At 43.3% G+C, this 274,312-nt stretch overlaps 29 protein-coding genes across 40 annotated transcripts; 15 read left to right on the forward strand and 14 right to left on the reverse strand.

Moving 5' to 3' along the window:
* Positions 1–4,528: 4,528 nt before the first annotated feature.
* LOC6600218 lies at positions 4,529–51,627 on the reverse strand. Its single transcript, XM_002025180.2, has 9 exons — positions 51,307–51,627; positions 50,960–51,084; positions 19,581–19,982; positions 9,236–10,386; positions 9,066–9,164; positions 8,859–9,002; positions 7,839–8,774; positions 6,565–6,624; positions 4,529–6,500 (listed from the first exon to the last, which is right to left on the reverse strand). The coding sequence occupies exons 3-9, from the start codon at positions 19,701–19,703 to the stop codon at positions 5,426–5,428; spliced, it is 3,588 nt and encodes a 1,195-aa protein (XP_002025216.2). The 5' UTR covers positions 19,704–19,982; positions 50,960–51,084; positions 51,307–51,627; the 3' UTR covers positions 4,529–5,425.
* LOC113566208 lies at positions 47,186–47,736 on the forward strand. Its single transcript, XM_026990867.1, has 2 exons — positions 47,186–47,345; positions 47,403–47,736. Exons 1-2 carry the CDS (start codon positions 47,187–47,189, stop codon positions 47,550–47,552), a joined length of 309 nt encoding a protein of 102 aa, XP_026846668.1. The 5' UTR covers position 47,186; the 3' UTR covers positions 47,553–47,736.
* An 11,087-nt stretch (positions 51,628–62,714) lies between the features above and the next one.
* On the forward strand, positions 62,715–64,534 carry LOC6600220 (transcription factor Maf). Its single transcript, XM_002025182.2, has one exon. It carries the CDS (start codon positions 63,030–63,032, stop codon positions 63,981–63,983), a length of 954 nt encoding a protein of 317 aa, XP_002025218.2. The 5' UTR covers positions 62,715–63,029; the 3' UTR covers positions 63,984–64,534.
* Positions 64,535–65,953: 1,419 nt separating this feature from the next.
* LOC6600221 (histone-lysine N-methyltransferase 2D) lies at positions 65,954–72,098 on the forward strand. 3 transcript variants are annotated; one of them, XM_026990835.1, is made up of 4 exons: positions 65,955–66,826; positions 66,937–68,288; positions 68,508–69,023; positions 69,896–72,098. In XM_026990835.1, the coding sequence occupies exons 2-4, from the start codon at positions 67,404–67,406 to the stop codon at positions 71,426–71,428; spliced, it is 2,934 nt and encodes a 977-aa protein (XP_026846636.1). In that variant the 5' UTR covers positions 65,955–66,826; positions 66,937–67,403; the 3' UTR covers positions 71,429–72,098. The 3 variants fall into 3 exon arrangements, with proteins under 3 accessions (XP_002025219.1, XP_026846636.1, XP_026846637.1); XM_026990836.1 differs by having other exon boundaries at positions 68,538–69,023; XM_002025183.2 differs by having other exon boundaries at positions 65,954–66,826; positions 66,937–69,023.
* A 662-nt stretch (positions 72,099–72,760) lies between these two features.
* On the forward strand, positions 72,761–73,870 carry LOC6600222 (diphthine methyltransferase). Its single transcript, XM_002025184.2, has one exon. The coding sequence runs from the start codon at positions 72,761–72,763 to the stop codon at positions 73,838–73,840; it is 1,080 nt and encodes a 359-aa protein (XP_002025220.1). The 3' UTR covers positions 73,841–73,870.
* Positions 73,871–74,210: 340 nt separating this feature from the next.
* Positions 74,211–74,849, forward strand: LOC6600223. The gene is made up of 2 exons (XM_002025185.2): positions 74,211–74,450; positions 74,513–74,849. The coding sequence occupies exons 1-2, from the start codon at positions 74,225–74,227 to the stop codon at positions 74,788–74,790; spliced, it is 504 nt and encodes a 167-aa protein (XP_002025221.2). The 5' UTR covers positions 74,211–74,224; the 3' UTR covers positions 74,791–74,849.
* On the reverse strand, positions 74,806–77,259 carry LOC6600224. Its single transcript, XM_026990869.1, has 4 exons — positions 77,095–77,259; positions 76,295–77,032; positions 75,217–76,230; positions 74,806–75,145 (listed from the first exon to the last, which is right to left on the reverse strand). Exons 1-4 carry the CDS (start codon positions 77,257–77,259, stop codon positions 74,924–74,926), a joined length of 2,139 nt encoding a protein of 712 aa, XP_026846670.1. The 3' UTR covers positions 74,806–74,923.
* A 786-nt stretch (positions 77,260–78,045) lies between these two features.
* Positions 78,046–79,885, reverse strand: LOC6604479 (fumarate hydratase, mitochondrial). Its single transcript, XM_026990931.1, has 5 exons — positions 79,789–79,885; positions 79,585–79,734; positions 79,302–79,505; positions 78,432–79,236; positions 78,046–78,366 (listed from the first exon to the last, which is right to left on the reverse strand). The coding sequence occupies exons 1-5, from the start codon at positions 79,870–79,872 to the stop codon at positions 78,107–78,109; spliced, it is 1,503 nt and encodes a 500-aa protein (XP_026846732.1). The 5' UTR covers positions 79,873–79,885; the 3' UTR covers positions 78,046–78,106.
* LOC6600225 (fumarate hydratase, mitochondrial) lies at positions 79,886–83,058 on the reverse strand. Of its 2 annotated transcripts, none has more exons than XM_026990932.1 (5): positions 82,904–83,058; positions 81,642–81,773; positions 81,372–81,572; positions 80,320–81,124; positions 79,886–80,255 (listed from the first exon to the last, which is right to left on the reverse strand). In XM_026990932.1, the coding sequence occupies exons 1-5, from the start codon at positions 82,991–82,993 to the stop codon at positions 79,993–79,995; spliced, it is 1,491 nt and encodes a 496-aa protein (XP_026846733.1). In that variant the 5' UTR covers positions 82,994–83,058; the 3' UTR covers positions 79,886–79,992. The 2 variants fall into 2 exon arrangements, with proteins under 2 accessions (XP_026846733.1, XP_026846734.1); XM_026990933.1 differs by lacking the exon at positions 82,904–83,058 and adding an exon at positions 81,856–81,873.
* Positions 83,059–84,279: 1,221 nt separating this feature from the next.
* On the forward strand, positions 84,280–85,172 carry LOC6600226 (NADH dehydrogenase [ubiquinone] 1 beta subcomplex subunit 8, mitochondrial). The gene is made up of 3 exons (XM_002025188.2): positions 84,280–84,424; positions 84,543–84,772; positions 84,838–85,172. The coding sequence occupies exons 1-3, from the start codon at positions 84,340–84,342 to the stop codon at positions 85,048–85,050; spliced, it is 528 nt and encodes a 175-aa protein (XP_002025224.1). The 5' UTR covers positions 84,280–84,339; the 3' UTR covers positions 85,051–85,172.
* A 43-nt stretch (positions 85,173–85,215) lies between these two features.
* On the reverse strand, positions 85,216–87,997 carry LOC6600228 (DNA replication licensing factor Mcm6). Its single transcript, XM_026990930.1, has one exon. It carries the CDS (start codon positions 87,927–87,929, stop codon positions 85,482–85,484), a length of 2,448 nt encoding a protein of 815 aa, XP_026846731.1. The 5' UTR covers positions 87,930–87,997; the 3' UTR covers positions 85,216–85,481.
* Positions 87,998–88,616: 619 nt separating this feature from the next.
* LOC6600229 (luc7-like protein 3) lies at positions 88,617–93,579 on the forward strand. Of its 2 annotated transcripts, XR_003408987.1 has the most exons (5): positions 88,617–88,881; positions 89,069–90,072; positions 90,161–90,231; positions 90,348–90,872; positions 93,518–93,579. XR_003408987.1 is itself a non-coding variant. In XM_026990852.1 (4 exons), the coding sequence occupies exons 1-4, from the start codon at positions 88,780–88,782 to the stop codon at positions 90,500–90,502; spliced, it is 1,332 nt and encodes a 443-aa protein (XP_026846653.1). In that variant the 5' UTR covers positions 88,617–88,779; the 3' UTR covers positions 90,503–90,994. The 2 variants fall into 2 exon arrangements, 1 of the variants encoding a protein (XP_026846653.1); XM_026990852.1 differs by lacking the exon at positions 93,518–93,579 and having other exon boundaries at positions 90,348–90,994.
* Positions 93,580–95,396: 1,817 nt separating this feature from the next.
* Positions 95,397–100,704, reverse strand: LOC6600230 (high affinity copper uptake protein 1). 3 transcript variants are annotated; one of them, XM_026990894.1, is made up of 7 exons: positions 100,641–100,704; positions 100,081–100,171; positions 97,960–98,041; positions 97,710–97,888; positions 97,386–97,633; positions 96,824–96,853; positions 95,397–96,238 (listed from the first exon to the last, which is right to left on the reverse strand). In XM_026990894.1, exons 3-7 carry the CDS (start codon positions 97,991–97,993, stop codon positions 96,037–96,039), a joined length of 693 nt encoding a protein of 230 aa, XP_026846695.1. In that variant the 5' UTR covers positions 97,994–98,041; positions 100,081–100,171; positions 100,641–100,704; the 3' UTR covers positions 95,397–96,036. The 3 variants fall into 3 exon arrangements, with proteins under 3 accessions (XP_026846695.1, XP_026846696.1, XP_002025228.1); XM_026990895.1 differs by lacking the exon at positions 100,641–100,704 and adding an exon at positions 100,337–100,466; XM_002025192.2 differs by lacking the exon at positions 96,824–96,853 and having other exon boundaries at positions 100,641–100,703.
* A 291-nt stretch (positions 100,705–100,995) lies between these two features.
* Positions 100,996–101,921, forward strand: LOC6600231 (zinc finger protein 593 homolog). The gene is made up of 2 exons (XM_002025193.2): positions 100,996–101,069; positions 101,150–101,921. Exon 2 carries the CDS (start codon positions 101,272–101,274, stop codon positions 101,764–101,766), a length of 495 nt encoding a protein of 164 aa, XP_002025229.1. The 5' UTR covers positions 100,996–101,069; positions 101,150–101,271; the 3' UTR covers positions 101,767–101,921.
* Positions 101,922–102,139: 218 nt separating this feature from the next.
* On the reverse strand, positions 102,140–106,720 carry LOC6600147 (cell division cycle 7-related protein kinase). Its single transcript, XM_002025194.2, has 4 exons — positions 106,469–106,720; positions 105,587–106,295; positions 105,185–105,407; positions 102,140–104,018 (listed from the first exon to the last, which is right to left on the reverse strand). The coding sequence occupies exons 2-4, from the start codon at positions 106,038–106,040 to the stop codon at positions 102,482–102,484; spliced, it is 2,214 nt and encodes a 737-aa protein (XP_002025230.1). The 5' UTR covers positions 106,041–106,295; positions 106,469–106,720; the 3' UTR covers positions 102,140–102,481.
* Positions 106,721–106,860: 140 nt separating this feature from the next.
* LOC6600148 (protein swallow) lies at positions 106,861–108,853 on the reverse strand. Its single transcript, XM_002025195.2, has 3 exons — positions 108,563–108,853; positions 107,650–108,504; positions 106,861–107,589 (listed from the first exon to the last, which is right to left on the reverse strand). The coding sequence occupies exons 1-3, from the start codon at positions 108,825–108,827 to the stop codon at positions 107,096–107,098; spliced, it is 1,614 nt and encodes a 537-aa protein (XP_002025231.1). The 5' UTR covers positions 108,828–108,853; the 3' UTR covers positions 106,861–107,095.
* A 222-nt stretch (positions 108,854–109,075) lies between these two features.
* On the forward strand, positions 109,076–110,471 carry LOC6600149 (calcyclin-binding protein). The gene is made up of 3 exons (XM_002025196.2): positions 109,076–109,153; positions 109,227–109,399; positions 109,457–110,471. Exons 1-3 carry the CDS (start codon positions 109,139–109,141, stop codon positions 109,962–109,964), a joined length of 696 nt encoding a protein of 231 aa, XP_002025232.1. The 5' UTR covers positions 109,076–109,138; the 3' UTR covers positions 109,965–110,471.
* A 1,919-nt stretch (positions 110,472–112,390) lies between these two features.
* LOC6600150 (GAS2-like protein pickled eggs) lies at positions 112,391–169,923 on the reverse strand. 2 transcript variants are annotated; one of them, XM_026990897.1, is made up of 10 exons: positions 169,569–169,923; positions 163,572–163,645; positions 133,112–133,544; positions 119,427–119,623; positions 119,247–119,365; positions 118,868–119,175; positions 114,940–115,047; positions 114,670–114,866; positions 113,932–114,587; positions 112,391–113,872 (listed from the first exon to the last, which is right to left on the reverse strand). In XM_026990897.1, exons 3-10 carry the CDS (start codon positions 133,277–133,279, stop codon positions 112,629–112,631), a joined length of 2,997 nt encoding a protein of 998 aa, XP_026846698.1. In that variant the 5' UTR covers positions 133,280–133,544; positions 163,572–163,645; positions 169,569–169,923; the 3' UTR covers positions 112,391–112,628. The 2 variants fall into 2 exon arrangements, with proteins under 2 accessions (XP_026846698.1, XP_026846699.1); XM_026990898.1 differs by lacking the exon at positions 169,569–169,923 and adding an exon at positions 166,404–166,865.
* Positions 169,924–170,856: 933 nt separating this feature from the next.
* LOC6600152 (anaphase-promoting complex subunit 7) lies at positions 170,857–173,180 on the reverse strand. Its single transcript, XM_002025199.2, has 5 exons — positions 172,993–173,180; positions 172,415–172,919; positions 171,681–172,342; positions 171,321–171,601; positions 170,857–171,264 (listed from the first exon to the last, which is right to left on the reverse strand). The coding sequence occupies exons 1-5, from the start codon at positions 173,062–173,064 to the stop codon at positions 170,970–170,972; spliced, it is 1,815 nt and encodes a 604-aa protein (XP_002025235.1). The 5' UTR covers positions 173,065–173,180; the 3' UTR covers positions 170,857–170,969.
* A 282-nt stretch (positions 173,181–173,462) lies between these two features.
* Positions 173,463–174,886, reverse strand: LOC6600153 (required for meiotic nuclear division protein 1 homolog). The gene has a single exon (XM_002025200.2). It carries the CDS (start codon positions 174,789–174,791, stop codon positions 173,511–173,513), a length of 1,281 nt encoding a protein of 426 aa, XP_002025236.1. The 5' UTR covers positions 174,792–174,886; the 3' UTR covers positions 173,463–173,510.
* A 277-nt stretch (positions 174,887–175,163) lies between these two features.
* LOC6600154 (ribosomal protein 63, mitochondrial) lies at positions 175,164–175,669 on the forward strand. Its single transcript, XM_002025201.2, has 2 exons — positions 175,164–175,369; positions 175,443–175,669. The coding sequence occupies exons 1-2, from the start codon at positions 175,199–175,201 to the stop codon at positions 175,590–175,592; spliced, it is 321 nt and encodes a 106-aa protein (XP_002025237.1). The 5' UTR covers positions 175,164–175,198; the 3' UTR covers positions 175,593–175,669.
* A 624-nt stretch (positions 175,670–176,293) lies between these two features.
* LOC6600155 (vacuolar protein sorting-associated protein 26) lies at positions 176,294–179,007 on the reverse strand. Its single transcript, XM_002025202.2, has 2 exons — positions 178,618–179,007; positions 176,294–178,404 (listed from the first exon to the last, which is right to left on the reverse strand). Exons 1-2 carry the CDS (start codon positions 178,759–178,761, stop codon positions 176,980–176,982), a joined length of 1,569 nt encoding a protein of 522 aa, XP_002025238.1. The 5' UTR covers positions 178,762–179,007; the 3' UTR covers positions 176,294–176,979.
* Positions 179,008–179,602: 595 nt separating this feature from the next.
* LOC6600156 (apoptosis-inducing factor 3) lies at positions 179,603–186,625 on the reverse strand. Of its 3 annotated transcripts, XM_002025203.2 has the most exons (3): positions 186,569–186,625; positions 184,683–184,930; positions 179,603–181,748 (listed from the first exon to the last, which is right to left on the reverse strand). In XM_002025203.2, the coding sequence occupies exons 1-3, from the start codon at positions 186,574–186,576 to the stop codon at positions 180,028–180,030; spliced, it is 1,977 nt and encodes a 658-aa protein (XP_002025239.2). In that variant the 5' UTR covers positions 186,577–186,625; the 3' UTR covers positions 179,603–180,027. The 3 variants fall into 3 exon arrangements, with proteins under 3 accessions (XP_002025239.2, XP_026846700.1, XP_026846701.1); XM_026990899.1 differs by lacking the exon at positions 184,683–184,930 and having other exon boundaries at positions 186,573–186,595; XM_026990900.1 differs by lacking the exons at positions 184,683–184,930; positions 186,569–186,625 and adding an exon at positions 183,828–183,907.
* LOC6600157 lies at positions 181,763–183,751 on the forward strand. The gene has a single exon (XM_002025204.2). The coding sequence runs from the start codon at positions 181,987–181,989 to the stop codon at positions 182,839–182,841; it is 855 nt and encodes a 284-aa protein (XP_002025240.1). The 5' UTR covers positions 181,763–181,986; the 3' UTR covers positions 182,842–183,751.
* Positions 186,626–188,110: 1,485 nt separating the features above from the next.
* LOC6600158 lies at positions 188,111–189,245 on the forward strand. The gene is made up of 2 exons (XM_026990908.1): positions 188,111–188,853; positions 188,914–189,245. Exons 1-2 carry the CDS (start codon positions 188,568–188,570, stop codon positions 189,243–189,245), a joined length of 618 nt encoding a protein of 205 aa, XP_026846709.1. The 5' UTR covers positions 188,111–188,567.
* A 5,843-nt stretch (positions 189,246–195,088) lies between these two features.
* On the forward strand, positions 195,089–198,813 carry LOC6600159 (probable insulin-like peptide 6). Its single transcript, XM_002025206.2, has 3 exons — positions 195,089–196,758; positions 198,104–198,308; positions 198,380–198,813. Exons 1-3 carry the CDS (start codon positions 196,645–196,647, stop codon positions 198,529–198,531), a joined length of 471 nt encoding a protein of 156 aa, XP_002025242.2. The 5' UTR covers positions 195,089–196,644; the 3' UTR covers positions 198,532–198,813.
* Positions 198,814–200,297: 1,484 nt separating this feature from the next.
* Positions 200,298–201,569, reverse strand: LOC6600160. Of its 2 annotated transcripts, XR_003408993.1 has the most exons (3): positions 201,372–201,569; positions 200,510–201,308; positions 200,298–200,450 (listed from the first exon to the last, which is right to left on the reverse strand). XR_003408993.1 is itself a non-coding variant. In XM_026990902.1 (2 exons), the coding sequence occupies exons 1-2, from the start codon at positions 201,489–201,491 to the stop codon at positions 200,730–200,732; spliced, it is 699 nt and encodes a 232-aa protein (XP_026846703.1). In that variant the 5' UTR covers positions 201,492–201,569; the 3' UTR covers positions 200,298–200,729. The 2 variants fall into 2 exon arrangements, 1 of the variants encoding a protein (XP_026846703.1); XM_026990902.1 differs by having other exon boundaries at positions 200,298–201,308.
* A 5,188-nt stretch (positions 201,570–206,757) lies between these two features.
* On the forward strand, positions 206,758–212,012 carry LOC6600161. 2 transcript variants are annotated; one of them, XM_026990901.1, is made up of 3 exons: positions 206,758–207,006; positions 207,659–207,906; positions 211,430–212,012. In XM_026990901.1, the coding sequence occupies exons 1-3, from the start codon at positions 206,805–206,807 to the stop codon at positions 211,901–211,903; spliced, it is 924 nt and encodes a 307-aa protein (XP_026846702.1). In that variant the 5' UTR covers positions 206,758–206,804; the 3' UTR covers positions 211,904–212,012. The 2 variants fall into 2 exon arrangements, with proteins under 2 accessions (XP_026846702.1, XP_002025245.1); XM_002025209.2 differs by lacking the exons at positions 206,758–207,006; positions 207,659–207,906 and adding an exon at positions 209,715–210,038.
* A 46,081-nt stretch (positions 212,013–258,093) lies between these two features.
* On the forward strand, positions 258,094–270,386 carry LOC6600163. The gene is made up of 3 exons (XM_026990909.1): positions 258,094–258,413; positions 269,570–270,023; positions 270,234–270,386. Exons 1-3 carry the CDS (start codon positions 258,094–258,096, stop codon positions 270,384–270,386), a joined length of 927 nt encoding a protein of 308 aa, XP_026846710.1.
* Positions 270,387–274,312: the final 3,926 nt, after the last annotated feature.

The following is a 274,312-nucleotide window of genomic DNA, read 5'->3' on the forward strand; positions in this document are numbered from 1 at the left end:
GCCAGCTTAAAAAAAAAGGCGCCAAAAGATGTTCATAACAGCTCTTGCAACATATGTTCGGTTTGACGCTTCACAGCTTCACGAAATATGAGAGAAAAACAAATTGGCAATTAGTTCATCGAGGTATTGAGAATCGATACCACACAAAAGTTTAAACAGACTGTGACATGAAGTTTTGAATTTAATGGAGCTGATTGGCCATTTCGCCCACTGTACGACGGGAGACTTTTTCAAGTTTCGAAATAAAAACTAGGGGTAACGCTGTGAGTAGCTGCTGCGACCGCAACTCTACATTTATACCTGATACTTAGTCAGTATGGCTCTCCTCCGGCAGATGGCGCGTACATTGAGCGACAAAAAGTGCGTGCGAGAGGGACAGAAAATCAGTCAGAACGTGTCGCCGGGCCGAAAATTGATTTGTTACTTTTGTCTATAATAAAATGTCAAAATTTGGTTGCTCTAGCTCTTATAGTCTCTAAGATCTAAGCTTTCACTTGTTTAAATAGGCAAAGCCGACCAGGAAAAGTGTGTATTAGAGAGACAGAGCGAGAAAGAATGAAATAGTTTTCTTAATTCTGGCTATAATAATAATATGATCTGGTTCAGATTCTGCAGTCTAGAATATATAGTCATTCTGTATAATTCTGTTCTTTTGAATTTCTCCTGAATTCAAAAATGTGTATACCACAAACTTTCGTCCTTTGTAGGGGGCGGTGCAAAGTTTGTAAATACACTTGTAACAATGACATATCACAAAAGTCTGGATACAAAACGTCGTTGCTATAGCTCTTACAGTCTCTGAGCACCAGGCGCTCATACAGACATGGCTCAATCGACTCGGCTATTGATGCTGATCAAGAATGTATGCACTTTATGGGGTCGAAAACGTTTCCTTCTGGACGTTACACACATCCATTTTCACCACAAATCTTATATACGCCCATATTCTTTGTGAGTATCGGGTATAAAAAGTCACACAAGGCAAAAGGAACAGCGTTCTCATGCCCAATTTTTCATGCAGGATGTGACTTATGCGTTCTTTTGAGATGGCTACTGATTCAGCTATCTCACGCACCTTTAATCGGCGATCTGCCTATACGAGATCGTCGATTTTTGTTACGTTGTCCTCCATGGTAGCCATTTTCGGGCTCATCAAAAACCGACATGTGATCACATTCAAGCTCACTAAACCAATTGTTGATGGTCGCCATCAAAGGAGGCGAGCCGCCGTACACAGCATCCAAAGTGTCTTTGATTTCGCTGTGCAATTTCCCTTCCAAGCATAAGAATCGAATCACCGACCTATGTACATATATTGCTCTTTTTCCATTTTCATAAAATCAGCTGACAAGCCCGCTTCCACACGTGGTCTAAAAACTATGACTACGACTCGGCTAAAATTTTGACAGTAGCGGTCTAAAAGAATGAACGATGAACGAATGAACACGATAGTTAATCTCTTTTGCTATAGGGCCCATAGGCACCATAGGGCGGTGATGACATCCCCTTTGATTTTCATGAATTCTTTAGTTTATAAACTCGAGTGGATCACATTCGAGGGCTCATCAAGCGGTTGTGGTTGTGCGGACAAGTGGTTTTTATGCAATCGGGGTCATTAGCTCTGGACCGAGCTCTTTAATATAATATATAATTATTTTGATTGATTTTCTTTTAGAACTATTCAATAGTTTGTATTTGTATGTATGTATGTACATATATGTACACATATAAAGTTTACTAATACATTTTTCGACAGTCTTCAAATACATACGTATATACGTATATACGTACATACGTACATATGTATGAATCGGCATTCAATTAAGAATATCCTGTGGTCCAATTCGAAGGATTTCCGATCTGAGGGGCCTGATTAGGGGTTTACATTGGGGTCACCAATTTTGGTCCAAGCAAAACGCAAATCTTGTCAAATGGAATATTTAATAAAAAAATATATATAAGTATATATAGAGGCATGTTTCATCATATATATATGTATATATTCTGCTAGATTTATGTGTACAAATATATTATTTTTTTTTTTCATTTCATTTGTATGACATTTTGGAATGAATTTTAATGCATTATATCAGTGTTTCTCGGCATGGGGTTTTTTTTTTGTATGTGTTTAGGGGTATGTGTATGATTTAATCGCTACATAGGCACGTCAGTTCTATTTGTTGATGCTGCTTCCAGTGGATCCTTAAATATACTTGATTGTAAACATATAAATACATCATATTTATGTATGGATGTATGTATGTATGTATTCATATACCTTTAGACTTTTTATCATTTATTAAAGTTTTAACTTTTGCATTTTATACAAAAAATATGCATTATAATTGTTTTAGTCATAAAGGAAAAAAAAAAACAAAGTATACTCTATTTAGTCATTTACTTGCACATAAATGTAGATCTTATATGTAGTGTTTTTTATAGACATATGCATGTATAAATACAGACTGTATATAGAAAATACTAAATGTGTATGCATGTATGTGTGGGAGGGAATCATTCATTGATCTTGATCGAGTGATTGATTGATTGATTTATTGCTAATGGCTGTCCTAAAAGCAATTACAATTTCAAATTGTTGTAGAAAAATATGTCAACATAAATATATATAAACCTCTATTCAATATTATATCCTCTCTCTCTCTTTTTCTCTGTTGCGTTCTTTCTCTATTTCCCTATTTCTCTCTCTCGCTCTCTCTCCCCCTCTTTTTCTCTCTCTCTCTCTCCATCATTCCATAATGTTTAAATGTTTAAAATATATAATTGCTAAGCTTAGCTATAAGTAAATACAGGATCGCACTTCTTCCATAATCTGTTTTCTCCCTTTGCTCCTTTCCTTCAACGATTCTTGTTTCGCTTTGTTCTTTTGTGGTGGTTTTACTCTTTTAACTAATAATTGCCTATAAATATTAACATTGTCATTCTGTCTTGTTCGATGGGGGGCAAAGAAAGAGCAGGTATGAGATAATACATACGTATATCCCTGCTATGGAATGGCTTTAAGAATTATTTATATTGAGTGCCGTTCTTTGCGAGCTAGTAGATATTTAATTCGCACTTTAAGACGGTCAATTAATGTGTAATCCATTTGCATTTTATCAATTCATATTTTATACAAAAAAAAAACAATCTTAATCACAGTTATTGTATGGTATCGTATAAAGATAATCCTTCCAGCAAATCGGTTTTTAAAAATGTGCTCTAGTCAAATTGCAATATTCCAAAAGTGGAAAGACACAAATACAATAGGGAATACTGCTATATATTATTCAGGTAGTAAAGAATTCAGTTTACAGATTACACATGATCCACGATCAGTATCAAGAATCAAACAAGGGACCTCTTATAGGAAACACAATTATCCCATTGGTTTACTTAAAAACAACTGAAGTGATACATTATTCACTAAATTCAAGCAATTCATGGAAATAGCTTATTGCTTAATGGGGAATTCTCAAGCAAGTTAGTGCAGTTGATTTTAATATATTTTCGGAAGTGTTTCTGATTTGTACTTTTCATGTGACCTACAGCATAGTATAAATCGTAGACCTGGTCGAGTAGTTCCCACTAATTTTTCGGTCTGATTTGTAATTTCAAACAACACAAATGCCGAAAGTAGGGAAATTTTTAAAGGCGTTTTTATATTGCCTTCACACTTTGAAAAAGAGTTTTATAACATGTAACATATACGCCATCGACATCGATTTTTAGAATGTTTTTTTTTTTTTAATTTGAAATTTTTAACTGTAACTGCTCACGAATAGTTAGTGATATTCTGCAGTATATTGTTTCATACATTTTTGACTTAAATATGAGGAGGTGGCATGCATGGAAGTGGCATGCCATTCATCAGAGGAACAAAATATCTATGTGTATGTATGTATGCACAATTGGAAAGAACAATTTTGAATTAAATTAACAATATGTTCAATATGTTACACCAATCAAACGCACAAACGTCAATCATGTTTTGTTTTCCCAACGTATAAAAACGAGCACGACTTTTATCATTTCACTTTGATTGATATTAATAATGAAATTTTAATTTAGTAGTAAATTTGTTCACAATGCTTGTATGACATTACACTTAGCTAGCTGTCTTATCCCAAAGACAGAGATATCACGAGACATAACGGTTAAAATCGTATCCAAATCGTATGCCCAAACGATGTCTTAAAGCCGGTCAATCCGTTTTTTTTAGCCAACTTATATCTGCAAAAGTATAACAGTCTACCAATTCTGCCGCTGTGCCACCAGATCAACTAAAATCCAAACTAACGCATATATTTCTCTCACTCTCACTCCCGTAAAACTATCTCTGTCTTTCAGATAAGACACACAGCTAAGTCTATTTTCATACGACCCTAAAGCAAGCAGTGAACGTTAGTTAGTGATGGCCATCGCATAAGGTTGCATTAATCATCGATAACTGATTCGTACATAGATTTTACATAGAATTATGTTTTTCGAACGAATTTTATATACGTTTTGATTAAAAAGTAAAGCAAAGTTTCGAGCTTAAGGATTTATTTCAGGTTAGCGAAAGTTTTGAATTTGTATTGACTATCCTCTTCTCTTTCTCTTCCTCCCTCGCTTTTTACTGTTCTCATCCTGGTTATTATCTTGAAGATACATATATCTGTGTTCCTATGTTTAGTTTAGTGTTATTTTTGTTATAATTGCACTTATGTTGCTAGCTTTCTTGTGTTGCCCGTTATATAACTCTCTACTACTCTTGTCTCTTGATGCTGTTTGTTCGGCTTTCATTTGCTTTGTTCTGTTTCCTGTTGTTCTGCTGTTGTTTGTCATTCGTTTAGTTGTTTTATACATTAATTTAACTAAATTAAAGTTCAGTGCTGAGTAAATTGCATACGTGCGTAGGTGAAATCCACTGATGAATGGGCAATATTTGCAATGCGAATCTTTGAATCCATTTCCCACAAACTGCGATATGCAATCAATGAATATAAATAATATGTGACCAAAACTAACAACTAAATGTGTGTCCCTCTGTACAAGAGGGAGATGCCTGGAAAACCACATGGACCGCGGAAATGGTTTTCCTGGAATGAACACGCTATGTGCATAAGTGTGGCTGTGTGTGGATTGATTAGTGGTTGCGCGACATTCTAGGAATGCTTACCATATATTTTTGATATATATCTAGTTCTACCTATACATCTACACGTATATGTATATATCTATGTATATCTCATATTGAATACAATTTTATATTACAGAGAGCGATCCTCTATCTCTCCCTCAAATACTTTATAAAAAATACAAATTGTGCCGATCTATCCAAGATTTATAATACCTAAAATTATGGGGCGCAGTGCAGTTGTGCCTGTGTACAGAGAATGCCAGGAGGTGCCAGGGGGTGACATTGCGCCTGTGCTCTATTCATTCAGCGCGTGAAGGCACTGAGAAAATGTGGTCCGCCCATATCGAACTGCTGCTGCTCGTATCCATCATCGACTCCGACAAAGCTGTGGCTGCTACTCACTCCACTGCTGGCACCCACGCCCATTCCCACTCCTCCGACGGCAAGCGCCGCTGCAACTGTGGCCGCTTTTATCTGGCTGATGGCCAGCATGGAGGGCTTGTCGCCTGGCTTCCAGCGACGATGAATACCCATCGACTTGAGCTTCTGGCAGACGGATGATGGCGAAATGTTGATGCCTTTTTCGGCCAGGCGGGCTGAAACTTTCCAGTACTGGATGTTGCTATCCTCTTCGATCAGTTCGAGTATCTCCCGGGTGATATTCTTATCCCGAAGCTCCCGTTCGGCAGCCTTCAGGCGGCGACGCGGAAGCGGAAGCTGTGGCTGCTGCTGTTGAGGCTGCTGTGGGGGCTGCTGTTGAAAGTGTGATGTGTCCGCTGGCGTCTGAAGACGCAACTGTTGCTGTTGCTGCTGCTGCTGCTGCTGCTGCTGTTGCTGGCGGATCAGCTCCTGCCGTTGGCGCTGCTGCTTAATGCGCTCCATCTGCTCAAGCTGCTGCTGTTGTTGTCGCTGCATTTCCTGCTGCAGCCCCTTCTGACGCTCCTGCCGCTCTTGCTCTGCCTGCTGCAGTGCCTGTTGATGCTGGTGTACCTGCTGTAGTTCCTGCTCCTGGGCCAACTGCTGAGCATGCTGCTCCTTGGCGGATGCCACATCCGTTTGACGCGCATCGTCGCCTAGCGCTGAATGACGTCCTTCGGTGCGCTTGTTGCGATAGGAAAGGGGCACGCCCTTTAGTATTGCATCGCGCACCTTCCAGGCCGTCATCTGCGATACGTTGAGCGCTCGGGCTATCTCCATAGTCGACGAGTTCTGGGCCACAAGAAGCTTGGCCATGGCGTACTTCTCGTCATCGATGAAGACGTTCGGCTTGCGTGGCTTCTTCGCAGAACCAGAACCAGCCGCTGACGCTGGCGTTGCAGTCGCGCCTGGATGGGGCGCTGTGACGGCGACGGTGTTGTTGCTGCTGTTGCTGCCATTGCTGCGGGGATGAAGAGAGGATCTATTAGCGGGAGTCCCTGACGGAAACTGGACTGTTGTCTCACCTCTCGTTGCTGTTCATGTGGGCCATGGAACGTAGGGAGAGGTTCACGGGAAGGGCATGGCTGCACCGGGAAGAGGAAAATTTTAATTCTAATACGGTAGATATTGATTATAGGTATGTACATTTTATAATGAATAGAAACAATAAGCAGTTTTAGCATCGAAGAGTTTCTTCGTATTACAATTAGTACTTTTTATACCCGTACATATGTATATTCGATTTTTAGTGGATGAAAATGTGTGACAATAATGTATATCTTGCAATCTTCTTCTCTTTCTTGCGACTAGTATCTAATTTGTACTGATGACTGTACATACATATGTATATTAAACCACATTGTTTTTTGGCAGAAGATGGTTGTCTCTAGCGGGAAACTGCAGCTTTCTACTTTTTCAGGCTATAACTCCCTAATCTGTGTTATACAACTCACAGCTCGTTTGTTTCATCGTGAAAAACACAAACATGTACATATTCTATAAGAAATCTTTATCCGATTTCCCGCTGCCAGAAAGTAGAGCCATCAGATGCCCTTCTCAGTCTCAAGGTCACAAGGAACTGGTTGCGTGTTTCATATCGTGTTATATTGATTGCGATATATTATTTTATTTTCTTCATGCTGCCCTATGACTGCGTTTTTCCAGGGGACGGTGCAGGTGACAGACATGGCTATATCGAATCAAGAATATTCATGTACATATGTATGTACTTTACATACACATTCATGAATCGAATATACCCCTGTTCTCCTTGAGCGACGGGTATAAAGAGCATTACCCACAAGATCTTAAAAGTTCTTCTGGTTCTTAAAATATTTGTTTGTTTTTAAAGTCACCTCAACTAATTTTGTATATTAATTATGCTGTCGCAATTTTAAGATGTATTTACTTCCATTTTGTCAATTATAACAATAACAAATAACAATAACAATAAAAAAAAAAATGCATAATTAAGCTGGGGGACGTTCATTGCTTTAGGTCTCTCTTTTTGGCGTTAACTTTTTGGTTTTTCTGCACTTCTTCCTTGAACTGCTTGTACAGAGATGCAGAGCACGGTCTGCTCTGCTTGGTTCTGCTACTGCTACTGTTTGCTTGTCTTCTACTTCTCTCTATATATGTCTATTATATGTATATATTTGTATCCTATATATATTTACTTCCCCTAGTCGAGCTCATTGTTTCTCATCTGCACGCATGCTTTTCATTCCTCAACATTTTTTCTTACTTCTTCCTGCGCGCTCATCTCATCTTATGCTCCAGATGCAAAATTGTGACTTACATGACGGCGGGCGGAAAGCGGGTGAGCATCGGCAATCCTCCATTGTGGGCTGGCTTTTGCTGATGCTGTAGCTGCTCCCGATGCTGTTGCTGCTGGTGTAGCTGTAACTGCTGGGCGTTGACGATGTGTGGAAAGTGCTGCGACTCGGCCAGCAAACGCTTGTACACCTCGACAGTCGGTCGCGAGGGCACATGCACTGGCACCTGGACTGGAGCTGGGGCCAACGGTGGAGGCGGGGGCGACACGGAGTTGGCCCCGCCCGCATTAGGATGACGCTCGTTCTCGTTTCCCTCGTAGGGGTCGTGCTCGACGGGATCAGAGTCGGGATCAGGGTCTTCCAGCTGACCACGCATATCATACCCATTGTGGAGCAGGCTGCACACGGCATCCTCGTCGCCCATGTAGCCGGCTGTTTCCTCTGCACCAATTTCATCCGCCCCGCACTCGTCGCCCAAGGCCAGCGAGTTGTGGAGTTGGTGCTGATGCTGGAGGTGGAGCTGCTGCTGCTCCTCGTCCTCGCTGTCCTGTCGTTCCTCCTTGATCAGGCCCAGGCCGAGGTGGCCAAAGGGCAAACTCAGATGTTGATGCTCCCGCTCCCGCTCCCGCTCAGCTGCTGCGGTTGCAACTGCAACTGCGGTTGCAGCTGCCGAGGCGACTGCAGCCTCTTCCTGTTGCTGCTGTTGCTGGAGCGCTTGGATATGCTGCTGCTGTTGATGGAGCTGCTCTTCAGCGGCCTGGTCCACCACACGCTCGTGCAGACTGACTCCGTTAACGAGGCTCTTGCGCAGACGCCAGGCAAATGTGCGCGAGATGTTCAGCTCGTTGGCGATCACCGTGGTGGTGGCCTCGCGCAGGATCAGCTGCTTGGCCAGGGCGATCTTCTTGGCGTCTAGCTTAATACGGGTACGGCCCTTCCGCTTGTTAACCAAGCCCAGCCTGAAAGGTAGCGAAAAATGATGGTCAGGGAATGACAGTGGAAACTGTGTGTGCAGATTAGTAATTAGTAATCCTCCCACTCACTTGCGGTTGTTCACGTGGAGATCCGGAGCTGTGGGCTTGCGTGCAGCCCCTGCTCCTGCTCCTGCTCCACCTCCAGAGGCTGGGACCCGCTTGGGGAAGTTGTTAAACTGCACAATGTTCTGCTTAAAGAGCTGCTGCAGGGGCCTGCGGGTACAAGGGAAAACGGGAGTCAGTACAGTTAGCACAGGCGATTGGAGAACCACTAACATCTTGGCCGCCTTGGAGGGACAGCCGGTGCGCTTGTGCCAGCCCAGATGGTGGCCCGTGGGAAAGAGGACATGGCAGTCCGAACATTGCATGGGCCGACTAAAACCAGAGAGAGACGCAGATTATTATCAGAATTCGAATTCGAATACCAGCACGTGGCTGCCACTTACGTTTGGTTGCGCCGCTTCTTCACGCAGCGACCGCGTCGGATGTGTTTCTCCAGGAATCGCTTGTAAAAGTAGGTCTTGCGGCAATTGCTGCACTCGTAGACGGGCCCCGGAGCGCCGTGGACACTCTGCATATGCGCCTTCAGGATCTGCTTCATGTCGAAGGTCTGGTAGCAGTGCGGACACTGGAATCCTTGCACGCGCATTACCTGTCCAGCCTCATTGGCCGCCACAATGGCCTCTGAGTGGTCGGCGCCGTCTGGGCCGATCATAGAATCATCGCCGGGCGTAATTAGCTCGATTTCTGGAATCAGGGGCAGTGTCATCTCCTCGTCATCGTCATCCTCATCCACCTCGAGCTGGTGGTCGAGATCTAGATCGTGACCAGGCAAACCGGCGCCACCGTTAGGGAACTTGTTCATCTGGTGCTGCATATACTCCTGCATCAGGCGAATGGAGTTGAAGTCGAACGGCTCCTTGGAGTGGCCGTCGTGGACGGGTATCTCGCCATCGTCGACATGGTCGGGTGACTCTTCATGGGTCATCACCTCCAAATCCTCTTCGCCATCCGCCAGCGCCACCCCATTGCTGAGTTCGATGCCAGACTGATCCTGCTGCTCGTCATCGAACAGAGACCTTTGCCGATCATCCAGGACCAACTGCAGTTCCCCCTGCTCCACATCCTCATCATTGGGATCTTCGACCAGGTGCCCATTGATGGCATCTCCATGACCATTCTGTAGACGCGACCCCGCGTCTCCAGCTACGCTCCCATTATCATTGTCATTGCCATTGGGATTGGGATTGGGATTGGGATTGGCATTTGCATTTGCGTTGTCGTTGTCCTCCTCTTCGTCATCGTCGGAGCTGGTACTGGAGGAGCTGCTTCCGCTACCGGTAGTACTGCCACTGGCGGTGCCACTGCTGCTGGCAGTGCTGCAGCCTCTGCTCTTGGCCCGGTCCCCGCTGGCAGCATCTTTCCTAGTTTCTCCTCCCGTCTCCTGCTTCTCCAAACCGTGGATCTTCTTCAGTAACAGTTGCTGACGGTAAAATCTGTCCGCATCCTCGCATTTCTTCTTGAACAGGTAGGCCGAGACCGCGGTCTTGGCGCAGTCTACGCAGACCTGCTGCGGCAACGTGTCGTTCTTAGTGATCTTTAAAATAAATCAAAGAATTAATTCGAATTAATTTAAATATTACAAAGTGAAACGGCTCACAGACCAGACCTTGGCGGGTCTCCCAAGAAGAATGCCTGAATGTTTGAAAACAAAATAGTGATGCAATTTTCATAAGAATGAAAACCACAAATATACAAACTGGGAGCGACTCCATTCACATTCGGGACAAGGGACACTCCGCCACTCCCTTTCTCTAACAAGCCCATACCACACGGAACATGTCAGCTGCGGCGAAAAAATAGTACCAGAATACAAATGTGTCTGTATTGATGGTTTCTGATTAAACAACGGTTTTTATGTACTTTTGCGAACGGATCTATGGTAAAACTGTAAGGCTTAAGTTAACTTCAGATGAAAATATTTCAAGTGAAAAGGATTTATTCAGAAACTAAGGCGGCAACAAAAAAAAAAATCGATTCATCTGATGTTCGCATCTTACGGGATATTGGCATATTGGGATATTGGGATATTGGGATATTGGGATATTGAGCCACGAATCATGCAGGATACGCCAAAGATATTTATTGTTCTTTGGTTTCGCATTAATACCATATTTTTAAACTTCCCCCAAATGTTTGCAATGGGCTTCCAATTTGAGGACTGAACAGACCAATCCATTATATTAGTGAGTTGTTCTCGAACCAATTTCCCGATCCCGATACTAAAAAGAGGGGTATAGGGGTATACTAGATTTGTTTAACGCCTTGTTCTTAGTGCCTATAAGAGCTAGAGAAACGAAATTTTATCACATTTCACAGTTCACATTTCACACTGAACCAAGTTTGTTTCACAATTTTGCCACGCCTTCTACCTCCCTCACAAACGACTAAAATCAGTGGTACCCACAATTTGAAGCTACGAGAAAGTCAAAAGAAACTAGAATCATAGTGAATGACCATATCTTCCTGACTGCAGAATCTGAACCAGATCGGATCATTATTATAGCCAGACGGAAAGAATTGAATTTCAGTGTCTATGTAGCGTGGCCACGCAGCTTACTCATTCTCTGTATATAAAGTATATATATTCTTGATCAGCATCAATAGCCGAGTCGATTGAGCCATGTCTGTCTGTCCGTCTGGCCGTCCCTATCAGCGCCTAGTGCTCAAAGACTATAAGAGCTAGAGCAATGACATTTTATATCCGAGCTTCTGTGATATGTCACTGTTACAAGAATATTTTAAAACCTCGCCCCACCCCTTTCCGCCCCCACAAAGGACGAAAATCTGTGGGTTGTTTTGAAACTTTGAAATATACGTTTTATAGTGAGATCGAACAGGAGTGTGGATACCAAATTTGGTTACTCTAGCCTTGATAGTCTCTGAGATTTGTGGATGCCCCAGATTTTCGTCCTTTGCGGGGGCGGAAGGAGGTGTGGCGAAATTTTGAAACTAACTTGTCAAGGTCCGATATGTCAGGAGTGTGGATCAAAAATTTGGTTGCTCTAGCTTTTATAGTCTCTGAGATCTATGCGCTCACTTTTTACAATAGGCAAAACCGACCATGAGAACTGTGTGTTAGAGAGACACAGAGCGAGATAATGAAATTTTTTTCTTCATTCTGGCTATAATAATATTACGATCTGGTTCAGATTTTGCGTTCTAGAAGATATGGTCATTCTCGACGATTCTGCGTTTTTGGTTTTTTTCGTATCCTTAAAATTGTGGATGCCACAGATTTTCGTCCTTTGTGGGGGAGGAAGTGGGCGGGGCGATGTTTTGAAATATACTTGTAACAGTGACATATCACAGAAGTCTGTATACTGCTGTATCGGGTAGTATGTAGAGTTGCGATCGCATCAGCAACTCAAAACTTTCCTCCTCGTTTCTATATAGTTCCGTCCCGATATTATTTTCGAAGAATATGTAAATTAAGCTAATTAACCAATTGACATATGTATTTCAATCTTCAGTAACAATGATCTGAAAACCTATTAAAATAAGCAAAAGATCCCTTTTTGGTATTTTTTTGAATTTGTATATGTTATGTTTTCCTTTAACATTTCCTTCTATAAGAAAGATGACTATCGATTAACGGTCTATTTTGTAACCTTTATTATACATTTCTCCAATTGGCTAAAATCGATGGAATATTGAAGAAAAAATATTATCTTCATATTTTGGAACCCATTTTGTCAAATTTTATAGACAAATGTATCTTCCCCATATCCGAGATCACTTTCCAGCAAGATGGTAGCCGGACCCACACGGCTAAGTTCGTGAAAAATCGTCCCAATAACTCGAGTTATCACTTAATCCAGTGGCCTGCTGAATAGCCCAGATATAAATCCCATTGAAAAATCGATTTCTGTTTAAAAAACATTGGAAAAGTACGAGTCTGCACCAAAGGGATTGGATGAGTCTTTGAGAGCACGTGAGGTCGGAGTGGCGCATGATACCTTGCCAGCACCTACTAAATTTAGTCGGGAGTATGCCAATACTAATTCGGAATATGATAAAAGCTAAGGCCCTTTGAAACAAATATTTTTTAAAAATTATTAAAGTAAAAAAATTTGAAACTTGCAAAAGTGGATACATGCTCATTTTTTGAACAAATTAAAATCTCTTAAGGAAAAGGATCTCTTTGAATTGAAATTGTTGTCTTTTGTTGTTGTATTTCAAAGCACTGTAAATCATTTTATGAGAACAACCGACAATTGGCACCACCTTAGAATAGGTTTTTTCTTCCAAAATGAACGCTCTGAGCCTTTTGGCTTTTTTCTTCACTACTGTGCTTTCCACGACGCATAACTACAGTGGAGTCCTGCTATAACGACTCTGCTTATAGCGTCCGTCCGATCATAGCGACGAAAATTCGATGACTTGGTTGGTCCCTATACAAACTAATATGAAAGGGCTTTCGCTTAGTACTTCTCCGCTTTTAGCGACAAACCGCTTATACCGACGATATTTTTCACAATTCAACCGGCTATTGCGACGTGCCGAAAAAAAATAGAGCGAAACAGTGCCAAAAAAATTAAGTATTAAGCGACGATGCTAGAAATGTATGTATTTATCAATTATCGGCACCCATTTCAAAGGAAGAACTGGATGAAAATGTTCTTATTGACAATGATTTGGCGATTTAAGGCTGCACAAATTTTGAATAGATTCCACTCAAATTTTAATGACGAGAGCTTAATGCACAGCATATCACGTTTAAATAATGCTGTGCGCGATTGTTTTTATATGTCAAAAACTACTGCTAAGCAATCAAAAATTACTGATTATTTAAAATAAGAATAAAGAGAAAAACCACACATAGAAAATAATCTTGGTATATTATGAATTATGTATGTATATGTACATATATGAGTTTTTATGAAAAAAAACATGTTATTGAATTAAATTTTTTTTCTTTTTAAAAACCTAATACGAACATGGCAACCATAAAATAAATAAAAACATATATTTGGTTTCTCCTTTCGGTTAGAGCGTCTTCCGGGTATAACGTCGGTCCCTTGAGTGTCCTTATAACCGGACCCTACTGAACTTATATTTGGCAACTTTCTTGCAAAATTGCATGATTAAAATATCAAAAAGCTCCGAAAAGTTAAGGTTTTAATTTGTTAGCGCTTTTTTTGTTAGCGTTCCATTTTGGACCTTTTTCGGAAAATAGCCTAAATTAATAAGATCCGTTAGAATTGTAAACTGACATTGGAGTAAACGCACTTCTCGCAGAGAGGAGACATGTAAACCTTCATTATATTGAAGCAAAGCGCACCAAGTGTTGGATAGTGACCATATTTTCTAACAATAAAACTGTTGAACCTAACAGTGTAATTATTTCGCCGCAACTCTACATACGTATGTGTATAAATGTATATGTATGTATGTACACACATCGGCATAAGTATTTTGACAAAAATTATGCACAACATATTCGGTTGTAACTTCTTATTTTTTCAAAGTAGAAACTATATTTATTTATCGTAGATAGGTATTATATTAAGCTATTAACAATATGTAAAAAAAGTATGATAAGTGGGTTTATTGTGAAATGAAAATTAATTATTCCCAAACAGACGGTGGCATAAGTATTTTGACATTTTATAAAATGTAAAAAAAAAAAAAAACTAATGGAACGAACTAACTTTATATGATGAATCAGTAAAATATATATCCTCCCTTTGCCTCTATCACCTTTTGCAGACGTCTCGGAACTGACTCTACTAAGCTGTGGATATAAGCCAGCAGAATTTCTCTCCAGAGTGATTTCACCTCTCAGATTATATTCTTACGGTTCCTTGTCAAATTTGGAGTCCGGTTTCTTTTTATATAAGACCAGAGATTCTCGATAATGTTTAAGTCTGGGCTCTGGGGCGGCTAGTCCAAAGTATTAACCCCAATGTTCTTCAAGAATTGGGTAACGACTTTAGCTTTATGACACGGTGCGTTGTCCTGTTTAAAGGTAAAGGACTCCCCAATAAAATTATCTCCAGAGGAGAAAGCGTGATTGTTTAGCACTTCCAAATATTTGTCTTTATTCATGCTACCATCAACAGGAACTAAATTTCGCGAGCCGTTGTAGGCGACGCATCCATAAAACATTATGGTCCCACCTCCATGGATCGCTCTTACACATATAGGTGCCACTTTTTTGCGACGTTCTTTTAGGTTTCTTACGAAAACGATTTTTTTTTGAGCCGTGAAACTGAAAAGCACTGGCATCGCTCCATAAAAAATTTTTCCAAAATTAAAATTATTTGCCGATTAATTTTTTGGCAAACTCAAGGCGCTTTAAATTATTGCGCTGTGTTATTTGCACTAAAGCTCTGATAATATATGTTCAAAAATCAGTTTCCTTAAGACCTCTACGTATTGTCCGTTCGCTGACATCAAAATTTCCTGTTTCCTTCAAGTCATTGGCAACCGATCGAGGAGTTTTCAAGACATCCTGCTTAAATTGCCGCAAACTAAAAGTGTCTACCTTGGCAGTTTTCTTTCGTGGTCTGCCACAACGTGTAGAGTTTTTAGCAGTGTTGGTTTTTTTAAATTTGTTTTTTTATAGCAGTTTGTCTGACGTGAAATATACTATAATCTACTGATATTTTGCACTGAAATACCAGAGTTGAACTTCACTATTATTTCATTTTTAAGAGATTCACTGAATTCCTTTCGGTTACTCATATTTCACAAATTATTGAACGAAAACAATTTTTATCAGCATTTACAATCTCTAAACTGAGATAATCCGTAATAATGGTTTCGCTTTCTATCAACAGCAGATCAATGCAAATTAATTGAAGTTCTGACAAAATACTTTTGTCCAGCCAAGATCAGATTACGAATGAGAATAAGAAGCATATTAACAAAACGCAAAATGCAACTACGAAGATAATTTTCAATATACTTTATGCATTCATGTAGTTAGCGGTAAATCAGATAAGAGAGCTGTAACAAGTAGCAATTCGTCAAAATTCAACGCTAAACGTTGCGTAGAGCTTTGTCAAAATACTTATGCCGACGTGTGTATGTATGTATTAGCACGTACGCCACCCAGTGCACTGAAGTGGTCGGGGCCAACGAACGTCTAAGCTGGAGTCAACTCTAACGTAAAGTAGGAAACAGGAGAAGGGAGGGCGAAGAACAAGAGCGAGAGAGCGAGAGAGAAGGAGAAAGAGAGAGGAGGAAGACAGAAGGCATGGCTCTCTTGGAAAATACAAATTTATGGAATTAAGCCAAACATATGAATTATACATACAAACGACACACGCAAAACAAAATGCCAAAGAAACACATGCATATGTACATATGTATGTATGTGTGTACATACGTGTGCGAGAAGAAGAGGAAAATTAGTGGAAGCACACACAAATAGCAATTGAAACGGTAAATGATTTTACAAATGCCAAAGCCAAAGAGACGAAACCAAGAAATAAGAAATTTTAAGTTTTAAGACACAAAAGACACAAGACGAAAAGTAAGAAATACATACATATGTACATACATATTTACATACCTATGTACATAGTATGTACATACATATGTAGATAAAAAAACAAAAAAATAAATCTAATATACCCCTATGTACATACATACATATACTCATTTTGAGTATCGGGTATAAAAACAGACAATTCTATAAAATAAGCAAAGACGAAATCGAAGCCAACCCAGACCGAAACCAAAACCGAAACCGAAACGAACAAATACACAAAAATGACCAAAAGTTGCCGTTGGGGGAGTGCGAACGAGGGTGGGAAGAGTACAGCGTAAGAAAATACAAGCCATGAAAACTGATGCCAAACTATATATGTGCATACATATGTATGTATGTACAAAGGTGCACATGCACATGTGAAAACTAATATGAATGAATAATAAACACAGCTTGTAAATAACTTCCCAGTATTTGGTTTTCTTTGGATTTTGATATTCCACGAAGGTGAGACATTTTTATTGCACATAGTCTTGGGTTACGCACGTACACAATCCATATTCATATGTACATATGCACATACATACCGTACATACATACATATATTATTACATACATATGTACGTACATACGTGTGCCCTTAATGCAGAGAATGTATGGAAGTGCGAATTTTGGGGCTCGCTGTGTGACTAGCGACAGAGGAAGGCCTCTTACCCTAGCCTATGGTATAGGCCTATGTTGCCTATGCAACAAAAAACGAGGGGGAACGTTGTGAGTTGCTGCGTACACCGCAACTCTACAGTTATACCCGATACTAAGTCAGTATGGCTCTCCTCCGGCAGACGCCGCTAATATTAAGCGACACGACAAAGAGTGCGTGCGAGAGAGACAGAAAATCAGTCTGAGCGTGACGTCGGGCGCTGCGTAGCCACTGAAAATTGATTTGTTGCTTTTGGCTACAATAATAATCCGATCTGATTCGGATTCGGCAAGATTCGGCAATCTGGTAGATATGGCCATTCTTTTCTCCTATCGTTAAAATTGTGGTTGCCACAGATTTTCGTCCTTTGCGGGGCGGAAGGGGTGTGGTGAAACAAACTCGTCTCGGTCCGATATCTTAGGAGTGTGGATACCACATTTGGTTGCTCTAGCTTTTATAGTCTCTGAGATCTAGGCGCTAATGTTTTACTCTAAGCAAAGCCGCCTATGCTACGTGTGAGTTAGAGAGAGACAGTGCGAGAAAAAATGAAGTTGTTTTCTTCATTCTAGCTATAATAATGATACGATCCAATTCAGATTCTGCGTTCTAGAAGATATGGTCATTCTCGACGATTCTGCGTTTTTGGTTTTCTCGTATCCTTAAAATTGTGGATGCCACAGATTTTCGTCCTTTGTGGGGGAGGAAGTGGGCGGGGCGATGTTTTGAAATATACTTGTAACAGTGACATATCACAGAAGTCTGTATACTGCTGTATCGGGTAGTATGTAGAGTTGCGATCGCATCAGCAACTCAAAACGTTCCCCCTCGTTTCTATATACATAGCTCCGTCCCGATATTATTTTCGAAGAATATGTAAATTAAGCTAATTAACCAATTGACATATGTATTTCAATCTTCAGTAACAATGATCTGAAAACCTATTAAAATAAGCAAAAGATCCCTTTTTGGTATTTTTTTGAATTTGTATATGTTATGTTTTCCTTTAACATTTCCTTCTATAAGAAAGATGACTATCGATTAACGGTCTATTTTGTAACCTTTATTATACATTTCTCCAATTGGCTAAAATCGATGGAATATTGAAGAAAAAATATTATCTTCATATTTTGGAACCCATTTTGTCAAATTTTATAGACAAATGTATCTTCCCCATATCCGAGATCACTTTCCAGCAAGATGGTAGCCGGACCCACACGGCTAAGTTCGTGAAAAATCGTCCCAATAACTCGAGTTATCACTTAATCCAGTGGCCTGCTGAATGGCCCAGATATAAATCCCATTGAAAAATCGATTTCTGTTTAAAAAACATTGGAAAAGTACGAGTCTGCACCAAAGGGATTGGATGAGTCTTTGGGAGCGCGTGCAGTCGGAGTGGCGTATGACACCTTTAGTCGAGAGTATGCCAAAACATATTCGAAGCTAAGGCCTTTTGGAACAAATATTTAAAAAAAATTATGAAAGTAACAAAATTTGAAACGTGCAAAAGTGGATACATGGACTTTTTTCGAAAAAAATTAAATCTCTTAAGGAAAGGGCTCTCTTCGAATTGAAATTATTCTCTTTTTTCTTTCTCACTAAATGAAAGAATATATGAAAACAACGAATGGGAACGTTGCGAGTTGCTGCTGCGACCGCAACTCTACATTTATACCCGACACATATGTACATAGTCAGTATGGCTGCATTGAGCGACAATGTGTGCGTGCGGGAGAGACAGAAAACGTGTCTGAACATGTCGTCGGGCGCTGCGTAGCCACTGCAAATTGATTTGTACCTTATGGCTATGAAAATGATACGAACTGATCTAGATTCTGCAATCTGGTAGATACGGTCATTCTTTATGAATGTGCGTTTTTAGTTTTCTCGCATCTTCAATTTTGTGGATGCCACACATTTTCGTCCTGTGTGGGGGCGGAAGAGGGTGGGGTGAAATTTTGAAATACACTTGTGCAGGTTCGATAACATAGGATTGTGGATACCAAATTTGGTTGCTCTAGCTCTTATAGTCTCTGAGATCTAGACGCTCACTTTTTGCAATAGGCAAAGCCGACCATGAAACGTGTGTGTTAGAGAGAGACAGAGCGAGAAAAAATTAAATTGTTTTCATCATTCTGGCTATAATAATTATACGATCTGGCTCAGATCCTGCAGTCTGGAAGATATAGTCATTCTCGCGTTTAAACTGAAAAGTGATAACCATGTATCCACATGTGCTCGCCACTGTACATATGTACATATATATATATACATTTATGGGATTGGAAACGTTTCCGGAAACGTACCGGGTATAGAAAGCGGCTTAAAATGTAACTTGATATGCGTAATAATCAGCTTGAAAAGGATGTAATAATTATTTAATATTAATTAATATACTTAATGCAATTAGTAACACAATGGTAAACTGAAGAGCCTTTGGTACCTGATACTCAAGGAATAGAGAATTTAGGCCCTTGCCGATCAAATAGCGACAAAGAAAACTGGCTGAATTTGTAACATCTCACAGATTCCGTTACACTACCCCATCAAGCTACTAGAAGCGCTCTCTCAGTTAAGCCTACTCCGCTCTCACCTGGACGTCGGCTATTGTGGTTATTTTCTGCCAGAGCAAGTCCTCGCCGAATATTGAAATCATTTTCATGGGACTGCCGCTCGCGTGAGAGCCGATGCAGATACGACATAGCTCGTCGTCCATGTTGAATGCACTCCACTCCAGGTCTGCGGTTCCGTCTCCTTCTCAGATGGATGCTGATACTGCTGGTGTTTTCGTCGTTAGCTGTTCGAGCGGAAGAGTTGAGTGTGACCAGCTTCCAGCCCAATGCATGTCAGAGTTGTCACCCTCACGCTCCAGACGCCTCTCTCCGCACGATACTGCGTGGTTTCGTTGGTAAGGAGAAGAGCAACAAGTGTTGCAGAGGAACAGATTGATGGAGCCAATGGTCCCCGACTGAATTGCCTGGCAGTGGATTGTAAACTGAAACGAAAGAAAACTATTTATTAACAATGAAACGAAAAAAAAGTGTGCACAAAACAGAATATGATATGGAGCTTACTTTGAAGAAAGATGGAAACCCAAAACGCACAAGAAAACTAAATAAAAAGTTAACAACTAAGAAACATGCACATATACATACATACATGTGTACAATATACATTTGTACACACATTCACAGAACAGTGACAACCACAATAGTTGCTGCTTCTCTTTTACTCCCCTACACTCCCCGAGTGCCTGCATACATATGTACACTCATACACACACACATACGTAGAAATGTACACTCGTACACACATTTGGACATATGTACATACATATGTATGTATTTATTGTGTTCATTCCAGAAACAAGAAAAAGCAATTCTTACTGCTGTTGCCGCATACAAAAAGTTTATGAACTTGATACACACACTAACACACAGATATACTACGAACCCGAAAATAAAATTACACAAAAGAAAACAAGTCGAAACTAAAAAATAACATTCACACACAGGCACACACACAGAAAGACATAGAGTGACAGAGAGAGACACACACAAATAATAATAGAACAAAAATCGTAACGAAACGAAATGAAATAAAACTCTACATATGTACATATATACATATGTATGTATGTACATATATCTATGACAAAGAACCAGAGAAGGGTAGGGGGGTTCGGAGAGCGGAAGACGGTAACACAAAGCACATAAAAGAACGATAATTCATTGTCTCTGGTCCTCTCCCTCTCTCTCTCCGTCTACAAAATGTGATTTTTAGTGGTGAGAGGGAGTGGAGAAATCAAGTAAACTTTGACAATCGATGAAATTGGAATGAAAGCGATCAATTATTCCTAACAAGTTATCGAACTATAATCATACATACATACATATGTACATATGTACGTATTCATCCTTCTATTCTATATCCAGAACGTCCTTCGACCCTTCTTATTCATTAACAGCGTTCCTTAATCATCTTATCCTTCCATCTTCTGCTCCCATATTCGCGCCGATTCTATTACGATTGTCCTTCCAAAGGAACAAAATATAAAACAACTCATCGAACTATCGATTACAAGCTTCTCATACGATTGTTGTTTCCATTACGTACGATGCGCCACACTTAACCACCTATACCCGTCCTTCCGCTCAACCATGTCTTCTGATTCTCCATCCATTCTTCCAAAGCTCTCTATCTCTCTCTTTTCATAAAGCGTAAAAGGTGAATGAACGGAAATGGAAATGTGCGTGGAACAAATTCCAAATGCAATTCAAGTTCAGGAATGCAAAAATTCACAACCAGTTACGAAATAGTGGAACGGTGCGGAAAGGGGCTCTAGGAGGGATGGGCAATGCGTACATGTGCAAGTTAACGTACCCAATTCCATTGAGCTCTTATACGAGTTGTAAACAATCTTTGGCTTTCCAAAACGAAAACAATTTCAATCTTGGGCCTCCGCCTAATTGATTTCTAAGATGTACAATCTCAAGCGCCCCCGCCGCAACCCCAATCTTTGACACTCGCCTAAATGGAAAACCAATGTTTGCCCACACCCGGCTTCTCATAAACAATCTCACTCCCGGCTTTCTGCAGATCCTGCACTTTAGGCCTTTTACAGTTCTCTCTTTGGATGACGAAATCCAATACTCGGGATGGCGAAATCAATTGAAATGTTTATAGAAAAACGATTCCCGAAAGGGATCAACGATGCAAAGATCAGAAAGTTCAAATCAGTCTTGATCCAGCAGCGACACCGCAAAGTCTAGCTAAATATTAAGATCGCGCAATCCCTTGGCCCGGAATTCCTTTGTGACCCTCTACTTAAATCTATATCAGTGAAGTTCGAAGTAAAATAAAAACTTTTTAAAAACACAATCCGCTACCGCAGTTGTTTAATTGGCGCCCAACGTGGGGCGACGTTGTCTAAAAAGCACCGAATGATAAAAGTGTTGCGTCGTGCCGAAACCCGAAGGACAATTAATTAATGGAATAAATCCTTCAAAATTAAAAACGCGGAGTGACTGTGTGATATAGATAAAAAAAAGTGAGATAAAAAGGAAACAAACCGGAGCTTAGGGTGTGCAAAAACAAATACAAATACAAATACAAATACAAATACAAATACAAATACAAATACAACGCAAAATACAAATAAAACAAAAAGCTAATCAAGGCAATTCGTAAATACAAAAAAAACCAAAGAAACCCAAAGTTTTTAAAAAAACAAAACCAACAAAACCGACAAAACCAAAATACAAAGAAAGTGAAACGATCAGCGAAGCCAAAGAAGGAAGACCCCCAGAAGACCCAGCTGAGCAAAGAAATTTAAGAAGGAAGACCCGTTCGAAGATCTGCCAAACTAAGAAGGACGACCCCTACCGGATATTTCGTGAGCAAGAGTTGTATTAATAAATATATAAGTTCAATTAGGATATATAAGATTATAAAAACTAACATATAAGAAAAATTAAAAGTGGATCAGCTAACTTTAGATTTTGAAAAACTAAAAATGATTAACTCTCAAGCAAGGACCGATCTCACAGCAGATCTGGTCAAACAATTGATAGCACTTCAAATTTCACAAGTACAAGAGCAAATTGTAAATTTAAAACAGCAAATAGAAACTAAATCCGATCAGGTATCGGATTATCAGGCAGAAACAATAGACGAGACAATAAGAGACGACACCACATTGAAGGTAATAGAATCCCTACCAATTTTTAATGGTGGATTAAACCAATATGTAGGATGGAGGGAAGCTGCAGAAACTGCAGTGAAGTTATATAAGAAAGGAAGTAAGCAATATTATATTGCATTAACAATTTTGAGAAACAAAATAACAGGACCAGCACATGACGCACTGACCAACCACGGGACAGTTCTAAATTTTGATGCCATACTTTCACGGCTTGACTTTGTTTACAGTGACAAGAGACCTATTTACATAATAGAACAGGAATTAAGCGTTCTCCGACAAGGGAACCTTTCAATTATAGATTTCTATAACGAGGTTAACAAGAAAATGACCTTGTTAATAAATAAGACAATAATGACTCACGGAAAGGACAGTGAGATCACCAAGGAATCAAATAAAAAAATTAGAGACAATGCCTTACGCATTTTTGTCACTGGCCTAAACGGCGGCATTGCTGAAATCCTATTTTCATTGAATCCCCCAGATTTACCGAATGCCTTAGCAAAGGTACAGGAATTGCAATCTAATAACATTCGGGCCCAATTTGCCTACCAATTCAGCGGTCCCAGAAATTCAGGGAATAATAATTTTAATACCTTAAGATTCAACCAACGACAACCTAGGACTAACAGTTCACCATTCGACCAAAAAAGGGATTTGCAGAGGAATAACATGTCTTGGGGACAACCCTATTTCTTGGGTAATAGACAACAAAATCAGGCCCCAGAACCAATGGAGGTAGACGAATCTATACAAATCCGGAACCGACAGAACAGCAATCAATTCAGGGGAAATAATAACAATAGAAATTATCGGGAGAATACTAACGGTTATTTTAGGAGAAATAATAACAATTATAGCCAAGCCCAGCATTTTAGGGCAAACGTAGTCCCGAATAATCAGTCTAACGACAATCCAGCGCAGAAACGAAAACTAAACGAAATGTCGGAACAACCGGCTAATAAAGCAATGAGGATAAATAACATTGAGGAGGATCATTTTTTAGATCAGCCCCCGAAGTAGGTCTGCCCTACCTAAAAAGAGTAGACAAAAAAATAAACAGAGAATTAAAAGTTTTGATAGATACGGGAGCAACTTCCTGTTATATAAAAAAAGGAATTTACGACAATAAAAATGAATTACCAATCTATAAGAAAGTTGCTACAGTGAATGGGTTTTCAATAATTAAATATTTCCATAATATAACAATTTTCAACACAAAGCAAGTGTTTTATGAAATAGATGGAATGGAGGCAGATTTACTAATAGGATTTAACCTATTAAAGAAAATCGGAGCGGTTATTGATACAGGAAAGGGGACTTTAAGTTATAAAGACAATGAGGAGAAACTAATATATGACGAGGTCCTTTCTTTAAACAAATTAACCTTTATAGAAGGAAAAACCATCCTTCCGTTGAAGGAATATATAATAAAAAAATATTTTGAAGAAGAAAAAGAAATGAAAAGCGATTCAGTAAAGGTAGAAGGAAGTTTATATAGCTTGGGATCAAAAAATCCTGAGCACGCCGACGAAGAATTATCCGTCAATAGTTTGGGATTCAAATATCCTGAGCCCGCCGTCGTTGAATTATCCGACATCCAAAGTTTTAATAGTTTGGGATTAAAATATCCTGAGCACGCCGTCGTTGAATTATCCGACACTAAAAGTTCGAATAGTTTGGGATTAAAGAATCCTGAACACGCCGTCGTTGAATTATCCGACAATAAACAATTTAAAAGTTTGGGATGCAAAAATCCTGAACGCGCCGTCGTAGAAATATCCGACATTCAAAATTATGCAAATTCTGAATTGAAAAAAATGAAATTGTATAACACAATAACCTACAAAGAGGACAATTTAGAAAATCTCAGAGAGAAAATGGTATCTATCATCGAAGAAGACCATGCCAATATAAATTTACAGTTACCGTTCAGAACGGATATAAAAGGAGAGATTAACACTGAACACGATAGACCGGTATATGGCAAGCAGTATCCATACGCTTATTCGGTTAACGATTTCGTTAATAACGAAATAAGTAAAATGTTAGATGAAGGTATAATCAGACCTAGTAAAAGCCCATATAATTCACCGGTAATAGTAGTACCAAAGAAGGGAGTAAATGAGGACGGAACTCCTAAGCATAGATTAGTAATAGACTTTAAGAAACTTAATGAAAACACTATACCGGATAGATACCCTATGCAAGATCCTTCAGTAATCCTTGCCAATTTAGGTAAAGCGAAATATTTCTCGGCCATTGACTTAGAGTCAGGTTTCTATCAGATTTTAATGAGGGAATCAGATATTGAAAAAACATCTTTTTCCATAAATAACGGCAAATATGAATTTCTAAGAATGCCTATGGGATTGACGAACGCTCCCAGAATTTTCCAAAGGGCAATGGACGATATACTTAGAGAACAAGTTGGGAAAACTTGTCACGTTTATATGGACGATATAATAATATTTTCAAAAACTATAGAACAACATTATAAAGATCTAATTCATATAATTCAGATATTGCAAAACGCTAACATGAAAATTTCACTTGAAAAGTCTAAATTCTTTCAATTGGAAACCAAATTTCTGGGATACATTGTTTCCCAAAATATCATTAAAACAGATCCAGACAAAATCTCCACAATACAAAACTATCCAATTCCTAAAAATATCAGAGAGCTACGTAGCTTCTTAGGACTAACAGGGTATTACAGAAAATTTGTCCGAAATTATGCCACAATTGCCAAACCTTTAACAAAATATCTGAGCGGAGTAAATGGGAAAGTTTCACGAAGGGCATCCAAGAAAGCATTAATACAGCTGGATGAACCAGCAATTGGAGCATTTAATAATTTAAAGGACAGTTTAATAGCACATATTGAATTAGTACAACCAGATTACAATAAAAAATTCACATTAACCACAGATGCATCGGACATAGCAATAGGTGCAGTTTTGTCGCAAGATGGGAATCCCATAACATTTATTTCTAAAACTTTAAGTAAAACCGAGCAATTATATGCTACTAATAAAAAAGAATTATTAGCTATTGTATGGGCATTAAAAAATTTGCGAAATTATTTATACGGAGTGAGTGGAATTGAAATACATACAGATCACCAACCTTTGTCCTTTGCAATGTCGCAAAAAAATCCAAATGTTGAAATGAAACGTTGGTATTACTTCATAGAAAGTTTCACACCAAAAATCATTTATAAGCCAGGCTCAACTAACGTAGTAGCGGACGCGTTATCTCGGATTAAAATAAATCATATGACAGATAGTGATGTCGACCAGACAGAATCAGAATCAGACATAAATACTCAGCATTCAGCAGAGAGTAGTTTCGAAAACGTCATTCAAGAGACTAGCAAGCCTCTAAACCAATTTAAACAGCAGCTACTATTAGCGCAAGGGAGATTCACAGTTCATGAGTTAGTAAGAGTTTATGAAAATACCCGACATATTATTGAATTTGATACGGTTGACAATCTGCTAATCATTTTAAAAGAATTTATTCAGCCTCACTTAACCACAGGAATACACTGCACTTTAGAAGATTTATACCTTATCCAAAATAAGCTAAAGGAAAACTTCATAAATAAATTTCTCTTCACAAGAAAGTTCCTCCAAGATGTAGTAAATTCAGAAGATAAAGCTATAATTATAGAAGAAACACATTGCAGAGCCCATAGAGGACTAGACGAAAATTACAAACAAATAACTAAGCTGTATTATTGGCCAAACCTGCACAAAAAATTAAAAGAATATATAAAAAATTGTGAGATCTGTAACAAAAACAAATATCGGAGACACCCTGTAAAAATTCCAATTGGGGAAGCTCCCATTCCAGCAAAAGAAGGAGATCAATTACACTTAGACATATACTATGCCCAAAACCTAACATTCATAACTTGTATAGATTCTTATTCCAAATACTTGGTGGTCAAGGAAATTCAAAGTAAATTAAACATTGAAAATAAGGTAATGGAAATTTTACAACACTTTCCGTTAGCAACATCATTAATGACTGACAACGAACCAAGCTTTACTTCAGCACAATTTAGATCATTCATACAAAGAAGTAACTTAACTATTTATTATGCTGATCCCAGACACAGCACCTCAAATGGTCAGGTAGAAAGGGTACATTCCACACTAACAGAAATAGCGCGGTGCATCAAGGATGAACTAAATCTAACAGATTATTCAGAAATAATAATAAGGGCGGCACTGAAATATAACCTGACGATACATTCAACGACCAATCAAATGCCATATGACATATTGTATAACAAAATAGAACACAAACATAATCCAATATTACTTAAGGAAGCTCAGACCAAAATGCTTAAGATACATAACAAAGATAGAAGAGAAAAAGATTATAAAATAGGAGAAGTAGTCTATGAAAAGAAATTCGGGGAAAGAAATAAACTACAATCCCGATACAAAAAGCAGGTAGTTAAGGAAAATCGACCGAATAAAATTATAATCAACAATAGAAACAGAATTATACATAAAGATAACATCAAATATTAAATATTTTTTCCAGAAAATGTATGCGAATATACTAATACTGACTTTTGTTATATTGACGACTGCGGAAGTAATTGACTATACGCATAGTGACTATCTATTGCTCAAAGACGACAGAGACGTTTACACTTATGAAACATACGCTGAACTTTTCCATATTACTAATTTGAGTTTTTATAGAGAGATAATTGATAAAGAATCCAAATATGTCAACAAATCAATTAATTCAGACGATGAGTGGGAAATATCAATGGACTTAAGTCTATTAAAATTAATGATTTCAGAATTAGTTCCAAAACGGAAAGAAAGGGGAATAAATGAATTAGGTACCATTTGGAAATGGATAGCAGGCAGCCCTGATCATGACGACTTTTTGAAAATACAAAATAAAGTAAATGAATTAACTGAAAATAATAATAAACAATTTGTAATAAATTCCAAATTTTTCAAAGAAATTGAATTGCTATCAAATTCATTAAAGAATGTCATCTTCAATGAAGAAACGATACTGAGAAAGCATCGTTTAAAATTAATAACTTTTGACCTACTAAATTTAGTTGATACCATAACCCTCTTAAAAGTAAACATTTTCAATACAAAAATTTTAAATAAAAACGAAATAGAGGACATTTATAAGCATGAAAAACATAATGTTGAACTGTCTGATCTGTTGGACATTGCAACGGTTAAAATAATTCGAAATGCAGATTTAATAATCATTTACATAAAATATCCTCAAATTAAAGATATTTGCAAGTTTTACCATGCAAGAGCCATCTCACAAAATGATGGAATGTTAGTTATAAGTGAAAAAGTTTGTGAATGTAAGGAGAAATACTATTTAATGAATAATTTTAAAAGTGAAACTTTTAACAATTACGCACAAATAAATTTAAAGAGTACCTGTTTCACCAATTTACTTAATGGCTTTAAAGCCAACTGCACTAAAAAAAGGGAAAAAAACAAAGAAATAGACATCATTCAGGATGGTGCCATATTAGTTTCAGGCAAAAATATCGTAGACAATACTACTTTGTTAGGATCGTATCTCCTTATATTCAACAACACAATTGTAATAAATAATATAACCCACATAAATGATAAGGGTAAAATTCTAAAATATATATCGCATCATAGATATAGCGATTTTGAATTAGTCGATTATATACAATCGAATGATAAGCAATTTTCTTTTGATAATGTTAATATTTTAAATCCCCTTATAACATTAGGTAATACGGCCTTACCATTAACAACATTATTTTTAATCATTTTGATATTGTTAATGTTATTTTACTTCGGCTATAAATTAACCAAATGTGTACTTATTAAATCAATAAGAATACCGTCAGAAGAAATAGTGGAAAGCAACATTCAAATACTGTCAGAAGAAATTAGAGCTCTATCAGAACTTCAAAATGTATCGGGACGAAACATTTAAGAATGGGGGGAGTTAACGTACCCAATTCCATTGAGCTCTTATACGAGTTGTAAACAATCTTTGGCTTTCCAAAACGAAAACAATTTCAATCTTGGGCCTCCGCCTAATTGATTTCTAAGATGTACAATCTCAAGCGCCCCCGCCGCAACCCCAATCTTTGACACTCGCCTAAATGGAAAACCAATGTTTGCCCACACCCGGCTTCTCATAAACAATCTCACTCCCGGCTTTCTGCAGATCCTGCACTTTAGGCCTTTTACAGTTCTCTCTTTGGATGACGAAATCCAATACTCGGGATGGCGAAATCAATTGAAATGTTTATAGAAAAACGATTCCCGAAAGGGATCAACGATGCAAAGATCAGAAAGTTCAAATCAGTCTTGATCCAGCAGCGACACCGCAAAGTCTAGCTAAATATTAAGATCGCGCAATCCCTTGGCCCGGAATTCCTTTGTGACCCTCTACTTAAATCTATATCAGTGAAGTTCGAAGTAAAATAAAAACTTTTTAAAAACACAATCCGCTACCGCAGTTGTTTAATTTGCATGCATTTGTTCGTACTATGTACATACAAACATACATACATGCATAAATACATATGTACATATAGCAGGCACATGAGTTGGCAAATTGAAATCTTTTTTCCTCTTCTGTCTTGATCTCTTGCGAACGATCTCTTTACAATCGCAATCTGTATGGAAAAAGGATGAAGGAGAAGTAGAAAAGGCAAGAAAAAGCAAGGAATTGAGGAAGGAGGGAGAGAGGACCGTGGAAACTGGAAGCAATTTGCAATACATATGTGAACAACGAGTCTACTTCTTGCAACACTCCCGCTTGCCCTCCTCCGCCCACTACACACTCCACACTGCTTTCCCTGCCTCACCTCACTATACCTCACCATTGTAGCACACCTCACCACAACACACCTCTGTGTGTGCGGCCGTACCGCACCGAATACTAAAAACCAAGTAAAAACATAATCCACACACAGATACATACTATGTATGCATACATATGAATAGGTTCCAGGTTTGTGAGTGGCCCGCATATGGATCGACTATCCCTGCCGCACAACCCCAAAACCCCACCACCACTCTTCACACTATCAATTACCATTCCAAGTCACAGGCACCGACATGGTCCCAGCCAGAGCCAGACATTGTTTAAAGTTTAAAATAAAATTAAATAAAATTGAACCCATATAAACATACATACATATAAACAAGAGACAATGGGTGCGCGCGGAAAGAGACGCAAGGAATGGAAGGGAAGGAGATCCAAACGTCGCGCATTCGCGGTTTTACACATATGAGGAAATACACCAAAAACAAGGACAACAACAACGTCAAGAGGTAAAAAAATACATGACTTATGAGAGAAGGAGAGATAGAGAGATGGAGAGGCCCCAGTGCGTAGGCAAGAGAGGAAAAGCACAGCAGAAAGAGAACTACAGCACGTTATAGAGAGAGGAGGTGGCACAACAGAAAAGTCAAGAAACTCGAGACTTTTTGCTTTTGCTTAAATTTTCCAGAACCAGAAAAAATAGAAAACAACAAAAACGCAAAGTCTTGGAGGTCGAAGCTTTTGATGCCCTTGCAGACCAATCGTTTCTATGGATGTAACAAATATTTCGAATTAACTTTTCTGATGTTATTAACAAAACATATGACATACATACATATGTATGTGTGTACATATGTACGGATATATGTATATATTTACATATGTATGTATGTATCTATGGTTATATGAATGTACGTGCATGTGTATACGTACGTGCAAATTAAACAACTGCGGTAGCGGATTGTGTTTTTAAAAAGTTTTTATTTTACTTCGAACTTCACTGATATAGATTTAAGTAGAGGGTCACAAAGGAATTCCGGGCCAAGGGATTGCGCGATCTTAATATTTAGCTAGACTTTGCGGTGTCGCTGCTGGATCAAGACTGATTTGAACTTTCTGATCTTTGCATCGTTGATCCCTTTCGGGAATCGTTTTTCTATAAACATTTCAATTGATTTCGCCATCCCGAGTATTAGATTTCGTCATCCAAAGAGAGAACTGTAAAAGGCCTAAAGTGCAGGATCTGCAGAAAGCCGGGAGTGAGATTGTTTATGAGAAGCCGGGTGTGGGCAAACATTGGTTTTCCATTTAGGCGAGTGTCAAAGAATGGGATTGCGGCGGGGGCGCTTGAGATTGTACATCTTAGAAATCAATTAGGCGGAGGCCCAAGATTGAAATTGTTTTCGTTTTGGAAAACCAAAGATTGTTTACAACTCGTATAAGAGCTCAATGGAATTGGGTACGTTAACTCCCCCCATTCTTAAATGTTTCGTCCCGATACATTTTGAAGTTCTGATAGAGCTCTAATTTCTTCTGACAGTATTTGAATGTTGCTTTCCACTATTTCTTCTGACGGTATTCTTATTGATTTAATAAGTACAAATTTGGTTAATTTATAGCAGAAGTAAAATAACATTAACAATATCAAAATGATTAAAAATAATGTTGTTAATGGTAAGGCCGTATTACCTAATGTTATAAGGGGATTTAAAATATTAACATTATCAAAAGAAAATTGCTTATCATTTGATTGTATATAATCAACTAATTCAAAATCGCTATATCTATGATGCGATATATATTTTAGAATTTTACCCTTATCATTTATGTGGCTTATATTATTTATTACAATTGTGTTGTTGAATATAAGGAGATACGATCCTAACAAAGTAGTATTGTCTACGATATTTTTGCCTGAAACTAATATGGCACCATCCTGAATGATGTCTATTTCTTTGTTTTTTTTCCCTTTTTTTAGTGCAGTTGGCTTTAAAGCCATTAAGTAAATTGGTGAAACAGGTACTCTTTAAATTTATTTGTGCGTAATTGTTAAAAGTTTCACTTTTAAAATTATTCATTAAATAGTATTTCTCCTTACATTCACAAACTTTTTCACTTATAACTAACATTCCATCATTTTGTGAGATGGCTCTTGCATGGTAAAACTTGCAAATATCTTTAATTTGAGGATATTTTATGTAAATGATTATTAAATCTGCATTTCGAATTATTTTAACCGTTGCAATGTCCAACAGATCAGACAGTTCAACATTATGTTTTTCATGCTTATAAATGTCCTCTATTTCGTTTTTATTTAAAATTTTTGTATTGAAAATGTTTACTTTTAAGAGGGTTATGGTATCAACTAAATTTAGTAGGTCAAAAGTTATTAATTTTAAACGATGCTTTCTCAGTATCGTTTCTTCATTGAAGATGACATTCTTTAATGAATTTGATAGCAATTCAATTTCTTTGAAAAATTTGGAATTTATTACAAATTGTTTATTATTATTTTCAGTTAATTCATTTACTTTATTTTGTATTTTCAAAAAGTCGTCATGATCAGGGCTGCCTGCTATCCATTTCCAAATGGTACCTAATTCATTTATTCCCCTTTCTTTCCGTTTTGGAACTAATTCTGAAATCATTAATTTTAATAGACTTAAGTCCATTGATATTTCCCACTCATCGTCTGAATTAATTGATTTGTTGACATATTTGGATTCTTTATCAATTATCTCTCTATAAAAACTCAAATTAGTAATATGGAAAAGTTCAGCGTATGTTTCATAAGTGTAAACGTCTCTGTCGTCTTTGAGCAATAGATAGTCACTATGCGTATAGTCAATTACTTCCGCAGTCGTCAATATAACAAAAGTCAGTATTAGTATATTCGCATACATTTTCTGGAAAAAATATTTAATATTTGATGTTATCTTTATGTATAATTCTGTTTCTATTGTTGATTATAATTTTATTCGGTCGATTTTCCTTAACTACCTGCTTTTTGTATCGGGATTGAAGTTTATTTCTTTCCCCGAATTTCTTTTCATAGACTACTTCTCCTATTTTATAATCTTTTTCTCTTCTATCTTTGTTATGTATCTTAAGCATTTTGGTCTGAGCTTCCTTAAGTAATATTGGATTATGTTTGTGTTCTATTTTGTTATACAATATGTCATATGGCATTTGATTGGTCGTTGAATGTATCGTCAGGTTATATTTCAGTGCCGCCCTTATTATTATTTCTGAATAATCTGTTAGATTTAGTTCATCCTTGATGCACCGCGCTATTTCTGTTAGTGTGGAATGTACCCTTTCTACCTGACCATTTGAGGTGCTGTGTCTGGGATCAGCATAATAAATAGTTAAGTTACTTCTTTGTATGAATGATCTAAATTGTGCTGAAGTAAAGCTTGGTTCGTTGTCAGTCATTAATGATGTTGCTAACGGAAAGTGTTGTAAAATTTCCATTACCTTATTTTCAATGTTTAATTTACTTTGAATTTCCTTGACCACCAAGTATTTGGAATAAGAATCTATACAAGTTATGAATGTTAGGTTTTGGGCATAGTATATGTCTAAGTGTAATTGATCTCCTTCTTTTGCTGGAATGGGAGCTTCCCCAATTGGAATTTTTACAGGGTGTCTCCGATATTTGTTTTTGTTACAGATCTCACAATTTTTTATATATTCTTTTAATTTTTTGTGCAGGTTTGGCCAATAATACAGCTTAGTTATTTGTTTGTAATTTTCGTCTAGTCCTCTATGGGCTCTGCAATGTGTTTCTTCTATAATTATAGCTTTATCTTCTGAATTTACTACATCTTGGAGGAACTTTCTTGTGAAGAGAAATTTATTTATGAAGTTTTCCTTTAGCTTATTTTGGATAAGGTATAAATCTTCTAAAGTGCAGTGTATTCCTGTGGTTAAGTGAGGCTGAATAAATTCTTTTAAAATGATTAGCAGATTGTCAACCGTATCAAATTCAATAATATGTCGGGTATTTTCATAAACTCTTACTAACTCATGAACTGTGAATCTCCCTTGCGCTAATAGTAGCTGCTGTTTAAATTGGTTTAGAGGCTTGCTAGTCTCTTGAATGACGTTTTCGAAACTACTCTCTGCTGAATGCTGAGTATTTATGTCTGATTCTGATTCTGTCTGGTCGACATCACTATCTGTCATATGATTTATTTTAATCCGAGATAACGCGTCCGCTACTACGTTAGTTGAGCCTGGCTTATAAATGATTTTTGGTGTGAAACTTTCTATGAAGTAATACCAACGTTTCATTTCAACATTTGGATTTTTTTGCGACATTGCAAAGGACAAAGGTTGGTGATCTGTATGTATTTCAATTCCACTCACTCCGTATAAATAATTTCGCAAATTTTTTAATGCCCATACAATAGCTAATAATTCTTTTTTATTAGTAGCATATAATTGCTCGGTTTTACTTAAAGTTTTAGAAATAAATGTTATGGGATTCCCATCTTGCGACAAAACTGCACCTATTGCTATGTCCGATGCATCTGTGGTTAATGTGAATTTTTTATTGTAATCTGGTTGTACTAATTCAATATGTGCTATTAAACTGTCCTTTAAATTATTAAATGCTCCAATTGCTGGTTCATCCAGCTGTATTAATGCTTTCTTGGATGCCCTTCGTGAAACTTTCCCATTTACTCCGCTCAGATATTTTGTTAAAGGTTTGGCAATTGTGGCATAATTTCGGACAAATTTTCTGTAATACCCTGTTAGTCCTAAGAAGCTACGTAGCTCTCTGATATTTTTAGGAATTGGATAGTTTTGTATTGTGGAGATTTTGTCTGGATCTGTTTTAATGATATTTTGGGAAACAATGTATCCCAGAAATTTGGTTTCCAATTGAAAGAATTTAGACTTTTCAAGTGAAATTTTCATGTTAGCGTTTTGCAATATCTGAATTATATGAATTAGATCTTTATAATGTTGTTCTATAGTTTTTGAAAATATTATTATATCGTCCATATAAACGTGACAAGTTTTCCCAACTTGTTCTCTAAGTATATCGTCCATTGCCCTTTGGAAAATTCTGGGAGCGTTCGTCAATCCCATAGGCATTCTTAGAAATTCATATTTGCCGTTATTTATGGAAAAAGATGTTTTTTCAATATCTGATTCCCTCATTAAAATCTGATAGAAACCTGACTCTAAGTCAATGGCCGAGAAATATTTCGCTTTACCTAAATTGGCAAGGATTACTGAAGGATCTTGCATAGGGTATCTATCCGGTATAGTGTTTTCATTAAGTTTCTTAAAGTCTATTACTAATCTATGCTTAGGAGTTCCGTCCTCATTTACTCCCTTCTTTGGTACTACTATTACCGGTGAATTATATGGGCTTTTACTAGGTCTGATTATACCTTCATCTAACATTTTACTTATTTCGTTATTAACGAAATCGTTAACCGAATAAGCGTATGGATACTGCTTGCCATATACCGGTCTATCGTGTTCAGTGTTAATCTCTCCTTTTATATCCGTTCTGAACGGTAACTGTAAATTTATATTGGCATGGTCTTCTTCGATGATAGATACCATTTTCTCTCTGAGATTTTCTAAATTGTCCTCTTTGTAGGTTATTGTGTTATACAATTTCATTTTTTTCAATTCAGAATTTGCATAATTTTGAATGTCGGATATTTCTACGACGGCGCGTTCAGGATTTTTGCATCCCAAACTTTTAAATTGTTTATTGTCGGATAATTCAACGACGGCGTGTTCAGGATTCTTTAATCCCAAACTATTCGAACTTTTAGTGTCGGATAATTCAACGACGGCGTGCTCAGGATATTTTAATCCCAAACTATTAAAACTTTGGATGTCGGATAATTCAACGACGGCGGGCTCAGGATATTTGAATCCCAAACTATTGACGGATAATTCTTCGTCGGCGTGCTCAGGATTTTTTGATCCCAAGCTATATAAACTTCCTTCTACCTTTACTGAATCGCTTTTCATTTCTTTTTCTTCTTCAAAATATTTTTTTATTATATATTCCTTCAACGGAAGGATGGTTTTTCCTTCTATAAAGGTTAATTTGTTTAAAGAAAGGACCTCGTCATATATTAGTTTCTCCTCATTGTCTTTATAACTTAAAGTCCCCTTTCCTGTATCAATAACCGCTCCGATTTTCTTTAATAGGTTAAATCCTATTAGTAAATCTGCCTCCATTCCATCTATTTCATAAAACACTTGCTTTGTGTTGAAAATTGTTATATTATGGAAATATTTAATTATTGAAAACCCATTCACTGTAGCAACTTTCTTATAGATTGGTAATTCATTTTTATTGTCGTAAATTCCTTTTTTTATATAACAGGAAGTTGCTCCCGTATCTATCAAAACTTTTAATTCTCTGTTTATTTTTTTGTCTACTCTTTTTAGGTAGGGCAGACCTACTTCGGGGGCTGATCTAAAAAATGATCCTCCTCAATGTTATTTATCCTCATTGCTTTATTAGCCGGTTGTTCCGACATTTCGTTTAGTTTTCGTTTCTGCGCTGGATTGTCGTTAGACTGATTATTCGGGACTACGTTTGCCCTAAAATGCTGGGCTTGGCTATAATTGTTATTATTTCTCCTAAAATAACCGTTAGTATTCTCCCGATAATTTCTATTGTTATTATTTCCCCTGAATTGATTGCTGTTCTGTCGGTTCCGGATTTGTATAGATTCGTCTACCTCCATTGGTTCTGGGGCCTGATTTTGTTGTCTATTACCCAAGAAATAGGGTTGTCCCCAAGACATGTTATTCCTCTGCAAATCCCTTTTTTGGTCGAATGGTGAACTGTTAGTCCTAGGTTGTCGTTGGTTGAATCTTAAGGTATTAAAATTATTATTCCCTGAATTTCTGGGACCGCTGAATTGGTAGGCAAATTGGGCCCGAATGTTATTAGATTGCAATTCCTGTACCTTTGCTAAGGCATTCGGTAAATCTGGGGGATTCAATGAAAATAGGATTTCAGCAATGCCGCCGTTTAGGCCAGTGACAAAAATGCGTAAGGCATTGTCTCTAATTTTTTTATTTGATTCCTTGGTGATCTCACTGTCCTTTCCGTGAGTCATTATTGTCTTATTTATTAACAAGGTCATTTTCTTGTTAACCTCGTTATAGAAATCTATAATTGAAAGGTTCCCTTGTCGGAGAACGCTTAATTCCTGTTCTATTATGTAAATAGGTCTCTTGTCACTGTAAACAAAGTCAAGCCGTGAAAGTATGGCATCAAAATTTAGAACTGTCCCGTGGTTGGTCAGTGCGTCATGTGCTGGTCCTGTTATTTTGTTTCTCAAAATTGTTAATGCAATATAATATTGCTTACTTCCTTTCTTATATAACTTCACTGCAGTTTCTGCAGCTTCCCTCCATCCTACATATTGGTTTAATCCACCATTAAAAATTGGTAGGGATTCTATTACCTTCAATGTGGTGTCGTCTCTTATTGTCTCGTCTATTGTTTCTGCCTGATAATCCGATACCTGATCGGATTTAGTTTCTATTTGTTGTTTTAAATTTACAATTTGCTCTTGTACTTGTGAAATTTGAAGTGCTATCAATTGTTTGACCAGATCTGCTGTGAGATCGGTCCTTGCTTGAGAGTTAATCATTTTTAGTTTTTCAAAATCTAAAGTTAGCTGATCCACTTTTAATTTTTCTTATATGTTAGTTTTTATAATCTTATATATCCTAATTGAACTTATATATTTATTAATACAACTCTTGCTCACGAAATATCCGGTAGGGGTCGTCCTTCTTAGTTTGGCAGATCTTCGAACGGGTCTTCCTTCTTAAATTTCTTTGCTCAGCTGGGTCTTCTGGGGGTCTTCCTTCTTTGGCTTCGCTGATCGTTTCACTTTCTTTGTATTTTGGTTTTGTCGGTTTTGTTGGTTTTGTTTTTTTAAAAACTTTGGGTTTCTTTGGTTTTTTTTGTATTTACGAATTGCCTTGATTAGCTTTTTGTTTTATTTGTATTTTGCGTTGTATTTGTATTTGTATTTGTATTTGTATTTGTATTTGTATTTGTATTTGTTTTTGCACACCCTAAGCTCCGGTTTGTTTCCTTTTTATCTCACTTTTTTTTATCTATATCACACAGTCACTCCGCGTTTTTAATTTTGAAGGATTTATTCCATTAATTAATTGTCCTTCGGGTTTCGGCACGACGCAACACTTTTATCATTCGGTGCTTTTTAGACAACGTCGCCCCACGTTGGGCGCCAATTAAACAACTGCGGTAGCGGATTGTGTTTTTAAAAAGTTTTTATTTTACTTCGAACTTCACTGATATAGATTTAAGTAGAGGGTCACAAAGGAATTCCGGGCCAAGGGATTGCGCGATCTTAATATTTAGCTAGACTTTGCGGTGTCGCTGCTGGATCAAGACTGATTTGAACTTTCTGATCTTTGCATCGTTGATCCCTTTCGGGAATCGTTTTTCTATAAACATTTCAATTGATTTCGCCATCCCGAGTATTAGATTTCGTCATCCAAAGAGAGAACTGTAAAAGGCCTAAAGTGCAGGATCTGCAGAAAGCCGGGAGTGAGATTGTTTATGAGAAGCCGGGTGTGGGCAAACATTGGTTTTCCATTTAGGCGAGTGTCAAAGAATGGGATTGCGGCGGGGGCGCTTGAGATTGTACATCTTAGAAATCAATTAGGCGGAGGCCCAAGATTGAAATTGTTTTCGTTTTGGAAAACCAAAGATTGTTTACAACTCGTATAAGAGCTCAATGGAATTGGGTACGTTAACTTGCATACATATGTACATAAATGAATGATTGGTGTTTGCAGATGGGGTCTGTAGCTTTCATGTTTAAATAATCGCATATGCAATTCCTTCTCGCCGTTGCAAACATTTGCTGAAAGTTATAATACGCTCGGAAAGGGTAGAACAAAACTAAAAATTCAAAGAGCAAAAGAGAGAGGTATAGATACCGAGTGTTGAAGTCAAAGCCGCAGCCGCAGTCGCAGTGGCGGCAGCAGCGCAGCAGCAGCAACGAACCAACCCCACGACGAGCCGCCGAAGCAGAGAGCCGACGACAGCGAACGACTCTACGACTATTAAAGATAACCACAGCAACAACAAAAGCAGTAAGAGCAAGCAGAAGAAGCAAGTCGACAAGAAAAGCAAATACACGCTACATACTTACACTTACTATCCCACATATTCATGCATAGCTACATGTACAGATGCATACGTACATAGCATGTACATGTATGTATAGGAATGTGCACTGCTTTTGTTGGTTTACCTACGAACCGAACCGACTTACACTCACATATAGACATACTTAAAGAAATAACAAAGTTTTTTTTTTCTTTTTTATGATTATTTTAGCTATTGTACAGTTCCACAAAAGATTTATACACCGCACGAACTAACACAGCAGTCATGGGGTGTAAGTGGGAGGGGTGGGGAGGGGCTATTTGAGGGTGGCGGTAATATTTGTGAGAATATTTGCAGACGAGAATGGAATAGAATACACAGAGAGAGAGAGAGAGAGAGAGAGAGAGACACAGAAAACTAACAGAAGAACAAGAACATGCTGAAGAAGCAGAATAGAAGAGTTTGAGCAACATTTTTCGCAGAGCGCGGATGACAATGTTTACTCAGTATCTGTGTGAATGTGTGTGCCTGTGTATCTTGGTGTGTATGTGTGTGCGAGAGTACTAGATAAAATTCGAAATGCTGTCGTTGACTTAGAAAGTATTCCAAATAATAAAAGAAGCAAAGGAATTCTTTGAGATTTGTGCTGCTTTGAGCAAGAGCTGCGCACATCCACGATGAAGGGGCACTTGCATGCCCTGCTTGAGCACTGCACAGCAGTGCACTGCACCCGGCCCTGGCCATGCCCAACAAATTCAAATTAATCGGGCTAATATGACATTTATGGGGAAACTGTATTGGGAGGTATTGGAATAACAGTTTAAGTGTTCAAGCACAAACCTTGATTTTTTCACTTCACCATTTCAACTGTATTCAGTTCTCTATCTATCAGTTCTGTCACTTGGCGAATAAGTGGCCACGCAGTTTATTTTTTTAAATAAGCGTGCATTCTAAGGCGGTGGGGTAATGTGGGTTTTATGTCTTTATTACTTTCAATGTACATATCTCTGATTTTAATCAAATTCAATTAGTGCGTGGAATTTCAACCGATTTTTAATGGGTTGCAGTAGTTTAAAACGCGAGCGAGAAGTTGCAGAGATTTTTGTGAATAATTATGTAATGTTCTAAGGGAATATCGTGCATATTGTTATCTAAGATACTCTATCACTATATACATACATACATATGTACATATATACATATGTACATACTATGGACATAGATATCTCTAAACATCAGAGAATTGGTATGAGAATCAGTGAAAGCACTAGGCTCTAATTCATAGCTTCAGGCAAATAAGGACGATTTTTCGATACTCACAAAGAATACTAGTATTCGAGAACATCGCTTGCAAGTGCTATTCCAAGAGAGAGATATCATGAAGCAAAACAATTAATTATCTTCAGTCGAAGAGCTGATTTCGACCAAGGTAGAAATATCGTATCTTCAAAATATGATTTTTCTAACAAATCCCAACTAGAGGATATATGTACACACTTGATCATAATAATAGGTACACACATCTACGTAAACTTTAACATAACAAAAAGCAGTTGTGTTCAATATTTGAAACTTAAAATTAGTTCTCAATTATACCAATAGTATTTGTTTTCAATAAAATAAACTTTATTATATTATAGGATAATGTTATAAAAGAAAAGAGAGCAATTTGTACTTCAGAGTCAATGTCAGGCTGCTCAAAATAATAGGTACACTTCAAGTTTTGTTATGAAAAAAGTTTTTTAACTGATTATTATTATTTTTTGTTGCCTAAATGGGATTTATAGTTAATATCCGATGTATCCACCTTTATTTTTTGTCACCTTTATAATTATTTTTGGCGTACTTGTAATAAGCGTCTGGCAGGTGTCTCATACCACAATTTTTGGACGCCCCCGCATAATTTTTGATTATTTGAAAATGAAAACTTAGCTAATTTTGTTTCGTAAATCTCCCCACAAGTTTTCGATTGGATTTAAGTCGGAAAATTTGGGAAGCCACTTTAAAACGTCTATTGTTTGGTCCTCAAAAAAGTTGGTCAAAAGCTTAGATGTGTGCCTTGGGTCGTTTTATTACTTAAATACCCAATGGAAACTCATTTTTTCTTCAGCATAAGGTAGCATAGCTGTCTGCAATCTGAGTTTGTATTGCTCAGCGTCCATTCTGTTCGTTGTCAGGAAAAATGGACCTACGCCGTACCAGGATGAGCAGCCCCATATCTTTAACTGGCACCTCCAGGTTTGAGAATTTTTTTGTTTTGAAACATGGATCAATATTCTTTCGTTTTGGGCTTCCTACATTGCTTTCACACTCATTCCCTAATAAATTTATTTTAGTTTCGTCGCTCCATAAAAGGTTTCTCCACTTTTTCTCTCCGGCGCATCCTGCGCAGTCTTTATGATCTTTAGCAAAAGTTTGCCCCATGGCTAAATTTTGTTGACGCGTAAGTGGGACCTTTCTTTCTATTCTCCTTGGAAGGCTGGCTTGTTGTAGCCGTCTACGGATCGTTGGAGCACTAACTTCTAGTGCAATTTCTGATGCAATAGCCTTTGACGACTTAAATGGGTCCTTATTCCTCAAAGAAAAGTATGTAGTGGTGAAGTGTTATGGTTGTTTTCTGTGGCTTTCCGCGAGTTTCCTGACTAGATTTTAATTTTTAAAGCATTGTAACAAAATAATGAGACCTTTTCATTAATCTGGCAATGGCCCGAAGAGATTGGCCTTCTTTTTCCAGACTAAGAGCCAATTGGGCTGTACAATAAGACATTCGGCCTATTCTTGTAAGAAAAAAATAATTATTTGTTTATATTTAGACTGTTGTTAAATGAAATGGATGTTTAATTGCCAAAAAGTCAAGAATTTCCGAATTATTCACTTGATATTCAAAATTTACTGACACTGTACCTATTATTTTGATCAGCCATAATGTGATGTCAACTCGCAATTTCGCTTAAAGCTCTGTTATTCGGCGGTTTCCCTGTTTCATTTTTTTTTGCCACGGAACTGCAATACATTGACAAATAAAACATACCAAACAAAATTTTGTTTTCAACACTTAAAGTACGATAAAACTAATTATTAATGAAAAGCTTCAAGGTGTACCTATTATTATGATCAAGTGTGTATGTACTTTCCTCTGTTATATCTGGTCTCACAGCAGTGGAAGCAGTGGAATGATTGATTTAAACATCAGTACGTACATGCATACATATATTGGTTTGAGAAGCAATTCCACCTTAAAATTAGTTTTATGTCCCCCAAACTTTCTATTAAGCTTCTAAAAGCGTACTATTTGGAATGAATTCATTAATTCAGCTTATTAATCACGAGAAGAAATAAAGAGAAACAGCAGGCGTGATAAGAGCCCGATTGCTATACAGCCAACTGATTATGCAATAAGAGTGCTCCCAAAGAATCGCTCTTCATGTGGAGATAAATGTACGTACATATGTACATACGTACAAACAATATGTCTCATAAACCTTAAGGTTTCATACATCTTGTATGTACATATTTGTATACATACATATGTGTGTATGCATGTTGTATGTATGTATGTTCAAAAGTATTACATTTTGAGGCTTTGTCGTGTGCTGTGGGAAGATGATGGAATGGCCGGAAAACTAAGGTAGAGGGATGGATGGGTGAGGGGATAGTTCAGTTGCCCGGCTGGTTCCGGGGGCGAGGCGACCCGGTAATTACAAGCTCACGACAATGTGCGACGTGAACAATAATTTTACGTGTACTTGCAATAACACAATAACTCCGGAAGAAGACACACACAGGCTCATAAAGGAACGCGTGATTATAGTTGTTTTCCTGTGGATCTGTGTGAGGAAATGCACACACACACACACACACACACACACGCATGAAATTACAACTACATATTTACGAGTATGCATGTACATATGTACATACATATATAAGTACATATGTACTTCTCTATTTCCAGGACACAAAACCAGTCTGACGAATCGATTTCCAGATGTATCCCAAGATGCAATTGTATTTATGAACGAGCATCTAATAATGACTGCAAAATTAAATTATACACACAAGTTAATTATAAATACATATGTATGTGTATATATATATATATACATATATATATGTATATATATATGTATGTACATATGTATGTATGTATGTAAATATGTATGTATGTATGTTCAATCATATGTACATTTATTATAAAATAAGGGGATGGATTTTTTTCGGTTTGGGGAGATATCGAAATAAATAAACAAACATTTTTAAATTAATACGATTTCTGGAGAAGAAACGAATAAACAAACAGCAGAAGTGTGTACAAGGAGAACCAGATGAGGAAATTTGTCCGCATAAAGCTGACAAACTAATTTTCAAGATAAAACTGATGACGATGATGCTGAGAACGACGATGGGGTTAGGGAATATCCTCAATAGAGAAGCCAGAACTAAAGTTAACCAACCGCTTCCACAAATGGAGATGCGTGTGGGCGGAGAGAGAGGGAGCGCGCGATGCACAGCACACAGAACTGGAACCAAGAAAATATGCTACGTGAAGCAAAACGAAAGCCAAAAACTAGATGAAAAACTTGGCTGTGGAAATGGCAGACCCGTACAAGATAAGCCAAAGATGCAAGCCATGAAAGCAAGCAGGCGCAAGCAGAGGCAGAAAGCATCACGCAAAAGAAGCAGAACATGAACGAGTGGGCTGGTAGGAACAAGACAAGACAAGTTTCATATGCAGCATGATGCACTGTGCTCCCTCTCTCTCTCGTCGTCCCGTCACACTCGCGCGTTGGCAAAAGTAGAACTTTGCTTGAAAAAGATAGCTCCCCATCTCTCTCTCTCTCTCTCTCTCTTTCACTCTTACCGCAAAAGTTCGCTGCTTGATTGATAGCCAATGGGGTCGGGCGCTGGAGCAGGGGATGCCTGGTTTGTGGTACGGTCGGAAGGAAAGAAGCGGCAGGCGGGACGGACTGCTGCATAGAAAAGCTTGCAACTTCAGAAAATTTGTATCGCTTTACATTTCGTTCTTGGCTCAACTGAGAGAAATACAGAAAAACTAAGGCGAAGAGTGAGCAAAGAGAGGTTAAGAGCCAGAAAGAGAGGGCGAGCGAGCACGTGCAATAAATGCAATTACCGCTGTATCTGTGTACGAGACTGTATGCGTGTGCGAGTTTATGGGTTCAAGTTGTACATTTTATCGAGTCTTTTATAGACGATTCTCATATGCGGGGTACCAAAAGGTGTATGGGCACACACGCACACACGCACACACCCGAATCCTCCTCCATCTACTGAAATGAATTACTTCCAGAATTAATTCCAGAGAATACAACATACAGCTCGGCTATATCATACATTTTGAATCCACCTGGCACAATCAAATAGTCAATTACAATTTAAAGGTTCCGTAGTATAGTTCCGTAAAAGCTATCCATGAGTGTCGTACACATACAGCTGCGCCGATGATGGTTCTAGTGAACGTTGCTAAGACTTATACATATATAAACTTTATGCTATAATTTATCGTATCCCAGAGCACTGGTACGATTTGCCAACTCCAAATGAAAATATTTGAAAAGAGAAGGGTTATATCATAAATTTGGGCCTCAACAAAAAGGCGCCAATTTACAAAAAAAAAATCAAAAAACTACTAAAAGAAAAACAATTTTTTAGTAAAATATGTTAGTTTAGTTGTATTTAAAGGTTGGCATTTTGTTGCAAAGCCTTTGTCAGCAACAACAGCAGCTCAACATCTCGGCACTAAAGCGCACCTAATTTCCGCATATTTCCATTGGGATATTGATCCCCGAACATGCAGGATACCCCAAAGATCGTCGTTGTGCTTTGGTTTCGCATTAGCAACATATTTTTTAACTTCACCTCACCCAAAATATTAGCAGTGGGGTCAAGTCTGGAGACTGAACAGGCCAACCCATTACTTTAAGTGAATTGTTCTCGGACCACTTTCGAGCTTTCTTTCTAAATTGTTTTGCGTAATTTTCGTGCTGGAAGACACAAAACAACTTCATTTCGTACTCCGCATTAGGCAGCATTACTGTTTCTTAGATATTACCATAAGCATTTTGTACCATAATGGGTCTGTGCCATGTATTGGATCACCTCCTAGTACGAAAATCAAGCCCATACGACTATGCTTGCTTTTCCATGTCTAATGATTTTTCATGTGAGTCAGGGGGTTGTAATCTGCATTCGGTAGTCGTTTCTCATAAGAACAAGTCGCTTTTCCACCAAAAAATAATCGTTTCCGACCCCATGAAGTATATATATTCTTGATCAGCATCAATAGCCGAGTCGATTGAGCCATGTCTGTCCGTCTGTCTGTCCGTCCGTCCGTCCCTATCAGCGCCTAGTGCTCAAAGACTATAAGAGCTAGAGCAACGACGTTTTATATCCGGACTTCTGTGACTTCTTCAAGAATATTTCAAAACTTTGTGCCGCCCACTTCCGCCCCCACAAAGGACGAAAATCTGTGGCATCCACAAATTCAAAGATACGAGAAAACTGAAAACGCAGAATCGTAGAAGATGACTATATGTTCTAGAGTGTAAAACCAGATCAGTCTGAACCAGTTCGTTTAATTATTATAGCCAGAATCAAGAAAACAATTTCATTCTTTCTCGCTCTGTCGCTCTCTAACACACAGGTTTCATGGTTGGTTTTGCCAATTGCAAAATGAGAGTTCAAGGATCTCAGAACCTATAAAAACCAGAGCAACCAAATTTGGTATCTTTGGTACCTTGACCTTTTTGTGTCACAATTTCGCCACACCCCCTTCCGCCCCCGCAAAGGACGAAAATCTGGGGCATCCACAAATCTCAGAGACTATTAAGGCTAGAGTAACCAAATTTTGTGTCCGCACTTCTGTTAGATCTCACTATAAATCTCAAAATTTCGCCCAACCCCCTTCCGCCCCCACAAAGGACGAAAATCTGTGGCATCCACAATATTGAAGATACAAGAAAACTAAAAATGTAGAATCATAGAGAATGACTATATCTATCCGGTTGCTGAATCTGGATCAGATCGGATAATTTGAATAGCCAAAAGCAAGAAATCAATTTGCAGTGGCTACGCAGCGCCCGACGTCACGCTCAGACTGATTTTCTGTCTCTCTCGCACGCACTCTTTGTCGTGTCGTTTAATGTTAGTGGCGTTTGCCGGAGGAGAGCCATACTGACTAGGTATCAGGTATAAATGTAGAGTTGCGGTGTCCGCAGCAACTCACAACGTTCCCCCTCGTTTGTTTTAACAACAGACAATTTGCCACACCTTAGCATAGGTCCGGCCTTCTGAAATGAAAGTTTTGATCCTTTGTCTGTTTTCTTCACTTTAGTGCTTTTCCAGACGTAAGCCACCGATTTTAAATTCAATCAAGAACTTAAAATATCAAAAAGCTCGGAAAAGTATAAACTTGTACATAAAACAGTTACTAGTGCTCCATTTCGCTCTTCTTTCGCAAAATTGCCTAAAGTAATAAGAGCCGCTTTTCTTCCAACCATCTGGGCATTATATAGGGTATCAACTAGTCATACCTTTAAAACAACTTCTTCGTTATTTTAGGCGTTCACAAGACTGAAGCAAACAACACAAAAGCAAAAATAGCAATAACAATAACGAATAAAATCTACGAAAGAAACGACATTTTCTGTGTACGCGCCGCCGCCGCTGCGCAGTCCAAGCAGTCGCTGTTTGACGTTTTGTTTGTGCACTGCTTGCAGGTTGCTAATGCAGTCGCAGCGCTGCTGCCTAGCTGCAGTAGTTATTGCTGTTGCTGAACTTACGGTTGTCGTATTTTTATTCATTTTTTCCTCTGCTCGCACATAGACATACGTACATATGTATGTATGTTTGTGTACATATGCCCATACATATTTTTCTCTTCGTATGCATTTTTATCTGCGTGTGTTTGTGTGTGTTTGCCTTGGATCAAATTTGTTGAATTGTTTATTTAGTACGTTGAAGCTGTTATTGCTATTGCCGTGTGTCCGTTGCGCTGTTGTTTCTCTCGTTTTATTGTATTTTTCGTTATTGTTATTATCGCTAGTACCAGCGGCAGCAGCAGCAGCAGCAGCAGCAGCAGCAGCACTACCACCACCAACACCACCACCACCACCAGCAAACGGCGTTGCATTCGCTCTTGTTCGGCTCCCAGTCGTCGTTCGGTGCTTGCTGTTATACTTTCATTGCCGTCTCTTTCGTTTTTGGTATTTGTAAATTACATAAATTGTCTTGGACTATAAATTACGGGAAGATTATTATGGATTGTTGCTTGCCTTTTGTAATTCATACATACATAAACATATATGTACATATATATGAATCTGTGCTTGTGTGAGATGGTGTTCGAGTGTGCTTGCACATGTAGCATTTATTGTGGTTCGAATGCAAGCAGCGAACAAAAACCAAAAGCACCAACAATGTTACTTCTCTACTCTTTCTACTACTTATTTTTCACCTTTTTTTTTTTACTATTTTTAGGCTTTTATAGAGATCTGCATTTAATGGTACACTCGCATAGTTACATATGCATACCGCTCTCCGATCTCTCTATCATCAAGTGTGTGTGCGGGAACAACATTGCCGTTGTTTCTGATGCCGAGGGCTTGGAAATGGGATATGGTTTATGGTACGAGTTTACGGAGGCGGGGGAACGGGATATGGTAATGTTAGCAAATATGTGCATCGCGTGACCAACATGGGTTGACATCTGTCTGCAGCCTTTTTTTTCAAATGCCAGCCACAAGAGCTGGAGTGTTAAAGGGGCGAAGGGATCAACAGGAGGATCAGGAACAGTGCTGGATACGGTATTCCCTCACAGGCGTTCCTCACAACTGGGAAACTCACAACTGGGAAACTCACAACAATAACTGTAGCGTAAAGAAGTCTTGAACTTTTATATACACTGGATTGGCAAGCAGACGGATCAGAATCAGTAATGGAATAGAATGGAACGCCTTGGGAAGGGTTTCTTTCGGGAGAAACCGGTACTCGGTACTCGGTACTCGGTACTAGAAAGTCAAGCCGAATCAGGATCAGATCATATACATATATGTAAGTATCTAGACACTGGAATTGTAATGGTAAGGTCTTCATCGATTGCGTAACAGATTTGCTGCTGTGCGATCAAGAAAAGTTCTGCAAATATAATGTGTTCAGATGGCGTTTCTATCTCTTTCGAGCGCTCACCACCACTGACACTGCAGGGGCTTGAATGCAACCAAAGATCTTTCTAAATGTTACCAAGACTTTTCAGTTCAAAGAAGTTGGATAAGGAGAAGAATAGCAGTTGGAATGGAATGGTAAAGGCGTCTAGGCATAAACCCTCAGACTCAGACAAGATACACTTTTCGCTGGCGAAATGTGATGTAAGTACAGTAGAATCCGGTTATAACGACTCTGCTTATTCGATGACTTGGTTGGCCCCCATGCAAACTTATATGAAAGAGCCTCCGCTTAATATATATGCATATATCAGTGATCGGCAACGATTTAAAAGGAAGAACTGGCTGAATATATTCTTATTGACAATGCTGTGGCGTTTTGTGAGGACCCTTCCGAAGACAACATTGTTAAAAATATATTAGATAACGGACAGGACAGCGACGGCAACGTCGAAGATCAAAATGAAGCGTTTTGGAGGCATTTAAGCCTGCACAAATTCGGAATCCATTAAAATTGAATGACGAGAGCTTAACGCATAGCATGACTCGTTTAAATAATGCCGTGCGCTACTGTTTTTATATATCAGAAACTACTGCTAAACAATCAAAAATTACTCATTGTTTAAACTAAGAATAAAAAGAAAGACCCCTTGTTATATTATGCTTATGAATATGCATTATATGTATACAACTTTTTATGAAAAACACAAATTAATGAGTTTTATTTAAAAACAATATATTTTTTTTTTGCTCCTCTTTTGGTTAGAGCGTCTTCCTGGGATAACGACGTAAAATCATCGGTCCCTTGAGTGTCGTTATAGCCGGATTCTACTGTATTTTTATATTTCGCTGGCGGCAGTTTATTAAAATGTTCTGTGTTTGTTTACAAATAAAGTCGAACTTTTGTATGACGGCAAGAGGGAAAGCAAGTAGGCTATTAATGTCGCCTGTAATGAATAAATCCATAGTTTCTGAAGATAAGTGGAACCAACACGTTTTTATCTATCTATATCTATCTATACATTTACTTTAGACTTCTTTAATAAAAGTCAATTTGTTTCATTATTGAATATTTTTGGACGGCATCCTGGCTTGTTACACTTTATTTCGGTTGTGCCTGCCAGTTCGCTAGCGAAAGGTAGCGAAAGGAATATACATAGATATATTTATACCTTTCGGTCGTTCAAAGCGGAACACCGTCGTTTTTTTTCTAGTATTATTCGTAATTTTATTTATCTTACCTTAGAACTACATAGGTCGCGAAATTAAGCTTTTTAAAAAATCTAGCTAGCAAAAAACAGAAATGTCTTATGTTATGTTGTTTAAGTTTTCTGAGTACTAGGGCTTATATCTCATAATAAATGTGGGAAACATAATTAGAAAAACATTCGACGGAATATCTTCCACTAGAGATAATTCATTTAGCTGGAATTGATCGCGGAAATACTGACCCTCTCGCTGTATTCAGCCCCCCTTTATTCATCGCCTATTCAGTTGCATAAGTGAGTTCACTGAAGGTATCGGTATCGGTATCAAATCGAAAACATAACTTAAAACTGAACTGTGATCAGTAATGGTTTTTGTGAATGCCTTGTTTCTACTACGATTCATTGCCAAGCGATCGTGAAAATTTTAAAAGTGTAGAAATTTCCGCTAACAATACCATAGAAAATTTCACTTTATTCAATTCATGTATGTACCTATGTATATACTACATGTATATAGTATAGTATGTAAGTACTAAGCACACAAAGCACAAACACATGCAAAAAGGCACTTACAATTACAGATATAAGCATGCATATGTATGTATGTGTGTGGATATGCATTGTATATTTAACATAAGCGACTGTACATTGCATGTGCTTGTTGTTCTCTATTTTATCAAGAGGCTGTTCAAATACGAAAGAATAATAAACACCCGCACGCACACAGGTACGGATACAATTGCTCTTAAATATGTAAGTATTCGAGTATCTTAAGCATTCTCGTGGGAATTGTGTTTAACCATAAGGTAAGACTGTCTTCGAAGAAAGATCGCACTGAAGCTTAACATACGCTAGGCTAAATCCCGTTTTAAGGGGAGTACTTATTTCTAAATGTCTGGTTCAAAGTGGAGATTATAATAGATAGTGTTGTAGCCATAGTCGCGGTTGTTCAAATTCATCCGAGTTGTTTAGATTGAAAATGGAGTAATATTGTTTCTGCGGAGGCTTTTGTTATAATACGATACGATTTCGATCAAATTTTGATCAAATATGTAGTTCGCGAGTTAGTTTTTAAACACACACTTTTTAGTTTTCCTTTCAGTGGCCTATTTTTCAATTTGTTTTAATCATGGAGATTTTGTAAAGATTCACATTTAATTGCAAGTTCGGTAGAATATTTTCCAAATTATCTAGATTATAAATTTATTTATGCGATGCGACCTAACACTCGATGGTCTTTTATTTATCAAAAGTTTCTGATTCTGTTTTTATCATAGTAAACCATTTGTAGGGCTTCCGAAGATTTATTTTATTACATTCGGTCTCATTTTGGATTTCGATTTAGCAAGCTAAATTGTATGTAAAATATTCTTACATTTTTTGGTAGCTAAAATGGTGTGAAAATTGTAGTAGCCTTTTTAAAGGGTATCAAAATCGTAATCATTCACACGAACACACACACACACATGCTTTTGCAAACACACGATTTCATATAAAGTTAACGCACTGATTTAACGTAACTATTCCAGTGCTCTCAAGTGAACATACATAGTAGTTAATAGGAAAAGCAACAAGAACTCACAAAGACAGAGACAGATAGCCGTGGAATAAGAGAGGGACAGGACAGGGGGAGAGAGAGCTAACAGCATGTGCTGAGAGCAGAGAAACGGAATGTCAGGCAACGCGGGCCAGGGAGGGGTGGGTGGCAATGAGAGCAGCCCAAGGAGCGAGCGAATGAATGAGTGAGAGAGCCCAAAGCCATAATAATAACAATCATAAATTGAAGAGTTAAACTAATAATGATATACAGCTATCTCTATCGCACTCTCCCTCTCTCTTCGTAATACATTTATGTACTTGTGTGTGTGTGTGTTGTATAGTTAATAATAATAAAGTCGCACATACCTTTATTTAGTTGAAATAGCTTTGCATTTATCTTTACTCGGCTTCTTCCTCTGCCTTTCGTCTTCTGATTCGTAGTTCGTAGTCTATGATTTTTGTTATTTGCCGTTGGTTCTCTCTCTCTCTCTCTATCTTATAGTTTTCACACAAAACAGAATAAAAAAAAAATGGAATGTGTAAAATTGAATTTATTAGTACTTTTTATTGTTCGTCGTTTTAGGAGCGTCTCTGTCATTATGTGTGGATAGAAAACTATGCTATATGCTTCTATAAATGTTTTTCAAGGAACCGTTCTTCGTTACGTTTTACTATTCATATTTGTTCTTTCCTTACTCGCTCTTCTTACTCACACTTTTTTACTTATTTTTCTCAGCTTTTCCTTTGCCTTTTCTTGGAATTGAATTTTTCGGCTAACGGTAAAAGCGCACTGCCAAAAAACAAACAAAAAGAACAGGAACGGAACAGACGACAGGGGAAACTCCCAGGGACTGAAATCCCGTCACACGCGCGCTGCTAACACACCGTTATAATTGCCGCATTAGTGTATGAAAGTGCATGTGCAACCGCAAAAACAGTGCACTCCGGCAGCATGAAACACACTTATTGCTGTTGTTACTAGTCTAATTTTAGTTATTGCTTTTAATGGAGCCGCGCCAGTAGACAGAAGCAAAGGTAAATGTAAACTACGCTACCTGCGACCAGCAGCCGCAGTAAAGTAACACAAACAAACGTTAACAAGCGCGTAACGTAACGCGCTCACGACGGTCAATTAATTCTTGTCTTCCAGTCTGACCCTCAGAAATATACCCAAACTACGTCACAAATTTCAAAATATACCGTAAACATACTGACGAATTATTTTTATTCAAGTTGCATTATATTCTTCGTTTTTGATATTTGTTTTAATATTAATAGTTAGCAAGAACCCTCAGCTCTCAACTCATAATTTAATCCGATTTTCAAATCAATTTCCTATAAGACTGGTTAACTTTAAATGTTAATTTTTATTGCAATGCTTCAAAAATAAGGTTTAAGCAACCAATAAGGTCAAGAATAATTTCTACGAAATGAATTTCCTTACATGGTAACTTCACGCTAACTACACATTCGCTACAAATTAACTAAATTTTTATGTAATTACCAAATGCGACACCTGATGGGGAAATGTTTCAAACTTTTATGCCCGTTTTTTCATATAAGCCCCATGGAAGCGCCACTATGAAAACCATCCGTTATCCACTTTTTGACATGGCTTTTTTCCATTTTTTAAAAAATTTAGATTTTGATGGCAAACGATCAGGAATTCGATGGTGATCACGAACTAGTAATCGATGTGGCATGGGATATGGCTCTAAGTGGCATTTCTACACGGTTTCTACATTGGTGCATTGGACAAGAGCCTGAGTCCATATCGCGTCTGAAAATATACTGGAAAGTACTAGAAAATATTATGAAAAGTAAAAAATTTGCAAGGTGTGTGAGCTAGACATGCTGGCAAGAAAATCAGTGTTGCATGCGAAGATATCGATAGGCGAGACCCTAGAAGCGCTGAGAGGAAGGTATTTTTTTGAACAGAGTGGCAGGGCCAAAATTTAAGGGGAAAGGTTAGCGAAGAGTGGCCACCTGGTCCTGGAGAGTTAGAGTTCCGCGCGCTCTCCGGAGCCGTTGTGAGAGGATTTCCGATCTCAGCCCATAACGGAGTCCCGAAGCCAACTCACCCACACCCAAAAGAAAAGAGAGCCGCCAGCAGCCCGAATCAGGCCATGCCCTTGAACCTAGTTCAAGGGCGATAGAAGAGAGAGCCATGGGGATCGGCAGCCGGGAGCATTAAACAGAACATCCAAGAGGGGGTTCAGAAAGAAAAATTCCCGCAACGGAGGAGCATGCGCGCCGGGCACAGTGACTTAGCGATTTTTTTGTGTTCTGAAAGAAATAGTGAGTGGGATGAGGATGGAGTAGTGGCCATCACCCTGCAAAAAAATGAATAAAAGATAAATAAATGTGATTCCAGGGGATCCAGATCAGGGAAAGACCAGGAACCAGGACCAGGAAGCATAAGAGTGAGTCCGCTCCAAAGGGGGAGTAAAGAAACCCCTAATTTATTTTTTTTGTTGGCCGTAGGGAATAGGTCACAGCTCCGCCACCCTGGCTTGTTTTTCCTGCTGGTCTCGAAGGATCAGACCTGGCCACGTAGTGCGGGACCCTCGCCCACTTAGGGAGAAGAAAAAAAGCACATCAACTTATTTACTCCCATTAATTATTTTTGTTAGACGTCTCTAGTTATAAGTATATGTAATTTAAGTCCGGCCATATTTATTATATATATGTAACCTATTTATTTATATTTATTATATTATTTATTCCTATTAATCTAATTATTTATTAACCGCCAGTAGTACTAAGATGAGGGGGGGATGAATAGGCAGGCCTAGTTTAGAAATGATATCGTGTGAAAATAGGAAATGAAGTGAAGATTATAACGAAGAAATGAATTGTTAAGCGTTTCGTATGGGGGGAAGAGGAGCCACAGCAACGAGAGGGTAAGGCTTTTGCCAATGGCAGGGAGATCCGGAACGTGTGATTCAGATCTCAGGTAGGGTGGGTGCGTCGGGGGTAAAACATCGACACCTCGACCTGGTCCAAGTCTGTGTTGAGGGAAGACTGTAATGTTGTTTGTCGAGTAGAGTCCGTTTTTTTCAGTTTTTTTTTGTCGGTTATTTTCGTTATTTCATTTTGTTCGAGATGTCCAATCAGTTGGTTGTTGTGCGACCTGAGGGCTTGGGAAGTATCCAGCCCTGGGATGACTGGCTAGCCGGCCTTGCCCCAAAGAAAAACAAAGGTTCGTAACAATAATGGCGCCCAATCTGAGACAGGGAAGTGGACTCGCAGTTCTGGCTCGACCATCAAAGAGGGAGAGTACGGATGCGAATCATACGGACGTCGAAGAGATTATAAATATCCAGCAGAGAAGATAGATCTCGAATGGTATTCTGCAATCTGGGGTCCATCGGTGTTCCGGTGGCCTGTGAGGGACTCGACGAGTTGGCTCACAGAAGCACGGCGCTGAGGGACCTGAGGATGCAAGAAAAAAATCCACAAAGTAAATAGTTTTTTTTTGATGTTTGATGTTTCGGCACTTATCTGACAACGGGAAGCAGGCAATCTCAAGAGGGGATTTGGTTTGGCACTGGCAGAGGAGAATCCAAAAGCCAGTTAGCAACCGGCCCGGTGCCTGGTGTGCAAAAGGAGAACCTGAAGAAAAAGAAATACCCGAAGTTAGGAATGGTCAGAAAGATTTATGTTTTTCGCTTCCCCTGCTTACCGCTGGATGGAGTCGGGAGAGTAGATTCTCAAGGAGATTTTTTGTTCTGAGTGGCCCGTGGGGACAGATGTCGGCCACGCGTTGCACTCGGAGCAGCTACAACATCCCGCAACGAACATTCAGTAGGGAAGTAGGCGGAAACAGCGACTGTAGGGAAGTGAGCGCCCTTGACTCTTAATCTTTCAAGGAAGATAAGATCAGTCAACAGCGCTCGCCAAATTCTAGACGTTGGACAGGAAAAGACGTAGAACACCATGTGCAGAGTTGGCCCCAGTAGTAGTTGTGGTTCCTTTCCCCCTTATTAGTGTTTTTGCCGTATTAAACGTTTTTGTGCTGAAGATCAGTGAGTTGGCGTTATAGGTAGTGTTTATGCGATTGTTCTGAAAGAAGAGTAGATAATTAATTGTATTGAATAAAAAGATAATTAGGATAGTTCGAGGTAGGGAAATACAGGGCTAGGTTGATGAGCGCGTACAACTTGCGGTCTAAGCAGAAAATGACTCGCAGGACTCCTCCACCAGGTAACCTCCAAGGACAGATGCAAGGCGGGGACACACAGGGCGCTGAGGGGCGTGAAGACGACAGCTGGAATTTGCCAGGCCAATCGAACGCACTGCCCTCCGAGATTCTCTCAGGAGTAAATGTCGCCATAGCGCAAGCACAGGAGACGTGGAGAGGCAGCATGGCAGATACCCTGAGTAGGACGTTGCAGGAGGAGATCCGTCGCGGCTTTATGGAGCTGATGGGGGCCATAACAGAGGTGATGGCGCCTCTGCGCCAGAACGTGGAATTGATCCAAGATCTGAGATTGGAAAGAGACCAGGGTGAAAACAACGATAATAATAATGGCGATCAGCAGCCTCTAGCTCACCTCAGACAGAAGCCGATCACAGGGACCATGCCCAAAAGACCCAAGGACGATGACGCATGGAATTCACAGTCGCCTCCAAGGAAGCCGGCGAGGTTGAGCCAGAACTGGCGCCGAGGAATAGCCGATGCGGACCAGGATCCAGGTGCTGGAAGGCAGAGACGGGAGACATCAGGAGACGGCGGAGGTCCAACGGATCTGCCACCATATGAAAGGAGAGATGATTGGAGAGGAGCGAGGTGGGGGCGCGTCGACAAATGGGAAATCCACTTCGACGGAGATGGAGATCCAAATAAGATGACGGTGCAGGACTTCGTGTTCAGGGTCGAGTTCCTCCGTAGGCAGAACCGACGGTCGTGGGACGAGGTCCTTGACAACTTTCACCATCTCGTCAAAGGACAAGCGGCGGAGTGGTATTGGCAATTTGTCCGAGAACGGCCTCCGGAAGGATGGGAGGATTTGAAGGACGAGTTGGTGTCCCGGTTCCGAGCAGTGGGTGGCGAGTTCGAGCGGCTACGCACCCTGCATGAGCGAAGGCAACAATCTGGCGAATCTGTGGAAGAGTATTTTAGAGCGATGCGCAGACTGGCGGCTAGACTCACCACACCTTTGGTTGAGTCCGAAATGGTGCGAGTCTTGAAGAAGGGGCTCGATGATGAGATCGCCCGCTACGTTTACGCGATCCGAGTCCGGAACGTGGAGCAGCTGAGGGAAGAGTGCCTGGAAGTGGAGTACCACTTTCGCGGACGAGAGCAGAAGTCGACGTTCCGTCCTGTGCCGAAATTCCAATCAGCCGGGAAGCGAGTGGAGGAGCTAGAGCCGGAAAAGGAGTTTCTGGATGAAGACGAAGCAAGGATGGTGGAAGAAACTCACCTGGCAAACAAACCCAGGCTGTGTTGCTGGAATTGCGGCCAGTTCGACCACGGATTCCGAGACTGCGTGGCGAAGGAACGCAAAATATTCTGTTACCGCTGCGGGAAACCAGAAATGTTTACTCCAACGTGTCCCAATTGCTCGGGAAACGCACGAGCGGGCATGATGAAAGCGGGAGATCAGCGCTCGGGACAGAAGCCCGCGAAGAAATGAACGATGGTCCACTAATTAATATAGAATTTAAGAATAATAGCCCGAATAAATTAAATAAAAATAGTTTGAAGTTTGTACCGGCCGAAGAAAGGATGAGGAGATACATACAAATTCGAAACCAGATCTTTGATGACAGGCAGCTGGAGGGGATGCGCGGTGTCAGTCGTAGACTCCAAAAGGCCCGTTCCAGATTTAAGGAAAGGCGACAGACTCGCAAAGAGGTGGCCGAGGCAGTCAGACGAGGAGCAGGACGCGATCCCAGAGTGTTTGCCGAAGTGCAGATAAGAGGACATCGGATTGCTGGACTCCTAGATACTGGGGCATCCGTGAGTGTCTTAGGAAAGGGCAGCCGTGAACTCCTTGCCGACCTTGAGGTGGAAATGGACAATTATGTCTCGATCATCAAGACAGCCTCTGGAGAAGACAGGTCCATAATCGGCAAAACCAAACTCTGCGTAAGATATAACGGAATGAACAAAGAGATCGTGTTTTACGTATGCCCGTACCTAGAGCAAGCCATGTACTTGGGCATTGATTTCTGGAGATCCTTCGCGCTGGCTCCCACAGTCCTCGGAGAAGAGTCCAGTAGATCCAGCGAGGTCCAAGTAGGCGAGATCCAAATGTCACAAATCAGCCAGTACGCCGAACATCGCCCGGAGGACGTGGAAGTGGAAGCTTGGGCCCTGGAAGACACGGAAACCGAAGAGCTGGAGAAGGTAAAGAAGGAGTTTCTGACCTATGAGGATGCCGGATTGGGAACAACGACGGTAGAACAGCATCGGATCCAGTTGATCGAGGGCGCAGAACCATTTAAAGATCGGCATTACCCTCAATCCCCAGCGATGCAGGAGGTGATCTGGACCGAGGTGGATAAAATGCTGGAGCTAGGAGTGATCGAAGTTAGCGATAGTCCATGGAGCAATCGGACGACGGTGGTGCGAAAGCCAAACAAAAATAGATTCTGTTTGGACGCGCGGAAACTGAACCAACTCACCGTAAAAGATGCTTACCCTCTTCCTAGTATCGAGGGTATACTATCCAGGATTGACCAGACATACTACATTTCTAGCGTCGACCTCAAATTCGCATTCTGGCAGATTAAACTGGACCCAGAAAGCCGGAAGTGCACCGCATTTACCGTCGCAGGCCGTCCGCTGTATCAATTCGTGATGATGCCCTTCGGTCTGTGTAACGCTGCCCAGAGGTTATGCAGAGTGATGGATAAGGTAATTCCAACTCAGCTCCGATCAAACGTTTTCGTTTATTTGGACGATCTTTTGGTGATAGCCCCGGATTTCCAGACGCATCTGCGGTATCTGCGATTGGTGGCCCAGTGCCTGAAAAGAGCGAATTTGACGATAGGCTTAAAAAAATCCAAATTCTGTTTTAAGTCGCTAAAATACCTAGGGTTTATCATCGGAGGTGGCACGCTGCAAATGGATCCCGATAGGGTTGTGGCTATACAAAAGATCCCGAACCCAAGTTCAGTGAAGGAGCTACGGAGCTTCATAGGAACCGCAGGATGGTATAGGCGCTTCATCAAGGACTTCGCAACCATCGCTGTACCGTTAACAGATGCTCTGAAGAAGCATGCGCGCGGGAAGTTTTCCTTGCCAACGGAAGCGAGGGCGGCCATAGAATCCCTGAAAAAGGCCCTCACCACGGCTCCTGTATTAGTCCATGCCGACTTCAAACGCCATTTTTACATCCAGTGCGACGCCTCAAATTTTGGAGTGGGAGCAGTGCTTTTCCAGCTGGATGACGACAAAGCAGAGCGTCCAGTGGCATTCTTTTCTTCCAAGCTGAACAAACACCAAATAAATTATTCTGTAACGGAGAAAGAATGTTTAGCTGCGGTATTGGCGATAGAGAGATTCAGGCCATATGTGGAATTGATGCCGTTCACGGTAATTACTGATCACGCCAGCCTCAAGTGGCTAATGTCACTCAAGGACCTGAATGGGCGTCTAGCGAGATGGTCATTGCGGCTGCAGAGGTTCGATTTTGAGATCGAACACCGCAAGGGAGTCGAAAATATAGTGGCGGATACACTATCACGCTGCATCGAGGAGGTGATTCTAGACCCAACGGAAATCCTCGGATTCCAGACGACGGAATTCAAGTCAACGGAATACCAGGAGCTAAAAGAAGAAATCTGCAGGAACAAAGAAGTATTGCCTGACCTGCGAATAGACGGGGACCTAGTATTCAAGCGAATGGCCTTCGCGCAAATCGACGACCAAGTGGAAGGTTCCATGTGGAAATTATGGATTCCCGCGGCATTGACGAAAACCCTCATCGCAAAGGCCCACGAAGACCACACAGCTGGACACGGTGGAATGAAGAAGACCTTGCATAGATTAAAAAGGCACTACTACTGGCCGGCGATGACGGCACAAGTGCGGGAATACGTCCGAAGCTGCACCGAATGCAAGGAATCCAAAGCACCCAATTACCGGAGCCAAGTCGGGATCGGTCAGGAAGTAACCACGGAGAGGCCATTCCAAAAGCTCTACATAGACTTCCTTGGAAAGTATCCCAGGTCGAAAAGGGGACAGGCCTGGATTTTCGTCGTCGTAGACCACTTTTCGAAATTCACCTTCTTGAAGGCGATGAGAGAGGCGACCGCGGCGAACGTCATTCAATTCCTGGTGCAAGAGGTCTTTTACAAATTCGGGGTGCCAGAGGTGATCCACTCCGACAACGGAAAGCAGTTCCTGTCGAAGACTTTCACGGACATGGTCAGCGGCTTCGGGATCCGACACATGCGCACAGCAGTATACTCGCCGCAAAGCAATGCAGCCGAGAGAGTAAATCGGACGATACTCGCTGCAATAAGGACGTATTTGGAGAAGGATCACAGGGACTGGGACATCTACCTACCGGAGATCGAAGTGTCAATCCGTGACTCCGTGCACGAAGCCACAGGCGTCACGCCGTTCTTCGCTGTATTTGGACAGCAGATGTTCCTGAATGGGAACTGCTATAAGCTGGCGAGGAAGCTGCAGTCTTTGACGGAACACGAAGTGCACGCATTAGATCCCGCGGATAAGCGACACCTCATTCGCGAGCAAATCAAACACAGCCTACACCAAGCGTATGAGCGGAGCAGCCAGCGTTATAACAAACGGGCCCGAGTCTTTTTCGCCAGACCTGGCCAAGAAGTCTACAGGCGCAACTTCACCCTCAGCGACTTTGGCAAAAGCTACAACGCCAAGTTCGCCCGGAAATTTCTAAAATGCAGAGTCGTACGTCCAGTAGGGAATAACGCCTACGAGCTGGAGGATCTGTCGGGGAGGCCGGTGGGGATTTTTCACGCCAAAGACCTAAAATTGTAGCGAAAATTGCAGACTGGGGACTTCAGAGTTAAAAACACTCACTTGAGGATTATCAGATACGTGGGTGTAAGCCTACGTTGGGCGCTGCAAGATCCTCCTAGGCACTGTAATGTCCGAGAATGCCAGCATTTTTGGTGAAGCTCTTCGATGTTTGCGAATAATTCTCCGCGGCCATGGTCGCTCGAATTTTCGCTAGGTGTTGCATGCGAAGATATCGATAGGCGAGACCCTAGAAGCGCTGAGAGGAAGGTATTTTTTTGAACAGAGTGGCAGGGCCAAAATTTAAGGGGAAAGGTTAGCGAAGAGTGGCCACCTGGTCCTGGAGAGTTAGAGTTCCGCGCGCTCTCCGGAGCCGTTGTGAGAGGATTTCCGATCTCAGCCCATAACGGAGTCCCGAAGCCAACTCACCCACACCCAAAAGAAAAGAGAGCCGCCAGCAGCCCGAATCAGGCCATGCCCTTGAACCTAGTTCAAGGGCGATAGAAGAGAGAGCCATGGGGATCGGCAGCCGGGAGCATTAAACAGAACATCCAAGAGGGGGTTCAGAAAGAAAAATTCCCGCAACGGAGGAGCATGCGCGCCGGGCACAGTGACTTAGCGATTTTTTTGTGTTCTGAAAGAAATAGTGAGTGGGATGAGGATGGAGTAGTGGCCATCACCCTGCAAAAAAATGAATAAAAGATAAATAAATGTGATTCCAGGGGATCCAGATCAGGGAAAGACCAGGAACCAGGACCAGGAAGCATAAGAGTGAGTCCGCTCCAAAGGGGGAGTAAAGAAACCCCTAATTTATTTTTTTTGTTGGCCGTAGGGAATAGGTCACAGCTCCGCCACCCTGGCTTGTTTTTCCTGCTGGTCTCGAAGGATCAGACCTGGCCACGTAGTGCGGGACCCTCGCCCACTTAGGGAGAAGAAAAAAAGCACATCAACTTATTTACTCCCATTAATTATTTTTGTTAGACGTCTCTAGTTATAAGTATATGTAATTTAAGTCCGGCCATATTTATTATATATATGTAACCTATTTATTTATATTTATTATATTATTTATTCCTATTAATCTAATTATTTATTAACCGCCAGTAGTACTAAGATGAGGGGGGGATGAATAGGCAGGCCTAGTTTAGAAATGATATCGTGTGAAAATAGGAAATGAAGTGAAGATTATAACGAAGAAATGAATTGTTAAGCGTTTCGTATGGGGGGAAGAGGAGCCACAGCAACGAGAGGGTAAGGCTTTTGCCAATGGCAGGGAGATCCGGAACGTGTGATTCAGATCTCAGGTAGGGTGGGTGCGTCGGGGGTAAAACATCGACACCTCGACCTGGTCCAAGTCTGTGTTGAGGGAAGACTGTAATGTTGTTTGTCGAGTAGAGTCCGTTTTTTTCAGTTTTTTTTTGTCGGTTATTTTCGTTATTTCATTTTGTTCGAGATGTCCAATCAGTTGGTTGTTGTGCGACCTGAGGGCTTGGGAAGTATCCAGCCCTGGGATGACTGGCTAGCCGGCCTTGCCCCAAAGAAAAACAAAGGTTCGTAACATCAGTCCTGATTATCTAAACTGAAATCGATAAGATGTAAAAAAATCAGCTGATTTTCTTAGCTGAAATCGATACAAGGTAAAAATTAATCGATACCAACATTTTAGATTTTCTGAACTTTTTACGTAGTTTTCTAAAAAAAAACCAGTTTTAATTTTTTGCTTGTGCGGAAAACAAATGGAGTGACAAAGGGTGGACAGTACCACCGTCACACGTCAAACTCCCGTTCCCACATATGTCTTAGTTACAAATATAAATAAAATACGTAGAGTTTAATTTATGTGCTACATGTTTATTGAGTCCGCCGTACATTAGGCATGGGGACCGGGTTGTTATAAACAGCAGAGTGTAATGTCCTAGCCGTTTTTTAGTTGTCCCAGAAGCGGACCTGCCGGGACGCCATTCTAAACACATTTCGCCAAGTTGAGGGCACCCTGACAGTGATCCCGATCTTCTCCGGATCCTCTACGCTGTCCAGTGGACATTTGTTTTTAATTTCATGAGTAGCAGCTTTTATTTATCGTTGAATGTTATTCGCAAAACTTTCTAAGTTTTTGTTAGCCTCAAACTGGCTTTGCTTTTAAGTAGCCTGCTTTTGGCTATGAATGTTTTGAGTTTGTGTTTTTTACCTGCTATTTCAAATATTATTCGGTGATGGTGGCTACCTTCTAGAAAAAGCTGGGTCTCAGTCCGCTTGGCCTGCTTGATTAGCGTGGAGGGTTTCTCCGCCGATACCCTTGTTTTGCTGTTTGCCTAGCTTGGCTGCATCCTTTAAAGAGCTACCAGCTGTGTACAATTTGCGTTTCTTGTCTTGAAACAAGGGCTTTACTGGCTTTGAGGCCGCAGTGATTCATGTCGGAGTGGCCACGCGGTCCTTGGATTTCCATATCTTCCAGACTCCGTAGTCCACATACTGGCGACCAAGCCCCCCCTCGGCCCCTTGTCACTTTGGATTGGGGTAATTTCTCTAAGAGTTTTCTTCTATCCGCCCGACTAAAATTATCCAGCATCCATTAAAGCGACATAACCGTACCAGAACCTGTTACCACGTGAACAGTTTTATCGCACTTCCACCGATGTGTACAGGTACAGGCGGGTGACAGATCGTTAATAATTCCTCCTTACCCTAGATCTAAATACCAAAGTTACACCCGACTTCTGACGAACCACTGTGATGAAATGTGCAACCTATTCCCGTTTATTTATTAATATAAATAATATTAATAAATAATATAATATATCCAGCTTGAACTCTGTTCCGAACTTTTGCATGTTAAATTTCATTTCGCTAGGTCTTTGCTTGAGTCTACTATCTTTTTGTAATATTCTGAAAATATGTATGAGCAGCACGAGCACTAACGATAACAGCGCCTTCAAGTTCAATAGAAACCAGTGATAGTTTCGCGCCTTGTGCCAGCGCTGCCACGTTGTATTTTGCAGCCCTATGCCTCTTGTGCCGGCTGTAACGATATTTTGACCAGTGGAAAGCTCCCCACCCTGGCTCGGCTGGAAGCGCCCACCACACCGAGCGCCAACACAACTTCCACGCGAATACTGTGCATGCGTGCTGGTGTGTGTGTGTGTATCTACAGCGCGCAGGCCAGAGCCGAGTGTCGTGGAAGCACTTCCAACCAGAATTTGGAAGTTTTTTTCCATATTGATTAGTTATATCGCTTTTGTTGTTTACTCGCCACATTTTTTTAGCCAGTTAATTGTGCTGTCCAAAAACGCGGCCACAAATCGGCATAAAAATTCGCTAAATCTAATACGAAGAAACGAAATAAATCTCAGCAGCTGGCAGCTGGGAGCGTGACCGGAATCAGGAACTGAGAGCGCCAACATTGTCATCGCTATCCAATCGAATCAAATCCAATCCCCAACGACGCAACGGAAGAGTCGCGGCCCAGCGCACAATCCCTCGATGTCCGCGGGTGTGGGAGGCGGAGGGAGCATAACCACAGACCACCATAGCCGTTTGTACTTCCTCAACTCGCCGACGGCGCCGCTCACCGCTCGCGACCCCTTCTTCATCAAACCGGAGTACCTCAGCTATGAGAGTCCCATGCACCATCTCTACCCCTCGAACCGGGGCCTCATAGAGTACAACAACTACAGCACAACCGCAGCGGCCGCCGCCGCCGCAGCCTCTGCCACAACCTCGGTCTCCGTATCCGTCCCTGCCACAGCTGGGAGTGGGAGCGGTGCGGGCACTGCTCCAGGAGCGGGCGCGGGATCCGGTTCGGGCTCGGCAGGGAACAGCGTTGCTAGCGTTACGGCTGTCCTAAACTTGGAGAATACCTTCCAGCAGCAGCAGGCGGGCAATCCCCACCAGCAACAGCAGCATTCGCAGGAACAGAACGTTGGCGGGCAGCACCAGCAGGCGCCGCATCCCCTGCACCATCATCTCTCCACGGGAGTTGTCGTTGTCGGCGGCCCAAGTGGTGGTGGTGGTGGTGGTGGTGGGATCCTTGGAGTCGGACTCGGCGTTGGCGGTGCCCATCAGTCGCAATCGTCGCGCGCCCAAAAGGCGGCCCGTCGGCGCAGCAACGAATCGATCGAGGCGCGTGAGCGCCGCCTGGAACGGAACGCTGCTCGGATGCGGGACAAGCGCTCAAAGGAGTCGGAGGCGGAGTACCGCCTCCGGTTGGCCAAGAATGCCGAGGCGAATCGCGTCCGTCGCCAGAACGAAAACGAAGTACAAAGAACCCTAAGACTGATGAAGAACGCCGCCAGACAGCGTCTGCGACGGGCAAGCGAGACGTCAGACGAGCGGAAAAAGCGGCTGGCCAAGGCAGCGGAGCGAATGCGGGTGGCGAGGGCCAGCGCTCCTAAGGTCATAAAGCCACCGCTAGCGGATCGGCTAAAGGGCTACTAACACTACACACACAAAGATACACACACAGACACACACATAGGCAGACCGACAGGTCTGGAGAGGATCAGCTGGGGAAGCAGTGCATGAGAAGTGGGATAAGCTGTGTAAAATCGGTGCAAGCAGTGCGCGGCAAACCTTTGGAGCTGGCTCCAGACAAAAAAAAACAAAGAAAGATAAGTAGTTGGAAGGAAAGAGGTAGAGAAATGATGTGAGCGGAGGCAGTGCTGTAGAAGATCGTCGGCGTCGTTTTAGACATCTATAAATTATATATATTGTATACATATGTATGTAGAGCGAGAGTAAACCAGGATTAGAAGCGAGACCAGAAACCAGTTAAGAATCCAAAAGGAAAGTGAGAAAGCAGGAGCCGGACGGCAGGATCAGAATATGGAATACGACGGTAGCACATTTAGATATAGGGCCGGCAATTTTTTTTTAAGTTAACATTTAACATGAAGTAAAGTAAAAAGTATAAAGTAAAGAAAAGTAAAGTATTTTTATAATGCATGCATTATATTCGTACAATATATAAATACATATATATATACATCCATACTTAGCTGTGTACACACATAAACACAAAGCCACACACGCACATACCCATACATACATATACATAAATGTATGTTCACGTCACTCAAAAGCTCACAAACTCACTCACACAAGCACGCACAGAAAATCCAGAAGGGAGCCAGCGGCTTCAACCCCACAATGTCAGCGACAGCGAGAGAGATACCAGCTTATACATACATACATATATGCATGTGTGAAGGGAAATTTCGTGTGCAAGCGAGTGAGATGGGGGCCCAAAGCTACAGATTAGGGCTCCTCACTGTAACTGTACATAAATATTTGAGAATGGCAATCGGGCCAAAGGTGGGCTCAATAGGCAGGAGGGCAAGGGCAACAAGTGTCCCCACCATATTAGTGTAAACTCCTAGTCTTCTATATTTCTAACAGGGGGTGAGAGACAAAACTATATTTCGTTATTCAGACTGATATATTGATCTGATCGAGCTGTAATAAGGTAAAGCAATACATGGTGGGTACAAACATGCCTATCAATTTCAGCTGTGTAAGAATTATCCTTCATACGAATTTGTAACCATTAACCGACTAGAGGAACACTAGTGGAGTCCCATCTTTGCATGCGTTACTTCTCATTCACTTTGCCACACCGTAACACTCATGACGCACCCTGGCGCTTAAGATGCCAACAGAACAGCCAACCCCCATACATATGTGTGTTGTGGTGTGTAACCCTGTTACCCAAAACGGACATTGACAGGCACATAAGGACCGCATATGCATACACACTTGACTGGGGCAAATGTGGATACACACAGATGTACAAACGATCTGTTGCCAGGCATTATGTATAACGCAATTTTTGTTATAGCACGCAATCCTTCCACATCATCCACAAACACGCCCTCTCCCACAATGCAAAAAAGCCCAAGTTCTCAGAAAAAAAAAAAACAAAAATAATGTAAGTTTCCTTTAAACTGAAGGAAATTGCAATAATAACAAATAAAAACAATGATACATTAATATTATATTATTAATAAAGGTAACAATTAAGCTCTAGTCGAAATTTCAATTTATTCCTTGTTTTTCTGGGGTTTAATATTTGTTAGCAATTGTTTTGATGTAAACTTAAGAATAAATACATTTTTGCGTATTGTCATATGCAATATACACTCAAAAGAACACAAACACGAAGAAAAAACTGAAAACTGAGAATAACAAAAAAGAGAAATGAGAAAAAACGAATATATGTATTTGAATAAAATTGCATTCAAAATTTTTAAATGCAGCGTTTTGCAATTAACCATTTTAAAAATGATGCTTGCGGTGGGGTTATGGTGGCACAATCTTTTATAATGAAATAGAAAATTAAATAAGCAACAGAATCGTAAGATTGCGACACAGTGGTGTGCGACAAGCTTAGTGAATCTTAGCGCGCCAATCTATCGATAGGCATTATTCGATATCTGCGTTGCGTTTTGTTTCGTTTGGCTGGAATGGAGCTGCCAGATCGTCGTATCGCGACACTCATACTCACTGACACGAGCACACACACTCCCATCCAATTGTGGTCATCTTTTGATATGTGTTGTGTTGACGCAGCGCTGTATTTGACTGCGCGTTCTAGCCGGAAATTTTGCGCGTTTTTCACTCCGTTGTTGTTAAACGATCCAAAAGTATACCAAAAATGTTTCAATAATCGTAAGCCGTGTGCAACGCAAAATGTGAAAAAGAGACGGCCCCTGCATAAAGCTAGTAATGAAGAGTTCTGGGCGTCCGAGAGCCCCAGCAGATGTGCAATTTTATAGATGAAATGCCGACAGGCCCAATCGTCAGTCAGAACCAATCATCTATGAGTGAACAAGAGAACGCTTGAGTTGTTCTTTTACTAAAGTAATACTAAAATCAGTGGAAACTCGCAGAATACATTTTAGTATTTGAAACACATGCAAAATAGACAGAAAAAAAAACACACACACCAGTGCACACGCCAGTTGATAGTGTATATGCGCATGGGGGAGTGTATGTGTGTGTGTGTGCGGCTGTACATATACACATAATCATGTGAAAAATCGATTGGAAGTACTGGAAGCCCCACCACTTGGATTGGAAGCCACTGGCAGTCAGCGGCGGCGCCAATCGAACAAGAAGAAGCATCCGCGGCATGCACTAACTAGTACTAAAAAAGAAAGAAGCGGAAAGAAAAACCAACAAGATCCAAAATATACCAATTATCGCACAAAAAGGCGCGCGCGCCTAGCAAACATTCACAGTGAAATTACGGAAAATCGGAAGTCGACCGCTGGGTGCAAAAGGTGCGCAATCAAGTTAGCGCAGACGAAAACCCGTCTGCCTACAAAGCTTTATTCCCCTATGAATGATATATTTTCTATTCTGGTCATATTTGCATGTGCTGCAACGATAGATCTTATTGGAAGTAAAGAATGAGGAGGAGGACGATCATCGTTTCGAAGGGTATTGCGAATTGATTGACAGGCGGACGAGGCAAATGCGCAAAAGAGGTGGAAGAAGCGGAAAGAGAAATCAACAACTGGCTGGCAGAGCGAAGCGTAGGAAACCAAAAGAGAGCGTGGACGCACACATATTTCTTTATATAACGACAAAAATCGGAAACGGCAAACAAAACAAACAGAGAAAGAAGTAGAGCACAAAAGATATAGATAGATAAAGTGAGACAGAGAGAGAGAGTGAGAGAGAAAAAGCGACTCACCAAGTTACGGCCGTTAGATGAGGCATCTTAGGAGCAGTCGCGAGAAGATCAAACCGAAATCCAAATCCAAGTCCAGTTACATCTGCCAGGAGCCGCACCATCAAAAGCACTGTTGACCAGGGAGACGACAATTTCGATTGTTGTTCCGGCTTTGACCAATAATGGAACCAGATCCCAATGGGATAAAAATAGAGCCCACACTTGACCATCACCAACAGCAGCAGCAGCAGCAGCATCCCCAGCAGCAGCATCAGTACGCCACCCATGTGCTGGCTATCAATGGACCCAATGCACGCCTACTCATCGAGCATCCCTCAGCGCTGTTGGTACCCCTCTCCACCCATCACCAGCAACAGCTCCAGCAGCAGCAGCAGCAACAGCAGCACGTTCAGCAACAACAGCAGCAGCATCATCAGCAGCAGCAGCAGTTCCAACAACAGCAGCAGCATCATCTCCAGCAGCAGCAGGATCAGCTGCAGTTCCAGCATCAGCAGCTGCAACTCAGTTTACCCGCCGCCTACACACACCAGCAGCCCCTTTCATTGAAACAACAGCCGCCGCCTACTCCGTTAGGGCCCACGTCGAGCGTGAGTGCCAGCTCCGCCTCAGTCACCGGGACATCGACGCATCAACAGCGCTGGAACGAGAGCCCCGAGGCCCGCCAGCGCCGCCTGGCCAGAAATGCTGAGAGGATGCGCGAGCGACGACAGCGAGAGAGCGAAGACGAGTACCGGAAGCGGCTGCTGCGCAATGCGGAGGCGAACCGGCAGAGACGTCAGAACGAGTCGGAGATCGAGCGTGCGATGCGGTTGGTAAGAAATGCGGCGCGACAGCGTCTGCGTCGGGCCATGGAGTCGCCCGACCAGCGGTCAAAGCGGCTGTGCAAGCTGGCCGAGCGGATGCGCAATTACCGAGCCAGCGAGTCGTCCGATCAGCGAAAACAGCGGCTGGCCGAGATGGCGGCCCGGGCGCGCCAGCGGATCGCCAACGAGTCACCGGAGGAGCGCAAGGAAAGACTGAGAAAGCTGAACGACTACGCCAAAAAGGTCAGAGAAAAGAAAAAGATATTGAAGCATGTGCACGGTGCAGTGTCGTCGGTGGTGGTTACGACGACGTCCTCCTCATCGTCAACGGCAACGACGACCGCCCAGCAGCAGCAGCAACAACAACAGCAGCAACAGCAGGTGTTGGCTGTTGCAGCAGCAGCAGCCGCCGCAGCGGCGGCAGCTAATTGTAATAATGAACATAATATTAATTTAAACCAGGCAAACGTTACGACGGTATCCGCCCCTCAGGCATCGAGCACGCCCGCACCCGGAACTGGAGCAGGACCCGGAAGCAGCGCCAGCACGCCCCAGGCTGTCGGCGAGGATCTGCAGCAGATGCAGCACTCGATCTCGGCCATCACCTATGAGGCGTTTAACGGTCAGGGCATGTTCATCGCCCATGGCCTCACTCGTCCACCCATGCAACTCAAGCAGGAGCCTCAGACCCCCCAACAACAACAGCAGCAGCTCCAACAGCAGGCGCAGCAGCAACAGCTGCAACAGCAGCAGCAGGTGCAGCAGCGGTACGCTATCGCCGGCCAGCAGCAGCAGCAGGTGACGGCCACTCTCTTAGAGAGTGGCGGCGATCAGGGAAGCATATTCGTTCAGCAGATTTACGGCGAGGACCCGGGCAAGGGACCTAAGCTGCTGCAGGCGCACGTACCGCACTTCAGCATTGCTTCCGGACCGCTGGAACTATATCCGCACAAGTACGCCAAGAAGCAGGAACTTCAGGTGCGTATGCAGCAGCCATAGCAGAGATCGGGTAGATCGATACCGTCATCGATAACTCTTCACACACACACACACTGCAACGCACTCCACAAGCAACTGTCAAAGATCGAAATTGAATTTGAGTTAGAGTTCGAGTTCGAGCTCGAGCTCGAAAGCTTCGTCTCAGTATGGACACAGACACAATACACGACAAACAGACCGAGAAAGACAGAAACTCGGACAAGCAGAGCTGCCTCAGGAGTCAGAGCTGCTTTGTTTTTGTTCCTTAAGAGGAATGGGCCAATGACCCAACGCCCATTTCGAACCACGCCAACTTGACACTTTTATCCGTTTTGTTAATGTTTTTAAATTGTTGTCCGTTACTTTTTCTAATAATTTTTGTTCGGTTTCCCCTAACACACGCGAACACACACATGCACAAAAACATAAACTCTGACCGGTGGGAGAGTGGTTGTAAGATCAGTCTAAAATTAATTAATTAACAATTTAGAGTGTAGATAATGTAGAAGAGATGTAATGAAAATGGAAAAAATCAAGAAACGTTTTACCAACAAGAACCAAATCTAAAAAAAGTGTCTTTTAATTCGATTTTAAATTTCACGAAGGAAAGAAGAAATTCTGGCGAAATGTCCTTTTATTGCTTTTCTAACGGTTGATCTCTACCGTTGTTAGCTTTGCGCTGGCGTGTGTGTGTGTGTGTGTGCACTGCTTCATCGTCGTCAATATCATTACCATCTCTCTTTCTCATTCATTCATTCTCGTTTACCAACCAGTCATGAAGGCAGCTGATCTAACCTCACTTTCTATCTCTTTCCCCCTCTACGTCTATTGTACCACCTCACTCGCACCGACAATCTCACAACAATTCGCAGTCGGCCAACGGCAACAATGCAACAGCTGGAACGGTAACGGTGTCCTCCGCAGGAACGAGCGGGACCAGCGACAACAGCAGGTCTGTTAGTCTGGGACAGAACGAGGCCAAGGTAATCATGACCACCGGCGGGGGCGACCAGCAGCAGAAGGTCCTCAAGTCGGCGGGACAAGCAACGCCCCTCTACAACCAGTTCCCCTACCTGGCCACCTTTCCCAGCAACACCAACACTGCAAGCACCACCGTGACGACGTCGAACGTTAGTGCGGCCGGGGTGGGGTCGGTGTCAACGGGGGGAACCGGTGGGACCACCACCACTACCGCCTACTACCCCATGTACCACAATGGCTTCCAGCTGGGAATCGGGCCGAGCGCAGTGCCGCCGCCCTTCACACCGGTCCACTTTGCCAGTGCCAGCGGCGGGAGCAGTCCCACTTCGACGGGCCAGTACAACATACTCACGGCGACCTCCACCAATCCCACGCTGACCGTCACAAGCCTGGGCCATCAGCAGCAGCAACCCCAGCAGCCGCAGGAGCAGATCGTGGCGACGGTTGGTCGTGGGAGGCCGAGGAAGAACGTAATGGTGAGCCACTCGGGCGGCGAGGAGCAGCTAAAGGTAAACACCCTGCTGGAGCACGAGTTAAACCAGATGCTCGCTGTCCCCCAGCTGAGCACCACTCCAAGACGGGGCCGGCCCCTCTCCCAGCCGACTCAGCAGCAGGATCTTGGAGGATCACAGGGCCATATACATGTACATTCCACGGCGGATGGAGACAACAGGTCGCCTGGCACGCCACGACGCAGCGGACCCAACAAGTACGAGACAGAGGATGAAAAGCGCCTACGGCTGGACAAGATGGCAGCCCATCAGCGGGCGGTTCGGGCAAACGAGACGCCTGAACAGCGAGCCGTGCGGCTACAGAAATTGAGCGAGCGGGCACGGTTGAAGCGAGCGCAAATTCGGGCCACAGAAAACAACGATGAGCGTAAGGAGCGGCTCTCCAAGCAGGCCGAGTACGCTAGAATGCGACGAATGCGCAGCCACACGCCGCGCAGCAGCTCCGCCAGCGCCGAGTTCCGGGCCAAGACGGAGGAGGAGACCTCGGAACAGCTTTACGAGACGGATGACGGCGTAGGCGTTGGTTCCGGCGACAGTTTCGTGACCGTGGTCAAGTCAGACTCGCAGCTGGACGGCGATGGCTCCAACGACGAGCTTGCGTCGCTTCAGCTGCAGCAGCACGAGATCCACCAGATTGCCGGCAACCTCCAGCAGCACCCCCATCATGAGGCCATCGTGCTTAACCAGCAGCACCGCCTGGTGACACTCGGACAGCACCAGCAAGGCTACAGCAAGCTGCAGACTGTCAAGGAGTATGCCGCTGCCAGCGGAGGTACAGGAGTCACTGTAGGAGGTTCTGCGTCTGGTGGGGGATCCAATGCTGGGGGCGGTGGTGGCAATGGCACCGGGGCACCCGAAAACAACGACATGCTGAAGATACTCGAGCCGATCATCGTGATGAAAACCAAATGAGAGTCGAGGAGGCGCAATAGGTGCGCCATGAGTCGCTAGAAAAGCGATCGATTAGACCTGCGGTGTGCCTGGCGATCCAAGTTAAGTTTTGCGCAACCAGTTGATCGCTAGGTCCATAGGGATCCCCAGGACGGAGAAATCCGTGCGAAAAAGTGTCTATAGCTAGGAATAAGAGTGTTTTTTTTCTGCGTTGTGGAATTTTGTGTTTGTCCGTGTAAAAAGTGGGAGGGACTGCGAAGACGAGCGGCAGCTGTGTCTACTTTTAGGTTAGAAAGGATATGTTTACCAAAGGATGCTTGGTTTTGGTTTAAGCATACCCCACAATTACCATTTACCCACCATCATCTCTCAAGCAAAAGGAAATTGTGACGCCCCCGAAAGCAGAGCCGATATGGAGAGGAATCCCCTCAAGAAATGTAAGCATGGAGGAGCAGCGCGCCCTACCGTCACGACTATCGAGAGAGAAACGGTGCTGTCCGATAACACAGCACAACTAAATGTGAAGTGAGATCAACTAATCCTAATCCAGAGTATGTAGTGCGTAACCAGATCACTAAGTAGATTTATGTATTAATTACACAGACCCACAAAAAAGTGTCGTGCGCGGCTGACTAGAGTACCATACCCCCACGTATTTTGATGCGCTAAACACGAATCCAAGGTCAGATTTGCTCCATCACACCAGGTTCTTTTTGTTCTTACCTCCAACCAATATGGTCAAAATATGGTGGCAAATTAGTTGAAAAATTTATTATATTCGCTTGAAACTCGTTACTCGGTGGTTATTTGGGGTCGCTGATTTCGAATTTGATGTCAGTTTTCTTGTTTCGAGAGTGCTTTTCTCTTCAAAAGATCTATATAGAGGACGAAAATGTAGATGTAAATGTCGCAAAGTCGGAGAGCTATTCGTTTGAAGTGAACCCGGCCATGTTGGATCCACCACTTTAAATTTTTGTCCGACTTTAAATTCATATTTATCGACCCAAAAAAAAAAAAACCGCCGAAAAACGTGTTTCAATCAAATCTGATCAAAAAATTTCCATCATGTTTCGATGACATTTTTTTTTTAAGGTTGGAAAAAATAGCCTGGCGCTATGGGGAAATTCTGACCTTGGATTCGTGTTCAGCGCACCAAAATACGTGGGGGTATGGTACTCTGGTCAGCCGCGCACCACACTTTTTTTTGTGTGACTGTGTTATTAATTTTTTTAAATTAGCAACAAATACAAATAAATATAATAAGAAATGCATATTTTTGAAATGCTGGGTGTATGGGGTCTATCGATAGCCGTAAGAAAATCGCAATCGATTCAAAGTCTTGCCAGCCCTAAAATGGCTAGGTTCAGAACATTGCACAGCGTGGATACAAACTACCCGGCAGATTCCGTAGAGTGGTGTGCTCAGGATGGTCACCATGCCTACTTTGCTTGCGGAACCTACCAGCTGGTTGAAGCGGAAGAGAACGAAGTCACCACCAAGAACCGGCCCCGCAAGGGACGCGTTTACCTCTACCATTTTGATACAGGGAGCGGAGCACTAGAGCGGGTGCAGAGTATTGACACGGCGGCAGTTCTGGATATGAAGTGGTTACCAGCATGGAGCATCGACAGTGGCCCACTTCTGGCCACAGCCAACGCCTTGGGAGAGGTAGAAATCTACGAGCTGCTGTCGGATGAAAAGCAACTGCAAAGACGGATGTGCTTAGGTCTGACGGCTGCGGAGCCAACTGCTGAGGCTCCACTGGCCCTGGCCTTGGACTGGCAACGCGATGGAGATGAATTGCAGCTGGTAGTCTCGGACTCGAAAGGAAACATCAACCTTTTGCGCTACACCCCGCAGGGAAAACTGTTCGTCCTCAGCGCATGGAATGCACACAGCTTTGAGGCCTGGACTTGTGTTTTTGATCGCTGGACACCGCATCGCGTGTACAGTGGTGGCGACGATTGCCTCCTCCAGGCCCGTGATTTGCGCACGGAGCAGCTTGTGTGGACGAACAGGGCGCACCAGGCAGGCGTTACCTGCCTGCTCAGCCATCCGAAGCATGATTACCAACTACTCACGGGCAGCTATGATGAACAGCTGCGTGTCTTTGACACGCGCATGATGAAGCGCTCGCTGGCCGAAGTGAATCTGGGGGGTGGAATCTGGCGCCTCAAGCCGCACCCCAATCGAGCGGAGATCATCCTGGCCGCCTGCATGTACAATAACTTTAGTGTCGTTCAACTCGACCTGGAGAATTCGGCAGTAACGATGCTGGGCACATACGACGAACATTCGAGCATATGTTATGGCGCAGACTGGAATCCGAGTCTATCCGAGGGCGATGGACTAATGCACATGGCCACCTGCTCCTTCTATGATCACAAAATGTGCGTGAGCAGCTTTGATCTTGGCTGTTCCCAGACGGATTAAACAAATAAATTTTAATTGTGTTCACATTTCGATAATATCGCTTTTTTATCGATAGGAACTGATTGTGCCTCCGTGACAATCTCATCCCATTTATTCCTTTTTTGTTTAAACACATGTTAAAACTAATATAATACAAGTGAGTACCTAAAAATTTACTTGTATTGAATAAAACTGAATACAAAAATGTATCGGATACAATTGTTTTTTCAGTGCTGAGGGTGCTAGCAAGCTATTAATTCTATACCGTATATAAGTATCGAGGAATATCATATTCATTCATGAGCAAAAAATATCGATAAGGTGAAGTTATTCATGCCGTTCACTCCAGTGAATAGTTCCTTTTTCATCGTTCGTTCATGAACGACCCAACACTGATAATTCAAAATGAAAGATATCAACACAAAATCTCTGAAGCAGGAGCTAAACAGCATCCAAGGGGCCCACCAGCATATTATAAAATTTGTAGATGATACCATCGAGAGCATTGAGCAAGCCAAGTCCTGGCCACAGTCAGCCACAGCCCTCAACGCGCGCAACTTGAAGCTGAGCAAAGATCATCAGGAAGCACAGCTGGAAGAACAAGCGCTCCAAATGCGCATAGATTCATTGGGTAGGTTCCAGGAACAACATTATCATATCAACCCCATACAATATCCACTGTCTGCTTCTCAGGTAAGGAAAGAAATGTGGAGGACGCCTTCGCCTGCATAGTGAAGAACCTCCATAACCTTGGCTGCACCTTAATGCCCATACGAGACGCGGACTGCAAGACTCTCTATATGTTCGATTTTGGCGGCAATCGATCTGTGACAGTTCAGTGCAATGGCGGTCATATCAACCTAATTGACATGAGTCCTCGTCGAAAGAACTTTACCGAGATAAAAATGTTTCTCAACCAAAGCCAGGACCTGATGGGCCTGATCACCACCTTGGGGATGGACGACCAGTAGAAAAGTTTGTGGTAGTGCGGTTAATTTCGAATTGTTTATAAATACATATGTAAAATATAGGTATCACACGCTTTTCCATTTGATTTTATCAGAGTAACAAGTAAACGAAACATCTGTGTACGGGGCGGGGCATCTACGGGGCCACCACGTTCTGGATCCAGTTAAGTGCTCCGCGTATGCGACGCAGGCGCGCGCGCGCCAGGAAGCTGCAGATCAGCAAATACTCCACGTAGGCTCTCCGTCCGTTCGTGCTGGCTCCAATGGTGCCGCCGGTCATCTTAATGCTTCCAGCGCCCAGGCAGGGGCGTCCCTCACACATTATCTTCGTGGTGAGCGAGAGCAGCCATTGTAGAATCTGCAAGAGTGAAGAAAGACCGATAATCACTTCCGGTTGAGTGATTGAGCAAGAGACCGAGACAAACTCACCTCGGAACTGTTGGGCATGCCCCCGGCCTTGAGCCAGTTCGAGGGCGCCCAAAGGAAGAGCTGGACCACGTTCGCTGCAATGTCCGGACTGACCCGTTTCGACGGGTTGGGATTGAGGATGTTGTAGACCAGATGTTGGAGCAACGGCGGGCACGCATCGCACATAGGCGGCAGCTGCTCCTGCTTGTAGTCGCTGTTCCGCAGCGAGTACGTGAGCTCCCCGCGCTCGTGTGCGAGGCCGCCGCTGCTTGAGTAAAAAGGATTACGCATACCGAATATCTCGTAGGCCAGGGCACCGCAGGCCCACAGATCGGCTTTGCCATAGTTTAGCACCGCAAACGGACCCGGCATCATGTTAAAAATCTCTGGCGCCATCAATGCAGCATTTCCGCCCTTGTCGACGTCGTGAGAAACATAGGGCAGCCTCAGGCCATGGACCTTATCCGCCAAGCAGCAGCCAAAGTCGGATAGAACCAGCACGGGCGACTCGTCATCTTGAAGCTCGATAAGCACATTGTCAGACTTTAGATCGCGATGGGCGACCCCGTGGCGGTTGAGGTGGGTGACAGCCTCCAGCATTTGCGCCAGCAGCAGGATGCGAGTGCGTGTGCTCAAATCCTGGTTATCGAGCAGGCCGCGTAGGCTATGGTCGTAGCGCTTCATGAGCAAATACAGGGACATGTTCCGGCCATAGCCCTGTGGATTAATCCGTTGTGGCTGGGCGATCGGGTAAAGCAGATGACCGTCGGGAAAGTTGCGCACCTCGTCGCAGAAGAAGCCGAACATGCACACGATATTCGGGTGCGGAGGCAGCACAAGTGTCTGGCTCTGCAGCAGGCGCTCCCACTCCTCAGCTGCCGTGTTCATGCGCCGTTGGCGGGCCGGTACCGTCTCCTTATACATAGCGCGGAGTATGGACAGGGCGTTGCTCTGGATGTCGTAGTTGAACATCATCTTGAGAGCCAGCGGATAGGTGTTGATGGAGCTTTCCAGTTTGGTATCCAGCAGTGGGCTCTGTTGTGGAAAAAGATTAAAAGGATTCAATGCAGGTCAGATTCGAGATATTTTCGGGATTTACCATATTGTAGCCAGGGGACAAGCCTGCTGGCTGAGAGTGATCCTCTGGGATGGACAAGCGCTCCTGTTCTCGCTTCAGAGCACCCACAAAATCGGTCGCCGCCGAGGGTTGGCTATAGGTTAAGATGCTGTCCACAGAGCCGCCAAAGTTATGCACAAACCGGGACATATTTTGTAGTGGCGACATCATCTCATGGCGCCAGGTAGTCGTCGCACTTGCTGCAGAATGCACTGATGTAATTTGGGGCACTTCCGGATTGCCAAGATCTGAGACCGGTATATTTTGGCCTTTCTTGAAGTTAGCCGCGTAGACAACTGCCGCACAACCTTTGGCTATGGGCGCTCCTACTTCGAGGTCGTCGATAGTGAAGTTGCTGTTGAGGGTCTCGGAAATATCGTCCTTGTTCCATGCAGTCTGCAGGCGGCTTGCAGCCTCGCGTATCTCCCAACAAACGCCCTCGAGCTCATCCTCCTTGCTGAGGACCCCTGATCCGGTGGCGAGGCTCACTCCAATTAGAGCAAAGAACGGAGCTGAGTCTCCATAGAATAGTTTACGAGTGGCTCGCTTGCGCAGCTCCTCAGAGTAGTTTGTGGTCACGCGACTCAAAATGTTGTCGATGAAAAGCTTGCGTGCATGCTGCCCGAAGCGAAACAGTCCACTCCCAGCGGGAGGGACGCCATTGCGAGGCAAGACACTGGCCGGCGGTGGTGCTGACCTGACCACCTGCTGCGGTGTATTCTGCAATGGATATATTGGGTTGCCATTATGCTTGAAAGTTCGCTCCGTACTCTTCGGCTTACCCGGGCTACATTGGCGGAGGAGGATGGTAGGGGAAAGCCTCGCTTACTGCGTGTTTTCAAGGGGTTTGGTTCCAAAATGTTGGCGTGTATCTCACGATGACAGTAGCTGCGCAGAATGTAGCGACCATGTTTGATCAGTCGCACGGTCAACAGTCTCACAGACATTTTTCCCTACGGCCGTATTACTGACTGCGAACAGCAATGTATGAGATCGGTTGAAAATTTGATATCCACTGGTATGGGCTCACCTTTTATTTTACGCCTTCGGGGGTGTGGGCGTCGGTGTTTCTGTTTGCCTCCTAGCACCACACTGCCTTCCTTTCGTTTTATTTTATTTAGGGTCCGGTAGTAGTGGCACTGCTGCCCATATAAAGGTTGTGTGTGATCGATATCGCTCGTCTGCAAACAGTTTTTGCAGTCTGGAGTGATTGTGGTTGTGTTTTTTGTTTTTGCGTCGTAAAATAAACCAATTGCAATAACGAAAAATGGTTGGGAAAGGTAATCAACTTGGGGGTGAAACAGGTTTTTGAAATTTAATTATGGTGTGGTGCTAGATAGAATTTGCTTTTTAGTTGGACTGTTAATTTCCGAATCCCCTTGCCTGCCTGAAAAATTTGTTGTTGTGCCTACTTGTACACGAATCACTGTGAATCTGGTCGAAAGCAAATAAGTCAAAGCCAAATTCCTAATACATCGATATTGTCGTTAGATAATCGAGTCCAGCACTAAAGTCGGTTCTAGCACGGTCATTGAATCGGTGCACAGGGTGGACAAACGCTGCTGCCAATGCAGAAGAGACTGGGTTTTATTTTTTTTTCCAGATTCTTTCGGATTTGGGATCTCCTCCAAGCAGGAAAAACAAAGAAAAACTTACAAAAACAGCTGTCGCTGGCAGTACCAGGGCTGCATTATCTATCGACCATGAATGATTTAGTGATGATACAAGGCAAGTATCGATTGCAATTGAGTTTTATTGGAGCTAACGGATAAGTTTAATGTGAATAAATGAAAACTATTTGGGGCCCAGCATCTTCTTCGGATCGACCCACTCCTTGAACTGCTCCTCGGTGACGCCAGCCTTAATGGCCTCCTCCTTCAGGGTGGTTCCGTTCTTGTGTGCAGTCTTGGCAATTGCAGCCGCTTTGTCATAGCCAATGTGTGGATTGAGAGCCGTCACTAACATCAGGGACTCGTTCATGATCTTCGCAATGCGCTCATTGTTCGGTTTGATGCCCTCCACGCAGTTCTTGCTGAAATTCTTACTTCCATCGGCTACAAACAAAAGCGGAGTACATATGAGTTGGAGGCCTCCTTAGTACTCACTAATCCTCACTTACCCAGCAAACGTATGGAGCGTAGAACATTGGACACGATCAGCGGCTTGAAGACATTCAGCTCAAAGTGTCCGGTGGCACCACCGATGGAGACAGCCACCTGGTTACCCATAACCTGGGCACAGATCATGGTAATGGACTCGCACTGAGTGGGATTAACCTTGCCAGGCATAATCGAGCTGCCCGGCTCATTCTCCGGCAGCATGAGTTCGCCCAGACCGCAGCGCGGACCCGAGCCCAGCAGGCGGATATCATTGGCTATCTTCATCAAGCTGACAGCAATCGTGTTAAGTACTCCGTGCACCTCTACCATGGCATCTCGAGCGCCGAGAGCCTCGAAGAAGTTCGGAGCCTTCACGAAGGGAAGGCATGTGAGGTCGGCAATGCGCTTGGATACCTTCTCGGCGAATCCCTTGTGTGTATTGAGACCAGTGCCAACAGCTGTGCCGCCAAGGGCCAGCTCGTAGACGCGCGGCAGACAGCCGTTGATTCTGTCCAAGCCATAGCTTAGCTGCTGGGCGTAGCCGCTGAACTCCTGACCCAGGGTCAGAGGCACAGCGTCCATCAGATGGGTACGCCCAATTTTGATGATGTCCTTGAAGTCCTCAGACTTGCACTTAAGAGCATCCCGCAAATGAGTCAACGATGGTATGAGGCGCTCGTTCAGTTCCATCCCCACGCTGATGTGGATGGCAGCCGGAAAGGTGTCGTTGGAGCTCTGCGACTTGTTTACATGGTCATTAGGATGTACTGGCTTCTTAGAACCCAGCTCGCCGCCCATCGCCTTAATGGCTGCGTTACTGATGACCTACGGGGGCAAGGAGCGCAAGTTATGGCTGATCAGGGCGCTGCCTACAGATGATATGTGGTCACCTCGTTTGTATTCATGTTGGTCTGGGTGCCGGAGCCGGTCTGCCAAATGACCAGCGGGAAGTGACCTCGCTTGTAGAACTTTCCCGAGATGACGTCGTCACAAGCACAGGAGACGGCGTCCGATATTTTGCCGTCCAGGCCGTAATCCTTGTTTACCTCAGCACAGGCCTTCTTAAGTATACCCATGGCCTGAATCACTGGCATCTGTGGATCGGCCCAAGGCGAGAGACGAAAGGTTAGGTGTAGAGGTCTGGAGGGCTTCGTTTGGGGTGGTCATAGCTACCGGCATGCGCTCGCCAATGTCGCCAATGGGAAAGTTGATCTTGGAGCGCATCGTCTGTGCGCCGAACAACATTTCGGCAGGCACCTTTAGCTCCCCAAAGGTGTCCTTCTCCATCCGGAACTTTCCCTCCTTGGAATTGCCCTTTTTTGCCTGAAATCCCAACAAGTCTTAACCAAATCGCAATTAATTCTTTTTTGAACCTACGTCCTTGCCACAGATGCTCGCGGTTACCCTGAGGCCGCGGGAGTAGGACTTGCTGGCCACCAGAATGCGGGAAAGAAGCGACATTTTAGGTTTTTACAATCTCAATTTTTTTTCAAGAAATTTCAATGTGAACTCGACAACCGATATATTCCGACTGGCCAAGCGGATAAGCATTCCCGAATTTTAGACACTTGCAAGCAGCGCCTACTTGGGTCCGAGCATTTCTTCGGGCTTTACCCAGTCGTTGAACTGCTGCTCGGTGAGGTAGCCCAAGTTTATAGACTCCTCCTTGAGGGTTGTTCCATTCTTGTGCGCCGTCTTAGCGATCTTGGCCGCCTTGTCGTAACCGATGTGCGGGTTGAGGGCCGTCACCAACATCAGGGACTCGTTCATGATCTTGGCAATGTTGTCGCGATTGGCCTGGATGCCGTTCACGCAATTGGCGGTGAAGGTGCGACTGCCGTCAGCTGAAATGGATGGACATCGTACTCGCATTAGCAGAATATTGGAAAAAGATCTCCTTCTACTTACAAAGCAGGCGAATAGAGCGTAGCACATTTGACACTATTAGGGGCTTGAACACATTCAGCTCGAAGTGTCCGTTGGCACCACCGATTGTTACGGCCACATGGTTGCCCATGACTTGGGCAGACAACATTGTGAGGGACTCGCACTGCGTGGGATTCACCTTTCCAGGCATAATGGAACTGCCGGGCTCGTTTTCGGGCAGGGAGAGCTCCCCCAGGCCACAGCGCGGACCGGAGCCCAGGAATCGGATGTCGTTGGCAATCTTCATGAGGCTCACGGCAATCGTGTTAAGTACCCCATGCACCTCCACCATGGCGTCGCGGGCGGCCAGAGCCTCGAATTTGTTGGGCGCCGTCACGAAGGGCAGGCTGGTCAGCTGGGCGATCTTGGCGGCGCACTTCTCGGCGAATCCCTTGCGGGTGTTAAGGCCAGTGCCGACGGCTGTGCCGCCGAGCGCCAACTCATAGACGCGCGGCAGGCAGGCATCGATGCGCTCTTGGGCGTAGGCCAGCTGCTGGGCATAACCGCTGAATTCCTGGCCGAGCGTCAGTGGGACAGCGTCCATGGTGTGGGTGCGACCGATCTTGATGATGTCCTTGAACTCTTTCGACTTGGCGGCCAACGCGTCGTGCAGTGTCTTGATGGCTGGCTTCAGGTTGTTGTTCAGCTCCAAGGCCACAGAGATGTGGATAGCCGTGGGAAAGGTATCATTGGAGCTCTGCGACTTGTTCACATGGTCGTTTGGATGCACTGGAGTCTTGGATCCCAGCTTGCCACCCAGCAGCTCAATGGCGCGATTGCTGATCACCTGCGGGAGAAAAATCATCCATGGTCTATAGCAGTGGTAAGCAGTACGGGCACGGCCACGGCCGTCACTTCGTGACTTACAGTGTAAGACAGTCATCGGGACCACTAAAATAACATTTTTCCATTGTCTGTTGATCCGTTTTGTCTGTTGTGTAACCACACCAGCAAACGGAACAATGTTATTGTATTGGTGTAGACCACTAGTCTATAGGCATTTCAAATGGAAAAAGATCGGCCTTGAGACTCACCTCGTTGACATTCATGTTACTCTGGGTGCCGGAGCCTGTCTGCCAGATCACTAGGGGAAAGTGGTCGTCGTAGAGCTTGCCCGAAATCACATCATCGGCGGCCTTGGAGATGGCCTCGCTCACCTTGGTGTCCAGGCCGAATTCCTTGTTCACTTCGGCTGCGGCCTTCTTTAGGATGCCCATTGCCTGCACCACAGGTTTCTGTGAAGTGGTATAGAGAATTATAGTGGAACAATGAAAGAGAAGGCTGAGAGAAGGTTTAAGACCTACCGGCATACGCTCTGTGGTCCCGCCTATGGGGAAGTTGATCTGAGAGCGCATCGTTTGGGCGCCATAGTACCTGTCCGCCGGCACCTTTAGCTCTCCAAACGTATCGCTTTCCACGCGGAACTCCTGGGAGGCCTGGAAGGAGTGGAAAGAATACAAGTGTACTCTGACGTCAGTAACAGTGGATGAATTCTGAGGAAAGGCAGGCTGATCTGACCATTATGAAGGAGATAAGTTGCTTAACTCAAATGGTGAGCACTGGATTATAAACCGCTGTGATTGCTGATGCTGCTGGTGCTGATATGTTGTTCCTACTGGCTGAGAGGAGATAAGGTGGGACCATAAAACTTTGTCGCAGCGCGAAATTTCAGACAGAGCGCGCGCTCAACCAGTGCGCAGGCACGGAATAGAAGGGAGGTGCTCGACGGGTGGTGGTGGCGATTGGGGACTCTGCCCGGCATGGGGCGCTTTGCTAATCAGCTGAGTCTTTACTTTTGCTCATAAAATTCACACATGCATCTACTTATACATATTTGCTTGGGTATGGGTGTGTGCGTGTGTGCACTATGCTTAAGTGCTCCATTATCAATTACAGGTATCAGGATTATCGCGTGTGGAACACATGGAACAGCGAGGGTATATCATGTGTCGCCACTAGATTACTTTCAAATATAAAATTAACCGGTTTGCATTGTATTGAATTTCCGAAACTAGAATTGTCAGCGAAAAATTGTTCTCTCGGCTATAACTCGTTTCACTAGTTCTTGTATCTTTTTTTGATTTTCACGTGCGAAACAGTGGAAAGAGCCATAGATCGAAAAAGTTGTTAGTCGGTAAAATCAATATGCCAATCGGAGTCCAAGAGAACAGAACTGACTACATAAGGTTGTCAGCATTTATTCAAATTGGGACCTAGACCGACTGCACTGAAATGGGAGTATAAGCACTACTGTTGCACTTCTATAGGATTGAAAGTATATGCAATCCACAAGTGGCAGAACGTTTCCAGTTGGGAAATTGTTTTCGTCAAACTTCTACATTTGTGCGATTATTCCAGGCTCTGGAGGGAGCAACTTCAATTTTATCAGAGGTGATTACGAAACGCTGTTAAGTTTTTTTTTTTGTGATGGCAGATTTCCACCCACAATTTCGGATTACTCTCTACCAACGCTGACTATGGTTAATGGACATCTTTTTGGCCAGCAAAATTACATAAGCGGGTATGCAGCATGACATGCTAATGGGTCAACACATCGGATCCTTACCATTCTCAGGCTGAAGCCAGCTGCGGACCATGGCTGGGCTAACTGTTGCACGCCGCGAAGTGTGGAGCGCTGTAGTAAAGGTAGAACCATCTTTTCGAATATAGTTAATGTTTAATATTTTTTTAAATATGGCCGCTTCTTTATCACTTTCGCCTCCCCAGGTGTTGCTGCTGCTTCTTCGGATGAGCCAACCACAACAAAAAAACAGTGCGCGGGTGTTATATGCCGATAGTGTTGGCGACTATCGATATGATAACTCTTTAAATCTAATAAGCTTTTAATTTATTTATGGAAAAGTATATACGTTTGAACTGTGGTGTGTGAAAAGGCAAGCGAACTTTTCGCCATCAAATTTCCTTTGGGTACATTTGTTTACATTTTGTATGAGGAATGTCTTCTCTACGCTTTTGTGGTCGTATTCCTACTACAATTGAAGTTATGGCAGTGAGGCCAGATAAAAAATTATGTCTATATATCTTTAAAACGCTAAGGCTTCAAAAATAAGAAGTTGACAAGTTAAAAGTTTAAAATGTACTAGTGCTGCCAGAATTGCAGAGTCAATATAAGCTAGATACGAAAAAAAATATACCAAAAGTGGCTAAAACCGAAAATAAATAAGCTAAGTCTAAATACAGCCAAAAAATAACATAAATAATTTTGTTTCCCATAACATTATTTCCATGTCATCGGCTATTGTCTATGAAAATTGACAAAAAATGAACAGAATGCAGAATCGGAACAAAGTTCATGTTCACAAGAACTTATAAGCTTTTTTGAACATTTTATATGCTATTTCAATTTTTAAAATGCCAGATCTAGCCTGAAATATGCTCAACTGGCAGCAGTGAAACATACTTGTTTCAGGATGAAATCCGGTGTATCTAGCTCCTACAATTTCTGAAGACTAGGACACAAAGAAGGCGGGCAGATAGACAGGGTAATATCGACTGGGCTGAGTCGGTGATCAAGAATATATATACTATATGGGGTAAAAAAAGCTTCCTTCTGCGTGTTATATACTTTTCCTCGAATTTAATATACCCATGAACGCTTTGAGGACCGGGTATAAAAATAGTCCAAGCCAGTACTCCAGTCTAAGTTTTGAATTTTCAGCTGGGCACTTCGATGCAAGAAACATTAAGCATGTCACAAACTAAACATTCAAATTCGATCACTAAAACAGGGTTAACATTATTGTTAATTTGTACCAAAATGTTATAACAAAACAAAAGAAATTATTATTTATCGTTTCTCTGTTGCTGCACTCCAACCAATTAGATAACAATTCCACACAAGATCATACGAGCATATCAGCAAGGGCTCATCTACAGCACGCAGAGACCTATCGCACGAATCCCATCACCAGCACAGCTGAGTCTGCTGTTTCAATCGCTGTAGGAAAGAGAAAAACTTAAAATTTTTTAAACGAGCTCGCAATGTTGACGTTTGTGAAGTCTGTGTTCTTGGCACGGAAATTGTGTGTGGCCAATCCTGCTCTGGCCAGCCAGGTGGTTCGCAGCAGTAAGTTTTCCGTGGGCCGATAAATATGACCATCTGTGGGTTCGGCATTCTGTTTTGTTTACGTAACGTTTGAATGGTGTAAAAGACTACAACCTTATATCCGTTCTCATTGCATTAGTGGCTGGATGGAACAAGGACTACAAGCCAGCCCCCTTCCCAAAGACAGAGAAGGAGCGCGAGGCAGCCGCTAAGAAGTATTATCTTCTGCCCGAAGAGTACAAGCCCTATGCCGACGATGGTTTGGGCTATGGCGACTATCCGAAGGTTGGCGGCGGCCTAGGTGTGGAGAATAAGGATAGCTACTATCCCTGGGATTATCCCGAGCACAAGCGCAACCTCCACGAGCCCGTGAGTAGTCACAGTAACATGAAAACATTGATAAAATCTATATATTTCCCTTTTTCCTTTTCCAGATCTCGGCGGATCATGACTTGTATAGCGAAGACCGCTACTCACAGGCCGAGAAGCCGCGCTATAGCACCTCGTACTACGTCTTGAGCTTTGTGGGTGTCATGTCCGGCTGCCTCGCCCTCTACTACTGGCTGGAGGACAAGAAAATGTATCGTCCTGTGGCAGCCAAGCAATACCCTGGTGATGGTGTCAAGCACTACACCTTTGAGAAGTAACTGTTTGGGAGATCTACTCATCCGATCGCCGGCTTTGCGGTGCTTAGTCCTTTCTACTTCTTAGACAATTTATCCATGCATCTGTAAAATTAAACTGAAAAACCTATCGGAGTACGAATGTACGAGTACGCATGTTTCCATGGAAATAAGCGATGCGATCGAATATTAATTGTCGGTGAACGTTTATTAGGCAGAAACAAAAATTCAAAAGTTGGTTTTTAATTAGACCACGCTGTATGACCCAGGACGATCAGTGATGATCGATGACATCATGAAAACTTAGAGCTAAACTTAACAGTGTTTTTCAGAATAACTTACAGAGCTAGATAAATCCATATATAAGGAATGGGTCCAAAAAAACTTTCAAACACGAAAGAGAAAACACAATCCTAAAAACTAGATAGGAGTATAATGGATGTTTGTGGAGAGAATTAATCGACGACGTAGTTGGGATGGACCACTAGAAGGGGATCATTGTCCACTTGCTCCTCTGCCGGCCCTTTGAGCCTGGACAGGTTGGATGTCTTAAGGGGAATGATTACCTGGTCGTGGTAGATGAGGCGATCGATCAACTTTTCGATGAGGTTCTTACGCGAGATGAGCTCGTCCTCTGACTCGATCTGGTCGGCGACCTGTTCCAGGTACCAGGTGACTACATCACTACGCTTCATGCCAGAGTCGCTGCCCTCAACCTCGCAGCGGGCTTCTTCGCCACGCATGTGTAGCACCAGCATGGTGGATAGGTTCTTATAGTCCTCGAAAGAGAGGGTAAACTTCTTCTTCTGGACAGTGCTGGCGCCCGAAGTGTCTAAGGTGTCGGTTTCAGTGTTGGCCGCAGACCCGTTGTTCTCCATGTCAATATCATCCTGAATGCCATCGTCCACGTCCAGATCATCGTCATCGTCCAAGTGGATGTCGGGCTGCTCCACGCGGATAATAGACTTGTTCAGCAAACGGAAAGCCTCCTTGACGTGTCGCTCCAGCACACGATTCGAGCACTCCAGCTTGGCCATGGCCTCGCTCAGCCGGATCATAGACTCCAGCTGGCGGACGGTGATACGCCAGGTGCTACGGCCGGCGGTGCCCGTATCACGCTGGCGCAGATGGCCGTAGTTCTCCACCAGCATTTTGCCGGCCTCCTGGCCGATGATCGGCTTGAACTGGCGAGCGAAGGTCACGTAGCGCAGTACCTCCTCGCGGCTGTATGCCCGCTCTACCGATTCTTCTATGTTCGAGTGGAGGTCCACAATCTTCCGAGCAATGGCATAGTCCACCACCTCGTTACACTCGTCGACCAGAATGAAGAACAAATCAAAGCGAGACATGATCGGAGCCGACAGCTGGATGTTCTGCTGTAGACTCTTGGAACGGTCGTAGCGGCCATTGATAGGATTGGCAGCGGCCAGGATCGATGTGCGGGCATTCAGTGTGGCCCGGACTCCGGCGCGGGCAATCGAGATCGTCTGCTGCTCCATGGCCTCATGTATGGCCACCTGGTCGCGCAGGTCCATCTTGTCAAATTCGTCGATGCAACAGATGCCGTTGTCGGCCAACATCAGGGCGCCCGCCTCGATCACAAAGTCGAAGCTTTCTTCGTCGCGCACCACCGCGGCCGTGAGACCTGCCGCCGATGAGGCCTTCCCCGAAGTGTAAATGGCGCGTGGCGAGAAGTCCGACACCTGCTTGAGGAACTGCGACTTGGCCGTGCTGGGATCGCCGACAATGCAGACGTTTACGTCGCCACGGAGCGAGGTCTTCTCTATTGTGGTCTTGGCTACGCCCCCGAACAGCTGCAGCAAAATTCCCCGCTTCACTTCGTCGTTGCCGTAAATGGAGGGGAAGAGGCAGGTGATGAGGTTCTGGTACAGGTTGCGATCCTTGGACATCTCGTAGATCTTATGCCACTCGGCGTCCGTCATCTGCTTCTTCATGTCCTCGGCGGTGACCTCAGACATGGGAAGATCTGTGCCGCCGAAGCGCGCAGTGGTTGCCTGGACGCTGCAGGCCAGGAAGGCCATGCGATAGTTGAGCTCGCGCATACCTAGGGCCTTCAATCCGGTGACTCCCTCCATGCCCTCGCCGGGCTTGTGGCGGGAGCCGGACTCGGCTCTGGTTCCAGGCATTGCCAGCACACTGACATCGGGTACCACGATGAGAGTGCCGGTGAAATCGTAGCGATCGCCAGCCTGGACGGTCTCCACCAGTTCTGAGCGCAAAATAATCTCAACTGCACGCGGAATGCAGCCGCGGGGAAGCTCCGCCTGTGTCTCCTGGATACGGATCTTTTGAAAGTCGAGAAACAGGCTCTTCTCTACATCGAGCATGAAACGGCGGCGGTTAGAGCACACGGGATTTCGGCAGATGGTGGGATTGGTGAATTTGAACTGCTGCTCCACGTTACGGATTTCAGTTTGGCAGTCCAGGCACATGAAGGTGCCCGAGACGAGCTCCGGGTGGACGGGATGCGTTCGCACCACTTGACCGGAGATGCGGATAAGGGTGCCGATCTTCGAAGTAGTCAGATCACGTACCTTGTGACGAGTCGGCACCTCCGTGAAGGCCACATAGCAGTCCTTGTTTGTTTTGAGGCCAATGCGATCCTTCACGTAGTTGGAGACCGACTGGCAGAGGAACGGGTAGACGTGGTAGTACTCCTCGATGATAGCCGTGGCTAGGTTCTGGTCGTACTTCTCCACATCCTCAAAGCTCACCTCAAGGGTGCAGCGATCGGGCGACTCCAGATTTGCGGCGGGACGAGTGTACTTGATTTCGCCATTCTCCTTGAACTCCTCGAGGAAGTCTTGAAAGAGCTTCTGGGTGCGTATTCCCACATCATCTTTGACGCGTAACTGACCGATTTGTGCATCTGCAACATCCATGGTTCTACTGAAAACTTAGCCCTGTAACTCTCAATAATCCAAGATAAACCAAATTAAAACGATGCGATAAACTTCGATGCTATGATCAATACTGTTTACAGCCGCTGCGAGTTTTTGCCAATTTTGGCGCCGTTTTTTGACAATTGCGTTTGGCTCGTTTTGACATACGCAAGGGGTGGCAGCGCCGCCACTTGCGTGCTGTTACGCGCACGAAATGTGCTGTTGGCCGCTCACGAGGCTGCCACACTGAGGCCAGACTCACGGAGGCGTCAAATTCTTGTCTTCATCAATGGCTTAAAAATATTTAAGCAGAGCTAAGGGTCTTAGTTAGCCAGTATTATTCAACAGAATATCAAAATTGAGCAATAGGAACGATTTTTCCCTTGAGTGGTATTACGTTTTATTTGTTGGACCTTTTTCGCTAAAACCTTTTGTAAGACAAAATCTAATAAAATCAAGTATTTAAAATAAGTCAATCAAGTAGAAAATTGATTCATTAATCGGATAAAATTATGTAGGCAGGGCTGTGGATTCTATCTAGCTAGAAATATTCAACGGAATATCAAAAACGGAAAATTTGTATAATATAACTTGAATTCGTGAGGATATTTACGGTATATTTTTAAAATGAGACAGTATATTTTGGTATATTTTGAGGGTCAGACGTCAAATTTATTGATTCTTCGATAAAAACTTGGTTATATTGTGCAGCGCGAGGGAAGATCACATCTTTCGGTCCAATTGAAACGGAGGCCACATTACCTGACCCAAGTACTTAAACTATTTGGACGCCACCCACAACTACACCCACAACCATTGGCCCTGTCCGCCGCCAGCGAAGATACCGAAAATGGTGGACGCTGCCAGACAAATGCTCGATGAGCTAATGGGCCGCAATCGGAACCTGCATCCATCGGAGGCAGGACTCAAGGTGAACTGGGAGGATCCAGAGGTGAGTATGCGCTGCCAGCGCCATTGGAATATCCACTCGCATTCGTGTTATGGCTGTTCTTCTATGCTTCTGGCTACAATATCATATCCAGTCGTCCCCTCACATATGTATACATATATACGATATGTATTTGGTGGGGCTGCCTGACCTTGCAAACTTCTTCCTTCTACATATGCACAAATTGCAGTTTTGTCAGTTTTACAACGTGAAGTTCTGCCCGCACGATCTCTTCATCAACACACGGGCCGATCTCGGTCCCTGCGCCCGCATTCACGACGAGGAGGCCAAGCACCTGTACGAGGAGGCGCGTCCGGCACGGAAGCGCCAGTACGAGGATGAGTTTCTTCGCTTCTGCAACGTGATGCTACACGACGTGGACCGGAAGATTCAGAAGGGTAAGCAGCGTCTGCAACTAATGCAGCGAGATCACCCGCCACCGACGCTGCAATTGAGCAAGCATCAGGACCAGTTGAACACCCTGAATGCCCGCATTAACAAGCTGCTGGCGGAAGCCGAAGAGGCTGGTATCCGCGGTGACGTTGACCAGGCCCAGGATCTGATGACGCTCTGCGAGGAGGTCAAAGAAGAGAAGGAGCAGCTTCTGCAGCAGTACGATGCCAGCCGCAAGGCAAGCAGCAAGATGATCGCCCCGGACCCGTCCAGTGCGGACGATCCCATACACAGTCCAAAGACAAGCTTCTGCGATGTCCCAGTGATCCACGACAGCACACAAGCCCCAACTCCAACTACAACAATAAACCCAGCCTCCATTGATTTGGCCGGCGAAGCAGCAGTAGTGGCACCAGCAGCAGCCTCCCCAACCGAAGTGGACCCAGAAAGCACTGGATGTAAAGCAGGCCCTGGATCAGGAGCAGATGGGGAGGAGAAGTCGGACAATACAGACAACAAGTCTCAGTCAAATTGGTCACACGAAGCCCTGCCCGAGAAGCAAATGAAGGTGTGCGAGATCTGCGGTGCCTTTCTTATTGTGGGCGATGCTCAGCAGCGAATTGAAGACCATCTGATGGGCAAGCAACACCTGGGATACTCTAAGGTGCGCAACGCGGTGGCCGAAATCAACGACGAGCGGCAGAAGGAGCGCGACCAGGAGCGCGAGCAGGAACGCGAGCAGGAGGAACGAAGACGGCGCGAGGGTCGGGGCCAGCGCTTTAACTCATACGACAATAGACGGTAACCAGATTCAGCTCTGACTGTTCAACTTGCTATAGAGCTAATCATTATTCTGTTCTGTCTCTTTTTGCCGATGGCTGTCCATCAGCGAGCCGCGCGAATATCGGGAGCGCAGTCGTGACTATGTGCAGAGCCGCCAGACCTCAGACAGACGACATCGTAAGTAAGCGGGCGGTTCCCACTCTGGCTCGAGCAGAGTTTAAGTCGTAGTGGAGCTTGTTCTATGTATTTGTATTTGTGCTGGCTGGCACAACTGAATATCGAATTGTTTTCAGATCACCACAAGTCGCACCACGGCCACACATACTCGCGCAACGGCAGCAATAGCAACAACAACAACCGGAGCAGACAACACAACCACAGTCATAGCCACTATCGACAAGAGAGCCGCGAACGGCACGCTCGCAGTCGCAGCCGCAGTCGCTACTAGAGACCAAAAACGATAAGATGGCTAGCGCTTAAGCTGAAACTCTAGGCCAGAAGACGAAGCAACACGAACTCAGCCATATCCGCGATCCTTGTAGCTAACCCAATGTACCCAACGTATCCACGCATCCACAACAAGCACCTGGCAATGTGCCCGAGTCATCGTCCCTTCCTCATCGCTGCTGCAACCGCAACCCAACCCGAAAGAGAAACTGAAACCGAAGAACAAACAACACCATCGAGGTACTCCAAAAATAATTAACAAAATTTCAAGTAATATGTATCAGAACAGTAAAAAAAAGAAACAGAATCAGAGTGAATGAGAGTGCAGCTGGCAGGAGAGATAAGATCCTTGCCAGAGCAAGGTCAATAAGGTGAGTCACCCACCGTACCGCACCGTACCGTACCATACCGTACTTTATCACTTCACACCGTAAACATACCACAAGCTCTATATTGTTTAAATATAAATGATTCCTGTGTACGCATACCAAAATAACTTGTACCTCTCAACCCTCCATTGTGAAACTGAACCTGAACCAGAACCAGAACCAGAAACACATCGCGCAGACGGACGGAATACAATCAGACAACATTTCCCCACTCTGAATACCCCGCAGAGAAATGTAGAAGAAGGGGCCTTGAGCACTATAGGAAGTCTCTATGGAGAGTGTAGGGTTAGCCTTTTGTATGATGTGCTGAATTGTGAAGACAAATACCGAACTGAGCTTGTATTTTCAGTATAGATTTCGAAAAGATAGAGACGAGAATTTCCTGAGCTGTCCCAATCGATAGACTCACTATTTTCACTGTTGATCAAATGGGAATTGGGAATTATACAGAAACGGATGGAGATTATACTTAAGCTATCCGTATATCCTTATACATTTGTTCATTCAATATTGAATTACAGATAAAATTGTCCAGAGAGGAACATTCCTAGTTTGATCATACATAAAACTACAAAACTATGTATGCATGTACATACATATTTACATATATAGAAATAGAGAGACACTTGAGTAATGAATATTTTGTATATATGTAGATTTGATATGTACTTCCTTCCAGTCTGAACTCTATACCTACGAATAATTTATATTGACAGAGGTTGGTAATGTTGATCATATACTTATCAGATCGTACATAAACAGAATAAATTTAACCATTGATACCTTTTGATACACTCAGATAAATCTTTGGCGGACAATTCCATATCCAAATATCATGGGTTCAAAAACGGGGACTATGTTTAACTGATTTCTGAAAGAGAACAGTTTAAAAATTTTGTTAGTTAGTTGAGAGGGCATCTGTTTGTAGCGGACAATAGGTGTAATCTCTATGCCTTGTATGTGACAGAAAGAGTGCCCAGCGGACAGATACATAAAGTACATCAAATATTTGGGATGTTTGGCTGACTTTTGGCCGAAACCATAGCCGTAACTGAAACAGGTATTTACTAAGCCATTCCGTTATCTCTATTTTGCGCTTAACTAACCCAACAGATACAGATCTACACACCTACCCACCCACGCATATCATGCAATCCCCACTCCACTCCACCGCAAACACACGCACACACATATGAATGTACATATGTATATGTATAAATAAATACATACATATATATATAAATATATATATATATATATATATATATATATATATATATATATATATATATATATAATATATATATGTATATATATATATATAGAGAATCGTATTGCATGTGATAGAACTGAATATGGAGCATTGTGTGGGTCGTCGTCCCTCGGAGGTATGTAGTCGTAGTCCCCTTCCTGGGAGCAGGAGACGCACAAGCAGATTAATGAGAGACCGAACATTTGTGGACATTCATGTGTGCCCTTGATGCCCTTTCCTGAACGCATTCGAACCGAAACAGAACCCGAGCCCGAACCAGAACCCGTTGATAGGGTGCAATACCATTCGATTCTATTCCATTCCATCCGATTACTTATTATCGCATGTTCACATCCATTTGGAAAGGGTACTCGAGAGAATACTTCGGCTTGCCGGCTTATGTATACATACTTAGCACCTGATGCTTCATATTTGTTCTTCCCTTAATGCCGTTGTGTTTGTGCTCTCCATCCCAAAGAGTGCAACTAATCTAAGAGCCCTATCAATCCGGCCCATGGTTCCAGATACTTATACTCCCAATCATCCCTAAGAAAAGTATTCCCTCAAAAAGGGTGGGATCGTTAGAAGAACACCAAAACACGAGGTAATTGCACTGACGAATCACATCAAATCAAACCCAATCCAATCCAATCAAATGCAAATGAAAATGAAAATCTAATGAATCAATAAAGCGTCGTGCCCGAATGCGTGCGATGGTAGGCAGAGGGAGAAAGCGAACAGTGCAGAGCGACAGCGACAGAGACAGAAACAGAGCAGGAAAAAGGGAAAGCAAACATCCTTTATGTGTACCATATCCAGAGTGCCATATACATACATATACATATGTAATCGTATATACATATGTATGTATGTATCGTATGCTCAAGTTTTCCCCCACACTCATCCACAGGTAAATTGTGACTGACCCCAGACCTCGATAATATAATAATACCAAATGCTAATGCTCTTGAAAAGTAAATAATTGCAAAAGACATCCAAGTGTACAAGTGTATTTACATATTGTGTATGTATGTATACCAATGTGTGTGTGTGCGTGATCAGAAGAGAACCATCAGATTTGATCTTGCCCCTCATACCGTACCCAATAGCTGTAAAGCCTTCAGAGTTGCATCTTTTTGTGTCCGTCCCGACACACACACACACACGCACATATACGTATATATATATACATATACACGAACTTGATATATATATATATGTATATATATATATATATATATATAAATATAAATATATTTAAATATATAACAGATCGATCATGTCTCCAATCCAATTTTCCAATCTACAACCCTTATTATCAATCGCTGATCAAATGCTCACCTCGATTCACACAACTCCTTCTCAAACATTCCAGGAGCCGGAACATTCGGAATACTCTGGATCTGGCTTTGGATGTGGATCTGTGGTCAATAGAGAGAAAGATATATATATATATATATATATATATATATATAGATAGAAAGAAGAACCAACCAGGTAACTTCTATGCCACACCTCCCCCACATAAATGTTTCTTCACGACAGACAAGGCAGCGCGTCGCTGAATATATATTGAATATATGCGCCATGAACAGAACATACTCTGCAATCTACGACCAACGATCCACCATTCTCTGATCCCGGAAGAGAGACTCGCGTAGAACTTTATTAGGCTTGAGACATACGAGGTGAATTTCTATTTCTCTCATCTATAACTATCTTTAGCCCTCGACTCTGACCCCGTTCACTGATCCTTACCACGCATCTCCAGTCCGTCAGTCTCTCTGTCTATTGGGACCACCCTTTAAATCTTAGTTCAAAACATATATAGATACACACATCTTTAGATATACACATATATGGGGATCATGCACATATATATATGTATGCATGTACATATTTGACTTTGTGTTCCTATTAATAACGAGCAGCCTTCACAGTCGGATCGGGAACCCCATGATCCACGATCTCACTATGGAGTGAGTCTATAGGCTGAAAGCCCCTTCCTTTCCGGCCTCCCCGATCTGGTGCGCTTGCGAATGCTGGAGCGTCTTTCATACCTAACTACTTTTCCCCATTTCGGTTACGATGAATTAGAAAACCAATCAATTCAATTGAGTCCCCCACTCCCAGCCCACCCTTCCGTGGCAAAGCGCAGTCATATTCCTGTCCTTAGAGGAAAGATCAAGTTTTTTTCAGGACAATTTTGTAGAGCCTAACGAATCATAATTATTTATTTATCAATCGATCGAAAGCCTGTAGTCATGTAAAGATGTTTTTAAGTATGATTTACATACGCTATGAGTAAGGATACAACATTCTAAATAGTGAGACTCGCAATAATTTTCTAATAAAGATCAAAGCTAATCCCGAAAAGGTCCCCAATCTATTGTTTTCTTTTCGTCCTCTCATTTCCAGGTTTTCCCGCATCGAATGGCAGTTTTCCTTTCTTTCTTTTGAATATTTTGTTTGTTGTATATTAATTTTTGTATATTCACATAAATGGTAAATTGGTAAATTTAATACATATTAATAATAAGAATCATATTTATAAATTGCATTTGCCATTATTCACCGTATGTATTTGCTTTATATTCAATATCTACAATGTACGTGGGTACACACATATACACACATATGTACATACATATGTATCTATTTATATTTATGCACACCGATCATCAACGGCGGGATGTACAGAACTATATATGTACATATTGTACGTGGATGCATATTATACGAGGATGGTTTATGCAAGACTGTATGCAATACAGTACTTTTCATATCGTTAAAGGTCCATTACGGAGTCGTAGTAGTTATCGAAAAATTGAATTCAATAATGTTGCGCATTGACCAAGTCATCGAATAGGTATTATTTGGCTCAATCAGATATTTAATATGTACAATAAATTTATAGTTTATGGTCTTATTCAACCAGACTTGAAGTTCAAGCTAAGAGTGAACGAGAGAATTGTGCAATCTAGTTTGGCTTTCTAGTCGAACTGGTGGCAGCGCAACGACATAATTGTACTTTGAATGTACAATTTGGGTAGATTTGGTGTCGGTGAGCATGGTTTCGTGCGCAAATAATGCCAAGGACACCCTGTCGCGCTGAAACACTCTCTTTGACAAAAACCAATCATAGCCATCTACATCTCTCCTCATATTGTGGATATTTTTTAAACGATACTTTTACATACATAGTTTTACATAATGTCTTTTAGGTTACCGAACCAAAGAGAACAAAAATTGTATACAAAAAAAAAAAAGATTTTATTACCAAATAATAAGAAGGTCATAATAGTATAACATGCATACAAAATGGTATAATAAGATTGATAAAAAATATTTGTTTTGGGGGCGATCCAATCCTGCGATTGGAAAGTTTATGAAATATCTGTGTATGTGCTTTTTTTCGAGCAAATATCGACTGAGTTCTCCAACAACTATTGCCTTGGGTTCGCGCGTATCTACAGTTTTTAGACTTCGCTTTCTAAATTCTTGTTCCGTAGTTTGTTCAATTTTTTTAAATTTTCAACTTAATCTATTTAAATCCTCTTCGGAAGTGTTTGCGCTGAATAAATGTTAAGTGTAGTTTTGAGTTTCTATTCAATTTTACAGTTGTCTCTTTCCAGGGGAAAGAGTGCGGCAGTTTTAAACAATGTGTTGGCCAGCCCTGGGCTGGGGTCCAGCTCTTGCTAAAGATCGACTAATACCTAAAGAGTAGTTGCAAGGAGCAGGAGAACAGGAGAGGGCGTAGGGCGTGAGTGTCTTTATGGGTATGTGTGAGCTTCCGGGCCTTCCTGCCTTGCACCATTGATCCATCTAGGTTGCGGGCAACTCCTCCTCCTGAGTTAGACACCGGAGACTGCCTCGATCCAGGCTGATCCGCTGCTAGTGACAGTGCTCGGTCACATCCACGATGACGGACTTCTTCCAGCAGAAGAGAAAGTAGCCCACAGCCGCGCCCAGCACCACCATCAGGCAGAGCCAGACGTTGTACGTCATGAAGATCAGCATGAGCAGGAAGGAGAGCGTCACCTGCAGGATGTGAAGCAGCGTCTGGTACAGATGGTTGACCGAGAGCATCGAGGGTCTATGGAAAAGATAGTCGCAGTCAGATACCAGATATATCAAAATGGAAGGATAGGACAGGAGTATATAGAGAAGCTCAGGATGACACGAGAAAACTGAAACAGAAACAAAAACAAAACGAAGAAGGGAATGGCACAGAACGGAACAGAACAGCTCTTCCAGCGGGTTCAGTTCGTCCTTGTGTATCGGTGTTAAGCTAACCTACACTAGACTAGGGTTTGGGGCTACGTTTAAGGTTGGCCTCGTTTGCTTTGGTTGAGGTATCGTACAGTCGAATTCTACTGCGTGCACTTTACATATGTACTTAATATGTACTACTTATATTGATCCAAGATGTGGAAAAAGTGTCACCCGATACGAGCAGGCCTAATCAACTGGGATAGAAACAGGTGCGCTCAGTCAGGCATCAGTGCAATTCCGATGAAGTGCAGACTATCGACAATACAATCGGACAGACGTTTGAGTCAGCACCAGACGTGAAATGTGAAAACAGAGCTCTGGGTAATACGATATATAATAAACTTAGATGGTAGCATTCAAGATTTACAGAATTGCACTGGAAAAGGGCTGAAACAGCGATACTTACGGTTGCTTGTGCACAACTTCGCCAACGTATCTAAAACATCGATTGAAGCGTGGCACAGTTACAGATTCGTATACGGATTCGAATTCAGATGCGGGTTCGCGGATCAAGTAAACAGATGCAGGTTCGGATACAGATACAGATTCGGAATACAATATATCAATTCAATCAGCGATTACGTTTAATGGGAAAGCGGTCAGAATGAGCGTGTTTTGCGGATCGAATTTACAAATGGTAAACGGCGGCGCAGATGCAGATGCAGATGGAGCGGATAATGGAGATGCGAATGCGGATGGATGGTACACACAAGAGCGGGGAGCGGGAGCAAAACGGTAACAGTTTAACGGTAACGGTAACGATAACGGCAACGAAAACGAGAAAGAAGAAGAAAGCATTAAAATTAGTATTTACAAGTACAGGAACAGAGGCCACAAAGCAGGACACAAAGGTCAAGCATGCGATAACCATTGGGGGAACGTTCCCACGGGGGTATTCCCGGGGGAGAAAAAATATATTTATAGAACGAGCAACGGAACACGGAAGCCAATCCCGGGATAGTACTCACTGCACTGGGGATGGGGCAGCCGCCGCTGCGGAGGGAAGTCGCGGCGCCTCCGGATTGCGCTGGGGACCCGTCACCGGGCGGTACTCGAGCAGGTTATACGTCTTCCAGAACAGATACTCGCGGTAGTACTTGAGCCCCTCGTACAGCAGGGCCAGTAGGAAGATGGCGATCATCGACCCAATCAGGCCGGAGACCGTATCGATGTGCCACCAGGAGAAGAGGATCGTCTCGTTGTAGCCAAAGTGGAACTATCCAAAGCAGATCGAAAGAGAGATCAATCAGAGTTTCAAGGCATAACACGGGATGTGTGTTTTCGTTGCTTACCGCCATGGACATCATATGCTCCATGCCAGTGCCCGTGCCTCCACCGCCGCCACTATGATGGTGTACCGCATGCATGTCGTGGGTCGTGGAATCGGTGGTAGTGGTGGTGGGGCTGATGCTGCTGTCCATCCCACTGTGATCATGGTGCATGCCAGCGTGGTCATGGTGCAGGGAATGATCTGTCGGAAAAGCGATTACCTTACCATGGAGATCTCTGGGCCCCGCGAGTGCCGAGTTACCGAGTACTTACCAACATTGGGCGCAGTGTGATGGGCGTGGTCCATTTTTGCTGTGGCTCTGATTGTGGAGTATCGTTGATCTGCGCTTATTGTCTGCGGAACGTGAGAGAAAGTTGCGTACCTGAATTATTTTGCCATTATAAAATTCGACACGACACGTGTCTGTCGATCCAACCTAAATCGCATGCAGTCAAATTCCAATTAGAAAGGCAATCTTTTGTTAGTGACTACCTTTATTCCCCATTTCTTTTCCCAATTCCCATTCACCCGCCGAGGCGAAATGGAATGGAAATGGAAGTGTCTGACATAACTCCAAGTACCTCCCGACGGGAGATGCAGGGTGACCCAGCTTTTGACCTCGAGTTTCTTAAATTTGCTCCGACCCCCCTACGAATGCATAGCGGAAGATGAAGAGAGACAGAGAATCCTATACCTTCTCACCGCTTGGAAGGCACTTTCAGTTCCAGCCGTTTCTTCAGTCCGCCCGAGCAACGAATCGAAGTGCTCTTGTGCTTATGCTCTTGTCTTGAAATGGCAGCACGGAACAGAAACAGACACAGAAGTTGAGGCGAGTGTTGAATTCTCGACTCGAAACTCTTTTTATTTTACGAGTATTTTTCATTGCGGTTCACCGAATTATTTGGCTGTCTCTTTATCTGAGGCCTGCGGCTGTGGTGCCTACATATTAGAGCAGCAGAAGAAGCAACGGCAGAAACTGTGATAAGGCTTGGCCCTGCCGCAATCAGTGGAAAATCAAAATTTCCGAGACCACCGCAGACACTGGAAGATATCTGATTGGAATGATGTCAGGGCCGGGAGTGTAAGTTTACCGCAAAGCTGGCTGATATTGCGCGTGCAGGAAGTGGCGGTTCCAATCAAGGCTCCATGCTAATAAACTCGAAATGAGTAGAAGATCGTTAAAAGACCTAGATCCAGCATGCAACATACACGGAAAATGACGATTCCAGAGAAGTGACAGCCACGTACTTAGACATCCCTCTCTCTCTTTCTCTCATACTTCTATTATTAGATTGTAGACGAGCGTAAGAAGAGATGAAATGGGGAAACCCCGTTTCAATCTCAGCTGAAATATAGAGATTCTTACTGGTGAAATCTTAATGGAGCGCAATTGAACTGACAATTGCAATTTGGAGGCGGGCTTTGAAAGCGTTGATATTGCTTTGATTATTTGTATGTGATCTGTTGGGGAACGCTGTTGTCCGTTGACTGGCCGAACTGGTTGGATTGGATTGGATTGTGTCGTTTGGTTTGGTTTGCTTTCGATTTGGCCCAGACAAAGACCGCAAAATTAAAGGGAAATTGACTGTCAGAGAGAGAAAGGGAGCTTTGACGGTATCCGGATTGGAAAATTCAGCGCACACCAAAAGAGAACAAGCATAATTGGCTACTTGAAATACATTGTATATTCGTAGAGCTGCATTTTGTCGGGGTCCAGCTCCATAGATATTGCAATAAGTTTAACAAACTGAGATAGAGACGGGCGAAACCGGTTGCTCATTCCCTCGCAGACTCTCGCTTTCATGTATCTGTACTACCAACTAGTTCCATCCCCTGGTACTATCAGCGTTGCGTCAGCTGCTGGCAGTGTAAATGAATGAATGCTGCAAGATTCAGACAATCTTACAATCGTACATACAAATGTAGATATGTATAAAAACTTTATTTCCATATCATAAAACACATTTGATCTATTGTACCGTTGCAGTCGCTTTAAAAAATGTCATGGAATCGAGCATAAAGATAAAATGAGACAGAGACAAGGCAGAAGCAAAAGAGCAGATCATGCAGAGACAGTGCAGCTGCAGCGATTATTTTCTGTCGATGCGTGTGGAGCAGCAGGGAAAAGGGAAACGAGAAGAAGGAGGGCGAGAATGTTATGTTACAGTGAGTTGCGATCAAAAACTGAAATTAATCAGAGGAAACGAAACCCTACACACAAGAGCACGCATGCGTATGTAGTTGTACGCATAACGGTTCAATGGCGAATCACTGATAAAATGATCGTCAGAACTGATAAACGTAATCGGCATACAAGCGTTCCGAGTTCGGTCTTCGATTATCGATTAGAGTTTTGGTGTAATTTTAACTGTTGTTGTTGTTGCTATACTTACAGCAGCTGGTGTGAAATTCGGGATGTTGTTTTAATGCTGCGAATTCTGCGATAAAGCCGGCATCAATGAATCGATTCAGCGGAATGTGTGGCTAAAACAATATCAACAATTAACAAAATACATAAACTACGTCCGTCGTCAGCAATAAAATGTGAGCAGAACAATGCCGCCTTGCAACGACCCGTGCGAGACTAGTGCAGCAGCGTTCCAGTATATTTCCAGCTCTATGCACATATCATTTCATCGTTTAACATACATAAATGTAAATATGTGGTAATAGCAGCCATCACAGAAATTGGTTCGGCAGCATCGCGATTTCCACTAGATGACAACGCCCCCGTTGGCACCCTGCGTCAACATCCATTTAGTTACGATAATTATTACAAAAACGCGAGCTATTTCCACGAATACAGGCTCACATTTGTGTTATTTAATCACATACATATTTGCGTGTAAGATACACTGCCGTTGTGTGCGTATCGATGGATCAAGAATTGCTTGCACATAATCAAGCTGCTGCAATTGTCCAGCTCTTTTTTTATCCTACTGTAATGGCTTACTTGTATTTGCCGTTTTGATAAAACAATCTGCGCACGACGTCCGCCCGCAGACAACTTGTTCGTACGATTGTTGATGAATTAATTGCGAACATATGTTTTATTATTCAAAACCGCGATACTTACTGCACAAAGTGGCACTAAAAAATGACACACAAAGATTTGCAATGGGATGATAAATGAATGCTGAAGCAAAACACAATTGAAAAGTAATTGCCAATTTTGTTTAGGTGCATCTTCAAAAGATTATTTTTTGGTGGTATAGTGAATTTAAAATAAATTAATAGATAAAACAGCTGCAATCGCAGTGTGACCAAACCGCTGCACCGATCTATCGATATACCAGCGTTATCGTGCTCCTTTCATCGCCAGCAAGTAGCGGTCGAATGTTTTTGCGTAGTAATTTAAAGAAAACGTTTATTTGCGTAGCAGGTGTGAATAACATACACATTAAGTCGCTATCTTATATCATAATTGTTCTAATACTTTTACGGGCCTTTCGCACTTTTTAGTTCACCCCTAGCATCTGTTATTGTCCATACGAGCAGGCAATAACAAAAACACGTGCAGTCCAGAACGAAGACAAAACAAAGATCTGTTTTGCACTGCAAGAAGTGAATAAAAAAGCCTCATTATGGGAATGGTAACGAAGCGTAAGAAGATGCACTATGGTGATACGCACCTGCAGCGTCGCTGGCGCGTCCGAAACCGCCGTCGCGATCTGGACCAAATCGATGACGATCTTCGCACCCGCAGCGGCGAGTTAATCAATCAGAACGTTGACTTGGAGAAGCCAGGCTTTGCCCAGTTCTACTGTGTGCACTGCGCCAAATACTTCATTGACGACACAGCCATGCAGGGACACTTTCGCACCAAAGTTCACAAGCGGCGCCTCAAGGCCCTTGAAATAGAACCGTATAGCATAGAGGAATCTGAGCGTGCCGCAGGTCGCGGCAGCTTTCAGAAGGCCAAGAAGCGGGGCATAGAAACACAGCCCACAAAGGAGGAAGTCATCGCCGGAAAACGCATCAAAGTTGAGGAGAAAGTGAAAACCACAGACACCGATTCGACACCAGCAACAAATCCGGCCAGGGCGACGCGCAGCAGACCCCAAAAGATGGAAACTTAGCAAACCTAAGCTTTTGATAAAATGTAATAAATATGAGCCCGTTGAGACGAGATATTAAATAAAACCCAACTGGGATTGGATTGAATTGTTGTTACATTGTGAGCGCATCGTATAAATATATTCTCTCTGCATATATGTATGCATGTATCTCTGTTTATAAGTCGTTTCGATATACATACATAGATGGGTAACTTATAACTATTCGAACTATGAACCAAATTTACATACATACATATATGTATGTACACGTAATAGAACAGAGTTCCATCCGAATGGGGAGTGCGTGAGCATCAAGAAGAGAAGATTGCAAAGGTTCTGCTACTACATATATGTATAAAATAAACTTCATATTATATTTATTGTATTCCTTTACAGTATTTTTCACTTTTCTCTCTTATCCTTTTCAATTTTTGGTATTTTTTTTCTCTTATTTTTCATGGTTAACACTGCTATAAATATACATGTATAGTATGCATACTTTCTTTTTGGTTTCCTTTTTTTGAGTATATGATAGACGACTCTTCAAATTTAAATGAGAAGCAAATTTGAGGTAAGTATATGTGGCCGGGGGCGGCGGATGTGAGGCTGAGGTGCTTGTTCTAGATGCGCGCCCTGGGTAGCGAACAAGCTGAGATGGTTGGTGTATGTACAGATATTGTATGGTGATTTGGAAGAGATGTATAGTCTATATACAATGTGCAGGGAACGACTAGCTTTATAGCTTATTGAGCACCGTCTGGAGCTCCTCCAATTTGGCGGGATACAGCAGCTGCTGCTCTATCTCCAGCTGCTGCAGCGGCTGTATTCCCATTGAGACGGCTCTATTGGCAAAACGGCGACGTGTCATCTGCCTAGTGGAAGCGGTGCGGCCCTTGCGGGGCGTGTTGGCGACTTGCTCATCACCACCCGACTGTGTGCACTGGCCTTGGCCCTGACAGTTGAAGAAAGAATGCTGCAGGGCCTCGGCGGCGGTGATGCGCTTGTGCGGATTGACCTCGAGAAGGCGCTCCAGCAGGTCGTAGGCGGAGGCGGGGAAGACCTCGTAAGGCTCGAGCGGTTCGGTCACATAATCACTCTCCTCACACAGGCAGTTGAAAAAGTACTGGTCACAGTTCTTGCAGACCTCGCACTGACCGTCGGGTGCCTCGTACTTCTTCAGCATCTTTGCATCGCTGAAGATGGCTCGGTTTCGGAACCGCAGGCAGAGTTTGCGTAGGTTTAGCGGACGGGAACGCTGGCTGAGGGTGACCATGCGTTCCAGGGCCAAGGCCGTCTTGCGTATTTCCTGGTCTCCGAAGATGGTGACTATCTCAGCCAGGGCTATGTAGTCGTTGGGTGCCTTGAAAAACGGATAAACCGATGACATGAGCGAGAGAAAGATTACGCCGACGGACCACACATCCACGGCCGTGGTCTGGTCCGCATACTTGAGCAGCACCTCGGGTGGACGGTAGCCAGGAGTGCCAGCCCGCGAGGCGTGCACCTCCTTCTTCATAAGACAGTTGAGGCACACCGCCGGGTTGGCGAAGCAGAAGCACTTGGCACTGTTTGTGGATCCAGTGGCGCTTCGGTTTGTGTTGTACTTGCTGCATGTGCTTGCGGTGCCTGTGCCCGTACTTGTAGTCTGGTCCGGTTGCATGTGCTGTTGTTGCTGGTGGATGTTCTGAGTGGAAAGCTGTGTCTCTGGTACCTGAGGGACAACCTCTTTCAACTCATTTTGGGCATGGGCAATCTCGTTGACCGGCTTAAGCGGCATCTTGCTCCAGCCGCCCTCCTCGTTCAGCCGCATGCGCTTAACTGCTCCACCCAGGCCGGCATCGGCTGCGGCCACCGCTGTAGCAGCAGCAACTGTTGTCTGCAGTGCCTCCGTTTCCCTGTCTCTGAAGCGCTTGCTGTGCGGACCACCAGCCCCTCCAGTGTGGCGGCTGCGCTGCTCCTGCTGTCCTACGGCCGTGCCCGGGGCCGGGACCGGAGGACTGACATGTTGGGCCAGCCCAAAGTCCACTAAAAGAAACTCGCGGCGCCGGCGGTTGTACAGGAAGTTGCTGGGCTTTACATCCCGGTGGATGACGTTGAATTTGTGGACGTGGCGCAGGGCCACCAGCAGGTTGCGCATGTACAGCCGAATCTCTGACACGTCCATTTTGGTGTAGAAGTCATGGAATCGGTCGTGCGGCATGTATGGCATCACGAAGGCGGCTGAGGCGTCACATCGCAGGCAACAGTGGATTCCCACGACGTTGTCCATTCCGCTGTCAATGAAAAAGAGGGAGATAACAGTAGATTAGGGACTATCCAATCTATAGATCTAGCACCCTAGGACCCTTTGGTCTAGATCTGTTTGCATGCACATAACAAAAAAAACCGCCCACACACAACCAAACAAACACTCTCCCCGCCTCCTCTCAGTGTGCCAGTCTGTGACAGCGTGTCGACGTCACACAGCGATGAGCGATAGGAATACGCGAGCAATCGGCATGACTGGTCATAATTATCGTCGTTGTGACGCAATTGGACTACGGAATTTGCGCAAATTGCTTGAATAGACAAAAATCGCCGTGGGTCGTCTGCTTCGAGAGGAAAATGAGGAGGCAGCCGGCTAATGTCATGCAAGCATGTACAAGTATATGTATGCGGCCGGACTGAGGTTGGAGTCATCTCAACGTCATCACTGCTGTTCACCTACGCGACCACTCTGGCTCGTCTCTCTTGTCCACACCCTCGACTAGTGCGCTCTCCATGAGCGGTATTGGTATATTGGGTCAGCTTACCCGACCAGCCGTTAGCGAGATACTCTTGCGCCAGGCGGTTTAAAGTGGTATGGAACGGATTGGGTATGTGTCGGCTAGCAGCCATCGAAACGCTGTGTCTAATCTAATCTCAAAGCAACTGCTGCCGCTGCTCGCAGTTATTGAATTGATAAGCGGCTGTTTAAAGTCGAGGATATGCAAATATCTCCATCAATTTATTTGATTCATCATTTTTTGCCACTAGCACGACCCAATCGTCATTGGAGCGGGAGAAACCGCTGAGGCGAGGGCGGATAGACAGACAGACACAGAGTGACAGCACTTAAACTGTAAATGAGCACGTGAATGGTGTGTGCAAGTGCAAGTGCAATAAACGTTCATTCGTTTCATCGCTGGCTCGTTCGTGCGTTTGTTCGTCTGTTCGTTCGTTCGGGCTGCCAACTTAAATAAATTGCAATGACGTAGATTGCGGAGCGGCGGCTGCCGGTTACCGGCTGACGTCGGTTACGTTAGCGACTTCTGACGCAAACGAGGACGAAAACGAACACAAACCCACCACACCACTGTGTGGCAGAGCCACGCTACGGGTATACATATATCTCTACGTATGTGGATACTACGTCGGTTTTGGGTGTTTGTGACGGGGTGGCGACCCTGTTGGAACCTACCCCATTTTGGTCATGCACTGGAGCTCCTTCATAATCCGGTCGGGATGGCTGGTGGGTATGTGGTGCTTGATGGCGAACTTGCGCCGCATGCTCTCCGGAAGATTCGCCTCTCGCTTGAGCGTGGCCAGCAGTACGGTGCTAAAGGTGCCGTTGCCTATCCGGCTCTGTACGTCAAACAGATGGCCCACGTCCGGGATGCGCGTTAGCAAGTCAGTGATGGCATCTGTGGGGAGGGAGAAATAAGAGTAGGGGTTTTTAATCAAGAGCTAAACACATTCTACAGGTGCTACCCATTCGCACGTTGAAAACGCACCGCACGCAATAGATTTGGAAATGCGCACAAAACTCTTCCTTCGCAATCCCACAAAAATGCTGGCAATGAGGTAGCTTCGTCGTACATACCTTCGCTTTTGTTACGCAGCTTCATCAATCTGGCTCCTGTGGCTATATCGAGTTCCGTTCCTGATGGTGGTGCGGCTTCTGCTGCATCTACGGCTCCCACTACTGCTCCTGCTGCCTCTGCAGACGGCAACTGCTGCTCCACAATGGGCGCTCCGTTTTGCTCCACAGTGGGTTTTACAAGGGGCTGGCTATGGACAGAACTTACGGCTAGCCCGCTATCATTACAGTTGGTGCTGTGGCTGAGCTGCTTTTGCAGCTTTGTCACTGGGTTTCTGACTCTGGCCGGCGTATCCAGGCGAGTCGCTTGCCTGGCGTGAATACCACCGCCACCACTAACGAGGAGAAGGGGACTGTTACCAGTATAAAACTGGATTGTGTTATGCTTGGATTTGCGGTTGTGCTGGGCATGCTGCTGGTGCACAGCCATCGGCTCGTTGTTGAAGCGCTCCGCCATTGCAGGGTTCAACTGATGGGTCTGGAGCTGGGCTGGGAGTATTTTATTGTGGCAATAGTGGACTGTTGCTGTTTCTGTTCATCGGCTTGGTCCATGGGGCTGTGAAATGAGACGAGCTTTTTCTGAACGACTCCCTGCGAGCGTGAGCGTTTGTTTGACGCGTGCGTGTGCGTTCGTGATTGCGACGTCCAGAGCTACCGTTTTCCCAAGAATTGTCGAGAGAAGGATCTCTGTTGTGCTCTAGATATTTATATACTGAAAATTTTGTTTGTCGAGAATTAAAACGGTTCGGGCGTAGTGATTCTCCACTACTCCAGTGTGTTTCTGTGCACACAATTAATTTTTGACCGAATTGTCGAGTGCTTCAACTGCAACTGACGTACATCGGGCTGCCTGCCGTGCGGTAAAATTGTCCAACGCCTACTTACTTGTCTAGTCTTGGGATTTGGTTCTGTTTCAACTTCCTATTGTTGTCGCCGCCGTCCCCAGCTTGGGCTGCCGCCTGGGCCGCCCTTCACTGCTCAGTCTTCTTCAGCGGTGGCGCTTCGCCCGCGACTTGGTGGCGTTTGGTTTTGGCCGATTTTCTGCGTTTGAAAGACTGGAAACATCTACCACACTTTGCGTATTATCTAATTAATTTGCGCAGCGTTGGAGGCTCGTCTGACTTTCGTTTTTACGTATTTTCTTCGACGACCCCGAGCAGAATTCGCTTGCATTTGCATTTCGCACTTATCGGCTATCGATAAATGCCAGGCGCGCCAGCTGATGATGTTATCGATTATTCTGGACTACCAACTCGTAGTAAATAACTTTAAAAATATTCAAAAATACACATATATTTAGCATGGGGTTTTAACTTGGATTACATGCATACATTCACATATTGTAGATGACAGGATACTCTCGCCAAATAGGCGGCTAAAAGAGCGAGGAACATTAAGGATACCATACTTAACGCAACATAAAATAATACATTTTGATACAATAATTAAAACGAAAGCAAGACAAATTTTTAGTGATCGACACATTATTTAGTATATATGTATGTATATAGATCAGCGGTCGGTGTGTCGACCGCCGTATTCCTCGCGAAGCAATGGCAGGCCAATGGTGTAGGTGGCGCTGCTGGCGTTGACCGATTGGTTCGTGTCTGTGCAGCGGACACAAGGCCCAAGAAGGCGTAGCATGCGAGTGCCCATCGAAGTTCTCTTGTGCCTGAACTGCACGTGGGACTGGTTCAAAAGGTTGGTCTCACTTGTTCCGGAATTTTGCTCTGGATTGGAACTTTGACTTACATTAATAGACCTCACTTCGATGACGCGGCTCCTGCGCTTGTCGAAAAAATAGATGCCGTCACTGTGACCCCAATCTTGCATCGGCGGGTAGATGCTGCCTTGGGGCTGGCGATGGTACGGTGAGCGCAAATCGAGGGCTTCAACCTCGATGGCAGAGTCGTTGCTGCTTGGGTGACTGCTCTCAGAGTTGTTGGGGGCCGCGCCCCGTCTGGAGGTGATGGCTCGGGAGGATGAATGGCCAGTGGAGGTGGTGCCTGGCAGGAAGAGTTAAGAGACAAAATAGAAAGGTTGGAATGCCTTTCGAGAGTACGCACCATTTCCATTAGGCTCTGCTTCGGTGCTGTCGTTGCTGAAGTCCAGCGAGTGCGGCTGGATGTTCTTCTTCGGTTTTCCGGCATTGGGCTGACGGGCGGCGGGTGCCACGCTCAGCAGGGCCACCTCAATGGAACCGGCACTGCTATCGTAGGTGAGATTGTTCGTATTGGAGCCGGGAAGCGGCGTTCCGCTATCTGCAATGGCGACCATGTTCGATAGTCGGGATATGTTCGGGGCATGGGAGAGTAATTCGTGGTCGGTTTGTGTGGCCTTAGGGACGCTCGCGGGCGGACAGAAGTTGAGGGAACGAAGCGAGTAACTTTGATTGCGTTTCAACTTCTCTTTGCAGTCGGTCAGATCGGTGCGCAAGACGTCAAAGTTGCGCCGCAGCTGCATGTTCTCCATTGCCTTCTCGTCCAGCTTGGTCTGCAGATAGTCGCTGTAGGACTTCAGGTCCTCCTTGTCATTCTGCAGGCGCTCATTCTCGCTGAGCAGGCGCTCGTAGCTGTCGTTGGGGGTTTTGGCATCAGTTATGTTTCCCGCACTGCTGTTATCCAGAGACTCGTCCAGATTGTGCAACTCGTCTACACTGAAGTGGGCCCCGCGCTCTCTGGCTGTGGGCGTCAAATACTCCGGCATGGAGCTGTGGCGCTGGAACTTCTTGGTCGCATTGCGACGCTGTTGGTCCTGGGCATGGATATCCGCTATGTACTTTGCCACTTTGCTAGTCACGTGTTTGTAGCGCCGTTTTGTGTGCGCCGAGTGAATATCCTGGTAGGAGACAGACTTGCTGCTCCGGGCGCTTTTTATCTGAAGTTCGGAATTACCGTTCGCTAGGGCAGAATCCTCAAAATCTGCATTAACCACAACGATAAGTGGGAACGCTAGAGGATTAGGAATGTGATTGCTTACCTTTGTCTACCTCTTCCTCTTCTTCACACTGGTCAAGGCCCACCGGGTCACTGACACAGGTCTTGGCGCTCTTGTTGGCGGCATCGATGAACGAACTCTCATCAGAGCAATCGCTGGTTAAAAATGGCGCGGGATTGCGCTCAAATGCCTCTGGCTGATCGTGTTCGCCAAATTGGCTCTTGAACTGGCGTGAAGCACCTATGCTCGCACTATTAAGCTGTTCGAACAGCTCGTCGGCGGGAAAGCTCTCGTCTTCCAGGCTCATATTTTACAAAAACCACAATGTGAACACAATTTAACCTTTTTATTAACGCGACATACACTTAGTATTGGCACAACTGGAAGAGTGCCGTTACTTTAGTATAAGACGGAGAGCTGCCAACTTTCTAAAACTGAAAATACTCTGCCTCAAAAAAGACGAATACAAACGATATTAATCGATGAGAGCCAATGTGCTTTACGAGGCTTTTGTCATTTTATAGTACATTCTAAACAAGACGGCGCCGGCGTCAGTAAATTTACTCGAAATTTCCAACAAATTTAAAATAAGTAAAGCAATATCAAAAAAATTGTGCGATGTCGATGGAACAGGTAAATAAATCTTTAGTCATCATCTGTTTTCCGAGTAAAATTAACTCTCATTCGGTTTTACCCGTAAAAATAGCTTAAGTCCGATGTAGCCGAATTTGCTGCTTTGCTGGAACAGGCGAAAAGCGCCCGCATCAAAGGTGTTCTCACTACAGGAAAGGCAGAGGCGGAGCGCGAGATTGTCAACCTGGAGATGAAGGCACGCCTCGCCGCAGAGCGCCAGTCGTCTAGTTCAAGCGATACTAAAAGGTAGGACTCAATTTGAGACAAGCTATTTCTACAGCTGATTTCTCTCCTCCCCCAAAGATATCTGCATGAGCTCACTGACTACGGATGGGACCAGAGTGCCAAATTTGTCAAACTCTTCATCACATTGAATGGCGTACAGGGCTGCACCGAAGAGTCCGTCACTGTCAACTACACCGAGACCTCGCTGCAGCTCCATGTGTGCGACCTTAGCGGTAAAGACTTTGGTCTGTCCGTGAACAATCTGCTGCACGCGATAGATGTGGATAAGAGCTATCGCAAGATAAAGACCGACATGGTAGCCATCTATCTGAAGAAAGCCGAGGAGGGCGTAAACTGGGATGTGCTCACCTCTATTCAGAAGCGCCTTAAGCAGAAGCAGGATACTGAAATGAGCAAGGACACCGAGAATCCGGAGTCAGCGTTGGTCAACATCATGAAAAAAATGTATAACGACGGCGACTCCAAGACCAAGCAGATGATTGCCAAAGCCTGGACCGAGAGTCAGGAAAAGTCGCGCATGGGCAAGGAGATTGGCGGAGGCCTCGACGCATTCGGTGACCTTTAAGTCTGCATCCAAACCTGTCGTTCGTCCATTGTTCCGCAAAACTCCGCTCCACTCCCGTTACGAACTCCAATAGATTGCATATATACTATATTTTCATACTGCTGCAAGTGCGACTTTGATATGTACATACGTAGAGTATATATAGAGGGCACTACTTTTCGCAGATGCATAATAGTATGTACATTCTTATACTTAGAATTTGAGGATAAATAAAGTACCAGAGTGGGAATTAAGTTCAGGAATTGCGGTGTGCATATGGAGTGAAAGACTTGGCTTGGCTGTTGGTTTATACAATTGTATATAGGCGTTTATTAATTAAATTCTTGTGATTAAAATCTATTATGCTGCTGTTCGCTAGAGTATACTCTCGTGGTCTAATCTATTCCATTTGTAATAGTTAGTTTGCTTTCGAAATGAATTGATAATTACACGTTAACTGTATTTAAAATACATTTTATATGTTCTGGGATATATCAGTGTAGTAAATATACTCGTATGTGCATACAATGTACATTCATACATATAGTATAGGGCTCTTGCCCAAAATAATGCCCGAACGCCCCGGGGTGCATTTGCCTCCCTTCCTCCCACCAGATTGCCACATTCTCTTCTATAATTACTTGTACACCCCGGGGATCGATCAGCCAAATCTTCATTTGTTATGTGTGTATGGTGTGTGAGTGTTGAAACAATTAAATTGTTAGTTTGCTCTTTGTTAAAAGATTACTCATTAGTTTGGTAGTGATTCGCTGCTCGCGCTATCGCGCGCCCCTAGATCCTATAGTACGTGAATTAGTATCAATGCTTTCAAATTAATTTGGTGTCCATTACAAAGCTGAAGAACGCAACTTAAGCTAAACGGGGACAATGGAAAACAAACCAATTTTGAGTGAATGTTAAGGCCGATTATCCGAGTACATACGAACTATACAACAAGTAGATACATATGTGGGTAATAGACAAACACAATTAAAATCTATATTGTTAATTCATAGGTACGATGTTCTAAGCTACAAGTCAACTTTGCTAAAACAAAAACAAAAATCATATATGTACATATGTATGTATTTTGTTTGATATAATTCCTGGGGGTCTGAAAATTATGCTATCCTTCCAAATCTTATCCTTATCTTTATCCGCTCTCCGATACCCTCTTCCCATCTGTGAAAACTACAGATTTAGTTTTCATTGTACATATGTATGTATGTACATTTTGTGACCGTTTGTTAAGTTTTGGTTTGTATCTACATATGTATGTATGTATGCATGCATATCTATGCGAGTGTGCATGTTCATGTGTGTAGATACAAAGCGTTTCAAATATGAACGAATCGGCACGATCTCTGCTAAAAAATTTCCGGAAGGATTAAGTTAAGATGTTTTAGTTAAGAAGACTAAGCAAGTACCGTAAATTCTTGAAACGCACTGTACAGGTGTGCGTGTTTGTGGTGTGGTGTGGAAGAGTTTTCTGTGTGTTCGACAGGCCAAAGATACACGGTTTTTTGTCGGACCTGCATCCGCATGTGAATTTGTGTCTATATGTAATTATGTAAATCTATTCTGTAAAAGTTGAGTTTTCCAAAAACTTTCGGCTTGCCACAACACTCACACAATGATCTATAAAATAGATGTTGCTTTTTGTGTCCCTACGAATCTACGAGTTAGAAGATTGAATTGCCTGCTCCTTTTTGGATCGATACCTCCTTTAAAAATTTCTAGAAAACTATGTATGCGTCCTCTATATGGCATTTGCATTTGCTGTGTAGATACATATGTATATTCGATACAATTTGCTGCTTTGATGTTCGTTTTAGGATATTTTTAAAAGTTCCTGCTATTTCTAGACCAACATTTTTTTTAAAACTTTATTCGAGTCTTGTATTTTCTTTGTATTAATTGTTGTACGCATATATTTTAGATCCCATTTCAGCACAGATCGAATCCGATTCATACAGAAAGATAAAGATATAAAGAGAGATAGAGAGAGAGAGAGAGTGTTTATAGGTGTTTGATTAGAGTTCAAGGATTATAGGGCTTTAGAATGCTACATACGAGTATGTAGCGTACGAGTATATGTACATACTATATATGTATGTATATATACGTAGAAGAGAGTGTGTATTATAAGGAATATGGGGATAGCTTTGCTGATTTGGGGCTCTGTGGCTCGATTTGAAAATGGGCCGGGTGTAAACATTGTGCCCAGCCTGTAAATGATGCAGTAAGTTTTGCCCTATAATTGATTTTTTCTGATTCTTATCCTGATCGTATCTTGGAAACTCTATGTATTCTATGGCCTGCAAATCGTTTTCACTTTGGGTTAGTATTCCCGAGCGGAACATGGAGCCCGCAGATTAGGTTCCTGTTCTGATTTCCGTTTCACTCCCATCCTCTACTCTGCTCTGCACCCACAAAAACACACACACGCACAGCAGCAGCGACAATTCCAGCTTGGCTATAACCTAACTTATCTACTAACTCCAAACCCAACCCAATCCTTTCTTTCATTTCATTTTCTTTCCCATCCCACTCCACTATACTGCTCCGCATCCCATCGCCTGGTTATTGTTTGGGAGGTTTTTAGAAAACGCTCGGAAGCAGTCGGACCTTGGCGCTGGCGCTGGAGGCGATTGAACGGGCGCGGACGCTTTGCGTCGTCGGGCGCTAGTAAAGCTCTGTATGATGGCGCACCGGAGCCGGGATTTTGGACATGCCGCGCTCCCGTCTGGGCGAGACCACGCTGGCTGCTACAGCTCCCGCTCCCGCTCCCGATCCCACTCCCGCCACAGTGGTGGAGTGATTGCTCTCGCACGAGCTGGCGGCGGAGCTGCGCTTGGAACGAGCCTTAGCCGGGGGCGAGCAGCTCTCGGAGCGCTCCAGGTTGCCGTTGCTGTGAACCCACGCTGTGGTAAAGTCCTCGTACACGGGCGTCTTCTTGCCATTGGAACTGGTTTTCACAGCTCCCACTCCGGCTACGGCTCCGGCTCCGGCTCCGGCTCCGGCTACTACTACTGTTCCAGAACTGGTTTGATTGCTGGCCGCGTATCGGGAGAGGAGAGTCTTCATCTTCTCGAGGATCTGGGCATCGTTCTTGGCACTGCTGGCCGCCTCGAGCAGCTGCTGCGCCAGCGGGGACGAGGCATGGTTCTTTACTGGCGACGTGGTCAGGGAGCTAGTGCATCCGCCGCGCACCCTCCTCCCATTGCTGTCGTAGAGGATCTGGGACGATCGCCCCTTACCGCTCCGCTCAAACGGAGCTGGGGCCACAAAGCTTTCTGGAGTGCACTGTGGCCGTCTCTTGCAGCTGTTGGGGGCAGCTGTAGTGCGTCCGCTCCATGTGTTGGTCACATCCCGTACCGTTGGTAGATTCGAGGCCTGCCGAGCGGCGCGTGGCGAAGGCACGGGCGTGGGCGTGGACGCCACCGTGGTGCGGCTTCGCATGGAGCGGTACACGGGCTGCTTGCGACTGAAGCCGACGGGTGGTGTGGCGGAGGAGCGGAAGCTCAGATCCTGGAGGCTGCCGCCGGCGCCGCCGCAGGTGCTGTTGTCGATGCTGCGCCGGCGCTGAGCCAAAGGTGAGCGGGGAATTTTACTGAGCAGCGCCGGGGACTGCTGCATCTCTAGCTTGGGGGAGTGCGGGCTCTTGGCCATGTCCACGGTAATCTCATCGTCGGTGATGAATACACCCGACTGCTCGAACTTGTCCGCCATCTTCGGCAGACGGAGGATGGCCGGCAGCGACTGGGGGCCATCGCACACAGAGTAGTCTTGCTCCACGTCCACGTCCGCATCCGCGTCAAGCTCCTGCCCATTGAGGTCCTCTTCCTCTAGTATATCCGTAGCCGCCTTCTCCGGGGGCTCTTCCGTAGGCGAGATCTGTGAGTCGCTGGACGTCTGATCGAGACGCGCTGCGGAAGGGAATTCGTAGCTTAGAGGGGAATCAAGGAAGGAGCGGTTGTGGACTCACCATTGGTTTCAGCGTCTTCCATCGAGGCCTGACTGTGCAGGGACTCGCGCTTCTGGGCACTCGACTGGTTTACCCCCAGGCTTCGGTAGCCTTCGTCGCTGATCTCGCTACCGTTGTCGCTGATATTCTCAAACTTGCTTGAGTTGCCCTGCTCCGGGACGGACTGTCCCCCGCCAAGCACTCCTCCAGATGAAGGGGCAGTCACCGCCCCCCCTCCCAATCCGGAATCCTCCAGGGAGCAGCTGCAGCCGCCTGGCAGCGACTTAGGTCCACTGCTGTATGAGTCCAGGGAGCTCTGCTTCTTCCGCATGTCGATCAGCCGCCGGGGACTTGGTGACATGGAGCGCCTGGCCAGGCCAGGGGAGCCCAGCAGCTGTTGCTCTGGAACGACGGCCGTGGTGAAGGAGCCACTGACTGCCACGATTCCGTTGCTTTGGATACCGTTGATGAATTTACGCTGCGGTGTCGGACTTCGACTCCGGTACTTTCCTGAATTTGGGGAGAGACTGTTGCCATTCTGTTGGGCCTGGCCTTGTGCAGCTCCCAGTCCAATTCCCATTCCCACTGCTGTTGCCGCTGTGGCTGCTGTTGCTCCTCCAGCTCCTACTCCGTTGCAGTTTGGACTGTTGAAGACGCGTCGCGCAGCGGTCGGTGACCTGAGAAAGGGAGTGGAGTGAAAGGGAGTAAATATCATTGGATCTAGAGGAGAGAAGGGACTACAAAATCCGAATCCCTTACCGCTCGAATATCACCTGAGCCTTGTGCAGCTCGATGCCGTTACTCGGATTGTGGTTGGGAGACTGTCGGGGGATGAGGCGGGCGGCCACCGAGCTGCGGTGCTGGGCCCGGCAGCGGCAGGGGTCGTGCTTATCCAGGTAGTGGGCCAGGGTATCCCATCCGCCTCCCACGCGCACCATCACATGGGAGCGCAGTATCTGAAAGTGGCACGCGAATATAAGCGACTCTCCCTCTGTATTCCTCGCATTCCAGCCGCCAACGAATACTCACCCGCACAAAGATGAGTACTTTGGTGTCGCCGATGCGATACTTGCCCTCGGACACACGGACCATGGGAAACTGCGAGGGGCATGTGCACTTCTCTACCAGATCTCTAACCTGCAAAGGAATCAAATATGTACATACATACAGTTAAGAGCCCATATTATAGTAGATTAAGAAACTGTACATCTCAAAACCTAATTGAGATCAAATAAAATAATAGTAAAAATTACCTATAATTAATAATAAAGAATGTTATATACATATGTTCATATGTATGTATGTACATATGTAATCCTAAATTAGAAAAGATTATATAATCATATAAGATTAGTTTGACCCAAACAAAACCAATGTGGCATCTAGTGACTAGTGCTCTAATTAGCTTGTAGCACTAGGAAAGCCAGATAACAATAAATAAAAATAAAATTAAAGATATACATATGTACATACATATGTACATGTACATATGTATTTACATGTATGCGATAGGGGTACGGATAGGGATAGGGATAGGGATAGGGATAGGGATCCTTTGCTGTCTGTTCACTGACAAAACAGGAAACGGGCACGCGCAATATATACATACATACATACATGTATGTATGTATGTACCTACCTCACTCTGCAGAACATTTTGCTTCGCTTGTGTTATCTGTTTCGTGTTTTCGGTGGAGCCAACACGCGGTCGTGTCTCACAACAACTTAAAGAGACACTTTCGATCAAGCGCTCACAGAAAAAGTTCCTGCGTTGTGTGTTTAATTTTCTGCATATTTTTGGTTATTAGTTGGTTATGTGATTTTCATTTACATATGTACATATGCACATATGTACATACATGCATAGGCAAGTAATCGTTGCCAGACGCAAAAGACACCTTTTCCTTTCGCTCGCGACAAAATGGTCAATGAACAACAGTAACAAAAGAAACATGTAAAATCAGGCTTTGCTTGAGCGAAGAGCGAGTTAGGCAAAAACAGATTTGGTCGGGTCTTCTCTGTCTCTTTTCTTTTCTCCATGTGTCCGTAAATGTGAGTGTTTTTTTCGGACACCCCGAAAGTGTCAACCGTTCTGTGCGAGGTCTGCTTTGGTATATTCGATAATTTGATGTTCCATGATCAGTTATCGCTGCGCATGTGTCTATGTGTTTATGTTTTATGTTTTATGTTTATGATTATGTTCATACATACATACATACATACATATGTTTATGGCAGCGATATCATGCCTGATCCATGATAATCCATATCAGTAAACTGGTCTAGCAAGGAGAACATTACTTGCTCTATAGGGTATCTCAGTCGATATGACCTTGGGCTGTGATAACTGATCCTTATCATCGTTTCCATACCTTGATCTAAAGATAAGCTCTAATACGATGAGCCAATTCGATATCCGTAAACCGTAAAGTTCTGGGTGGCACTGTACCGTAAATCGAGTCTTTCTGGACTGCCCTGCCATCCTGCCTGCCACCCAGCAACCTTCGTGGGCCGACGCTAACACCCGGCATTGCATAAGCCTGACCCCAGTAGTCGGACTGACTCCCTGACTGACTGGCGACCGACTACTGCAGTTGGAGCTGATGCTGATACTGATGCTGTGTGCGCGGCTGAAGCTGACGCTGATCCAGCGACGAGCGACGACGAGCATCGGGGTCACCAAATAGTTTTCCACTGCATAAATTCACGCGCTGCCATTGTCCAACCAACAAATGATCCGCGGAGAGGCAGCAGAGGTGCTACCCTAGCCCTAGGGAGAGCCAAGCAGTCCATGGGAGCCAGACTGTGCTTCAGCCCCAGCCTGGGCTTCAGCATCAGTATCAGCATCAGCCCGAACTGACGACTCTGTCCGTCCCAACTGGCGGCAGCGGACAAACAACAAATGACGACTTGGCCCGACACCGACTTCCACTCAAACTCCAACTCTGGGCTCTGACTCTGCACTCTGAGGTCTGGATCCTGGCTCCAACTATTTCCTCGAGCACATTGCTACTGTAGTTTGTTGCAAGACCAAACAGATGGATGGGCGGGTTAGAGGACAGAGTACAGGGGATAGAGAGGGAGGGCAACGCATTTGCACCTTTGAACTTTTGCATCTCCTTCGGCAGCTTTGAATGCGTGCTTAGGTGGAGCTGCTGACAATAAATCTTTCGGCCGTGGGGGAGACCGGGATCGGGAGGGAATCTCGCATCTCTGCCAGAGATCGAGGATCGGCGTGACTCTGACGCATACGAGATTAGCTGGCCATGGAGATGGGGCGATGTGGTCCTGGGCTAACCATAAATCGCATGCCACAAGCATCCACGGCAGCAACTGCCTGCTACAGACAGCAGACAACAGGCCAGGGACAGACAGCTATGCGGACGTGCCAAAGCCTCAGTCTGAGTCTCCAGCTTCGAGTCGACAAATGATCGTGGTTGCTTCCCTTTTCTCCCCCTTTTTCTTTTCCTCAGTAGTGGCTGCTGTTGGTGGTGGTGGTGGTTGCTGCTGCTGCTGCTGATGCTGCTGCTGATGCTGCTGCTGATGCTGTTGGTGGCACATCATTTGATTTTCGACAAGTTGTTGAGGCTATTTGCTGATTTGGCTGCTGTGGCTACCTCCGATATTGCGGCTCTGGCTGCTGCACAAATATATTGGCTGACTCTGCCATGATGGAGTCGAGAGGATGGAGGATCGTCCGGACAGCTTGTGGCGCTGCTTCATGTCCATGTCCACGCCAAGACCATCTATCCATCCCCCAGCTGTCGATCGTTGCTAGATGTTGCTGCTGCTGTTGCTGGCGGCGTGAGGAAATGTTTGAATGGCTTTCATTAGTCTGGACGTCGCTGATTTCCATTGCGTCTATCCTGCATCTATCCCCTACCATCTATCCACCCTCCCTGCATTTATCTCCATCCTCCTGCTGTTGGTGATGCTGGCGCTGTCGTCACACTTGCAATTACATTGACAATTTCAATTGCTGTAATAGTTGTTGGCACATCGTCAGCGACGACGCCATTGGGGAACATCTTGTCAAATTAATTTGACATCTCAACATGGCAGACGGACTGCCGCAATGCCTCCATGCCGCACTGTCGGATTGGCGGAAATAGGAGATACTTTGCTCCCCCCTAAATTGGCATCCTATCCCCTACAATGTGTCCGACAGACACCCAACTAAATCCCACTCCAGGCTGCCTTAGATTTGTTTTCGTTTGGGTTGCATTTGACTTTGGTTTCGGTTTAGCTGCTTTTGGGCCAAGTTCCTAAATGGAAGCTCAGCCATGGCTAAAAATGGTCTTAAGAAAAGTGGCAACAACGACAGCGGTCACTACGAAGGCAAAACAATCGTGAGTTGGGCCATGAACGAAATGTACATATGTATGTACAATCAAAAAGAGAAACCCCAAAGAAGTGGACACTGGCACTGGCACTGGTACTGGGACTGGGACATAGACACACACCCTGCCACAGCCCTGCCACAGAAATCCCAAAGGCACCAAACAGGAAACTAATATACATAGCTAATACTCGAAGCGAGATTCCGGTATAGACTTCTTCTGTTCACTGAATCATGCTACAATTAAAGCTCTTGATAAGCTCTACAAAGGAATACAAGCAAAATGTCGCTCTTTCTGCGAAGGGTTCAGATCTTGAATTGAATTTAATTAAATTGAACAGAATAACTTTAGAACGAAACAGAAAGGATTGAGTGAGAAAATCACTACGATATAAGAATTAGACCACTTGTTGGCAATCCGGAAACAGAAACACAATGATTCTTGCTTTTAGAAACTCAGTTGGTTACACGGCCAGACTTTTTCCAGTGTATCGTGTTGTAAGAATGCCGTTTAAGCGTATACAATATTTACAGTCTTGTAAACAAATGTTGAAGAAAGACAAAAAAAGGTGAAGGTACAGATACGAGTAACCGACTACCTAAGTCGGTCTCACTCACCATCTCATCGAGGCTTTTCAGATCGTTGGTGACTATCTGGGGCTGGGGACCGTACATCAGCATTGGATTCTCATCGGCATCATCTTCATTCTCCGAGTCATCGCTGTCATCGTATAGATCCGTCTCCGAGCCCACTGTCGTTGTCGTTATTGTTGTGGATGTGGCCATGTTGCTAATCGTTGAGCTGGAGGCGATTGCCTCCGTCTGTGTCCCGCTGTCCGAGGAGTTGGCGCCATTGGCCTTGATATCGGCGGCGATCTCCCGATCGATTTGTCGCTCCATCTGCACCAGCATGGGGGCCAGCATTCCTGTTGGAAGAGAGAGGAGACCATGTGATTAAGATGGGGGATAATGTGAATCGAATCCCTAGATGACGTACCAAACTTGGCACCTCGTCGCGCCACCTCCAGGAGGCAGAGGATCACGTGCTTCTCATTCTTGCGCATGATCAGATCGTCCGTTTCAAACAGCAGGCATTCGATTATCTTGAGGCTCTTTCTGCAGGAATTATCGATTGAGTTATAGGGGAATCGATTGCCGCTGGGGATGAACCACTCACCTGCACCAAGTTATGAAGTTGGAAACATTGTCGCGAGCAAAGAAGGTACCGCTTTTGGCCGCCGGCAGGTAGTGGATGTTGCCCAGGGCCAGGATCGGACCGGCCAGGCCGGATGTCATCGAGCGTGTCATCGATTTGTTGCGCGCCTGTCGCCGGGCCAAATAGTCCTCGGCCGCCTGCCGCACATAGTTCGCGTGCTGCAACAACGAGGAGCAGAAATACCCAATGAGCACAGACAAAAATTTCAGCGAGCGGCACGATTGAAAGTCAAGACAAAAATACAAAACTAGAAAATTGTTATTTTTAAGCTTCCTAAGAATTTAGCACGACATTTTTAGGCTGCCCCAGGCCCGTGTCCCCCACAGCCCCGATCCACAGACCCCAACGGTCGTTGAACGATCAGCATTGCGACGATATTTCGACAGGTTTTTTGTTTTGTGCTGTTTTTGTCGAACGGTAAATTCAGGACAAAGGGCGATTAAAGATGCGCGAGAGTGTTTTTTCTCTTCGTTTCACCGCTCACTTATGTATGTACATGTATGTAAATATGTGCAATAGTACAGTACACATCAAGAGGGTGCACATCCACATCCTAGTATTCTAGTATTAACGCGGCCATGTTCTGTATGTTCATAAATTGAGAAACGAATTTGCTGTATGGAAATATGTCAGGCCTACCCTCACCTATTGCACTCTAGATATGGGAGAGAATTCATCACTCATAACATATGTACATATGTACATATGTACATACATATTTTCTGTTGAACTCGCATCCTTTATCGCTTTACCGCCTTTCAGGAATCTGGAGACTACCACTTAGCTCCTTAGCCCCTTAGCCCCTTCACAGCTTACTTTAGTTCTGAGAAGTTTTCACCCACTTAGTCTCGTACTGCCTGTCTCTAACCCCTTCGTACCACACTGCCACAACAATTTGCCATTGGCACATTTGACGTCTGAGGTAATATCATCCGCCATCGGAGAACCCCCAAGCTCGAATCCCATATTCGAGACGATACGATGCGCTGCACTGCGCTGCACTGCGCTGCTGCTAGCGCAAGCAGTAATCGTGTCTCGACGTGTCATGCATTTCCATTTCCATTTCCATTTCCATTTCCATTTGCATCATTCCATATTCATTTATGCACATTTTGTTGTAATAATTTAATATTTAAACAATATTATTATTTCTGCCTCTCCTTCTCTCCGCTGCATCTTTTATGGATATCTGACAAATGCTTTATTTGGTGTTTATTGTTTCACCTTTCCATAATACCCTAGCCCCAAACAAGGGCATTCCCAGCAATAGCAACAGCAATAGCCACATCAGCAGCAGCAGCAGCAGCAGCAGCAGCAGCAGCAGCAAAAGGCACGACATCCACAGCCAGCGTGCATGACGCTGCTCTTCTGCCGACGTTTCTGCCGTTGCTGCGAAATGACTAAGGAGTGCATGGGTATGACAGAGGTAGTCTAATTGTAAATATGCATATCAGTTCGAGCCACAAAGAAAGGGAACTAAATGCTTCAGTCGGTTTTCCATTTCTCGCGGACCTATGTACGTTAGGGTTAGGGTATCGTTGCGTCGATCTTTTCATTAGATGGTTCTTCCTCTTATTCCTCTTCTCCCTCTCCATCATCTTGGGCTCTTATCATGCCAGGTGAGCAACGACGGCAACAGCAACGGCAACGGCAACGGCAACGGCAACGACAACGGCAACGGGGACAACGGCGACGCCCACGATACATTTTGGCTACCCAGAGGCGTTAAATGCATCTCCCCCCATCATCATCATCTTCTGCTTCTGCGCTGCGCTGCCCACGAACAGCATTATCATACCCTTACAGAGGGTATTATGGGTATTATGCTTTGCCACAAAAAAGAAGCATATTCGACCCAGTTTTTTGATTGCCTCCTAGCTTTTTACTATTTCTGATGCTTTTACAGAAGTGGCCAACACACAGGAAGACGCCTAACCGATTTACATGCAAGGGTATCAAATTCTTCGACACTCGAAGCTAGTAATCCTTCTCTGTTAAACCTTGGTTTCGTTTCACTTTGATCGCTGGCAGCAACACAGCTGAGCAGCAGCGCAGCGCAGCACATCGTAGCTTCGCTTAGAACTGAAGCCCCGCTTGGTCTATGTGCATTTCTATCTGAATCTGTAGCTGTATCTGTATCTGTGTGTGTTCGTGTCACTTGTGTCGTGTCTTCGTGTGAGGGGAGCACCATCAAATGTTTGTTGTGTCTTCTTCTGAAAAATGCATAGACAGCGGCAGAATGACCGAAACAGACAGACAGACGGACGGACGAAAATGCATATTTGATAATCCCCCCACAGTGGCAACATCACCTTTTCACTTTCGAAACTCGACTGATGCTTGAGGATGGAGAGTGCAGGTTGGGGGAGGAGAGGGTGCAAATGGGTATTATGACATCATAACTTTCTTGCATCAACAGTGTGGCACGTGCCAGTGGTTTTTTATCGACGCCAATGGTAATGGATCAATGGAGGAGCGATATTTCGCCAGCAAATAAATGCCAAAGAACTTAAAGCTTTCCATGTCCATGTCCATGTCCCAGTGCCCAAATCTTCCAATCCGCAAGCCGTGTGCATATCCGCATTCGAATCCGGATCCGCATCCGCATCTTCAGAGTCAAGTGTTGAAGCAATTAACGTGACTTTAGCCTCGCTCTTTAGCTCCTGCTCTTGCTCTTGCTCTTGCTCTTGCTCTTTCTCGGCTGCTTCTCATGCTTCTCCCCTTGAACCTCGCCTCCTCATATTAGTATTCCTTCTTCTTTCGCGTTGCGCGAGGGCAAGGGCCAGAGAGACGACGAAAGTGGGTCGCCCTGTGGGCCACCGCCACTCAATCTGGCCACGCCACCCACGTCGCGTGTACGTGACGTTGATGCGATGTATGATGGATGGGCAGACGGGCAGACGGGCAGACGGGCAGACGGGCAGATGGCAGAGGAAGAAAACGCGCAAGGAAGAAGTCTATGCGAGGGCATAGGCGTCTGCTTGGGAGGAGAGGCTTGCAAGTGCAGGCTCTCTGCTCTCTGGCTGCGTTGCGTTTGCCGTCACGTAATTAGCTTAGATTTCAGGCCCCCTCTTGCAGTTTGGTCTGCCTACCAACATGCCTGCCCTGCTGCAAAATGTGTGTCAATATGGCGTTAATAACATTACATGACTGCTAAAAGCAATTGCAAAAAAGCTCTGTCGCATTATAACCATAACGGCTGAGTCGTAAGCGCGGGCGCTGTAGAGGCGCCGACAGAGGCAGCGACAGCGACGCTGTCAGTGCAAATGAAATTGTTTTAGTTACGCAAAAAGCCAAATAAACTTAAAAAAAAAAACAAAAAACAAAATAAAAGCGCGCCGACAAAACACAACAACAAAAATAGATGAAATGCACAAACAAATTCAAGTCAAGAAGGTGCTGAAATTTTCGATATCCTTCTGGGTCTCTCAGATCTGTATGTCAGTTACATAAATATGTACCTTCCTCTCGCAGTCTTCATCGTCCTGTGGCACCCCATGGCGGAGGGAGCGAGATATAATGGTAGGATAGTACTTCGTTGGTGGGAAGAGACAGATATAACGGAGAAACAACGTAATGTGGAAAGTTGGAAAGAGCACAGACGGAGTGCAGGAATATATTGTATAAGTCATATGATTGCATATACATATGTACATACATACATATGTACATGAGTATGTACATATGTATACTGCCCCCCCCACCCTTTGAGGGATCTAAGAGGGCTTTGCACACATGCTGTAAAAATCATAATACTCTCTGCAAGAGGGTATACAATAGGCCAAATTGAAATAAGTAAATAACGAACAAAAGTTGATTTCTGCAATTACACAAACACACAGAAATTGTGCGCTCTGGTAAGCGGATTTCAAACTGTTTTTGCATTGTCAATGACTGCCTTCATCGATTAGTCCCACAAAGCAACTCCGCTTTTTGGTTTCCGCTTTGGCCTCTAAGCACGACTGTTTGAGGCTCTCAGCTCCGTTCTCATCTAAGTTCGGTTCGGTTCAGCTGAGTTCAGCTCCACTCGGGGTCTGCCGTACCACTCCGCTCAGAGCTCAATCAAAAAATCCCATTCAAAATCATATTTCCAACGTTTCTTTTGTGTTTTGTGTCTGTTGTCTCTCCTGGGTTCAAGGTTCTCAGTTCTCAACGACTTCCTCTACCCACATCACACATGCCTAAATACATACTATGTACATACATATGTAGGTACATAATCGTATTTGGCTTTGGCAATGATAGATCGATCAGTGTATTCGCTTGCAAATGATTTCTGCACAAGCGAAACAGCCTCAGCAACAACATTAACCACAATGATCGATCCATCGATCTGAGAGCGACTATCGGTCACCTGCTCGGAGGTCTTCTGATCTTGGCCGGGCGACGATTAACGGTATTTCCATAATGCCCATAGAAGGCTTTTTTGTTAGTGTGTCTGATGCTGTTGCTGCTGCTGTTGCTGTTGCTGTTGCTGTTATCTACGAGTATTTATATTTTGCCCAAAAGATTGTTGCTCCGTCGACATCCCATCTCTTTCGGTGTGTGGGAAACCGCTGCGACCATGGGACCATTGGAGAGGCGATTCGATCAGCAGCATCGATAGGTCTCAATGAGATCACTCAGAATGCGATCACCGATCACGATTGCCGGCGAAAACAGGAACGGAAACTTGCGCTTGGTTCGGAACGAATGGAAATGGTATTTAAGCTCATGGCATAAATAGGATAAGTCATTCGACGGGAAATCGAAGTGTGCTCTTGAAATTCGAGTAGCCCAAAGCTGATTAGCTCCGCAATTGATGTGTTATTCGAATTAACCTTATTATTGTACTACCCTATTAAGTACTTGCATATTTACACACGTACATATGTATGTGTTTAATACATATATGTACATATATACATATACCGACATATTTTCTTGACCAGCACCAACCGTTTTGCCAGCTATAAAGCCAACTTCATTTGTGAAGTTAAGTCTATTAAAAGACGCAAGAATGGTTATCAAATGTAATTTGGTTAATTCTAAAGATGTTTTCACACAATTTTACAAGTTGTAGTGTTATTGTCTTTGTCATTATCATATGGATGAAATATAACTACAGTATGCTTGCACATAGCTGTAGCTCTTACACGTATTCGTACCCTTCCAGGGCTAATAAGGCGTTGCAGTTTGGCTATAACAATAACCAGAGCAGAAGTCTTTCTATAGTCAGATGGCTATTTGGCTATCGCCAAAGTTGGCAAAAACTTCGATGCCAAAACCAAAAGCTGAACCGAACCAAGCTGAACTGGTTGTGGTGTTGTTGCTGTCGTTGTTGTTGTTGCTGTTCTCGTTGTTGTTGTCGTTGTCGCTGGGGCCAAAGCCAAAACGAATTTTGAATGTGGGTGAAGTTGTTAAAATGTGGCAAACGCAATCGAGGTTAGCCGGAGACAGACAGAGAGATAGAGAGAGATAGAGAGAGAGAGGGAGAGAGAGAGAGAGAGAGAGAGAGAGAGAGAGAGAGAGAGAGAAAGAGAGACCCCACCACCCCTAGTCCCAGGCAAGCACCAGCACCAGACGGACCAACAATGAGTTGTACCTATTAGCTGGCGCATATTTAGTTATAAACTTGAATTTAGACTCTGGCCAAATCGGAGTCTGTCCATGTGCTCGAGTAAGTATTTGCCCCCAAAGCAAGAGCGAGACTGACACAATACTTGCACAGCACCAGAAACAACATCAAGAGGTACAGATACAGATGCAGATGGATTTACAGATGGAGATAAAGAAACCGAAACCGAAACCGAAACAGAAATAGAAATACTCGTACATCGAAATAGACCCGACTCAGAGTCAGAGCCAGAACAAGCCACAAATGTCGAGATCTGTTTGTCGCGCTTGTCCAATTTGTCCGATTTGGTTTGGGATTGTTTCCTGTTTGGGATAGCCAAAATACCAACATCAAAAAAATAGAGCAACGGTGGAATACTTGTCGAGTTTGTGGCTTAGATACTTAGATCTCAGATCTTGGTTACCAGATCCATTAGCGTCCATTTCTTACATTAGGGTGACTCTCAGCATCGATTTACCAGTGTACGTCTTAATCTTAAAAGGTGAATGATTCGTATTGAGTCCGACACAGCTATAGTAGTTCTTATCTCAGAACTAAGATCATTATTTTGTTCAGCTTATGTATACTGAAGCTTTATATCTTTATAATCAGGGAAAGTAATCTTGAACGATTTGCATTCGATGTGATAGTCATCGAACAGCTGAAAATTGAAGTAAACTGTGCAAACGTAGAAACTGTGCAAATTGTAATCCTCAATCTCGCAGATATGGCTCGGAATGATGTTCATTTGATGTAGAATAGATAATCCCAATAGTCTTCACAGTTGACTTCTGGATCAGATTGCTGATGACCAGTGCAAAATAGTAAGCAGGCGCAAATATGCTCGTCCTTTACCAAATCAGGCATTGAATGCATCACAGTTACCTCATTTCTTGCTCCTTTTAAGTTTCTCCAATGGATCACGGATCACGGATCACGGATCACGGATCACGGATCTCTGATCACGAAACCGCCTTTACCGACAGACAGAGAGAGATATCATCACGGACGAGTTATGGTGCGTGCTGGCGGTGGCCAACTGGGGATCTCCGCTCGGATCGTGCAAATTGCCTGGCCATGCCGAGTCTGGATCTGGCCGAGTCTATTTGGCTATTTGTCCACTTTTAGCCAAACAAAACGGAGGCATCGTCATTGTCCTCGTTGGGTTGGAGTGGAGCATTTGTTGTGTGTAAATACGGAACATATGTAAATATTAATTTTATTAAACAAACGTGACTCCAAGATCTTGGCTTGGATTGGCTTGGCTTGGCTTGGCTTGGCTTGGCTTGGCTTGGCTTCGCTTGTCTTTGGGGCTTTGCGTTTTGTGATTTGGGGCCTGGACTTGGCACATTGACGACGTTGACACGACAATCCACACCGACGGGCCGCAGTTTCTCTGGTTTCTGTTGGTGTTTGCTGTGCGGTTTTTCATATTTGGCTTTTCGATTCGCAATATTTGTGGATGCGAAATGCTTTGGTACCTTTGTTGCCATCGTTACCGTTTTGGCACTGGCTATTGACCGTCGACAAATGGTGGCATCACCGGCGTTCATCAGGCACGCATCAAAGTTGCGTGGGAACAGGCGACCTGGGAGGAGGCGGTCTGGCCTTTTGAAGTCCAAGTCCAGTTTTTAAGTTCCACTTCCACCTCCAAGCGGCTGGCATTTGTAGTGGTCTGTGGAGTAGTACATGGAGTACATGGCTCTTAATCTCCATGGTTCCGTTTCAGCCCTGCGGACTGCGAATTACGGATTGTGGATTAGTTGGTGAAAGCAAATGGAGTGTGGCCAGAGCAGACTTCTCAGCGATAAGTCACTCTGTTGATCGATTAAACGATTGTTCTATTGATTTCCGTTTTGGTGCTGACTGAATGACGCAGACTAGACTTCTCCTAGAACCGCTTTTCCACTGACCTTGCCGCTTATAGGCAGAGGCAATTACAAATTTAGAAATTGATTCGCCTTATGGAACATGCATAGATCGTGAGTGCTTCGGCGAGTCCTGGTCACGCTCTCCCGCCCCTAGAATGGGCTTTTTCCAACTCCCGGACAAGCTCCCTCGAAGAGCTCAAATTAGTCAGCGACACTCCATAAATCAGACACACTTCCCGACAACCGCACCGCCCCGCACCGACCCGCCCCGCCCAGACTGACACACACACACACAAAGGCAAAAAAATCAAATGGCAACGGGTCCATGTCCAGCTTCAGGTCCAGGTCCAGGTCCAGGCTGAGGTCCACTTCAGACAGCTGCCAATTGGCTGGGTCTGCTTGGTCCAGGTCCAAGCGATTAGCATACAATTTGTGGGGGATTGCTGGGGCCAGCACGCGCAGCAAAAAATAATAATCGCTTGGAGTTTTTAAATTTTGTCTCTGGCTCTGTCTCTGACTCTGACTGCCGATCCCGTCCGGACTGCCAGTGGTCGCTACAAATTGCAGCGTTAATAAAGTCAAAATCGGATTGGACACGGCCTGGCCTCACCTCCAGCCACAGTCACAGTCACAGTCACAGTCTCACTCCCACTCCTAGTCCCAGTCCCAGTCCCAGTCCCAGTCCCAGTCCCAGTCCCAGTCCCAGCCCCAGCCCCAGTCCAGCTGTGGCCCCTGTGCTGTCAGCCACCTGTGTTGAACACTGGCCACTCGGAAAGCGATTGAGCAGCGATTGGGCAGCGATATACGAGCGATATACACTCCTTTGCAGCGCAATCAACCAACCCGATAGATCCGAGAGAGATATTCGATCACACAATAAATTCAGCACTAATGAATTTTGATTCATTTCCATTCGCTTTCGCACAACAGCCAAATAACTTCAGCAATCAATGGAGCAGGGTTGACGTGACCTACATATGTATGTATATACATTCACATACATATATTAACCGGACAGTAGGCAATGAGCGATGATACGAGCCAGATATCAATGATTCTGCAGCAGCATATCGCACTGCTAAAGGTACATTGGTACGTATGTACGTATGCACGTACGTATGTAGATTCGGCAGAAACCCAACTAAAGAAAAAAACGTTTAGATCCTTCAGAAACTTTCAGTTTCCTTGGCACTTGTATGACATGATGTTGTAGATACATATGTATGCTGTATATATTCTTTTTCTGTCTCTAATATACTTAACGACTACAAGTGTACTGTACCGAAAGACTCGCCAATGGACACACACAGAAGACTACATGAATCCGTCGGTCATTATATACACATAAGCTGTCCCATATACCCGTAAGCTGTGGGGTTCTTTGTGTACGTCTCAAGCATGGTAGCATCTCTAACGCAGCTAGTGTTCCTAGTAGCTTTGCTGACAGAATAGCTGCAAAAACAGACACAGCTGCATGGGAAAAGCATGCAGTGAGAGCGAGAGCTCTAATACATATAAAGTCGTAGTTGATGACAAACTTGAAGTCCCGAAGCTCGAATCCGCGCCACCTGATGTGGGTAACCACGAGGATAGTGGACTGTTTGGTGCGAAGGCCGCGAAGGGCCTGCTCCCGCCCAAACTGGCCCTTGCCGCCGTGGAGGCCCCGACAGGCCTAAATAGTTGACGTGACTCTGGCTTTCAGTATGGATAAGGATGTTACCGGGGCTATCGATGACCGTTCTCTCAGGTGACCAGTCTACCGTCCAGAAGAGCATCTGCGCGTCGTCGCGTGCCTGGGCGATGATGCGAGACAGCTGGCCTCCGAATCCCGAAACCAGCATGCGGTCAGCTCCGTTCACCACAGGATAGGTTGATCGGTCCAGGTTTACTTTGAAGCGGTGGTCCTCCAGGCCGCGGATCAGGTCCTAGGGAGTGCTCACCATCAGAGCGCAGCCTGCCTGATCATCGTACAGCTGCGTCTTGCTCTCCTCGGTCGTGATCAAGCAAATGGTGCGAATTTCATGGGGCGTCGTAGGCACTCACCGTCTTTGCTACTTTCAGGGTCGTCTCGCGGACGGGCACGAGTATTAAGGCGATCGTCTATTGAGGGGGCTGGGCCAGGATATGCTGGATGACAGCCAGGATTGGCTCCAGGCTCTTGGCTCTACAGGCTCACTCCGCGTTGCTCCAGTGTTCCGCGCATGTGCCCGCTGAAGGGCGTCTCCCGAATTTCCCTCAACGGTTGGGGTAGCAGCTTATGACAAGAGCTGCCGATGCGCTGGAGGCTTATGCCGCAACGCCTGCGGTAGGTCTCCTCGTCCTGGACCATTTGCTGAAATGGGAGCACGTCTTCGTGGATCCTGACCCTTTGACGCTTTGTCGTGGACGCGAACCCTTTGGAGTTCGGGCTGGGGCTGCTTGAGCAAGAGCTGACTGCCGGAAGATTGCGTGGCATGGTCCGACCACGAATTCGTCTGTGGCTGCTGCGACCCGCGCTGCCGAAGATGAAAATGGGGGAGATGACCTCCTCTTCCGAGAAGGATTTTGTGGCAGCTATCGACCTCAGCTGCCAGCTGACCTCACGTGTCCGTTCCTTGCTGCCACCATGCCATGGCTTCAATTGGGTCCATTGCTTGATTAGAAGGAGAACTTGCAAAGACCATTGTGCACCATAGTGTGTTGTGTGTGCGGGCAGGGACACGGACACGGACACGGCCACGGAGACGGAAATGGAGTGGCTTTCGGCAGTCGGCATTCCGACATTCCGACATTCCGGCATTCGACTTGCGGATGTGGAGCGCACTCCACTCCACTTAAGCGTTATTTAATCGAAGCGGATAGCTGGGACTGTGGAAACGCATTATCTGCCCCCGTTCGGTTATCAACGGATAATTGGCGAGTGTGTGAGTGAGTGTTTGGTCAATTAAAAGCATTCGCTGGCTTTTTATCAAATTCAATTAGTCGCCGACGACGAAAGCCAAACAAAATACCGAAAAAAAATAACCAAAAGAGAAACAGAAACCAACAATCATCTTGAGGTGGCGGGTACAGGCTGGACGAATGTCATATTCACATTCATATTCGTATTCGTATTCATATTCAGTTCGGACGGAATGGACGGAGGAAGACGGCTATTCTAACTATAGAAAATTCGTATAATTAACTAGATAAATTGGCAGGCAATTGGTTGTACAGATCGTTAAGACAATTCGCTAATGACCGCCAGAGACGACTAACGATCTCCTTTGGCTAATTGGCCTCCGGGCACGTAGAACCAGCCGCCCAAGCAGTCGCAGTGGAGTTGAGTGCTAGATGGTGGAGATGGTGATGATGACGTGGCCATCTAGACGAAATTACGGGTCTTGTCCAGATGATGAAGACATCAGATCGCTGTATCTGAACTGCCGACCGTTCAAGGAGATTTGCTTCTGCCCCGACTCCACCCATGTTCGCGCTCCTTTTTGTAGCTCTCGGATCTGTCGTAGAGTTTCAATTAAAGTTAAATTAACGCTTCGTGACACACACAATTATCAAAAATTATATTTACGCTTATGACATTTCCGGCAGCCCCAGCTCCGCCGAACAGTTCCCGGTCGGTCCCGCTGCCCGTGTGTGCCTTACGCAAAATGCCACTGTATGCCCGTGTATGCCCTGAGTCTGAGTCATTTCATTTATTTCAAGACAGCACAGACAGAAGATCAAAGCGACTTTATGATTATGCTGCACGCATATCCATCACCATATCGAGCACTCGTCCGGGGCGCAGCACAGACAACGGCGGCGGCGGCGGCGGCGGCGGCGGCGGAGCGAAGCGGAGAGCTTCGGTGGAGGCCACTAGACGTTCGCCATAGAGTCCTGATCGAAGGGATGAGCGAGTATACTCAGAGAAAAATGGCGAGGTAAAAAGAAACACACCATGTCTAAGTTGTAAGTATTTAATCCAGTTGATCAGAATGTAAAACACTTTTAAACAGGTATACCTCGAGTATGTATAACATTTGTATGAAATACATATGTATACTTAAAGGTAAACATTGATGCGTGCCCCTTTAATGCATTCGATCATAACGGATTCTGCCTTCGGTCATATTCGGATCACCCCGAATGCCTAAAACCCGAGTGCGAGCCAAACATTCTCTTGCTGAAATGATATCTGAAATTTGTTTTTTTCAGTGTAAATACATATTTGCAGGCAGAAGGAGAGATACAAAACTAGCAAGTTTGTGCGTTGCTTTCTCGTTCTCTCTACCAGAAAATCAAATGGAGAGAAATGGAGAAAAAAAACTGAAGATTTCGGATATGACACAGTAAAAAGGACGATACCTGCGGCTCGAGGTTTCGGGAAAGCTGAATCGTTCATTCTAACGGACCGAACGAAGCGAATACCGAATACCAAATGCCGAATACTCTAGCTCTAGCGTGTATGAACATATTATGGAACATATGCATGTCTGTATATACAAATGTGTGTATGTATAAGTACTTCATAGAGGAAACTATTATCTATTATCCATTATCCGGAGCAAATCCAATAGTTGTTTATGAGCTTTGGAAAGAGAATACAGTGCTCGACACAAACCCAGATCAAGAGAGCAACAGAAAAACACTCTTTCTGCCATCAGGAACGGAACTCCGACGACTCCGACGACTTCGACGACTTCGACGACTTCGACGACTTCGACGACTTCGACGACTTCGACGACTTCGACGACACCGGCGAACACTAATTGATGGCCATTCTGGCAATCTTCAATGTTCTGCCATGGTCCCTCCCCGGCCACAGACGGAGATGCAATGACATCGCAGCTCTTACACGTTTTTACTTTCGAGGAACGAACGGCGGACCCAGACGAAGCACAATCCGAAAAGTATAAGAAAAACCAGAAACCATCGAGGCGGCATCTGCCACAACAATGCTGCCTCCCAGCAGGAGACCCCAAAGGGGGCAACCACACGATGAGGCTGCTTCGGCTGCTGCTGCTACAATCTCTTTGCCGATACAAATCCACAACGTCTGTCTGACAACAACTGCAACATCGCCAACAACAAGTAAAGACAAATTGTCTACGGGTTGAGGTCTTGCTATTGGCCTCCAGCGTGACGATGTTTGGTGCTACTGGCGCCACTCAGCGCCGCAATCACAGGGGGCAAGGCAAAGCAGTGCAGTGCAGTGCAGTGCAGCGCAGTGCAGTTCAGGGCAGGGCAGGGCAGGGCAGGAGTTGTGCTTATGGCATGTGCCACCCAACCAAACCAATCGAAACCAAATCAAACCACACCAAGCCAAACCGAAAAAAGCCAAAGCAAAGCAAACCAAATACGAATTCAAAACCGAAACCGAAACCGAAGCCGAAGCCGAAGCCGAAACCGAAACAGAATGGAGACAAACGACAAAGCCCGAGATGGCGGGAATGCCTCGAATGATGCAGTTACTCACAGGAACACGACTTCAGTTCAATGCTAATTCCACGGCATCACTCGTTTTTCTTTTACGCTTCGGACCAGTCCGGACGATCTCAATCTGTTCTACAGCGACATATCGGGATCAGCATCTCGGCATCTCGGCATCTCGGCATCTCGGCATCAGCACCAGCCAGTCGTCAAAGAATGAGGGGGTCGAGCGGTTATGCGGTTATGTTGTCTAATACCGGACCGTCCCGAAGATAGATTTGGTAACTGATTTCTCCGAGAAACTCCTTCAGGAATAGTTCATGAATCGGTTCTCGTAATTTTTCTGTGCATTTGTTGAGCTCTTTCCACAACCATTTGTCCGCCTGCCTGTTCCCTTAGACATTTTCTGCATTTCTGCTTGAGTTAATGCCATCTTCGTCACCCACAAAGCCGCACACCCATTTAGTGGCTCATTTACATTCGCAAGGATGCCGCAGCAATGGGACAAATGCAAATGCGAATGCAAAGGCAGAGCAACTGAAGGCTCAATGAACCCCCAGTGACCCCGTTTCCCGCTTCCTGGAGTGCAGTGGAGTGGAGTGGAGTGGAGTGGAGTCTGGGGGAGGTGAATAAGAAGCTTTTTGGTGATGGAAGCATAAAAAGCATAAAAGACGAAATGGAAATCCGTTGGGCTTTTAGCACTTTGAAAAGTGTGAGTTGTATTTTACGGTCCCGCGCTGCACCTCGCTGCAACTCGCTGCACCCCGACACTCTGATGACTTGCGACTTACCTTGCAGAGAGCCACGCCTGTGTCGAGGCGATCCATAAAGTTCTCGGCATTGATGCTTAGCTCGGGATAGAGAGTGCTCAGCCACTCGGCCAGATCCTCCTTCATGGCCTCCAGATACTCCTCGCTGGACTTGAAGGGCCTGTACGGCCGTGCCTCCAACATGGCCATGGTGTGTGTGTGTGAGTGGTGTGTGAAGTGTGATTTGTGGTGTGGGCTCGGGATATGGTATCCCCTTACTGCGGCACCTCGTATCCTCTCGTATCTCTTCCGTTTCACTTTCAAATGGGAGCTGCTGTTGGTGTTTGGCTTTCGCTTTGGCCGCGGTTTCTGCAGAGTTACGTAGGATTCTCGTTATTCAGTGGATGCCAGAGCATCGCGGCTCGATTCGGCTCGGATTATTCTGATATTTCGGATATTTGGGATTATTTAGCTTCTGCAAAGAGAGAGAGATAAGTCTGACATCAAAATGTGTTCTTTTGGGTGACACCTGCAAATCTTGATCCCCCCAATCCCAATAACATGATACTGTATATGTATGTACGTACATATATGTATGTACATAGGTACATTTGTATGGTATGAAATCAGTTTGGCATCAAGTAGATCATAAATTTCAAAAATATTTTGCAGACATTTTACCCGTAGTACTTAATATACCATACCGTTATGCCCCACTCCACCCCACCCCACCACACCCCACCCCTTCACTTGAAAACAGCGGAAAAAGAGCGAAAATTTATGACTGTGCCACTGCAGCTGACATAATTATGGTACGCAAAACCGCAGCAACAATAACATTGCCGCCAGCAACAGAAACAGCGGCAGCAACAGGGGCAGCAAAAACTGCAAAAGCTATACAAATAAAATCAATAAATAAAACATAAAAGTGACTTGCGGCAGTCGTCGGTTACTTGAAAAAGCCCGAACAAAATCAACAGCAAGAGACCCATACCCAATGCCTCATACCCCATATCCCATGCCCAATGCCCCGTGCCCCATGTCCCATGCCCCATGCCCCATGCACCATGCCCCATGCCCCATGCCCCATACGCCAGCCCATTCCCAGACACGGCAGCAACCTCAAGACATGGCTTAAAGGTGGCTAGCTATTGGGTGCCAGGTTAATGGCTCACACGCCAGCTCCGTGCGACGTGCCCCAACTGCAGCCTCAAGTCGCACTTACAATTCCAATTGCAATTCCAATTCCGGCCACTAATTAGCGGTAAACGCAATTGAACTGTGAACTTCAGCCGGGAACAGCTCGACGAGATTAATGTCGTCTGTCTCCCCATTCCCATTCCCATTCCCATTCCCATTCCCATTATGGAAATGGGAACGTTGAGTCGGTGAATCGTTGAATCTCATCCCAAAAGGTAGGTGCTGGGGCCCACAAGGCCATGGCTCGGCCCTTGGCGGAATAGTCATAAAACGCATGGCTTATCTAAGCGTTTATCGTTTATCGTTGCATAAGGATGCTCCGAAAGGATTAACCTTGGCCAGGTCGAAAGAGAAGGAGAAGAAATCTCCCCGGTTGAGCAGACACTGATAACTAACACTGAGGCGTGTCGGAAAAGAGAGAACAGGTTCGACAGTCACTGGAGGGGAGATTAGGCCCTACTTAACGCGGTCTCCCATGGCAGGAGAACAAGAATTTGACTTATAAGAGGAGGTCTATAGAAATGCAGGCTACATTTGAGAAAATTTTAAACAGTTTTAATACGCAAATCACATATTGTCGGGGAAAATATGAGGCAAGAACTTGGAGACAATTGGGGCATATTTTGCGAAGAACACTCGTATATTGAATGGAAAATGGGAAATATCAGGAAATATGTATGGAAAAGATGAGGCAATATGTGTAAATATTATATTATGTATAAATTAACCCTAGGGCATGCCAAAAGATGGTTATGGAAAGTAGCTCCTCCAAGTCCTCCAAGTCAATGGAAACACATCAAACGGCTAATACCACTGTTTCATTAGACTCGGCAGATTCGGCAGATTCGGCAGATTCGGCAGATTCGGCACGTTATTCGTCAAATAACGCGGATGGCGTCGATTTGCTGTGTAAGTTTCCCATAAGCGAACGGCCTCAGCCAGAACCTGCAAGTGGAGCTGCCAGTAAATTGGATAGCCTTCCCAGCTTGTGTTTTACGTTTGGGTCTTGCACAGCTTCGCTTTGGTTGTAACCACATTAGGCACTTGCGTAACACTCACTCCCGATGAGATTGGTCTTAATTAAGGCGAACCGCTTACATATGTACATACGTGTACGAAATCAGCTCTCCCAACAGATTCGCGATCCGCGATCCGCGATCCGCGAATGGATCCGTTGAGCCGACTACCAACTCCGTGTGTACAAGTATTGACTAATTTGGTGCCATTGATGATGATGGGGAATCGATGAATGGTCGTCAGTGGCGGAATGGAGTCAGCTGATTGGAAATTGTAGCTGGACCCCTCAGGGGCCTGACAAATCCGCATTTCATCTCGCGGACGGGGTTGCTGGAATTTCACTTTCATAGACTTGCAAAATATACATACCATATGTACGGGTTCACGGTATATTCGTATTTGTTTGCCTAGATCGATCAATCTATTCCCAGCCACGCCTCCTGCTGGGCTGGGGTGGGGGTGTTGGTGTTGGTGTTGTGGGGGGATGGGGAGAATGAGTGAAAAGACATCGCAGTGCTTTGTTTTTTGCTGGGATATTTCTTTACTTTGTTGCCATATTCATTCGAGACAAACAAATATGCAAATGTTCGCTGGCCTTTTGTTCAACTGATTAGCGGTATTTTTTTTTTTTGAAAGTGAATTTAATTAAAAAGTCCAAAAACACCAAAACGTAAAAACAGCATAGGATGCGTCGACATCATTTCGCTTATAAGGCCCGTCCCATTTCCATTCCCATTCCAATTCCAACTCCAATTCCAATTCCAGCTCCTCTGGTAATTGCATACGCCTCAAAATGTTTTCGGCGATTGTCGATTGCCGGATTGCCGATTGTCGATTGCCGCCACTGCAGCGTCACTATCACTGGATATAGCCTATACCTAATATTTTGTACATTGTATGCGGACTCTCTCGTTTCTTCCGTCATTATATAGACTTATCAGTCCCTTATCTAACCTATTGGAGGCCTTTCCAGCCGATAGCAGGCCTATCTGCTGCTGATAATGATGATGCCCCCTGATGGTCAAAGACATAATCACCACAGGATACTCATATTTATTGATTTGGTATGTTACGTTTCATATGTATTTCTAAAGCGTTTTCTAAAGTCTAAGATCTGTATTCAACATAGGAAGCATTCAACAACTTCTGACATCGGTCAGCATCGAGGGGCAGCAGAATCCCTATCTAGATCCTTTAAGTGAAAATCGTTTGGCCGAATCGATTAGTCATTTCAAGCACAAAAGACTTTCCTGCAGTTTGCTTATTTCATTCCATTCACTTTTCCTTACTCTATTCCTCCTGTAGATTCCTTCTTTTCTTACTGCTTGTCTTCATTGATTGGTCCTTATGCCGAATACTGTTCTCTGATCTGATCGGGCTTCCCTCCGTTTACTCCGCTCTCACCTCTTAGCCCCCTTTAGCCCTAAGCGAAAGTTTTGGCGAGCGAACAACGGCATGCCCTGCTGAATGCTGGCTTTCCTCCATTTCCACTTGCATTTCCACTTGCATTTCCATTTCCACTTCCATTTACACCTCGAAAAGTGTGAATTTCTAAATGACAGTAAAAGTGATCGAGAGAGCGCATGAAAAATACATACATATGTTATAGAAGCCACGAATTCAATTTTTTTTCCGCTGCTGTTGACTTTTTCAATTAACAATTACAAATGACACGTCAGAGATAGAGTTGGGGATCGTTGTAGTGTGGTCATGCGGCAATGCGATATACATAGTTTCACAATGCATTGAAGCATTGGATGGGTGCTGTTGGGTGGGGTTGTTTGGGGCGCTTTGGGGTGGGGGGTATCGATATCCGCGATAGATCCAATGAGAAAGAAATGCAGGTCGCATTTGGTTTCAAGTGTGAGAGCTATTGCACTCAACTCCACTCCACTCCACTCCATTCCATTCCACATCTTTCACACCCCCTTCTCGCGTCCCCACTCATATGTATCACCCTTTTCTTGCCACCCAAACGTTCAATGACACTTGAAGCGACAATCGAAACGATTTCATTTCGAGCAGCAACATTCCCACCCCACACCCTATAAACACACACACACACACACACACACACACACACACACACACACGTCTAGCACTGGCTCCGTGGCTCCGTGGCTCAATGGCACAGCGGGGCCAGGCCTGAACTTGATGCACTCGCATTTGTCAGAAATTTCAGTGCCGACCACAACAACAACGAAAATCACCCATGAACCATGGACCATGGACCATGGACCATGGACCATGATTTTGACAGCAAAAATTCCCCTGGATGCAGCTCTCCATATGTGTACGAGTGCTCCCCATCCAATGGAGCAACAATTTCAGATCTCGTTCAAGTGCAAAAGTTATTTTCACAAGTTATTATCTATCCATTTTCAGCCATTGAGCCAACAATGGTAACAGCACTTGAATGGAGTTCCCTCTCCACGTCCCCCAGTCTCCCAGTCTCTTCTTTGCATGCAAACACATGATTGTTTGGCTTCTTTTATAGCTCCTCCATCTGCATCTGCAGGTCCTCCTCTTTTGTCTCTTGATGCATTGCCATATGGAAAGACTCTCTCTCTCTCTCTCTCTCTCTCTCTCTCTCCCTCTCCCTCTCTCTCTCTCTCGTTCCGGCACTGTCATCATCTCCTATCTCCTAGGAGGTACCCCTATGCCACATTTGCAACACCAAGCATCAAGCATCAAGCATCAAGCATCAACCATCAGGCACTAGGCATCACCATCATTGTCATCGTCACCTCACCCTCAGCCTCAGCCTCTCACCATCTCTAGGCTGCGCATTACGAGTAGGGTAAAAGCACTTGGCGAATTTATGTCCCAGCTTTGTCTCTCATTTAGACGTTCACAGCTAAATCAATAGAGAGACGGACACAAAAGGACAACAGGCAACGCCATTTTGTAGTTTGCTACCGAAGAACTGAACAGTAAAAGCCAGCTGGATGGACAGTTACAATATACATGTATATTGAGTGGACATCATCTCCCTTTGTTCATTTTGAGTCAATATGTTTTAAAAACAAAGAAACGCATTTTAAAAGCTTTCGTCGTGCACATAACAGATCGAGATCGCTTCCTAGTGATCATTTCAGTGTGGAATCACAGAAAAAGTTATCAGGCAGATTTTCGCATGAATCAATTATTGATCAAGCCAATGGATAGCGCATATCTCTCCTCTACCACCTCTCGTAGATGGACAAAACCCTTGGACGAGTGGTCGTCTCTGCGAGCTTTCACTGTAACTATATTTATGCACATATGCACAATATACCCGTCCCGTATGTACTCGTATGTACATAGGTACATACATATGTTTGTCTATAATTGCATTTACTCGTAAGAATGGGTGATGGCGATGTCCCTGATGTCCCTGATGTCCCTGATGTCGCTGATGTCACTGGCTCTGGGCCTTTGATGGTGTGAGAAGCGTGTGTAGGAGGACGACGACCTTGGACTAGCTCCACTATATTGGAGTGCAGTGGAAGTGGGGTTGCGGCTGACTAATAGGGAGTACGGCAATCCATTGGCACGGCGCCAAAACTAAAGTTCACACAAAACTGACTCACCCAGGGAGCTGAAAAACAGAGGCAATTCAGCCCAAAACAAATACAAAATGTATACAAGTATCAGTGAAAGAAGTCGCTCTTTTTCATGTCTGGCCCTAAGTAGATCAAACTTCAACTCGCACAGCCATGTGGTAACCTTCGGAGCTGTTGTATCATTTGAAAAAAATAAAACCAAGAATAAACACCAAACTCGGGCCCACGTATATCGGTTTTTTTTCAGACGCGGTATCCCAGGAGTATGAAAGGTATGTACATATGTACAAATCTACATTGTTTAATGTACATACATACATATGTACATACATAGTCCATAACTCTTGGGAAGATCAGATTAAAGAAGAAGCTCTGTAAACTTCTAAAGGCCAATGGCTTTAATTTGGATGTATTTAATTAATACCTAGAGATCATATTTAACGGCTATCTTGTAAAAGTCTCAAAGTATATTGATTTGTGTCTTTTGTTTAACCCTAATGAAACTAGGAAACTATACAATTATGATAATCTACCTTGGTTAAAAGACATACATATGTACATATATTTTTCTATCATTCGATTCTAAAATTTGACACGAACGGTTTTTCGATTCTCAGTAGAGTAGAGGGCATTTTAAAATCATTGAAAAAAGCTAAATTATACAGAATGGTCATATCTACTAGATCGCCTAATCTGGATCATGTAATGCCAGAATGAACAAATCAGTTTGCCAGTATAAATGTGGAGCCGCGGCCTTTGCCGCGGCTCAGAGCGTTTTCGCTCGCTCATACATACATACATATGTACATACATAAATGTCGCAGAAACCTAATTTACCATGTATTTTGCCTTCGACTGTAACAGCAAACAGCAGCAGAAAAACAAAAAAGAATACGGACAGGGACAGAGCAACAACAGAAGCAGCAGCAGCAGCAGCGGAGACAGACAGAGAGAGGCAGTGAGATAGACAGACGCGAACAAAGACCAAGCTGCGACAAGTTAAGAATTCGAATTCGAGCTCGAAACAAGAAACAAGAAACGCAACTTAAGTCTGCGTAGGTTTCTTAAGTAACTTCAAATGTTTTGATTAGACTTTAAATGACAAAAACAACAAAAACAACAAAAACGGCAGCGACAACGACATCGACGGTGGCAGCGCTAAAAGCTGTACGGATCGAAGCTCTCCATAACATACCCTCACAGACCTCATCACTGCGGGGTTTGGTTAAATTTCACTGAAATATCACATTGGTAGATCACATTGAACTTCAGTTTGTTAGATAAAATTAGCTGCATAAACAAGCAAGTTTCTATAAAGAGATTTGTGATCAGATCATATGTCGTACATACATGTATGTACGTATGTACATATGTGTGTGTTCGTACTATGTAGATATGTATGTACATATATGTATGTGTACATACATACATACATACATACATACATACATATGTATGTATATTTTTAGTCTAGCATAACGAAGAGTCTAAAGAGTTATCAAGGGTATCGCAATAGTACCTAGCTTACAGCCTGAGACTCGAACTCAAAATCATGTGCGTCGTCATCGGAATCGCGCACTGTGGGTTGCCTCAGAGGTGAGAGCGACAGAGACATACATACATACATATGTATGTATGTATATAGAGAGAAAGGGAAGTAGGCTTGCGTTCGCCTGCAGCGGCCACTGCAAAGATAGTCGCAAAGAGAGAACGTAACTGTAGTGGAAGTCCAACACAAATCCAACGTCTTAGAAATCAGGTGCTAATCAGGTGATGTCCATTAGTCAATGGGGGAGATACATTGAGTAGCTGCCTTAAAGTTTTTTGCACTATCAAAGAATTAAATACCCACCTTAGAAACTATTCTAGTGGATGAGTCTTCATACATGCATATGTATGTACATATGTATGTATGTATGTATGTATGTATGTATGTACATATGTATGTATGTATGTACATATGTATGTATCTGCAAACGCTCCCAGCGACGTAATACTAATAGAATTAGAACTAGAATTAGAAGGTTGGAGAAGGAAGGGCATACAAGGAGAGCGGCAGAGCGTGGTACAGCTGCAGAGTTTAGGCGTGTACACTGTAGAGCAGCAGAGAGCAGGAGGCAGAGCCGACTAGGAGAGAAGCAGTAGAAGACCGCAGCACACTGGGTAAACAGTAGCTCTAGCGGAAGAGTCAAATTTTGGAAAATAAAATACTTCAAGATTTTTTGCTTGGATTCGATTACCAATACAATATTTAGGCTTTCGAAAATGTTATGAAATACATACATAGATTTCATCGTTATTCGGTCAGCTGTGAGCCCTAAAGGGTAGCGTACGAGTATGTATAATATAAACAATTGGCATCCATACATTTACAAAAATTCGAGCTATTCCATAACAAACTAGCACGACACCGATGTACTTATTTTTTTGGCCAGCAGTGTATGTATGTATGTTTTTGTAGGCGCATCATTAAAACTTTTGCACTCTTAAGGTTTCGGCTTGCAAGTTGCCAAAAATTGATGGTTCTTTACAGCTATGTATTTTGATCTTTATTAACTTGAACGTGTGTTAATAAAACCCAAATATAGTCGGTGGCTGGAGCGTAATTGTCGTAATGAAAAAGCGCGGCATAATATTGAAATCGGAATCAATCAACTCATGTTACACTTTCGTGGAGTGCAACTTTTGGATTCAACTATAATTTATTTTAATAAATTATAATAATAAATGTCTTCGCGAAATTTGTAGATTAGAGCACAACGTCCGGGAACGTTTCACAACAGATCATTTCGAAGATATTTACATATGTATGTATGTACATATACATATGTATGTAGTTCAGACTCAGAAAAATAAGGAATAATATTTTAAATTTTAAATATTTTGTTTTAAATTTATAAATAAAACATAAAAATCAATGACTTTTTTTACATTTTGAATAAAAAAGAAATTAATAATAATAACATCACAATCCTCACTTTAGCTTAAGCTCATTATTATTTGAAATTAAATTATAATTTTTCGCTTTTTGAAGTAATGTAAATAACTTTTCTTCTGTTGGACTCGCTGTTTTGCGCAGTGTACGCGGCAGAGGAACAAAGCCAGCGGCTGCAAGCATTTTTCTACCTCGCCACTTCTAATGTTCGTCTCGGCCTCGCAGCCTCGCAGCCTCGTCTGACTGTGTTTATGTCTTTCTGTCGTTCAGTCTTTCAGTCTTTTTCTGACTTTCATTCACCATGGCCCCAAAGAAGCAACGTCGATGATGACGACGACTGCGCTGCTACCGGCTTGTCTTCCAAGATGCTACGCTGCTTTTGTCTGCTTTTCTCAGTTATGTATTTCATTTATTGTCTTTATACCCTTGCAGAGGGTATCATGATTCGGACTACATCTTGGAAGCGCAGATAAGTACATACATATATAACCAACGCAGAGAAAAATGCATTTTATATGACTTCAATGAAGGGACTGCAAGGGTATCAAAGCGTATCAAAGGATTCGACCTTCGAAGCTCACCTTCCTTTTTTGTCGTTATGGTGACGGCGCTGCTGCTGCTGCTGCTGCTGCTGCGGCTGCTGCTGCTGACTGCGAACTTCTCTCCTCACGCATCTGCACATCTCCAGCCAGGCAGCCGCTGCCGCTTACCTGCTCTCCTGGCACCTACTCTCTCCTTCGCTTGCCATCTTCCGTTTGCCTGTGTACGCGCGCGCGCGCTTGTGTGTGTGTGTGTGTGTGTGTGTGTTAGTGCTAAGCGCAGCTTTTGCTCTGCTCTTGACCTTGAACTTGTGTCGGGTTTACTTTTGTTTTCTTTGGTCGCCTCGCCATCACTTAACGTTTTTCTCTCTCGTTATTGTTGCTGTTGCTTTCTTTCTGGACGGTCCGATCGGATCCGATCCGGTCCGGTCCGACCCTGCTTGGGCTTTGCCTTTTGCTGAAGTGCGGCCTAATCAGGCTTAATGCCGTCGCCATCTCCACAGGGTGAAGAAGGGTGGGAGGTAAGAAGGTGGAGGTGATGGCGTGAGACCTTTTCTAAGAATCCAAAATAAGGTAATTTTTCAGTTTTTATGAAGAAATCTGCTCGATCCGTTCGGTACATATGTACATACATATGTATGTACATATGTGCATATATATTATCTAACCTCCCGAAAGCGAACACATGTATAGTATATGTACATAGTTTACATGTACATACATACATATACATACTCGTATGTGCCTTTGTAATCGTATCTTCTTTTCAGTTTAGAATCAATTTATTCTGTTCGAAACACGTGTGTACATATGTACATATACATATGTATACACATATGTACTTGTATAATTCAAACAAAGTATATACATACATACATATAAAACAAGGACCCAAATGCACAGCTCCCGATGACGCTAACGGGCATTTAATCAAAACTTTATTTAGGACGATGTCCCAGTAGTGCGGTTAGGGTTACAGCCAGAACTGGGCTCCCATCTGCGGCTGAATTGGCAGCGCGTGACCATTGCCTCTGGGATGGTGGGAGCTGTCTGTTCTGAGGAGGGAGGAGACGACTATCTAATGACAATTGACATTGGCCAAGCGACCGAAGACAAGACAAGAGCATTGGTGGCCAAGAGGTGTGACACAATTGCCACATCTTCATCTCCAGTGACAATGCCAGAGAACAGAAAATACAACAAACAGAACCCAAGAACAAAAGTCATCAAGATTGAAATGGAAACCGAGTCCAACAGCAAGAGCAAATTCCCAGACTAGACCAGACCCGACCAGACCAGACCAGACCAGACCAGACCAGACCTGACCAGACCAAAAACACAAATGAAACTAGAACTAAACTTAGAACTAGATCAAGAACTTGAACTCGAAGGGGAACTTGAGGTGGATCTGGACCCCTGCACATAATTGGAGAATGTCCATAAAGCCTCTGCCTCTTTCTCTTTCTCTGTCTCCACCTCCATTTCCATTCCTATGTTCGCGGCTTTGGCCAGGTGAGAGTTATGCGTTGTTGTTAATTAACCATTTACGGCCTGATTGCTGCCAGCCATCTGAGCCGATCCCATTCGACCATCCGACCATCTGATCATATGAGCATATGAGCAACAGTGTAACGAGGTCAGTGCCAACTGGCCAAAACGCACAATGCGTCCGCGGAGGAACCGAACCAGGCCACGGTGAACAGGGTATGGACCTCAACTGGAGCATATCTTAGGGGATGAAGTTCTCTGGGAGCTACACATGTATGTAGATATGTATATACATATTTACCTATGGAACATTACCGAGCGGATATCAAACAAGGTGAAGTTTATTGACTGGAGCTACATATCTAAGAGGTGGAATAATATAGTACTCGTAACATAGAACGGATTCTAGATATTGACCTATTGCTCAGAAGTTGCTTAGCTGGCTCTTTCATCGTTCCAAAATGCCAAACCTACACGTCGTACAGTGGCGAGACGCACTGTAGGTAGGTTGGTCCCAGAGAACTTCTTTGGGGGGAATACACTCGAATAATTGATATGCAGCACGCACGGCAATGGATCAATCCAATTTATGCATCGAACGACCAGGAAAACAAACCAAACTTCGACATCGAGTTTGACTTGGACTTTGAATTGGACTTAGGAAGAGGCCAACAGGGGTCTGAGGGCTGTGGGCTGGGGTCTGACGGCTGACGGCTGACGGCTGAGTTCTGGGCCTGGGCGGTGGAGTTTGAGGCGTTGATGTCAACGTGCCACCTCCATAAACAACTCAATTCGATCGTGAGCCTGACCACGTTATTCCGAATCGGTTCAACCAACTACCAACTTCATACGAGTACGAGAGTACTCCCCACTCCCCACTCCCCACTTTCGACTGTATACTCCACTCTTTAGCACAGTCCGTACAGACTTTATTCGATCTGGTTGATAGCTGGCACGTGATCTGCAGATCCAATTCGATCCGAACCGAACCGAACCGAACCGAGCGTACCAAATCTGAATGAAGATTTTATGAATGGAGAACTCGAATCGAGTTCAGTTCTGATCACTTCACTCCCCTTTGAGTGGGGGGCGTGAGCGAGGCAGAGGACGAGTCACTGGCAGAGGCCGATCTTACATACAGATACGTACAGATGCCTATGTATGTGTGTATGATTTATGTATGTGTATGGGAGTAGCATCTGTGAGATAGTTTCGCTTTCTAGAAATCGCACCTGAGTGCAGACGGAGTGGATGGAGAGAGGCAGAGGTATGAAGAAAAGCCTTGACTATAGGACTTCTTCTTAGGGGGCTGTAACGGTTGTTCCTCTCTTTCTCTTTCTCCTTCTCCTTCTCCTTCTCCTTCTCATTCTCTATGCATTTGTGTATCTGTGTATCTGGGCATCTGTTTTGGCACGCAAGTCGCAGCACGCGCAGCTTAGTTTTCGTTGCCGTAGTGGTTGTTGTTGTTCTTCTCGTATTCGTCTGACGCATTGTCTGTCGTCTGTGCGTGGCTTAACAACTGAAAATTGTGGCATAAACACGTCCAACAATTTCCGGCATGAGTGTTGGACGTTTTGTTGTCGACTGTTGTTGTTTATTAGTTCCATTGATCATCATTAACCGTCGAAACACATGCATCTTCGGGCTTATATAATCGTCTATGCGGGGGTAACCCGATCCGATCCGATCACACCAAATATAAAATATATTCTAGCGAACATCAAAGCTCAGTAAAAGCTCTTTTAAACGGACACCCACAGGTAACGGGAGATGTACATACATACATCTGGAGTCCTTTAGCTCTACTGATTTTCTAGGACCCCAAAAGATCAACATTATTCGAAAGACCCTAAGGAACTCTCCTCTCTGCACTTGGATTTATTTATTTTTGCCATTTTACTTGGGCAGAGAGTAGAAATATTCAAATAAAAGTGGTTTCGCTTACATTTTGACATGAATATGGAAACATACATTTTTAATATTCTTATATTTCATATTTATATTAATTATTTATCATACCTAAATTATTTTACCATAGCGGACAACATTTCACGTCCTAATGGCGGGTTTAAAGTAGTCCGAACTTCAATTGGAAACAATCGCAACCTCAGTGGATCTGCATTGTTTATGAATTGTTTATATGGCTCTGGGCAAAGATAATTTCACTAATGATACGGTACGATCTGCAGTCTAAAAGATATTGTCATTCTCTACGGTTCTGCGTTTTTGGTTTTCTCGTATCTCTAAAATTGTGAATGCCACGGATTTTCGTCCTTTGTGGGGGCGGGCCAAAATTTTGAAATACATTTGTAATAGTAACATAATACAGAAGTCTGGATACGAAATATCGCTGCTCTAGCTCTTATAGTCTCTGAGCACTAGTCTCATAGGGACGGACAGACGGACAGACGGACGGACGGACGGACGGACAGACAGACAGACAGACATGGCTCAATCGACTTGGCTTTTGATGCTGATCAAGAATATATATACTTTATGGGGTCGGAAACGCTTGCTTCTGGACGTTACACACATCCACATTCACCAAAAATCGAATATACCCCTATACTCAATTTTAGTATTGGGTATAAAAACACGTGTTTCATTTAAATTTGGGTATGCTTCAGTGTACATTCATATATATGTATGTACATATATACTCTCGCAAGGGGTAGACCCTTACTGCAAAACAGTGCTCTCTCAGCCTCTCTCTGCCCCCAACTGTGTTGTCTAGCAGTTGTCAATGATCCGATCCACTCGCATGATCGTCACCAAGCCACGTCGCGGCTCCGCCTGTGCTATTTTGGAGTCTCATTTCCAGGGCTATTTATGGCTAACCTTGTGGCTCCAAAGCAAACCGAGACAACGCACACAAATATTATATTAGAGGTCTTTCATCTCTGACTGCAGTCTCATCCTCTGTCTCCACCTCCACCTCCATTTCTGTATCTCTGTTTCTGTCTCCCGCTCTGCCTCTGTCTCTTGCTCGGCCTCCTCTGAGGCCACTGTGATATATTTCTGTTTCAAATTTAGAACTATTAATTAGTGTTGTTTCTTTTTTTAGTCAAAGGAAGCACACAAGCACAAACACAAACAGCGATCGGCAATCGGCCATCGGCCATCGGCCATCGGCGATCTTTGGGAGTTCCAGTGAAAAACCGATTGGCCACGGTCAGAGGGAAGCCGGGCACAGCTAGCGAGATACAGATACAGATACAGAAACAGAAACAGAGACAAGTGATGAGCATGCGCATGTGCGCACTTCAATAGTTGTGTAAACGACGAAATTGAAAATGAATTTATATTCGATTTTGTGCGAAACGTTATCAATTAATTTACGACTGGGCCCTCAAGGAGGAGTACTCGGCCGTTGCGTTAGGGGAGTTAGAGCAATTAAAATTGATCAGAGTGCTGGCTTTGGCTGAGACCCCAAAATCGATGCGATGATGATGATGATGATGATGATGATGATGATGATGATGATGATGATCGTAATCATCATTAACCCCCAGAGCCAAGGTGATAATGATCCAGCAATCAAACAGCGAGCAACAGTGTAAATGTGAATGCCGAAGAGCTTGTCAAATGGCCCAAAACAAATGGCCTAGACCAATGAGCGACCGAACATTGAAACAGCACAACAGATCGACAAACACCAAACACCAAACACATACAGATCTTGGGCCAGTTTCAGTTTCAGTTTCAGTTTCAGTTCGATTTCGATTTCCATTTCGAAATTTAAATTTCAAGTGGATTTGAAAAATGTAAAAAAGAGCCCTCCCCCCCTTCCGAGAAGGTGGGTAGAAGGTAGGAAAACAATCAATTAGGTTTTGATGAGGTCTTCGGCGCGGACCAAAGTCGAATCCATTGCACGATCATTATACAAGATGATCGCATTATCATCTCAACTTTGACACACACTGCGATTACTCCGAGCGACATGAGCTTGTGGAGAGGAGAGCAATTAGTGGACATAATTAGATCACTGTTTCAGGGCTCCAATTAGAGACACGCAATATATACACAATCACACAATATCCGTTTAAAGATCAATGACAGAAAAGTTACATCCACCAGATTGTTGAGAAAATATCGCTTAAAGATCAGTCGGATATTATAGGCGATGTGTCCAGTCTCAGCCTCCAAAGTTGGGGATGAAGACGGATCTGCCATCAGAGATCGTAGAATAAGTGGATCCATCAGATGGGACCCTCGATCACTGATCCGAGTGGAAGAGATTGACAATCGCTGTCACTTAACGGAGCTTGATCATCAATCTCACTTGGAGATTGCAACCAAACCATTTGTAGCCATATCAATTGACATGATCACCACGCTAACCGGGCACAATTTGCACTTTAATACTGATCTCCGTTTGGGTTCACGTCCGATTTGCTAATTCTATAGAAAACTATAGCACCCTTATGCACACGGTATCTGCAAAGGAGAGCTGTTTGAGTAGCTTGCTAAGTGATCCACAATAGAGGAATAGGTCTATGGCAGATCTTCTGAATTCGGAGGTTCTTCCTGCAAACGATTTCCGCTTCTGCTCCAGATACGACTTGGCAGTTCCGCGTTGGCCATCAGGCAGCCAGGCACAAAGGAACTCGAGCATTCGATCATTTGGCATTCGTATGCGAAACGCGCATTCTCCGAGTACTAGGTACAGGCACAGGCACAGGCACAGGCACAGGCACCACCACCATATCCATATTTGCTGACCAACGCCCAGTGCATTATTACGAGTATCATGTTGTTCCGTCATATTTCACTGGCTAATTGCCGGGCGATCGTTAATGCAGTGACAGGAGAGGCGACAACAGCGTCGGCGCCACTATCCGGACGGGGCCCGGAGCGCTCTGGAGGGGAAAGTCGACTCTGAATGGAAGAAATGCGAAATGAATGTGCTGGCAGCCGGCTGGCTAATCGATTAATTGCCCGAGCCCCAGAAGCACTCGGCGACTGCCCAGATGAATATTGCTATGGATATTAAAAATACATGAATACATGAGTATGTATGTATGTACAATGCACTTACATATGTGATTATGTCTATACTGCCTTATATATTATATAAATCCACGCGAAGGGGTAGTTAACTGGTAGAGCATTTCTCTTCTTGTGGAGTAATCTCGTTCCCGGGAATTGGAATGGGCCAAACGAATTGCGCAGCTATAAACGTGAATAAAAGGAATTCGCAATGCAATGCCCTCGAAATGAGGCGTGACCCTTGGTGGGCTGCGGAGGGGTAGGAGTGGGGAAAAGGTACTGTTCATTTGCATAGAAGATCGAAGGGCAAGGAGGGAGAGAGAAAATGGGGATGGGTTGCGGGAAGCAAGCTGCGGATGGAACGGATATGAAATAAGCCCCATTCCGCGCTCTCGTTTTGACATTCAGTTGCAAAAAACTGCATCGAATATGGCCGTTCGGTTGTACGAAATTTGTTTAAATAGTCAACGCAATTCCAAAATTGAGGGACAAGAAATAATAAAGAAAATATTGCCCTGCCTCAAAGCCGAAGAGGTAGAAACAATCTTGCGGACTAAGTCCTAGCCAAAGCCAGAAGATCCATCGTTTCCATGACAGCTACATATATGAAGTAGTGATCCGATGGATAGATCTTGAAGTATAGAGTTTCTTTGAAGTATAAAAAACATTGGCCTTTCGTCTTGGATTGAATTAACAATACACTGCTGAGACTATCGACCCCTTTTTTCTTAATATTTCATCGTTACTCCTTAATTCCTGTGAGCCCTTAAGGGTAGCATATGAGTATGTATGTACATATGTTTTTGGTTAAGGTTTCGGCTTGCAAGTTGCCAAAAATGTATTGTTCTTTACGGTTTTCTGATTTTCATTAGCTCGAACGTGTATGTTAATAATAACCTAATATAGTCGGTGGCTGGAGCGTAATTTTTGTTGAATCAACTCATGTTAGACTTTCGTGGAGTGAAACTTTTGGATTCAAGTTTAATTATACCTGATACTCAAAATGAGTATTGGGGTATATTAGATTTGTTGTGAAAGTGGATGTGTGTAACGTCCAGAAGGAATCGTTTCCGACCCCATAAAGTATATATATTCTTGATCAGCATCAATAGCCGAGTCGATTGAGCCATTCTGTCCGTTCATCCGTCCCTATCAGCGCCTAGTGCTTTCTGTGCTTATGTGCTACAAATTTCGCGAAGAAAATTGACCAAATCAGCAAAAACGAGGGCGAACGTTGTGAGTTGCTGCGGACACCGCAACTCTACAGTTATACCCCATACTAAGTCAGTATGGCTCTCCTCCGGCAGACGCCGCTAATATTAAACGAAACGACAAAGAGTGCGTGCGAGAGAGACAGAAAATCAGTCTGAGCGTGACGTCGGGCGCTGCGTAGCCAGTGCAAATTGATTTGTTCCTTTTGGCTATAAAAACGATCTCATCTGATCCAGATTCAGCAATCTGATAGATATGGTCATTATCTATGATTCTGCGTTTTTAGTTTTCTCGAATCTGCAATATTGTGGATGCAACAGATTTTCGTCCTTTGCGGGGGCGGAAGGGGGTGTGGCGAAATTTTGAGATATACGTTTTATAGTGAGATCTAACAGGAGTGCGGATACTAAATTTGGTTACTCTAGCCTTAATAGTCTCTGAGATTTGTGAATATCTCCAGAATTTCGTCCTTTGCGGGGGCGGAAGGGGGTGTGGCGAAATTTTGAAACAAACTCGTCTCGGTCCGATATATTAGGAGTGTGGATACCAAATTTGGTTGCTCTAGCTTTTATAGTCTCTGAGATCTAGGCGCTAATGTTTTACTCTAAGCAAAGCCGCCTATGCTACGTGTGTGTTAGAGAGAGACAGGGCGAGAAAAAATAAAATTGTTTTCTTGATGCTGGCTATAATAATAATACGATCCAATTCAGATTCTGCAGTCTATAAGATATGATCATTCTCTACGATTCTGCGTTTTTGGTTTTCTCATATCTTTAAAATTGTGGATGGCACAGATTTTCGTCCTTTGTGGGGGAGGAAGTGGGCGGGGCGAAGTTTTGAAATAAATTTTGTAGCAGTGACATATCACAGAAGTCTGGATCCAAAACATCGTTGCTCTAGCTCTTATAGTCTTCGAGCACTAGGCGCTAATAGGGACGGACAGACGGAGAGACGGACAGACGGACGGACGGACAGACAGACATGGCTCAATCGACTCGGCTATTGCTGATGATCAAGAATATATATACTTTATGGGGTCATAGTAGGTATCATAAAGCAATATACATTTAAGAAGATTAACATTATCTGACTTTATTAGAAGGGATGATTTTTCCTCCCATATATACAAACATATTTATGTACACATGTACACATATATGTACATATGTATGCAAGTGTACACAGTGCATATCGCGATGCTTCGTTCGCACTGCTGTAGATAGCATTTTTGGGGTCGAAAATGCTTCCTACTCCGCGTTGCGAATCAATTAAAATGCCAGTATCATAGAAAGGAGAGAGTCCATCAAGAGTCCAATGACAACTGAAGGGAGTGCAGGTAGATCTTCCCCATGGGAATGTTCTCGCATCTTGTGTCTTCGCTTTTGAGGCATTGTCTGGCACTTTTCTGGGACTCATCGTCGTGGCACCTCCAAATTCGATGTCTGTCAACGTTTGCCTCCACCCAAAATGAAGACACAAACACACCTGAGAGCCTTGCCCCATGCCACTGCAACCGGATGGAGTCGCTGCCACTGCCACTGCCACTGCCACTGCCACTGCCACTGCCACTGCCACTGCAACGGGGGCCCACTACATGAACATCTAGCAGGGCAGGGTATCTTGTGGGGACTGACGAGAGGTGCTGCATATCACTTTTATTGCACTCACTTTAATGTTGAGTCGCTATTGCCGCTGCCGCTGCCGCTGCCACTGCCACTGCCACTGCTTTTGCTGTTGCTGTTGCTGCTGTGCATATTATTCACTTGCCGTCGCACAAATGGAATTATTTATGCAAATTTTATGCGCCAATGCAAATGCGATTGGAAGAAGCAGAAGGAAAAATGCTTTTTATATTGATAACAAACATAAATCTGAACGATGGTACAGTGGTTGGTCCGTTGAGCGGACATCTGGACATCGGGAACAGGTCGCAAGCACAGTAAACGATCGTCAGGGATCAGAGATCAGAAATCAGAAATCAGAAATCCGAGATCAGAGATCAGAGATCAGAAACCAGAAATTATCATTAGATGACTTCACCCAAATAAACAAATAACAAATAAATATAATTAGTTTCTTCAGGTAAAACGAATTACGGCGTTGCCACTTGACTTGTGGACTTAGCTAAGTTGGCGGGAATTCGCTGTAGAAATTTCCCATAAGCGACCGGACACATTTCTTTGTATGTGCATTGTACATTGTACATACATATGAACATACATATGTATGTATGCATCTGCAATTAAAACGATCTTTCTTTCGACTTTGTTCATTGCATGTGCTTCTAAGTGGAATATACATACATACATACATGTGTACATTCAAATGTATAAATGTGCATGTTGTACATACATAAATATGTACATACATACGTGAGAGTATTAACTGTTTTTGTACCTACATATAACTATAAACCTGGGGGTTCGCTGAGGACAGTTTGCACTGTATTTTATATTTGCACATATTATCTTTGTATATCTGGTGTATGTATATGTATATGTATATGTGTATGTGTGTGTGTGTGTGTGTGTGTGTGTGTGTGTGTGTGTGTGTTTAATTCACTTTCAGTATGTTGATTTTTTGCAATTTGAATCGAATCGAAAAACATGTGGATTTCAGACCAGCTTAAACCGGCAATATTCGCGAGGGGAAGGGTAGGGGAAGTAAAGTGTCGGCATTTTGTCAAAGGTGGCTCATAGTTGTTGCTGCAACGACATTGACAGTTGTTGCAACTTGTTGTTGCTGCTGCTGCTGCAGCTACAGCACCACACCGCCCCACCACCGTACCGCCGTACCGCCGTACCGCCGTACCGCCGTACCGCCCCTCCAATACCGCAAACCCTGCACCGTAGCGCACCTCGCTGCACGAGCACCCACCACCTCGACGGGGCGCAGACTCGTAATTAAACAAATCTGCGACAACAAACCGACATTAGCCCATTACTGACCCCAAAAGCGGTCACCCCGCAGCCGGCCGCTCACCTTGTTACTTAATGTAAAAACGCACTGCAGACCCCAGACCCCTGACGCTGTCAAAGTTGGATTCTTTAAAAATTCAAATTGTTTTAGTAAATGATTTTGAAGCCAAATGGCATTCGGCACATTCAGGGCCAACAAGACTTGGCCGACGCGAGGTGGCGATGGTGCGATGGTGCCAATCGATGCTCCAATCAGAGATGGCAGAGATGGAACATCCTCCCATTTAATCTCAATTATTCTCAATTACGCACACGTGCCGCGACCCTAGGATACCTGGTACATGCTCTATAAATATATGTATGTACAATGTACATACATATGTACATGCATATGCATCAATTCAATATGTGAGTGAGCGAGAGAGAGAGAGAGAGAGAGAGTGAGAGTCACGGGCTCCATTCTCCATTCCGGCGTTAATAATTATCCTATTGCAGTGTTTTTCTGGAAGCTGTGTCTTCGGGCTTACAGTGTCGTAGAACTAGGCCGTAAACAAGCCGAACAAACGGATATGGCTATGCCATTGATGCTGTTCAGGAATACATTAGTGCAGTACTTTATAGGGTCGGAAACGATTCTGGCATCAAGTCAACTGATCAACTATCATTGCAGTATAAGAGTGGACTTGCAAGAGTTATCTGTGTCTGTTATCTGTATCTTCTGGAATCTGTAGAATATTCATATGTATGTACACATGTACATATGTACATTCATACATAGTACATAGAGAAGGGATTCGATATACTCGTATGAGTCCTCGTAGTATCCAATTCGCGGCAAGAGAGCTACCGCAGATTGTCCGTACTAAATTCTCTATAATTTCAGAATTACCAGAAAATCCGCTATGCTGGGCCCGAAACAAGCCGGGGTGGGCAGACAAGTGACGGGCACAGCGAATAGGCGTCAAACGATCATTTCCGGTAGTTCCATGTTGGAGCGAAGAGGAACAACAAGGCTCCCAATACCGTAGTCCTCATAAATACAATTGAAATTGAAATCACATCAACTACATAGATACATGTACATATATGTGCATATATGTATGTATGTATGTATGTATGTATGTATGTATGTATGTATGTATGTATGTATGTATGTACCAAGACGCAAGGGGTACGCATGTACCCGAGACGTGAGATGAGGTGGGAGGGAAAGGAATGCAATGGAGTGAGTGAGAATGCAATGCGATGCCCTCGTATGGGCGGGATTGATAGATGGGGTGGCAGAGGGGCACTGCTTAAGGGCTGAAAAGTGAAAGCCAATAAACTGCATAGTCTGCTCAGTTGGAAAATATTTTCCTGTGAATGTGTGTCTGTGTGGCTTTGTGTCAGGCGTGTGTCGACATTTTCCAGGGCAAAGCAATTTCTACTTTGCGCTTCAGTGGATCACCTTCCCCTTCCCGTTCCCCTTCCCCTTCCCCGCCCCCAGCAACTGCTAAAGTTCCTGCTCCTGCCATCTCCCCGGGTGCCACCTTTCAACAAAAGTTGTATTTTATTTCATTTTATTTTTGCACGAAAGGAATGCACCACCACCACAGAGGAAGAAGGAATTCGAGCGGGGCCGACGCCGACGCCCCGACGGAGGGAGAGGGGGAGTCTGAGGGAGTGAGAGAGTGAGAGTGAGAGTGAGAAGGGGAGTGAGAGACAGAGACAGAGACAGAGACAGAGACAGAGACAAGGAGAGCACTGAACGATGTCTGCTGCATCGTTTTTTCGACAAGCGATTCATTAGAAACGAGCGAGAAAGAAAGGAGCAGAACCGCGCCACGCCGACTGGTGTATACCCTTTTACTGCAATTGACTCTATGAAGGAATTTCAGCGAATCTGAAAGAAGAGAATGACAAAGAAGGTTGAATACGTGATATAGCATTCGGCTCTGTCGAATACTCCCACGGAACGGGCTTGAAATGAACTCTGTTTGGTGTAAGGATAACCGCATCTTTGATAAATACTAGAATACTCTTTAAGTCATTCAAATAGGCACAAGTATGCATACTTGTATGTAGGTACATTCATAACTACTCCCCTACTTGGTCAAGCATATGCACTGAGCTCCAAGGACAGAAACAGAGAGAGAGAGGGCATCAAATCCGAAACGTAAATGTGTAAAATAAAGAACAAAATCATCAAGAAGAAAAGGGAAAATTCTTTTGGTCGGTGCTGAAAGGTAATAAATCAGCACAAGATGCGGACACGTGTGCCGTTAATCCAACAGCAGCCGCTGCTGCGACTGCTGCCGCTGCTTCTACTTGTGGTGCTGGTTCCTGGCCCCTACTACAACTCCCCATCCACCCGGCGGCAGTCCCCCCGGTAGCAGCAGCCACCATGTACATATGTGCATCGTTCTAATTAACGTCACAAGAGCAGAAAAGGAACCCGGGAGTCAGGGAACCGGGGAACCAGGCAACCAGGCAACCAGGCAGCCAGGCAACCAGGCAACCGGGCAACCAGGCAACCAGGCAACCGGGGAACTGTCGAGCATACAAATGATGAAAGTGGAAGAGGGCAAAGTAGGGGCACCGCCGTCCAAGTAGGGGGGTAGACGCACATACATACATATGTACATATGCTTATCTATATCCCTATATATTGTATATATGTACATATGTACACATATAGATTTCAAAAGCATATAGTACATATGAATCTTGAGAGAATTGCCATTCACATTCACTTTTATGGGGGTTAGGCCTTCGACTGCGTCTGCGACTGCGACTGCGACTGCGACTTTGTCTTCAACTTCCACATCCACTTCCATCCTCATTTCCCGCTCTCAGTTGTCTTCGTTCTCTTCCAATTAGGGTATCGCACAGCGCTCTCCCTCTCTCTCTCTCTCTCTCTCACTCTCTCTCTCTCTCTCACTCTCTCTCTCTCTCTCTCCCTCTCTCTCTCTCTTGAATAAATTCAAATCAATTGAATGGAATTGAGAGCCAAGCTATTATCCTAAACCAGAGATAATTAAGAAGAAACATTGGAAGGAAAGCCTAATTGCGTACGAAATGGCCTTCGTTTTTAAAACGGAATACGGATCGGATCTGATTATTATTATTCATTCTGTATAATTCTCAGCTCTTTAGCCTTTTAAGTTTATCTTCAGTCTCTGCGACTCGGCTATTAATGCTGATCAAGAATACAGTACACATCCATACTCTTTTTGAGTATAGGGTATAGTTCTAAGATACTATTACATATGGCATAACAGTTAAGTGGTATCACAAGAATCGATTGTTGATGGTCGCTGTGGTGTCTTACTGTGGGCACTTGTTGATGCGATGATGCGAATGACGTTGGTTCGCTGTACACATTAGTTTCGCATGGCACGAAAAAGAACCTAATCATTTGGTCGCAATGGGAAATCTGCGACTGAACGTACTGCTAGTGGAACTGTGGCTAAGACATTGAACCATCTCGGAGGGGGCCAGATATATAGGGGTACATTAAAACGGTGCATGTTCCCCTACAGATTCTTTGCGAATCCAGACGCTTAAGCGTAAACATATCATCTTCCCTATCCACATTTCTGGCGGTTTCTCGCTTATTTTCTGGCCATCAATGACCTGAAAAAAAAAAGAGGGGGAACGTTGTGAGTTGCTGCTACGGCCGCAACTCTACATTTATACCCGACACTTAGTCAGTATGGCTCTCCTCCGCCACACGGCGCTAACATTGAATGGGAAAAAGTGCTTGCGAGAGCGCCAGAAAATCAGTAAGAACGTCTCGTCGGGCGCCGCGTAAAAATGATCCGATCTGATCCAGATTCAGCAACCGGATAGATATGGTTATTCTCTATGATTCCGCGTTTTTAGTTTTCTCGAATCTTCAATATTGTGTATGCCACAGATTTTCGTCTTTTGTGAGGGCGGAAGGGGGTGTGGCGAAATTTTGACACAAAACGGTCAAGGTCCAATACCACAGGAGTGTGGATACCAAGTTTGGTTGCTCTGGCTCCTATAGGTTCTGATATCCTTGAACTCATATTTTGCAATTGGCAAGACCGACCATGAAACTTGTGTGTTAGAGAGCGACAGAGCGAGAAAGAATGAAATTGTTTTCTTGATTCTGGCTATAACAATTAGTAGGCGCTAATAGGGACGGAAATACGGACAGACGGACAGACGGACGGACGGACAGACAGACAGGGCTCAATCGACTCGGCTATTGATGCTGATCAAGAAAAGATATACTTTATGGGGTCAGAAACGATTCCTTCTGGACGTTACACACATCCACTTTCACAACAAATCTAATATACCCCCCTATTCTCATTTTGAGTATCGGATATATATATATTGTATATTTCTATTAGAAACACACACACACACAGGGGCCACAAAACGAAGCCGGGGACAACGTCTTGTCTTGTCTTGTTGGATCTCGACTCTAGATCGTCACATTCAGTGCCTCTACGGATGAAGTTGTTTGCCGTGTGTTTACGGCCACGAGCGCATCAAGATACAAGAAATGCATGAAAGAAACCAATACAAAAACAGCAACACTCATGGATGAATAGATAGATAGAAACATACATACATACATATGTACATACATATGTATCTATATAGATGAATAGATTGGTGGCTGATGGCTGCTGATGGGCACGGACTAGGGCTGGTCGGGGCTAGTCGGGGCTAGTCGGGGCTAGTCGGGGCTAGTCGGGGCTAGTCGGGGCTAGTCGGGGCTGGGTCTAGGCGGTGCTATAGCTGTATCCGTCGGATGAGGCTGTGGTTGGGGTGGGCTACTAACCTTGACCCAATAGTGTGTGCTTGGTATGCGCTGAAAGCGTGCTAATTGCAAAGACTTTTCAACACGATCCAATCCCCATTTTCATTCCCATCGCAATCCCAATCCCAGGCAGCATCGGCATCATGATGGAGTCAAGTGTAAACACAATAAAAAACATACACAGATTCAGATACAGATACAGCTAGAAATAAAGTTGTTATTTTTTGTTTAAACTCTTTGCAAATGATGAGGATTTTCTTCGAAAGCAGAGTCAAAAATTAGTTACTCACTTGTACATTTGTTCATTTATATACTTATATATCCACACACATCTGGCTATATGAACTCGTAAACTCGATCACGTTCTCGTTCGCGTTCTCGTATCCGCATTTATTGCGGAGCAGTCTTCGTTGTCGTCGCCTGGTAAACACTTCCCCGAATGAACCAAACGCAATCCCAAATCAAAATCGAACCAAAGTCGTACGTAAACACAGTGGATAAGATAACAAAATAGCTCTTTGGTTAGGGAGACACTCGCATGTTGCCGGTAATTATATCGAGTACTGGGACTGGGACTGGGACTGGGACTGGGACTGTGACTGGGACTGTGACTGGTCTCCAGTTATTTGGCTTTGATTCATGTCACCATATGGTCTGTGTTTGCCTTGTGGCTTTTGCCTGATAGATAACGACACAAGCCTGCACACAGACCGGAAGTTGGTTCGATCTCATGTCAGAGTTCCAGTCAGCCAGTCTCCACCAAGGAGGAGTATACTCTCATCTCCCTGCATTCTTTCCTCTTCTCCTTCAGTGTTCTCCGCAACGCACTCTGCGATCTTCCCACCATTCGTCACATCGTTAGGCGGAATTTCATTCTTTGAAACCCACTGAGGTTGAGGGGCAGCAGCAGAAGTCGTCGTCGTTTGCTTAAGTTTAATTTGTGAAATGGAAAGTTGGTCAAATGTAAATCACACCCCATAAAATATCCATAAATAGTTTAAATTAAATGATCCATCTAATGTTCGGCCAATCAAGGTATCTATCCATCCAGCTCCAGCTGCAGCTTCAGCTCCAGCTCCAGGGCATAGGAGAGTAGGAGAGTAGAGAGCAGAGGAGCAACGCATTAAAGCGATCATAAAAGTTGCATGATCTCTGCTTGTTGGGGGAGGTGGGGCAGAAGGCAGAAGGCACGAGGCACGCTCTTACGCTATTACGATTTTACGAGCACATCAGCCAATCAGGGGAATGATGAACACGCAGCACACGAAAATATATACCCGCCGGTTAGGTGATCGTTTCCATATAGCCCCACACACACACACGCACTTCGGAAACCCAAACAGATCTCGGAGAGGTTGGTAAATTTGGTCACAACAATGCACACAAGATAATAATAGTAATTAAAGAAATACACACACAATTTCAGACACCGCATGGGATCGCATAAGATCGTATACTGGACGATCGATAGTTTCGCGAGTAGAGGAGATCCAAGTTATAGGAATGTCAGTGTCTGGCGATGATCTTTTTCCCAAATGATCAGCCAAATCAGAGATATCACTCGAGATTAGAGAAAAATGGGTAATAGAATGGGTATTCCGTGCAACCTGAAAAGGAGAACAGAGCCGAACCGACACTTGACACACTCAAGCGGGGAGATTGCAAAATCCCCGAGAATAGAATCGGAGTGGATTCTCAAGTGCAGTGGTCTCTGGTCTCAGTGGTCTCAGTGGTCTCAGTGGTCTCAGTGGTCTCAGTGGTCTCTGTGTCTGCGCGTGTGTCTGGGTCTGTGTCTGACGCATGGTAATCAGGTTATCAGACAACAAATTAGACAAATGGAGAGAGGAGAGACATCTGACATTGACATAATGATTCTTGGCTTAAGTTTGCTCGAATGTTTTCTTGTCTTGGGTTTCGGCTTGTTCCGGCCAACAGTTTTACCAATTGAGCCACTTAATGAGCCACAAAGCGCAAAGCACACACTCGCGCCCACCCAGGCACAAACAAAAACTCAAAACTAAAGGCCAAGCCAAAGCTAAAGACAAAAATTCTTAATTGCCCGCTGCCAGCCATTGCGCAGTTTCATATTTTTGGCTATGCCAAAAACACACAAAACACATTGTGTAATGAGAGTACACGAGCACTAGTCCATGATGTAAGCTGCCCAATTTGTCTTCACCTTTGCGGCATATCAGGTTTTTGGTTCATCTGTGGGATGGTGGTGCGCCTGCGCAACCATTTGGCATTCGCAGATCCACTGATCATTGATCATTGATCATTGATCATTGATCACAGTCGGACACTCGATCGTTTGCTTGTCGCCATCAGTCATCATTCCGTCGAGCATCCGAAGCGATCTCTTCGTGGAACACACAACATCAACAGAAACCAAAAACCAAAAACCAAAAACCAAAAACCAACCAGAAACACACAAATACAAATACAAATACAAATACAAAAATAAAAACAAAAACACACACCGAAAATCCCTTGATGACTAAATGCCATTAAATGTAATGAAATTTAAGTACGCGCCGCTTGTACCCCTGACCCACTAAGCAGTACACAAACAAATACATACTCTGTAGATATTCACACAGACGTTTGAGTGTTTGTGTGTCGCCGTATCTCATAAATACATTTTTGATTAGGGCCATCAGACTATCGGCCCGCATCCGAGTTGATTTCGTTAATAGGCGGCAATCGTCGAGAGCATTTAATCTTCTTCTGCCAATCCGCACCCGCCAACTCCTCTCCACGTCCAACTCCACTCCACTGGTAAATAGTAAATAATGGGCCCGGCCTGTAAATCGTCGCGTTAATTCGATAATAATGCTCGTGGCTGGGCAAAAAGAATAACCATCATATTAGCAATGAGTTCACGCCTGCTTTGCGATAGGAAAATATCAGCCGCAAAGCTACATATGCCAAATCTGAGATCCGATCGGATGGGATCGGACCGGATCTATTAAATTTTGGATCAGAACTGTGGATATTCCAGAGATGAATTGTTCTTAATGGCAGAAAGATGTCTTATCCCTGATTTTCCATTCGTTTCATTAACGTAACGACTGTGTGCCTTCACTTGTGGGGAATTTGTACAGCGAAACGTGCTGCTAGTGCAAAGGTTAGGCAATGATCGCTGATCTCCTGATCATCTACTCAGATACATACATATGTGTACAACTCGAAGATCAGTCGGTTCAAGGATTGGGCGGATCAGTAAAATGATCTGGGAGATTCTCGCTGTGTACACTTGGTATGTACCAAGAGTCTTGGTATTTTCTGGATCAAGAAAAAGAGGAAATAGCTTTACGCAGGATATCACTCAAAAGATTTGAGACAGCTACTATAGCCGTAAGGAAGGAGTACAAATATTCATCATCAGAGCCCCGACCAAGCCGACCATCATAGGATCTTTAAAGTCTTCGCTTTCATTGCTTGAGGAATCTGTGGACAAATCCCTGTCTCGTGGACCACTACGAGTATATTAAATCGCATGGCACACGACGCTCGGTTGAAGCGGTTGGGGCTTCACATGCGGCTGTAGCACCAAGTGAAACTTTAGCATTTCATTGTCATCAGGGATAAACATCCTTAGCGTCGGCAAACAACTTCAATGGTTTCACTTCTCCCACAACCCACATGCCGGCCAAACATGCAGTCGTCGACGGGAGTGGAGCCACATCATCCATCAAGCGCTGGCGAGGCAGCACGGCACATGCGTGGCCCGGAGTTCGGGTTCAGCAATTAATAAACAAATAAAAGGGCAACTTCATTTGGGGTTCATGACCACAAAGCTTCAACATATCAGCTGTCCAGCCAGCAAATTTCGTACGAAAAAAAAAAAAATACACAAAAGAAATAGATGGAGATGAGACCAGCTTGGATCTTTTCCTGTGTGAAATAATTTGAAATGTGTGCGGGGGCTGCGACAAGCACGAGACAAACGACTATCGAATCCTAAGAATATTGAGTAGAGTAATAATATTCCGCTTAACAGGACCATAAAATAAAGAATAACGACTATTTGCTAATAATATTCAGTGATTATATATTCCAGAACGATGGTTCTGCATTTGATCTGTACAACACATGTATCAAATATCTTCCAGAAGATAAAACATATCATTAGATTCCACCTAAGAGGTTGGTTTATTAGATTTTTTGTGAAAGTGCATGTGTGTAACGTCCAGAAGGATGCGTTTCCGACCCCATAAAGTATATATATTCTTTGTCAGAATCAATAGCCGAGTCGATTGAGCCATGTCTGTCTGTCCGTCCCTATGCGCGTCTAGTGCTCAGAGACTATAAGACCTAAAACAACGACATTTTCTCTCCAGACTCCAGACACCACCCCCTTTGCCCCCACAAAAGATGAGAATCTGTTGCATCTACAATTTTGAAGAACACTAATAACGCACTATCATAAAGAATGACCATATCTACCAGATTGTCGAATCTGGATCAGATCGAATCATTATTATAACCAAAAGGAACAAATCAATCTGCGGCTCTGACTGATTTTCTGTCTCTCTCGTACGCCCTCTTTGTCGTTCAATGTTAGCGCCGTGTGGCGGAGGAGAGCCATACTGACTAAGTGTCGGGTATAAATTTAGAGCTGCGGCCGTAGCAGCAACTCACAACGTTCCCCCTCGTCTCTTGTCTTATTATGAAATATTATGTTCGTTCTAAGAACTGTGATAGTCCTACAGGCATCCATCAGTCTCTGTTTATCATAGTTCTTCCAGCCGATACTGTTCGACACTATCCGACCCGACACTATTTGATCAACTGTCAACTTATCAGAGATCGATTCTTACTCTCCCTGTTCGTTTTCGTGACCCTTTGGCGACCACCAAACACACACTCTTCCCGCTCTCTCGATATAAATAGATAAACTGTCCGAATGGAAGTAGTCGTGGATACATGTGGGGGTGGCACTTCACTGTGCGTCACTTCTGTTACCCATTTCGGGCGGAGCAACTGGGAGCCATTCGATCGTGCAGTGGATAATCATAAATTATATTGAAATGTACTCGTACTGAGAGAAGACAGGTGTCTCTGGCTAAGACAAATCCACTTCCCGGCCTCCGCACCCGCACAGTGGGTGAAATGGTCAATGTAGCTGTGCTCCGGACCCTTCTAACCATTTATCGATCGATCAATTGATCGATTGTCCCCTTATGGCGATCAGTGAATTAATTTTGCGCCACGTTTTTCCCAACTTATCGGTTCGACAAACGTTTGCTGTGGGCTCTGCTCGCTACTGCATGCAAATTGAGGCGATAAACATAACTCTCGTTAAGTGAAACCTAAAATGCAGTCCGTCATCTGCGAATGTGAGTCACGCATTTCTTTTTCTTTTGGCGCTCTGCCCATTTATAGCCACTCGAACGAACTGGCATTTCAGTCGCATATTATGATTCCCTGACCTACGACATAATCCCCCAAAAATATTTGGTTTATAGTAGAAAGAGGCGTCGTCGCGTCGCCGTCATCTAGGTCTAGTATGACGGAACCACTTGTATTTTTATCACGGCCAAGATACGAGCACGATGCCACAAAACGGCATGATTCATGCCACGACAGCGAAACGCTTTCCCAGAACCAAAGTGATTAGTGCGGTTGGCGCTTTTCTTTCTAGATCGCGGCAGATCTTCTTGTGGTGTTCAGGAAGGAATGGTTGGAGGATTCGTGTTCTATAGAATAAGACATTTAAAAGATGGACTGGACGAAGGGTCCTCCTTGTTCAGTAAGTTTTGGGGAAAAAAAATCGAAAGAAAGCATGCCAATATTTACTTCATAGGACGAAGAAAGAATATTGGGGTCGAGAATTAGAGATAATAGTAACCCCACCAATAATTCTATAAACTTACCGATATCATGTATTGGTTTCTCTCGAATATCTTCGTTTTCCGGTTTCCTTTTCTTCTCTGATGATTTTCCCCAGCTGAAAGGAAATTGAGAATGAAACACGACATGTACATAGATGATGGATAGATCTTTGATGGTCGGAAACATGGTACTATGGTACTATGGTACTATGGTACTATGGTAATATATGACTCTATAATGCAATGTGACGGCGCGGCCGTGTGGCGAGTATGTGACATCATCAGAAACGTAAGTAGGAAAACGGTAAATGGAGTTTTATTTGCTTTTTTGTCATAGAAACGTGAGTGAGCGACACACACGCACCGCACTGTACCCCTCCATGCCGAATGGTGGAGAGAATGGTGAAGAAAATGGTAGAGAGGTAGGTGGTGGTCTAAACAAATAAGTCAATAAATAAAGGCGTTAACTTGGCTCGAATGGCCTACGTAAATATGCGATGAAATGAGCGAAAAGAAACAACTAAAACCCGCCCGAGAGGCCCGCCGCCAAAGGTGGGCTCTACAGACGGACCAGACCGACCAGACGGACCACACTTGGTCCCAGTTTCAGTCTCCCATTCAAATTCAGATTCCTATTCCCATTCAGATTCAGATTCGGTGTAGGTTTTTTCGCAATCTCACATATATCTGTATGTAGAAGTAGAAATAGACATCGACGTAGAGAGCGGTAGACAGAGAGTGGCATCGGTGGGTACAGAAGTTGGCAATAAGCTAAAAGCTGACAAATGTCTGACAAGCGGAAGTGTAAAAGAGAATAACAAAATAATAATAATCAAACACGAAATTTTGCCCCAATAGGAAAACAAAACACATCACACAAAACAGAATGAAACTCCTCCGAAAGACCTCACCGATGGGTGTGCCGTGCCCGTGTCCCTCCTTTGAAGATACAAGACGCTATTAAGTTGGTGTAAACGGTGTCTCCAGGAGTGACTCAAATAGGCGCAAATAACCGCCTTCCAGGGGTCGGACAGTCGGACAGGACAAACAAAACAGTAAATTGACGAAACCGTCTGCGTTGGTGGCTCGCTCGATGATTTTCCCACGAAAGAACCCACGGTTCTTAAGAACTTTCCAAGATGCTGCTGCAAACCTCAGGTACTTGGGAATTGGGCAAGGTCAATGCAACAAACGAGAATGCCACATTGCACTCATTGCGCTGACCTCCCTCCCCTCGCAGCAAGGGGGAGGACGCAAGGAGTGCGTGACGAATGCCCGCGCATGCGGTCATCAAGGTCAGACCTCTCTCTGCCACGAAACAGCTGACGTGACTGGCAAAAACACATCAAAAGTGGTGCTCGTTGTTGGGTGGCAGGGAGGCTATACTCGGGATCTGACTCATGGGAATTCTCCCTAAAAGGCCTCCAAATAGAATCGCCAACAAAAGAAATCTCATTTTCGTATGGCAGGAGCCCTTTTATAGAGTGCTATTCATCCCAAGATGACATGACCAAAAGTCTTTAAGAAAGAAAATTTATTAGGCACCTGACAAATGTATTTGAAGGCTCAGCAGTGTTGCATTCTATAGTTGGGGACTCTGTATACTGAATCTCATTTTAAGGCTACCTCTATATTTTTTGAGAGTGATCCTAGTGTTCGCTAGTACCATTATATAGTTAGGAAGTTATATTTCTATAGTTTCCCTGCAAGCCCCGTTGTTATCTTGTCTCTTTCCGCAGAAACCGGAGTATCGTTCTTTGTTCATAGATTGGCTTCCTTATTGATACGGTTGTAAACTTCTACATGCATGTATCATCATGCTTCTCTCATTATCGTGCCTGTAAATGCAAGACATACATCTGTAATCTACTATATACATATGATAAATACTATATACATATTTAAAGCCTCTTCATTTGTGATTTGTCATTTATCCGTTCGTCTGGTTGTAAGGGGAAACTTCCAATAAACTTCAGCACGAGTAGTTTTTGCCAGGGTTCTTAGTTAATTGGAGATTGGTGAGGCTGTTATCAGGGTTCTGATGTATGTGGAATTATAATTAAGTGCGCAACATGTTCGGGCGAAGGAAATACAACAAAGAAAGTATATTTGTACCGACCAATAACATAACATGGAAGAGCATTATATGGGGCTATCCGTATATGTTTTGGAGACTAAGGACAGTCGGAGTTTTTGTAGCCAACTAGCCATCTTTTGGCGCTTGTCCAGTAGTCCAGATAGTAGCGCACAGCTACCGTCTCTCTTTACTGAGTTTATGTACATAGTTGGAGCTGGTTCATTCTCTCTCACTCATTAAGCCCTCTTCTGGGGTATACGGTATAGAAACCTTCTCCTTTGGGACACGCCACACACGAAAACTATGGCCTGTTCTGCAAATTCCGACAAAGAGGACACACGGGATACATATATGTAGATATACACATATGTATGAGTAGTTATACGTAGGTACCAATGTACCTACATATGTACATATGTAGACATCGACAGAAAGGTAAAAAGATAGTTTTCTTTTCCAATAAATAACAGCAACTCTGGAAAATAATAATACAAATATGTATTTGAATTTTTTTTTTTGAATGAGCTCTCTCTCGCTGTCTCTTTCCCTATCTCTCACATTTCCATCAAGGAAAATCGCATTTCTGGCATTTGATTTCTTTTGTGTTCCCGTTAGCTTTGATTCGATTTAGATTTTTGAATGCGGCTGTGTTTTGGCTGAGCGACACGCAAATCGATGGTTGCCACCCTCCATACGCACACACCATGCACACACACACACACACACACACACACACACACACATACAGAGAAGAAAAAAAACTGCACTAATATTTGTATGGTTTATTCTGCGCTTACTTTTCTGCACGCGACCCGAGCAGCGACAGAGGTGGCTGCGGTGGCAGCCGTAGAAACAGCGAGTGCGACACTGACAGCGTCGGCAGTGGCTCCGTAATTCGGACACCAGACAGGGAACCAGCACGTTATTAAAACGGTATATGTATGTGCAAAAAAAACTGTAGAAAACTTGAGCTGGAGGAGTAGTTGCAGCGCAGTCAGAGTCTGTTATTGCCCATTCACACCACAGCACAAGAAAAAAAACACATGGCAGAAAAGTAAAATAAAAACAAAAACCGAAAACCGTAGAAGAACCAAAAGCCGACACTGAAAGGTAAAAGGAATCCGCCGTGGAAGTGGAAATGCGCCCAGGACGTGGACCGCGCGAAACGAAGTACCGCAATACTGCGACTCCGAGAATCCGCTACACGGCAGCACGAGGAGACCATATGACTGACGGCGACATCTCAGCCACGCCGAACAGAGGGTTGCTGCTGCTGTTGCTGCTGCTGTTGCTGCTTTTGGTCTGCAAATGTTCTTCTTTTCAGCTTCCGCGCAAGTCCTGGGCCCAACTATTGGCAGAGAGGCCGCAACAGGAGCTGCAGAGAGCACTCTCGGAATAGTTGGGGCCCAAAGTGTGGGCACAAAGTGGAGCTCCTGGGATGTGCGACCAAGTAAATTTGAAGAATTTCTCACTGTTCTCAGCGGATCGAAAGGAGTGCCTACTTCCAAATGAAACTAAGCCTCACTAACTAAGTGATCAAACTAATTCGTTGGTCTGAAAATGAATGTGAAAAACTAACTATGTAACTGTGGATTTAACTTTCAGATTCAACTGAAGAAAAAGGTAATACTACATCAGCAGTTGACTGGACAAATATATGTACATACATATGGACAGAGAAGGTAATTATAATAATTCCCATATGGAACATGAATATTTAGATTCCCAAAGTTCGACAGCGAAATAGAAGGAGTGTATGGCAAAGGCAATGGCGAACACAAAGTGATAGAAAATGAACTCTTTAAACCAAACATACATACATATGTACATATGTACATATGTACATATGAATCACAAAGCATAACTTTAGATCACGAAAAGTGAGACCTCTAGTGGGTGTAATTCTTTGTTGGCGTTCTAAAGTATCTACCTACGAGTACCTATGTACATATATATATGTATGTATGTATGTACATATTTATTATTTTCCTTATTTTCTTTCCTGACCTACTCTTTGGCGGACCGTGTGAATCGAATCCCTAACAGGCAGTATAAGATTATCACCAAATGTTGACACTTTATTCAGTGGGTTCACTGCGACAACCACTGTTCATTGATTTTGAGACTCTTCCTCAATATTATTGTTATTCATAAACCCGCTCTGCTGTAGAGAAGGGCTTGGAAGGTGTTTTGAACAGAAAGCGCCTGCGCCCTGCGAAGCATATGGAAGTAGCGGGACTGTGGGACCCAGCTCTTTCCTCCAGATGTTTGTGCGTACACATGCATATGACTGTATGTGTATGCATTTATCAGTGAATTCGTTCCACTGTGGGAGAGTGCAGCGGAAGGTCTCTCTTATTATCAGTTTCACGCATTAACTTTGTTTCAAATCAAATTTCAACGAAACTGCAATGGAGGTCTTGCTCTCATGTGGCGGCTCGCACTCGCTCACCAGATTCCTCTCTGCGCTCTCTTTGAGAGCGTCCAACAGGCCTAAACAGCTGTAATTTGTTTATTGACACACAAATGCAAACACACATAGCCACAGACATCCGTACATGCATATGCGTATTCATGTATGTACACATGTATGTATGTATGCATACACATGTATGTATGTTGGATGCTGTCCTGTTTTATGGATTATTGCTTTCAATTAACAAACAAAAATCTTGAGGGGCGAGCGATAAGCGAATGAGCGGGAGTAGTAAATTTATGGCATGCAGCAGATTTTAATTTATTCATCATTCAATTTCCTGGAACCCCCGTCGCACGAGTCACCCCACAACACAGCCCAAATAAGCAGAGCCCAAAAACAATGTAGACTCTACATACAACCTCTACCACACCATTCTTGTTGACATGACGAATCTGCGTATCCGCCAAGTTCTACGAAATTCACACACGAACTCGTTAGGGAAATTGAAACGAAAGTAAAGAACCAAAAAAGGGATGGGTGTCTCTGAACGCCGAAGCTTTTGATACCCTTGGGCAACGATCATTTTTATGGAATCTACATATGTACATACATACATATATGATATTGTATGTACATACATATTTAGTACATAAAAACCTATATATGTACATATGTACTTGATGATGTCGGAAACACTTCCATTTCTGAGTTAAAAGCAGCTATACGGAAAAATCAGCATACTCCAGCAAGAGTACATACATATGTATGTATATTAGAGCAAGCAAGCCAATCATCAAGTGCTTGTATGCAGATAGAGCCTTTCTGTTATGGCTGATAAAAGCATTATTTGCATATTGCTTCGCTTGCAGTCGATTGAGGCACAGTCCCGACACCACAACAAACCCTACTGCGTCCAGATTGTGCCCTGTAATCTCTGGAGTATTCTTATGCGTGTGCCCCAAGCAACCGATGCTGAGCGTAGCTTTTCTGCTCTCTTCTGATATATTTCTTATCGACCAAAAAAAGGCCAACTAATCGCAATATACTCGTAGTTTTCGTTGCAATCACATCAAATATGTGAGTCGCTCTGGTTCTCCATTCGCTTTCGTTGCGTTGAAAATGCGGAATAGTAACTGATAGTAGTTAGTAGTAACTAAACGTAGCTGATAAGGCATAACATCGGACAGTTCTATTGTTCTTTTGATTGCATGATATGGAATACGATTTTGGTCCACTTTATCACAACACTGACAAAATGTATTGAAATGAAGCTTTTTAAGAGTTTTTAGTTGTTAAATCATTACCTCTTCTTCACTAAGACTTTATTGGTAATCGTACATGGTATATGGAAGTCAGTATTTTACTGATGAAGCGGGTTAAGTATAGTCGCAAGCCTATGGGGAAAGTATAAAACCATACATGTACAAACTTCGATAAGGATAAAGTGAACCGTTAGACTGATGCCATTAGGAGCGGAAATGAATTATACTGTAATAAATTATTGTAATATAAAAGTATAAAGTTTTTCAAGAACTGAACCAACCTTTAATACTATCTATCCGAACTCTGGAACTGAGTGAACTTTCACACGATCAAGAACTACAAAAACACTGCTGTCAAAACCGAATAAAATTAAGTCATATTAATTTACATCAATAGTGTACCGTATATTGTTTTAATATGCACAAGAATCGTGGGGATTTCGATTTTAGAATTCATATTTCGGGCTCATATTCATTCAGAAAGCATTGTGCGCCTACGACTGTGTAGATTTTAACTCGATTTTTCAACTAGATCGGATATAACTGCTTTGAAATTATTTCGTTTGCACGGTGGCAGGTATTTTTGCCAAAAAAAAAACTCAAACAAAATTAACACAAAAAATGCCGTTGGCAAGTCGGGCGCATAGCGGAAACGGCATGCAGAGGTGAACGACGTTGATAAACAACTGACTTTTGGCGCGATGATTTAGTAAATATAAATTGATTATCACTATATCGATACATCAATATATCGATATATATTTGGTGATATTTTTTCTAATCATCAGCGGAACTACTTTTCTGAGTTCAGGGAAAATCGACATTATTTTTGTGTTTTATAATATCGTTAGAGATCATACTAGATCATACATCACCACTAGCCATATATTATATAGTTATGGCAGTTCATACAATGAAAACGTCCCACCAGAATTTGCTGCGGGATCTCCCAGAACTTCCTCAAGACTTTTTCATTATTTATGACAAAACTCGTTAACAGCAGACAATGAAAAGAATATGCTTTGCTCTACTATTGTATTATCATTTGCTTGTGGATGATTCTCATCAAAGCGGACGACTCCACCATGGAGAAATTACTTAAAGGTGGTGTCCTCCGCTGTCGTAAGGTGTCCATATATTAATAAAATATGGATAATTTCATCATGGTGAGGACTATCCACTTTTTCAACACGTTCTCTCGGCCTTCTCGGAGAAAGAGAAAGTTTTACACTCTGCACTCTTCGTTTGTTATTGTTTATTTTCGCTAATAAATAAAACAAAATAAGTCAAAACACATTATAATAGCATATTGTCGTATAGCAAAGCGTACTCTCTTAATATCATTTTTTGTTTACGAGTCTAAGAAGAAAACAATGAAACAAATCGTTCGCGACGACTGACAAATAGAGGTCCTCCAAAGAGAGAAGATTTGGTGAAGACACCACCTAATAAGTAATTTCACCATTTGCAAGTGTGATAAAGTGATCTTTCGCAGCTGGAACTAGTTCGAAGTGACACGAGCGAAGTGACAGGCGCGCAAAACGAAGCGCAAATTCAAAACACTGGTAATTACAATGAAACAATTTCTTAAATCTTAATTAATATTACAGCTCAAAAATAAATGATTAACATCGGGAAATAAATGCTTAATTAGTTGTTTAGGATGTGGGTGAGGTGTTTGATCACTCGTTGTTGAGCATCTCTATATCGGCATCTTGCCAAAGGGGCTCCGACATGACAGCCGCTTCGCTATTTCCGTGGGTTGCTCCAGACACGGAAGACATCTCCAGGGGTTCATCGCAGTTCACGCTCTGCCACTCCTGGTGGGGGGTGCCGCTAGGCGTGGGCGTGGCCATTCCATTGCTTCCATCTCCTCTGCCTGGCTCTGTGGCTGTGCCTTCTCCTTTGGCTCCTATAGAGCCTCCCATCTTAAGAGAGTTAATTCCATTTATGGCCCGCACGCAATTGGAGTCCACGCTAGAAGTGAAATCCATTACATATCAATCTAGATCGCTTTCCTTTTTCCTGCTTACCTCAGGGCCCTATAGTAGTAGTCCAGAGCCTTGATCGGCTCCTTTTCGATACGCAATATGTCGCCTAAGAGGGTGTAGAGATTCTGATTCGGATAGTTGATTACCTGCTTCTCCAGCAGTTTTATGGCCGCCTTGGTGGCGCCCTCATACTGGCAGATCTCGGCCATCAGGGCCACGGCCGGAGTGTAGCTGGAATCGATCTTCAGCGCTTTCTCCACAAACTTTCTGGCACTCCGTTTGGCCGCCGGATTGGTTGAGTGGAAGAGCGTTCGTCCAAACATCTGTAAATGAGTGAAGGGTACACACAATAAATGTGATTCAGATTCGATATGGATGGGATCCTGTTCCTCCTCCACTTACCGTGTAGCTGCGCGGTGAGGTGCGGAAGCTGCGTATAGCCCAGACGCACATGGTCTGCGCCTCCTTGAACCGCTTTTGGGCCACATAGCAATGGAACAGACCCTTGTAGACTTCAAAGCGATATGGGGCCAGTCCCTGTGCGTTGCGGAACGCTTCGATAGCCTCACGGTACCGCTGCAATGAAATGAAAAGATTGCCCCGCAGCAAATGGCCCTCGACGTGACGCGGATCCATATCGAGACAGCGCTCGACAAAAGTGAGACCCCGCTGGTACTTGGCGTCGCTGTACATCTTCTGGCCGTGGACGAACCAATGGGCCGGGCTGAACTCCCGATCGGAGCTCACCTGGGTGAAAAGCTTTTCCTGCTCTATGGCGCTCTGCTCGTTGAGCTCATACACAACAGCCAGTAGGCTGATAGCCTCCATATTGTAGGGATAGGCCATGACCGCTGTGCTTAGGAACTGCTCTGCCTGGATATTGTGGCCGTAGTAGTACAGGCACCGCCCGATCTCCACTAGCAGATGCTCGTTTCTGCGGAGCCTGGTGGAATCGTTTAGCTGCTGAAAGGTCTTGGCCGCTTCCAGATGCTTGCAGCCGTACATCTGGGCCAGCGCTTTGATCCAGGTGCTCAGCCACTCGATGTTCCGGGGAGCAGAGGCAGCTGAGGTAGGAACGAATATTGTCCATAGGAATGGAGTGGATTATAGGGATTGGATTGCAACAGTGCACTTACCATTCATTACCAGCGAATTGACCTCGATGCCATCGACGCCTAGCTCAAGCAGGGCCTCGATGGATTTCAGCGACATGGGGCACTCCTTGAGTACATCCTTGTAGGCCATAACGGCGTCGGCCTTGCCCTTACTTCCCGCTGAGGCGTGGTGGTGCAGCCGGCCCAGCAGCATGTTGATGCGCGGCGTGCGCATTTTTGCTGACAATGCCAGAAGAGTGCTAATAGCCTTACCTGGCTCCCCCACTTCTTTATAGCATACAGCCAGCCGGTAGCGCAGCTCCACGTCGGTGAACTGATTGTTCATAATCTCGATGGCCGTCAGGCAAGCGCTCTTATAGCGGAGCATGGTGCGGCGTGTGTGCAGCACAGACTCCAGCTGCTGGTAGGCCAAGCGAAAGTGACGCTCCTTGTAGTGGGCATTGGCCAAGTAGAGCATTACCTGGTATTCCATCTCCAGCGTAGCCACATTGCGATCGTTCTGCAGCAATGTGTTCAAAAGGCTTGCCTGAGGATTCACAAACAAATGAAAATGAAAAGAATAAATGATTTTTCAAGGATGAGGCTGCACTCGTCCTTACCGCTGGGATGACGGACTCGTAAAGCCTGTGATCGTAGAGCTTTTGCACATTGGCAAAGAGTGCGTTTTCCATAATCTCTCCTTGCCTTTCCTTACTGCGGGAAAATGCCGCCAAAATTCAGAGCTGGCTCAGCTGGTTCGGAACTGTTCGAAGGACTGGTTCTTTAAGCCGGGGGCGTGTGATTGAATATGGTTCTTTTACAGTCTTCGCTATGTTTGAATAATTAACATATATTAACAGCAAGTGCAATATGGAAAAATACAATTATTTGGTTGACTTTAATATGTTTATTTTTATATTGGCAATTCGAGACTTTCGGAAAGAACTACTGAAGCAAAAACGAAACCGAGTCACTCAGCACTCTGTATCGATAGGCAGTGTTGAAAAGGTACTCGGCAAGCAACTTATCGATAGAAAGGAAAGGACGGTTAATTCAATTTACCATATTTATATATTAGCCTAAATACGTATAAGATATTAAAAAACAACAGATTTGTGTATTTCAATCAACATGAACGCTATTTAGGAACTAACTGGTTGGAAAGGGGCACAATTTCCAAGGATTGCTGCTTGTCGCCCTTGTCGCTAATGAAATGCAAAATTTCAAACCCCACCTCTACCATAATCAGGATTATGATCATCCACTCGAGTCTGATGTGGTGGGCGTCATTGAGATTGTGAGAGACCAGCTCGGCTAGCTCCACGCAGTGGCTGATCTTCTCATTCATCACCTTGGTGCGGCGCGAAATGCTAAAGTATGAGCACACCTGCAGATAGAGTCCCTCAAGTTCTTCCCTGTCCCAGTAAAAGTCGGGAGCGTCCAGTAGATCCGACGACAGGTTGATCACGTGGCGCAAGGCGAACAGCTCGCCCGTCTTGCGCAGCATGGCCGCCCGGGATATGCGCAGCCGTCGGCCACGCTTAAGGTCCTCCGTCAAGTGCTCAATCGAGTCGATGTAGCGGTCCAGCGTCGCCTCCCACATGCCCAGCTTGATCGACTGGGCCATCGCATTGGAGAATGTGTACTTGTACAAGAAACTGTCTCTGTCGCCCGTCACGAAGAATTTGCCTTTCTGGAAAAAGGCGCGAGAGGTGGCGTTGAAGTCGCTGCTCTCCGCCACTAGGTCGCCTTCGACGTCAACGGCCGTTGACGGGATATAGGTGTAGGGCATCACTTCGCTCTCCCCGTGAACCAGGGCACTCACGTACGATTCTCGCTCGAAAGATCGCAGAAAATTCAGCACGTTGTTCATCTCGATGTCGCTGCAGTTCCAGAACACAACGGACCCCTCGCGAAAGAAGAATATCTCGCGCGGCTGCTGTCCTGTTGGGTACTTGGCCGCCACGAACAGCACGTTCTGCTCCACATCCAAGTTGTCCGTGGAAAAGAAACGCTTTGTCTCGTAAAGATTTTGCTCCTTGAGGGCCGCCTGCAGTGCCTCCAGATTGTACTCTTCAGCCGTGGTATAGCCGCGCGTGTTGAGGAATCCTAGGGCAGACAGCTCGTCAGTGGCCAGGCGCTTTTTGCGCATTATGCGCGTCCTAATGGGCGACAGTATCGACTCCAGTCGCTCTTCCACCAAAGGCATTGGCTTCACACTGGGAGCTTGACCCTGGATTGTGGCTGATTTGGACTTCTTTGTGGCAGCGTCTGTTTCCTCTGCAACTGCTGCTGCGGCAGGCGGTTTAGTGATTGTGGTCATCCACCGATGGCCTTGCCATTGCGTCTGAAAGTGACGTTGCGGCTGGCGAAGGCTCCTCAAGATCAGCTTCTCGAGTCGAAGGCGTGCAAAGTTCATTTTTCTCAAATCGACGTTGCTTGATGTGCGTTAAAGGCAACTAAATAGCCATTTCAGCAGCTTGCTGCATGGTTTTGTAATGCTACTATAACCAGCCGGCGATTGCCCGACTACTACTTCTTATGATTATCGCTATCGGCTCAGTGCTGTAAATGTACTCTCAGATGCTTGACAATTCAATTTCATTAATAATATTAAAAAAAAACCGATTTGACAAAAAAAAAAACAAACAAAAAATGTATGTAATAAATGATTCATCTTTTATTACAATTAGTACTAGTATTATGAACATTTCGTTGAAAATTATACAAATCGATAGACCGATAGACCCATCAGCTGTTTGTTGAACTCATGCAAAATAAATTAACGTGCTGCATTTTCCCCAGGAAAAAAACTGAAAACCCATAATGCAACTGACACTGATAAACTTCTTTAAGAAAACTGTGCCGGGCCACATATTCCGCGGGAAGCGCCGTCTGGTAAAGCCGGTTAGCAAGCAAGCCATGGACACGCTCACCCGGGAATACGAGCGACAGGAACACATTATGTTCCTGCTGCGGCATCCCTACCTGACACTGGTGAGTGAACAGCCTCCTATTCTCATTCACAACAACACACAATCTCACTCTCTTTTCATTTGAAACTCTGCAGGAGCAATCATCTGGGCATGCCAAGGAACTGCAGAAACGCGATAAGCTGGTTGCCAAGTGGACAGATGACCAGACGATGCGCAAAATGAAGCCGCATGTGACCATCGAAGAGCGTCTGAACCACCTGAAGGTCAAAGAGACCTGGGACTAGCTTAAAATCGACTTGTTTCAACCTCAAGATGCATTAAATTAATTATAAAGTAAATATAGATTATGTGTATGTGCAAATTATGTAATTACACTGGCTTCGGCGGCTTGCGCAACGAGGAGCTTATGTGTATGGTGGTACATTGTTCTGCTGACTGTGGCGACTGTTCCCTTTGTTCCTGGAGAAGTTTTTACATGATTTACAACTTTCATTTTCTTGGGAGGTTTATATTTTTAAATTCTTTCTGAAGTGCACCGAATCACAGGATATTTTAAGGCAGATATTATAAAGGAACAGAAGTGAAGCCTAGGTTATTTGGATCATCCCTATTGGGTTTACCTACAATTTTACTCCCAAAGCTGATGGCGATGTAACGCTTTCTCCAAAGCACGCCGGAACAGACATCTGCTCGTACATGCATATGTACATATGTAGAATACATTATGTTCCTGTCTTGTCTCTGTCTATTTCGTGCTTAGAGCTCTTGGTGTCATTTTTATTCGATAAATTGTAATTCAATGTATATATATATATATATATATATATATATATTTATGTGTATATTTCGTGTATATTATGTATATGAACTGTGTTATGTACATATGCAAGGCATGTAACATTTTTTTTAATTTCGCCGCTCTCAGATTCCTTTTCCTCGTCCACCCAGCAGCTCCCAAAATCCGACTATAAATTTATTGCAAGTGTGTTGTTGATATTTGTATTAGAGTTCGTCTCTTTGATTTACTTTAATGCACAATTTCAAGGATTTTCACTTTTAGAAAGCACTTTCATGTCTCAAATTGAAAAAATTAAAAAAAAAAAGATTTTACAAGCGCTTATAACGCTGTGGGAACTGTGGGGGAATGATCAGAGTTATTGGGATCCATGAACAGGAAGGGGTGTGGATGGCGTATTGGATGGGTGCTATGGAGGTCTGGGAATCTGTCTGTCAACAAGCGCTGATCTCTCCTCCACATCATAATTTTAGCAATAATACGAATAGAATTTATGTCTAACGTCGATATAGAATGGATATACATATGTATGCAGCTACGAGGCTTCATTTCATTCTTTCTACGCTTTTGTCTGGGTCTCCTTTTCCTATGCTTCGCTTCTCGTTTGATTATTTTTGTTGATTTGGTAAATGATGCGCATAACCTCGATAAAACATTTTGTAACAATTTTAAATTAACTTTAAAAAAATAGATGTATGCTTATTTTGTTGCTGTTGTTGCCGCTGCCGCTGTCAGTGATCTACTACTGTTGTATACAATTATATACGTAAACAGTTCCGCCTGCTCCTCCATTCCACTACAAGCTGAGTACGACTCCGATCCCGACTCCCAGCCCGATCCGATCCAGTGCGTGGCAATCCATCCACGCATATTTCTCAATCGGCGGCCAGAAGCGTAGCGCTAACCTTTTTCGCAGCCGCCGGAGACGTGACCCTGGCATCGTTAGTGGCTACGGCATCCTGATCCAGCTCATCTTCTGCGGCAGCCTGCGGCGCTGTTCCCGTACTTCCATCCGAACGGGGAAGCTGCAAGGGGAGTGGCGGCGGCGAGCTGGACAGCATGGCAATGGGCGAGGCACTTGTGGTGGCCGCTGCGGCGCCATCGCCCATCCCTCGTTCTGGCCCTGGCGCTGATGTCGCTGAAGCTGAAACCGCTACCGAAACTGAAATTGGATCAGATACAGCTGCCGGAGTAGGCGTTGACGTTGGCTCCCTTCGGAGCTCCCTTTCGGCCGGGCTCTCGTTCAACGGCGTCAACGGCGGTGAGTTGGGCAGTGGAGAGTCGAGCTGCTGCTGGCTAAACTCCTGGTTGGGGCTCTCCCTGGTGAAAAGACCCATTCTCGATTCGGTGCTGGCCACCCCGACACCCACACCAAGGCCACTGCCGGATCCGCCTATGGCCGCACCCTCGCCGCTGTCCGTACTGGTGCTGATGAGTGAGGGGGCGACTGTTGGTGCCGCCGGACCACTCACCAGATGTGGCGGCGCATGCAGCGGTACGTGCTGATGCTGCTGGTGTTGCTGCTGCTGATGTTGGGCGACGTGGTAGCGGGGAATGTCCGCCTTGCGCCACAGGGTGATCTCCTGCTGCTTAAAGTAGCGACGATCCTCAGTGTCCATCAGCACCAGGTTTAGAAAATACTTGACGGAGAACTTCTTGTTAATGTCGCGCATGGTAGGCGTGAGATTGTAGCCGGCGAGAAAGACCCGGATGGGTATGCTCTCACCCTTGACCGGCGCCCCATCCATGATTTCGTACTTGGCGATGGTTTCGTTTTCGTTGAACATGTTCGGGCCGGTCCCGGTAGACTCGCGTTTGATGATCGCTATCTCCATATGCTTGATCTTGATGCGAACGAGCAGGAAGTAGATCTTGCCGATGATTGTGTCTCGCAAGTGGTACTTGCTCTTGTTGTACTCGAACTCAATGTGTAGACAGTCCTCGATGCCCACCTCCATTTTTATGGGGTTGTTCATCTCCGGGTAGCTGGAAAGCGTGTGAACGGCGATGTCAACCTCACGGGTGATGTCGCTGATTCGACGCACGATGGTCGCCCGCAAGAAGTAGCGCAGCCTTACATTGGACCCGGCATACACCTCAAACTGCTTCTCCACGTTAGGAAAGTCGAACGGGTAGCTGTTATTTTGGATGAGATCACCGGGACGCGCCAGTGCCTTGGCCAGGCACTTGAACTCGTGATGGGTGCCCCGGTCGTAGAACAGCTCAATCTGTCCGATGAACTCGATCTTGATGCCCTGATGCTCCAGCTTGCTGCCTGGCTTCTTCAGCGTCACGTTAACCTAAATAATGCCGCGAGCGACAGAGCGGAAAACGACACAGAAATACAGATAGTGGAAAGAGCAACGAATTGAGTTAGTTAGTGAGTGAGTGAAGAAGCAATGCCGATAAAGGCAAGGCGCCTTTGCAGCGGCGTAAATGGAAGGGGCAACGCCTCCGCATTTGCACAACCGCCTATTCCCAATGCCTGCCTGTGCTCACGCTACCGCTCTCACCTTGCCGGACACTGTTTCGCCGTCGTAGAAGAGCAACATTTTCTCCACCTTGCCGTCCTCACCCTTGACCTCGGCAGTCTTGTGTTCGGCGCCATCGAAGACAATCTCTATCTCGGCTGACTGGCCAAAGCCCAGAAAATTCATAATTAATAAACGTAAATTGGCCTCCTCTTCTTGGGGTGCACGGTCGCAGCTCGGCTGGAATGTCGCTGTGGCTCCGTCCGTCCGGTTGCAGTGTAGTGCTTTGCTTGGCTCTCGCTGGTGCCCGTTTCGGTTGGAGTTTGGAGATGCACTTTCTGCTGCCGCACTTCTTCTGCCGACACGAATTTATTGGGCGTTTTTCGCCTGTTTTTCTTTTTTTTTGTGAAATGCGTGTGTGTGTGTGTGTGAATTGGAAAAAATTGCAATTTTTCTTTCACACAGGCTCCGCATAAACAGTTGCCACCTATTTTATATTTGAAAACCAGCGTTGCCATGTCGTGGCCGATAGTAGCTCAACTATCGATATTTTCAGCGAACAAATCAAACTATTGATATCGATGAGACACTAGCCTGCACTAGCGCCGATTTTAAATACCATACCATCCACAATGATCGATGTCCAACAATCGTCCTTATCTGAAGCAAATTACCTTCGCAGACTGCTGCGCTTTGTCCTTTCCACTGTCTGCTAGAGGGATTACACTGAATCCTGCATTTACGCTTTCAAACCAACTCTTCGTTCGGCTTAAGGAGTTCCAGCAGTTGCATAGCTCCTTGCTTATGCTGGTCCTGCTCCCCGATCTGCATGAGTGCCGCGGTCCATCATTTGGTCCTGGGTTTGCAGGCAGTGGCCTAAAGATTGATTGCACTTCACCTGCGTCTCTCCTAAAGGGACTGGCTTTTAGTGCCAAAAGTTATGATGAAGCAGGTTAGAGGCCTGTAGGCATATCTCCTCATCACTAGACAACCGGCCATTGCCATTGTCAATTTTGTTGCGTTTATATTGCATTTAATACTTTCATTTTGGAATTTCAAATTCGAACTTACATCAGGTAGATTGGGTTACAGTGGGTGCCGGTGTTTACGAGTAGCAAATGGGGTGGATATTAAAATATGTATATGAATCTACACTGACACTGGTGGGTACATGTTCGCTTTGATCAAGCAAGGCAAGAGTGATCTGATTGATCCTGGGCCCAGCCAATGGGCGGTAGTGTACAAAACTCAACAAATTAGGCGTAACTCCAGAACATACATATGTGTGTACGTATGTATGTAAAGACATACTGAATACATCAACGATTGCATAGAAAATATAAAGACAAATCTCTTGTAGCTTGCAGTTGCATGCCACAGGTACCGGCAGAGGCCAGCGGAGAACTCCAGAGAGCTTTTAGGCGCTGAGACCTGTTTCTATCTGCTTTACCTCTAGCGCACCAGAGGCAGCGGCTCCAGGAGCTTGGCCGTCCAGGCCTCACGGTTCTCGACATTCTCGATGTGGCCGCGACCCAGGCACTTGCCCTGCGATATCAGCTCAGAGAACTGAGCCACAATGGGATCGCGGCCAACTGACGCCACAGCCGTAACCGTATCGGCCTCGTTGACGAAGTAGGCCACGAACTTGAGATCCTCGAGACTGCCGTCGATGATGACCTCCTTGTAGGAGCCGTGGCCGGCGTAGCGGAAGCCTTTGCCAAATATCATGGTGAAGAAGAAAGGAACGGCCTCCAGCTTCTTCACGGAGCCGCACATGTTAATGGCAGCGATGCGTCCATGGTACTGTGCCAGCTGGTAATGGCCAATGTTAACGCGATCGTGGGCCAGCCCATGGATGTGAGCATTGGCAATGTCGCCACCCACATATACATCGGGAACATTCGACTCCAGGAAGTCGGTGACGTCCACAGAGCCATTTCTATTTATGCGCACGCCGGACTTGGCCAGAAACTGGGTGTTGAGCGTGGAGCCGGTGCCCAAGATGAGGAGATCGCACGGTATACGCGACTCGTCTGCCAGCTGCACCTCCACCACCTTGCCATCGTCATCGCCAATGATCTCGGTAATACCGCTCTCCATACGCATGGTAACTTTGTTATCCTCGAAAAGCTGGGCCACCCGCTGTCCTATCTGCTCTCCGAAGGCAGCCTTTAGCGGCACTTTGTCACGCCCCACCACGGTCACGCTAGCCACCTTCGAGACGAGCGCAGCGGCCGCCTCCAAGGCAATGAAGCTGGCACCTAGACATACAACGCGAGTCTCCTCGGTGACCGCTGCGATGATGCTCTTTGTGTCGTCCAGCTCACGGATGGTCTTCACGTTATTCAGATTAACGCCCGGAATAGGGGGCTTAAAGGAGGAGCAGCCAGTGGCAATGTAGATCTTATCGTACTTCACCACATAGCCATTTGTGCAGTGCAGCTCCTTCTGAGCCGTGTCCAGCTTGCTCGCTCCGACGCCGAGCCACACCTCGATGTCGTGCTGCTTGTAGAACTCCTCATCGCGGAACCTCAGCTGCTCGATGTCTAGGTTCATGGCCTTGGAGATCTTGATGCGATCGTAGGGCAAGTAGTTCTCGCGGCTCACGAGAATCAGGCGGCCGGTGAAGCCCTCTTGACGCAGCGTTTCCACGCAAACGGCACCCGAGGGTCCGCCGCCAACCACAATGAAGCAGCGCTGATCTTCCGGCTTGCGCGCGACCATGTTCTTAACCCGCTTACTCTTCGCCAGATCGGACCGCTTAGCCCGCAGCATCACCTTTCCCTCGGAGCTAACCTCCACGTTGAAGCAGGGCAGCGAGTCAAGGCCGGGAAAGTCCTCAATGTCGCCCGTCTCCAGGTCGAAGCAGGCCCCATGCCAGGGGCAGCGCACACGGCCCTGACCGAGGGCGCCAGTGTTCAGCGGAGCCCCGTAATGGGTGCACTTGGCGCCGACCGCCTGCAGGCGACCGTTTTGTTTGACCAGAAGAACGCGCGTGTCTTCGTCGAAGTCCACCTGCTTCATCTCGTTCTCCTTCAGGTCGGCCGCATTGCACACGGCCACGGGGTCCGTATAATCGACGATATCTGGTATCTGAATGGCTGGCATATTTGTATCTTTGCTGATGCTACTGCTGCTGGTGCACTTGGACTGATAGGAACCCACGGCGCCACCTAAGAGACACACACACAAAAGAAATGGTAAGAGTTAGATGGAAGACAAAATTAACGATAGCAGATAACAGATCTGTTCAGAAATGAAGCACTTAAAAAATTTTCTATTTTTCCAGTTTCCAACTCAAAAATGGGAAAGGGAGGGTAGGGTAGGGCATGGGGGAAAGTCAGTAGCTCTCGCCTGCTATACTAGATGCTCAGGTAGAAAGCGGATGGGATCGATTCCTCAGTCTCAAAAATGTCTTGCTTGTGTTCAGAACTCGTCATCGCCCTTATGGCCCTGCTGGCCTTGTGTCTCGGTCTGTCCTCATCCTCCGATCCTGTGCAGCAACTGGAATTAAAATCGCTTCGAAGTCACCGGGAAAGGCTTTTGGGGGAGATCGAGCGCATCTACATAGAGCAGCCGCTAGGCACGGAAACGCAGCTGCTGCTCGACGATCTTTTCTTACGGGATCAGCAACTGCGGGTGCAAATCGACCACCTGGAGGCTACCCGTGGAGTTGAAGAGGCAAGCTCCAACTATAGCCCATCGCAGGAGAGCACCAGCACCCAGCGGCTGGCCATCAATCTGACCGCCGACTTTGAGCATCTGCAGCACAAGCTGGACGACCTTAAGCATCATCTGGAGCGTCTGGACGGACGCTTTGGCACGCAGCTAGGCAAGCAGCTGGACAGTCACACGACCAGCAGTATTCCACCAGCCACCCCGGCCTCCTCCGGCCTCGGTTCGTTCTTTTGGACACCGCTGCTTACAATGCCGGAATTTCCACAGGGCAGCATCACCACTGACAACGGGCACGACCACAAGGGGCAGCCGGGGCAGCACCAGAATCAGCAGCAGCAGGGAAGTCCCTCCATAATCAAACGCGTCCTGGACATGCTTCGACCTTCAACCGCTGGCCTCCGCAACCGTTGGTCGGAGTGGGAGAAATCCACCTCGGGATCTGGATCTGGAACGGGGTCATCCGCCAAGCTTCAGGCGCTGACTGCCGAGGAGCTCTTGCCGCAGCTGCAAGAGCAGCGGAAATTTCTCGACGATGCCATCAGGCGACTGGAACTCTTGTCCACGACGAAGAGCCCAAAGAAGCATTAGGATCAATACGTATAGATAATCGTGTGGATTTTTTATTGGGGGGTGCAGGTGCCTAATTGCCAGAATTTTCCTGACCACAACAGAGTGGAGCTTGGCAACGGACATGACCCCCATGATTCGCAACACCACTGACTCATCTAAACTACTGCACTGTCATCGCCACGCCAAACTTTGCTACGTCATCAACAACAACAAAAAGAGAGGGAGAAACTAACAAAAACACCTATAAGTTTGTGTGTTCAACATCAATTGTTGCACTCAAATATGGTTGTACACTTCTCGTATTTCACTTATCGTCTTATCGGGAGTGACCTGCTAATGTACATATTACGAGTACGATTACGAGTACAAACAAGATATATCCGATTTATCGCCCAAGCAATAAAGTCGCTCGCAATTTGATTACTCGTCCATGATTCGACACTAATTTGGACCCACGCTTGTCCGGGTTTTATTAGGGGAACGATGATATGATATAACCATATCAACAAAGGGAATCCTACAGGCATCCAGGTTTCAGTCGACTGAAAATATTACCAAATGCTATTGTGAGCTGAGTGATTCTCATTGCGCGTACAAAATTTGTGATCGTTAACGTGTTTTATGCACTGTACATTTGTACTTTGCTACCGGGGAATGTCCAAGAACTCCCTTTTTTACCACTTTATTACGCGTCCATATTGAGAGGATTTTATAGTCTTTTATAGTCAATAGCTTCTCCTCTATTATCTTCTAGCCCAACCCCTTTTCAGCCTTTGATATGCCAATGTTTCTAATTAGGAATGATTTCGGATTGTGTTTTATTCGGAGACGCTCACACATACCACACACACAAGCAAACTGGCTGCTGACCCGCACAAACCGGTTGGCCTTGTCTAACCAGCATGACTCAAATGGGAACAAGAAATTGTAGACAATTGTAACACCGAAAACAACAAGAGAAGCAAACAATAATTATTGTACGAGAACAATGACAAATATCTTACAGAAAACTATTGGACAAACACGAGCAAAACGAGTTCTGTTCTTGTAGTTCAAGGATTAGCAAAAAGCTTGGTTGGTTTGGTTGGTTTTTTCTGCTGAGAGCCCTTCTTGGGGGGACCGGACCGTCAGCTGGTAGGCGAATATCACAAATGACGACCGCTGACGTCGCGGGCGACAGCGTAAGCCTTTCCGAATGCCGATAACAGTGACTAACAGCTGGAGACCGCAAACGTTTATGGGAAAGACAGCGAAGAAGAAAAAGTTGCTCTCTCTATTGGGCCACTCATTCCATTGAGACCATTCTTGTCTTGCCGGTTTCGAATCAGCTCAATCGGGCCTTGTGTGAGTGGAGAAAGGAACATGACAAAGGCAAAAGCCAATTTTTCCCCGTCATGGTCGGCAAGATTGGATATACATACATACATATGTACATATTTCTGTATATACATATTGTACATATGCATATACAAGGATAGATAGTGCAGTACCATATATGTACATATGTATACACTTATCACAATTTGCATATATTCGTGAATACACATACTTTTATGCATATACATACATAGGTACATACATACAAACATACGTATATATATGCATATATGTATGTATAATATATATGTATAGTATATATATGTATATATGTAACATATGTGCATATCCGTGAACAGAGCATTCAATCAAAGAACTACTCCTTTGGAGAGAATTTTTTTAAAGATAATTGATTTTTGGATTTTGGACCTCGCAGTGTTACACTTCTGTATATCGTATATTTAAGCAGTATTTTGGTCTGCAAGGGTGCCAAAACCATCGGTTTCATAATTCAAACTGTTAGTAGCTATGTACATATGTACCTGTCGATTGTTCCTTTTTGGGCGTGACATTTCCTGTTGTGTTGTACTCCTTGCAGTTAATAGATCCCATTGTGTGCATGAGCTGGTGGCAGTGGAGGTGCAAGTGCCTTTGATGCTCGTTTTTGGGGTCAATTTTCAAGCTAAATAGCGGGGGAAATCTGGCTTGGATTTTGTGCTGGACGGCTACAGTGTGCCCTAGAATGCTCGTTTTGGTCAAGTTCAGAGCTTGACGATAGTAGGGTTGCCACCTGAAAGTGCAGTTTATAATTAATACATGCTATGCTCAAGGCCTTCCTTTGTTTAACTTCCAGCGGCGCACAATCATTATCAGTTGATTATAATACATACAAATGCATAGATAAATTTGTATAAGTACTTACATATATATTCATGTATGTATGTACATTTGTATTTGTTGAAAACTTGTTGAAACTTAAACTTTTTGCTCGATTTGGCAGATGAGTCATTAGGGTTTTTTTTGTGGTTGGGAAATGATTCTTGATAGCCGCTGCCCGAAAACCGCCTAAATTCGAGTGGTTTCTGATATATTTTGCAAATACAGATATGAATGTACGGGCTTGCACTCATTTTTGCATGGTCGCTCATCTGGATTTGTTTATGCGCTGTCTCTTCTACTCACCTCTCTTCACTTCAGCGACATCCACTCCTTGGTCCAGTTCACATGTAGAGAACCACGAACAAACAAAACAACAACAAAATTCGGCAAACGAGTGGGTAGGGAGAGCGTGCAACAGGCTCGCCAAAAAGATAAAATTGAGATGACGATTGGTGTAGATGGGCGATAGGTGACAAGCAACAGGCGACAGACACCAGGCGGCTGTGCGATGTATTTACGATGTTCGAGGCAAGAGCAAGAACGTTGGTTAAGAGAAACAGAGAGAGAGAGAGAGACAGAGAGAGAGATAACAAGCACGTCCGTCGAGCGTGGACTGCGAACCGCGTATGCCGCACAACTTCGATAGTGGAACGATTGGGGCTCTATCGTAGCCGGGTTCGACGCACACGCAAGCGTACAGACATGCAAACATGTTCGTACATGTGTAAAACATGCATTGCGTTTGAGTGTGTGTGTGAGTTCTCCACTCTCGACCAGGTTTTTATGAGACTGTGTGCGACTAACGAAACGACTCGACCTTGCCGCAGTCGCATTTCACTTCCAGGCAAATCTCTTGAACCTCCTTTACACGAACGACGCCCCACCACACAACCAAACAATATAAAAACCCCCTCCACTCCATGCCCCGCCACACCTACCACACCCCAAAGCCTTTTACGCCGCTCCATACTGGTTTCCATTTGGAATGGCTTGCCACTGAGGGGCAACCTTCATGGAATGCAGCTTGCCCCAGCATGTAGTAGTTCACCTGTTGCCAGAGCTTACTGTGGCAAACATAAAATCGCCGGTATATGTATTGCATCACTGACCATAAACGATCTATCAGACCCGATGAGGTTATTATAATAGAATACTAAAAATTCCTGTAAATTTCTTTACACATACATATGTACAAATTTCTATGATAATTTGTGTCCATTCCTTCGGAATTTAAAGGAATAAAAGACTCGGAACCATAATACTACTTCAATGACAAATTTACCTTCTATCTTTTATAATTCAATTCCATAATTCCGGTTCCATTTTTTATTCAAGCAAACTCCTTCAAGCTTTGACTTCGTATGACAGTCTAACAAAGAGCCTAAAGTTATCTAAATTTGTGACTTCGATGGCACGTTGCAGATAAACAGTCTGCTGCATGTGAGCACGTAGTAAAACACGCACTTAACCTTATATGTACATACATACATATATGTACCTATACCTACATCTCTACAGCATTTATTTAGTTATATGGAGACGTACTTACATACCCATTGATAGATTACTCCATGGATCAAATGGAAACAAACAAGACAAGACACTTGGAACCCATTAATAGTATATATGGAATGATATGCTCCTTGCCGCTTTTATTGGTTTTTTGTTTGTTTTTGTTTTGCATTTGCCGCTTCGTTCGCTCCATCAGCTGTGTCTGGCAGTGTGACCGCGGACTTATCAATCAAATATACGGTCTGACCTTCAGAAATATACCGAAATGTATAAGGCTTAAATAAAAACGGTCAAAAAAATGTACACTAAATTAATTTACTTATATGGTTACTAAACGCTAACTACACATTGCTTACATGTAAATTACATTTTAACGTAATTAACAAAAGCGACACCTGAAGGGGAAATGTGTAGGTTTGAAACATTTTTTTTTTTATATAAGCCCCATGTAACTAGTGTGAAAACCTGTTACGCACATATCACCTTTTTCAGACATTTTTGAAAAATTCGATGCTGATCACAAATTTTTCTTCAATGTGGCCTGGGATATGGTTCTAAATTTCATTTCTAAACGATTTCTACATTGTTGCATTGGACAAGAGGTTAAGTCTATAACGCGTCTTAAAAAATACTGTAAGACACTAGAAAGTACCATGTAAAGTATAAAATTTTCACACTGTGATCGTTATATATTATTATTATTATTATTATAAATTTGATCACGGACGGTAGACACCATGTCTACCGTCCGTGATCAAATTTATAATAATAATAATAATAATATATAACGATCAAATCGTCTGATCCTCAGAAATAAACCAAAATATAACGTCTCATTTTCAAAATACACCGTACATATACCGATGAAAAAGCGAACCTGGAGCACTTTGACCCCCTTTATATAAACAGGATAACAAATTAAGTTAAACTCGAAAATATGCTTTATCTTTGCTTAAAAAATTACCACGATATCTTACACCTAACCTGCGGTAAAGCTCTTCAAGGACCAATTGTTCTCTGTCCATGATCGGAAATCATATTCCTCTATTTTGATATTTGATTTAATATTACTACTATCTAGCCAGGACCCTCAGCCCTTAACACATATGTACTTTTATCCGATTGATGAATCGGACATGCAATTTTAGGGTCTCCTTTTAATTTGATTGCGTCTCAAATAAGGCTTGAACAAAAAGGTCAAAACATAAAACGTAACTGAGTCTGACATGAAACGTAACTGAGTCTTGAATGTCACGTAATTTCCTACATGCTGCTGGCATTTGAAGACCTGCTTCTTGTCAGCCGGTATTATGGGTATACCCTATTTCGTTAATATTAAAATGCTGTTTTCCAAGCTGCTTTGAATCGTGGTTAATAATCTCTTTATTACAGATTCTTATGTTTTTGACATATTAATGCATTTAATCTGTTTTCTGTATATAATTCTCGAACCTGATACCCAGTCTTGGTTGCTGTAAGAAGACCATAAAGTGCACAATTTCGTGGAAATAGCTTTAAAACAGACAACTGACTAGTTTCTGCATTCATTGAAGCCTTGCATGACAAAAATGTCCTCAATTCTATAATATCCTTTCCCTAAGGTATGCCGAATGTTGCCCATTCAGTGCCACGTAATGTAATGGTGATGATTGATTGGTACCATTCAGGCTGAGCCACTAAAAACCGAAAGCTGGAGACATTCGGACAGTCGCTCAGGGTGAATATGCCGAAATTATTGGGGAATATCAACACGACACATCCGGGCAGGCTTGTCGTGGCCTTTTTCTGTCCGACTTAATATTTCGCCTGGGTACGGACATGTTTGGACATGTTTGGTCAGTTTAACGGACCGGACTAGTATTTGATTTGAATGGAAAGTCAAATTTGATGTACACAGGAGCCATTGGATAGGCGGTCTCCATTGTAATATAACTGCTTTCTTTCGTGTTACTATCTTCCGTTTCCTTGTTTTTCGTTCTCTCTAAAAATAAAGTTTTTTTTTTTCAAAACGGGGCCCTATTAGATTCGCCGACCACATGATCCGAGCACTTCTATCACTGTGGTCACCCAGTGCAGTCAGCGTCAGCACTGAAGACGAGGCTCAGAACCAGAACCTGGCTCAAGCCCAATCTGCGCGACAGATTCGAGCTCGCTGGGGGATGCGCCGCCAGAGCCAGAGTGGCAACGTTTATCCCCGGTTCCGCCATTTCTCGCGACACGCTCGAATGATAGCCTTTGAAATGGCCGGTCGACAGAATCTGGCCAATCTGTTAGACCGAGTCGAGCCAAACTTTCACCAGCCCCAAGCTGAACAGGATCCAGGTAAGAAAATGGGCCGTGACTATAGCTCTCTGTCATCATCCATCTCCATTTCCCGTCCAGACTTGAGTGAATCGGAGCCAGATGAGGGGTTCTTCCTTCAGCGTTACGGAGGAGGTTACGCGGTGATCCGCCGCCGGTGCAACTTCACCCTGCCGCGCATTGGAATCGACGAGCCCGTCAGCCAGCCCTTAGTGTGGCTGGCCCTGGAGACACTGGAGGCAGAAGCTTTCAATGTAAACGACATTCAAGGTACTCGTAGTTCCGCAGACTTTGTGGCACAGTTTTTGGTCAAAAATCTGACCATAGACGTCTTCAATGCTGGGAATCAGCCAGGCTATGGTCCCTCCAGTGTTCGACCACCACCACCACCACCCCCACCAGCTGTTAACTAGAAAAAAATCTATCCATATGCTGCTCGCTTGTGCTGGTCGGTGGTATCGGTAATGGTAACGAAAATTTCCCGTGATTAAATACACTTGACGCCAAATTAAGAATCCATATACATGTGCAGCTCGAGGATCGATCTGCACTCTTCAACAAAAATTTCCCATGATTACACACATTTCAAAAATCTTTCACCAACTAAGAAACTAGCTTAAAATTCAAAAGACGTTTAGCAGAAAGAGAGGAGACAACAGAGGTATCGCAAATCGATGTACCACCAGCGATGCCAAGATTAAATGACAAAAAATAATTGTTCTATATAAAATTCAGCACGAAAAGTATTGATTAAAATTGACATGAACCCCATGATCTCATTTATTTGTTATTTGGCAACTGGGAATTGCTATCGATGGCTAACCTAACCCCTGGTTTTGCTCCCGTCCTGGGATTGAGGCAGACTCTGCCGAGCTAATCGCGGGAAAATCAATTTTAATTAATTATTATTGCGACTAAGCATACTGCTTAGAAAATGGCCTCACGGCAATATATACATACATATGTAGTTTGAATCTGCATAAGGGCATTTAATGCAGACGAATACATACATATGTATGTACATATGCTTCATTAAGCATAAATAAATGACAACATTTATTTTATTATTTAGCACCTACATACATATGCATGTACGTATGTATTTAATCAAGGGAAACCCTCGATCTATTTTATTACGAGATGAAATGTTCAATGAGATGAATGTTCAATCAAACTTCTTATCCAAAACTCGCTGCATTCGGCATTTCATACTATGAAACGCACTGTATCCTATTACATTTTCCCTCTATAAATCCTTTTGTGTAAATCAGATCTGCCACATTAGCGTTTTTCTTAAATTATTGATGAATTCGATGGAAATGCGGATATTGTTTTTTACTTTTTATTGATCTATATTTTAATTTGAAATCGTGCTCCTAATCGCACACATGGAAGCCCAGATATGCATATAAATGTTATGTAGTCGATTCTGTTTACAACTCGAGTCCACGCGCCACTCAAGTGATTCGCTGTGGAATCGCTGGGCTGCTGACGCGGCGAAATCAGTGCGTGTGGGCTTCATGGGAAATGGAAGTGCTAGCCGAGAAATGAAAGGTCAACAGGACACACGCACCCGCTCTCTGCCACACGAAGCACCACACAAAGCAAAAGTGCAACGGCCCTGAGGGGTGGCCGCGTAGTGGTCGTGCTCAAGGCCACGTCTCGCCCAGACAGAGTCCAGACAAGTCCCCAGTCCAGTCCAGGCCCCCGAATTCCAGCCCGAGCCTCGCCGGAGACCGAGCGGAGCCATCGGCCGCAGTCGGTAGAGATTAGAGATGGGCATGGCGGTTCCGATTCTGGGTCACTGATTCCAGCTAGCACTTTTGGCACGCGAACCAACAGCAATTCGAATCGATACATTTTTCGAAGAATGAATCCTGAATACCCTATATATAAACTAATAGGTATTATCTGTTTAATGATGAGTAATTTTGTCTTGAATGCAACCTGTTCTTTTGTGCTATTCAGATAAAACGAGCGGGAACGTTGTGAGCCGCGGCTCAGTCAGTATACATATATGTATGTACATATGTACGTACATATGTGAGCTTATGATATATGTAACCTATATAATATATTGTATACCTAATTATACCTAAGCACCAGAGTTAGTATCGCATACTTTTGAAATACCCTTCTGAGAGTGTGATATGACAGGAGTCTGGTCTTGCTCTTATTGTCTCTGAGATCTAGTTGCTTATAAAGACGGAGACATGGACAGTCAGACATGGCTATATCGACTAAGCTCTTGATGCTGATCAAGAATATATACACTTAATGGGGTCGGAAACGCCTCTTTCTAAGTGTTAATCGGATCGGATCATTGCATTTTCTGGGATTGGGATTTTTCCAAGGATTAAGTTGGTCTTGGAACGACTTGGGATACCTTAAATTCACTTGGAAAGGTTTGTCATCACTGTTTTTAGCTTTCTCTGACTAAATTGATAACTCTCATCGCTTGCTCTTCCAACCACACTCTCTCTCTCTCTGGCTGCAGCTTTTTGACTGTTTTTTGGGCCAGACATTGCCCTTGAGGTCTCTTAACCGATTGCAGTTCATTGGCGTCCCCGCCCCATCCCAATCTACAGGCTCAGCTTCAGCCTGAGTCGATTCCATTACATTTCACACCACCCACGTCAGACCGAGTAGTTTAAAGCCATTTGAACCCAGAAAAATGTGTGTCTATGCCCGTTGGTGATCTATGCTCGCAGCATCTACACACATATGCACATACATATATCTCCATCCTGTTGTTGTTGGGGACAGGTCGCGTTGTGGGTCGATTGGAACAGTTTATTGACATCGGGCGATAATTTGGTGCTGTTTGTTCGTATCGCTCGCGTGAAAATATTCGCAAATATTGAGTCGGAATCGGAATGCTCGTACAAAGGTGAGGATCTAAGATCTATTAGGGGCGATTTCTGTGACGGTACGAAGTGGTCCATAAAGCACTGTACTTAAACTCAAGTGGGGTCTGGAATGGGTATTACTCATTTATTTACTACTATGTATTATGTATACTATGTATTTCTTAAATACATAAAAACGGATAGTATTTTATTACCTACATTTATTTAATTATATGAGGTTCTATACATTTTTTTGTTTAAATTAAATATAAAAATATTTATGTTGGTTGTTCCAATAGCGTTTCAGAAAAACATGTTGTATTTACATACTTGCGTGGGGATTATTTTTCAAAGTAAATTCATAAGAGAGTAAATTCATAACACATACTCCTCTATCCATCCGAATATATGTACTTTCCTCTGATCAATTTCAAAATCATATGTAGGGTTTCAGCTACCCAACTGAACTCCGATGAGCACTGCACTCCATTTACTTTGAGGTATTTCCATTCAATTTCATGGAACTTGCAACTTAATTGCAAAGTTCAGTTTGCTCTAATGGGAATCCGATAGGTTTTTGCTGTTGTTTCTGTTTCTGTTGCTATAATTAAGATTGTGGACTGTTGTCGCCGATGTCTACGCTTTTCATCAACAACAAACACCAGCAGAGCAGGAGGCAGAGCCAGCAACAGAGGCTGAGCCATCACCTCCTCCACGCTTCTGGGTCAATAATCTGCGTCTGAGCTGGATTGTTGTTGGCGCCCGCCTGCCGCACATGTCAATCAATGGAGATCCAATTTTAGCACAAGTAAACAATATTTGCTCGATCGATCCTCCATTGGGTGAGGGATTCTGGGTGGCAAGGGAGAAGTAGATGAGGAGTCCAGCGCAGTGGGGCCTCTGCCTCCCACAAGTGGCTTATCGCCAGGCGCTGGGGTATGCCTGAATAGAGGAAAAAACCAAGGGAGCTCAGCTTGTTCATCGTGATTGCATCGTTGTGTTGACTATCGATAATTCGCAAGTCATCGATATGGTACACAGACGGCCTTCGATGCCACCATCGGCCTTCACCATGGCGTTGTGTTGGCTCTCAAACATTCGATATTGTATTAAACTTGTGATACAACCTACGAACGGTAATCGAATAAAGCGGTGCTTTATCGATTAATCGATTCATTTATATATGTATGTATACTGTGTTCGTAATTCAGGTACTTTTCTATCGATATTGTTTAGTTTTGATCGATAAATCCGCTTATCGACCAATCATCCGTTGACCCTGACGCAGCGTTGCCTCATCCGTTTGGGCCTTCCCACCTTGGACTTTGCACCGCATTGCGTATGGCATCATCCCGCCTACCAGCTCTCCTCCAAGCAATCCTCCACTCTGGCACCATCCCCATTCCCATCAAAGTGAAGTGACAGATCTCAAGACGGCTTATCTCTCTAGATGACTTAGAATGGAGCAACTCTCGTTCGCTCTCTGTTGTTTTCCTCGCGAGAGAGATTAATGCTAAAAATAGGGATCTTTTATTTCGATTCGAAACTAGATCACGTCGAATACACGTTGTCGTTGTTTACGGTTTTTTCACAGCGTTACGCCCCACGCCCTCCGACTGGGCTGCCGCTGCCCCATTGGTTTCCGTTCTTCATCATCTCCTGCTACTGCTCCGCAGCCTTCTCCACGCTGCACTCGGAGTCGCAGTCGCAGTCACGGCAGCGCCAACGACAAGCAACAAAAACATCAACAACTCTTATCGACAGGCATTATCTCACCCAGCCCAAGACCCCAGATCGCCCATAGAATATGTAGGGTATACACTTGGGACTCGAGCCAGATGCCATAACCCTAGACCAAGGACCAGACCAGACCGTCAGGAGGGAATGCCCATGCCAATTATCTGCAATCATCTCGTACAGTACAGACGCACTCCCACTTCCACTCCCCACCAGTCTCATCGGAAAGAACTGCGGTTCACAGTCCAGTTCGATTAAATAGGGATTTCGACTTAATTTTAAATAGTAATTATTGAAAAGTCAGTAAGGAATAAGCAAGCTTCAGCCAGAAGCTTTTAGGATTTACTGGCCTGGCCATCAGGACAGTTGTGTATGTACATATGTAGTTGTTCCATTCACCTCAAGATTTCGGTGAACTGCACCCCGGAAAAGTTTCAGCTAGATAGTTTCAAAAATGGAATGTAATAAATAAATGGATGTGATTAATATGTATCTATAATACAACAAACTGCTTTGATCGATATCGATGATCTATACTTTATAATGGTTTTTGAGTTAAGTAGATCCCTTGAAAGAGGTCAAAATAACAATACCCATTAACCAAAATGTGGCAATTACGACCTACACGTACGAACGTTGCCATATCATCGGGAGGGAAGATGCTGTTCGGATGGATCCACTCTATTTGCTTCTGTTTTTGTTGCTATTGCTGTTGCTGCTGTTTGCATTTGTCACTCTCAGCCAGATAACGCACACACGCACATGTGCACGCACACAGGCACGCTCAAAGGCAATCTCGTGAATATTATTGTCAGTGTACCCGGCCGTACTTAATGCCGAACACACACAGTCCCGCACACACAGTGGCCCCCACAGTGACCCAAAGTTGATTGGATGGATGTGTCATGGCCAGACATTTGTTTTCTTTCATAAGTTTTGTTTACTTTATAGGCTCTTTGTACCAAAACATGCGTCTCTACGTTAGAAACCTGGTTCCGCTCGGCCGCTTCCCTGGACGTGGCTTTCACGTGCACTGACACCCATAGGCCCGGAAGCAGTGTAACTGTAACTGCATATGTATATGCGTTACGATATGCTCTATTACGAACCAAGTGATACCCAGTCAACGAAATACATACGTAAGTACATATGTTCATGTGTACATACATATGTACATACATACTATATGAACGAGCTACTTATGTACACATTTTTGTACTATATACATACATATGTCGGATCCCATTGATATTGATCCCATTCATGCTGTTAGAATTTAACGATCATAATGATTCGTGATGGATTTTCAGTATCACAGTCGAATCGCTCGTAATACAGGTGGTTATTTATTTTCGATGCCTAGGTAAGTGTAGACGATAAATTGTATTCCTGTGAAAGCTCTAAACTGTATCTGTGATGATTGTGGTGATAAAAAATATGTGCTCATACATACATACATGTGTGTGTGCATAAGTTTTCCCTCTGCCTGCTGCATGCATCTCCACAAATAGAGTATACCTTGGACTCCTCGAGTACCGTTTACAAGAAGCACACCCGATCGCGAACGAATGGAACGAATACGATTTGCCGACGACGGCAAGAGCGGGGCTTCGGCTTCGCGAAGCGCTGGCCGCACTTAAAAGATTCTTTTTCAATTTGGCTGTGAAACAACGAAGAACGTGAGCAATCCGATCAGATCTCTCAAACGCGAACCGATTCCACACAAAAGGCAGTGCGGAGCTTACTGGAATTCGGGCGAATGTGCAACGAAAGTGAAACGAAGAGCAGCAGAAGAACCGGAAGTGAGAGAAACAGAAAATTAGAATACTTTCAATTTAAGGCAGTCTAAGCCTGGAGCACACTCACTTAATTCAAGTCACTGAGGGGCTTTGAACAATTGGATCACACTAAGTGGCAGGCAGTGTAACATTCGAACATTTAAAACACACTTAGTTAATGGTGCAGTGTTAGCTTCGAACAACTGGAACACACACACACACACACTCAATTGGATGGAGTGGAAGTGGGTGTATGAAAGAAACAGCAAAGCAAGCGGCAGGAAGTGGCCAAACTAGCGAGCGAGAGCGACAGGGAGAGAGAGCGAGCGTAAGACAAGACGAGTAAGACAAAGAGAGATAACCGTCAAACAGCAGCAGAGCAGCGCCAGCGCAAACAGCTTCCAGTCGCAGTCTAATTTTAGCACACTGATGTCTAAAAATAAACAACAATTCCACAGGCACACAACCACAAACTCGGGCAAACAAACCCATTGAGAGCAGGAGAGGAGGGAAATAGCCTGCAGATCAGAGAGAAGTGTAAAACAGTTTCGATTCGAATTCCGCTTTCGTAAGTGTCGCGCGCGATTATCAGCTATTTATTCCACAGAAGCGCGCTGGCTGTTTATAAGGATAGTGATAGCCCAAAATCTGCGGCAACGCCAAAGGGTGCAAGGGAACGAACGAAGCAAACGGTGCGAACCGCGCAGGCGCAGCTTACGGGCCTTACAGGGAAACAGAGGCACAGATATAACGAAAAGGAGCCATCACAAAATGCGAGGAGCGTGAGTTGGCAGAGCGAGAGGAGAGGCTAAGAGAGTGCACATGACGAGCAATCGAACATCGAGCATAGAACATCACTCAGCGGCCGGACATTGAGTTGGCTCGGGCCGGCCCAGGCACGGTCTACTTTCGAGATTCCACGTTCCACAGGGAAACGACGCCACACGAGATGCAACAAGAACTGCAGCTGAAGCACTCGAGCACACCAGCAGCAGCCCAAGCAAAAGCACGCGTCACCCCCCCAGTGCAGTTCGATTGCCCCAGCCGCAGCACAGACACTCGCACCAATCGCCTATCGATCCCGATAACTCATTGAAAGACAACTCAGATCCCTGTCGATCCGCTTCGGTGCACAATTGTGTTCTTTCCGCACAAGCGGAAAGCTTCCCACAACTATTTTCGTTTGTTTTTTTGTGCACGTAATACCACCGCTCACCCCTCACTAAGCCCCATACCACAGAGGGAACTCCCCCAAAAAGATAAACGTTAGTGTTATCGATTTTTGTTGCTTTTTGTTTTGTTTTCGTCAATTGAATGTGATTTTGAAACGGTGTGATTGCAAAAGAATTAATATGCAAATTACCAAAAAGAAAGTTCCTTAGGCAAGTGATAATACGACAGAACTCAAGAGAGTGCACGCATATACACAAAATACAATATATACACATATGTCCTACGTATATCCACAACACATACATATATCTGCGTACATAACAACACAAAGCAAGGCCCAGACAACTAGAATATACTCTTTCTACGCCCGGGACACGCAGCATGCAAACGTGAGTAGTGCCGTCCAGCCTTAGTTTTATAGGGGAGACTTTAATTTCAAGAATTGATACTTAATACTTTAATACTCTATTTGGCAATATAAAGGGCAAGTGCTATTATCATCTGTGTTTGATTCCTCAGTACAACAGCTAAATTCAATTCTTATCTTAGGTTAAACAAAACTTAGTTTTGTTTGGACGGGCTAAGAATTCCTTCAAGGAACTTTTCTTCAATCTGTCAATAAAATAAGCAGCAGAGACTGTCTTAAGCGGCAATCAAAAATAGTTCACAGAATGCAAACTTGATTTGATATAACCAAATTGATCCCTAACAGACTCAAGCGAGTTTTCTTATAATCAATCCTTGGAAAAAGATTCCATACTAAGAATGAATTAAAACCCTTTTGGATCCATTTGCTACAAACTCTTGATATTCGAGAAACACTTATCTTTTCCGACAAGCTTATCAATATTCAATTAAACCGAAATGAATCGTTCAAGCCGAGATCAATCTAGCCGAACAAGCAATCGAAAATTCCAATGCTGCGAGTATATGCGAGTGATTGGGTGCAGCAATACGATAGCTCTGTCACAGGATGACCGATCGCCTCTTGTTTATTTCCCACTCGGTGCAGTATACGCGAACGCGAAAGAAGTGGAAAACATTGAACCACATACTATATATAGGGTCGGCTCTGGCGGCTGGAAGCTGATTCTCAAAAGCAAACAAAAACAAAGCCACATGGGGCATGCCTCTCGCCCGCGTCTCTCCCTTGGCTCACACACTCCCGTTACTGATTGTGTATAAAAAGAACTCATGTTCCAAATGATAAGCCGATTCAGAGGCAGACTGGAGGTTTATTTTTAAACACTGAAGTTTATGTAAATATTTCCTGGCCATCCCCAGCGTCAACTCAGGCCCCAGCGCCAGCCCTAGACCCAAGCCAAGCCCCGATCTAGCGTCAGACAAAAACAAAACCACAATCGAATGGGATCTGAATTAAAAATATAGTAATATTTGACACTGATAAACGAGGAGCCGGTGTCCCATCGCACAGACCCAGAGGCGGGTGGTACCGTGCGATATATGTAAGGATATCCGGAAAAGCGTTACAGATAAAAAACTTGAAAAATACAGATAGAACAGGTGTAAGCCAAACTTCCATAGTTAAATCTCGAAAGCTGCACATTACGAGTAGTCTTAACATCTAGCAATCGTTAATATGACTTTGTTAATGTACCATACATTCGCTTTAGTATTCATTAAGTAAATTTATACTGGAGATGGATAGAAGCATAGAGAACCCTTGAGAAAACTTTTTCAAGTATCCCTAACCTAACCCTTCTTTCGTTGCAGATGATTCTCGCAGTGCCAACATCTAAAGTTATCGTAGTGCTGGCCGCAGTCATGCTGGGCCTGACGCTGTCTGGCAGCCCCCTGACCGAGGCGAGTCCTGTGACCACCGATGATGGTGGGGTGCGCACGCGCTGTGCCGACATCCTAGCCGAGTCCATACAACTTATCTGCAGAAATCGCACTCGCTCGCTGGCCGATGCCTATCGTAAGTTTCGATACCGACACCCCTGAAAGTTCCATACAGATAAAATAATCAATGCGTTTACCCCCGAACAGCCAACAGCTTTGGGCGTCGCAACAAGCGCCTCTCCCCCGACGAGATATTCTACAGACCACTGCAGAACGGTCCCACCCACGATTGTTGCAGCCGTCCGTGCAACTACACGGAACTCAAGCAGTACTGCGCTCCCCCTGAAAGTGAAAACTGAATGAGAAATCTATCACTAGAACTAACCACCAGATACCCTTTCAAGCTAGGCGTACCGTACAGTTGCATACATAAATATTGCACCAGCATCCAGATACTATTCACCACCAGCACCAGCAGCAGCACCAGCAGCAGCACCAGCAGTAGCAGCATCCAGAAAAGCACCAGCATCTACAACCACATAGAGTACACATACACTTAGTATATTCCACTAATTTAAATTACGCTCTAATTGCACTTTGTAAAAATAAACATGCGAATGCGAGAAATCCTTCTAGGAAAATGCCCACTTTGTTATGGACACATCCATCTGATATTTGTTTATACGTATAAATAATCGTAAATATATGCTTACTTCTCATGTTCTTCGTATGCATTTGAGACACTTGTGAATATGCTCGTTATGGTCTACTTTGAAACCTCTTCTCCTTGAACTGAGCTTTTCCACTGCCTTCTCCCAAATTCAGTTGTTCGAATGAGAGTTCGAATGGTGGTGTTATTGATTACCCAGCTTATTTCCATTTCAATTTCCTCTCCCGAAACCGAAACGGAACCACTTGAAACGAGGGGGAACGTTGTGAGTTGCTGCGGACACCGCAACTCTACGGTTATACCCGATACTAAGTCAGTATGGCTCTCCTCCGGCAGACGCCGCTAATATTTAACGACACGACAAAGAGTGCGTGCGAGAGAGACAGAAAATCAGTCTGAGCGTGACGTAACCAAATTTGGTTACTCTAGCCTTAATAGTCTCTGAGATTTGTGGTTGCCTCAGATTTTCGTCCTTTGCGGGGGCGGAAGGGGGTGTGGCGAAATTTGGACAGGAAACGGTCAAGGTCCGATATCACAGGAGTGTGGATACCAAATTTGGTTGCTCTGGCTTTTATAGGTTCTGAGATCCTTGAACTCATATTTTGCAATTGGCAAAACCGACCATGAAACCTGTGTGTTAGAGTGAGACAGAGCGAGAAAGAGTGAAATTGTTTTCGTGATTCTGGCTGTAATAATTATACGATCTGGTTCAGATTTTGCACTCTAAAAGATATAGTCATCTTCTACGATTCTGCGTTTTTAGTTTTCTCGTATCGTCGAAATTGTGGATGCCACAGATTTTCGCCCTTTGTGGGGGCGGAAGTGGGCGGGGCAAAGTTTTGAAATATTTTTGGAGCAGTGACATATCACAGAAGTCCCTATACTTTATAGGGTCGGAAACGATTCCTTCTGGACGTTACACACATCCACTTTTACCACAAATCTAATATACCCCAATACTCATTTTGAGTATCGGGTATAAAAACATTCCTAGACAACCTCATATCGAGTTCATAGAGAATATCCTATGTCAGGACAATATCTGCCACTCTTCATTTGACGCCTCCATTGTTGGTTTTATAGCACACAAAACGGGACAGCCATTTGGAGTGGCATTCAAGGAGATTGTCAAGGCTTGGGTTCGGTTTGAGTTGGGGTTCGGATGAGGGTTGGGGTCATGCAAAATGCATAACACTCTGCTATCCCCGTGCTCATTCGTTCCGGTCATGCTATTCGACATTTGAAAAGCACCACCACCCATCCCACACATTTGGACTGGACGGGGCTGAATGGGGGTCACGAGGATGATGACTACAAATTAGATTACAAACGCTGACGATGAGGATTTTAATGATGGTGCAAATCAGACACAGAAGGGAATACCTTCGAGCATCCCTTGGCGACGCCATAGACAAAAAGATAGTGCAATACTAAATAGCTGACCACTACAAGAGCTTTGATTGAATTTCACATATTTAATAGTTGTTTAACTCTACACATCTTCTATTGCTCCTCGGTAGAAGGCAGCATTGGAGGAGATCGGTCTCCTTCTGGTCGACTGCCTATGAATCTTCATCATCTTCGTTGATGTAGGCTTTTTTTCTTTGCCTGGCGGGAACAAGCTGAATTACCCTACCTCCACTTCCATTGCAGTCCTCATCGCTTACCGCATTCGACGGTTGGGGATTTTCTGACGGTTTCCTTAAGAGGCCCATCAGTTTCCTACTGTTACTTCTTACTGTAAAGTTACTCGTCTTCAATTGAAACCAAAAAAAAAATATTTTAAAACGAAAAATGGAAGAAGAACAAAGTTCTAGCCCAGTTCAGGGCTACTCTGTTTTAAAAATTATTTTTTACTGGAATTTGGATGATCTCACTGCTAGCGACCTATTGCTTGGGGCCGAGCCGCTTGTAGTAGATGGTTCGACAAAACCTAGCTTTCGAGGGCTTCCCATTTTCATCCAGGGTTTCCTGCTCCAATCCGTCTTTCTTCGGCAATTCTTTCGACAAACAGATATTGTTTGACTGAGCAATCACTTTCAACCGAAGCCTGCGATCCCACATTTCTGGATGCGGACCATTTGTTAATGCTGTTGTAGTTGTGATTTCCATGGAATCTCTTTGGACAGCTCGTTTGCCGTATTTCGTATCGAAGAAATCCACCAAAAGGTCTACTGAAGATACATTTTTTATGACCGTATCGTCCTTGGCATTTGTCGATGACGATTTATCAATAGAATCCTGTTTTGGGGTAGAAAGCACCTCGAAATCCTGTCGGCAAGGTGGTATCACCCGACTCATTCGAGGAAAAGGCATGGCTTTTTCAACCGCCGTCTCGACGGACACCGAATCCGCGTTGGGCTTGCGAAACAGATTTTGGAAAAACGATCTTCCTTGGATAGGTACTGTGGGCTCTTTGTCTTCGGGACTGGTCTTTCCTTTTCCCGATGGCGTTTGATTCTTGATCTGTTTTTGGATAGAGCCCATTGGAAATCTTTTTCGCGGAAAGATAAGAACTGTGTCACCTACCTCAGTCGGAGGCAGAGGCCCGTGCACTCTTCCCTTGATAAAAAGATCTCCCTGAAATACCCGCTTCAAAATCGAAAATGATTGCCGAAGCCACTGGTTGAGTTTTCCCACTTGGGCCATTACGGAATCCCGCACAATGACTGTTTATGACATTTGCTTAGCCTTAGAACAGCTTTAATTTTCTTGTTTTTGTTTTCGATTTTTCAAAAGAACAAATAAATTTCTATATTTTAGACCGACCTCTCTCGTCAACTGTTTGCACTATACTGAACTTAAAAAGTGCCGTGTTGTCGAATAGATGTTTGGGAATTTGATGTTGTTGGAATATAGACTACTAGGTTCTGGAACGTTTCAATATGACTGTGAAAAGTCTTAAGTTCCCAGTCAGGAAGTTGTCCGGTTGAACATGTCAGTGGAGCATTATTTTTCGTGCACGCACTTGAGCGATATAGGAAATGGCATTTCAAATTTTCTTCATTAGCCTCGGAAAATATGAACACTAATATTGGTAAAAGTTTTCCAGAAGAGCAATTGTCCTTAAGTACTCAACGCAGGGGTTTTTGACAACGGACAAACTGGAAGATGGGCCATAACATAACATGTCTGGGTCAAAACAGAAGTGGAGCAGAGGGTGAGAGCACAGTGGAAGGATAAATGACACCAGACAAACTTAGCCGGCTTTGGGTTTAAAGTCCAGGCTGGGACGTTTCCCAAGTTTTCATTCTTCGCAGCGAATCCTTAGAACAGCCCAGGCATTTACTCACGGGGTTGTTAGGCAAAAAAGTGTTCGGAGGACTTTTCCAAACAGTCTTCAAAGAGAGAGAGGGCGGGGAAAAGGACCAGGCGAGTCAACAGAAGTCATATAAGGGTAAATTCAACCCCAAAAGAAGCTCGACAAACAAAAACCGATAGGAAAATTCCACCCACACACATAAGAGTTGGCCACGTAGATTCATCTCGCATATGGAGGAGTCTTTTGAATGCGCCAGAGCAGTCCCATCTCGTCAGTCACTCAGCCCCAAAGAGTGCGTTTGTTTTCTAGAGCTTGAAGAATGAAACCCACTTAAATGGAATGAAATAAATGTTAAAAACTAAAACTTAACATAACGGCACAAGGGGAACAAAAAAAAGTGAATCAATGAGCATACAAAAATCCCATTAAAACTATTTTCAAACGCCTAAAACCTGCAGTTAAAATATAAGTACAGTACATATATGTATGTATGTTATTATGGTTGGGCTTGATTGAACGGGCGAAAAAGAAAGGGTCGGAATCGAAGGTCTCAGGGCATGTTTAATTTCTTTTGGTATAAAACAGTATAATATAACTGTTCAGCCCGATTTGAGCACGTTTACAGTTGCCGACTTGAGGTCAAAGCTGGAAAATACGATATTTGGCCAATCGCTCTGATCGGATTGAATTTTTTGTTGTGATCTAGAATATTAAAATATAATTTAATGAAGATTTTCAAAATGCTTTAAAAAAATTTAGACAATTAAAAGTGGTTAATGATACAGCCGAACGTGCTTATGCAAGACTATAACCGAATACTAACCAAAAATGAAGATTAGTTTCAGAAGTTGATAAACGTCGCAAAAGCAAATTCTAGTTATTCTTTTTAATGTATCAATTTTTTAATATAAATATACAAATACAGGGCAAATCCACTTTCTACGAGCACTCCTCTTGACTGTTTTCGGACACAGCGAGCTAAAGTCATGATAAGACTCTCGCCATTCTTTGGCGGCATCTACATTTGCTGGAGACTCATCGTTGGGATCAGCCAACATTGATATCACTGATATCAAGATAGTTTCCACTGCAGACGTCTCCGTTTTTATACCCGATACTCAAAATGAGTATTGGGGTATATTAGATTTGTGGTGAAAGTGGATGTGTGTAACGTCCAGAAGGAATCGTTTCCGACCCTATAAAGTATATATATTCTTGATCAGCATCAATAGCCGAGTCGATTGAGCCCTGTCTGTCTGTCCGTCCGTCCGTCTGTCCGTCTGTCCGTCCCCTTCAGCGCCTAATGCTCAAAGGCTATAAGAGCTAGAACAACGATGTTTTGGATCCAGACTTCTGTGATATGTCACTGCTCCAAAAATATTTCAAAACTTTGCCCCGCCCACTTCCGCCCCCACAAAGGGCGAAAATCTGTGGCATCCACAATTTCGACGATACGAGAAAACTAAAAACGCAGAATCGTAGAAGATGACTATATCTTCTAGAGTGCAAAATCTGAACCAGATCGTATAATTATTATAGCCAGAATCACGAAAACAATTTCACTCTTTCTCGCTCTGTCTCACTCTAACACACAGGTTTCATGGTCGGTTTTGCCAATTGCAAAATATGAGTTCAAGGATCTCAGAACCTATAAAAGCCAGAGCAACCAAATTTGGTATCCACACTCCTGTGATATCGAACCTTGACCGTTTCATGTCCAAATTTCGCCACACCCCCTTCCGCCCCCGCAAAGGACGAAAATCTGAGGCAACCACAAATCTCAGAGACTATTAAGGCTAGAGTAACCAAATTTGGTACACACACTCCTTTAAGATGTCACTATAAAACGTATATCTCAGAATTTCGCCCCACCCCCATCCGCCCCCACAAAGGACGAAAATCTGTTGCATCCACAATATTGCAGATTTGAGAAAACTAAAAACGCAGAATCATAGATAATGACCATATCTATTAGATTGCTGAATCTGGATCAGATCAGATCATTTTTATAGCCAAAAGGAACAAATCAATTTGCAGTGGCTACGCAGCGCCCGACGTCACGCTCAGACTGATTTTCTGTCTCTCTCGCACGCACTCTTTGTCGTGTCGTTAAATATTAGCGGCGTCTGCCGGAGGAGAGCCATACTGACTTAGTATCGGGTATAACTCTAGAGTTGCGGTGTCCGCAGCAACTCACAACGTTCCCCCTCGTTTTTTTTAGTTTGCAATTGCAATATGGATATATGTACATATTGGCTATTGGCAGCACACTTCCAGGATCTTGCCTTGATTTCTATATTCAGCATTATTATTTTAATAATTATTTTATGTTTATATTATTTATTATTATTATTATTAGGTTTGCTACGCCTTGCACAGTATCTGCCGACTTGAGTCGCCAATCGCAGATGATTTACTTTCGGACGAAACTGAATAAAAGTTTCAGCCACCGATTTTAATGTTTCTGTTTAGAGAGCAGAGATTTTTAAATCTAGAATGAGGAGTAGACGGCCGAGCACGTTTCGCTTTTGGTTCCGCCTCCAATTCATCACCAAGCAGGGTCATAGACATCGGAGACAACGGCGATACTTGGAGAATTTCTGCCTCTTGCTTTGGGGTTGTCCCGAAAGCTAAACCGCCTATTCTACTTACCATCTCAGAAAGGCCGCATAAACTCATGGGTTGTATAGCCATCTGGGAGTGTGTCCGGCCTCCTGTACTCTTTTCATCCTGCTCGTTTCGGGCTAGCTTCTTGCTTACTAAAATTTTCAGTCCGACCATAACTTTAAAAAAAAGCTAACTTTAATAACATTCGGAATGTAAATCTGAAATACTTGCAAGCTTTGCGTACCTCGCACGGTATTTTGTAAATAATTCAAATAACTAATACGGAGTTTACATTCACTTGCCAACCCTTGCCAACTATTGATACCGATATTTTATCTGGCAAAGGGAATTTGCAATTTGTTGTTGTTTTGGTGTATTTGAGGTGACAATAAAAACAAATTTATTAAATATATTAATTTATACAAACAATTCCAATTATATAAATATACACTTAGAGCATCAGCAAATATTTGTATATTTTTTCCCCGCTCATACAAATTTTTACTTACGTAGGTACTATGTGCAATTCATTTTGAAAAAATCTTACGATTTGTGAAAGCCGTTCGATCAATCAGTTCGATTTTACAGTCGATTCGCAACTTTTTTCGATTTTTATTGATCAATTATTTCTCTCAGGAAAAAAGTGACCTAGGCCAGAAACCTTGATAGCAGTCCTCGTAAAACAGGAGCCCGGAAATAATATATTTTGACTTTTTGAAGATTAATTTGGTAGGAAGTGACTTAAAATTAAATCAGAAAATTCCGAGTCGAATTAATACGTAACGAATTTTTTAAAAGCAATCAAATAGATAAAATGAACGTCTTACATCGTGCCAATGTATTACCAGAGAGCAATATATTTGGCCTCTAATCTGAATAAAATAATCAACCATTTTAGTATCTGCTTTTTACCAACTGATTTTTAAAATTCAAGTTTGATCGATGCAAACGCCAAAGTTTCTGCTCGGAATGGAACATGAGATATCCAGTATGCAGAAATATCTCTTCTCTGAGCATGTCTCTGTACCTATGTACATACGTATGTATATAACGCTCAAATACTTGCTATATTATCTATGTACATTCACCCACCTTGTCATCAGAAGAATTCTTGAAGGATTGCCACAGCATTGCCATTTGAATCCGTTGCCATTTGAGAATTTGCTGCTCGCCCTCAACAAATAATATTTCACGGAATCTTTTCAGTTCAGTTTCAGTTAAGATGATTAAAATATAATTTAAAAAAATAGGCGAATATACATACATATGTATGGATGTTTGTATGTATGTGTGTATGTACATATGCTCACCTAATGGCGCGCAGCGCGTTCTGACATAAGAACGATCGATCTGCAAGAGTATCAATCATCAGCTGCGGCCCTCCCTTCTCGTTTCATTTCATACTACTCTTTGATACGTTTTTAAGGTTTTAGGGTACGAATTCAAGAGTGAAGCGGATGTCTGTTTATGTTTGTTTGTTGTGTGTGTGTGTGTGTGTGTGTGTGTGTGTTTTACTGTGTGCAAAAGAGACGAAGAGCCCGAAGAGCGTGCCATCTACAGTTTCACAACACACACTAATCCACGCATATAGTAGTATGAGCATGTAGACTTTAACCGCGTTATAAATACATACATATGTATGTACATACATATGTACATATTTCCTCATTTTAAACCGAAAAACAATAGCGCCTATACGTTATGTTTTCGCGAGCTGCTCGAAATATTCGCGAATATATCATTTAAATCGTTAGGCTGTGTTTCTTTCTGTGAAAAATAGCAATAAAAACTGCGTTGCCATTCGGAGCCTATTCTCTGGCACTAGAGCCTCTCGCGTTTTTCAAACGGAGAGCATAAAAAAACTCGTTTGAACAGAAAGCCACTCAGATTTCACACACGTGCTCGAAAAAGTTTCCATCGTTCCACCTCGCTGGAAGAGAGGCCGACAACAAAGAGCGCCTCGAAAGAGAGTGACCGGGTGTTTCGTACCGGCGTTCGTTTCGTCTCGTTTTACTCGTTCCGTTTGGGGCGTTTTCATTCGCGTTCGAGTTCGCGTTTAGTTCACTTGTGAAACTTAACTCTGCGACTAACAAATGGGACGTCCGCGCACCATTGACGTAACCAACTTGGTGGTAATATTCCCCGATAAGAACTTTTGCCGCTGCGTGCTTTGCGATAGGACCCTCGCTGGCTGCTTGCGGAGCAACATCAAGCGGCATTACCAGCGCCTGCATCCAGAAGTCGTCTTGCCACGACCCCAAGACACAGGATCTACCGGACAGACGAAAAAATCAGGTTGGTTTAAATTTAAAACCCGTGTGAAAATAATAAATAACAATCACAGACATAAGAAACGAAGACAGACACTAATGCAAAAGGCACGCGTAATTTTTCCAATGCACCAAACGAGTCGCACTTTGAGCGAAATGCTCCCTCTCACACTCACTCTCTCGCAGTGCAATCGAAACTGTACTTATTGCCCTCGCTTTGTGTGGAGTTAATTTGTGTTGACGTTGCTGATCCACAGTTAACCCTAGAAAGAACCAATAATTGATAAGAACCATTTAAAGTTGTATGATTTTTCTGATACATTTTTGTAATTAAATTTTAATTTTACTTAACCACCACACATTACGCATTCATATATGTACATACAAATATGTACACTATAGGCGTCATAGGAACATTTAACAATTAAATAAAACTTTCTTGTCGGGAAGTACAGTTTTTCCATTGCTGCACATACTCTTTGAAATAAAGAAAGCCAATTACAATATTGGATATTGGCGGACAGGTGTTTTTTTAAATAAATAATAAAGGATAATAAAAATAATCTTACGAACCGACACGCTTGTAACAAAGCTAAATATTAAAGCTATTAATACTAAAAAGTTTTGATATATTTAAAGAGGTACAAAAACGTCATTAATAATTGTTTTTGTTTCAGTTACAGAGGTATCAAAGATGGGACGAACACCGATTATGGACACACGAACTTTGGTTAATTTGCAGCCGGATGGAAGGCGTTGCCGTTGCCGGATCTGCGACAAGACACTCATCTTCCTCTCGGGCAATGTGCGTCGTCACTACAAGAATTATCACCCCCAGCACATACCGGATCGGCCGTCGTACAATCCTCCAGCCGAGAATAGGAAGCACTTGAATCGCAGTCGAAACAAAGCGGATCTAACTATAGTAAGTAAACTTCCTCTTTTAATACTCTCGCACAATATTCATGGTTTATTAACGTAAACCAAGCGCAGCTGTGTCATGCTAAACGAAACCAAAGAACGAAAAGAAGTAAATATGTACATATGTATGTACTATGTAGCGTTACTTCGTTAGCTATATTTCAGCTATAAGATATCATATCATGCATAGCAAACGATATCGCAAACGAGAGTTAAGCGAAATTCAGCCGTGTAAAACTATCGAATTAAGATCTGAAAACGATAAGAAAATGAATCACTAGTCGCTCAGTTTGTGGCAGTGAAAGTTTCATTTTCGATAGCTTAAAAACGTATCTTTTGCGAGCCTTTTATGATATCTTTTGTGAGCCGAAAGTAAAATGAAATGGGACGCACAATTTTTTTTGTTTTTTATAATTTTTAATTTAATTTTAATTTTTAATTTTGGTGGTAGATAAATAGATTACAAAATTATATTATTGAATTAAATTTATTTTGTTTTTGCCCCTTCGACACTCTGTCCAAAGTCAGTTCCAGCGAAAATTGTTATACATATTCGTTGACGCAGGTTGCCTGATGCACAAGAAGATGGCTAGGAAAAAATATATAAATAGAATGTGTAGATTGTTGTCTTTTTGGGGTCTTATACTGCTCCTAAACTCAAATTTTGTGCACTATACTATACTATTAAATAAATAATAATTTACTTACCGATTTTTCCTTTTTTTTTTTTTTTTTACTATTTTTACGATTTACCTCCCCGTTTACATCCTTCTGCTGCGGTTTTTAATCACAAAATAACACAAACGAAAAAACGGCGGCGTTGTGCCGGGCCGCAGTTTGACATGTTCGTTCATGTTCTATTACGTGATCCGGCGTTTCTTGCGTATTGTGCCCGTTTTTAAATCCGTTTGTGATAGTTTTGCGGGACTTTGGTCATCGCACGGTTTTCGTCCGGTAAATGCTCTTTTCTAAGTCCGTCTGCGAGCATTTTGCGAGACTTCACTCATCGCTCCCGGATTTTTATCATTTCTAAGTCCGTTTCCGGACATTTTATTGTAGTTCCGTTTTACTATCGCTCTTTGGTCCACTGGGTGTACATGCATTTGTACATTTGTATGCTCTTTAGGAATGAAGTTGAAGTTCTGCAGGAACTATATTGAGTATTCTTGAAATATTATAAAAAGTGATTTCAATACATATGTACATATGTACATACATATGTATACTAAATATGGAATCGGTACATAATAACTATATATGTACATACATAGTCCAGTCAGGGCGGAGCTCACATCTTCTTGAACTACTTTACATACATATGTATGTATGTACATACTAAATTTCGATTCTCAAACATGCGAATAGAATATTCTCTTGAGCTCTGCGTATGGTGAGGTAGATTGAACCAAGGCAGGGGCAACGAAAGTCGGGAAGTGTCATAAAACGAGAGTAAAAACCGACGCAAACCAAGTATAAGCCTCTAAGACAACAACAAGATCTGATTAGTGTTTCGCACACAGTCCCGACAGACCGAAACCGTTTCAAACCAGTTTACTTTATTTGTACATACATGTATGTCGTGCGTCGTCCCATGTCCATGTGTTTCGTCGCTCTCTGAACCGCTCTCAGAGCACGAGCGAAAGGCAAATTAGTTTCGGTTCGGTTCGGTTCTGTTTCTGGTTTACGCTGTTTTCTGCTCTCTTCTCGTATCTGTGCTCGTGTGTGTGTGTGTGGTTTTTGGTTTTGCTCGGCTGAGACTGCTTTATTCATTATTCGAACGCAACGTCGGATAGAACGCAACACGTCGCCCGTTTTTCCCCCGATAAAATGCCAAAAAAGTACTCGAACCCCGTTAATAAATACTTCGTATACAACGAGGACACGCGGAAGAGCACCTGCTTGCAGTGCCTTTTTGACATGGCCGGCAAGCATTCGGAAAACCTTATGCGCCATCTTAAACGGAGGCACCACCACACATACGCGGCCCTCATGGAGATGAGGCGATTGCGCCACAATCGCCAGAACCAGTCGCCGGCCAATTCCGATGACAATGCTGAGGCTGATGAGGCCTCTGCCATGCCGTTGTCGTCCATGTTTCAGTTCTCGTCCGAAGCAAAAAAACTAATGATCAGAATGGTAAGACACCGAACAGAACCTGGATGACTTCTTACACTGACACTATGCAACAAAATTGAACTTTTTCGCTGTGAACCCAACCGACTGTTCTCATAGATATGGGGCTTTACAATTTTTTAATATTTTATTATACCCGATACTCAAAAAGAGCACATATAAAATTTGTGTTTCCGGCCCCATAAAGTATATATGTACATACATACATATGTACATATATCAGCATCAATAGCCGAGTCGATTGAGCCATGTCTGTCCGTCCATCCCTATGAGCGCCTAGTTCAGCGCCTCAGAGACTAAAAGATCTAGAGCAATAAAATTTTACATCCAGACTTCTGGTATTTCACTGTTACAGGTTTATTTAGAAATTTCGTCCCACCCCCTTCCGCCCCACAAAGAGCAAAATTCTGTGGCATCCACAATTTCAAAGATACATACAAGAAAACTGAAAACGCAGAATCGTAGAGGATGACTATATGTTCTAGAGTGTAAATTCGTACCAGACCGTATAATTATTATAGCCAGTATCAAGAAAACAATTTAATTCTTTCTCGCTCTGTCTCTTTCTAACACACAGGTTTCATGGTCGGTTTTGCCAATTGCAAAATATGAGTTCAAGGATCTCAGAATCGATAAGAGCTAGAGCAACCAAATTTGGTATCCACACTCCTGTGATATTTGACCTTGACCGTTTCGTGTCAAAATTTCGCCACACCCCCTTCCGCCCCCTCAAAAGACGAAAATCTGGGGCATCCACAATTCTCAAAAACTATTATGGCTAGAGCAACCAAATTTGGTATCCGCATTCCGTTTAGATCTCACTATATAACGTATATCTCAAAATTTCCCCCCCCACCCCCTTTCGCCCTCACAAAGGACGAAAATCTGTTGCATCCACAATACTGCAGATTCGAGAAAATTAAAAACGCACAAACATAGAGAATGACCATATCTATCCGGTGGCTCAATCTGGATCAGATCAGATCATTTTTATAGCCAAAAGGAACAAATCAATTTGCAGTGGCTACGCAGCGCCCGACGTCACTCTCAGACTGATTTTCCGCCGTTAAATTTAATTTTAAGAGAAATCGCAGCGGACATGTTGCACCGGATAAGGTTTTTTTTTGAGTTCAAAAATATACAGTGGGCCGATAAATTTACATATGTATGTATGCATGTATCGCGAGCAGAGTAGAGATGAGCGACTACGAGTCGTTACAGGACACAAACTGATGGAGCAGATCCTGCGGCTGACGAAGTTCTTCCGACGTGGTGCAACCGTGGCAACATATATGTCGTTTTATCCATGTGTATCGTATTTTGGAAAACTCTACTTTATAATTCCCTCAGGATATCATCAGTTTATTGATCTCTCCGTTTCAAATTCATTGCAGGACCCTGCCACAATAATGACCACCACCATGGAAACGGGCGACGAGGATGAGAAGGCCTCTAGTAGCCGGCTCTCCAGTGACCAGTTCGAGAGCATCTTCATTGGAAAGTCGGAGGTGCCGGATGTAGTGGAAGTGGACTTCTCAGGCGACCAACTGATCGATCACGATAAGATGCGTTACTCACAATCACTGAACCAGTCAGAGCCGCCCATTACAGCAGCCATGACGATGACCAGTACACCCTCTGCATCAGCTTCTGCTCCGAGGACTTCCTCTGTAGCTCTCCTACCGTCCCCGACACTGTCTGGAGACGACGCCTTCTTTCTTCAATATCTGGGTAACAAGTTTGGAAACTATTCCACGCGCACCAAGCACACGGTTCAGTTCCAAATCAATCGAATCTTGTACAGGGCCGATATGGGCTGCTTCGAAGATGCCGACGCGAGCCAATTAAATGAATCCGAAATTGTCTAGAAATAAGCAGAAAGTCCCGTTATAACAAAGTTAATTGTAACCGTACCATTGTTTCATTGTACCATTTATGTATATAATAAATATATGTTTGTTTGTTTGTATGTATGTACATATATTCAGGAAATCCATTTCATATTTTAATTTCGCGTACATTTATGTAATGGCCTGTAGCCCATAAAGTACTCACCACTTTTCAAAATGTACTTTTTGATGCAAAATTTGTTTAGAATCCTTACTGCATCATTATATTGTGGCACATTTACCTTTTATCGCATACGAGAGTCCATATAATTGATCAATAGCCGATTTCGTATAGTTTAGCGGCAAGTTTTCCCAAATTTCAAACTTTCAACTGGGTTTAACTTTCGTGGAGAGTATTTGCAATCCTCTGCAAGCGGCACGGCTAACTTCATCGGGAATTTAGTCTCACATGGCATTTAAATAACAGCGTTCCCATTTCCACTGGTCTTTACACCCGGTACTCAAAAAGTATGTGTGTACTTTCCTTCTCTTTGAGTAGGATAGATCGGGAATAAAGTCAAATTGTCTAAGTCAATTGTCTAATTAATATTTATATAATCAGCTTAGCATTGAACTAGCAGAGAGAAAGAGAGAGAACAATCCCCCTTTAAAGGCCATTTTGCTCGTCAAGTTCTACAGGTGATAGTTTTTTACCATCGCCTGTTCACGCTTAGCTCGAAAATTTCTTGAAAAAAAATCCTGCACCTGGCCATCGGCATCACTACATGTCCCCTCTCTGATAGGAAAGGGGAGGTAGTTCCCTGTCTGGCCAATACATATATGTACTATTTTTGTTTCTAAAAAGAAAGTCCGTAAACCTTCTGCTTCTTTAACGATCAATCAATCTACAATGCACAAATTATGTCATCCGCATCGGTAGGTTAGTTGGAAAAATAAAGCGGTTTACCTTTCAAAATTGTTGAACCTACTTTGTGAAGCAGCACGATACATGTTACATTTCTCTTGGCGATATATTGAAGAGCTTTTGATAAAAAACCTGTTGATACGCCGTAAATATTTCAATTCGGCATATGGCATATGTCAACTGTCTACATTTTGACATCAAAAGTGTATTTTTCGATTGAATCTAGAAGTCCTTACAATTGTGCGTTGGGCAAGATGTCGCATAAAAAGCCCCATCAATTTCCGTGATTCTTCAACTACTCAAATTTTCCCTTGAAGAATCAATTCGGAATTGATCTTTCGCTACGCAGATTGCAGACATATTTTGGTTATTGGTTAAGATAAAGAATGACTTGCTATCTTACCCAAACGTACTTTCGCCAAGTAACAAAATATCCATGACACATGCCACATGCCACCGATCTAAGCCCAAGCAATTCCAAACTTTTTAAACAAAGCTAATAACCCTCTTTGGAAATTTGACGCCCACCCCGCTTGTCCCGCGATCACATTGAGAGACCTTGGCTTGGCTTGGATGTCCGAGAAGAACTAGCACAATTCCGAAGACAGAATATATCCAGAATTGAGTATACACATGTATTCAACAATAGGTAAGTTAAGAGCTTTTATGACCAACTGCGCAATCTTCTATTCGCGATAATATTAAATCAAGGTGCATGCACAAATTTTTTAAGATCAATAAATTTGCAAAACTTTCAAATACAAGAACGAAAATATCAATTTTTATTGACTACAACAGATATTGAATGTATTGTTTAAATGGTTTAAATGATATTACGGTACAGAGATGTACTAGGCTATGGGCTCTGATATTTGCGCTACAAACTTCTCCTCTGTTTTATTATATCTCCTGCAAAGGTAAAAAAGCTTTATGCCAAAACCAATTCAATATGCAGATTCTTAATCCCTCTACTTTCAGAGCTATTAAAGAATGCTATTAAAATCGTTGTTTCGGATTCATGTATGGAAATGTCCATGGAAGGATTCAGCGAGACCAGAAAACTCAAATTCGAATACTTTTGTCCCAATATTGTTTAAGAAATCTGGTGGAACAAAACAAATTCTGTCAATAGACACATCATTTCACTGACTTCTATGTTAAAACTATTAAAATCACCTAAAGTTAAATTTGTCGGTATTTTTCGGTAGTTTATAGTTATATTATAAGTGATAACAGTGAAGGAAAACATGACTATAAAATTACCGAAAAAGTTAACTTTCGCCTTTTGTGTAAAAGTTAAAAAAGTTTAAGTCAAAAAGGTTACATCACAGTTAATGAAATTATATGTCAATTCGTGAAGTTTTCAATAAATTTGGATGATAATATCGGGGAAAAAGTATATGGCAAGCTGTTCTTATTGACTTTTAATATTCTTTAGCATGATGGACATTTTCTTGGACACATATACACATGTACATATATTGTACGACATTGTAAATACATCCAAAAAGTGCCGCAATTAATGTTCCCCTAAGGTATTCCATTTTCCAGCCCGATGAAAAAATCAGGTCAATCCCTCACACGCATCTGCCCTCCCTACGATTGCCCCACATCAATGGCTGGCTCTGCTTCTGGCTCCTCTTGAATTTTCCCTTGGAGCAATCCAGATCATTGCCCCCATTTAAGGGGGGCCTTTACGGCTCATTCGCAGGCAGGCAGACAGGTCGGTCGCCACAAAAGCGGGTCAACTACCCGCACTGTAATCTATACAGGGTCAACATCTTCGGCCGTACAAGCCATCCCGTCCCATCCGCCACCACCCTCTTTCGGAGGATGACGATGAGCAGAAAACGGTAAAACAAATTGCGTGAAGGAAACACACAAATATTTTTGCTTAGCATGGCTCATTTCGCTTGCCTTCTTTTTGCCTTTTTGGAGCGTGGACATTTTTTTCATCTTTCCAAAGCAGATGTTCTCCCTGGCTCTCTCTCTCTCTCTCTTTTTTCAAATTTCGTGTGGGTGTTGCCATAGCCCAGAAATAAAAAAGAGTGCTATCATTTTTCAATCAACACTGCCACATCCTGAGCGTCAGAATTAAGCTGCAGCGTATTAGTTTTTTATTACTAAAACATAGTCAAGTTTTTGAAATAACTTAGTTTAATTCCTTCCTAGGCAAAACTGATCGAAGCGAATTACCAAATTGGGTGTTTGAGTGTTTCAGTGCGCTAAATTTTGAGAAAAAATGGTTCAAAATGTGCTGGATGCCATGGCCGTGACACATTGACCCTAAGGCATCCAAATAAGTTCCGAAAATTTATTAACTACATATGTACATATGTATGTACATATATGTACATTTTTAAACAATTTGTGCAATTGTGGGCAAACGCAGAGCGTCTGATGAGAAGTAAAAACGAGCACGAGAGTTGTGAGCCGCGGCAAGTGCCAAAAAGCTCTTCAAAAAGGCTCGGCGCTGATCCTTGCCCACCGTCTGAGGCTATAGCCTCACTATATCTCACTATCACTATAGTGATCGAATTTGTAGCACTGTAGCACTGTAGCACTCGAAGAGGACATGTTGTGCGTCTTCTCCCTGATTTCCGCTCAGCGCTTGTGTGAGGTAGAAGTCCACCTGGTCGTGCTTCCTGGACGTGCTACGCTCCTCCTTCTGCTTCACCGACCTGCGTGGAGTCTCTCATTTCATTTTTCTCCCGTATAAGCTCCCTGAGCTTCATATGTGTTAGTGTGTGTCCATGTGTGTGTGCGGGATTGAGCCCGCTCATGATGGCATTATACAAGGCGGCAAATTGACTCAACGCGCTCTCTTTTCCCAGCAGCACTGGGTGGTGGATATCACCACTCACTAACCGACCAGGGGTACTTTCTTTACTAACCCTTAACAATGCTTTTCATCATTTCCATTTTTACCCGCAATGATATGGTGATATGGGTCGTCTAGTAGCTAGTGAAATGGGTACCTCTAGTTGGTTATCAATCTGCACTTCATTTCATTTTAATTTTTAAATTTAATTAAATATGTTCTGCTGTTCGCGTTGGTACTGTTTTAAAAATAACGTTTTTTTGCAGCTGAAGGGCCTTCCTAAGCTGGACTTCAGCTGATCCAGCATCTATAAATATATAATACAGATATAATAGGCATACAAAAAAACAAAAAAACAAAAAAGCCTACCAATCAAAACTCCATAAAACTTCTTTAAATTTTTTAGCGCAAACTTACCTTGCAGCCCATCCTCGTTATATGCCAACACATCTTAATTGGCCAAAACATTTTTCAAATTTTTTGAAACGCCGCTCGGTAATAACATTTTCTTTATTGTATCAATCTGTAAAAAGAACACTTTCAAATGGGCAATGAAATTGAAATTGCAAACATATTTACGTATATGTATATCTCTATTTGTGCTGTTTATTTGCATGTCCAGCTCTTGAGGTCCCTGGTCTGTTAAAACAGGGAAATATTTGGCGACTGTTTGCCCCTGTCCTTGCTGCCTTCCTAGACTTTTGAACGTGCCAGCCTGCTCTGCGACTGCTTCAACCAGCACAGGAATTTGTTGAATATATGTACATACATACATGTATGTATTTTGTTGAGCTGAAAACCAATGTACAATTTGGTTCATAGTTCATATTTCAAGTTAATAGAAATCATACTCCGCAAAGTGCTCATTTCAGGTAGAAGGGAAGTCATGTCATCGTTCCCTCAAGGCGCTCCACAGCAGCAGTCACCAAACCAGCACAATTGCAATTTGGTTTTTTCTCTGAAATGTACAATTTTGATCATTTCGGTGTACTTGAATTTTGTAATATATATTTAAAGACTAACCACTTGCGGTGAAAGTGAATGCTACATTTATCATTTCAATGTCATTTTCCTAACTTCGATTTCCTCTCCTATTTAGCGGCCCTCAACTTTTTCTATTTCACTGCACGACACTGTTTCTCCGCTAGCACGATTAGGATTGGCAGCATATGTATTTGTCTTTTAGTCTATACATTTTTAATTAATTGCTTTGGCTTACTGTCTAAATTTGAATAATTATAATCTCTTGGTCAGCCGCACTGATTTGCACAAACGCCAAACGCAAAAGAACATTCCAGCAATGCAATGACCAAAAACAGAAAAGGGAAAGGAGAAGGAGAAGGAGAAGGACAGCATCATTTTTAGCTGCCTGCTCTCTTCATTTCGCTCTCAAGTTTTTTGTTTCGTCTACTGTCTACGTCTACTGGTGAGACGTTGCATATCATCCCAACCGATCTAGTCCGGTGGCTGGTGCGCGGTGGGTTGTAAAGCATACAGAGCAACATTTTTTTGTCTCTTCTTTGAGTGTTTCGGCGTTCGTTTACCATAGGGTTAGTTCGGGAAGTACCCATGTAGGAACCAGCCAAATCAGTAGTTCGGGCATGGCCAATCGCCACCGCCAGTACTACTCGTAGAGGGTTTATACCCGATATTCAAAATGAGTATAGGTGTATATTAGATTTGTGGTGAAAATGGATGTGTATAACGTCCAGAAGGACGATGGAAGAAACACATTGTCATAGTTTCCGACCCCATAAAGTATATCTATTCTTGATCAGCATCAATAGCCGAGTCGATTGAGCCCTGTCTGTCTGGCGCCTAGTTCTCAAAGACTATAAGAGCTAGAGCAACCACATTTTATATCCAGACTTCTGTGATATGTCACAATTACAATTATATTTCAAAACATTGCCCCGCTCACTTCCGCCCACAAAGGACGAAAATCTGTGGCATCCACAATATTGAAGATACGAGAAAACTAAAAACGCACAATCATAGAGAATGACTATATCTATCAGATTGTCGATCGGAGCAAATCAATATGCAGTGGCTACGCAGCGCCCGACGACACGTTCAGACACGTTTTCGCTCAATATAGCCATACTGACTATGTGTCGGGTAAAAATGTAGAGTTGCGGTCGCAGCAGCAACCCACAACGTTCCCCTCCGTTGGGTCTTATTTTGCTCAGTACAACGGCAAATACAACTCCAAACTTCGTTGTGCTTGGATGTGTGTGAATATAGTAAATAAAACCCAAAAGAGAGCGCCGCTCTCTACACTCCACTCACTCCACTAAGCTTTCTGCTTCCTGCTCTCTTCTTTCCTTCGAAACCAGCGACGCCTGCCGACTGACCTTCTCGCCTGCTCTCTGTCCTGCCCTATTTGTGCCCCCTTTCCTGTTCATTTATCTTTCTATGTATGTTTCTTGTGCATAGGGGCGCTCTGTATGTAGTCCTATTTCTTCAACCACATCCTCCCGCATTACGACCTCATTCCACCTTGATTTATGGGAACGTTTGTGCGTTCGGCGTCCTCTTGACGGGTTATTAAAGGTTCATTGTCAAACACATACATATGTACATATGCACATGAACATGCATATGTATGTATGTATGTATGTATGTATGTATGAATGCATGTCCCCAGCTGTTCTCACTAGCTGCTTCTGTCTCAGACTGTGCCACTTTCTCGGCCACTGCTTTTGATTCCGCTGGGCAGTGCTGCCCAAATTTCTGAGTCAATATAAGCCAGATTCGAAAAAACAATTTAACAATAAGTTAGCAACACTAGCACCCTCCATTTCATTCTTGTATGACAATGATGGCCTCCATTCATGTGGCAATATGGCGCCTTGTCTGCGCATACCACCCATGTCTATACAAATTACAGCAGTAGTGAAATGTATTAAAAATAAAACTCACGCTTGCAAAACGTACGCTTAGGATTGCGCAAGTCGAATGTTGTAACATTCAGACTGTTGCTACATTTTGTTATACCCGATACTCAAAATGAGCATTGGGGTATTGGATTTGTGGTGAAAATGGATGTGTATAACGTCCAGAAGGAATCGTTTCCGACCCCATAAAGTATATATATTCTTGATCAGCATCAATGGCCGAGTCGATTGAGCCCTGTCTCTCTGTCGTCCCTATCAGCGCCGAGAGGACAAAGACTACAAGAGCTGGAGCAACGAGATTTTATATCCGGACTTCTATGATATGTACATATGTCACTGTTACAAGTATATACAAGTATATCTCAAAATTTCGCCCCACCTCTTCCGCCCCCACAAAGGACGAAAATCTGTGGCATCCACAATATTGCACATTCGAGAAAACTAAAAACGCAGAATCATAGATAATGACCATATCTATCAGATTGCTGAATCTGGATCAGATCAGATCATTTTTATAGCCAAAAGGAACAAATCAATTTGCAGTGGCTACGCAGCGCCCGACGTCACGCTCAGACTGATTTTCTGTCTCTCTCGCACAAGATTGCGTGCGTTTGTCGTGTCGTTTAATATTAGCGGCGTCTGCCGAAGGAGAGCCATACGGACTAAGTATCGGGTATAAATGTAGAGTTGCGGTCTCCGCAGCAACTCACAACGTTCCCCCTCGTTAAAAACTCTCACAGTTCACAATTTCATTATTATTTTTACTTCTTTGGATTTAGTAGTTTCCTTAAAGAATACTTATGTAAGTTTTACTATTTTTTGTATTAATGGTTTTATTATTACAGGCATTCGAATTTAAAAAAACATCTTCTCTTCTCAACTACTATTTCTACAACTAATACTACCATTTCCTCCACATTTCCACTTCATTGCACGACACTTGCTCTAGCCCTAGCACTATGCTAACGGAAAACAGAGCAGCGGCAGAGCAGTATAGTCTTCGCTTACTCACCATCGGGGTACTTTGTACCGATGGAACAAATGTACGAACCAGCGGAGTAGGTAGTTCGGGCATGGTCAAGATCAATCGCCACCACCAGTACCGCAGGGAAGGGAGAGATAATCGCAATTAATGCAAGGGGCTCGTTGTTGTTGTGGTGTTTCCGGGGTTGTAAGCCATTGTAAGCCAGCAATTCTGCCCAAAACTTACTTTCGTAGTCTTTGTGCTCCCAACATAGTGAATAAATTGTATCGCGTTCAACTATTGTATCAACTATTCTATTCAGAATGAAAGAGGTACATATGTATATGTACATATATATGTACATATGTATATGCATATAGCCTTAAAAAAGCTAAAATGGCAGCCCTACCCCTGGGTCTCTTTCTGCTTAATGTAGAAAGAAAATTGTATGTCTCTCTACATACAACACATTACAAATAAGCAGATTGACAGCAACACGCCTGCCAAAAGGAAGAGCAGTGCCGACTGATTCTCTCACACACTTCCATCGAAGAAACTAATTCTACTTGAAGGACCCTTTGTTGCCAAGGCCATGGGCATGGGTGTGAGAGCTGTGGTAACACTACTGAAGAAAATCAGGAGTTATTTGATCTAAAAAAATCGTATTTTTACCAACCTTAATAATGCAATACAAATAAAAATATAAAATAAAACAAGAAAAAAAAATGTAGCTCAGCTGTTCCTGATTCATTTTGTATTTTCCAGAGGGTAAGCTTAGGCTACAAATTTGAAAAGCCCATTGATAACTGGACAAATCAGCTTTTCGGACTTGCGGTTTTCAAAAAATTTGGCTTCCCTCTTTCCCTCGACCGCAACTCTACATCTATGTATATCAGATACTTAGTCAGTATGGCGCTCCTCCGCCAAACGGCGCTAACATGGAACGACAAAGAGTGCGTGCGAGAGAGACAGATAGTCAGTGAGAACGTGTCTGCAAATAGATTTGTTCCTTTTGGTTTTAAAAAGGATCCGATCTGAGCCAGATTCGGCAATCTTGTAGATATGGTCATTCTCTATGATTTTCGTCCTTTGTGGGGCGGAAAGGAAGGAAGGAAGGTGGGGCAAAATTTTGAAATAAACTTTTAACAGTGAATTATCAGAAGTCTGGATGCATAATGTCGTTTCTTTAGCTCTTATAGTCTTTGAGCACTAGGCGCTCATAGCGATGGAGGGACAGACATGGCTCATGGGGTCTGAAACGCTTCCTGCTGGACGTTGCACACATCCACTTTCACCACAAATCTAATATACCCCTATACTCATTTTGAGTTAACCATAATTCATTATAATCAAATTTTAGGAGCCGAAAGTCTATAAAAAAGGCAGGGCTTGATTGACTGTGGCAGAGTTTAATCATTCCCAAAAATGAATTCCATTTTAGCAGATTAGTTTTTCAGCGAAATGTGTCCCACACATGTGGGATCGTCGTCAGTCCGTTCCCAGGGGGCGTAGCGGGCAGGACGGTGATGATGAATGATGATGGCATAGGCGATGAATTGAATCTGAGCCTGCAGGGACCAAGTCGAGGATAATGGAAAGAAACAGAATGGAGTCAGAAGAGCACAAATATAGGGGTAGGAATGGAATGGAAAGCGATAGATGGATATGAGTACAACGACAACTTACTGGGGTCGATGAAAGGATTATCCCATAAAGTTTTTCCCACAAATGATTTTATTCAGGTGACTTTTAATATACAAGTACAACTGGAATCAATATCGGCCTCCAGAATATCCTTGTGCTCAGGCCGATTGCCCAGCGCTTCTAGAGTACGAAAGGTATTTGTACATATTTGTATGTACAATATTTAGAGCGTTCTGGACATTCACAGAGCCAACAGTTTTGAGACCAATGCAAGGACAGGTTGGCCGCGCTTTCGCGCAGCTGCGCTCTTTGCTGGAATTAATACTTTTACATTGCCCCTTGTCTTCCGCAGCTTATTTCCTTTGGGCGAGCACAGAGTCAAAGCAAGTAGTTTCTATGAGTGTTACACCTGACAAATATAAGAGCTTATTGCCTTACGCCGAGGGGGAAGCTTACTTATGGAAAGATCCAGGGATCTTCGGACCCATTATCCCACCATCCCAGAACCAACAGCCTCACACCAAATGGCTTTTACTCGCCTCAACCGCACCCGTCCCCGGTCACACTTCACCCTACCCCTAAAATGTATGTATGCATGTACACATACATATGTATATGTATGTATGTCTGTATACAAAAACAAAATTGTTTCTTCAATGGGAGCAGGGAAAACACAGTTCCTTTCCTCCAGTGGAGGTTTCCTTTGATATTTAACAATCTTTGAACAGCTGAAAGACAGGAACAACCTAAACTCTCACATTTGCATGTGTGTGTGTGTGTGTGTGTGTGTGTGTGTGTGTGTGTGTGTGTGTGTGTGTGTATGCGTGTGTTCAAGTGTTCGTACGTATGTATATATAGTGAGTCTATGTATGTTTGCGTGTCTGTCTGTTTACAGACAAAGGCCAACAAGTTGCTATGGGAATGGGAATGGGAATGGGAATGGGAATGGGAAAGGGAATGGAATTGTTGCCATCAAAATCTCTCATTCGCACTCACAGTCAGAGCAACAAAGGGGAACAAAGATGAGGAGGGCCATCAAGCCAACAGCAGGAGCAGCAGAACAGGAAAAGTGTAACAGAAAAAACCAGAACATTATTATTATTATAGCGAAGGAGCAATAGTCGACTAAAATATACTCTGTAGTCGCTACTCTGATACATAAAAACACATGCCTGTACATACATACATGTACATACATATGTACATATGCTGCTATAAATTGGGGATATAGAGATAGCTCAAACTGTGGGGCATCGTGCCAATATAGTATGTACATACATATGTTAAGATCTAAGAAATGATGGATAAGACCAGGTGTTTACTAATATACAGGTCGCCATGGCTTGTGACAAAAACAATGGGCCCCAAGTTTACCCGCTCTATGCTCTGTAGTCTTTTTTTCATTACATGTACATCTGTATTTTTTTCCTTTATAAAATGATTCTTAAGAGAAATTAACTGATATATAATTAGCTATTAACTAACAATAACTAAAGAACGCCTAGAAACGTGAAGAATCGTAAGCAGCTCCGAGTGTCTGCGGAACGGCCGCAAGACATTGCTTCGCAGGGACAATGGTTATTTACGTTCCGTTCCATTCCGTTCCATTCCGTTCCATTCCGTTCCGTTCCTCCTATGTGGCCACCCTGCTCTGCCGCTCGCTTCTGCGGAATACCTTCATTCGGGCGGCATTCGCAGCGTCCCCTATCATCCCTTCGTGCCTTGATCCCTTGATCCCTTGATCAGTTGCCATCGAACGACAGTCTCCACAATCGCTCGAGTAATAACTAGTATCGCCTGCGTTTTGTGAGAGCCAATTCAAAATACGCTGAATGGGGGCGTTGCCGAGCTTTCCCAATTTTATCAGCTCATAATCCAGCAGTACTCCTTCTTGCCACCCTTTCATCGAGATGCCTCTGCCTCTGACGCCTCAGACGCCTAGAGTCGAGCAGGTACACACATATGCACATATTTTGGCGGGTATTTGGTATTTGTTTTTATACCCGATACTCAAAATGAGTATAGGTGTATTTTAGATTTATGGTGAAAGTGGAAGTGGACCGACCCCATATATACATACATATGTACATACATATGTACATATATTGCTGATCCATCAATGACCGAGTAGATTGAGCCATGTCTGTCTGAGCGTCACTATGAGCGCCTAGTGCTCAAAGACTATGTATAAGAGCTAGAGCAACGACATTTTGTATCCAGACTTCTGTGAAATGTCACTGTTACACTTATGTGTAACGAAAATCGACGAAAATCTGTGGATACGGGAAAATTAGAAATGCACAATCACAGAGAATGACCATATCTACCAGATTGCCAAATCTGAATAAGATCGGATCATTATTATAACCAAAAGAAACAAATCAATTTGCAGTGGCTACGCAGCGCCCGACGTCACGCTCAGACTGATTTTCTGTCTCTCTCGCACACTCTTTTTCGTTCAATGTTAGCGCCGTTTGGCGGAGGAGATCCATACGGACTAAGTATCGGGTATAAATGTAGAGTTTCTGTCGGAGCAGGAACTCCCAACGTTCCCCCTCGTTGTTTTTGGACAAGTGCACTGCCCATCGCTGATCTACCGAGAGCATTGTTTTGAAATAACTGTTTTGAAAATCCAACTGACTCAATATGTGCATCTTGTATCGCTTATATGAACATCTACTCGAATGAGTGCTAGGCCTATGCCCTAGGACCTCTCCAGGCTTATGTCATCGCTATTGTCATCAGGGCCAATTATGGATCGTCGTGCAATACATACACTACTGGCCAAAAAAAGAAGTACACGCTTATGTGAATTCTTTCACGTCTTGTAAAACTTTTCCAATAAGCATAATTCAAAGATCAAATTCACCTTTAGTTTTCTAACATACATATGTATGTATGTATGTAGATGCTAATGTTAATAACGACGTTTTTTATTGCGGCCTGGAATTAAAATATCAGTCAGTAGAGGTTTCGAGTAATGTGAATGAGAATATGGAGAATTATGACCCATGCCATAGAAATCTTGACTTAAGATTAAAAATATGTAGGTTTGGTTTTAAGGGGTTAAACGAATGCATACTTCTACCATATTTTAGGGTGTCGGAAATGTACGGTATGCATGGAAGTGTGTGCATACATTCGTACATACATATGTATGTATGTATGTACTAACCCTCAGACCCCGCATGGCGGGAGAAGAATCATTGCCAGAGCAACAACAAGAAAAGCTGAAAGGAGAAGAGGTTTAAGACACATCAAGAACTAAGCCGAGCTCACACATGCGACAAGGCTAATCCCAATAATCTTTTAGTTTTCTCAAAGATAACGAGAGCACCGAACCCGCTCTCCCACCTCTTCTGCTGATTGATTCCGCCTCTCGGTGTGAAGACGAGACGGAGGGAGGCAAGAGAGTTGCCGCAAGAGAGTTTTACATGCATACGCCACGCGTGTGTGTGCGCGGCTGAGTGTGGCCTGTGCCCGGGAGGGATGAGAGGACGGAATGGCAAAGTACATGGCTCGACACGCACGCACACGCACCCAGTTGCCGACATACCATACGCAAACGTGTCGCCTGACATTTCTAACCATAACCTTTTCTTTCCATATACAGATGCATATATGTACATACATACATACATACATACATATGTACGTACATATATGTACTCGTACGTACATGTACGTACATACATACTCGTACATATGTACATATGTACATGCATAATTCGCTTTATTTTACGTCATTTGTTTTCTTTCTTATTTTGTAAATAAAATAGATGAAAATCAATTTGACGTGTGGAATTCTGTTTCGGTCTAAAGATCTCGTTTCACAAAAGATAATCTAAGGGCGAAAGTATGCACGTATGTAGAGCCAAGAAGGAGTAACAAGAAGAGGAAACGGTGTGAGGAGATGACAAACGCACCACAAGTTCGGGGATTGGGGCAGAAGCAGTGGGGGGATACGAAAATGGAAACAAACACGAATTGCGTGCCGCCGGGGGGAGGGGGTGCCTGAGTATCGACACAGAAGTCAAGAAATGTCGACCCTACCAAAGGTAGAGCCAGAAACCTATGCACATACATATGTACATACTTATGTACATATGCATGTATATACACGTACATACATACATATGTATACTATTACTTACATATGTTCGGTCGTGTCGTATGAAGACCTGTTAAATAACTACTTGGGAAATCTATTTCTAAAAATTACTAGTACATGACGATGTACATAAAGTTGAACTATGAAAATCATATGTACAATTGTATGTACATACATACGTATATGGAAATTTCTATTCTGACGCAAACTTACAATGCGTTGTAGTATGTACATACATATGTATGTACGTCAGAATGTTAAACAAAAATAATACAAAAAATGTCAAATTTCTAAAGATAAATATATCCAAAATATGATCTGGCGTTACGTTACCAAAAAACAGAATTGGTCTTTGAGCTTGGGTTACCAGATTGAAAGACTCTGCAAATTGAGTGGGATAAAAACACATTTTTTATATGAAAGAATATGTTATACTGTTCCGATAATATTTTCTAAGCCTTTTGAAACTTAATTGACTAATTTAATGAAAAGGCATAATTACATTAGCTTTGAAGTGAAAACATATTAAAATTAAAAAAGCAAATATTCAGTTTGAGTATTTTTAAAACCATGTCCTCTTCTAATATTATCTGCTCGACCACAGATGATTCAGGTAAAAGTCATAGGACAGAGTATCTCCAAAACCATTTTCGGCTAAAACTCATGTTGCTCTCTGGTAATACATTGGCACGATGTAAGGGTGGATTTGATCTATTTGATTGCTTTCAAACAATTCGTGGCGTAGAAATTTGATTCGAAATTTTCTGATTTCACTTTAAGTCACTTCCTACCAAATTAAGCTTCAGACTTGAAAAGTCAAAATATATCCTATCTTGATCCATTTCAACTAAATATTCTATGTTGTCTTTAAAGATAACAAACTTTTCAATAATTTGCATTGGGCCTTGGTGAAAAGGAGGATTTATTCGAAAATCACATCACATGCTTAATAACAAAAACAAACTTTAAGAAAATACATATGTAACGTAAATTAAACAAACGAGAGGAAACTTTGTGATTTATACCCGATGCTCAGTCAGCGTGGTCCCCCCTACGCCAGAGGTCGCACACTGCACCAGGAAGAGTGTGTGACAGAGAGAGAAAGAATGAACAAGCGCGTGGAAGGCGTTTCGTAGCCACTGCAAATTTCATTTTTCCTTCTGGCTATAAAATTGATCCGATCCGATCCGATCCGATCTGATCCAGATCTGGTAATCTGGCAGACTGGTAGATATGATATGGTCATTCTCTATGATTCTGCGGTTTGCTAGTATCTTTAAAATTGTGGATGCCACAGATTTTTGGCCTTTGTGTTGTCGAAAGGGGGCGGTGCGCGACAACAGTGTGATAATACAACAGTCTGGATATATTGTAAAATAAGGTTGCTCTAGCTCTTGTAGTCTCTGAGACCTAGGCACTCATCGGGACAGAGGGATGGACCGACGGACAGCAAGACATGACTATGTATATCGACGCGGCTGTCGATGGTGATCAAGAATATATGCATGTATACATACTTTATAGATATATATACTTTATACTCTGCGTATAAGAAACTATAAGGAACAAGCATATGAGCGAGCACAGGCAAGAGGAGGAGGAGAGATGAGAAGAGCAGAAAACTTATCGGATTTGTTATTCCCATCACCACTTAAGGGTGGCAATAATTACATCCATATTTTGAGCATTTCAATTTGAAAGCGAACCGATCCGACGCGCTCGACAGACCTCGCAGCGGAATATGTACATGTGTATGTACATATGTATGTGTATGCCTGCCGGGACATGTTTTCCCCTGCAGAGGCCAACAAGAGGTGTCCAGCAGGCCAGGACGGATGACTGAATGGATGGGGGAGAAATGGTACGCCAGTGGATGGAGAAGAGGATTTGAGAGAAGAACCGAAGGAGTTGCACAAACAATAACCTTGCCGACGAACTCGATATTTTTTTGACTAAATTTGATTTTTGTTTTTATTCTTTCCGTCTTTTCTTGCCAGGAGGTCCCAGGGCAATGATAAACCACCAGTCGAGTGAAATATAACACAGAAAACCGACCAACGATTTTCTTAACTAATTCTCATAGCCATATCGAACTTTTCTTGATAGATCTGGCGCTCCACAAATATAAAATACCTATGGTTTTTATGGTAAGTGTTGTATCTAAAAGAGATTGTCTTTATGTTTAGGGCTTTATTTGGAAAAAAATTTGTTTATTCTGTTTTTCGTTTTTCAAAAGGGAAACTTGCGTGTTTCCATTCCAAAATTGGACCTAAAAGCTCAGAAAAATCCAAAATTAATAAGTTGATATTTTATTGGCATTGGTATTGGTATTGGTACGCGTTGTAGGCGTCGTATTGTAACATATACCAAAATCACACTTGGTCACACTTGGTCACACTTGGGTCATATCGTTCGGTAACTCTATCCCGAATAGTACTTACTTTCCATGGAATACGACCGTTTACTTTTTTAAGTCAAATTTAACATATTTGTTTAATTAATTAACAGAGACCTGTTAACTTGTGTCTAGCCGGTAGGCAGAGTAACTAACTACGAGTACGAGTATATGTATATATATGTACATATGTACATATGTATGTAGTGTGTATGCACAAATACCCTTGCAGTTCGACGTCCAGCAAAATGGAATTATACTAATCTGAAGTCCACTAGGTCACAGTAACAACTTTAGCAACTCAATCTCCCATAACTGTATTTAGATTCAGATCCCGATCATCATCAGACTCTTCTAATCTTCCGATTCCTTTCGGAATCCCCAATGGGGACTCCCCATGCGGGTACATTTCCACGGCATCCCTTTCTAACGAGCGCAGGCCCTCTCCCTCCCGCACGCGCTCACATCCCTAGTGCGGTTCTGCTCTGACGACAACGCATTTGTGAGGACACGACTACCAACAACGCAGTATAATGACCTGGAAGCAACGGGAGATGTCGTCGTCAACTCTGCGACGCTGAAGGCTGTCCGCCTTTCCTTCCGCCTGTTCGTCAAAGCCAATATAAAACGCAATTAGAGCCTTGGGACTCAGTGTGAGAGAGTGTGAGAGCTAAGCCCCTCTGCCATAGAAGACAATCGATGCAGCAGCAGCAGGCAGCCTCTCCTTATCATCACCATCATTATCATTGCACCCGTGAACCAACAAATTGTGGAGGAGGAGGAGGAGTAGTAGTACTTTCTGCAGCAAATTTCGCGCAAAATATTGGGTATCTGGCGGAAGAATTGTACCCTAAGGAGGATACATACGCTTGACTGGACTTTCCCTATCACATTCTGGCGGGTATTGGATAGATGGATTTTCCAGGGTATCCCCATCCGGATGTATCTGCCTTTACTGATACCCATTGTGATTCTTGTTGCTCTAGTTTTAGATGGATTGCACTTACCGGGCGTTTGCTGTCGTCTAACATAACACTCAGGACTTTTTTCTACCACCAACACGCACACGCACACGCACACGCACTTATTCAATCACCCTCCCCTACCGTTTTCCATTTTCCCCCCGTACCCCGTACCCCGTACCATCTGGTTGCCCAGCAATCACGGGGATTAATTAGTTTAAGTGCGTCCCGTGTACCGTCCCGGGTAAGTAGTGCATGTACGAGTACGTAGTACATACATATGCATATGTGTGATGCTTAGAACTTGTGGACATGGCTGGTGATATTATTTACAAGCATTTCAATTGATTTAGTGCGAACGGGAAGCTTTTAATGCATGCAGAGTGTTTGCTACATCTCCAGCTCCACTGCCCTCTGAACGGGCAGCTTGCTTTGGTGCACAGCTCTCTTGGGCGGACATACAGTATGTCAAGAAACTCTTTACACACAGAAAATAAATTTAATTGTTTGACTTCGGATAAGAAAGTAATGGCCTTTGATTCAAATTTATCAAATTTTTTAACTCATAACGATTCAGTGTAACAAAAAAATAACAAAACTATAAATAGGTAACTACAAATTAACAAAAACAATGATTACTCATTTCTGACACTGTCAAGAAACTCTTTACACATTTCGTTTTCGAGCTTTGTTTTGATCTCGTTCTTAGAAAAAAGTGACTTTACCGTAAACTTTTGTTTGCTTTTGGCGTTGCTCAGTGCTGCCCTATTTTTGCATTGCCTTTGATTTGGTTGCGAAATTTTGACTTGACTTGCTTGTGTCGCACGCAACAGCACGCCAGGCCATTCTACGTCATAAGTACTCTTCCAGAGTTGCACGAAAAAACCCGCAGCTTTCGTCGGTTGGATAACCGAAACGTCATTGCGACTGTAAAGTTTGGAAAACTTTCGGCAATGATTTGGGGGTGTATCTCTAGCCGGGGAGTGGGCAATGTAGCATTTATAGAGAACACGATGGATGCCAAACAGTAAAATTAAAAAAAAAAATTAAAAAGCAGTGCGGAGAAATTTGGGGCTCATTGCGGACAATTAGGCAAAATTCAAGTTTTATCAGGACAAAGATCTCAAACATAAAGGGTCCAATGTGAGAACTTGGCTGCTTTATAAATGTGGAAAGGCTATCGATACACCACCTCAGAGTCCCGATCTGAACCCAATTGAAAATTTGTGTGCCTACTTGAAGAAAAAAGGGCAAAAAAGGGAAAAGGGCAGCCCAAAAACCGCTATCAACTAGAATCAATCAACTGGAAGAATGGCAAAAGATTCCCTTTGAGTATGACCAAAGACTATACAATATATTGTATTGTATAGTCTTTGGTATGACCTACCAAAGTTGATCAATTCGATGAAAAAACGGCTCCAGCATGTAGTCAATGCTAAGGGTAGACATACAAAATATTAAAATTAGTTAAATATATTAAAAATTCACGATTAATTTCGAGTTTATAAAATGAAAATATTTTGTGTAATGTGTTAGAATGTTCGCCAATATTATTGCATATCCTTGTCAAAGGACTACAAAGCTACACCCTGCGCTAAAATTTTCTTTTTGAAAATAAATTTTAAAAAATAATAAATTAATATATTATATTAAATTTTATATATTATATTTCGCTCAAAATAAATCTCAGCATTTATTTGTGTTATTTATGTAAATATATATATTTGTATTTATTGAAACTACGTTACTACTGCATTTATGTATCAATAACAAATAAAAGATAAGGAAAGCTAGTTGCTCATAGTCGTACCTGAGGGGGGAAGAAGACATACGAAGACTTACTTGCGCTTGACTACGCTCATGCAATTTATTTATCCTTTGACAAGGATATGCAATAATATTGGTGAACATTCTAACACAGAAGCCGTAAATTCCTGTTGAGTTTTATTTTAAGCGAAAAAAATACAAATCATTGATAATCATTATTTTTGAGTTTTATTTTTTTTGATCAAGAATAATGATTAATCCTAAGTTCTATCAAAATACTCAAAAATAATGATTATCTGTGAAGAAAATCGTAAAAAATTGAAATATGATCATTACCAAGTAATTTTTATTATATAACTTATAATGATTACGGTCCCTGTTTTTAACAATGGCTCAAGTGTTACGCAGCTCCAAACCGCAAATTTTTCTAGTTGGTGATACATGTACATAAATCATCAAATAGTTGGCGCAAAACTTCCGTCGAATCGCCAAGTGCTTGCGGTTCTGTTCTACAATACGAGTGAAGTAAAAATAACAACACATGAAAGTGCTAATCTGGCGATTCGCGAATGCATTATCTCTTGGGAAAAAGCAAGAATACCCACAAAATCTTTGCCTACTATGCTTACATCAAGCTTGGAGAGACCTTCAAAAAGATGCTAAAAAAAGTATCACTGATCTATAGATCCCGGAGAGAGAATTTTGTTCAAACTTTGGACAATTTGTTTGATATTGCCCATTTCGAAACAATGGAAATAATAGTCATTGTTCATAGTCTCTACCTATGTATAACCATGGCTTGAAAGTTCCTCGGCTGTGAAAGCACCGTGTCAGGATTTATGTTTTTTTAAATCCTTGAACGAATATGAAACTATTGATGAAGCTATAGCAAAAGCAGCTTTAAAGAAATTTTGTCATCATTTATGGTATCTACATGATGAAATATTGATACTCTCACTTTCTGATGAAGACGTTACATTTGATGTAAAGGAAAGAATGGTCACAAATTTGACTAAACAAAATAGCTAAGCCAGCTTAGAAAAACGATATGTACCATCGATGGAAGATCTTAACGGTGCACTTTTTGGTAAGTAATATTAAAAACTTCAAGTATTAACTCAAATTTGCAATTTCTTGTTTTCTTTCCATTTTAGACAAACATATGGACGATTTTATATCTATAAAAGTAGGACATCATTTGATCGCCTTAAAATTGATGACAGTTTTTTCAGTCTGTGCCCTTCATCATGGAACAGTAACCCGTCCTACTCAAAAAGCAAGAAGAGTCTTTCATTACTTAAGGCAGTAAATAATGACGCAGAAAGAGCTCTGAAATTGATGAAAGACTTTCGCGGGCGTCTAACAGTGGATGAGGAACAAAAACTGTTTTTGTTACGTTGCGTTCAGGAACACAGAAAAATGTACCCGGATTGTAAAAAGGAGACTTTAAAAAGAAAATATTCCCAATAAAATGTTAGAACTGATTAAAATTGTACCTATTATTTAATTTATATGAAAAAACGGTGACTAAGTAAAATATCTGAAAAGCCTTTCACAGATGTAAAACTTTGAGTGTGATTCGGCATGGGTTAATGCCAAAATTTTCAAATAATATTTAAAACACATATTCTTTAAGGCAAAAGGAAAAAAATAAGAGGGTATGCACGATTAAATTCGAAAAAAAAACATTTCCTCCATATAAGGGACACTCTAATGTACATATGTATGTATGTACTTAAACCTTTAAGCATTCGTTCTTATGGCTGCTATTTACTTATGATGTACATACATAGTCATCCGACGACAATAATTTTATCCACTAGATAAGCATACTATGTTCAAAAGTATTTGCCATGTGTTTTAGCATTACACCTGAGAGATTTAGTGGGGCCAAAATTGTGGACGTTTCTAAAGTCAGACTTCTCTCTTTGGGGAGACATGGTCGAAAAAGCATTTGTTTTGATCGAGCATTTCCCTCCACTGGGAAACGGGGAGTGTTTCCCGTACACCAAAAAATTCCTATTACCCGAATGTACAAACCGAAATCTAAGCGATATCGTTTCAAGGGTTAAGTATTTACTACATTTTTGGGCTGGTTCGAAAGGGATTTTCAATTAAAAAATCACAAGCTGAAAATGATTTCATCAACGGCGATAAGAAGCGTCAGCGTCTGCGCCGACGTCGCTGTCAGCCTTAGCGTCAGAGTCGGCAAATGAAATAAAATGCGTTTTTCCACGATTGGTTTCTGAGCAACCCCCCAGAGCGACCACAGCGGCAATGACACTGTGTGCCTGTGTGTGCCAAGAGGAGGAGATTGTGTGGAGCAGCGAGAGAGATGGATAGCGAGAGGGATAGACTGAGAGATGGAGAGTGAGATGCTGGTGCTGGCTGCATGCAGCAGCTGTACGAATTTGCAACAGCTGATAGCATTTGAAATTTATGACGTTGAACACACACAGCCTCTGCCGCAGCCGTAGTCGCTGCTCGCTACTCATGTTTCGGCTCGGCGCACTCTCTTACTTATCGACTCTCTTCATGCGGAAGGCGCTCTTCGCTTCGAGACCGATGCTTTACCGCTCTCTTTTGTCTTACCTTTCCGAGTTGTGTGCTTGTTGCGAGGCTGGGATCGGTTCGGCACAACCACTTCCGAGTGCCTGTCTGAGCGAGAAGCAGAGCGATGTCTGATCTTGCCATAACAGTTGTTGCATTGTCTCCCCCCCACTGTCAGCGCTAAATTCCATGTTACCTTACGTTCTGTTCTTTTCCTGCGTGTCTCTTGCAATTCAGTCCAGTGCAGTGATAACAGCTGACGATTGTGCCACTCCATGTGTGTGTGTGCGTGCTGTGTCTTGACTACCTGTGATTGACAATTGACTAAACGGGAACAGCTGCGCATGTAAGAAGAAGCAGAATGAGAAGTAAATAAATAAGGAGAAGAAGACACATACACATACATAGATAGGTGGAGAGAGGTGCCGAGAGATTATCCTTGGTACACACTTACAGTGTACACTGTATAGTAAAATTCCCCAAAAGCCAGATACGGTCCGTCGCAGTTTTTTGTCAGACTATGAAAATTATTACTGTATGTAGAAGGTTATCTAAATTTAATATTGTTGCATTAACATGCATACATACATATGTATGTATGTACATATGTGTGAATTTAGTTCATACAAGAGGTCTGCATGAAGGGCCAAAAAACCGGCACCAAATCCAATCCAAACGATGCCTAAAATGAATTGAGTGAAATATAGTATGGAATGCTACGCCGATAAAGTTCGAGTGCTAACGTAAGACTCGAAGAAGCACGACTGAGTGAGAATGAAGCTGTACATATAATGTAAGGATAATCTTTGGGTTTTCTAGGGATAATACGCACGTGAAGAACAGCAGCTTTATCGGTTTCTTACAGCTCAAGAAATAAGATCATAGTCGAAATTTCGCCAAGCCAGGTTTCCTCTCGCTAAGCTAATAGCAATGCCCAAAGATCACAACATCACACCACACCCCACCCCACCCCACCCAATCCACTTGGTCGACCGGGAGCACCTCTCCCGTCTCTTTAGCATAATCCCTGCTTAATTGCTTCCCGGTAGTGAGGGACACAGAAATGACAACCCTCCGCCACTAACCACCACCTAACCAAGCGACCGGTACAAACAAGCACTCCCCAGTCCCTTCGCACAAAATACTCCATCGCACCCACCCTCTTCACTACGCCGCTCTTCATAGTCATCGTTTGTATTGTTTGCCCGCTTTGGCCCTTTATTTTATTGCCTCGTCGCGACGAGGCTGCCAAAACGGATACACACAAGCACACACTTACCCCAATATGTAATCGTACACCCTTCGAACAGTAAAGCTTATTTCGCCTATGGTATACATACATACATATGTATGTCTGTATAGTCTACATACATACATACATACATATATGATTATTATCTCCATGAAGATATCTTCATTAACTTCACCATCAAAAATTATTATTTCCCCAAATCGACTTTATTTTTAGATATTATAATATAAGTACTTAGAGAGGTACATATTTCTATCCTTCTGCCACCTTATGACAAATATCCTAGGTGCTTTCATTCCGCACATCCGTTTACATATCTCTCATCTCCCACCATCGAATTACAATCGTCTATGAGAGATAGCCGTTAAGCGAGACGGACAGACGGACAGACTGACATCACTACAACTATAACTACGACTATAACTTTAGCTGCTGAGCTTGTGTACAGATACATGTTGTACCTAGTGTAGTCGGCAGAGAGCGGCCGAGAGAGTGCGACACACATACATAGTACATACACAGAGTCATAGTCGGTTGGGGCGGTGTATGCAGTGACGGCAGTGCTACACTATAGCCAGGCAGTGGGGTGTCGACAGCGTCAGCATATACATACATACATACATATGTAGCTGAGGGGGCTTGATACAGAAAACGTTGATTATTAATTATGAGATGAAATTGATGATAACTGCTGTCGAAGCCTTAGAAAGCTTTTCTCTTTTTCGGTTTAGAAAGAGAAGAATATTTGGGCACCTTAAGGCTTATTATTGCGATTAGACGGTCTAATCGAATACCCCAACTGTCAACCAAATACGCAAAGGGAGCAGAAATGGGAGCAGCAGGCAAAATAATGTCCGAAACATAACGAAACGAGCGTGCAAAATCCGCTTAAGTTTCACAGAGAACACGAATACAAGATAAGATGTAGGAGCTGAGGCTACGGCATAGGGCAGAGGCTGGTGCATACGTGTTGACACAACAGCAGTGTTTGCTGGTGGATGGACAGGGAGGCACAAACATATTCATAGCACTCCTCAGACACACACACAAAAACATTTCATTGTCGGGCCAAAACCAGTATATTTGCACAGACACACACACACACACACAAACACAAACACACACAGAGGAACACTGTGCGAAGCTAAGGGCGCTGTGCTGTTAATGCGCTCTCTTTTACTTTATTTTTTGGCCGAAGGAGCAAGAAATAAACAAATAAAAAAGTAATAACCAAATGGGAAGCTATAAACATCATCAGATCAGCAAACGGATGGTTCGTTACACTTCCAGACGCTAGTCGTCAGCGACGCAGCGAGCAGCAACAGCAGCTCCCACGCGTCCGAAAAACAAAAAAATATGTTTCCCCCATTCGTTTGTGTGTTTGACCTCGTCGTTGTCGTCTCTTTGGCTGTCTGGGCTCTCTTTGCTCTGCTTGTTCTGCGTTCTCTTGCCTGGCTAGCTTCCGCCCTTGTTTGCGCGTGTAGCGGCGGCTTGTGGGTATGCTTGTTGAGTGAGAGGAGAGTTACGATGGTTCGGTGGTGGGAGAGGCCGCCGCCTCTTTTAGCTCTCAGGCGCAATGACTTTGTGGGACATTGGCAGCGACGTTGGCGTCTACGGTGGCGTTAGCGTCGTCATTGTTGCGCGGCCGTTTAACTTAGTGTCTTCTCTGTATTATGTACGTATGTATGTGCATGCATGTATATTCGTATCGTCGTGTTGGGGTCCGTGTTTGTGTGTGTGCGTGTGCTATGGTCTCATTTCAAGATAATCGTCACACGTTCATACATACATAGTACACACGTAGATACGTACATATGTATGTATGCATGCATGTATGAATGAATCTGTGTGTAGTAACTTAGCGGTTTTCCTTTGTGGTTGTTGTCATACTTTTGCTGCTTAATTTTATTAGGTATTTTTCTTGTTCCTCTCTTCTTGTTTCCCTTTCTTTTGCTTTATTTTGTATTGAAATTGTGATTAACCCATTTATTCCCGGCACTGTGCGTGGGTATGCGTGAGCGAGTGCGAGTTCTCTTTCAACAGGTTTTGACCCAAATGCAAACAATTAAAAAAGAAAAAATAAAACAATTTTAAGAGATACCTATGTACATGTACAATGTATACATATCTCGCCTGCAAAATGTTTTGAAAAAAATCAAAAACCTTAAAATGTGTGTCGTCAGATACTGGTGTTGGAAATTTCCTTTTTCATTGAAAAATGGACAATGGATCCATTGATACTAAAAGAAAACGTTCAAAGTTTCGAAAAACTTGGAATAAACGATGGTTTTAGATTTTACCAGGAAAACGATCCTAGACAAAACTGCTTGAGAACTTTTGGTTGATATTAGATCAATAAACTGGAGATAAAATTAAAAAAAAAAAAAAAACAACAAAAAAAATGGTTTAAGGCAATAGGTTAAAAAATCCTGTGGAGTGAAAAAAATGTATATTTTTGTATTGTTTCTTTTTGAAAATTACATTTATGAAGCTGTAAATATTTCTCTATCTGTATACATTTAATTTTCATTGGTCAGTTAGAAGGAATAAGGTTGTAGTTAAAAAGTGCACTGGTTCATTAAAGCTGTGAACTGTTATGACACTCTCTCCCTCTCTCTCTCTGCCCCCCCTCAATCACACCTCTCCATTTCATTTAATTCCACCCTGAAGCTGGTCTTGAGCAATTCCTGAATTCCCAAAGTCTAAATAAAATCACGAGACGCTCAATGCGAGAAAAATTGAATTTGTTTATGTTTAAACAAAACATACAAATATACATCATACGTACATATGTATGTATGCATGCATGTATGTACATATGTGAATGGATGTGGAAACCAGCTGAAGCAGTGGTAGAGGCAGGGACAGGATCACAGGCAGAGAGCAATAATATGTTGATCTTTGAAATTTAAATGAAAATTGACAAAAACAACGACGAGGTTTCTCATCATCAGAGCAGGGCGCAAACAGAGACACGAGCAGCGTTGCTGCAGTCCTCGTTTAACTTCCGGCATTTCTCTTGCTCATCTCAATTGTTGTTATTTTTCGTTATTGTTAACACGACACGTACTGCAAAATGAAAAATGCGTTTTGCGAAACCGGTTAGGAGAAAGAGTCACAGTAAGAAAGGGAGAAAAGAAAGAGCGAAATAGAGAAAAGAGAGCCAGATGGGGAAAGATTGAGTGCAGCGGTACAAGCAAATTGAGGAAAAGGAGAAACATAATTAGAGGAAATACTCATACTAATCAGGTGCGCAACCAGGCTCATACATACACACATACATACACACATAAATGCATACATATGTATGTACATCTCAGTACTAACGTACATACTTTCTACTATGTGTTGAAAACAATAATTCCAAATCGAAACACGCTTCCTTGCGAGCGTACAAAGATGTCAAACGGAAAACATTCCAAGAATTTCCCTCACACCATGCACCACCACCACCCACCGAATACCAGAGGACGGAGCTGGAAGTTACTTAAAAAAAAGAACGCCAATGAGTAGGGTGCTGAGATCCCGGTGCCCCGGGGGAGGGAAGCAAATAAAAATCAGTCGAATAACGCATTTAGAGACACTCGAAAGCCAAAACAGAAAAGCGTAAAATGTTTGCTTCACGCCACTAGCCGAGCACGCGGTAGAGGAAAAAGGGCAATGAAAATAAAAGAGAATGGTAAGAAAAGGGCCACCAAGGGGCACCAAGGGGCACCAAGTGGCGCACACAGAGCATTTTGTGTTACAGTTTCAATTTAAAAGGAAAAACGTTTCCCACACGCACCATAACACACACATGTACATATGTATATGCATACATATATGTATGTACACTCAGTGTACACACACGCGAGCCAAGGGGCTTCGTCATCAATTTCTAAATGCAAAACCGCAATAAAAAAACGAGAGACGAAAATCAAGTCAAGTTCGTTACTCAACATGGATGCTCTTCCTTTCTGAGCCCGATTAGTGGGCATCCAATTTCCGGTCTAATAATTCCATTCATTTAAGTCTTTGGTATAGTTTTAAATTAAATTGGCCTATAAGGAACCCACGAAACTTGTATACTTAGTGGTTGATTCTCATTTGAAAAATCATGTGAATAAAAATGTCTTCGTCAGTACCTGCTAGCAATTATTATGGGGCTTGCATTGTACCAAATAAAACCTTTGGTAGCAGGTTTCTCACTAAGTCTTAACTATTATAAAGCATTGAATTATTAGTATTTATATTTATGGTCTACAGGTTCACTCGTTGGGACTAAGGCGGGTTCACGCTTGTACATACATACATATGTATGTGTAAAATTAAAATTAACTCATTGTCCATAGTCTATGAAACAACGCTCTCGATAAAAAAGAAAGGGTGTTTCACGACTGACTATTGCAGCCGAAGCACTGAAATCAGACAAAGTTGTATCGTGAAGAGCAAGAGCATGAGCGGGAGGGAGCGAGCGAAATGTTGCGCTCTGTTTCGGGTTTTGGTCCGAGGCTAACCAACGACCATCAGCGGTCGTTCGGCTGGCCGGATAGTCTGTCGGGTATGGTTCGGTTAGTTGATGATGGTGGTGGTGGTGGTGGTGGTGGAGGAGGAGGAAGGGCCAAACGACAGCGCACGTGTAACCGTAAAAAGAGTGAAATAGTAAGGGGGAGGTGGCACAGTGAAGTATGCGATTGTGTGTGTTTGTGTGTGCAAAATAACCACCCAACTAAGATGGTTGACAAGATAATTGTTACCCTCTCCTTCCCACTCATGACCGACACGACACTAACCAAACCACTGACCAGTATTGGATAATGCGCTACGACCACCATCCGGCAAGCCAATGTATGGGAGGGTCTCTTCGCGTGTGTGTGCTTTTAATGGAAGGGGAATAGGGAATACGGGGTATCAGCGATGGGACACCTTCGAGATTTGACTGACAGACCCCGACCCCTGCACAATCTCTTAGCGAGCCGCGGGAAGTGGAGTGGCAAGCGATTAACCGCAAACCAAATATTTTGACTCAGTCAGCACTTTATACTCAATGTCAGATAGAGATACACACACACACACACACACCCATGTATTCATACCATATACATATGTATGTATGTACATACATATATTTTTTGGGGCATTAGCCTCAAGATATTTGTTTGATATGCGATTTTAAAGGTTGAAAATTATTCAAGGTTATGTTTATTTTAGACGCAAATTATTTGGGGCATTGCCCGGACATACATACATATGTACATATGTATGTACATACATGTGTATGTATGTAGATATGACCATGCTGGAACCAAACCAAACCAAACCAAACCCTCCTGCTTTAGCGGGGTGAACTCTACCCGCTATCTACCTAAATACAGCGTACTTATGCATGCGTCCATAAGTATTCACATACATATGTACATACATATGTATGTGCATATCTCTTCCTCTCTTCCTCACAGAGCGTGGCTTGGCCAATCAATCAAGCATGTTCGGCTCGTCTCGTTTTGCTCCGGCTCGGCTCGGCTCGATCGCATCGCAACGGACATTGCAATAATGCAGCGTTGCTCTCAGCTGAGCTGCATTTCAATTACGGTTTTTTGGTTTTTGGGTCTTTGATACGCATTTTGAAAGCCTTTTGACAGCAAAAACTACATACTTATGTACATTAATCTGAACTTCTATGGTGGACATACTAAGTAAATAACGCGTTGAAGCGTTTAGTCCTGAAGATAATACAATTTCAGCTTCCCAAGCTGTAGAAAAATCGGTTGACTAATCGTCCTGGAAAGTTACCTAAAGCTTCCCCATCTATAGAATGGTTTTCCTATACTATGTACACACTTACATGTACATACATACATATGTAGGTTTGGTTTTCTTTCTTTCTGTTTACTCTATTTACTCGATTTTGGGTTCTCTTTTGGGCTGACATTTGATCAATGTTTTGTGGCCACTGTAAGTGCTTCATATGGATACATGTACATATGTATGTATGCATGTACGTATGCATGTGTGTATGTTTGTATACATAAACTCATTCAAGAAAGTTTGTGCCTATCATACCATACCATATATGTACATACATATGTGTACATACACATGTGGAGTTTTGCAGTGTGCAGTTGTACAGTGAAATTCCCCATAGTCGGACACCCACTGTCGCAGTTTTTCTGTCCGGTTATAGGACCGTCCGGATGTGGTATCTATTATGTACGGTATTAAATGTGAATGTAATTTTGTGTGAACAAATGTTGTTTTGTCGACCAATTTTGTACGTAATGGGCAATTTTTCTGCTTGCATGGTGTTTACTTTTGTTTAAAAAAAGCTAATTCAGTTTGTTTCGAATGTACACAGGCACATACATATGTACATATGTACATACATATTCACAAATAAATGTAGAAACAGCCACAGCAAACACATGCATAAATATGTCGATATGTACATATGTATGTATGTATGTATGTAGCAGACATTTTCAATGTCACGTATTGCTGTTCAATTTCTGCTCTCTTTCGGATGCCCTACAACTCTCTCACACTCTCACTCGCACTCACGCACACACACACACGTTCTGTCGAGCAGTAGCCGTAAGAGTCCGCGTCGTCTTCATCAGCAACTTAATTATTAAATTAAATGCGCTAAATGGCAGCACACGCAAGTGCTAATAAAACAAGATACGAAAATAAAGAAGAAAAACCAAAGCAAAACACACGCAAAATCGAATGGAGTGGGAAGAGGAAGAGGAAGGGAGGAGTGAGTAGTAAGCGCCACATGCTGCTTACAACCTTGTCCGTTAAGAGGCCGCTGTGGCGTGGCCCGTCTCGTTCCCTGTCACCACACCGATCCAATCCACTCCCACTCGCGCATACACACTCTTAAGCAACTGAACGAACCCTTCGCAAATCAAATAAAATGATACGCTCTCCTCTCGCTGGCTCTCTCTCTCTCTCTCTCTCTCTCTCTTTTCTTCTTTCTTTGCGTCAACCCCGCCACTCTTTGTTTGAATATGCGCGGTGTTTTTACTGCTCTTTGGCTCTGCCTTTGGCGCTCGTTTTTTGCTGCTCTTTGGCTTTGACTCTGTCTCTGCCTTTGGCGCTGCTCAATTTTCATTGCCTTGGCTTGGCAGCCAGCCTGCCTGACTGACTTTTTCCCATCTTCAATGCTTTTTTATGGCTTTAATGGCCATAAAGCCGCTTTTAGCCGCCAGCTGTTGGCTGTGTGTTGGCCTGACGCTGCCCCTTCTTCACACTCCGCACCAAACCCGAACCGAAGGCGAGGATGTCTGGCAACAACAGCAGCAACACGAAGATGCCACAAACTCAAAAACACACAGCCACATGCCTGTACGTACAAGTGGCAACATATGCACAGGCTTACATACACATATACATACATACATACATACATATGTATGTATGCAGGGGCATTCAGTTGCAGTCCGCGCTCCACCAACTGCGAATGAGTCTTTATGGCCACTATTTGTAATCGATTGCCGGCTACCATTTACCCCTAGGTGATCGATGGAACCATCGAAATTGGAATGGAATTGAAGAACAACTATAATCGCACACCCAAACGAAAACAAAGCAAAATCTACATTGAGCCCGATTTCAGTTGGATTTGATATACATATGTACATATGTACATACATACATACATATGTGCATATGACCGAAAAATTAAAATTTACCGAACAGATTTTGTACTTGTATGTGTTATACAAGTAATCAAGTAATTGCGATGGCAATATATCGGGATTCAAAGTTTAACATCAGGTTTTTGTCAGTTCTCTTTATACATACATACATACATACATATGTATGTATGTATATACTTATGTACATACTTCCATGTATAGGAGCATCTTCTCTTACAATATTGCAAAGATCTTTATTAATTAACGGTACAATTTGCACAACAAATTTGATTCTTCTAGCTCGTACAACTCGCTCTTGCATACATACATATGTATGTACATACATATATATGCATGTGCATATGGATGTGTAAAATGCATTTTTTATTTCCTTTCAATATTCGCTTAAGAACAATCTTAGATAAAACGAGGGGGAACGTTGTGAGTTGCTGCGGACACCGCAACTCTACAGTTATACCCGATACTAAGTCAGTATGGCTCTCCTCCGGCAGACGCCGCTAATATTAAACGAAACGACAAAGAGTGCGTGCGAGAGAGACAGAAAATCAGTCTGAGCGTGACGTCGGCCGCTGCGTAGCCACTGCAAATTGATTTGTTCCTTTTGGCTATAAAAATGTTCCGATCTGATACAGATTCAGCAACGGGATATATATGGTCATTATCTATGATTCTGCGTTTTTAGTTTTTTCGTATCGTCGAAATTGTGGATGCCACAGATTTTCGCCCTTTGTGGGGGCGGGGCGAAGTTTTGAAATATTCTTGTAGCAGTGACATATCACAGAAGTCTGGATCCAAAACATCGTTGCTCTAGCTTTTATAGTCTTTGAGCACTAGGCGCTAATAGGGACGGACAGATCGACGGACGGACAGACAGACAGACAGACAGACAGATAGACAGGGCTCAATCGACTCGGCTATTGATGCTGATCAAGAATATATACATATACTTTATGGGGTCGGAAACGATTCCTTCTGGACGTTACACACATCCACTTTCACCACAAATCTAATATACCCCAATACTCATTTTGAGTATAAAAATGTTCAACGTAAATGAGTAACGTCGCGCCGAATACTTCGGACCGGTTTTTTTACACTTAAACACTTGGAAAATTAACATTAAATATTTTATATTCGTATAGTCTGGACCGATTCGAAAATTTGTTGAGTAATTTACGTCCAGAACCCACTTTTTTTCTGTACCTTCAAATCATGAAGGTATGTATGTACCATCTCTAAAACTGTAAGTTTGTTTGCTATACTTACTGACTATGGGGCTACTTAAATACTATGCGAATAGGATATACAAATATTATGTATGTTTGTAGGTACATATGCTTACATCCATAGTATCTATGGATATGTATTAATATCTGAACAGCAATATCTAAAGGTGTATTACAAGTTGAATAGAAGTAGATTCAATGAATTTTCGTACTGGAAGCGTTTATGCTCGTACATATTTACATATATATGTATTAATTTACATATATATGTACATATGTACCTATTTACTTTCGGCTCTGAACCGTTTATTGAAGATAGTCCGAGCGGTGGATTGCCCACATTTCTTGTATTTTGATACTGGCGGAAGGTGTCTACAAACTATGCAGACACACACACGCGCAAAGACAGTACCGCAGTGCGTGGGGCGGCTAGTCCCAACAGTTCACCTGTAGTTGTTAAGAATATCATAGAGATATACATACATACATAAATAAACACGCAAAGACAGACAGAGGGCACAGGTATGCACATTTTTTCGTATTCTTTAGGCCAGGGGGGGCCTCCGCTCCGCAAGCATACAAACATCAAAGTAGTGCGGGAACGAAGGAGGAAGAGAACGGCATAGAACACAGCAAAAAGAGAAAAAACCAGACGCGACGTTGAGTTACGGCACATGTGCCACAACATTATTAATACCCAGTACTTCGTTAGTAAATATATACAGTATACTTCTGTACATACTACTGTATAAGTAATTATACGAAAACACCAAAATTGTCTCGCTCTCTCTCTCTATCTGTCTTTTGGTGTCGCCGTTCGAAAAAGGGACCGATCGATGTGTTGGTCAACAAGCGGTGTGGGGAGGGGACAAAGCAGACCGCGCTCTATATCAATTTTTCCGGCTCTTGTGAGTAGATGGGGGATCTGTATGATGAGGGAAACATAGACAGATCCAGCGCGAGATCTACGTAGCTATGTACATGTGCTATAATGCTAATTCTTGCACTCTGGCTATCCTCACTCCTCGATCTCTTTTTTCACCAACGAATTGCCATCCGGTCCCTTGCTGTTACATGCATCTGTATTAATTAATATACCCCTATTTTCTTTGAGTACCGGGTATCAAAATCCAAACGAAAAACGTAGTCCCGAGCGAATACAGGTCGACGCTCGTCTGCTAGGGAAACGACGCCAGCGCTGGCATCGGCATCGGCTCGGCATCGACCTCGTCGTCGCAGTCGTGGTCTCTCTTATGATTTTCGGAAATTCCATTTCGCTGTTGTGTTTGTGTGTGCATTTTTCGCTTCTTTGTTCTTTGTTTCTGTGTTGTTGCTGCTCTCTTTATTGTTTCTGCCTGCATATTAAATAAGCAATTAAAACAATTTGTTTCAATAAGCAAGATCTAACATGCACTAATTATGCTTTGGCCAATGATACACGCTCTTCGGCTAAGTGATGTCAGCTTTTGAAGATCCTCTCTTTACTCTTTACTCTTTACTCTTACTCTGTGCTCTTCTTTTATTTTCGTTGCTTTGGATTTTTGTAGCTCTTCAAATGGCCGTTTCGCCTGTCAAGACGTCACAAGTGGCTTATCAGTAATTTTTCCCACCCGATATAATACATATGTATGTACATACCTCGTTAATGTGAACATCTATGCATACATATCCTGCAAGTACTCCTTTCAACACATGCGAGTGCATCTTTCTTTTGATTATATATGTATGTATGTATACATACATATGTACATATGTACGTACATATTTAAATTTCTATACGGATTTGTTCCTACTGTGTTCCCATTATATTGCATACATACAATGCATATGTACGTGTGTGTGCAGATTGTGCAAGTGCTCCACTTTACTGTCAAATTGGTATCTGTTTAACAACAATTTTGAATCATCGTTTGGGCCAATTTCAAGACACACTCCCTCCTACATATGTACATACATATGTACATACATATGTACATATGTATGTATGTGTTCCATGAATACATACTCTGAGATATCTATCCCTCTAGTACTTGCGGTGGCGATCGACCAAGCCCGAACTACCTACTCCGCTGGTTCGTACATGGGTTCCATCGGTACAAACTACCTCGATGGTAAGTAAGCTAAGACTATACTGCTCTGCCGCTACTCTGTTTTCCGTTAGCACAGTGCTAGGGCAGAGCAAGGTCGTGCAATGAAATGGAAATGTTGAGGATACAGTAATTGGAAAGGATTGTTGCTTGGTAGGCTGATTTGTTTATTGTTGTGTGTGTTTTAAAAATGTTGCTGCCTATTAATGTGTACTAACTAATTCTTAAAAATATAAAAAACTAACATAAATGAGGGGGAATGTTGTGAATCGCTGCTACGCCCGCGACTTTACCGTTATACACGATACTCAGTCTGTATGGCTACTTTCCGCCGGAGGGCACACACATTCTACTACGAAGAGTGTGTTGAGAGAGAGAGAGAGAAAATTTGTAAGCGCGTGGCTTGGTTTTCGTGGTTCCTTCTTGCTATAATAATAATCCGATTTAGTCCAGATTCAAAGATGTGGTCGTTCGCTACAATTCCCGCATATTAAAAATTGTGGATGCCAGCTCTAGCTCTTAAAGTCCCTGACAACTAGGCGTCAAACAAAACGGGGCTCTATCGGCTCGGCTATTGAAGCTGATCAAGAATATATGTACATATGTACATATGTATGTATATACACACTTGATCATAATAATAGGTACACCTTAAAGCTTTTCATTAATAATTAGTTTTATCGTACTTTAAGTGTTGAAAACAAAAAGTTAGTTTTTGTTTGTCAATGTGTGGCAGCTCCGTGACAAAAAATAACAGAGCTTTTATCGAAATAGTGAGTTGACCACATATGTATGTACTTCGGCTTATCAAATTACTAGGTACAGTGTCAGTACCTATTCAATATTAATACAAAAATTTGGAAATTTTTGCCTTGTTGGACATAAAAGGTGCATTTCATTTAGCTACAGTCAAAACAAATAAAAATAATTCGTTTTTTTCATACAAGAATGGGTCGAAAAAGTCATTGTACAGAGGAAGAAGCCCGATTGGCAAATCTCTTCGGGCCATTGCTAAATTAATGAAACGATCGCATAATTTTGTTACTAATGCTTTAAAAAGGAAAGCCCGTCAGGAAACTCGCAGAAGGCCACAAAAAACCAGCAAAACACTTGACCACCTCATTTTATCCTTGAGCAAAAAAGACCCATTTAAGTCGTCAAGGGCTATTGCAGCAGAAATTGACCAAGAAGTTAGTGCTCCAACGATCCGTAGACGACTACAACTAGCCAACCTACCAGGGGGAATAGCTAGAAAGATCCCCCTTATGGATCACAAAGACTGGGTAGGATGCACCGGAGACAAAAAGTGGAGAAACATTTTATGGAGCGACGAAGGTAAGATCAATTTATTTGGGAATGATTGCGAAAGGAATGCCCCTTAGGGCGTCTAAGGGAAAGGAATTCGATCCACGTTTTACCAAAAAGACTGTCAAACATGGAGGTGGCAACATAATGATATGGGGCTGCTTTTCGTGGTACGGCGTAGGTCCACTTTTTCAAACAAGGAAAACGGAATGAACGCTGAGGAATACAAATGTATATTGGAGACTTCTATGCTACCTTGAGCTGAAGAAAATATGCCTTTGCGTTGGATATTTCAGCAAGATAACGACCCAATGCACAAATCCAAGCTTTTGACCAAACTTTTCGAGGACCAAAAAATTGATGTATTAAAGTCGCCTAGTCAATCTCCCGACTTAAATCCGATCGAAAACTTGTGGGCAGATTTAAAAAAGAAATTAGCTAAGTTTTCATTTTCAAACAAGCAAAAATTATGGGAGGGCGTCAAAAAATTATAGTATGAGAACCCTATAGAAACCTGCCAGACGCTTATAAAAAGTATAACAAAAAGAATTGTCTAGGTGACCAAAAATAGGGGTGGATACAGTGGATATTAACTATTAACTACTAATATAGCTTTAAAAAAAATATTTAACCAATTAACAAGCTTTTTTCATTACAACACTTGAAGTGTACCTATTATTTTGATCAGCCTAAAATTGACTCTGAAGTAAAAATTGATCTCTTTTCTTGTATAACATTTTTCTATAATATAATAAAGTTTATTTTATTGAAAACAAATACTGTAGGTATAATTGAGAACTCATTTTAAGTTTAAAATATTGAATACAACTGTTTTCTGTTATGTTAAAGTTTACGTAGATGTGTGTACCTATTATTATGATCAAGTGTGTACTTTTTGGAGTCGGAAACGCTTCCTTCTGGGCGTTACACACATCCAGTTTCTAGTTGTACTAGAGATCATTTATTATTGGAAATACGGACCCCAATAATGTTTTGAATCACTAGAACCAATTCAGCTTCCGATCGATAAGAATAGAGTCAATTGTTGTTAAAAGGCTTGCTTTTACTCCGGCTTGATCCTTAATCTTAGCTGCTGGGTTAGTCGAATTGGAATTAATTCGAACTATTTTGCGTTCTGCTTGTTTAGTTAGTGCCATTTTCCCTTCGAAGTGTTTTCTGTAGGACTCTGGATCCTTTAGTAATCTATCAAGAGTTCTGGAGTTGCGCTTTATCTCTGTGGCAATGCTTCAACTGGATAGTCCGTGCAAGTGATAGAAGTCAATTTATTTGAACAAAAATAAAATTAAACATGTATGATTGCACCAAACTATTTCTAATGCGCAGTAACAAAATATACAATTTTATTCAGAATCACATTCTAGTCGGATCCAGATCCAAAAGCAGACTTAAAATTTCTGAATTCTGTGAAAAACTGAATATCTTGAGGAAAAAAATAGTAACTTAATATTTTATAGCCAGAACGAACAAAATTATTCTCTACATTGTTACTTCGGGAAAAACACAATCAACATGCAAACTATTTTCATCTTACTGCACTGTCAATGTGCAGACCAGGATACCGCATTAAAGTTGCAAAAGTAAAACAAATAAAATAAATGAAAATACAATTAAATAATAATAATGAAATTCTAAGTTGCAAGATGTTTTAAAATTGTCTTTCTTGTTTTAGGAGCCCACTAGATGGGTACCCATATCACCACCCACCAGCCAGGTACCCATTTCACTAGCCGCCATATCACTACCCAGCATTCATTTAAAGAGAATTTATTCCAAATGAATATAATAAAAAACAACATTTAGCAACAATATGAATGTTACAACGTTGCGCAATCCTAGGCGTACGTGTTCTGTGCGTGAATATTATTTTTAATACATTTCACTACTGCTGTAATTTGTATAGACAACAAATTGGGGGTGCTAGTGCTTAAAAAAAGAAAGACAAAAATTAAATACAAATAAAATATATTAGTCATTGTAAAAATGTTACAATAAGAAATCATTTAACATTCTGTGTTAAAGCACACAACTGCGTGAACTCCATGTGACTAGCGCATTGACATAAAGTAGAAATACTATCGCGTTAGGAATATATATATATATATATATATATATATATATATATATATATATATGTATGTATGTATGTATGTGTATAAATAAATAAGACCAATAAAAGTGGCTTGAGCCACTTTTCACTACCCATATTGGCAACCACCAGGAGTGCACCCATGTCACTAGTTCGCGGTAATTGTGGTGTTAAAAAGAATCAATATCCGAGTAGATATATGTACATAATTAGCTATGCCTGTCTGCCTGTCCGTCTTGATGAGCGCCCAGAAGGAATATTAAATATGTATTAATCCTTAGTTAAAACTAAAATAGAAACAACAGTGATAACAGTGAAGAATTTTCAGTCTGAAAAGGGCTCTGGCTCATTTAAGCCGTCCTTGAGTTTTTATACATACTGTATACAACAAATGTATGCATATATATGTACATTTATCTACGAATGCATACATACATCCATATGTATATGTTACTGCTTGTTAGCCTTATGTTTTTGTCTGTCGTTATCACCTTTGTTGTAGCTGTAGCTGTAGCTGTAGTTGGAGTTGGAGTTGACGTCGGCGTTTGAGTTTGCGTCTCTGCCGACGCTCTCGTTAATGTCGCGTCGTCGGCCAGCTTCTGTTATTGTAATTTGCTCCGCTTGCGTAGTTTAAACCTGTTGTTGTCCGAGCTGCTGCGTTTGCTGCTAGTATTGGCTTTGCTCTTCGCTCTGCGTTGTGTTTTTGGTATTTTTTTCCGCTCATTTTATTTGTTCGACTTTGAAGCGCGAACAAATGGCAAATAGAAAGAGAAAGAGAAAGAGGAGCACAGCAGACGCCTGACAGCACGTTGAAAAGAAGACGGCGTTAGAGATGGAGAAGCGTCCCAGCATAAAACAGAAACATCTTAACGCCAGCTTACATTGACCCTAATACATACATATGTATATATATAGTATAAAGTAAATCTATCCTTTATATGTACTACATACATAAGTATGTATGCACACTAAGTGTATATTTAGCCATCCCATTTTTGATCATATTTTTCACAAGGACGGTTTTTGATCGATAGCGGATCGATATCAACATTACGAGTTCATAGCGCATACATACATACTTTTTATACAATATTCCGGATGTAAATATCGGTAAGAATTCAAGATTACTACGATGGATACTTGGTTTCAAAGATCACAATATATATACATAAGCATATGTACGTACACCTGCTTAATTCTTTTGTTTTCACGGTCTTTTTTTACACGGTTTGAAGATCCAAAATTTTAAATTTTATTACACGATTCTATTCCAGCTAGCACGGATCAAAATAACAACATAAATAGAAACCAAGCGACAAAGCGAATATGTATGTACATATGTATGTATTTATTTCTCCTTCGTTTTATTTTGTGTATCCATACATACAAGCAAATTTACTGGTCCGAGCTACAATTGTAGATTGTAGCGAAAATTTAGGGGAACTCCCTTTTTGTGGAAATTGAAGGGGATTACATTTTTGCAATGGAAATGTGTGTTTGAATTTTGTGAACTTTAAATGCAATGTTTGGTAAAGACATGTTTAAACGCAAAATTGTTTTTCCAACGTTTTTCCCCGATTTTAATACGTTTTAGAGATAAGGAACCAATCACCTATTTTTGTATACGATACATTTTATTTTTTGCACGGTTTTTTCAGGAACCAATCTACCGTGTAAAAACAGAATTAGAATATGTACATACGTATCTAAATACAGTATGCAAAGCAGTGGACCGCACGTCCCTATCTTATGAACATATGTACATATGTATGTAGGTCTACACGAACAATGTATGTATGTACAACAGTAATCATCATCAATACAACAACATTTTCCGTCTTTTTTGTTCTAATTCACGGACTCAAACACACTGCAAAAAAAAACATATGTATGTATGAATGGCGTACCGACCACTGATGTAAATCTATCAGTTCATTTTTATACCCGATACCCAAAGAGTATACGGGTATATTAGATTTGTGGTGGAAGTGGATGTGTGTAACACCCAGAAGAAAGCGTCTCCGACCCCATAACGTATACATATGTACATATATGTACATTTATTGTACATACATAGTATGTATATTCTTAATCATTGATTCTGATTTAGCCATGTGTGTCTGTCGGTCTTGATAAGCGCCTAGATCTTAGAGACTATAAGAGCTAGAGAAACAAAATTTGCTATCCAGACTCCTGTAAGACTCCTTGGGTCGTTATTGTAGCCAGAAGGAAAAATGAATTTTCAGTAGCTACGCAGCTTCCTTCCACGCGCTTACTCATTCGCACTCGCTCACACACTCTTCCTGGAGTAGTGTGCCTCCTTTGGCGCAGGGGAGTGAGATAGCAACACACACAGACTGAGTATCGGGCTTACATACATACATATGTATGTGAGTGGAGACGTTCCCGCTCGTTTTATTTGGAATTCTGTTTTATTCTGTTTTGCAACTGGCAAAATGCATTGCAATTTGGATGGACTGAAGGACGTGGCTATGTACGTCGAGACAACTGTTAATACTGATCAAGAAAAACATGCTTGCATATCGTTATAGTGCCGAAAGTGCTTCCGTTGCCAAGTTCGGGGCGCGCTAATGCGTCCTGGTGCCCCTGCAAGGGCACGCTAGATACAACCCCCGCCTCTCAATTAACTGAATACGTTACGTTACGTTACGTTACGTTACGGTACGGCTCAAACACGCCTAATGCTGCACAAATCACTTCCAATTCATTAATGCATACATATGAACATGCATGTATGTATGTATGTATGTACGTACACACTAACAGACACATGCATGCATGCGGGCCAGCATAAGCACACACTCAAGAGTCTGAGCTAGAGCGAACCGAAGTGAGGCGCACTGCAAAAATGGGCAAGCACGAGCAAGCACACGAACACACACGCACACACACGCACACACACTCACACATATGTAAATGCACGAAGCGTATGATTGTCGATCGCACAGCGCTATGGGTGCGGTGGGAGGGTGTTGCTTCTGCTGCTGAAGAGTGCCCTTGGCTCATGTGCTGGCTGTGCTCGCTCACTCGCTCGTTCGCCAAATATTTTAAGACTTTTTCACTCAAAGAGAGGGCATTCGGATTTAAAAGAAAGTGTGCTGCAGTGCGCGATGTACTACACATTTAGACTCTGCTCATCCCACTCAATTAGCGTCGCGTTACACCCCACTCCATAACCCAAAAAAAAGTTCGTCCACTGCCAGAATAATTACCGTTAAGCGAACCATTGCCTTTGTCTTTGGCTCTCTGTAACTGTAACTAGCGCGCTTTCTCTGCTTCGGTCGCTGCTTTGTCCGTTTTTGGACAGCAGACGAGCAAGCACGAACGAGTGGTGGGGAGTGCGAGTGTGGAGCATTGGACTAAGCGCAACATTGCCCGCCTCCCCTCCCCCACTCACCGACACTCAAGAGACCAAAAGAGAGTGCGAGAAAAGAAAACAAACTGTTGGCGACTGCTTTCTCACATGGCGACCGAGGGAAGCAGCTGTACTGAGTGGGTGGGGTGGATGGGTGAGAGGGTGTCTGGCAAGGCCGCAATTAATTACAAACTTACCCCAGCTGTCTCCGGCCCCCTTCCTAGCGCAAGATTGTAGTGTGTGTGTGTGTTTTAGTGTATCTGCGGCACGTATCAATGTTAAAAGCATAAACACACAAAGAGTCAGAGAGTGACAGCGAGAACGAGAGCAGCTAGAAAGAAATGCAAATGCTGTCAGCCTTACCGTTATATTATATGTATATTACTAGGTTTCGTTATCCATCTTTCTTTTCCAATAGATTCTGTGATGCCCCTAAGTTGTGATAAGCTATGTACATACCATGTATGTAAATGGTAACCAACGATTTTTATGTTTGATGGTAGGCTTGTAGATGCATATGAATGTACATATGTATGTATGTTTGCACGTATGTATGCATGTACATAATTATGTATACGTATAATCGAGCAATCGCTGCTCTCTGGCCTGAAGGGAATTCGTGTGGACAATGCAACAACATGCACCAACAACTGTGTACCTCTTGGTCGATACGCTTGACAACAGCAGCACCAAGAAAACGCCAGTTAGAAGCAACAAAAAAAGCGACTGTAAAAATGGCAGCGACAAAATGAAGACAAAAAAAATAAACTCAAAACAGCGCAGCTAACGACAATGCCTAAGTCAGACTGTGTGTGTGTTTGTGTGTTTGTGAGTTTGTGAGTTTTTGAGATTGCGAGTGTGCACGCAGTAGCATACCAGACAAAAAAAAAAAAAAAACAGAAATCAACTTAAAATAGAGTCGAATCTAACAATGCTCCAAACACAAGTCATTTCTTAATGCAGCCAAATCCACAGACACATGCATATGTATGTACACATGTACATGCATAAGTATGGAGATACATCCATGCGCAGGCTGACGACGCCGCCGCTGACGCTAAGGCATTTATCACTGCTTGCTTAGCCGACGAGAAGCACTGCTTCTGTGGTCTACTTGGGACGCACCGAGGGCGGCCGCCGCAGCAACAGAACGTCAACCAGCGGGTTGCAGAGGAAGGGAAGGCCCAGCGGCAGCAGGGAGCAGAGCAGACGAAGTCAGAGATGGCACAGCAGGCCGACGAGGAAGACGAGGGCCAGGCGTATGGGAATCATTGATTTTCGTTTATGAGGTTGAGCCAGCAAAAGCAGGCGACGCTCTCACTTTTTATATGTACATGTATGTTCATTCACATGAAGCACAGTGGAATGGAGCCGAACTCAATCGAACAGAACTGACACAAAGCTGCCACACTTGTGGGAAAATAATGGAGGGCTGTGGTCTAGAGTTTTTCTTAGTGATGTTTTACCTCTCTCTTCGTCAACGCAACGTTATAAAGAACATACACAATATGTATGCATGTAGAATATGTACACATGTATCCCAATCAAAAAAGTTTTTATCTCCTAAGTCCCACTGTACTCCCCAAGCGCTGACTCTGCTGCCAAAGCAAAGAGCGTCAGCCACAAAGAGCACGCGCTCATAGGAAACAAAAAGAGTGTGAGAGAGAGAGAGAGAGAGAGAGAGAGAGTGCGCTAGAGTGAGAGAGCAAATTAAACTTAAATATGTTGTTATTGATAATTAAAGCGTGCTGCCAGCCAATGCTGGAGGGGACGGACTTACTTCTGCGGGAAATTGTTATTGTATTTCCATTTAAACTTGTTTTTTTTTTTCGTTTTGTCTTTGCTGAAAAGAATAAAAGCGCCTGCGACGGTTTTTTGTGGGGGCTGGCTGGCACTCAGGCATGCCACGGATGGTCACGCAGCGAGGCAGTCACAGTCATCCCTGCCGCTGCAACAGTTTCATTTTCACTCAACCACAATCCCCCTCCTTGTACAACAATGGTGTGGCAAAAAGCCAAAAACGCGTATAAAAACTTACAAAAACAGCAGCAAAAACAAAAGAGGAGCAAGCTTCGATTCGGGGGCCGAGGCATTTGATACCCTTGCAGATGATATTTGTATGTGTACATTCTTCTAATTTGTATCTTATTTGTCATGTTCATTATGAAAGAAACAGATACAGATTGTTTAGTTTCGGTCGATTATCGTGCAAAACACCAGTGTTGTTCTCACAAAGACTCGTTTTTCGACCTATTTATGTACATACATATGTATGTATGTATGTATGCATATAGATATATATATATGTATATATATATATATATATAGATAGATATACAGATATGTACATATATTTAAATACGTATATCTGTACAAAGTATTTTAGTTAATTGATACTGTTAGTCAGACGAACTTGTTCACATACAGTTTCTCTTATAGAAGAATGTAATGTAAGGGAATGTGGTACTGGTAACAACAAAAGAGGCAAACATTTTACTTTTGCTGGTATCAGAGGGCTTCTAATCGCGTTTAACCCTAGATGGTCATGCAATAGAATAGTATACATACATACATATATATATAAGGATCACTTTTATTAGTTGATAGTTTTAGTTAAGTCAGTTTTAAGGATTCAAAAAATAGTGATCGGGAAACATTTTATGGAAATGGGTTTTTGATTGACATTTAATTTTTTTGGAGCGGTGGACTTTTTGGGGGAAGTGCCCATATATTATGGGTCCTCAATTCGACCTTCATTACTATCATCTGCTGAAAATAAAGATACCCTTCCCAGTATAGAACAGAGGGTATGTACATACATACATACATATATATGTACATACATACATACATACTTATATTCAAGAAGAGAACATCTCGAAGCAAAACCAAAACAAAACACCAAATTAATCGCGGTGATTTCTTAGCGTCGTCGTCGTCGTCGTCGTCGACGTCAACGCTGTCGTCCGCAGGTAGCCGCGTGCCTAAATGTACGACACTGTGTGTGAGCGTGTGTGTGTGGATCGTATTTATTTTCTCATTTCTGTTTCTGTTTCATTTCATTTTTGTTTTGCTTCAATTCGTTTCAGTTGTTCCGTTATCGAAAAGCAAATTGGAAGCAATAAATATTTAATTGTTTGTTAGCTTTTTGCTTAATTACGTAATTTGAATTGATCTTGTATTGGAAGAAATGCAAAAGACAAAGGCGGCGAGCAAGAAAGAGAGAGATAAGACGGAGAGAGAAAAAGTGAGACAATGAGAGAGAGAGAGAGAGAGAGAGAGGGAGGGAGAGAGATTGATCAGCCTGATAAGGTGTTTCCCCTTTTTCAGGGGAATTTCATTTCCTGATAAAGAACATTATTTGGGACCACCATTTTGTTGATGAGTGTGTCGTCCCATAAATAACGGTAACAATCATCCTCTCTGACTTAATAATACTCGTAGTACAAAGATCGTGTAATGTAAACACACCGCCCCACTCAAAACGAACACACTCATGAACTCGCTTGCTCGTTCGCTCTTGCTCATCTTTGTTTGTCTCTTTGTTTGAGTGAAAATTTGCATTGTCTCTTTGTGTGAGAGTCACAGACACGCATACTCACGCCACTCTCATGGCTGCCAAAACTGACCTCAGAATTGTTGCTGGGAAATCATTCTAAAACTGTATTTTGTCGATGAGTTGGACGAGGGGTAGAGGTATGGTTGCTTTGAGGCGTTGCTCTGATACTTACATACATATGTATACTGATTTTGGTTTTGTTTTGATTTGTTAATTCTTTTTACATTCGCAATTTGGCACTTGCTCTTTACCTTCTACTCGCTCTCACACTACCACTATCTCTGTTCATGTGCGAGTGTGTGTGTATCTGCTTAGCCTAAAATCAAAGTGAAACTATTGACCAGATATCCCGCTTTGGCTAATTAGACACATGGACGCAACTATAAAACGTTGATGTAGAGAAAAGTGTGTCGTCTCCTCTGTGGAGACCAGACCACCTCCACAACAATGAACGGTGGGCCCAAGGGCCGCTCACTTTTTACATAAATGTAATAATAAAACGTCAAACAAACACAAAGAGCGAGACGGAAGAGGGAGAAGAAGCCAGCAATCGCATACAGAGAGACGATGAGGATGTTTACGATGGAGGGGAAGAAGTGTCAGGTCAGAGGCATGGGACAGTGACGAAGAGCAAGAGTCAAAGGAGAGAGCCCTCGTGGAAAAGATGACGATGACACAGTGGCATGAGTTAGATAGGAAGAAGTGACCGTGGCTGGTGATGATAAAGAAGAAGACACGGTCGGTGAGGAGAGGGAGTTTCAAGAGAAAAATAAAGAGTCGGTCGAAAAATTGTATGTAATTGAGACACTGGCGAAAGATGACAGAGCAGAGCAGAATAGTCGAAGAAAATAGACGCTGGAGCGCGTGCAGCGCGTGCCAAAGCCTTGCCCACCCTAACCTTCTCCGCCACTGGCCCACCTAGCAAGGCAGCCGTTTTGATGGTCAAAGGCTCGCGTGTGCTTGCGTTTTGCTTCCGTTACATATGGACACACGTACACAGCCAGAGCCATGCGGTGCCAAAATATTTTGCGCCACTTGCATATCCCCCCACACATGCACATACACAATCGCATGCATATGTTTGGGAGAAGCCGCTCCGGCACGTACGCCATATCAAGATGCGTTGCTCTCTTTATGTTGTGCCCGAGGTGTGGTTGAAAGGGGGTTGGTATAGCGTTCTCTTTCACAATGCGCTCTTTAAGCTACGCCGAACAAGAGACGAACATCTGTACATTGCCTCTCCGTTGTCGATTTTGCTCTCTCTCCAAAATGTTGCTGTGGCCGTCCGCGTGTATGTTCCTAGAAAAATGCCACAAGGTAAGTAAAGAAAACGGGTACATGTCGCTGGGGGCTTTACCAAGTTATCCATACCTTTTTGTACATACCCAACAGACGTGTTACAGCAACATTTAAGCAGAAGGAAACATTTGCAGCCTTGCAGTGCAACCGGTTTTCAAGCAACATGAGTCAGAAACATGCATTGGGCACATTGTAGCCGGAAAAAATATCTCACAAATTTGTTCGAATTTGTATCGAAGGCCTGTTGTTCCCCTTTTTTTTTGGGACTGGACTTGCTCTCTTTTTCGTTGTGGATTTTTCATCGCAGCAATGTCCCTACATTTCATACTCACTTCCGTTTTCTTACGTATTATGTTGATGCCGAGAAATTAGCTACATTGTCCCACTACATTGGCAACATTCCATGCACAAAAGTTGCGGCAACACTAATTTGTATGAGCCATACTCATTTACCGAGAAAACGAGCAGCATGTCCCGCAACATGGCCACGGAACGGGCAGCATGCACAAATTTGTTCGCCGCGGACGTGTAAACAACACAGCCTTGTCAAATTATTTTCTGAATTCAGAAATTTCCGTTGATATATCCCACTAAAAAATATTCATATCAACAGTGGGGAAACTCGGGGCCGCGACAAAAACAGCAAACAGAATTAATGTCGTATTTTTTCTAAGTCGCGACCTTTCCGAGTGTGCTGCAATATCATCACCATCGGCTCCCCGGGAGCCCCTAGTTTCACCAACAGCCTGGAGTCGTCGCCAAACGCCAAATCAAGAACAGTTGGAATAAAAAGGCGACTGACGAGAGAAAGATACTGTAATGTTTTTTGTTATTTTTTTTCACCGTTTTGAATGACTTTTTGTGCCAAAGAACTAAAATTAAATTCAAAAGTCCTGGATTATTTTGAATTTCTGCAAAAAAATAAAAATAACAAATATAAGAAGAGCAGCAGCAGCAGGAACGCTAACCTAACGGTAATAAACAGCAAAGTGAAATCTCAAGCAAAAAAAAAAACATTCGTGGGCAACGGCGACTCTTGCTCCCACTCAGACTGAAGAAGCAGCAGCATCACAGCGTCAGAGGAGCTTAGCTCATTTACGTGATGCAAAAAGTTGCTTCCTCATAAATACAAACAAACGACAACCAAAACGCCTTTGAACAATTTTTGGTTTGCCTTGTCAGCATAATTGCTGCAGTTTTAAGTCACTGGCAACAGCAGCAGCGGAGCAGCCGATAAACCAAAACATAATCAAAAGTCTTCAGCAGAGAGAGAGAGAGAGCGACTCTCGCACGCTCAACACACACTCATAAACACATATAGCGAGAGCAATAAAAACGCACAATGACCTTGCCAACCAATACAAACGTCGCAGCGAATGGCGGCAGTGGCAGCGACGATGACTCGGACATGTTCGGCCCGCCCCGCTGCTCCCCGCCGATGGGCCATCACCATCATCGATCGCGCGTGCCGATGATTTCGCCGAAGCTACGGCAGCGCGAGGAGCGCAAGCGGATCCTGCAGCTCTGCGCCCACAAAATGGAGCGCATCAAGGACTCGGAGACAAATCTGCGGCGCAGCGTCTGCATCAACAACACCTACTGTCGCCTCAACGACGAGCTGCGACGCGAGAAGCAGCTGCGTCACCTGCAGAATCTGCCCAGGTTAGTGTCAAGTAGCATATCGTACACACACGCCAGCAGACAAGTAGGCGTACGCGTAGGTGTACGGTTCATGATGAACTCTGAACTTGGGGAGCGATTAATTTGCCAGTGTGCTCTTTAAAGGTGCTTGTGTGTGTGTCTGTGCGTGTGTCTGTTCGTGTGTCTGTTCGTGTGTCTGAGGGGGTTCGTTCCTGTGGCTGCAGGAGGTGGCAACTGCCCTTTTCAGCAGTGTCAAATCACAGACCAATGGCCAGGCAGGATTTAAACCGACAGATATCGAAAGTGAGATGATTTCGAACTGCCACTTAATTGTAGGCAGCACCAGGAACTGCTTCAAATCGATGAAAGGTTCAACTGTGAAATTTCTCTGAGCAAGTCCTACTTGCCAGCAGCAGTTCAGTGAGTCAAGATGGTCGTGTTACATCAATGAGATGATGCAATCGATGGACTGAAACCATGAGGCGCTTAATGCTGTTCCCAGGATAGTACATAATTGAATCCGAGAAATGGTACGAAGGGATGTTTACAATTAATGACAGAAAAATTCAGTGACGTAAATGTAAGGTTATAAATTCTGCTGCAGCATTATTAAATGAGTTTTTGAGCGGTTCAGGGGTTGACTTGGGCATTTTGCAAGACTATTGCATGCCTGTTTGTGCGGCAAGTCTCCAAATTAGCAATCAGTTATGTTTACGGCATAAAAGGCACGGGTTTCGAAATTATGTTTGGACTAGTTTCATCTCTCTCTCAAAAATGATTTCAGTATGTACAACGCAGTGTTTTTATGACGTTCTATTTATTCATGGAATACTCCTGTTGGGATTACAGCCACAAACAGTCGGCTGTCGGGTGATGCAACTGCTTAGCCGCTTTGAAACAGTAAATGGCTTGAGCAGTAAACCAAACCCGATTCAGCGCACCGCAGTAGTATATGGCTTCCACAAGGACTTGTGTTCCTCTGCCACCAGCCTTTTTCCTCTTCTCTTTCGCCCATCCCCCATCCTATTCCACTTCCACTGCTTTTCCGTCTCTCATTTACCTTAGTCGAGTATTGCAATGTTGCAGCAACATCCAACAATCGGACAAACATAAACGAATACAGAAACACACAAAAAACATTCGCAGACGCAGACACCCGTTTGCACCATACACACACACACACGCACACACACACACACACACACACACAACAGCGGCGGCGGCGGCATATTTCATAGCGAAGAAACATTGAGGCCAAGCTCAGGCCGCCAGCCAAAGGCAATTCGAGCAAAGAAGTACGGGCAAAGCTAAAGCAAAATAAAACAAAAAAAGAGCAAAGACAGGGCAAAGCCAAGTATGAGCAAGACAGAGACGAAGCCACATAGACAATGCAGTATAAAAACAAGAATGAAGAAATCAAAGAAAAGTCAAAGCAACGACACGACAAAGCAATGGGCAAGCATGGGTATGACACAAAAACACAAATCAAAGACAAACAAATTAAGAAAAAGAGGCGCAAACACAAACACAAGATGGTATAAACATATAAACACCAAAGAAAAACCAAAACTACTCAAATTTTATCCCAAAGTAAAAGCAGAGATAGAAAAGGGGTGCACTATAGTAGAAGCGAAAAAGACACAACTATAAAAGGAGAGCAAAGACACACCGAATTAAAAACAAAGAAAAGACACATCAAAGCGGCAAAGGGAAAAGTCAAGCGAAAACCAAGTAATCAGAAAAAGACACACGAAACAACTACAAAAAAAAAAAGCCACAAACGGGCAACCGAAAACAAAAAAACAATAAAAAAACAAAAGCCAACAATCGAAGAAAGAGTTGTGCGTTTCTTGAAATGTTTGGTATTATTAGAAGGCTGAGTTGTTGTTTGTTACGAGCTTAAACAGGGCCAATCAGATAATAGGTAGTACGGTGACCAAGAATCAAGAATTGAATCAAGAAAGGATAGGAACCCAATGCAAACGACGCATCATGAAACATAAGCAAACACGAATCGCATGGGAGTTTGATTATATACATACATACATATGTACATACATATGTATATCCTCGGCAGATCCACAGATCCCATTAGAGATGGGAGGCTTCTTATATCTATGTACATAAGGTAACTTCAGAGTCCATAAAATAATAGGCAATGATCTCATATGTGTACTCAGTATACCAGTGGTTTCTGCTGCTGCGCTTCCGCTTTGTGCCTGTTGTCTACGCACGCAAAAGCACTACAAAACATGTGAATGTATGAGTGCCAACGCGTTGCAACGTTAAACGATTGTTTAAGAAGGTGCTGCTCCATTTGCTTATCAGGTATCCCCCGCCAGGATTGAGTAATACTTTTTCTGCAGAGTTCACTCAGAACTTGTGCGTACATATGTATTGTATGCATGTACATTATGCCTACATTACACGACATACACGACAAACGATACTCGCGTGCGTATGATAAATCATCGTGTGTCTGTGAGCTTGTGGTCATAAGTTCCGTTTTGTGGTCGTGTTGGTTCGTGCCTTGAAAGCCCAGTCCGCGGTCCATCTCTAGCAACCACACATATGTATGTATGTATATGTATGTATGTACATACATACATCCCATGGATGTTGTTTTGTTTTTCTTTGACTGTGTCTATCTGCCTGTGTGTCTGTGTCTGTGTTCGTGTTGTGTGTGTGTGTGCGCACTAAAGAAGCGTAGCGCTCGTTGAAATAATCACGTTCCACTTGCAACAAAAAGCAACCACAATAATAGCAGCAACAACATACTCTAGGCAGTAGCAGCGCTCTCCTAGCCAAATCGCAGCAGTGGCTGCAGCTCCGAACCTTCACATATCCAAACACACACACACACACACACACACACACACACACATACATACACGAGCATAAGTGTGCCTGCCTGTGTATCATTATTTTTGTCTTGTCTTTTATGCACGTCCATCGCCATCGTCGTCGGTCGCTGCTGCGTCTCTCTGCGTCTCTGCGCTGCAGCTGCTAAAACATTTTGGCCCACTCGCAGTTGTTGGCGCTCTGCTGGCAGAGCATAAACAGCAAAAGCAGCATCGCAGCTTTTTGAACTTTTCGTTTAGATCGTTTCGGTTTATATACATATGTATATGTATATGTATATATACATATATACATATATGCTGTGTGTGTATGCATGTGCGTGTGCGTGTGCGTACATGGGTTGCTGGTTATTCCATTTCCTTTACCGTTAACTTTCATTCACTGGTTGCTGCTGCTTCGTACTTCAGCTCCTATTCTGCTTCATTTCCAATTCCTTCTTCTACAGACATTCCTTCTTTTTTCGTCCTTATATTCTTCGTATTCTATTCCCTCTCGCTCATATTCCCTAGCCCTTACGGCTTTCTTCATCATATCCTTTGTCTGCAGATTGACATTAAATTCTTTGGACTCTTTTGATTCCTCCTATTCAGTCTCTTTTCCTCATTCGTATTATTTTTCATGCTCTTCCATCCCTCTTGTTTCTCATCTTTGCCCTTATATTCGGCTGATTCTGCTCTGCCTTACGCAGAGCGGTGGAACGGCGGTGGAAAAATTGTTAGCTACTGGCGCTTACGCCCCTGGCCGTTCCTAAGTCATCCGACTACTTGCCCACAACACCTGTTCGTGTCGCCTCTCTCCATCTCTCATATTTATATTTATGAATGTATGTACATACATACATGCATACATATGTATGTACATTATCCGGCAGCAACAGTGGCAGTGGCCACCTTTGGCTTTCTTTTCTCGATCGCGCGCCGCGCCGCCAAACGATGGAGAAAACAAATAAACAAACAACAAAATTCCGTTACACACGCTTTAAGCTCGGTTTTGTTTTTGCTTTTGCAAAGTTAATTCCACCCCGCGTTTCCTTCTGGACAATGCCTCGCTTGTCTCGACTGTCTTTGCCTCTCCCTCTCCCTCTCGTTCTCCCTCGCTGCCACGGGCGCTTCAATAGGCAGGCAGCGCGCGCTCTTTCTCAACCAGCGTCGCCGCGGCGTTCGTGCGCTGGGTTTCCGTTTATTTGATATACCCTGGACTCTTGTCGAGCACAAGAAAGGTACATACTATGTACATATGTATTCAGGTGACGACCAGAATTAAATAATGACTTACATATGTACATATATTGTAAATCAATGTCCTCCATCATCTGCTCCTTACAGACATATATATGTATTTAATTTTCCGTTATAATCGAAAGACTCGTCTATAGTGTTTCATTCTTGTAATTTTTGCCTCGTTTTGCTTGGTTTGAAATGTTTTGCACCCCTCCCCGTCTCTCTCCACCTCTCTGTAGAAAATGCATATTCAGGGTGATGTAGTTTTCATCCAGCAATCGATAAATTAATTACATAAAGTGGAGAAATCGGAAGTGGAGAGCCAGAAGTTGAAAAATGTGGAATGGATCGAATAGCATGTTCCATTTGAGTGCTTAATTGATTGGCTTTGACGGTAAGAAAGAGCTGGCTTTGTCGTTGCTGTCGCCTGATGATCGAATGATCGAAATATTGTTTTTAATTGTATTGATAGCCAATTTATCGATAGTTTTCCTCGGGTGAACAGTCCCAGCTTCGTTTTATCTAAAACAAGCCCGGATTAAATGGGATATCGACGGTCCATCCATCAAGGCTATGCGGGCCCGATTCCCTTAAAAAAAGTAATTGTGGTCTAAAACGCTTGAAATAACGCTCAGAAACAACAACAACAGCAGCAGCGAGACGCTCTTATTCAATCGCTTACCAAACTTCCTCAAATCTCTAGCCTAGCCGTGCTCTACACTGTCTTAACCATCACCACTCACCCGCCCCATCCCATCTCTTTCACTCACTCATTCACCAGACAACTACTGCCCAGAGCTGCTCACCAGCTTGCTCTTGCTCTCCCACTCCCACTCCCACTCCCACTTCTTCGACTCTTTTGTGCTCTATGCTCTTTGGCTCTCACACACTGGCAATAGCACTGGCAATAGCACTGGCACTGGCACTGGCACTCACCCATAGACGACAGCTTTTTGTGTAACCCACTCAGGCCGCCCCGTTTTGCGGCGTCGTCGTAATAATTTCGCGACTGCGATGACGTTTTTACAGTTTTTGTTGTTGTTTGTGCTGCTGCCTTTCTGCTGCTTTTTCTCTTTCTTTTTCTTTCTGTTTCTGTTTTTTGTGTTATCTTGTTTGTGTCTGTGTCTGTGTCTGTGTCTCCTGTTGTTTCACTCTGTCACCGCCAGGCGATGCAAAGAAGTGACGGTTGTTGCTGTTCACCTCATCTATTCGGTAACGCGAATTGCACCACAAAACAATCAAATCCCCCCCCCAAATCTTATCTCGCTTTGCCTCGCAACTGCATTGAGTGAAATATTTAGAACAATTCGATGAAACAACGTCTGTGAGGGGGTGTAGGGACGGAGATAGAAAAGAGAGGAGGAAGCTGTAACTGAGAACTGGTTTTGATCTGTTATTCTTGTTGTTTTATTACAGCCAGGATAATAAAAGGAAGTTTCCGATTCCCATTTTATAAGGGTTGTTCCGTGGAGCGGGTATTCGCTTGTATTCGGGATGGAATATCGGCTGGACTTCCACCTAGTCAGAGGATAGGCACGTTTCACTCTCACTCGATTATCTCGCTATCGAAATAGTATGTACATATGTATTATGTACTATGTACACGGAATGCAAATGACGACGACAAAGTCATAAAGGCGGTGAAAGATGTGGATAGAGGGGCGGGCGTGGCTGTGGCGAGCGAATGGCTTGTCGTCAAGGTTTTCCATTATTTCTTATTTTTAATTGAACACAAATCTCCGTAGCACACATTGCAATAGGCGACTGGAAACGATGCGGAACGTTGAACACAACATCGAAACGGAGACGAACCGAAAACCCAATGGAATTGAATTGTTGCATTCCACTCCAGTCAATGCGAGTTCAATCCATTGACGAGGTTGCCAGAGGCATATCTACATAATATGTACGGGATACTTCGGAATTAGGATGTCTTTTACACGAAGCCGCCTCTCCGGCTTCTTCGTGGCTGGCAATCCTTATATTAGCTCTCCTTTGCCCTTTTCCACTATTGGGATTCCCTTCCTTCCTGCCTTCCCCCACTGTTCGCATACAGTGAAAGCGTGCGTCGCTCGCTCACTCGCTCACTCGCGCAATGACCCCCAACAGCGTCCTACATTCGCGATTTTCCCTCGCACAGCTTAGCTTAGCACCGCACCGCACCGCACTGCACCACTGCGGTGCTGCCTTCAAGCCACTGTCTGCCTGCCATCCCACCCACCCGCACACTCCTACTTGGCCAAGCTCACACACTCACATCACCATCCCTCCTTTTTCCGCCACCCTTTGTGCTTGTGCTTCTCTTTTCTTTCGTTGCTTTTCTACACTTGTCGTTTGACAGCATTTCTTCTCGGTTTTCCACACTCTCACTCTCAGTACTGCTGCTTCCTTGCCCCCCACTGGCTTAGTGGTAGGGTACTTCCTAAAAACTCATTCCTAACCTAGAGGTTAACCGCCGAACCTCAATCTCAGTACCAAACTCTACTTAATACTACTCTCTAAACGCACTCCACTCCTCCTCTCTTCATTTTCATCATCTCTCCTCTCACCTCTCACCTCTCACCTCCGATTGCAATGTATATACATGTGCACATATGTATGTATGTATGTATGTATGTATGAATGAATGTATGTATGAATGTTTGTATGTATGTAATTGCTGCCTAGAAAGCCTTGCTTGCTAGTTTTGGTTGCCTTTCGTCCGTCCCGCCTTTTCTAGCAAAAATTCCTAAAAATTCGCCTCTCGATTTGATTAATCAGAGCCCGAAACAAAGGTAGGGGGGAGAGAGGGAACGGCTAAAGAGCCATGAACTGAAAGCCCCTTAAATAAAAATAGGGTGGGGGAGCAAACACAAACATAACGCACAAAAGGTTGACCAAGGGTGGCGGAAGAGGAAAAGGAGGAGGAGAGAGAGAGGAGAGGAGAGAGAGAGGTTAACGCGTAATAAGTATGCCCCAATTTAAGCTTTGATTGGCGGGAAACAGAGTGCTGAGCCGTGGTCTAGGGCGCGGGGGGCGCGGAGAAGCAAAGCAACGGCATATTTCACCGACGACCATCGAAAACGTGCGCAAAACGAAAACACAGATAAGACGGACAGACGGACAGATGGACAGATGGAAAGATGGAAAGATGGACAGACGGACAGACGGGGAAAGATAGACAGACGACGGCAAACCGCCCGAAGGACAAAGAATGAAAAGCGTGTTCTTTAGCTATCCCTCCACCCAAATCGCCCCCGCCCGACCACTCCACCTAAGGATTGGCCAGTTGTCGCCTGCTTATCGGTCGCACGCCTCATACCCACATTCGCATACACAGAACAGCCACACGAACATGCATGCTGTTCAGGGCATGGCGGGGTAGGGCAGGGTCTGGTCTGTCTGTCTGTCTGTCTGTCTGTCTGCCTTTCCCAGTGTCAAAGAGAGTCGACAAAATAGCCGATTGGTTTCTGTTCGCAAGTGTCTCTCTCCAGCTATCTCCCTCCCTCGCCCCACAAACACAAACAGCCACATGCCCATGCCCATGGCTTATTATGTCACGATCTACAATGTGGTTGGCGTCTTTGGAGATTTTATGTACATCACTTGTCGGCTGTGGGCTCTGGATTGTGGATTGTGGATTGTGGACTGTGGACTGTGGATTGTGGCTCGTGGGTTGGGTGTATTCCTCATTTCTGACTCATCCAGGATGATCTCTTCTATTATAGTCTTATAAAAACCACAAAAGCGAATGCGTCATGGTGGGTCGGGAGACAGGCAGGGAGGGAAATGTGTGTATGTGTGTGTGTGTGTGTGTGTGTGTGTGTAAATATTCATATCCGAAGTCAGTTCGCAGAATTGGTCGATGAGAAAACAAAGCTCACTGTCCTGAAGACTAAGTTGAGTCGCCGAGATAATACAGTGGACTTTAATAGATCTAGAATCTAGATCCAACCGCTATCAAGATCTTATCGCTCGGGTCTGATAAAGTTCAGTGACGACCAGTGGATTATATGTAGCAGTACATAATGTATGTACATACCTCACATCATTCCACCTTTAATATCTTTGTAATCGCACCCCACCTCTCCCTGATTTCATTTTGCTGTATGGTGGGCATTCATTGGTAGCGAGGCTCATATCCAAGCACACCCTACATTCACAAACACTGCCACTGCCACTGCCACTGCCACTGCCACTGCCACTGTGGGCACTTGTGCAATGCTGGGCTCTCTACTCACCTTCAGCCCGCTTTTCGCCCCCTTTTTCCAGAGGCTCGTCTTCTCTTCCGGCTCCCCAAAGTCCCCTGGTCTTGTCTTCCTTTTGGCACCTCATTTGGTTGGTCAGCCCGCTGCGCTGCTCTTTGTCTGCATGTTCGTCTCCGACCTCCCTCGTCATCATCTACATACATACATATGTACATACATACACACAAACATATGAATGTACATAATGTACGTCTTCGTTGTGGGCTTCGACTGTGGCTTCAATTTGGAGCTGTTGCTTTTGCTGGTGCCTCGGCTGCTCCCATTTTCTTTTGGCCATCCATCATTTCAAGTTAACGGTGCGCCTACCGACGACCAGCCAACAACAAGCATTAAACGCAGCAAAAGCAACAATGAAACTAACACACTTTTTTCGCTTGCTGGCACGCTGGCTGCCGCTACCTTGCCCTCCACCTGTCCTCTTGCTCTGTCTCTCTGTCTTTGCCAAAGTGTATTAAGGTGCAAGGTGAGGCTCTGCCAGAGAGAGGCTCGCTCGCTCTCTCTCTCTCTCCCTCTCTCTCCCCGCTCTCTTTGTGTAATGCATTGAAAGTGGCTGAAGAAAATATGCAACTCGATTATGGGAATGCCTCCTCTTTTCCCCTTTTTCTATGTCTACCACTGCCACTGCCTTTTCCCCCATTTGTTTCCTCTTCTTTTACCTCTCGCTGTCTGTCCAACACACTTTTTCTTCTTGTCCCTCCCCCCGCCCGGACACGGCTTCTGTTGTACGCTTTCTGTTTTTTTTTTCTTTCTATAAGACGAGCAATTTTGTTGTTTTCGTATTTCGCTGCTGCTTTTGGTTTTGCTTCTTCCTCTCTTTCGCTTTCTTGTTGTTGTAAAGATTCCTCTATACTTTCGCTTTTTGTGTGTTTGTGTTTTTTGTTTTTGTTTTTCTTGTTTTTGTATTTGTTTTCGCCACAAACCTACAGCATGTATGTATGTATGTATGCATGTAGCGCCTGCCCACTTTCCTTCATCGCACCCTTGAAGCGTACCCAGGGCATACAACCACCGTTCCAGCACCTCCCTGCTGCCGCATTATTTCTGTCAGTTATTGCTTGTGTTGTAACTGTTGTTGTTGTTGCTGCTGCTGCTGCTGCTGCTGCGTTTGCTGTCTCGCTTTAATAGTCAAAATTGACATGCTCTGCTGCGTATTTTAATGCGTGCTCACCCCACCACCCCACCATCTGACCCCTCCCCTCTTCCACAACCACCTGCCACCTGTCACCCGCCACCCGCAACCCGCCACCCGCCACAGTGCCACCACGCCACCCATCAGTGCGACTTTTTCCTCCACACAGGTGGAGGTCCCTTACTTTTGACCCTACACTGAGAGGGTACTATGATATTTTCTGCAGATGCCGCCTCGGGCATCCCTCCTCTCTGGAGGATCGAAGGACCATTGTGGACCAAATCTATGGGCCTGACCGGCTGCTTAGTGGGCTGATCTCCACCGGATAAACTATGGAAATAATGCCATAGCCTTTCTTTAGGGCTCTTGCCAAAGGAAGGGAGCTTTCAGGCGCTTGCTTACTTCTCTTCCTTTTCCATGGACAATTGTGGTATCTTTTTGTTGTTATTTGTTGTTATTTAGGATAGAAAATATTTAGTTTAGCCAGGTAAGGACTATTTTGATTTCGTTGGTTGATTGATCAATTCATGTGTCCGTTCGGCTATGGAAAATTTGTACAGCAAATTAACTTAGCTCGCATCATTGGCCGAACGTGCCCGAATGTCTCAACTCTAGGGGTACTCTACATATATGAAAACTATGAAATGTACATTCGTTGAAACTCTCAAGCGTTACCAATTGCAGGCTGCCAAGATCGAAATACTACAGATAAATCCCATCAATATCTGTGAATTCAAATTAGATGTTTTTTGGCCTGTTTTGATTAAATTCAATAGGGTCGTAGAATAGAATAGTCCATTGGCCAGCAGGAGAGTATCAACAACTTCGAGGCGCCGCGGTTGCCTTTCATTCGTTACTTCTTCGAACTTGCTCAACCTTCCCGACTTCCCCCGGGAATTCACATATACATACATACATACCATACATACATTTGATGGGTGGGGGCGTGGAATTTCTTGGTAGACAGTTGTTGTTGTTGTCTTTTATTGAAGGAGAAATTAACTGAAATTTACTTCGCTGCTGGTCACCAAAGCCACGAACGGCAATGCCGCAAACAGTTGGCCCAGTTAATTAAAAGCAGAGACCCCAAAGTTCTCTTGTATCGCCATGGCTCCATTACCTCTTACCCCATAGAACCGCCCTTACCAAGGAACCAAATAAACGGAGCTGATGTCAGGCGTCAGGTTTTCTGGGAAGGAGAAGGTGTGGGGGGAAGTTGCAAAATATCGGTGTTGAGGGGGGACACTGTTAATGGGAAGAACGTTCATTAATTAGAGGAAGTCGTATATCCTCGATAAGCTATTGATGGGCTATCGATTTGTGTTGGTATGCTCGATACACTATTTGTACGTATCAGTAAAAATCGATTGCATAGCAATCGATCATAATAATCGATAAAAAGTACGATAGTTGATAAACATCAGATTAATATCTCTCGTCGGTATCAAATGGAAAACGGCCTCTCTTCATCCTTCTTTCAATTGAAATTGAAATTGAAATTGAAACTGAAACAGAAACATTGTAGCCATGCAGCCATTTACATCCATGTTTTTTTTAGTGTGCTTGTGGCCAACTCTTGACTAACTTTCCCTTCACTTTCTCTCTTTTTCTGTGCAGAACTGACGGCCGAAGTCCGGAACTGGCTCGTGAGAATCTCTTCCAGCCAAATATGGACGATGCTAAGCCGAACAACAACAACAACAACAACAACATCAACAGCAACATCAACAGCAACATCAGCAACGCCAAATCCCAATACGGAGACTGCTCTTCCACGGGTCGCACCATGTGCTCCATTGAAAACCAGCCGATGCGCCAGCAGCCGACCACTCCCGCATCAGCCGCTGCGCAATCCGCCACGGCGGTCGTCCGGAAGCGAAACCTGTCCAGCAGCAATCTGGTGAACGACCTGGAGATACTAGACCGCGAGCTGAGCGCAATCAATGCGCCCATGCTGCTCATCGACCCGGAGATCACCCAGGGGGCGGAGCAACTGGAGAAGGCCTCCCTCTCTGCATCCCGCAAGCGAATGAGGAGCAACAGCATCAGCGAGGACGAGAGCGACCGGTTGGTGCGTGAAGCCCTATCCCAGTTCTACATACCGCCGCAGCGCCTCATCTCGGCTATCGAGGAATGCCCCCTGGACGTGGTCGGACTGGGCATGGGGATGGGCGTAGGCATGGGCATGGGCATGGGCATGGGCATGGGCATGGGTATGGGCATGGGTATGGGCATGGGCATGGGCATGGGTATGGGCATGGGAATGGGCATTGGATCGAGCGCTGGCGCCTCCATGGACAGTCCAAACAGCAAGCGCAACAAGCTGTCCGTCGACCACCACCACCATCACCATCTCGAGCTGGACGATTTCGACATGAACCAGAACCAGAAGGACTTTGAAGTGATAATGGATGCCCTGCGCCTGGGCACACCCACGTCTCCCAGCGTCGCCAATGACTCGTGCGGCCAGGCAGCCATGTTGAGCGAGTCAGCGAGTGTGTTTCACAATCTTGTGGTCACCTCGCTGGAGACATGAAAGTATCAGTAAATCCCTCTGAAAGATGAGGACCAGTACGCTGAGGATCGGAGAGCGTAGAGCGTAGAGCGGAGGAGCAGACAAAGAGTTAGGTTATGTAAGGTTATGTACAAGTACACATACTCACACACACACACACACACACACACACACACACACAAACATCTCTAGGTTATAACTAGCATCTAGTGAGAGCGAGCGAGATGCCAGTATTACTCATTGCGAGCATATGGGGCGCCCTATGATGGCCACAGAGAGAGAACCAGCCGCGAGCAGCGGTATCTTGCGGATTGTACAAAGAAACATCAAATATTTTAGAAGATAAATCAAAGAAAGAGCGGAAAAGAAATAGAAAGTAGGAAGAAGCAGGAAAATAACTACATTTAGAGAGAACATAGAACAAATGGAGACAACAAATGAAAAAAGAGTATAACAAAAATCAAAGAATTTGTAGTCAAAATGCAAAGAAAGAGAAAGAAATACAAAAAACAAAACACACATAAATTATTTTTTTAAAGAGAGTAACAGAATTGTAAGCTTCATTGTATATCTCCCTATAAATACATACATACTTAAATATATCTCCATTTAGATAAGACAATAGTTGGTTTCCGTTTTGGTTACGCAGAGAACTCCATTCAGCATGAACTTCCAATCCAAAACATTAAGCAATCGAATCAATCAAAGGCCAAGCACATTCCAGGGTATGCCCAGTAGATGTTCCGCTTCCCTTTCTTTGCACCCATTTTCCACACGCTGAGATGTCCTTGGAGTCTCTCTCCTAGTTCCTGAACTAAACTGAACGTTGTTCTGAACACTATTGTTTATTTTGTTCCGTATTTTTAAAAAATATTTTATACAACAACCAATTTTGTATATATCTCAAGGATATACATATACATATACATATAAATAAATACATATGTATGTATGTGGACATATATGGATAAAAGACGTTATCCTAGTCACTGAATTCAAGCGAAAGAAAACAGTTTTCGTGAAAAATAGCCCACAAAAAACCACACAAAATTATAACAAAAATGGTTTCAATTGTGTAAATTGTTAAAAAAAAAAAACAAAACAAAATAAGAAAGAATTATTTTTTCGAATTGGTTTAGTTTTACTATAGTTTTCCCCCCAATTTTTCAACAAAAAATCATCACGAGATTGATTATAAAGGAAAATGTTCATGTTCGAAGACACCTGCAACAATGTTGATTCAAAATGGCAATTTAAAAATTAAAATGAGATAAAACCAACAAAAAAAAAAAAAAAAAAAAAATACAAAAAAGTGCAATTAGAATTTTTTAAATGTGGAAGCAAGCCTCAAACAAACAAACAAACAAACAAAAACAAACAAAATTAGAAAGAAAACCAACTAAAGTGCATTCAAAACAAGATTTAAACGAAAATCAAGCAAATTAATAAAATCTTAAGATATATTAATTCTTACAGAAAAATGAAGCAACAATATTTATAAGGTAGAGAAACAAACATTTTTTCTTCGAACAAAAGTGAGATGGCTGTGATAGAATAATTAAGTTTTTTTGACTAATGAAAAAGAAAAACAACCACAAATTGTTATTAAAAGAAAAGAAGATTACAAACCAAGAAAAAAATTTAAAAAAAAAAGAACAACAAAATGTAAATGCAGAAAATCATGAATATTATGATCTATGTATAAAATTAACATTTAGTATTAGCGAACAAACAAAATATTTATAAAGAGCAAGAGGAAGAAACGAGAGAGTTGCACTTTCTTTCCGAGCGAAGAGACAGAGAGGATTACTCTCTTGTGCAACTTTCGCTCGCCTGGCTTTCATTGATTTTATATACATACATACATATGTACATATTTGTATACAGATGTATAAATAGTGTTTTTTTTTTGCGAATTTTCTATTAGTCGCCTCGCCTAAGCTTTCGATTTCGTTTCTCTCTTCCGCGGTTTTCTCGCGTTTGTTTTCATTTCACGTCTTTGGCCTAAACAAAATCGGCTCTGTTCCCTCAGAAATGTTAAGGGTATAACGAGAAAGAAGTGCAGAATGGGGGAGCCCTACGTTCCTAAAGATCGATTTGGCATCGATAAAATACAGCAACAACCCCATTCGAATGCGCGAGGAGCAGTTAAAGTTATATGAAGCGGTTGGTCTGCCAAGAGTATAGTATCAGGGACATGAATAGGAGGGAGCTATACAGTTTGCCCCCTCCACTAGAGATCACTGATCCCATAGAGCTATCCAATCCCCATACCCAGAGCATACCCAACACCCTTAGACTCTGTTTCAAATTTATCTCGGTTACCTAATGAATTATTTTGTTTAATTCTTAAGTTTTTTTTATAATTTTACAATTATGCTTTAGTATTAAATACGATTACGACTATTAATATTATTTTGTGTTATCAACTAGCAGAATTACTGAACCTATGTACGTATATCTAGAGTGAACCTATGCATATGTATTTCCATTTTTAGTTAATATTCCTATACATATACATACATACAAGCATACATATAGTACCCTGACCGATCCCCTATATTGGTCGTGTTGCGGATCCACTAGCATTCAAAAAGCTGCGCTGCAACGGCAAAATAAATTATACAAAAACAAAAAATTACCAAAAATAATGTTTATTTCTTTAATTTGTCAGTCGGATGTTGAATATACAGATGCACAGTACATGCATGCATATACGAATTAGTGCTTTACAAGTATTTACTCGATTGCTGGTTGACTTGTGTTTTTCTAGGTATTACATCAATTCTACATCAATTGACAATGTCTTACCAAAAGGCTGTGTCCTACGATAAAGCTTACCTAGCTTTGGCACGTACATAGGTATACTTTTCTTGGTTTTTGTTTTTCCTGATTTTTCATCACTTTTCTTCGACGAATTTTCTTCGATTTTCATATCCGTCTGTTCCTCGTTTTATTTTCTGCCTCATGAAATCATTGCGTTATCGTTTCCCTGGCGCTCCGTGAGATCATCCGAACTTTGTGGCTGTCTGTGGCTGCTGACCTAGCTCAGGGCCAGGCTGGTTACTTTTGTATTGTTTATGCATTTTTGGGGGTCAACATTTATTGAAGAGCAAAGTGAGCGACAAAACAGAGCACACACTCACACAGAAATGTTCCGTTGACTGCATTCCGTTTTAGAACACATGTACTATGATTTCTACACCCTATTCAAGGGCATTATTATTATCACCTGAAGCCTGCTACACAACCCTTAGTCGTAACCTCAGATCTTTCCGCATTTGCCAGCCGAATCGAATAAGCTTCGATACAATGCGATACCATAGCTTCGGCCTCCAAAGTTAGCCTTTCCTTATTTTTGTTGTTGCTCTATTCCGCTTTGAATGCCAAATTTTTGGATTGCTGAGCCAGCGACGCACTCCGGTTTATAGATGGGTCTTTTGCCTCGCTTTTTGGCCAATGCCGCACTCGTTCATCGCACTCTTCATCGCTCGAGCTTGAACCCAATCGGGAGGAGAGCTGCGTTGTTTTCTTCGCTCGTTTGGCATTGAGATTGAGCTTCATCAGTCTGAGTCTGAGGAAAATATCTATATTCTATATCTATATTCTGGCGGATCTGGGGGAAAAACGAGGTATAAACGATACAACAGAGCGTTAAGTTCGATGAGGGAATTCAAATAATATACAAACGTATAAAATCAATGCGATAATGCGGTATATAAAACTGCCAATAATGTGATTAACTCCAGAACTGGCTCAATTGAATTATTGATCGGTTTCTACCAAAATTGGTCAAAAAATCTCAATAGATACATATGTAACATCAATAATCCGCTAGTGGCCTTATTCGATCAATTTTCGTTAGCATTCATTCGATATCCGACTTCATTCTATTCTATCAATTTAATCTCATGATAAATGCGCTTAATCTATTAAAGGTTCCACAA

This window comes from Drosophila persimilis, unplaced genomic scaffold (assembly GCF_003286085.1).
Source record: "Drosophila persimilis strain 14011-0111.01,24,50 unplaced genomic scaffold, DperRS2 tig00000622-arrow-arrow-pilon, whole genome shotgun sequence".
NCBI classification, from domain to species: Eukaryota; Metazoa; Arthropoda; class Insecta; order Diptera; family Drosophilidae; genus Drosophila; species Drosophila persimilis.

Coding starts and splice junctions, on each gene's coding strand:
- LOC6600218 (XM_002025180.2), bottom strand. CDS start 19,703: ATGGACGACGAGCTATGTCGTATCTGCATCGGCTCTCACGCGAGCGGC. Junction 8,775..8,858: donor CTCCACGTGAACAACCGCAA/GTGAGTGGGAGG, acceptor GCTACCTTTCAG/GCTGGGCTTGGTTAACAAGC. Junction 6,625..7,838: donor CGCTTTCCGCCCGCCGTCAT/GTAAGTCACAAT, acceptor TTCCCGGTGCAG/CCATGCCCTTCCCGTGAACC.
- LOC113566208 (XM_026990867.1), top strand. CDS start 47,187: ATGGTACACTCGCATAGTTACATATGCATACCGCTCTCCGATCTCTCT. Junction 47,346..47,402: donor AGGCGGGGGAACGGGATATG/GTAATGTTAGCA, acceptor ATCTGTCTGCAG/CCTTTTTTTTCAAATGCCAG.
- LOC6600220 (XM_002025182.2), top strand. CDS start 63,030: ATGTCCGCGGGTGTGGGAGGCGGAGGGAGCATAACCACAGACCACCAT.
- LOC6600221 (XM_002025183.2), top strand. CDS start 67,404: ATGGAACCAGATCCCAATGGGATAAAAATAGAGCCCACACTTGACCAT. Junction 69,024..69,895: donor CCAAGAAGCAGGAACTTCAG/GTGCGTATGCAG, acceptor AACAATTCGCAG/TCGGCCAACGGCAACAATGC.
- LOC6600222 (XM_002025184.2), top strand. CDS start 72,761: ATGGCTAGGTTCAGAACATTGCACAGCGTGGATACAAACTACCCGGCA.
- LOC6600223 (XM_002025185.2), top strand. CDS start 74,225: ATGAAAGATATCAACACAAAATCTCTGAAGCAGGAGCTAAACAGCATC. Junction 74,451..74,512: donor AATGCGCATAGATTCATTGG/GTAGGTTCCAGG, acceptor TCTGCTTCTCAG/GTAAGGAAAGAAATGTGGAG.
- LOC6600224 (XM_026990869.1), bottom strand. CDS start 77,259: ATGTCTGTGAGACTGTTGACCGTGCGACTGATCAAACATGGTCGCTAC. Junction 76,231..76,294: donor TGTCCCCTGGCTACAATATG/GTAAATCCCGAA, acceptor TTTCCACAACAG/AGCCCACTGCTGGATACCAA. Junction 75,146..75,216: donor GCATGCCCAACAGTTCCGAG/GTGAGTTTGTCT, acceptor TCACTCTTGCAG/ATTCTACAATGGCTGCTCTC.
- LOC6604479 (XM_026990931.1), bottom strand. CDS start 79,872: ATGTCGCTTCTTTCCCGCATTCTGGTGGCCAGCAAGTCCTACTCCCGC. Junction 79,506..79,584: donor ACATTGGCGAGCGCATGCCG/GTAGCTATGACC, acceptor GCCGATCCACAG/ATGCCAGTGATTCAGGCCAT. Junction 78,367..78,431: donor ACGCTCCATACGTTTGCTGG/GTAAGTGAGGAT, acceptor TTTTGTTTGTAG/CCGATGGAAGTAAGAATTTC.
- LOC6600225 (XM_026990932.1), bottom strand. CDS start 82,993: ATGGTTCTACCTTTACTACAGCGCTCCACACTTCGCGGCGTGCAACAG. Junction 81,774..82,903: donor CTGGCTTCAGCCTGAGAATG/GTAAGGATCCGA, acceptor CACTCCTTCCAG/GCCTCCCAGGAGTTCCGCGT. Junction 81,573..81,641: donor GGACCACAGAGCGTATGCCG/GTAGGTCTTAAA, acceptor ACCACTTCACAG/AAACCTGTGGTGCAGGCAAT.
- LOC6600226 (XM_002025188.2), top strand. CDS start 84,340: ATGTTGACGTTTGTGAAGTCTGTGTTCTTGGCACGGAAATTGTGTGTG. Junction 84,425..84,542: donor CAGCCAGGTGGTTCGCAGCA/GTAAGTTTTCCG, acceptor TCATTGCATTAG/TGGCTGGATGGAACAAGGAC. Junction 84,773..84,837: donor AGCGCAACCTCCACGAGCCC/GTGAGTAGTCAC, acceptor TTCCTTTTCCAG/ATCTCGGCGGATCATGACTT.
- LOC6600228 (XM_026990930.1), bottom strand. CDS start 87,929: ATGGATGTTGCAGATGCACAAATCGGTCAGTTACGCGTCAAAGATGAT.
- LOC6600229 (XM_026990852.1), top strand. CDS start 88,780: ATGGTGGACGCTGCCAGACAAATGCTCGATGAGCTAATGGGCCGCAAT. Junction 88,882..89,068: donor TGAACTGGGAGGATCCAGAG/GTGAGTATGCGC, acceptor CACAAATTGCAG/TTTTGTCAGTTTTACAACGT. Junction 90,232..90,347: donor GACCTCAGACAGACGACATC/GTAAGTAAGCGG, acceptor AATTGTTTTCAG/ATCACCACAAGTCGCACCAC.
- LOC6600230 (XM_026990894.1), bottom strand. CDS start 97,993: ATGGACCACGCCCATCACACTGCGCCCAATGTTG. Junction 97,634..97,709: donor AGCATATGATGTCCATGGCG/GTAAGCAACGAA, acceptor TGCTTTGGATAG/TTCCACTTTGGCTACAACGA. Junction 96,239..96,823: donor GAAGTTGTGCACAAGCAACC/GTAAGTATCGCT, acceptor TCTTTTCCATAG/ACCCTCGATGCTCTCGGTCA.
- LOC6600231 (XM_002025193.2), top strand. CDS start 101,272: ATGGGAATGGTAACGAAGCGTAAGAAGATGCACTATGGTGATACGCAC.
- LOC6600147 (XM_002025194.2), bottom strand. CDS start 106,040: ATGGCGGAGCGCTTCAACAACGAGCCGATGGCTGTGCACCAGCAGCAT. Junction 105,408..105,586: donor GCTGCGTAACAAAAGCGAAG/GTATGTACGACG, acceptor CCCTCCCCACAG/ATGCCATCACTGACTTGCTA. Junction 104,019..105,184: donor CAGTGCATGACCAAAATGGG/GTAGGTTCCAAC, acceptor TTTCATTGACAG/CGGAATGGACAACGTCGTGG.
- LOC6600148 (XM_002025195.2), bottom strand. CDS start 108,827: ATGAGCCTGGAAGACGAGAGCTTTCCCGCCGACGAGCTGTTCGAACAG. Junction 108,505..108,562: donor AGAGGAAGAGGTAGACAAAG/GTAAGCAATCAC, acceptor TGGTTAATGCAG/ATTTTGAGGATTCTGCCCTA. Junction 107,590..107,649: donor AGCAGAGCCTAATGGAAATG/GTGCGTACTCTC, acceptor TCTTCCTGCCAG/GCACCACCTCCACTGGCCAT.
- LOC6600149 (XM_002025196.2), top strand. Junction 109,400..109,456: donor AGTTCAAGCGATACTAAAAG/GTAGGACTCAAT, acceptor CCTCCCCCAAAG/ATATCTGCATGAGCTCACTG.
- LOC6600150 (XM_026990897.1), bottom strand. CDS start 133,279: ATGGCCATGTTGGAGGCACGGCCGTACAGGCCCTTCAAGTCCAGCGAG. Junction 114,588..114,669: donor GCTCAGGTGATATTCGAGCG/GTAAGGGATTCG, acceptor TCCCTTTCTCAG/GTCACCGACCGCTGCGCGAC. Junction 113,873..113,931: donor GGAAGACGCTGAAACCAATG/GTGAGTCCACAA, acceptor TCCCTTCCGCAG/CGCGTCTCGATCAGACGTCC.
- LOC6600152 (XM_002025199.2), bottom strand. CDS start 173,064: ATGGAAAACGCACTCTTTGCCAATGTGCAAAAGCTCTACGATCACAGG. Junction 171,602..171,680: donor CCTCACCGCGCAGCTACACG/GTAAGTGGAGGA, acceptor ACTCATTTACAG/ATGTTTGGACGAACGCTCTT. Junction 171,265..171,320: donor TACTACTATAGGGCCCTGAG/GTAAGCAGGAAA, acceptor TTTCACTTCTAG/CGTGGACTCCAATTGCGTGC.
- LOC6600153 (XM_002025200.2), bottom strand. CDS start 174,791: ATGAACTTTGCACGCCTTCGACTCGAGAAGCTGATCTTGAGGAGCCTT.
- LOC6600154 (XM_002025201.2), top strand. CDS start 175,199: ATGCAACTGACACTGATAAACTTCTTTAAGAAAACTGTGCCGGGCCAC. Junction 175,370..175,442: donor GGCATCCCTACCTGACACTG/GTGAGTGAACAG, acceptor GAAACTCTGCAG/GAGCAATCATCTGGGCATGC.
- LOC6600155 (XM_002025202.2), bottom strand. CDS start 178,761: ATGAATTTTCTGGGCTTTGGCCAGTCAGCCGAGATAGAGATTGTCTTC. Junction 178,405..178,617: donor GCGAAACAGTGTCCGGCAAG/GTGAGAGCGGTA, acceptor GGCATTATTTAG/GTTAACGTGACGCTGAAGAA.
- LOC6600157 (XM_002025204.2), top strand. CDS start 181,987: ATGTCTTGCTTGTGTTCAGAACTCGTCATCGCCCTTATGGCCCTGCTG.
- LOC6600156 (XM_002025203.2), bottom strand. Junction 181,749..184,682: donor CAAAAAGGAACAATCGACAG/GTACATATGTAC, acceptor TGTGTCTCTTAG/GTGGCGCCGTGGGTTCCTAT.
- LOC6600158 (XM_026990908.1), top strand. CDS start 188,568: ATGATCCGAGCACTTCTATCACTGTGGTCACCCAGTGCAGTCAGCGTC. Junction 188,854..188,913: donor CCAAGCTGAACAGGATCCAG/GTAAGAAAATGG, acceptor TTTCCCGTCCAG/ACTTGAGTGAATCGGAGCCA.
- LOC6600159 (XM_002025206.2), top strand. CDS start 196,645: ATGTCCTACGTATATCCACAACACATACATATATCTGCGTACATAACA. Junction 196,759..198,103: donor GGGACACGCAGCATGCAAAC/GTGAGTAGTGCC, acceptor CTTTCGTTGCAG/ATGATTCTCGCAGTGCCAAC. Junction 198,309..198,379: donor CTCGCTGGCCGATGCCTATC/GTAAGTTTCGAT, acceptor ACCCCCGAACAG/CCAACAGCTTTGGGCGTCGC.
- LOC6600160 (XM_026990902.1), bottom strand. CDS start 201,491: ATGGCCCAAGTGGGAAAACTCAACCAGTGGCTTCGGCAATCATTTTCG. Junction 201,309..201,371: donor GGCCTCTGCCTCCGACTGAG/GTAGGTGACACA, acceptor ATCCAAAAACAG/ATCAAGAATCAAACGCCATC.
- LOC6600161 (XM_026990901.1), top strand. CDS start 206,805: ATGGGACGTCCGCGCACCATTGACGTAACCAACTTGGTGGTAATATTC. Junction 207,007..207,658: donor CGGACAGACGAAAAAATCAG/GTTGGTTTAAAT, acceptor TTTTTGTTTCAG/TTACAGAGGTATCAAAGATG. Junction 207,907..211,429: donor ACAAAGCGGATCTAACTATA/GTAAGTAAACTT, acceptor AATTCATTGCAG/GACCCTGCCACAATAATGAC.
- LOC6600163 (XM_026990909.1), top strand. CDS start 258,094: ATGACCTTGCCAACCAATACAAACGTCGCAGCGAATGGCGGCAGTGGC. Junction 258,414..269,569: donor CACCTGCAGAATCTGCCCAG/GTTAGTGTCAAG, acceptor CAACATCAACAG/CAACATCAACAGCAACATCA. Junction 270,024..270,233: donor GACTGGGCATGGGGATGGGC/GTAGGCATGGGC, acceptor GACATGAACCAG/AACCAGAAGGACTTTGAAGT.